General features: G+C 45.9%; 12 protein-coding genes and 3 long non-coding RNA genes across 26 annotated transcripts; 7 read left to right on the top strand and 8 right to left on the bottom strand.

The window, feature by feature from the left end:
- Positions 1–10,653: 10,653 nt before the first annotated feature.
- ift46 (intraflagellar transport 46 homolog (Chlamydomonas)) lies at positions 10,654–21,778 on the top strand. Its single transcript, XM_036131114.1, has 6 exons — positions 10,654–10,769; positions 11,159–11,396; positions 11,870–12,162; positions 19,751–19,844; positions 19,964–20,095; positions 20,368–21,778. Exons 2-6 carry the CDS (start codon positions 11,268–11,270, stop codon positions 20,719–20,721), a joined length of 1,002 nt encoding a protein of 333 aa, XP_035987007.1. The 5' UTR covers positions 10,654–10,769; positions 11,159–11,267; the 3' UTR covers positions 20,722–21,778.
- On the bottom strand, positions 12,461–12,874 carry LOC118560254. The gene is made up of 3 exons (XR_004929220.1): positions 12,847–12,874; positions 12,676–12,690; positions 12,461–12,519 (listed from the first exon to the last, which is right to left on the bottom strand). It is a non-coding gene; the product is annotated as an uncharacterized LOC118560254 (long non-coding RNA).
- Positions 21,779–23,514: 1,736 nt separating the features above from the next.
- On the top strand, positions 23,515–37,797 carry si:ch73-71d17.2 (RPA-related protein RADX). Of its 5 annotated transcripts, none has more exons than XM_036131086.1 (19): positions 23,515–23,908; positions 25,934–26,039; positions 26,115–26,304; positions 26,372–26,490; positions 26,570–26,696; positions 26,771–26,939; positions 29,730–29,886; positions 32,215–32,323; positions 32,391–32,482; positions 32,558–32,683; positions 32,755–32,856; positions 32,938–33,111; positions 33,188–33,312; positions 33,381–33,520; positions 34,708–34,761; positions 35,074–35,117; positions 35,937–36,200; positions 36,267–36,401; positions 36,476–37,797. In XM_036131086.1, exons 1-19 carry the CDS (start codon positions 23,846–23,848, stop codon positions 36,598–36,600), a joined length of 2,421 nt encoding a protein of 806 aa, XP_035986979.1. In that variant the 5' UTR covers positions 23,515–23,845; the 3' UTR covers positions 36,601–37,797. The 5 variants fall into 5 exon arrangements, with proteins under 5 accessions (XP_035986979.1, XP_035986978.1, XP_035986977.1 ...); XM_036131085.1 differs by having other exon boundaries at positions 26,570–26,699; XM_036131084.1 differs by having other exon boundaries at positions 26,570–26,702.
- LOC118560250 lies at positions 24,783–25,927 on the bottom strand. The gene is made up of 2 exons (XR_004929216.1): positions 25,765–25,927; positions 24,783–25,733 (listed from the first exon to the last, which is right to left on the bottom strand). It is a non-coding gene; the product is annotated as an uncharacterized LOC118560250 (long non-coding RNA).
- A 623-nt stretch (positions 37,798–38,420) lies between the features above and the next one.
- On the bottom strand, positions 38,421–49,479 carry LOC105922223 (asialoglycoprotein receptor 1). The gene is given in 9 exon segments (XM_012858114.3): positions 38,421–38,613; positions 38,615–38,726; positions 38,870–38,979; positions 39,064–39,218; positions 46,852–46,944; positions 47,014–47,079; positions 47,158–47,247; positions 49,139–49,246; positions 49,319–49,479. Coding segments are annotated over 9 exon segments (942 nt in total). The 5' UTR covers positions 49,377–49,479; the 3' UTR covers positions 38,421–38,463.
- On the bottom strand, positions 39,640–46,845 carry LOC118560241. 3 transcript variants are annotated; one of them, XR_004929206.1, is made up of 3 exons: positions 46,709–46,845; positions 45,922–46,278; positions 39,640–39,688 (listed from the first exon to the last, which is right to left on the bottom strand). It is a non-coding gene; the product is annotated as an uncharacterized LOC118560241 (long non-coding RNA). The 3 variants fall into 3 exon arrangements; XR_004929207.1 differs by lacking the exon at positions 39,640–39,688 and adding an exon at positions 44,824–44,859; XR_004929205.1 differs by lacking the exon at positions 39,640–39,688 and adding an exon at positions 45,516–45,658.
- Positions 49,480–50,124: 645 nt separating the features above from the next.
- On the bottom strand, positions 50,125–55,150 carry LOC105922222 (C-type lectin domain family 10 member A). Of its 2 annotated transcripts, XM_036131122.1 has the most exons (10): positions 54,456–55,150; positions 54,222–54,342; positions 53,961–54,068; positions 51,804–51,902; positions 51,602–51,667; positions 51,437–51,529; positions 51,092–51,246; positions 50,541–50,650; positions 50,252–50,454; positions 50,125–50,216 (listed from the first exon to the last, which is right to left on the bottom strand). In XM_036131122.1, the coding sequence occupies exons 2-9, from the start codon at positions 54,274–54,276 to the stop codon at positions 50,298–50,300; spliced, it is 843 nt and encodes a 280-aa protein (XP_035987015.1). In that variant the 5' UTR covers positions 54,277–54,342; positions 54,456–55,150; the 3' UTR covers positions 50,125–50,216; positions 50,252–50,297. The 2 variants fall into 2 exon arrangements, with proteins under 2 accessions (XP_035987015.1, XP_035987014.1); XM_036131121.1 differs by having other exon boundaries at positions 50,125–50,454.
- A 2,401-nt stretch (positions 55,151–57,551) lies between these two features.
- LOC105922226 (cytochrome b5 domain-containing protein 1) lies at positions 57,552–61,985 on the bottom strand. The gene is made up of 4 exons (XM_012858118.3): positions 61,693–61,985; positions 61,023–61,099; positions 58,049–58,267; positions 57,552–57,971 (listed from the first exon to the last, which is right to left on the bottom strand). Exons 1-4 carry the CDS (start codon positions 61,814–61,816, stop codon positions 57,741–57,743), a joined length of 651 nt encoding a protein of 216 aa, XP_012713572.2. The 5' UTR covers positions 61,817–61,985; the 3' UTR covers positions 57,552–57,740.
- LOC118560222 lies at positions 58,276–60,461 on the bottom strand. Of its 4 annotated transcripts, XM_036131103.1 has the most exons (3): positions 59,147–60,461; positions 58,985–59,074; positions 58,276–58,912 (listed from the first exon to the last, which is right to left on the bottom strand). In XM_036131103.1, the coding sequence occupies exons 1-3, from the start codon at positions 60,048–60,050 to the stop codon at positions 58,365–58,367; spliced, it is 1,542 nt and encodes a 513-aa protein (XP_035986996.1). In that variant the 5' UTR covers positions 60,051–60,461; the 3' UTR covers positions 58,276–58,364. The 4 variants fall into 4 exon arrangements, with proteins under 4 accessions (XP_035986996.1, XP_035986993.1, XP_035986994.1 ...); XM_036131100.1 differs by having other exon boundaries at positions 58,276–58,930; positions 58,985–60,461; XM_036131101.1 differs by having other exon boundaries at positions 58,985–60,461.
- Positions 61,986–64,662: 2,677 nt separating the features above from the next.
- plod3 (procollagen-lysine, 2-oxoglutarate 5-dioxygenase 3) lies at positions 64,663–77,254 on the top strand. The gene is made up of 19 exons (XM_036131098.1): positions 64,663–64,886; positions 67,605–67,696; positions 67,777–67,913; positions 68,207–68,370; positions 68,443–68,555; positions 68,639–68,702; positions 69,041–69,138; positions 70,436–70,537; positions 70,605–70,736; positions 70,835–70,956; positions 71,036–71,140; positions 71,217–71,342; positions 71,979–72,120; positions 72,195–72,308; positions 72,386–72,457; positions 72,544–72,648; positions 72,730–72,876; positions 76,116–76,241; positions 76,322–77,254. Exons 1-19 carry the CDS (start codon positions 64,805–64,807, stop codon positions 76,475–76,477), a joined length of 2,199 nt encoding a protein of 732 aa, XP_035986991.1. The 5' UTR covers positions 64,663–64,804; the 3' UTR covers positions 76,478–77,254.
- An 839-nt stretch (positions 77,255–78,093) lies between these two features.
- Positions 78,094–83,106, top strand: znhit1 (zinc finger, HIT-type containing 1). The gene is made up of 7 exons (XM_021313910.2): positions 78,094–78,150; positions 78,264–78,346; positions 78,689–78,786; positions 79,634–79,709; positions 79,778–79,857; positions 79,930–80,099; positions 82,822–83,106. The coding sequence occupies exons 2-7, from the start codon at positions 78,322–78,324 to the stop codon at positions 82,841–82,843; spliced, it is 471 nt and encodes a 156-aa protein (XP_021169585.1). The 5' UTR covers positions 78,094–78,150; positions 78,264–78,321; the 3' UTR covers positions 82,844–83,106.
- A 4,603-nt stretch (positions 83,107–87,709) lies between these two features.
- On the top strand, positions 87,710–93,783 carry LOC105922225 (DNA-directed RNA polymerase II subunit rpb1). The gene is made up of 5 exons (XM_036131148.1): positions 87,710–87,855; positions 90,164–90,280; positions 90,387–90,701; positions 93,213–93,331; positions 93,412–93,783. Exons 2-5 carry the CDS (start codon positions 90,172–90,174, stop codon positions 93,436–93,438), a joined length of 570 nt encoding a protein of 189 aa, XP_035987041.1. The 5' UTR covers positions 87,710–87,855; positions 90,164–90,171; the 3' UTR covers positions 93,439–93,783.
- Positions 93,784–95,956: 2,173 nt separating this feature from the next.
- Positions 95,957–109,783, top strand: LOC105924150 (serrate RNA effector molecule homolog). Its single transcript, XM_036131081.1, has 20 exons — positions 95,957–96,099; positions 97,954–98,072; positions 99,179–99,289; positions 99,361–99,504; positions 99,678–99,738; positions 99,810–100,107; positions 100,429–100,622; positions 101,308–101,382; positions 101,449–101,563; positions 101,637–101,752; positions 105,384–105,445; positions 105,647–105,725; positions 105,795–105,959; positions 106,033–106,354; positions 106,437–106,549; positions 106,849–106,929; positions 107,004–107,154; positions 109,076–109,177; positions 109,268–109,379; positions 109,456–109,783. The coding sequence occupies exons 2-20, from the start codon at positions 97,954–97,956 to the stop codon at positions 109,529–109,531; spliced, it is 2,496 nt and encodes an 831-aa protein (XP_035986974.1). The 5' UTR covers positions 95,957–96,099; the 3' UTR covers positions 109,532–109,783.
- A 3,985-nt stretch (positions 109,784–113,768) lies between these two features.
- LOC118560225 (zinc finger protein 239-like) lies at positions 113,769–118,127 on the bottom strand. 2 transcript variants are annotated; one of them, XM_036131124.1, is made up of 2 exons: positions 117,947–118,127; positions 113,769–114,622 (listed from the first exon to the last, which is right to left on the bottom strand). In XM_036131124.1, the coding sequence occupies exons 1-2, from the start codon at positions 118,064–118,066 to the stop codon at positions 113,906–113,908; spliced, it is 837 nt and encodes a 278-aa protein (XP_035987017.1). In that variant the 5' UTR covers positions 118,067–118,127; the 3' UTR covers positions 113,769–113,905. The 2 variants fall into 2 exon arrangements, with proteins under 2 accessions (XP_035987017.1, XP_035987016.1); XM_036131123.1 differs by having other exon boundaries at positions 113,769–114,625; positions 117,947–118,125.
- Positions 118,128–126,705: 8,578 nt separating this feature from the next.
- LOC118560220 lies at positions 126,706–186,852 on the top strand. The gene is made up of 8 exons (XM_036131056.1): positions 126,706–126,894; positions 129,782–130,129; positions 138,815–139,147; positions 139,230–139,328; positions 172,978–173,304; positions 182,343–182,666; positions 184,733–185,059; positions 186,722–186,852. Exons 1-8 carry the CDS (start codon positions 126,855–126,857, stop codon positions 186,850–186,852), a joined length of 1,929 nt encoding a protein of 642 aa, XP_035986949.1. The 5' UTR covers positions 126,706–126,854.
- The last annotated feature ends 47,175 nt before the right edge of the window (positions 186,853–234,027 follow it).

Below are 234,027 nucleotides of genomic sequence, written 5' to 3'. Positions count from 1 at the left end.
TTAGGTTAATTAATGTTTATTAAATAACTCTGTCTGTTAGGTATTGTCTGGTGAACATCGGCCCAAACACCTGATATCAGGACAATAGTTGAAAGGGATGATTTAAGCACTGGTGTTCTTTTAGCAGCAAACTCTGCACACATATAGAATAAATGAGAGACAACTTCAACTTCAATCAACAAATCTTCTCAGCTAGGCGCCTCTGGATCTCTTCTGGTCTCCTCTGGATCTCATCTGGTCTCTTCTGGACCTTCTGTAGTCTTCTCTTGATCTCCTCTTTTTTCTTCTGGTTCTCTTCTTGTCTCCTGTGGATCTCAACAGATCTCTTCTGGACCTGCTATAGTCAGCTCTGGGTCTCCTCTGGTCTCTTCTGGAACTCATCTGGTCTCTTCTGGACCTTCTGTAGTCTTCTCTTGATCTCCTCTTTTCTCTTCTGGTTCTCCTCTTGTCTTACCTGGATCTTCTCTGGATCTCCTATGGTTTCTTCTGGATATTTTCTGGTCCCTTCTGGATCTCCTCTGGATCTCATCTGTTCTCCTCTGGATCTCCTATTGGTCTCTTCTGGATGTTTTCTGGTCTCTTCTGGATCTCATCTAGTCTTCTCTGGATCTCCTATGGTCTCTACTGGATCTTCTCTGGATCTCATCTGTTCTCCTCTGGATAGAAGGAGATGGTCGAGTGGATATAGTTCCAGCACTTTTATTGAGAAACAGAGCAGAGATTCACATAGTTGGAAAGTAATCGCACCCCATGGTCCCGCTGCAGTCTGCGTCTGCCCTGTCTCTGCCTGCCTCGCTTTTTGGGCTTCCCCTAATACGGCACCGTTGCCTTGGTCTGAGACATAACAAAGACAGTCTATCATAGACAATAATCATTCTACGCAGCATTCAGCCTTGCACTCAGCAAACAGTGGATCTTATACACAGACATCATGTCTCCAGGCCTCCTATGTCCGAGTGGTGTGAGGCCATAGTGACTTTAGAATAATAATTCTTATAACATTCCTCTCTTTTTTTATGATGGAGTCGTCAGCATCAAGACAAAACAAGATGACCCATCACTTGAAAATGTGAACAAAGCAGAGAGGAACCATTTCTGTAAACTCGTAAAGTGGGACCCAAAGGGTTCCCGTGTTGGAACCGGGCAGTGCTGGAACTTTTAGTACAGATCAACATGAATGCTTCATAGAGATTTAACACACAAGATCAAAGGTTTAGCTTTTATCTACAATTTAGGATTCATCTAATTAGGTAAGGCCTGTTTTAGGTACCTATGCGCACATTATTTTAAATTTACATTAGACTAGATAAGCTAAGCCTGTTCAGTAACCAAGGTCGAATCCGTCTACTCTGACCCACCCTGAATACCCTCCTACTCCTTTCTCCACTCACCCCTACGATGGACAATAATCCACCACTCCAAACTTACAACATCAGGAGCAAAGGCAGGAGAGGTTCAGTGCGGGCAGGGGAACAACAGAAAAAGCCACCCCCAGGGGTAGTAAAAACTGGTAAGGCCCCCCTCCCAGGGAGATCTGCTCTCGGCCAATCTGAGCCTGAAAACCCTGTATTGAATCTAAGTGTTAACATTACCAGCTAATATTAAAAGGATCTGTAGAGCCAATCCGATCCTGGTTCTTCCTATATCAAATCAAAAAGGTGCATAAACCATAGATCTTTGTGTGTCTGAAGCAAACAGTTTCCATTTTTTACCATAAAACCATATTGATCAACATGATGTAACATTAAAGTGTAGATCTCATAACACAAAAAATCAAACATGTGAGTCAGTGGAACAGAGCAGTTAAACAAACAGCAACACAATATGAGAAGAGTCCTAAACGTCAGGAACGCAAAGTTAAGAAAGCCTTCAGGCCATTCAAGCACAAGGCAGAAAATAATCTAATCACGCTTAGGGTCTCTTCAGGCAACTCCTCCCGTTGAAGAATGAGTAATCAGAGTTATCTGGCTTCTTCAGCCCCAGTCCTCTTGTTGTTTCCTCCTCGTAGGCTGGACGATTGAGCTGGATGGTAATAAGCGTTCAGTTCTGGATGGGCACTGAGCATTCTATTTTGCATTTCTCTCTAGTAAAACACTTTGTGAAGATGGTCTGCAGACACGAGTCCTTGTTTCCACTGGAGAACAGAAACAAGGTGTAATTAGTGTTCTTATCAAAAAACCCATTCATGTGTAATTTATTAAAAATATCCTCCAAGCACTTTCACATTCAAGATATTTCTGTCCACAATTATTTAGCTCTCAGAATTCTGCAATTTAATTATTAGGTAAAAGAGCAATCTTTAAGTTCAAATGTATCTGCAGTTAATTCATAATAATTCTTAACAGAATGCTTTCAATGTGTGTCTTAACTGTTGTTGTCTGACAGTTGAAGTTCTCTGCAACATAATTTCATCAACATATTCGTTTCATGTTATTTCCCATTTTATTTTGAAAACCCAACTGAGAAAAAGAGAGCCTTTCCATGTGAAAGCCTTTTCCCTCTTTCTCTCTCTTTTTTTAAGAAAGGGAGGTGCTGTTCTGCACAGAAAAGACAAAATATTTATACCATTCTGTAACTGTTTAAGGATGCCAAGGTTCTACAAAACAAAGCAGTGAGCAGGAGAGCTTTTCGAAAATGTTCTAACATTGTTGAACAACTAAAGCTACTTAAGCAGATCAGAATTAGTTCCCAAATTAATCCTAAAATAAAGTAAACCTTACATTGTGTACATTATGATTATTTATTTATTTATCTTCTTAAACTGAGGATTAAGGACTTCGATTAAGAAGTTCTTGGATGAACGCGTCTCTGCGTTCCTATTTATCTAGGCCTCAGTAATCTGATCTATGTTCTGAGTGCCTGGTCAGGAAGGGTTAAGGTTCTCTGAAGCTTTCTGTTTTCAGCAACCCTGAAAACCCAGAACCCTTTATAGTCAGTGTTAGGTGTCAGATAACCTGTGGGACCACCTCGTCGTCTCTCTGGTTCCACCAGTTGTGTCAAGTCCACAACAGCTCCAGACCACAGCAGCTCGTCCTGGGTGCTGTGCCCCAGGTGTCTCCACACCTCCACTGTGTGGAACATCTCTCATTGTAAGGATCTCACCTTATGTCCCGTTCAAGATGTTCTTTACACAACAGGAGTCCCAATATGTCTCTTCTGGATCTCCTCTGGTCTCTTCTGGATCTCCTCTGGTCTCTAGTCTTCTCTGGATCTCCTATGGTCTCTTCTGGATCTTTTCTGGTCCCTTCTGGATCTCCTCTAGTTTCCTCTGGATCTCCTCTGTTCTCCTCTGGATATCCTGTGGAGAACTCTGAGGTTCAACCAAGAGAGGGTTTTATGGTGTGTGGGCAGCCAGTGGAGAGAATAAAGAACCAAGAGAATAGATCAGGTAGAAAATACATTCCTGGTCTGTTACATGTTAACAACATGCTGCTGGTTCCACAGCTTCTTGATCTGATGAGGATTATTTACACTGTCTTACACTTAGATGTCATTATGGAAACACGATGAGAATAACATTCTAGACCCTTGAATTATTTTAGAACTGTTTGACTGTATGATGTGGAGTCTTCAGGTTTCTGAAATAGTAGCCAAGGATGAAGCAAACTGGAGGAGGCCCACAGTCCTCGTCTCAACAGATTGCAAAGCTTTGGGTCCATTACCAGGATTGTCCCAAAAGGATGAAAGCATAGTAGTCTTGCTGTATGTAAACTTCTGACCCCAACAAACTAATACATGTAAACAATCTAACATTTTATGCACTTAACTGGGGGCTTCTTATGTAATACTAACTACATCCTCCAAACAAAGGAGCTTCATCCTTTTCACTTTCCTAAAACAATCTGAGCTATGCACAGATTTTCAGTTTGTGAAGACAAAATAGAGACGTTCAGTTTCTTCACTTCCTCCGATGCTGGTCACTGGAAGAATCTATATTTTTACGGAGCGTCTGTGTATGATGCCAGGAGAAAGAGGAAGTAATTTTCAGGTAGAATGAGGATGCCTAGACATGTTAAAACTGTAAAAGTAGAAGAAAATGTGTTGTCACAACACACCCCGTCAGATGTTTCCATACCTTGTTTGTTTCTAGGGGTATATCACTTCCACAGAAACGAAACTGGTTTCAGCTCAGGTGTGCAAATCACACCTTACCGTTGATTACTTTGTAGTTACACCCATTTCTCTTATCAGACTTGGATCACAGGAAAAAGAAAACAAAACACAGGGCGTGGCAAAGCAGAATCACCAGGGGCAAACCGAGAGAATTCATTTACCTCACAGGAAATGAAGGAGGTTCAGCAAATAAATAAAAACACATCATAATGATTAAACGATATGAACTTAAAAAACAAGCAGAATCATTTTATTTATAAAGCACATTTAAAAGACAAGTTGTTCAGTAAAGTGACATTATGACATCATCACACAAAATGATACCAAAATAAAATATGAATTAAAGCATACTATAAACATATTTAAAAAAGAGAACAAACCAATTCACACTGTGGAAACATCGCTAGAAATAGGATTTAAATGAGACGTAAAAAGAGTAGGAGAAGAACCTGGTCTGATTTTTACTGGCAACTTGGTCCATAATTCTGGAGAGATAACTGAAAATGCTTAATCTTCTCTGGCCTCTTCTGGATCTCCTCTGGTACCTTCTAGATCTCCTCTAGTCTCCTCTGGATCACCTCTTCTATCTCCTAGATCACCGCTGGTAACTCCTGGATCTCATCTGGTCTCTTCTGGATCTCCTCTAGTCTTCTCTGGATCTCCTATGGTCTCTTCTGGATCTTTTCTGGTCTCTTCTGGATCTCCTCAAGGCTCCTCTGGATCTCTTCTGGTCTCCTCTGGATCTCATCTGGTCTCTTCTGGACCTTCTGTAGTCTTCTCTTGATCTCCCATTTTTTCTTCTGGTTCTCTTCTTGTCTTCTGTGGATCTCAACTGATCTCTTCTGGACCTGCTCTAGTGTTATGGGGGTTTTGAACAGATAACTGACTTCCCTGAGTTACCGAAGAAGGAGACGGTCGAGTGGATATAGTTCCAGCACTTTTATTGAGAAACAGAGCAGAGATTCACATAGTTAGAAAGTAATCGCACCCCATGGTCCCACTGCAGTCTGCGTCTGCCCCGTCTCTGCCTGCCTCGCTTTTCGGGCTTCCCCTAATATGGCACCGTTGCCTTGGTTTGAGACATAACAAAGACAGTCTATCATAGACAATAATCATTCTACGCAGCATTCAGCCTTGCACTCAGCACTCAGTTCTCTTCTTGTCTCCTGTGGATCTCAACTGATCTCTTCTGGACCTGCTCTAGTCAGCTCTGGATCTCCTCTGGTCTCTTCTGGACCTCATGTTGTCCCCTTTGGATAGCTTCCGATCTCTTCTGGATTTTCTCAAGTCCTGTCTGGATCTCCTTTGTTCTCCTCTGGATCTCCTCTGGTCTCTTATGGATCTCCTATGGTCTCTTCTGGATCTTTTCTGGTCTCTTCTGGATCTCCTCAAGTCTCCTCTGGATCTCCTCTAGTCTTCTGTGGGTCTCCTATGGTCTCTTCTGGATCTTTTCTGGTCTCTTCTGGATCTCCTCTAGTCTTCCCTGGATCTCCTCTGGTCTCTTCTAGATCTGTCCTGGATCTCCTCTGATACCTTCTAGATCCCCTCTAGTCTCCTCTGGATCACCTCTTCTATCTCCTAGATCACCGCTGGTAACTCCTGGATCTCCTCTGGTCTCTTCTGGACCTCATGTTGTCCCCTTTGGATAGCTTCCGATCTCTTCTGGATTTTCTCAAGTCCTGTCTGGATCTCCTTTGTTCTCCTTTGGATCTCCTCTGGTCTCTTCTGGATCTCCTCTAGTCTTCTATGGATCTCCTATGGTCTCTTCTGGGTCTCCTCAAGTCTCCTCTGAAACTCCTCTGGTCTCTTCTGGATCTCCTCTAGTCTTTTCTGGATCTCCTATGGTCTCTTCTGGATCTTTTCTGGTCCCTTCTGGATCTCCTCTAGTTTCCTCTGGATCTCACCTGTTCTCCTCTGGATAAACTGTGGAGAACTCTGAGGTTCAACCAAGAGAGGGTTTTATGGTGTGTGGGCAACCAGTGGAGAGAATAAAGAACCAAGAGAATAAATCAGGTAGAAAATACATTCCTGGTCTGTTACATGTTAACAACATGCTGCTGGTTCCACAGCTTCTTGATCTGATGAGGATTATTTACACTGTCTTACACTTAGATGTCATTATGGAAACACGATGAGAATAACATTCTAGACCCTTGAATTATTTTAGAACTGTTTAACTGTATGATGTGGAGTCTTCAGGTTTCTGAAATAGTAGCCAAGGATGAAGCAAACTGGAGGAGTCCCACAGTCCTCGTCTCAACAGATTGCAAAGCTTTGGGTCCAACACCAGGATTGTCCCAAAAGTATGAAAGCATAGTAGTCTTGCTGTATGTAAACTTCTGACCCCAACAAACTAATACATGTAAACAATCTAACATTTTAGGCACTTAACTGGGGGCTTCTTATGTAATACTAACTACATCCTCCAAACAAAGGAGCTTCATCCTTTTCTCTTTCTTAAAACAGTCTGAGCTATGCACAGATTTTCAGTTTGTGAAGACAAAATAGAGACGTTCAGTTTCTTCACTTCACTGGAAGAATCTATATTTTTACGGAGCGTCTGTGTATGATGCCAGGAGAAAGAGGAAGTAATTTTCAGGTAGAATGAGGATGCCTAGACATGTTAAAACTGTAAAAGTAGAAGAAAATGTGTTGTCACAACACACCCCGTCAGATGTTTCCATACCTTGTTTGTTTCTAGGGGTATATCACTTCCACAGAAACGAAACTGGTTTCAGCTCAGGTGTGCAAATCACACCTTACCGTTGATTACTTTGTAGTTACACCCATTTCTCTTATCAGACTTGGATCACAGGAAAAAGAAAACAAAACACAAGGCGTGGCAAAGCAGAATCACCAGGGGCAAACAGAGAGAATTAATTTACCTCACAGGAAATGAAGGAGGTTCAGCAAATAAATAAAAACACATCATAATGATTAAACGATATGAACTTAAAAAACAAGCAGAATCATTTTATTTATAAAGCACATTTAAAAGACAAGTTGTTCAGTAAAGTGACATTATGACATCATCACACAAGATCATACCAAAATAAAATATGAATTAAAGCATACTATAAACATATTTAAAAAAGAGAACAAACCAATTCACACTGTGGAAACATAGCTAGAAATAGGATTTAAATGAGACGTAAAAAGAGTAGGAGAAGAACCTGGTCTGATTTTTACTGGCAACTTGGTCCATAATTCTGGAGAGATAACTGAAAATGCTTAATCTTCTCTGGCCTCTTCTGGATCTCCTCTGGTACCTTCTAGATCTCCTCTAGTCTCCTCTGGATCACCTCTTCTATCTCCTAGATCACCGCTGGTAACTCCTGGATCTCATCTGGTCTCTTCTGGATCTCCTCTAGTCTTCTCTGGATCTCCTATGGTCTCTTCTGGATCTTTTCTGGTCTCTTCTGGATCTCCTCAAGGCTCCTCTGGATCTCTTCTGGTCTCCTCTGGATCTCATCTTGTCTCTTCTGGACCTTCTGTAGTCTTCTCTTGATCTCCCATTTTTTCTTCTGGTTCTCTTCTTGTCTTCTGTGGATCTCAACTGATCTCTTCTGGACCTGCTCTAGTGTTATGGGGGTTTTGAACAGATAACTGACTTCCCTGAGTTACCGAAGAAGGAGACGGTCGAGTGGATATAGTTCCAGCACTTTTATTGAGAAACAGAGCAGAGATTCACATAGTTAGAAAGTAATCGCACCCCATGGTCCCACTGCAGTCTGCGTCTGCCCCGTCTCTGCCTGCCTCGCTTTTCGGGCTTCCCCTAATACGGCACCGTTGCCTTGGTTTGAGACATAACAAAGACAGTCTATCATAGACAATAATCATTCTACGCAGCATTCAGCCTTGCACTCAGCACTCAGTTCTCTTCTTGTCTCCTGTGGATCTCAACTGATCTCTTCTGGACCTGCTCTAGTCAGCTCTGGATCTCCTCTGGTCTCTTCTGGACCTCATGTTGTCCCCTTTGGATAGCTTCCGATCTCTTCTGGACTTTCTCAAGTCCTGTCTGGATCTCCTTTGTTCTCCTCTGGATCTCCTCTGGTCTCTTATGGATCTCCTATGGTCTCCACTGGATCTTTTCTGGTCTCTTCTGGATCTCCTCAAGTCTCCTCTGGATCTCCTCTAGTCTTCTGTGGGTCTCCTATGGTCTCTTCTGGATCTTTTCTGGTCTCTTCTGGATCTCCTCTAGTCTTCCCTGGATCTCCTCTGGTCTCTTCTAGATCTGTCCTGGATCTCCTCTGATACCTTCTAGATCCCCTCTAGTCTCTCCTGGATCACCTCTTCTATCTCCTAGATCACCGCTGGTAACTCCTGGATCTCCTCTGGTCTCTTCTGGACCTCATGTTGTCCCCTTTGGATAGCTTCCGATCTCTTCTGGATTTTCTCAAGTCCTGTCTGGATCTCCTTTGTTCTCCTCTGGATCTCCTCTGGTCTCTCCTGGATCTCCTCTAGTCTTCTCAGGATCTCCTATGGTCTCTTCTGGATCTTTTCTGGTCTCTTCTGGATCTCCTCAAGGCTCCTCTGGATCTCTTCTGGTCTCCTCTGGATCTCCTCTGGTCTCTTCTGGATCTCCTCTAGTCTTCTCTGGATCTCCCATTGTCTCTTCTGGTTCTCTTCAAGTCTCCTCTGGATCTCCTCTAGTCTTCTCAGGATCTCCTATGGTCTCTTCTGGATCTTTTCTGGTCTCTTCTGGATCTCCTCAAGGCTCCTCTGGATCTCTTCTGGTCTCCTCTGGATCTCCTCTAGTCTTCTCTGGATCTCCCATTGTCTCTTCTGGTTCTCTTCAAGTCTCCTCTGGATCTCCTCTAGTCTTCTCAGGATCTCCTATGGTCTCTTCTGGATCTTTTCTGGTCTCTTCTGGATCTCCTCAAGGCTCCTCTGGATCTCTTCTGGTCTCCTCTGGATCTCCTCTAGTCTTCTCTGGATCTCCCATTGTCTCTTCTGGTTCTCTTCAAGTCTTCTCTTGATCTCCTCTTTTTTCTTCTGGTTCTCTTCTTGTCTCCTGTGGATCTCAACTGATCTCTTATGGACCTGCTCTAGTCAGCTCTGGATCTCCTCTGGTCTCTTCTGGATCTCCTCTAGTCTTTTCTGGATCTCCTATGGTCTCTTCTGGATCTTTTCTGGTCCCTTCTGGATCTCCTCTAGTTTCCTCTGGATCTCACCTGTTCTCCTCTGGATAAACTGTGGAGAACTCTGAGGTTCAACCAAGAGAGGGTTTTATGGTGTGTGGGCAACCAGTGGAGAGAATAAAGAACCAAGAGAATAAATCAGGTAGAAAATACATTCCTGGTCTGTTACATGTTAACAACATGCTGCTGGTTCCACAGCTTCTTGATCTGATGAGGATTATTTACACTGTCTTACACTTAGATGTCATTATGGAAACACGATGAGAATAACATTCTAGACCCTTGAATTATTTTAGAACTGTTTAACTGTATGATGTGGAGTCTTCAGGTTTCTGAAATAGTAGCCAAGGATGAAGCAAACTGGAGGAGGCCCACAGTCCTCGTCTCAACAGATTGCAAAGCTTTGGGTCCAACACCAGGATTGTCCCAAAAGTATGAAAGCATAGTAGTCTTGCTGTATGTAAACTTCTGACCCCAACAAACTAATACATGTAAACAATCTAACATTTTAGGCACTTAACTGGGGGCTTCTTATGTAATACTACATCCTCCAAACAAAGGAGCTTCATCCTTTTCACTTTCCTAAAACAATCTGAGCTATGCACAGATTTTCAGTTTGTGAAGACAAAATAGAGACGTTCAGCTTCTTCACTTCCTCCGATGCTGGTCACTGGAAGAATCTATATTTTTACGGAGCGTCTGTGTATGATGCCAGGAGAAAGAGGAAGTAATTTTCAGGTAGAATGAGGACGCCTAGACATGTTAAAACTGTAAAAGTAGAAGAAAATGTGTTGTCACAACACACCCCGTCAGATGTTTCCATACCTTGTTTGTTTCTAGGGGTATATCACTTCCACAGAAACGAAACTGGTTTCAGCTCAGGTGTGCAAATCACACCTTACCGTTGATTACTTTGTAGTTACACACATTTCTCTTATCAGACTTGGATCACAGGAAAAAGAAAATAAAACACAGGGCGTGGCAAAGCAGAATCACCAGGGGCAAACAGAGAGAATTAATTTACCTCACAGGAAATGAAGGAGGTTCAGCAAATAAATAAAAACACGTCATAATGATTAAACAATATGAACTTAAAAAACAAGCAGGCCATGTGGGTTACACCATGACCCTTCATGTGCTGGTTATGTGTGAAACTGCAGAACTGATTGAGAACGACAATCTATTTAATTCATAAATATTTATAAAATATTTATTTATTAAATAGAGATCAGTGGCAGGACCGAACATTCCTCAGCTGGTTTAGTTAAAAGTCCATTTAACTTGTTCTCGATAATTTGTGTTTTTGGTGCTAATTATTATGAAGCAGCTGTGAGAAAATGTCCAAAGCTTAAAAACGGAGGAGATATTGTTTTCTATTATTTAACTCCACTTCCCATGATGCTGTGCGGCCCCGTTGCCAGGAGACATTCCTCAGCTGCTCAAACAAACGGCGTCGTTTGGTGATAGAAAGTCCGTTTACCACAGTTTATCTAATTATTTCCAGACTTTAAGCAGGTATACTTTATAAATATAAATTATTAAATCTATCGGTATGAGTTCCGTATCCTCGCTGAGTTTCCCACTGTTATTCTAAATTTTAAGGCAGTAAAAAACCCATTTAGCCGCTACTGTTAGCCGCTACTGTTGTTAGCTTCTGTTGTTAGCCGCTACTGTTGGCTTCTGCTGTTAGCTTCTGCTGTTAGCCGCTGTTGTTAGCCGCTGCTGCTGTTAGCTTCTGCTGTTAGCTTCTGCTGTTAGCTTCTGCTGTTAGCCGCTGCTGCTGTTAGCCGCTGCTGCTGTTAGCTACTGTTGTTAGCCGCTGCTGTTAGCCGCTAGCCTGGTTCCGTTAGCTCCGGTTAAACTGACGTTAAAAGGCTTTTAATGCGGCTTTGACGTGGTTTCAGGAACCAGAACCGAACCGGACCCGGTACATTAGTGGACCGGTCAGCGCTGGAGCTGCTGTAACCCGGCACCGTGCAGCCGGTACCATCCGAACCTCCGCAGCTAGCTGCCATGGAGCCGGCCGAGCGGGGAAAGGAGGCCCAGCTGCTTCGGAACCAGCCCTACGACGAGAGCCTGGAGGTGGAGGACGGAGAGGAGGTTCCGAGCGTCTACAGCCCGCCGCCCCGGGGGCCCAGACAGGTACCGGAACCGGGTCAGAACCCAGACAGGTACCGGAACCGGGTCAGAACCCAGACAGGTACCGGAACCGGGTCAGAACCCAGACAGGTACCAGAACCGGGTCAGAACCCAGACAGGTACCAGAACCCGGTCAGAACCCAGACAGGTACCAGAACCCAGACAGGTACGGGTCAGAAGCAGCTGCGCTGCCCGGCCCGAGAGCCTGTAGGCTGGGTTCCAGCCCGCCTTCCAGGTTCTGGTTCTGGTTCTGGAGATGTTTGGGCTTCCAGAACCAGAACCAGTGAGACATCTGGAGAAGTGAAGAGAAAAAGAGACTAAAAGTTAATTTTCCTCCACATTTAAATCACAGTAAAAGGAAATTTTTACAGTTTTAGATCAGAGACTTAAACTGGACCTCTGGTTCTGGTTCTGGTTCTGCTGGACCATCACTGTGTGTCCGGTTTGAAAGGTTCTGACCCGTTTCCCTCCTTCAGCCCGAGTGGACCGGTACCAGGAGGGCCCGCAGCATCCTGTCGGCCACCGGCACCAGAACCCAGATGGACCAGGTGCTCGGGGCCCCAGAACCGGCGGGTCCAAAGCCCGGGCCCGGTCAGAACCAGGAGGAAGAGGAGGAGGAGTCCGAGGAGGACGACACCGACGAAGACGATGAAGATGACGATGATGATGACGACCCAACAGAACCTCTGGAGGGAGCGTACGACCCGGCAGACTACGCCAGCCTGCCCGTCAGCACCGAGATCAGGGAGCTGTTCCAGTACATCACCCGGTGAGACTGGACCAGAACCAGAACCAGAACCTTTAGAACCAGAACCTTTAGAACCGAGATCAGGGAGCTGTTCCAGTACATCACCCGGTGAGACTGGACCAGAACCAGAACCTTTAGAACCTTTAGAACCAGCACTGAGATCAGGGAGCTGTTCCAGTACATCACCCGGTGAGACTGGACCAGAACCAGAACCTTTAGAACCTTCAGAACCAGCACTGAGATCAGGGAGCTGTTCCAGTACATCACCCGGTGAGACTGGACCAGAACCAGAACCAGAACCAGAATATTCAGAACCAGAACCGAGATCAGGGAGCTGTTCCAGTACATCACCCGGTGAGACTGGACCAGAACCAGAACCTTCAGAACCAGAACCGAGATCAGGGAGCTGTTCCAGTACATCACCCGGTGAGACTGGACCAGAACCAGAACCAGAACCTTTAGAACCAGCACTGAGATCAGGGAGCTGTTCCAGTACATCACCCGGTGAGACTGGACCAGAACCAGAACCAGAACCTTTAGAACCAGAACCTTTAGAACCGAGATCAGGGAGCTGTTCCAGTACATCACCCGGTGAGACTGGACCAGAACCAGAACCTTTAGAACCTTTAGAACCAGCACTGAGATCAGGGAGCTGTTCCAGTACATCACCCGGTGAGACTGGACCAGAACCAGAACCTTTAGAACCTTCAGAACCAGCACTGAGATCAGGGAGCTGTTCCAGTACATCACCCGGTGAGACTGGACCAGAACCAGAACCAGAACCAGAATATTCAGAACCAGAACCGAGATCAGGGAGCTGTTCCAGTACATCACCCGGTGAGACTGGACCAGAACCAGAACCTTCAGAACCAGAACCGAGATCAGGGAGCTGTTCCAGTACATCACCCGGTGAGACTGGACCAGAACCAGAACCAGAACCTTTAGAACCAGCACTGAGATCAGGGAGCTGTTCCAGTACATCACCCGGTGAGACTGGACCAGAACCAGAACCAGAACCTTTAGAACCAGCACTGAGATCAGGGAGCTGTTCCAGTACATCACCCGGTGAGACTGGACCAGAACCAGAACCAGAACCTTTAGAACCGAGATCAGGGAGCTGTTCCAGTACATCACCCGGTGAGACTGGACCAGAACCAGAACCTTTAGAACCTTCAGAACCAGCACTGAGATCAGGGAGCTGTTCCAGTACATCACCCGGTGAGACTGGACCAGAACCAGAACCAGAACCAGAACCTTCAGAACCAGAACCGAGATCAGGGAGCTGTTCCAGTACATCACCCGGTGAGACTGGACCAGAACCAGAACCAGAACCAGAACCTTCAGAACCAGAACCGAGATCAGGGAGCTGTTCCAGTACATCACCCGGTGAGACTGGACCAGAACCAGAACCAGAACCAGAACCTTCAGAACCAGAACCGAGATCAGGGAGCTGTTCCAGTACATCACCCGGTGAGACTGGACCGGAACCAGAACCTTTAGAACCAGCACCGAGATCAGGGAGCTGTTCCAGTACATCACCCGGTGAGACTGGACCAGAACCAGAACCTTCAGAACCAGAACCTTTAGAACCAGCACCGAGATCAGGGAGCTGTTCCAGTACATCACCCGGTGAGACTGGACCAGAACCAGAACCAGAACCTTCCGAACCTTCAGAACCAGCACTGAGATCAGGGAGCTGTTCCAGTACATCACCCGGTGAGACTGGACCAGAACCAGAACCTTCAGAACCAGAACCTTCAGAACCAGAACCGAGATCAGGGAGCTGTTCCAGTACATCACCCGGTGAGACTGGACCAGAACCAGAACCTTCAGAACCAGAACCTTCAGAACCAGAACCGAGATCAGGGAGCTGTTCCAGTACATCACCCGGTGAGACTGGACCAGAACCAGAACCTTCAGAACCTTTAGAACTGAGATCAGGGAGCTTTTCCAGTACATCACCCGGTGAGACTGGACCAGAACCAGAACCTTCAGAACCTTTAGAACCGAGATCAGGGAGCTGTTCCAGTACATCACCCGGTGAGACTGGACCAGAACCAGAACCAGAACCTTTAGAACCAGCACCGAGATCAGGGAGCTGTTCCAGTACATCACCCGGTGAGACTGGACCAGAACCAGAACCTTCAGAACCAGAACCTTCAGAACCAGAACCGAGATCAGGGAGCTGTTCCAGTACATCACCCGGTGAGACTGGACCAGAACCAGAACCAGAACCTTTAGAACTGAGATCAGGGAGCTGTTCCAGTACATCACCCGGTGAGACTGGACCAGAACCTTCAGAACCTTCAGAACCAGCACCGAGATCAGGGAGCTGTTCCAGTACATCACCCGGTGAGACTGGACCGGAACCAGAACCAGAACCTTTAGAACCAGAACCGAGATCAGGGAGCTGGTCCAGTACATCACCCGGTGAGACTGGACCAGAACCAGAACCTTTAGAACCGAGATCAGGGAGCTGTTCCAGTACATCACCCGGTGAGACTGGACCAGAACCAGAACCTTCAGAACCTTTAGAACCAGCACCGAGATCAGGGAGCTGTTCCAGTACATCACCCGGTGAGACTGGACCGGAACCAGAACCTTTAGAACCTTCAGAACCAGAACCGAGATCAGGGAGCTGTTCCAGTACATCACCCGGTGAGACTGGACCAGAACCAGAACCTTCAGAACCAGAACCTTTAGAACCAGAACCGAGATCAGGGAGCTGTTCCAGTACATCACCCGGTGAGACTGGACCGGAACCAGAACCAGAACCTTCAGAACCAGCACCGAGATCAGGGAGCTGTTCCAGTACATCACCCGGTGAGACTGGACCAGAACCAGAACCTTCAGAACCTTTAGAACCAGCACCGAGATCAGGGAGCTGTTCCAGTACATCACCCGGTGAGACTGGACCGGAACCAGAACCTTTAGAACCTTCAGAACCAGAACCGAGATCAGGGAGCTGTTCCAGTACATCACCCGGTGAGACTGGACCAGAACCAGAACCAGAACCTTTAGAACCTTCAGAACCAGCACTGAGATCAGGGAGCTGTTCCAGTACAACACCCGGTGAGACTGGACCAGAACCAGAACCAGAACCTTTAGAACCAGCACTGAGATCAGGGAGCTGTTCCAGTACATCACCCGGTGAGACTGGACCAGAACCAGAACCTTTAGAACCGAGATCAGGGAGCTGTTCCAGTACATCACCCGGTGAGACTGGACCAGAACCAGAACCAGAACCTTTAGAACCAGCACTGAGATCAGGGAGCTGTTCCAGTACATCACCCGGTGAGACTGGACCAGAACCAGAACCTTTAGAACCTTCAGAACCAGAACTGAGATCAGGGAGCTGTTCCAGTACATCACCCGGTGAGACTGGACCAGAACCAGAACCTTTAGAACCTTTAGAACCGAGATCAGGGAGCTGTTCCAGTACATCACCCGGTGAGACTGGACCAGAACCAGAACCAGAACCTTTAGAACCGAGATCAGGGAGCTGTTCCAGTACATCACCCGGTGAGACTGGACCAGAACCAGAACCTTCAGAACCTTCAGAACCTTTAGAACCAGCACCGAGATCAGGGAGCTGTTCCAGTACATCACCCGGTGAGACTGGACCAGAACCAGAACCTTCAGAACCTTTAGAACCGAGATCAGGGAGCTGTTCCAGTACATCACCCGGTGAGACTGGACCAGAACCAGAACCTTCAGAACCTTTAGAACCGAGATCAGGGAGCTGTTCCAGTACATCACCCGGTGAGACTGGACCAGAACCAGAACCAGAACCTTCAGAACCAGCACTGAGATCAGGGAGCTGTTCCAGTACATCACCCGGTGAGACTGGACCAGAACCAGAACCTTCAGAACCTTCAGAACCTTTAGAACCAGCACCGAGATCAGGGAGCTGTTCCAGTACATCACCCGGTGAGACTGGACCAGAACCAGAACCTTCAGAACCTTTAGAACCAGCACCGAGATCAGGGAGCTGTTCCAGTACATCACCCGGTGAGACTGGACCAGAACCAGAACCTTCAGAACCTTTAGAACCAGCACCGAGATCAGGGAGCTGTTCCAGTACATCACCCGGTGAGACTGGACCGGAACCAGAACCAGAACCTTCAGAACCAGCACCGAGATCAGGGAGCTGTTCCAGTACATCACCCGGTGAGACTGGACCAGAACCAGAACCTTTAGAACCAGCACCGAGATCAGGGAGCTGTTCCAGTACATCACCCGGTGAGACTGGACCAGAACCAGAACCTTCAGAACCAGCACTGAGATCAGGGAGCTGTTCCAGTACATCACCCGGTGAGACTGGACCAGAACCAGAACCAGAACCTTCAGAACCAGCACTGAGATCAGGGAGCTGTTCCAGTACATCACCCGGTGAGACTGGACCAGAACCAGAACCTTCAGAACCTTTAGAACCGAGATCAGGGAGCTGTTCCAGTACATCACCCGGTGAGACTGGACCAGAACCAGAACCAGAACCTTCAGAACCAGCACTGAGATCAGGGAGCTGTTCCAGTACATCACCCGGTGAGACTGGACCAGAACCAGAACCTTCAGAACCTTTAGAACCAGCACCGAGATCAGGGAGCTGTTCCAGTACATCACCCGGTGAGACTGGACCAGAACCAGAACCTTCAGAACCTTTAGAACCGAGATCAGGGAGCTGTTCCAGTACATCACCCGGTGAGACTGGACCAGAACCAGAACCTTCAGAACCTTTAGAACCAGCACCGAGATCAGGGAGCTGTTCCAGTACATCACCCGGTGAGACTGGACCAGAACCAGAACCTTCAGAACCTTTAGAACCAGCACTGAGATCAGGGAGCTGTTCCAGTACATCACCCGGTGAGACTGGACCAGAACCAGAACCTTCAGAACCAGAACCTTCAGAACCAGCAGTGATAATGCAGTTCTGCGGTGCTACAGGTTGTACAACTCTGAGGTTCTGCAGTTCTGCAGCTCTAGGTTCTGAGGTTCTACAGTTCGAGGTTCTGCAGCTCTATGTTCTGTAGGTTCTGAAGTTCTGCAGCTCTGAGGTTCTGTAGGTTCCGCAGCCCTCAGGTTCTGCAGCTCTAGGTTCTGCAGGTTCTGCAGCTCTAGGTTCTGTAGGTTCCGCAGCCCTGAGGTTCTGCAGCTCTAGGTTCTGCAGGTTCTGCTGCTCTGAGGTTGTGCAGCTCTGAGGTTCATCAGCTCTAGGTTCTGTAGGTTCTGTAGGTTCTGCAACTCTAGGTTCTGTAGGTTCCGCAGCCCTGAGGTTCTGCAGCTCTAGGTTCTGCAGGTTCTGCAGCTCTAGGTTCTGTAGGTTCCGCAGCCCTGAGGTTCTGCAGCTCTAGGTTCTGCAGGTTCTGCTGCTCTGAGGTTGTGCAGCTCTGAGGTTCATCAGCTCTAGGTTCTGTAGGTTCTGTAGGTTCTGCAGCTCTAGGTTCTGTAGGTTCCGCAGCCCTGAGGTTCTGCAGCTCTAGGTTCTGCAGGTTCTGCTGCTCTGAGGTTGTGCAGCTCTGAGGTTCATCAGCTCTAGGTTCTGTAGGTTCTGTAGGTTCTGCAACTCTAGGTTCTGCAGGTTCTGCTGCTCTGAGGTTCTGCAGTTTGAGGTTCTGCAGCTCTATGTTCTGTAGGTTCTGCAGTTCTAGGTTCTGTAGCTCTGTGGTTCTGTAGGTTCTGTAGCTCTAAAGTTCTGTAGGTTCCGCAGCTCTGAGGTTCTGCAGCTCTATGTTCTGTAGGTTCTGCAGTTCTAGGTTCTGTAGCTCTGTGGTTCTGTAGGTTCTGTAGCTCTAAAGTTCTGTAGGTTCCGCAGCTCTGAGGTTCTGCAGCTTTATGTTCTGTAGGTTCTGCAGCCCTGAGGTTCTGAGGTTCTCCAGCTCTAGGTTCTGTAGGTTCTGAGGTCCTGCAGCTCTAGGTTCTGAGGTTCTGCTGCTCTGAGGATCTGCAGCTCTGAGGTTCTGTAGGTTCTACAGTTCGAGGTTCTGCAGCTCTATGTTCTGTAGGTTCTGTAGCTCTGTAGGTTCTGTAGCTCTAAAGTTCTGTAGGTTCCGCAGCCCTGAGGTTCTGCAGGTTCTGCTGCTCTGAGGTTCTGCAGCTCTGAGGTTCATCAGCTCTAGGTTCTGTAGGTTCTGCAACTCTAGGTTCTGCAGGTTCTGCTGCTCTGAGGTTCTGTAGGTTCTGCAGTTTGAGGTTCTGCAGCTCTATGTTCTGTAGGTTCTGCAGTTCTAGGTTCTGTAGCTCTGTGGTTCTGTAGGTTCTGTAGCTCTAAAGTTCTGTAGGTTCCGCAGCTCTGAGGTTCTGCAGCTCTATGTTCTGTAGGTTCTGCAGTTCTAGGTTCTGTAGCTCTGTGGTTCTGTAGGTTCTGTAGCTCTAAAGTTCTGTAGGTTCCGCAGCTCTGAGGTTCTGCAGCTTTATGTTCTGTAGGTTCTGCAGCCCTGAGGTTCTGAGGTTCTGCAGCTCTAGGTTCTGTAGGTTCTGAGGTTCTGCAGCTCTAGGTCTGAGGTTCTGCTGCTCTGAGGATCTGCAGCTCTGAGGTTCTGTAGGTTCTACAGTTCGAGGTTCTGCAGCTCTATGTTCTGTAGGTTCTGTAGCTCTGTAGGTTCTGCAGCTCTATGTTCTGTAGGTTCTGCAGTTCTAGGTTCTGTAGCTCTGTGGTTCTGTAGGTTCTGTAGCTCTAAAGTTCTGTAGGTTCCGCAGCTCTGAGGTTCTGCAGCTCTATGTTCTGCAGGTTCTGCTGCTCTGAGGTTTTGTTGCTCTTTAGGTTCTGCTACTCTGAGGTTCTGCAGGTTCTGCTGCTCTGAGGTTCTGCAGCTTTATGTTCTGTAGGTTCTGCAGCCCTGAGGTTCTGCAGCTCTAGGTTCTGTAGGTTCTGAGGTCCTGCTGCTCTAGGTTCTGAGGTTCTGCTGCTCTGAGGATCTGCAGCTCTGAGGTTCTGTAGGTTCTACAGTTCGAGGTTCTGCAGCTCTATGTTCTGTAGGTTCTGTAGCTCTGTAGGTTCTGTAGCTCTAAAGTTCTGTAGGTTCCGCAGCTCTGAGGTTCTGCAGCTTTATGTTCTGTAGGTTCTGCAGTTCTAGGTTCTGTAGCTCTGTGGTTCTGTAGGTTCTGTAGCTCTAAAGTTCTGTAGGTTCCGCAGCTCTGAGGTTCTGCAGCTTTATGTTCTGTAGGTTCTGCAGCCCTGAAGTTCTGAGGTTCTGCAGCTCTAGGTTCTGTAGGTTCTGAGGTCCTGCAGCTCTTTAGGTTCTGCTACTCTGAGGTTCTGCTGCTCTGAGGTTCTGCTGCTCTGAGGTTCTGCAGGTTCTGCAGCTCTGAGGTTCTGCAGGTTCTGCTACTCTGAGGTTCTGTAGGTTCTGCAGCCCTGAGGTTTTTTTGCTCTTTAGGTTCTGCTACTCTGAGGTTCTGCAGGTTCTGCAGCTCTGAGGTTCTGTAGGTTCTGCAGGTTCTGGTGCTCTGAGGTTCTGCAGGTTCTGCTACTGTGAGGTTCTGCAGGTTCTGCAGCTCTGAGGTTCTGCAGGTTCTGCAGCTCTAGGTTCTGAGGTTCTGCTGCTCTTTAGGTTCTGCTGCTCTGAGGTTCTGCAGGTTCTGCTCTGACCGTCTCTGTGTTCTCCTGCAGCTATTCTCCTCAGAACCTAGAACTGGACCACTGCCTGAAGCCCTTCATCCCAGACTTCATCCCAGCGGTCGGAGACATCGACGCCTTCCTCAAGGTATCCAGAACCAGAACCAGAACCGTCAGGGAACAGCAGACGGACCGTGTTCTGGTCCGGTGTGTTCAGAACCCGTCCTGACCCAGTCTGACGGTACCACTCTTGTGTTCTGTGTTCAGGTTCCGCGGCCGGACGGGAAAGCGGACCACCTGGGCCTGCTGGTTCTGGACGAGCCCAGCGTGAAGCAGTCGGACCCCACGGTTCTGTCGCTGTGGCTGTCTGAGGAGACCAAGCAGCACGGAACCGCCCAGGTACATGCAGCCGGTACCAGTAGAACCAGTCCACCAGAACCGGTCCACCAGAACCGGCCCACCAGAACCGGCCCGGTCGCTGTAGAACCGGTAGCAGCAGAACCGGCCCGGTCCAGCAGAACCGGCCCGGTCCAGCAGAACCGGCTCGGCCCAGCAGAACCGGCCCAGCAGAACCGGTCCAGCAGAACCGACCCAGCAGAACCGGCCTGGTCCAGTAGAACCGGCCCGGTACCACCAGAACCAGCTGACCCGTGCCTCTCTCTCCTCCACAGCTGAAGACGGTGACCAGCGTGGCGGGCCCTCAGAACCAGCGGCGGGCCGTGGACAGCTGGGTGGACAGCATCGGCGCCCTGCACCGGTCCAAAGCGCCCGCCACGGTGCGGTACCACAGAACCATGCCCGACATCGACAGCCTGATGCAGGAGTGGCCCCCCGAGCTGGAGGAGCTGCTGGGCCGCCTGCCGCTGCCCCCCGCCCGCCTGGCCTGCGACCTGCGCGCCTACGCCGACCTGGTCTGCGCCCTGCTGGACGTCCCCGTCTACGGAACCCGGGTCCAGAGTCTGCACCTGCTCTTCAGCCTCTACCTGGAGTTCAGGGACTCCCAGCACTTCACCCGCCGCCTGTAGCCAAGGTCACTTAGCACACGTCTGATCTCCCAGAACCAGAACCAGAACCTGGAGATGATGCTGGGTCCTGCTGGAAACCCTCTGATGCAACGGGTCATCAGAGAACTGGGCCGACCGGACCTAGCTTAGCTTAGCTTAGCTTAGCATAGTTTAGCCTAATGAAGATTAGCTTATTTTAGCGTAGCCTAATGAAGATTAGCTTAGCTTCGCCCAATGAAGATTAGCCTAATTTAGCGTAGCCCAATAAAGATTAGCCTAGTTTAGCGTAGCCTATTGAAGATTATCCTAGCTTAGCGTAGCCCAATGAAGATTAGCCTAGTTCAATGTAGCCTATTGAAGATTATCCTAGCTTAGCGTAGCCCAATGAAGATTAGCCTAGTTTATCTTAGCGTAGTCCAATGAAGATTAGCCTAGTTTAGCGTAGCTTAGTATAGCCTGCCGGAGCCTAATGAAGATTAGCCTAGCTTAGCTTAGCGTAGCCCAATGAAAATTAGCCTAGTTTAGCGTAGCTTAGTATAGCCTGCCGGAGCCTAATGAAGATTAGCCTAGTTTAGCGTAGCCCAATGAAGATTAGGCTAGTTTAGCGTAGCTTAGTTTAGCCTGCCGGAGCCTAATAAAGATTAGCCTAGCTTAGTTTAGCGTAGCCTAATGAAGATTAGCCTCGCGTGGCATAGCGTAGCTTAATTAGCGTAGGGCAACCTAGCTTAGACTAGCTTAGCGTAGCCGTAGTTCAGCTTCCTGCTCATGTCAACATCTGCTCCAGCTGAAGACACATCAGCCTGGACAGGTGTGATGACATCATCACTGTCTACAGGTGTTCTTGATAGGAACTGGGACCGGTTCTCCATCAGCAGCGGGTTCTGTCACATGGTTCCATGCCTGCAGCCATGGAAGCAGCTGCTCTAATCGGGTTCTCCAGGACTTGAACCGGCCTTGGTTCTTGGGTTCTGGTTCTAAGGTTCTGCTGCCGTTGGGGAACATCAGATCTGACAGAGAGCAGCAGGGAGCTGAGTGACCCGGGACAGATAAAAGTTTTAATAAACTGATTAAAATGTGAGGTTCTGATTATTATGTGTGAGACTTTGGACCCATCCGGGTCAGAAGGATCTCCCAGCCGGACCACATCACAGAACTTCTTCTGAGGTTCTGACGGTTCCCTCAGGAGCGCTGCTCTGCCAGGACTGTTACATCCCACCATTACCCAGCATGCACCAGGTTCTGGGGTCAGCTCCTCAGGCTGCTGCCCCCCGGCGCCACCCAGTGGCCCCCACTGAGGGGCCGGTGGGTGTTCCACTGGTGGGTGTTCCACTGGTGGATGTTCCACTGGTGGATGTTCCACTGGTGGCTGTTCCACTGGTGGATGTTCTACTGGTGGGTGTTCCACTGGTGAATGTTCCACTGGTGGATGTTCCACTGGTGGATGTTCCACTGGTGGATGTTCCACTGGTGGGTGTTCCACTGGTGGATGTTCCACTGGTGGGAGTTCCACTGGTGGGTGTTCCACTGGTGGATGTTCCACTGGTGGGTGCTCCACTGGTGAATGTTCCACTGGTGGATGTTCCACTGGTGAATGTTCCACTGGTGGATGTTCCACTGGTGGATGTTCCACTGGTGGGTGTTCCACTGGTGGATGTTCCACTGGTGGGAGTTCCACTGGTGGGTGTTCCACTGGTGGATGTTCCACTGGTGGGTGCTCCACTGGTGAATGTTCCACTGGTGGATGTTCCACTGGTGAATGTTCCACTGGTGGATGTTCCACTGGTGGGTGTTCCACTGGTGGATGTTCCACTGGTGGGTGCTCCACTGGTGAATGTTCCACTGGTGGGTGCTCCACTGGTGGATGTTCCACTGGTGGGTGTTCCACTGGTGGGTGCTCCACTGGTGGGTGCTCCACTGGTGGGTGCTCCACTGGTGGATGTTCCACTGGTGGATGTTCTATGGCAATAATGATGTTTATTAATAAATGACACAGGAAAACGAGGCTTCATACTTTATTCTCCATGTTGCTGTGATTTAATGAAACTTAATTAATATTATAATTAATAAAGAGGTTTTAGCAGTTTAGGGTCCAATGTTCTGCGACTAAAACAGAAAGTTCTCCTAAAGCCTCCAGACGTCTGAAATAGAGCCGTATAAATAATGTATATATATATATATATATATATATATATATATATATAAAGTTTGGCTTTTCTGGAGGATGTGCAGAGGGAACATTTATTTATTTGCATTGTTTTTACTACTTTAACGTTGTTTGTTTAGAAGTGATCTCCCTGCTGGTGTCACTGGGTCCAGTCAGAGGGGTCCACAGGCCACCAGAACCAGAACCAGAACTGGGACGGTCTACGGTTCAGTGGAGGCTAAAGAGGTCCAGTCAGAGGGAGGGAGCTCCTGCTGGTCAGCATTCAGAACCTGGACCGGGTCAGAACCATGTTCTCAGAGGGGTGAGCCTGGAGCGACGTTAGGTTCTGATCCAGCTCTGAACCCTCTAGAACCACAGCTCAGGTTCTCCATGAGCTCAGCAACAACCTCAGGGACCAGGCTGGGTATGAGGTGGAGCGGTAGGTCCAGGTTCTGCTGCAGAACCAGAACCCGGTTAAATATTCCTGGAATAACGGATCATTCCAAGAATATTTAACCGGGTTCTGCTGCAGAACCAGAACCCGGTTAAATATTCCTGAAATAACGGAACATTCCAGGAACACGTTCTAGATTAATTAGACATTTATTTGTTAGCCGCCTTCAGTTTTATTCACATTTCCAGGCGTATAAATGTCTTTAACAGTTGCAGTTTATCAAACTGACCCTTGTGGCTTTCCGTACCTGCTGCGGTCCAAACCGTGACGGACCGAACCTTTACAGCTGGGGTTCTGCTGCAGAACCAGCCCACTGCTGCGGGGACTAGACAGAATAAAGCATAAATAAAGTTTAATGTGGTTTAAATAAGACTACATTTCCCTGACAGGTCCATAAAGTGAAGGCCCGGTTCTGGTCAGCGGTGCTGCGTTCACGGCCCAGCTGGGCCCAGCTGGGACGGAACCTCCACCGCTGCTGGTTCTGGTGGATCAGAGCAGCTGTCCGGGGGCCACCTTACCCACAATGCACCGTGGCTGCCCGGACTAAGATGGCGGCGGACGGCTGCATCTTCCACAGGACCCTGACCCGGTCCAGAGCCGCTCCGAACCAGGTCAGAACCAGGTTTGTCCTCAGCGGGACCTCCTGCCGAGCGGTACCGGAGCAGGAGCGGCTGTTCGCGGCCTCGGTCCCTCCGCAGTGGTCGGAACCACCAGAGTCCATTCAGAACCCAGCTGCTTTTAGGCGGTTCCGCTCATCAACACCAGCAGCTGTTCTGTGGAGTTCTGCTCGGTTCGGGTTCTGATGAAACAGGTTCAGCCCAAAGGTTCGGCTGTGTAGGAAGAGCTCGTTAGCTAGAACCGGTTCGGTTCTGATGGGTTTAAGCCGCCTTCAGCTGCAGCGCAGACAGAAGAGCTGCTCTGGTTCTGACAGGTGATCCGAACCTTTTGGATCAGAACCTTTAACTGATTTATAGGCGGTCTGGATCAGAACCTCTAACTGATATATAGGCGGTCTGGATCAGAACCTCTAACTGATATATAGGCGGTCTGGATCAGAACCTCTATAACAAAATGCATTCGGCCCGGATCCGGTCCAGATGTATCGTAACATCTGGACCGGATCCGTACAGCGGATCTGGGCCGGTGTCTTTTAGCACACCGGGCCGATACGGATCCGTTTTACTGATGAGGACCGGCTCCGGTTCTGATCCAGACCAGATGATGTGTCTGTATTCTCTGATTCTGGACCAGAATTACCGGTTAAAGAGTCTAAGGTTCACACTGCAGGCTTTATATTCATTTCATTAAACCCACTAAATGTTTCATATTAATAGAAGACATATCTGTCAAAAAATTATTAGTGTTCTTCAAATCTAATGATTTTTAGAATGAACAGAGCAACAGACAAGTAAAATTAAAAGAATAAAAACAGTTTAACATTTTAAAAGTATCCATTTAAAAAAAGGAACATAACAGCTTTTTAAAAAAAATAAATGATTTATCACGAGAATATATCATTAGACCATGGTTATTTAAATAGCTGACACAATATGAAATGTATAAATGTAAAAATAACATTAAAGTGATTGTTTTTTTTTTCCACACAAACAAATCTTAATAGTCTGAACACCAGATCTATGAATATTAAAAAAAAAATAGTTTTAGTGTAAATATCAACCATTTCTCAATAGTCCTGAAATTTAACCAAACAGTCCAAACAAACAGACGCAGAATAACAAACATCAAATTTAATGGAAACTTCATTTCCAATCAACACCTTTAAGTTGAAGCTTTGGGTTTTTGGTGTTCTTTGTCACCAGCGAGGTTTAACCAGCGATAACTAAATTATTTTAGGATCTGCTGCACCTGCTGACCAGGGATTATTCCTTATAGCTCCTAGAAAAACAGAATATATATTTAAGTGTACTAAACTTTTAAAAGTTAAGACTCTTTATCAAGAGGGCTACTAAAATATGGAACACTATAAATAAGCAGAAAAACAAGGTAAACAGAGTAAATTGTCATAAGTACATTCAGACAGTCTCATAAATCACAGCCGCCTTATTTAAAGCAGAGGTTGGAATCACAGATAGATGTTTGTTAAGATATTCTTCAGGAAACTAATTTATAAAGAGCTGCATTCACATTTTATCCTGCATAGCTCTTCATGCACAATAAAAAATGACTTAACTGTGTTAGCCTTCAAAACAACTCTTCAACCTAAAATAGTGATTATTATCCCATTTATTGGTCTGTTTTTTGCTGCTGGAACCATAATTATTTACTGAACAATACGGCTGATTTAAAACTGATTTAAAACATCTAAACTTTAATGATTCCATGGTTTATAAGTTAGACAGACTTCTCATCGGAAGAATTAAAATGCTTATGTGATATGGAAGTTGATATGGTGATCAGAACCTTTTGGATCAGAACCTCTGACATATAGCCGGGTCTGGATCAGAACCTCTAACTGATTTCTAACCGGATCAGAACCGTTACCTGACATATAGCCGGGTCTGGATCAGAACCTCTAACTGATTTCTAACCGGATCAGAACCGTTTACTGACATAAAGGCAGCAGCAGTATCCTGAAGGCTCCTCCTGGGTTTTATGCCCCGGGCTTTGTCTTGCAGGCGTCCTCTCCGGTGGTCTGCAGGCAGGTTCTGCGGGTTCTGGACGTGCGGCGCTACAGCAGAGACCAGGGCTCCTCCGTCTACTTCCCCCAGGCCGTCCTCAGTGGTGAGATGCTGAGGACAGAGTGAGGACGGGACAGAACCGCCGTCCTCTGACCCCCCTGTCCTCTGGTGCCTCCAGGTGAGGACCTGTATGACGTCACGCTGACTGACGGCCACTGCCGTCTGCAGGTGACTCTGGACCCCGGGCTGAACCGGCTGGTGGAGCGGCGGCTTCTGCAGCCCGGCTCGCCGCTCTGTAACGCCACCTTCACTCCCTCCCTCAGCGCCCAGCTCCCAGAATGCCCTGGGGCCTCAGCGGACAGAGACAGGTGAGTGCAGCCAGGTAAGAGGAAGTGATGTAGTGAGAAGACCTGAATGAGGCTCCGCCCCCTTTAGCTACAGACTGGTGAGCGTTCAGGTCAGAGGCTCAGCTGATGAGGAAGAGGAGGAGGAGGAGGAGAGAGGAGGGAGGTCCCAGGAGGAATGGGGCGCTCTGCCCTGGTTCGGATCTTCAGGTGAGAACCCAAACAGACGTCCACCAATCAGAGGAGCCGCTGCTCATGCTATCAGCTGATTGGTTTACGGCTCCTTCAGGTCCACTGGTTCCCCTGAGAGCCAGCAGGAGCGTCTTCCTCCCCCTGTGGAACAACGTGGACTACAGCGGGGAGGCGTGGAGGGAGGCTCCTCCCACCGAGGACAGCGAGGAGGAGGAGGAGGAGGAGGAGGAGGAAGGTAGGGCCAGTCACGCCCAGCTGCCTCTGGCAGTCACCCATTAATCACATGACGTCTGTTGCCAGGACGACAGCCGTCTGTCACCGTGCGCGAGCTGAGGGACTGCTTCCTGTCCGGTCGCCGTGGCGTCGCCAGGGGCGCCGTCCAGCATCAGCTGATCGTACGCATCATCAACAAGTCTCACCTGATGTACTACGGGAGGCCAGACAGGAACTGTGAATGCCCATATAAGGTCAGTGTGTGTGGGGGGGGGGTCATCAGTAGGGTGGTGCTGTGGGCCGGCTGGCCTCTCCGTCAGCAGGACGGTTCTGATCTGTAGCCTGCATGACACCAGGGGACCCAGTTCTACACGGGGCCACTTCATCATGCATCAGGGCATCATGGAGTCATTTAAAGGGCCAGCTGCACCGTTATAGATGATACTTTGGTTTCATAACTTCATCTTAGTTCACATAGAAGTATAAAAACGCACAGTAACATGAAAGTAGCACCTTAGGCCCAGTTTGTGGTTTATCTGCAAAGAAATATTGGGGAGAGTTACACTCGTGTGAAAGTTGACATCTAGTGGCAGGATGCTGTTACTACACACCTAAAAAATAAACATTTGCTACAGGAGGCACAGTTTTAGCTACTTTAGTCAATTTAAAGGGTTATATGCCTTTATGACATGATCTGCCTTTCTCTGCTCCTGAGGGACGGATACATTTCCCTGACGAGGCTATTTTACTCCTGTTGTCTCCTCTGCTCTGTAAATAACTTTAGGCTTACACAGTTTTTATTTTCCACTTTACATATTCATTATGGTTCACAGCTCCACCACAGCTACAGGTTCTGCCTAGCTAGCATCACCCTCCACCACAGCTACAGGTTCTGCCTAGCTAGCATCACCCTCCACCACAGCTACAGGTTCTGCCTAGCTAGCATCACCCTCCACCAAGGCTACAGGTTCTGCCTAGCTAGCATCACCCTCCACCACAGCTACAGGTTCTGCCTAGCTAGCATCACCCTCCACCAAGGCTACAGGTTCTGCCTAGCTAGCATCACCCTCCACCACGGCTACAGGTTCTGCCTAGCTAGCGTCACCCTCCACCACGGCTACAGGTTCTGCCTAGCTAGCATCACCCTCCACCAAGGCTACAGGTTCTGCCTAGCTAGCGTCACCCTCCACCAAGATTACAGGTTCTGCCTAGCTAGCGTCACCCTCCACCACAGCTACAGGTTCTGTCTAGCTAGCATCACCCTCCACCAAGGCTACAGGTTCTGCCTAGCTAGCATCACCCTCCACCACAGCTACAGGTTCTGCCTAGCTAGCATCACCCTCCACCAAGGCTACAGGTTCTGCCTAGCTAGCATCACCCTCCACCACAGCTACAGGTTCTGCCTAGCTAGCATCACCCTCCACCACAGCTACAGGTTCTGCCTAGCTAGCATCACCCTCCACCAAGGCTACAGGTTCTGCCTAGCTAGCATCACCCTCCACCACGGCTACAGGTTCTGCCTAGCTAGCGTCACCCTCCACCACGGCTACAGGTTCTGCCTAGCTAGCATCACCCTCCACCAAGGCTACAGGTTCTGCCTAGCTAGCGTCACCCTCCACCAAGATTACAGGTTCTGCCTAGCTAGCATCACCCTCCACCACGGCTACAGGTTCTGCCTAGCTAGCATCACCCTCCACCAAGGCTACAGGTTCTGCCTAGCTAGCGTCACCCTCCACCAAGATTACAGGTTCTGTCTAGCTAGCATCACCCTCCACCAAGGCTACAGGTTCTGCCTAGCTAGCGTCACCCTCAACCAAGGCTACAGGTTCTGCCTAGCTAGCGTCACCCTCCACCAAGATTACAGGTTCTGCCTAGCTAGCGTCACCCTCCACCACGGCTACAGGTTCTGCCTAGCTAGCATCACCCTCCACCAAGGCTACTGGTTCTGCCTAGCTAGCATCACCCTCCACCACGGCTACAGGTTCTGCCTAGCTAGCATCACCCTCCACCAAGGCTACAGGTTCTGCCTAGCTAGCGTCACCCTCCACCACGGCTACAGGTTCTGCCTAGCTAGCATCACCCTCCACCAAGGCTACAGGTTCTGCCTAGCTAGCATCACCCTCCACCAAGATTACAGGTTCTGTCTAGCTAGCATCACCCTCCACCACGGCTACAGGTTCTGTCTAGCTAGCATCACCCTCCACCAAGGCTACAGGTTCTGCCTAGCTAGCATCACCCTCCACCAAGGCTACAGGTTCTGCCTAGCTAGCATCACCCTCCACCACGGCTACAGGTTCTGCCTAGCTAGCATCACCCTCCACCAAGATTACAGGTTCTGTCTAGCTAGCATCACCCTCCACCAAGGCTACAGGTTCTGCCTAGCTAGCATCACCCTCCACCACGGCTACAGGTTCTGCCTAGCTAGCATCACCCTCCACCAAGATTACAGGTTCTGTCTAGCTAGCATCACCCTCCACCACGGCTACAGGTTCTGCCTAGCTAGCATCACCCTCCACCAAGGCTACAGGTTCTGTTTAGCTAGCATCACCCTCCACCACGGCTACAGGTTCTGCCTAGCTAGCATCACCCTCCACCACGGCTACAGGTTCTGCCTAGCTAGCGTCACCCTCCACCACAGCTACAGGTTCTGTTTAGCTAGCATCACCCTCCACCAAGGCTACAGGTTCTGCCTAGCTAGCATCACCCTCCACCACAGCTACAGGTTTTGCCTAGCTAGCGTCACCCTCCACCACGGCTACAGGTTCTGCCTAGCTAGCCTCACCCTCCACCAAGGCTACAGGTTCTGCCTAGCTAGCCTCACCCTCCACCAAGGCTACAGGTTCTGCCTAGCTAGCGTCACCCTCCACCAAGGCTACAGGTTCTGCCTAGCTAGCGTCACCCTCCACCACAGCTACAGGTTTTGCCTAGCTAGCGTCCCCCTCCACCACGGCTACAGGTTCTGCCTAGCTAGCATCACCCTCCACCACAGCTACAGGTTCTGTCTAGCTAGCCTCACCTTGACAGACCGTGTGCTCTGTTTCCAGGCCGTGCTGCAGGTGTGTGACCGGACAGGAAGTGTGTGTGTGGTGCTGTGGAACAGTGTATGTGTCAGCTGGTACCGCCGTCTACAGCCCGGTGACATCATCAGCCTGAGACGCTACCGGGTCAAGCAGCACTACCAGGCGGACGTTGATGACATCGGTACATGACCACACTCTGACCCTGCTGGTGTTGGCTGAGGCCTGCTGGGAGCTGGACCTCTGGACCTCAGTCCTCTGGTCCTCAGTCCTCTGGTCCTCTGAACCTCTGGACCTCTGGTCCTCTGGTCCTCTGGACCTCTGGTCCTCTGGTCCTCTGGACCTCAGTCCTCAGTCCTCTGGACTTTTGGTCCTCTGGTCCTCAGTCCTCTGGTCCTCAGTCCTCTGGACCTCAGTCCTCTGGTCCTCAGTCCTCTGGTCCTCAGTCCTCTGGTCCTCAGTCCTCTGGTCCTCTGAACCTCTGGACCTCTGGACCTCTGGTCCTCTGGTCCTCTGGACCTCTGGTCCTCTGGTCCTCTGAACCTCTGGACCTCTGGTCCTCTGGTCCTCTGGTCCTCTGGACCTCTGGTCCTCTGGTCCTCAGTCCTCAGTCCTCTGGACTTTTGGTCCTCTGGTCCTCAGTCCTCTGGTCCTCAGTCCTCTGGACCTCAGTCCTCTGGTCCTCAGTCCTCTGGACCTCAGTCCTCTGGTCCTCAGTCCTCTGGACCTCAGTCCTCTGGTCCTCAGTCCTCTGGTCCTCTGGTCCTCAGTCCTCTGGTCCTCAGTCCTCTGGTCCTCTGGTCCTCAGTCCTCTGGTCCTCAGTCCTCTGGTCCTCAGTCCTCTGGTCCTCAGTCCTCTGGACCTCAGTCCTCTGGTCCTCAGTCCTCTGGTCCTCTGGACCTCTGGTCCTCTGGTCCTCTGGACCTCAGTCCTCAGTCCTCTGGACTTTTGGTCCTCTGGTCCTCAGTCCTCAGTCCTCTGGTCCTCAGTCCTCAGTCCTCTGGTCCTCAGTCCTCTGGACCTCAGTCCTCTGGTCCTCAGTCCTCTGGACCTCAGTCCTCTGGTCCTCAGTCCTCTGGTCCTCTGGTCCTCTGGTCCTCAGTCCTCTGGTCCTCTGGTCCTCAGTCCTCTGGTCCTCAGTCTTCTGGTCCTCTGGACCTCAGTCCTCTGGACCTCAGTCCTCTGGTCCTCAGTCTTCTGGTCCTCTGGTCCTCTGGTCCTCAGTCCTCTGGTCCTCTGGTCCTCAGTCCTCTGGTCCTCAGTCTTCTGGTCCTCTGGACCTCAGTCCTCTGGACCTCAGTCCTCTGGTCCTCTGGTCCTCTGGTCCTCAGTCCTCTGGACCTCAGTCCTCTGGTCCTCTGGTCCTCTGGTCCTCAGTCCTCTGGTCCTTAGTCCTCTGGACCTCAGTCCTCTGGTCCTCTGGTCCTCAGTCCTCTGGTCCTCTGGTCCTCAGTCCTCAGTCCTCTGGTCCTCAGTCCTCTGGTCCTCAGTCTTCTGGTCCTCTGGACCTCAGTCCTCTGGACCTCAGTCCTCTGGTCCTCAGTCCTCTGGTCCTCTGGTCCTCTGGTCCTCAGTCCTCTGGTCCTCTGGTCCTCAGTCCTCTGGTCCTCAGTCTTCTGGTCCTCTGGACCTCAGTCCTCTGGACCTCAGTCCTCTGGTCCTCTGGTCCTCTGGTCCTCAGTCCTCTGGACCTCAGTCCTCTGGTCCTCTGGTCCTCTGGTCCTCAGTCCTCTGGTCCTTAGTCCTCTGGACCTCAGTCCTCTGGTCCTCTGGTCCTCAGACCTCTGGTCCTCTGGTCCTCTGGTCCTCAGTCCTCTGGACCTCAGTCCTCTGGTCCTCTGGTCCTCTGGTCCTCTGGTCCTCAGTCCTCTGGTCCTCTGGTCCTCTGGTCCTCAGTCCTCTGGACCTCAGTCCTCTGGTCCTCTGGTCCTCTGGTCCTCAGTCCTCTGGTCCTTAGTCCTCTGGACCTCAGTCCTCTGGTCCTCTGGTCCTCAGTCCTCTGGACCTCAGTCCTCTGGTCCTCTGGTCCTCTGGTCCTCAGTCCTCTGGTCCTTAGTCCTCTGGACCTCAGTCCTCTGGTCCTCAGTCCTCTGGTCCTCCTCTGGACCTCAGTCCTCTGGTCCTCTGGTCCTCTGGTCCTCTAGTCCTCAGTCCTCTGGTCCTTAGTCCTCTGGACCTCAGTCCTCTGGTCCTCTGGTCCTCTGGTCCTCAGACCTCTGGTCCTCTGGTCCTCTGGACCTCAGTCCTCTGGTCCTCAGACCTCTGGTCCTCTGGTCCTCTGGACCTCAGTCCTCTGGTCCTCTGGACTTTTGGTCCTCTGGTCCTCAGTCCTCTGGTCCTCTGGTCCTCAGTCCTCTGGTCCTCAGTCCTCTGGACCTCAGTCCTCTGGTCCTCAGTCCTCTGGAGCAGACCGGTACCTCCACGTTGGGGGTGGAGGGCTGAGGCTCCTCTGCAGACGTCTCCCAGGTGTTGACCACGCTGCTTCAGGCTCTGTCTGTGGCTGTCTTGCAGAAGTCAGCGTGAACAGCAGGAACCCTGCAGCCCAGATCTCCGTCCTCCCCGAGTCCTCCGTCTCACCTGAGGACCTCCCGCCTGCGCCTCCCTACAGCTTCTACAACAGGTGGGTCTCCTCCGGCCGTACGTCCAGCCCCAGGCTTCAGCTAAGCGTCCTGCTCTCATTGGTCCAGCCAGGAGCTGCTGGGGCGTCCTGAGGGAACGCTGTGTGATGTCATCGGCCTGCTCACCTTCTCGGGCCGGTCGGAGCGGGTCAGGAGTAAAGGTGAGGCGGCCGGCCGTGGCGCTGAAGCCGCTTGGTGTCGGGTCACTGATCCTTCTGCTCTGGATCTGCTGGCAGATGGCCGAGGGGCGGGGCTTCTGCAGTACCGCTGGCTCCGATTGGAGGACGGCAGCAGCCATCAGCCAATCACGGTGAAGCTCTTCTCCACCTCGCAGCCTGAGACTCACCTGAAGCTCCACCCACGTCAGTCTGAGCGCGGCGCTGCGTCCCCAGGTGGCGGCTGCAGCCAGGTAACGCTTCCTGTCTGTCTGCAGTGTCCGTGGTGGTCTGCACCCGCCTGAAGTCCGTCAGACCCGACCTCCGGCCCGGCTCCTTCTACCTGACCAACACCACCTACACACAGGTGTACTGCACAGGTAGGGCTCACCCTGCACTCTGACTGTCACGTCTCCGTCCCACCTGACGCCTGTCCTGTGTCCTGATTGGCCGGCTCACAGGGCTGGGCCACCACTCCCGGATGAGCTACCGCAGGCTGCAGCAGGTGCGGCGCTTCCTGCGCTGGCTGAGGGGACAGGAGGACCAGCAGGTGCTGCGCAGGGCTCTGATTGGAGGGTTCTTCATCCACCCGCCTCCACCCGTCTCCTTGGAGACGTTGATGAAGGAGCGGAGAGGTGAGGGACCTCAGGTCCACCTGTGGAGCGCTTCTCAGTCTGCTGCTTCTGAGGAACACCTGCTGTGTTCCTCCAGGTGAGCTGGGCTTCCTGCAGGGGGCGGAGCTTCAGCGGGAGCTGGAGAGGCTCTGTTACCGGGAGCGACGCACCTTCTTCCTCCAGGCAACCGTTGCCATGGTGACCTACAGCCACAGAGGACAGGTGAGGTGAAACCAGCGGCTGAGACACGAAGACACAAAGACGGGACCTGAGGTTCTGTTGTCCTGCAGGAGGACCGCTGTTTGTTCTGGACGGACAGGCCTTCGTCCCTGTCCTCCCCCTCCTCTTCCTCCTCTTCCTCCTCCACCTTCTCTCCATCCTCAGTCATCAGCGCGTCCTCGCCTCGTCCTGCAGACCCCAGCTCGTCCTGGTGAGACCTCCGTCTGATGTCAGCGGGTGTCCCTGTGGACGTCTCTGTGGACGTCTCAGAAGATGTCTCGGCAGTCGTCTCTGTGGACGTCGCTGTGGACGTCTCTGTGGACGTCTCTGTGGACGTCTCAGTGAACGTCTCTGTGGACGTCTCAGTGGACGTCTCAGTGAACGTCTCAGTGAACGTCCCTGTGGACGTCTCAGAAGATGTCTCGGCAGTCGTCTCTGTGGACGTCGCTGTGGACGTCTCTGTGGACGTCTCTGTGGACGTCTCAGTGAACGTCTCTGTGGACGTCTCAGAAGATGTCTCGGCAGTCGTCTCTGTGGACGTCGCTGTGGACGTCTCAGTGAACGTCTCTGTGGACGTCGCTGTGGACATCTCAGTGAACGTCTCAGTGGACGTCTCAGTGAACGTCCCTGTGGACGTCTCATTGGACGTCGCAGTGAACGTCCCTGTGGACGTCTCAGTGGACGTCTCAGTGAACGTCTCAGTGGACGTCTCAGTGAACGTCTCAGTGGACGTCTCAGTGGACGTCTCAGTGAACGTCGCTGTGGACGTCTCTGTGGACGTCTCTGTGGACGTCTCAGTGAACGTCTCTGTGGACGTCTCAGTGGACGTCTCAGTGAACGTCTCAGTGGACGTCTCAGTGAACGTCTCAGTGGACGTCTCAGTGGACGTCTCAGTGAACGTCGCTGTGGACGTCTCTGTGGACGTCTCTGTGGACGTCTCAGTGAACGTCTCTGTGGACGTCTCAGTGGACGTCTCAGTGAACGTCTCAGTGGACGTCTCAGTGGACGTCTCAGTGAACGTCTCAGTGGACGTCTCAGTGAACGTCTCAGTGAACGTCCCTGTGGACGTCTCAGTGAACGTCCCTGTGGACGTCTCAGAAGATGTCTCGGCAGTCGTCTCTGTGGACGTCGCTGTGGACGTCTCTGTGGACGTCTCTGTGGACGTCTCAGTGAACGTCTCTGTGGACGTCTCAGAAGATGTCTCGGCAGTCGTCTCTGTGGACGTCGCTGTGGACGTCTCAGTGAACGTCTCTGTGGACGTCGCTGTGGACATCTCAGTGAACGTCCCTGTGGACGTCTCATTGGACATCTCAGTGAACGTCCCTGTGGACGTCTCAGAAGATGTCTCGGCAGTCGTCTCTGTGGACGTCTGGACTGATGTCTCTGGGTTTGTCTCAGCAGGAAGTCCAGGAAGAGGAGGAAGCTGCTGCTGTCTGAGACGCCCAATAAGAGGTCAGAGTGATGGTGGACATGCGGCCGCTGTCTGTCTCTGTCTCTGTCTGTCTCCCTGTCTCTCTCTGTCCCTGTCTCTCTGGTTCTGTCTATGTCTCTCTGTCCCTGTCTCTCTGGTTCTGTCTCTATCTGTCTCCCTGTCTGTCTCTCTGTCTGTCTCTCTGTCTCTGTCTGTCTCTGTCTGTCTCTCTGTCTGTCTCTATCTCTCTGTCTGTCTCTCTCTCTCTGTCTCTGTCTGTCTCTCTGTCTCTCTGTCTCTCTGTCTCTGTCTGTCTCTCTGGTTCTGTTTGACGGCGTGTCTTGTCTCTCCAGGCGTCCTCTGCTGGCCGTCCAGCCAGAAAACAACAACAGGACAGGTGAGACGCTCTGGTTCCTCAGCCTTGCCCTGAAGAATCCACTCATGGTTCTGATCCACTCTGAACCGGACCGTCTCAGGAAACCTGTGGGATTTAAACCAGCAACCTGTGACAGGATCCTCTAAACTGACCTGGTTCTTGGCAGAACTGGTCCAAAGCCGAGTGGACAATCTAGAACCTGCTTATGGCCGTCACCATAGAACACCACAAAGAAAATACCTGATACCATCTTAGTTACCATGGGGATAAAATGTTTTATTAACATAAAACCCTTTAAAGCTTTTTGCTCACAGGCTTATCAACACCTTTGGGTTTCTCTTCTTCGTCGCCTCACATGCTAAACATGTAGCATCCATAGTATTGTATCCAGATACAGAATTAGACTATCCATACTTTCTTCAGTATTAATAAGTTTTTAAGTAACAATACTTTCCACATAACTCCAGAGTCTCGATACTTTTCTGAGTCTTGATAATTTACAGAGTATTGATACTTTGGAAAGCGGGTGGAGGAGTAGCAGTGAGCAGAGAATCATAATTTTATTTAAAGTTGTCTTTCAGGATCCTGAAGGTCCCCAAACAAGAAAAAATAGAATAATGAAAGCCATAAATGATAAGACATTAAAATAATAACTAATTAAATCCCTAACCAGTGAGATCAGACGGAGCAGGTTAAAGGTCAGCATCAGGGACAGTTGGACGGTCCGTGTCCTCTGTAGATGTCTCAGATGTCCGTCCTCCTGGCAGATAACGGACCGGTACCATCTGAGACCCGGTAGGACTACAGCTCCCAGCATGCATCTGTCTGCTCTGTCTGCAGAGATCCTGTTTGAAGCCTCCATGGAGTTTCTGGAGAACGCCGCTGATGAAGACGAGGAGGACGACGATGATGAAGAAGACTCTTCGTCCTTCACCACCGCTCCCCTCCCCCCGATGTTCCCACCCGTCGCCATAGAAACCTTACCCATGTCTTTCGACTACGGTCACAGGGAGGAGCAGGCGGCTGCCGTGGCGATGGGGGGCGGGGCCAGAGCGGGCAGCTTTGGCTCCGCCCCCTCTGACTACTACACAGTGAGCCTGAGAGGTACTGACAGCCACGGTGGAGGTGACGGAGGTGTCTCAGAGTCTTCACCTGTGCTTGTCCCTGCAGCTCTGTCCGACGGGCTGATGGTCCACGCCGTCTTCCTCCCTCACCTGTGCCCCGCCCCGCCCCGCCACGCCAACACCTGGACCTCCATCCTGTCCCACGGAGCCTTCTCCTCAGCCACGCCTCCACCTTCTCCAGGTCAGTGCAGACGCAGAGCGCTCGTGACCCGCCTCGCAGCAAAGCTCACGCAGCGCCTCTGCTCTCTCCCTCAGCTGACCTCATCGCCATGGCGCCCCAGCTGGCCAATCAGAGGCTGGTCTGTGTCCTGGAGGCGTGTCACCTGGGCGGAGCCAGGACCGAACTGGTCCTCAGTCGCGGTTTCCACCTGAAGGACTGAGTGTGAGGAGATGCATCTCCAGCTGTTTCCAGGGAGGAACAGTAACTTCTCCACTGGACCTGGATGGTCCAGATGAGCCGGTTCCTCATGAAGAACCTTCAAACGGACCTTCACTGCAGCGTCATGGTGTCACAGGACTTAGAGAAGCTCTTAGTTAACAGATGATCAGGTCTGATCCAGGCTGCTGCTGCTCTGGAACAGTTCAGCAGCCCCAGAGATCTGGTTCCTCTAAAGATCCACAGTCCTGGTTCCTCTGGATGAATTACAGTCCTGGTTCCTCTAAAGATCCACAGTCCTGGTTCCTCTGGATGACCCACAGTCCTGGTTCCTCTGGATGATCCACAGTCCTGATTCCTCTAAAGATCCACACTCCTGGTTCCTCTAAAGATCCACAGTCCTGGTTCCTCTGATGATCCACAGTCCTGGTTCCTCTGATGATCCACAGTCCTGGTTCCTCTGATGATCCACAGTCCTGATTCCTCTGATGATCCACAGTCCTGGTTCTTCTGATGATCCACAGTCCTGGTTCCTCTCTGATGTTCTCCTCTCTACAGCTCAGGTTGATCATGGAGACGGCGTTCCTGTGGATGCTCCTCATGGTGTGGAGGAAACGTGGGTTCTGGTTCAGCCCAGTGGACCAAACGGACCTCTGGGAGGTTTTTCTTTAACAGGCGACCCGGTACCAGCGCCGCTGATTCCCTAAAGTTGGACTTTCTTCACTGAATGAAGTTAAAGGTTTAATGTTTTCAGATGTCTTTGAATATGAGAGCAGATGTTCCCAAAGTTCTGGTTCTGCTCAGCAGCAGATGTTCTGGATCAGGTTCTAAACCAGTGTTCACAATGATAGATGAAATGTTGAGTTCCCTGAAGACGCGGTCCACCCCTGTGGACTCTGACTGACCCTCAGCTGCAGGTTCTGGGTTTTCTGCTGTAGGATCTGTGCAGACCTGTCAGAACCAAACAGAACCATGCAGAATGTGGACCTCTCCCTGCTGCTGAAGCTCCTTCCTGTTCCAGTTTAAACCCACAGCGGCTCCAGCCTGTGGCTTTGCTTCCTGCTTCCACACCTGAAAATAATCTGGATCATTTCTGCTCGTTTCCAGCAGTCATAACTTTTTTACCAAACCTGTTGGTCAGTCTGTGTTTTCTAAACTGTGAAAGAGTTTGGTGTCAATAAATATAAATCTGTTGAGTTCCTCTCTGGAGTTTTTCTCGGGCAAACAGGAAGTAGCTCTTAGTTGGTGGAAACAGCAGCAGCTCTATCGTTCCATCACCTTCCCATGTTTCTCATGAGAGTACCAGCTGACAGGAGTTCAGATCAGATATACTTTAATGTTTACTGGGTTAATGCTGCTCAGATGTTGAAGCATTAACCCAGTAAAGATATACTTTATGTAAAATAACTTCATCTCATGCTACACCATGCAGACACTCTGTCTGCGCTGACGAAGATTAACTCGCCTCAGGACGCTTAACTCTTCAGCTGTTGACCTAGTTTCTGATTATTCCAGCTAATATCTACTTAACCAGTGGTGGTGGGGGGGGGGGGTGTTCTCACTTTATCTCCTGCTGGTCCTTATGGAGATAAAGCAGACTGTGATGTCACAGTGAAGGTGACCTACTCTGTCCAGACGCAGTAGGACGCACCAATCATCTAAACGCCATAGAAAACAGGGGAGCGTAACAAATAACTCAAACCTCATATAACTCCTTCATTTCCTCATGTTTAGGGCAACATGAGACATTTTAGATGAGAAACGACAGCAGCTTGAACTTCAGGCAGAATTAGAATCTGATCTGACAAATGAACAGAGACCAACTGAGAACAAGAGGAACTTTATTAAACTGGGACATCTGTCCAATCTAAAGTGTCCTGGTTACAAAAACGGGGCTAAACGGGTCAAAGTGGGTCTGCTGGTGTCCCCCACCAGTAGGGGGCAGCAGCTCTGGCTCCGGTGGCTGCAGGCCCTCAGCTGCGCTGGCTGTGTCTCTGGCAGATGTAGCGTAACCTGGTGGAGCAGTGCAGGTCGTTGAGGCGGCCGTCGTTGTGGATGTGGGCGCAGTCCTCGTCTCCAGAGCCGAAGCCGTGACCCGTCCAGCTGTCAGGCTGCCCGGGTTTCCACCGTCTACAAAACAACCGCAGAAAAACTACTGTGGTTCTTCCTGGATTAAAAACTTAGTAAAGATTAAAATAAGCAGTTCTCCAGGCTAAATTAAAGGACTCAGTGTCGTAGAACAGGTAACCATGAAGCCAGGTGAGACGTTCTACCTGCGGTTCATGACGTACGGCGTCTGGTTGACCCACTCCCACCGTCCTGACTTCTCATCCGTCAGACCCACCCAGTAGAAGCTCCCCGCCGCATGGCGGGTCACAAAGTCCTGGACCGGGGACGGATAAAGGGACTCATGAAGTTCAGAGGCTGTAGGTTTAAATCCTGAAAACAGAGGGACACGCTGTCTCACCCATTCTTCATCACTCATCAGGATGACCAGGTGAGACTCGTGTCCATTACACCAGTCCCTAGCCTCGTGCCAGGACAGGGTTGTCCTACTGAACAGGTAACAGCTGGTGCCAAAAGTCTCCCACCCGAGGGGACAGCAGCCGTCAGAGACCGAACCTGAGACACAGGGGGACAGAGGGGACAGCAACCGTCAGAGACCGAACCTGAGACACAGGGGGACAGAGGGGACAGTGGACATCAGAGACCGAACCTGAGACACAATGGGACAGAGAGGACAGTGGACATCAGAGACTGACCCTGAGACACAGGGGGACAGAGGGGACAGTGGACATCAGAGACCGAACCTGAGACACAAGGAGACAGAGAGGACAGTGGACATCAGAGACTGACCCTGAGACACAGGGGGACAGAGGGGACAGTGGACATCAGAGACCGAACCTGAGACACAGGGAGACAGAGAGGACAGTGGACATCAGAGACTGACCCTGAGACACAGGGGGACAGAGGGGACAGTGGACATCAGAGACCGAACCTGAGACACAAGGAGACAGAGAGGACAGTGGACATCAGAGACCGAACCTGAGACACAAGGAGACAGAGGGAAGAGTGGACATCAGAGACCGAACCTGAGACACAGGGAGACAGAGGGGACAGTGGACATCAGAGACCGAACCTGAGACACAGGGGGACAGAGGGGACAGTGGACATCAGAGACTGACCCTGAGACACAAGGAGACAGAGGGGACAGTGGACATCAGAGACTGAACCTGAGACACAAGAAGACAGAGGGGACAGTGGACATCAGAGACCGAACCTGAGACACAAGGAGACAGAGGGGACAGTGGACATCAGAGACTGAACCTGAGACACAAGGAGACAGAGGGGACAGTGGACATCAGAGACCGAACCTGAGACACAAGGAGACAGAGGGGACAGTGGACATCAGAGACCGAACCTGAGACACAAGGAGACAGAGGGGACAGTGGACATCAGAGACCGAACCTGAGACACAAGGAGACAGAGGGGACAGTGGACATCAGAGACCGAACCTGAGACACAAGAAGACAGAGGGGACAGTGGACATCAGAGACCGAACCTGAGACACAAGAAGACAGAGGGGACAGTGGACATCAGAGACCGACCCTGAGACAAAAGGGGACAGAGGGGACAGTGGACATCAGAGACTGAACCTGAGACACAAAGAGACAGAGGGGACAGTGGACATCAGAGACCGAACCTGAGACACAAGGAGACAGAGGGGACAGTGGACATCAGAGACTGACTCTGAGACACAAGGAGACAGAGGGGACAGTGGACATCAGAGACCGACCCTGAGACAAAAGGGGACAGAGGGGACAGTGGACATCAGAGACTGAACCTGAGACACAAGGAGACAGAGGGGACAGTGGACATCAGAGACTGAACCTGAGACACAAGGAGACAGAGGGGACAGTGGACATCAGAGACCGAACCTGAGACACAAGGAGACAGAGGGGACAGTGGACATCAGAGACCGAACCTGAGACACAAGGAGACAGAGGGGACAGTGGACATCAGAGACCGAACCTGAGACACAAGAAGACAGAGGGGACAGTGGACATCAGAGACCGACCCTGAGACAAAAGGGGACAGAGGGGACAGTGGACATCAGAGACCGACCCTGAGACAAAAGGGGACAGAGGGGACAGTGGACATCAGAGACCGAACCTGAGACACAAGGAGACAGAGGGGACAGTGGACATCAGAGACCGAACCTGAGACACAAGAAGACAGAGGGGACAGTGGACATCAGAGACCGACCCTGAGACAAAAGGGGACAGAGGGGACAGTGGACATCAGAGACCGACCCTGAGACAAAAGGGGACAGAGGGGACAGTGGACATCAGAGACCGAACCTGAGACACAAGGAGACAGAGGGGACAGTGGACATCAGAGACTGAACCTGAGACACAAGGAGACAGAGGGGACAGTGGACATCAGAGACCGAACCTGAGACACAAGGAGACAGAGGGGACAGTGGACATCAGAGACCGAACCTGAGACACAAGGAGACAGAGGGGACAGTGGACATCAGAGACCGAACCTGAGACACAAGGAGACAGAGGGGACAGTGGACATCAGAGACCGAACCTGAGACACAAGAAGACAGAGGGGACAGTGGACATCAGAGACCGACCCTGAGACAAAAGGGGACAGAGGGGACAGTGGACATCAGAGACCGAACCTGAGACACAAGGAGACAGAGGGGACAGTGGACATCAGAGACCGAACCTGAGACACAAGAAGACAGAGGGGACAGTGGACATCAGAGACCGACCCTGAGACAAAAGGGGACAGAGGGGACAGTGGACATCAGAGACCGACCCTGAGACAAAAGGGGACAGAGGGGACAGTGGACATCAGAGACTGACCCTGAGACAAAAGGGGACAGAGGGGACAGTGGACATCAGAGACTGACCCTGAGACACAAGGAGACAGAGGGGACAGTGGACATCAGAGACCGAACCTGAGACACAAGAAGACAGAGGGGACAGTGGACATCAGAGACCGACCCTGAGACAAAAGGGGACAGAGGGGACAGTGGACATCAGAGACCGACCCTGAGACAAAAGGGGACAGAGGGGACAGTGGACATCAGAGACCGAACCTGAGACACAAGGAGACAGAGGGGACAGTGGACATCAGAGACCGAACCTGAGACACAAGAAGACAGAGGGGACAGTGGACATCAGAGACCGACCCTGAGACAAAAGGGGACAGAGGGGACAGTGGACATCAGAGACCGACCCTGAGACAAAAGGGGACAGAGGGGACAGTGGACATCAGAGACCGAACCTGAGACACAAGGAGACAGAGGGGACAGTGGACATCAGAGACTGAACCTGAGACACAAGGAGACAGAGGGGACAGTGGACATCAGAGACCGAACCTGAGACACAAGGAGACAGAGGGGACAGTGGACATCAGAGACCGAACCTGAGACACAAGGAGACAGAGGGGACAGTGGACATCAGAGACCGAACCTGAGACACAAGGAGACAGAGGGGACAGTGGACATCAGAGACCGAACCTGAGACACAAGAAGACAGAGGGGACAGTGGACATCAGAGACCGACCCTGAGACAAAAGGGGACAGAGGGGACAGTGGACATCAGAGACCGAACCTGAGACACAAGGAGACAGAGGGGACAGTGGACATCAGAGACCGAACCTGAGACACAAGAAGACAGAGGGGACAGTGGACATCAGAGACCGACCCTGAGACAAAAGGGGACAGAGGGGACAGTGGACATCAGAGACCGACCCTGAGACAAAAGGGGACAGAGGGGACAGTGGACATCAGAGACCGAACCTGAGACACAAGGAGACAGAGGGGACAGTGGACATCAGAGACCGAACCTGAGACACAAGAAGACAGAGGGGACAGTGGACATCAGAGACCGACCCTGAGACAAAAGGGGACAGAGGGGACAGTGGACATCAGAGACCGACCCTGAGACAAAAGGGGACAGAGGGGACAGTGGACATCAGAGACCGAACCTGAGACACAAGGAGACAGAGGGGACAGTGGACATCAGAGACTGAACCTGAGACACAAGGAGACAGAGGGGACAGTGGACATCAGAGACCGAACCTGAGACACAAGGAGACAGAGGGGACAGTGGACATCAGAGACCGAACCTGAGACACAAGGAGACAGAGGGGACAGTGGACATCAGAGACCGAACCTGAGACACAAGGAGACAGAGGGGACAGTGGACATCAGAGACCGAACCTGAGACACAAGAAGACAGAGGGGACAGTGGACATCAGAGACCGACCCTGAGACAAAAGGGGACAGAGGGGACAGTGGACATCAGAGACCGAACCTGAGACACAAGGAGACAGAGGGGACAGTGGACATCAGAGACCGAACCTGAGACACAAGAAGACAGAGGGGACAGTGGACATCAGAGACCGACCCTGAGACAAAAGGGGACAGAGGGGACAGTGGACATCAGAGACCGAACCTGAGACACAAGGAGACAGAGGGGACAGTGGACATCAGAGACTGAACCTGAGACACAAGGAGACAGAGGGGACAGTGGACATCAGAGGACCGAACCTGAGACACAAGGAGACAGAGGGGACAGTGGACATCAGAGACCGAACCTGAGACACAAGGAGACAGAGGGGACAGTGGACATCAGAGACCGAACCTGAGACACAAGGAGACAGAGGGGACAGTGGACATCAGAGACCGAACCTGAGACACAAGAAGACAGAGGGGACAGTGGACATCAGAGACCGACCCTGAGACAAAAGGGGACAGAGGGGACAGTGGACATCAGAGACTGAACCTGAGACACAAAGAGACAGAGGGGACAGTGGACATCAGAGACCGAACCTGAGACACAAGGAGACAGAGGGGACAGTGGACATCAGAGACTGACTCTGAGACACAAGGAGACAGAGGGGACAGTGGACATCAGAGACTGACTCTGAGACACAAGGAGACAGAGGGGACAGTGGACATCAGAGACCGAACCTGAGACACAAGGAGACAGAGGGGACAGTGGACATCAGAGACCGAACCTGAGACACAAGAAGACAGAGGGGACAGTGGACATCAGAGACCGACCCTGAGACAAAAGGGGACAGAGGGGACAGTGGACATCAGAGACTGAACCTGAGACACAAAGAGACAGAGGGGACAGTGGACATCAGAGACCGAACCTGAGACACAAGGAGACAGAGGGGACAGTGGACATCAGAGACTGACTCTGAGACACAAGGAGACAGAGGGGACAGTGGACATCAGAGACCGACCCTGAGACAAAAGGGGACAGAGGGGACAGTGGACATCAGAGACTGAACCTGAGACACAAGGAGACAGAGGGGACAGTGGACATCAGAGACTGAACCTGAGACACAAGGAGACAGAGGGGACAGTGGACATCAGAGACCGAACCTGAGACACAAGGAGACAGAGGGGACAGTGGACATCAGAGACCGAACCTGAGACACAAGGAGACAGAGGGGACAGTGGACATCAGAGACCGAACCTGAGACACAAGAAGACAGAGGGGACAGTGGACATCAGAGACCGACCCTGAGACAAAAGGGGACAGAGGGGACAGTGGACATCAGAGACCGACCCTGAGACAAAAGGGGACAGAGGGGACAGTGGACATCAGAGACCGACCCTGAGACACAGGGAGACAGAGGGGACAGAGGACATCAGAGACCGAACCTGAGACACAAGGAGACAGAGGGGACAGTAGACATCAGACACTGACCCTGAGACACAAGGAGACAGAGGGGACAGTGGACATCAGAGACCGAACCTGAGACACAAGGAGACAGAGGGGACAGTGGACATCAGAGACTGAACCTGAGACACAAGAAGACAGAGGGGACAGTGGACATCAGAGACCGAACCTGAGACACAAGGAGACAGAGGGGACAGTGGACATCAGAGACCGAACCTGAGACACAAGGAGACAGAGGGGACAGTGGACATCAGAGACCGAACCTGAGACACAAGGAGACAGAGGGGACAGTGGACATCAGAGACCGAACCTGAGACACAAGAAGACAGAGGGGACAGTGGACATCAGAGACCGACCCTGAGACAAAAGGGGACAGAGGGGACAGTGGACATCAGAGACTGAACCTGAGACACAAGGAGACAGAGGGGACAGTGGACATCAGAGACCGAACCTGAGACACAAGAAGACAGAGGGGACAGTGGACATCAGAGACCGACCCTGAGACAAAAGGGGACAGAGGGGACAGTGGACATCAGAGACTGAACCTGAGACACAAGGAGACAGAGGGGACAGTGGACATCAGAGACCGAACCTGAGACACAAGGAGACAGAGGGGACAGTGGACATCAGAGACCGAACCTGAGACACAGGGGGACAGAGGGGACAGTGGACATCAGAGACCGACCCTGAGACAAAAGGGGACAGAGGGGACAGTGGACATCAGAGACCGACCCTGAGACACAGGGAGACAGAGGGGACAGTGGACATCAGAGACCGAACCTGAGACACAAGGGGACAGAGGGGACAGTGGACATCAGAGACCGACCCTGAGACACAAGGAGATAGAGGGGACAGTGGACATCAGACACTGACCCTGAGACACAAGGAGACAGAGGGGACAGTGGACATCAGAGACCGAACCTGAGACACAAGGAGACAGAGGGGACAGTGGACATCAGAGACCGAACCTGAGACACAAGGAGACAGAGGGGACAGTGGACATCAGAGACCGAACCTGAGACACAAGGAGACAGAGGGGACAGTGGACATCAGAGACCGAACCTGAGACACAAGGAGACAGAGGGGACAGTAGACATCAGAGACTGACCCTGAGACACAAGGAGACAGAGGGGACAGTGGACATCAGAGACCGAACCTGAGACACAAGGAGACAGAGGGGACAGTGGACATCAGAGACCGAACCTGAGACACAAGGAGACAGAGGGGACAGTGGACATCAGAGACCGAACCTGAGACACAAGGAGACAGAGGGGACAGTAGACATCAGAGACTGACCCTGAGACACAAGGAGACAGAGGGGACAGTGGACATCAGAGACCGAACCTGAGACACAAGGGGACAGAGGGGACAGTGGACATCAGAGACCGACCCTGAGACAAAAGGGGACAGAGGGGACAGTGGACATCAGAGACCGAACCTGAGACACAAGGGGACAGAGGGGACAGTGGACATCAGAGACCGAACCTGAGACACAAGGGGACAGAGGGGACAGTGGACATCAGAGACCGACCCTGAGACAAAAGGGGACAGAGGGGACAGTGGACATCAGAGACCGAACCTGAGACACAAGAAGACAGAGACCGAACCTGAGACACAGGGGGACAGAGGGGACAGTGGACATCAGAGACCGAACCTGAGACACAAGAAGACAGAGGGGACAGTGGACATCAGAGACCGACCCTGAGACAAAAGGGGACAGAGGGGACAGTAGACATCAGAGACTGACCCTGAGACAAAAGGGGACAGAGGGGACAGTGGACATCAGAGACTGACCCTGAGACACAAGAAGACAGAGACCGAACCTGAGACACAAGGGGACAGAGGGGACAGTAGACATCAGAGACTGACCCTGAGACAAAAGGGGACAGAGGGGACAGTAGACATCAGAGACTGACCCTGAGACACAAGGGGACAGAGGGGACAGTGGACATCAGAGACTGACCCTGAGACAAGGAGACAGAGAATGACCCTGAGACACAAGGAGACAGAGGGGACAGTGGACATCAGAGACTGACCCTGAGACACAAGGAGACAGAGAATGACCCTGAGACACAAGGAGACAGAGGGGACAGTGGACATCAGAGACTGACCCTGAGACACAAGGAGACAGAGGGGACAGTGGACATCAGAGACTGACTCTGAGACACAAGGGGACAGAGGGGGCAGTGGACATCAGAGACTGACTCTGAGACACAAGGAGACAGAGGGGACAGTGGACATCAGAGACTGACCCTGAGACACAAGGAGACAGAGGGGACAGTGGACATCAGAGAATGACTCTGAGACACAGGGGGACAGAGGGGACAGTGGACATCAGAGACTGACCCTGAGACACAAGGGGACAGAGGGGACAGTGGACATCAGAGACTGAACCTGAGACACAAGGGGACAGAGGGGACAGTGGACATCAAAGACTGAACCTGAGACACAGGGAGACAGAGGGGACAGAAAAGAACGGAGGAGGTAAAGAGGGAACTTTCCAGTTAGTCCTCAGGGACCCTGCAGCGTTTACAGACCGTTGTTGATGTAGCGTTCGAGGGAACATTTGAGCTTGGCGACCGTCCTCCCGATGGTGTCCAGGGTTGAGAGCTGCTTCAGGCCTTCAGACACTGAGGGAACACAGAGTCAGGGTCAGCAGAGGTCTCCAGAGCTTTGAGGTTCTCAGCCACGTGCTTCACCTGAGGCCAGCTGCTCCTTGTTGCTCTCCACAGAGAACTTCAGCCTCTGCACATCTTTAGCTGTGTCTGTGGTGGACAACAGGAGGCGGAGTCAGATGAAGGACCAACTACAGCAGGTGCAGCCTACCTGGACAGGTGTCTTACCTTTGGTGAGGAGCAGGACGGAGGACATCCACTCCGTCTTGTTGGACACAGTTTTCTCCACCGACCAGAGCCGACTCAGTGTGTTGGTGTCTGCACACACGTACGGTTCAGAACGTTACAGGAACCTTTGGAGTTTTACATCTAGAACCCGTTAGCTGTTAGACACAAACGTGATGCAGCAGACTCCACCTTCCAGGTGTTCCTTTACCCTCGCTGGTATTTACCTGCTCGGTGTGACGACGTGGTTTATTGTTGCTGACCCATCAGAAAAAACAGAGCAAAGGTGTTGCAACAGCTCACCGCTCACTGGATCCACTGGATCCACTGGATTCATTCTTACAGGATTCACTGGATCCCTAAACACTGGAATCACTGGAACCAATTTCACTGGATCCACTGGATGCATATTAACTGGATTCACTGTATCCCTATTCACTAGATTTCCTGGATCCATTTTCCCTGGATTCACTAGATTAATCTTCACTGGAACCATTTTCACTGGATCCACTTGCACGGCATTCACCAGATCCACTGGATCCACTTGATCCATATCAAACGGATTCACTGGATTCATATTAACTGGATTCACTGGAGCTATTCTCACTGGATTCAGTGAATCCTTTTCCCCCATCGGATTCACTGAATCTATTTTCACCCTCTTCACTGGATCCTTATTCACTGGATTCACTGGATCCCTTTATTCAATGGATTCACTGGATCCCTTTATTCTAAGCGTCTCAGCTGAGAGAGCCAGTCACCTAACCTGTCACTGGTTCTGGACTTAGATTCCAGTACATGTAGGTCTGTTTACCTATAACCAACAACCAGGGCAGCAGATAGTCTACGCATGTTTATTGGTGCAAAGCCAAACCAGTGGTTCCTACTTTATTTACACTAATCCTACATAAATGAAAAGACTAAACAAGGGTACTGCACTAAACGGTTCCTAGAGGTCAGCTGGACCCACTCCCACCTGTCTGTTGGTGCTGAAAAAGAAAATGTCCTTTTCTTCATTCTTTTTTAATTATAACTGAAATCAAAGGCAGGAAGTGAGCTGGACCTCACCGGGTGAATTCTAGGAACAATGATCTGGAGGCATCTCTTCCTTCATGACCACTGCTGCTTCCTGTACCAGAACCCTCAGAACCAGTAGAACCATTTCATGGATCACATGTTTGCATTGAACTCTTTAACTCTAAACTGGACTCTGCAACACATTTGCATCTTTACTGGCATTACCAACGCTGCTGAACTCTCATTGTCCATTTACCTTTTTGCACCATTATTTTTGCACATAAACAACGGTTGAACATTCTTCTGCACTGTTTTTCTCCTGGTTGTTACATCTGATCACTGCTACACTTTATATTATAATGTTGCCTTATTCCACCTGATACTCTGTTGTAACCTGTATGCAACTAAATGTCATTCTGTGTGCACTCTGTAAATACTAAATGACAATAAAGTCTAAAGCTGAACTGGCAGAGCGATGTTTTAGGCCAGCCTAGCTCTGCTTCACCTCGGTGCTGCTGGGCTCCTCTATAGCAATGCATCCTTATTTTATGTAGAATAAATCGTCTCTCTGTCATCTCCAGCTTATTTCCCCTAACGGACGTCCAGTTCCCACCGTGGCGGCCCCATAGAGGACTGGTTCTACGTCCACATCAGTGGACCTGCTGTGGACTACTGGTTCCTCTGTCACACTGTAACATGTCTAGGTGTCTTCTGGCCTCTCAGAGCCGCTATGGCACTAAACGGTTCAGAGAAACGGAGAAATTATCTCTGAAGCTGCTTAGCTTTAATGGATCTCAGTCACACTAACACGTTTAAAAAGGAGTCGTTCAGTGAATAAAATCCTCCAGAAACCTTAGCGGTACAGAGCAGAGGAACTGATCCCGTCTCCACCAGGAGCTGGACCTGCTGTGGACCTGCTGGGGGTCTCACAGAGAAGAAGACCTGAACCAGAGCTGGATGTACTCACTGGTGGCTCCCACTGCGATGACGAATATCAGGACGAAGGTGACGGCCAGGCCCGGGTACAGCCAGCGGCGGTACCGGGACACGCCTGAGAAGGACACGGGACGGGGCTCTGGTGGACAGAGGGACACGTTAGTCTCCGGTCTCCCACGTCTGGGTCCAGTTGGGACTGATCAGCAGCTACCTTGGTTCCAGAAGGAGTTGCTCTCGTCCTCAACCTGGTCGTGGTATTCAGTCGTCATGGTGGCTGTCCTCGTCTTCGTCTGTCCAAACGCTGCGCTGCAGGTCAACGGCCGCAGGACGCACTTTGAACTGGAAAACACCAGGATGGTGTGTGTGTGTTACTGTGTGTGTGTGTGTGTGTGTGTGTTACTGTGTGTGTGTGTGTGTGTGTGTTACTGTGTGTGTGTTACTGTGTGTGTGTGTTACTCTGTGTGTGTGTTACTGTGTGTGTGTGTGTGTGTGTGTGTGTGTGTGTGTGTTACTCTGTGTGTGTGTGTGTGTGTGTGTGTTACTCTGTGTGTGTGTGTGTGTGTGTTACTCTGTGTGTGTGTGTTACTGTGTGTGTGTGTGTTACTGTGTGTGTGTGTGTTACTGTGTGTGTGTTACTGTGTGTGTGTGTGTTACTGTGTGTGTGTGTGTTACTGTGTGTGTGTTACTGTGTGTGTGTGTTACTCTGTGTGTGTGTTACTGTGTGTGTGTGTGTGTGTTACTGTGTGTGTGTTACTGTGTGTGTGTGTGTGTGTGTGTGTGTGTGTGTGTGTTACTCTGTGTGTGTGTGTGTGTGTGTTACTCTGTGTGTGTGTGTGTGTGTGTTACTCTGTGTGTGTGTGTTACTGTGTGTGTGTGTGTGTGTGTTACTGTGTGTGTGTGTTACTGTGTGTGTGTGTGTGTGTGTTACTGTGTGTGTGTGTCTGTGTGTGTGTGTGTGTGTGTGAACATCAAAGGGGAAGCAGATCAAAGACAAACAGAAAGAAACCAGAGGCAGCGTGAAGTTTCCAGATGTTCCTTTAATGCCACATCAGACCAGAGAACATCTGCTCAGACCCAAACATCTTTCACATCAGCCTCTCTCTGAGGTTCTGTGAGCGGTTCCAGTCCACAGCAGCGTCGCTGCCTGACCCGGCGGTCGGTTTGGGGGCGGAGCCTGTGGACAGGTGTGCTCAGGTGGCCCTGCTGTGTTTCTGGCAGATGTAGCGGGTGCTGAGGCTGCAGTGCCGGTCGTTCAGGCGTCCATCTCTGTGAAGATGAGCGCAGTCTTCATCGTCAGGACCGAGGCCGTGGCCGGTCCAGGCGTCCGGCTGCCCAGGAACCCACCGCCTGGAACCAAACACCCCCCCCCACGGTGAGAAGGAGGCTGGGGGTGGAAACAAAGGGCTGCTCAGAGGACAGGCGTCCAGGTGTACCTGCGCTGCATGACGTAAGGCGTCTGGTTGACCCACTCCCACTTCCCTGTCCTCCCGTCAGTCAGGCCCACCCAGTACAGGTGAGGAACCGAGTTCTTGGTCACAAAGTCCTGCACAGAACAGAGATCAGACCTGATGGAGAGCTTGGCTTTAGCAGAGTGTTTCAGGTGGACAACAGGTAAGGTGAGCTCCAGGACAGGCCGCCGTGTGAAGCACAGAGCCCACCGCAGGTTTTAGCTTCTGCTGGTTCACATGGGAGATAATAATAAATATAACGATGAGACGCAGCAGGAAGGTCCAGGGAGGCGGTTCTCTTTGGAAGGAGGGAAGGTCTGTGGTGGACACAACCAGAGAAGAGTCCAGCTCATCGTTGAGCCGTAGCTTCAGCTGCTGCCACTCAATCTCTCCTGATTGTCCAGACCCAGCCTGAGGGGACAGGTGTCCCCAGTGTCAGCCCTTCTTTGGTTGTCAGAGATGCTCATCCAGTCAGCCGGTGAGATGGCAGGTCCACCTGTAGGACAGACAGACAGACAGACAGACAGGTGTCTCACCCACTCCTGGTCGGTGTGCAGGATCACCAGGTGAGCGTCCTTGGTCTCACACCAGCTCTTGGCCTGGCTCCAGGGTAGAGTCTGACGGCTGAAGAAGTAGCAGTCCGAGCCGAAGGGAACCCAGTCCAGAGGACAACACGGTCCGGCGGCTGAGCCTGAGACGGACACGGAGACACTGAGCCGGGCTGACGGGGTGAGGACACTGATGTCTCTGTCCTGACAGGGTGAGGACATGAACGTCTCTGTCCTGACGGGGTGAGGACATGAACGTCTCTGTCCTGACGGGGTGAGGACATGAACGTCTCTGTCCTGACGGGGTGAGGACATGAACGTCTCTGTCCGTACCGTTGCTGATGAGGCGTTCCAGCGAACATTTCAGGCCGTCCACCTTCCTGCGCAGCGGGTCGAGGCCGGACAGCTGCTGCAGCGCCGCCTCCACTGAACACACACAGAGGTTGCTGGTTCTGATCCGGCCCACAGAGTTCTGACTGTTACTGAGAACTCACACACCTGAGGACAGGCGGTCCTTGTTGTTCTGAATGGACCACTGCAGCGGATGGAGGTCTTTGATGGACTCTGGCAGACAAAATGTTCTGAGTTTAAAGTGCAAACGGAACCAGAACATTTCTGCTGACCACAGCTTCTGGGCTGCTACACAAGAACCAGACTGCTTTTATTCTGAAAGGCCAGCAGTGGCAGATCTACGGTTTACCGTGAGCCTGCTGCAGAGATGCATTCAGGGTCTCCATCCTGGCGTCCAGACTGGAGACCTCTTCCTCTGCAGACCACAGGCGGTCCGAGGTCTTCCTGTCTGATCACAAACAGAACCGTCACTGGACCTGAGCCTCACAGCCGGTACAGAACCGCTGGCTCCACCAACATGTTCCAGTTCCCCCTGAAGGTCTGGTTAAAGCATGAAACTACAGTAGAACCATGGAACCGTGAAGAACCATTGACCAGAACACGAGTCCAGGTGGGGAAGAAGGAGCTCTAAGTACCTTTAGACGTGATAAACATTCTGCTTTTGTCCCTTTTTAACACATTTACATTAAAGCTGTAGCTGGTGATCCTGTTCAGACACACTTTTTGTTTTATTTGGTAAACTCATCCTGACAGTAGTAAATACATTATGTATTCAGAAAAAGGAAGTTAAAATCTGCAGGCCTGTAAAAACCGACCAATCGCTGCCGTTCGGTCCGAATGTCAGGGATTGGTCAGAGTTCTGGTTCTGCTCTCACCTCCTCTGTCCCTCAGGTTCTGGGGGAATCCTCTTATTGGTTGTCCCACATGACGTAATTCTCTGACACGCTCACGTAACGCCAGTGAGCTCCTTTCTAGTTAGTTTCTGCTTGCTGGCTGCGCACTTCTAGTGTTTGTGTATCCAGTTAGCTTAGTGGCTAACTAATGTGCAATAACCAAGGTGCAATAATCTATTTATACACTGTCCTACAACCCGTGCAATTATCCTGATGTAGTGACTTCTGCTGCTATCAACACCTGAACATAAGTCAGCCCACATGTATGTATGTATGTATGTATGTACAAATGTATACAATGTATATGCACGTACATACGCGTAGGTGCGTATGTAAGTAGGAGCATAGATATATGTATATATTTAAGTATATAGATATGTTTATATATATATATATATATAGACCACTAAGAATGTAAATGAGACACCATATGCCCATTCCTATTTCCTTTTTTGTATTTTTTGGTATTCTTTCTGATCCATTGTATATATGAAGATTCACTGTATATAACTGAATGCACCTTCCCTACTCTGCACCTTCTTGTATGAGCCGATGTGACGAGTGAATTTTTCCATTGTGAGATCAATAAAGACTATCTTATCTTATCTTATCTTAACTTTATGGTTAGTTTAGCTGTTAGCTTAGCAGTTAGCTTAGTGGTTAGCTTAGCAGTTAGCTTAGTGGTTAGCTTAGCGATTAGCTTAGTGGTTAGCTTAGCAGTTAGCCTAGTGGTTAGCTTAGTGGTTAGCTTAGCAGTTAGCTTAGTAGTTAGCTTAGCAGTTAGCTTAGTGGTTAGCTTAGCAGTTAGCTTAGTGGTTAGCTTAGCAGTTAGCTTAGTGGTTAGTTTAGCTGTTAGCTTAGTGGTTAGCTTAGTGGTTAGCTTAGCAGTTAGCCTAGTGGTTAGCTTAGCAGTTAGCTTAGTGGTTAGCTTAGCAGTTAGCTTAGCAGTTAGCTTAGCAGTTAGCCGTTCATTGTAGCTCCGCTGCTCTCACCGTAGACTTTGAACATGGCGGAGAGTCGCATCAAACAAACAGCGTTCATGTTAATGAGAAGAAGAGGAAGTATAAAGAAAGAAGACCAGAGAAGATTTTTTTCAAGCAATTCCCCTGAAGAGCAGAAAAACAGGTAAGACGGTCTAACGCATGTAGAGTTATTCAAAAAGGGACTTGGGGAAGCTTCCAGAAAAATCACAGACTCTACCTTTAATATTTGCTCAGATTTTAATAAATTGCTGGATTTACCTTCATTTTATAGAAAAATATGAAAAACAGCAGCAGGAGGTGGACATTACATCTGGTCTGGAGTTACTCAGACATACCGTCTCCATGTGACCATTGAAAGAACTAACTGCACCCTCTGAGTGTTTAGTATGACTGGAAAAGTGCTAAATAAGTAGAGTCCATCACCATTTTACCGTTTACCCTCTACAGAGGACCAGAAACCAGGATCTCCTCTAGATGGTCATTAATGTCAGCAGTATGTCCACTGCTGTGTGTTCATGATGAAGAAGGAGCTGAACTAAACCGCTCAGCTCTGGATTTAACTTTAGGTCTTCTGTCCCCCACAGATGGTCCCCCACAGGTCAGGGCTAAAGCAGATGTGTGAGTACCTACTGGTGAGTCCCAGCACCACCATGAGGACAAAGACCACAGCAACCATCACCGCAGGAAACAACCAGCGTCTGAACCTGAGGGGCCCAGAGGCCGAGCCAGGAGGACTCTCTGAGACGTGGACATGGAGACGGACGTGGAGACAGAGGGACAGACAGAGGGACAGGGGGACAGAGGGACAGACAGGGGGACAGGGGGACAGGCAGGCCATTAGAGTCAGAAACAGATAAAAAACATCTCCATCCCTGGCCTTCCCTCTCAGACCTTTGATCCAGAGGGCGCAGCGGTCCGGGTCCTTCTCCATGAAGTCGTTGAACATGGTGGAGATGTTTCCGTCTGCTAGCTGAGCTTCAGAGCCTCTTTGACAGGAAGGTCAACACTCCAGCTGCAGAAGAACTGAGCGGAGGTGAGGAACATCTAGAACCGAGGGAAGAACACTGTTCCTGCCACAGGTCAAACTCTGGAGCGGTCTAAAGAACGTCAGGTTAAAGGTCTCACCTGTCTCAACACCTTCAGATGAAGCTTGAAGCTGCTCCTCTCTGGGTTGCTGCCTCTGGAGGACCCAACGGTTTTCTGCTGAGCTTCTCCAGAAACACCAGGCTGCTCCTCCTCCTCTTCCTCCCTTGTGGGTGAAAATGTCCACTCATCATGTTTCTGCAGAACTTCTCCTTTTCACCAGAGCAGATTCCTGAGGAAGGAACTGACTCTCACTCCACACTTCCCCAAAAAGCCTGTAGGACACCGGGCTCACACGCTCTGCACTCAGAACCCGGTCCACAGAAGATCACAACAACCGGTTTATAAAGGGACCGGTCAGAATGTGACCTGGAACCGGTCCATGGCCCCAGAATCAGAACCTGACCCATTATACGCTGTAGACCTGGTGTCCATGGCTGTTTGCTCAGGTTTGCTTAGCGCTCCACAGAGGACACGTCTCCTGGAGAACAACTGCACCCCCATGGAGGGTACTCTGATCCTGGACTTTAGCTCACCACAGTCCTCCACCAGAACCTGGGGACAGACTGGACCCCTGGACCCAACACCCCCCTGTAGCTGGACCACAGCACCAGCCCCCCCCAGGGCTGTGGACCGGGCCCACTGCTCCTCAGCGTGAACCACTTCATCAGGTATGGAGACGACTGGACAGTGGAGGGTCCCATCAGGACAATGATGACCCACAGAGAGGAGGTCAAACACCTGGTGGACAGGTGCAACAGAGACGATGGAGAGCGGCAGATACACATTTCTGATTTATTCATGTTGTCCCACACCCAGCGTCTCTGTTCATAGAAAATGTTTTTTCTACAAACAGAAAAAAAAATGTCCCCCAGTCCCAGGCGGCTTGCAGGGACTGGGGCTGATGCCACTGCTCTTCCCAAAAAGGGGCCAGAGGCCCCAGAGGCCTCTGGAGAAGTTGGGGGTGCAGATATCCTGTGTCGGCCCCTCCTGGGCGACCTGCTTTGAGGGCCCCTTTGGGAGTCCGGGGTTACGGGTCCCCTGACGCCTGCCTCTGTGCTCGGGGAAGGTGGGTCTTTGGTTCTCCACAATCACTATCAAGCTATTTCTGGATAATCTTCACCTAAACTAGTGCAGTTTCACATCTCCCACAGGTGCTGGGTCCCAGGTATTAAATGTTCACTTATATACAGAAAGGCTATAATTTATTTACTTATTCTCTTTTACTTTCTTTTTTCAAATATCACATTACACATGTCAGCTTACATAATAATATATATGATTTAGCAATGGCATCTAGGTGTTATTCGAGTGTATCTGTTGCTTTATGTCTGTTGGTTGTGCTGTTCTTTTTGTGTCTCTTTCCAGGTGATGGAGCAGACAGAGGACATTTTATCATTCTCTTCCTTTTATCTCCTCTTTCTTTCACCTCTACTCTTTTTTTTCTTTTCTTTCACTTTTTGTTCTTCCTTTACTCTCCCATTGTCATGTCCATATAATTTGAAATTCTCCCTGCAGGAATCACAATAAAACTATTTACATGCATAAATCATTGCCACATTGCTAGACAGGACACTGGGGGGGGGGATGCTGGTTTTCTGCTACCTTCCTGACATTTACTGATGTTTATAAAGTTTCTCGTTTGTCTTCTGTTTGTCCTTGGAGCCTTTTAATGAAATTGTTTATTATTATGTTGTGAATGTACAGGAGGAATCTGAAGTCTATCTGTGTGTAGGAGGTCCTGGACGTTCTCCAGCCTGCAGCTCACCAGGTTCCTCCACCTTCTGGCTTAGGAACCTGGTGAGATGCCTCCAGACTGACCTGGAGAGCTTTGCAGCAGGTAGAAGAAGGAGGACGGATCAGATCTGTGCTGTGGTCAGGACCTACTGCAGCGGTTACATGTTGTTACACCCTGACTGAAGAACATCAGAGGCTTAAAATAAATGTAAATAATAAATAAGAGTAAATAATAAGTAATAAATAAAATCCTTTATTGCACCAAGAATCTTCTCGTTCTGAGGAGGATAAAATGATCCCACCTTTAGTCTGTGCTGTGAAGCTGCTGTGGAACAACAGATGGAGCTGTGGGCCTGTTAGAGGGACAACGAGAACTCTTCAGAATCCAAGAGGCGGTTCTGGAGGATCCAAAGACCAACCTGGGCTAAAGGTCCTGCTGGGTCACAGGTTCTGACCCGGTCCCTGAAAGACGCCATGAAGCTGCAGTGGGAACGGTTCTGCTCAGAGAGACGGAGTCAGGCAGCACCAGGCTGGACCTGATGAGCTGGTGTGGGCGGGTTAAATAGTCAGGTGTACAAAGGAGTATAAAGGTATATGCAGGTGTATAAAGGTGAAAACAGGTGTATAAAGGGGAATACAGGTGTATAAAGGTGTATGCAGGTGTTTACAGGTGTATGCAGGAGTATAAAGGTGTATACAGGTAGATGCAGGTGTATACAGGAGTATAAAGGGGAATACAGGTGTATGCAGGAGTATAAAGGTGTATACAGGTGTATGCAGGTGTATTCAGGTGTATGCAGGAGTATAAAGGTGAATACAGGTGTATGCAGGTGTACGCAGGTGTAAAGAGGTGTATGCAGGAGTATAAAGGTGTATACAGGTGTATAAAGGTGTACGCAGGTGTATTCAGGTGTATGCAGGAGTATAAAGGTGTATACAGGTGTATAAAGGTGTATACAGGAGTATACAGGTGTATAAAGGTGAATACAGGTGTATGCAGGTGTATTCAGGTGTATGCAGGAGTATAAAGGTGTATACAGGTGTATAAAGGTGAATACAGGTGTATGCAGGTGTACGCAGGTGTAAAGAGGTGTATGCAGGAGTATAAAGGTGTATACAGGTGTATAAAGGTGTACGCAGGTGTATTCAGGTGTATGCAGGAGTATTAAGGTGTATACAGGTGTATAAAGGTGAATACAGGTGTATACAGGAGTATAAAGGTGTATTAAGGGGAATACAGGTGTATGCAGGAGTATGCAGGTGTATACAGGTGTATAAAGGTGTATGCAGGTTTATACAAAAGTAAGCAGGTGTATGCAGGTGTGCAAAGGTGTATGAAGCTGAATACAGGTGTATAAAGGTGTATGCAGGTTTATACAAGAGTAAGCAGGTGTATACAGGTGTATAAAGGTGTATGCAGGTTTATACAAGAGTAAGCAGGTGTATGCAGGTGTATCCAGACATATGATCACATGACCTGGTGGATTAAACATCAGGAAGTTGAAGTTTAATATTTCAGGGTGAGCAAGTCTTTCTGCACAGAGAGTCTGTTTAACGTCCCGCTGCAGGTGTGAGGTCACAGCGATGACATCATCCGTCCGTGAGGTCATCGTTGAAGTGGAGCAGGACGGCGGGGATGAAGAGGTCTCTGTCCAGCCTCAGGTGCTCCAGCTCCTGGTCATCGTCCACCACGCCGTTGTCTCTCAGCGTCTTGCCCATGTCCAGCGCCTCGCCGTTGAACTTCCAGGTGTAGCTGCGGGCGTGGCTGTTGTAGCGCAGGTAGCGCCGCAGGATTTCCTCTAGAGTCTCCTCAGAGCACACCTGAGGAGCCAGGAGAGACTCTGTGAGTCAGAGGAGCAGACTCCATTACCCAGAGTGCACCTGGTGGAAGTGCTCACCTCCAGCAGCTGCTCCTGGGACGTCAGCGTGTTGATGATCCGGATCCACCTGGTCTTAGCCGACAGCTTCCCCACCACGTACCTGCGGTCCCTCCACCACGGCTCCCCGATGTCCGTGTCCCAGTCGCAGCGGGGGCCGGCGGGGGGGACGTGCAGGAAGCGCCCCCTGGGGGTGTAGTACCGCTGGCAGCAGGTCAGAGGGTCCACGCACCGCAGGACCTGAAGACAGCAGGAAACATCTCAGGTGGGTTTACCTGGTGGGTTTACCTGGTGGTCCCAGCTGGATTCAACGTCTTCGTTAGTCCATTCATAGAAATTAACTCTTTAAACCGTTTAGAGAACCTAAACGCTTTAGAGAACCTAAACGCTTTAGAGAACCTAAACGCTTCAGAGAACCTAAACGCCTCAGAGAACCTAAACGCTTTAGAGAACCTAAACGCCTCAGAGAACCTAAACGCTTTAGAGAACCTAAACGCTTTAGAGAACCTAAACGCTTTAGAGAACCTAAACGCCTCAGAGAACCTAAACGCCTCAGAGAACCTAAACGCTTTAGAGAACCTAAACGCTTTAGAGAACCTAAACGCCTCAGAGAACCTAAACGCTTTAGAGAACCTAAACGCTTTAGAGAACCTAAACGCCTCAGAGAACCTAAACGCCTCAGAGAACCTAAACGCCTCAGAGAACCTAAACGCTTTAGAGAACCTAAACGCTTTAGAGAACCTAAACGCTTTAGAGAACCTAAACGCCTCAGAGAACCTAAACGCTTTAGAGAACCTAAACGCCTCAGAGAACCTAAACGCTTTAGAGAACCTAAACGCCTCAGAGAACCTAAACGCCTCAGAGAACCTAAACGCCTCAGAGAACCTAAACGCTTTAGAGAACCTAAACGCTTTAGAGAACCTAAACGCTTTAGAGAACCTAAACTCTTTAGAGAACCTAAACGCTTTAGAGAACCTAAACGCCTCAGAGAACCTAAACGCTTTAGAGAACCTAAACGCCTCAGAGAACCTAAACGCTTTAGAGAACCTAAACGCCTCAGAGAACCTAAACGCCTCAGAGAACCTAAATGCTTTACAGAACCTAAACGCCTCAGAGAACCTAAACGCCTCAGAGAACCTAAACGCCTCAGAGAACCTAAACGCTTTAGAGAACCTAAACGCCTCAGAGAACCTAAACGCCTCAGAGAACCTAAACGCCTCAGAGAACCTAAACGCTTTAGAGAACCTAAACGCCTCAGAGAACCTAAACGCCTCAGAGAACCTAAACTCTTTAGAGAACCTAAACGCCTCAGAGAACCTAAACGCCTCAGAGAACCTAAACGCCTCAGAGAACCTAAACGCTTTAGAGAACCTAAACGCCTCAGAGAACCTATGACATGGGACAGCCTGATGTGGGACAGCCTAAGGTGGGACAGCTGGCTGTGGGACAGCCTGAAGTAGGACAGCCTGATATGGGACAGCTGGCTGTGGGACAGCCTGAAGTGGGACAGCTGGATGTGGGACAGTCTGGTATGGGACACCTGGATGTGGGACAGCCTGAAATGGGACAGCTGGCTGTGGGACAGCCTGGTGTGGGACAGCCTGAAATGAGACAGCCTGAAGTGGGACAGCTGGCTGTGGGACAGCCTGAAGTAGGACAGCCTGATATGGGACAGCTGGCTGTGGGACAGCCTGAAGTGGGACAGCTGGATGTGGGACAGTCTGGTATGGGACACCTGGATGTGGGATAGCCTGAAATGGGACAGCTGGCTGTGGGACAGCCTGGTGTGGGACAGTCTGAAATGGGACATCTGGTTGTGGGACAGCTGGATGTGGGACATCTGGTTGTGGGACAGTCTGAAGTGGGACAGCTGGATGTGGGACAGCCTGAAATGGGACAGCTGGCTGTGGGACAGCCTGGTGTGGGACAGTCTGAAATGGGACATCTGGTTGTGGGACAGCTGGATGTGGGACAGCCTGAAGTGGGACAGCCTGGATGTGGGACAGCCTGATGTGGGACTCATTGTTCACCCAAAGGTTGTTATCACTAAAGTGAGACACGTTAGCGCTGCTAGCAGGACACCAGTGATCACATGTGGGAGGGACACCTGGAGTGTCCTCTGACGCTTTGCTTCGTTACTTCCTGGTTCCTGTTTACCTGTCTCTGTTTACCTGGCAGGTAAACGGTGAGCCTGGTTCCATCACTAGCAGGACTGAGGGAACAGAGACGTAGACGTCAGTAGCTCTGGTACGTTGTCTTCATCAGAGAATAACACAAACAGTTAACGTGATAATTCCTCCTAAAAACATGGAACACTGGGCTGGAAGCCAACAGCGTGAACTTTAACCTCCATAAATGGGAGAACTGGTCAGAAGAAGGTTAGAACACAGTGAAGAGGACCTTCTGGTGGACCTGCAGCTGGACCTTCTGGTGGACCAGCTGCAGGACCTGCAGCTGGTGGACCTTCTGCAGCATCTAACAGGTTCTCCTCCTGCTTTAGCTCCATCCATCTTCCATCAGCTCTGACCAGCTCCCCCGTCCCGCAGCATGATGCTGCCACCACCGTGTCTCACTGTGAACATCCTCAGGCTGGTCTGTTCCTTTATGGACACAGTCCTCAGTCCTCAGTCCTTCCAGAGATCGGTCTCCAGCTCCTTTGCTCTTTTGAAGGAAACTTCTTCTGATCTGGAAACTCCTCCATAAAGGTCAGATTGGTCCATGATCAACAGATGTCCTGCTGACAGACTCTCCCTCCTGTAGGTTCTGTAGAACCTGACCTGCTGGAAATGGACCAGAACCTCCTCCCTGACCCGTCTGCTGGATGTTCTCTGAAGAACCTCTGAGGCCAGAACCAGAACATCTGCAGTTAAAGTTCTGCGTTCAGCTGGACTCTGGTTCTGGTCTCATGAAGAGCAAAAGGTTAAGGAGCTGGTGTCAGAACTTCTCCTCTAACATCTAGTCCAGGAACCCTGGGAGAACCTTCAGCAACACTCACGTCTTTGGTCCTGGGGTCAAACCAGCTGCTGATGTCCTTTCCTGCACACTCCAAGATGGGAAGCAGCAGAACATCTCCTGCAGACAGAAACACATCCATCACTGAGGGCCACCAGGGGGCTGCTCCCCATGGACCCCACCAGGAGCAGCAGGAGGAGCAGGGTGGACCTCCTGCAGGTGCTGGTGGGGTCCATGGTGCTGCTCCCCCTGGACTCCACCAGCACCAGCAGGAGGAGCAGGGTGGACCTCCTGCAGGTGCTGGTGGGGTCCATGGTGCTGCTCCCCCTGGACTCCACCAGCACCAGCAGGAGGAGCAGGGTGGACCTCCTGCTGGTGCTGGTGGAGTCCATGGTGCTGCTCCCCATGGACTCCACCAGCACCAGCAGGAGGAGCAGGGTGGACCTCCTGCAGGGAGCTCAGGTCCAGACCTGACCATCCTTCCTCCTGACCACCGCCTGAGGTCCACCTCTGCACCCAGAGACCTCCAGGCTGCCTGCAGAGATGCTCTCCCACATTCTGATCATGTGACCAGGTGATCATGTGACCAGGTGACCAGGTGAGCTGACCATGTGACCAGGTGACCAGGTGACCATGTGACCAGGTGAGCTCTATCTCAGGTAGTCTGACTATGAGCAGAAGGTCAACCTGCCGCAGCGCGGCGTTCTCCTCACCGTGGTAGCGGCTCACCAGCGGGCTCAGGTCGCACACTCTGCCCAGGAAGGAGACCCACAGGTCGGCTGAGCTGCGGTGACAGGCCACCTCCGAGGCGGTGAAGTACCGGGGCCGCGCCGTCATCTGCGGGGTTAGACCGGGACAAACCGGGAGAAACCGGGACAAACCGGGAGAAACCGGGACAAACCGGGACAAACCGGGAGAAACCGGGAAAAACCGGGAGAAACGGGGTGGAGGCGGTTAAACGGCGAGAGGATCGCTGCAGGTCTGGAGTTGTTGCGTTGCTGTGGCAACAGCAGGTGAGGCGGGGACGTGGCGGCGGACCGAGGGGGCTGCTGGGAGTTGTAGGAAATCACCAGAACACTTTCAGTCACCACTTCCTGTTAATCCTGATTAATACGTCATCATCACAGAGGAGGACAGACAGGGAGTCCAGAACTTTGTGGACCGGTACCAGCAGAACCTCCTCAGGTTAAACGCAGGGGAACAAAGGAGCTGCTGGAGGACCTCCTCAGGTCCAGAACCACCTCTCTGACCCAGGAGAACATCCTGAGACCTGATGTAGAGAGAGTGGACTCTGATCAGTACCTGGGTGTTCAGAACCATGAACTGGACCGGGTCAGAGCAGAATGTACCTGCTGAGGAGGCTGAGGTCTCCTGGCCTGCAGGGGGCGCTGCTGCAGACCTTCTTTATCTGAGGAGGCATCAGCCATCTTCTCTGGTCTGATGGAGCTGATCTGCAGCTGAGAGGAAGAGGCTGATAAACTCAGGAGGACCGGTTCTGATCCGGGACGTCCTCTGGACCCGGAGCAGGAGGTGGAGACAGGAGGAGAACCGCTGATGGAGCATGTCTGTCCTCCATGCATGGAGCTGCTGCAGAGCTCCTTCAGGGACAGACGCTGCCTCCCAGATGCTCTAAGCAGCGCCTCCTCAGCTCCTTCCTCCTCCAGCAGCTGCTGCTGCTGCCAGCAGACTCAGTAAATGTTTACATCCAACAAAGGTTCTGATCCAGTTATTAACCGTCCCCAGGTACTAAGGTAACACGCCTCAGCTGGATGCTGATGGACTACCATGATGGTGCATGTTGCAGCTTCGCATGTTATGGAAATGTTGTTCTGTTACTGTAGGTTACATTAATAGGCTGGACAATAAAGGAATAATCTTATAAAACTTGGTGCATCAACACTGTCGAGTGATTTATTTTTGTAAGGTTGTGAGTTTTAGTTTTGCCTTTTTCTTCTTCCAGTAATACTGTGTAATTAATGAATTGATGGCAACTTCAGGTGTGACAGCAGAAACAGTTACACACAATTATTAGTGATGAGAAATAAGAGAGTAGAAGAAGAAAAGTAGCTGGTCTGATCCACTGAGCTATATAATACACTGGAGTGCTGATTTTGCCGAAAAACTGAAGTCACTGGCCGCCATCTTGCTACTCCCTACTCTCACAGAATCCCATAGGATTTGGTTGCAGCAACAAGCAGTTTTCTGGCTGTGTGAAAACGTTTCACAGGTAATTCTACAGTCAGTGGATGTACTAACACTATCAACTACTAGGAAATTAGGTGCTGAAATATTTTACATGTTATTCATATTAAATATATATATATGTATATACAAGTATGTGTATATGTATATATGTATATATATATGTATACACATATGTAAATATATGTTTTTGTATATTGTTATTTATATATTTATAAATGTTAAACATATATATTTAAATGAATAAAATGCAAAATATTTCAGCACATGACTTTCTCAGTACTTGATATTTTTAGAACATAACATAAAAGTATATGGCATTTGACATTTTAAAAGTTTTAAGCCCCCCCTGAACATGAGAAAATCCTCGTTATTCGATGCTGTAGCGCACATATTCCCTAGTTACTGAGGGGAAATAGGGAGTACCAATATGGCGGCTGGTGGCTTCAAAGCGACTCGTTCTAACAGGCGGTGATTAGCACTCCAGTGTATTATATAGCTCAGTGGTCTGATCTAACGTTAGCTGTAAAAAAGAAGATAAGGGTAAAAACCAGAGGAAATATTAAACAAATGGGGAAAACACAACACACAATAGTAGAATATGTGATAATTCTGTAAATTATACAATAATACAACATGCATGGTAGCAGCAGCCTCCCTGTTCAGTTAAAGAACTCTTCATGAATAGATGATTGAGTTTAGGAAGGATTGTAACTTTTACTGCTGCTATTCCTGCACTTAATGGAAGCTGGAGTTTGTTCAGCGCTCCAAACCTCATTCTGTTGTGACCCAACCGGACCGGACCTGAAGCCCACAGAGAACCTGTTCTGTTGTCCAGAGGAAGAGGAGCCACACCAGAACCAGCATCAGAACCACAGGCTGATGGCCGGACCGGGACTGACTGCAGAACCTGTTCAGAACCGGGCCAGATTCAGCAGTGCCACGGTTCTGACACAGTATTGTAAACCAGAATGATTAAATTAACAGAAACCTTTGAGATAAATCCCTGTGGAATAAATCAATGCTGCACTTTATGAGTCAGATGACCTTCTTATTCAAATAATTTAAACTGTGGGAAACGAACCAGCAACTAAAAACTCGTTTAATAGTTTTAAGTCAGGATAAGGAGCAGGAAGCCTGACTTTATCTAATGAAGGAAAAGGCCTGATAAATCTGCTCAGGGAGTGTATTTATGCAACAATCAGGCTGTTCTTTTAAACTCCCTCCTCTCTCCCCCCTCTCTCTGCCTCCCACGCTCTCTCCGTGTCCCCCTCGGTCCGTGGAATTCCACACGTGGCACAGATTCAGGTCTTTTCACGAACTTTCTCGCTTGGAAGAACCTGAACGCAACACCACTCTGCCGCTGATTCCATCTGTCGGCCTCCCATTGGCTGAGCAGGCTGTCAGTCAAGCATCCTCGGCTTCTGATTGGCTGAGCACAGAACCGCCTTCCGCCGCGGTCCCTGTTGACGTTGGGAAGTCTCGCAGCGGGAAGCATCGCGAGGTTTGGACCTGAGGACGCGGACTGAGCTGCGTCTGTCTGGGAAGCGGCGGATAACGGTTCTGTTTAGCCGAACTCAGCGGTTCTGACCCGGTTCTGACCCGGTTCTGACGCGGGACATCATGGCCTCCTGTCGGCTGCTCTGCCTCGCCGCCGCCTGCCTCCTCGGCTCCGCGGGGGCCGAACAGCGGAAGCTCTCCCCAGGTAAGGCCGCCCCGCAGGCTGCTCTGCTCGGCCAGGCGGAGGACGGTGAGCCGCTGGAGCTCCGGGGGAACCCGCGGGTTCTGGGGGACGGTCTGAAATGGGCCCGATAGGGGAGAACCGGGGAGAACCGGGGCTCCAGAACCCGGTTCACCAGAACCCGGTTCACCAGAACCAGCCCCTCAGTCAGCATCTAGAACTGGATGCTTTCTGCAGAACCTTTGTGGACCTCCTCAGGTTCTGACCCACATGCAGCCACCGCTGCTGGTTCCTGGTTTTATTTTAATTTAACGGATTATTTATTTAAAGCCTGAGCTGAAGCATAAAATACAGGAACTTTGTTACAATTATCACCATGGCAACCCTTAAATTAATACTACAACCTCCTCCTCAGGTTCATAATTTAACATGTAACTAATGGTAATTAATGTTTTCTACTGTTAATTACTGTTACTTAATGTTAGTTACATTCAATATTAGTTACTGCTGAATAACCAAATTATTCACCACCATACACGCAGTGTGACGTTTTTATTTACTGTTAATAAATGTTAATTAATGTTAATTACCGTTAGTTACTGTTAATTAATATTAATTACTGCTACCACCATACACGCAGTGAGATGTATTTACTGTTAATTAATGTTATTTACTGGTAATTAATGTTAATTATTGCTGAATAGCACCTGTCTCACCCAGTGAGGAGACAGAAGAAGAACTGGATGAATAAATGAGCCTGAGAAGATCTCCTGCTGCTGTGGACTGCTCTATGCTCAGCCTGGTTCTGGTTCTGGTTCTGGTTCTGGAGAGTCTGTGTCTCCAGGAGCCCAACAGAACCCTCGCTGTGTTTGGGAGGAATGTGCTGATCCTGGATCTGGCGTGTTGGGACACGTCCTGCTGGAACCTCGGCAGCCAGCTGCAGGGATCTGACCCAGTTCTGTAGAACCTTCTAGAACCTGCTAGAACCTCTGATCCATCCCAGTACAGAGGAACGGTTCCTCCTCCTCAGGTCTCTAGCTTCCCTGGCTGATGGTCAGGAACCACAGCAGGAGGAGAACAAGGAGGCCTTTGTCACCTCTACCCCTTCCTCCTCCTCCTCTTTTTCCTCCTCCTCTTCTTCCTCCTCCTCTTCTTCTTCTTCTTCTTCCTCCGCTTCCTCCTCTTTTTCCTCTTCCTCCTCCTCCTCCTCTTCCTCCTCTTCTTCTTCTTCTTGTTCCTCCTCCTCCTCTTCTTCTTCCTCCGCTTCCTCCTTGGAAGGTGAGAGCAGCGAAGCTACAATGAACGGCTAACCACTAGGCTAACCACTAAGCTAACTGCTAAGCTAACCACTAAGCTAACCACTAAGCTAACCACTAAGCTAACTGCTAAGCTAACCGCTAAGCTAAGTGGATTCATAAACACTAGAAGTGCGCAGCCAGCAAGCAGAAACTAGGAAGGAAAGAGCGCGTCAGAATGACGGCATGAGGGAGAACCAGGAGATGAGGAGATTTCTCCAGAACCAGAACTCTGACCAATCACTGGCCTTAGGACCGAGGGGCAGTGATTGGTCAGTTTTTACAGCTCCCACAGAGGTCTAAATTTTAACCTCCTTTTTCTGAATACATGATGACTACTGTCAGGATGGAAGGAGAAATTCACCCAGTAGAACAGAAAGTGTTCTGTCGCCAACTGTAGCTTTAATGTGACCGTGCTCTTTGGCAGCTCCAGGGGTTAGAACCAGCCAATCAGAGCAGAGGATCTAGACTCAGCCAATCAGAGAAGAGGATCTAGAACCAGCCAATCAGAGCAGATGATCTAGACTCAGCCAATCAGAGAAGAGGATCTAGACTCAGCCAATCAGAGCAGAGGATCTAGAACCAGCCAATCAGAGCAGAGGAACTAGAACCAGCCAATCAGAGCAGAGGATCTAGAACCAGCCAATCAGAGCAGAGGATCTAGACTCAGCCAATCAGAGCAGAAGACATAGAACCAGTCAATCAGAGCAGAGGATCTAGACTCAGCCAATCAGAGCAAGAGATCTAGAGCCAGCCAATCAGAGCAGAGGAACTAGAAGCAGCCAATCAGAGCAGAGTATGTGATCCAGATCTAGAGCCAGCCAATCAGAGCAGAGGAACTAGAAGCAGCCAATCAGAGCAGATGATCTAGACTCAGCCAATCAGAGCAGAGGATCTAGAACCAGCCAATCAGAGCAGAGGAACTAGAAGCAGCCAATCAGAGCAGATGATCTAGACTCAGCCAATCAGAGCAGAGGAACTAGAGTCAGCCAATCAGAGCAGAGGAACTAGAAGCAGCCAATCAGAGCAGAGTGTGTGATCCAGACCTAGAAGCAGCCAATCAGAGCAGATGAACTAGAAGCAGCCAATCAGAGCAGAGGTACTAGAAGCAGCCAATCAGAGCAGAGTGTGTGATCCAGACCTAGAGCCAGCCAATCAGAGCAGAGTATGTGATCCAGACCTAGAGCCAGCCAATCAGAGCAGAGTATGTGATCCAGATCTAGAACCAGCCAATCAGAGCAGAGGAAGTAGAACCAGCCAATCAGAGCAGAAGACCTAGAACCAGCCAATCAGAGCAGAGTATGTGATCCAGATCTAGAACCAGCCAATCAGAGCAGAGGAAGTAGAACCAGCCAATCAGAGCAGAAGACCTAGAGCCAGCCAATCAGAGCAGAGTATGTGATCCAGATCTAGAGCACATAGACTGAGTGGTTCTGTGTCTCTGCAGAGCAGCTCCTGGTTCTGACTGCAGCCACCGAGGAGACGGACGGCTTCAGGCGCTTCATGAGGACGGCCTCGCAGTTCAACTACACCGTCAAGGTGAGCCTCAGAACCAGAACCAGAACCGGGTTGTGGCTGCCGCGGGCCCAGGGCTGAGCGGTACCTCTGCTGTGTTCCAGGTTCTGGGTCTGGGCGAGGAGTGGAGGGGGGGAGACGTGGCGCGGACGGTGGGGGGAGGTCAGAAGGTGCGGTGGCTGAAGAAGGAGCTGCTGAAGCACCAGGAGGACCAGGAGCTGCTGGTGATGTTCGTGGACAGGTAACCAGACTCACCTGTCCGGTGGGAGGGGCCGCTCAGAACCGGGCTGAAACCGGACCCGCTGCTGCTGGATGGAGGTCAGAGCGGTTCTGATTACCTCCTCTGTTCCAGGGAGACGCCTGGGAGGCAGAACTCTGATACACATCAGAACTTTTCTTTCAGCCGGGTCCGGTTACCGGTACACCTGGTTCTGAGTCTGGGCTCTGGGTGTCTCACGTAGCACCTCGGTCGGGTCAGAACCGGTCCCAGCCGGCCCAGTCGGACCTTCTGACCAGAACCGTGTCTGTGTGCAGCTACGACGTGATCTTCTCCTCGGGTCCAGAGGAGCTGCTCTCCAAGTTCTGGGCTCTGGGTCACAGGGTGGTCTTCTCCGCCGAGGGGTTCTGCTGGCCCGACCAGCGCCTGGCCTCCCGCTACCCCCAGGTGCATTCTGGGAAGCGCTACCTGAACTCCGGAGGTGAGGGGCTGGAAGCGGTGCGGTGTCCGGGTCGTGGTTCTGGCCCGGTTCTGACCGTGTGTGTGTGTTCAGGGTTCATCGGGTTCGCCCCGGACATCAGCGCCATCGTCCAGCAGTGGAAGTCCAAAGACAGCGACGACGACCAGCTGTTCTACACCCGCATCTACCTGGACCAGAACCAGAGGGTAACTGGGCCCAGCGCCGGGACCGGGTCAGAACCTGGTACAGTCACCCTCTGGTTCTGACGGTGTTCTGCTTTGTCTTTCAGACCAAGTTCAACATGACTCTGGATCACCGCTCCAGAATCTTCCAGAACCTCAACGGAGCCATTGGTGAGAACCGGACCTGTTCTGGACGCTGTCTGTAGTGGACCTGTCAGAACCGGTTCTTCATCTCGATAACGTTGGGCTTGTGTTTGCTGTGAGGTTCTGTTTTTTGTGGTAAACTGGTTCTGAGCCTCTAGTGACCCAAAGTGGACTTCAGGCCTCTCCCGGTGGTTCTGGTGGTTCTGGTAGACCCATCCTGGGTCTCGTGTCCCATCAGGTGGCTTATTACTCCAATCAGATGGAGAACATCCCTGGTCCGGTTTCTGGACCTGACTGACCTCAGCCTGGCTGTAAACGGATCAGAACCAGAACCAGATGTTCTAACCCAATGTTCTGTCTGACAGACGAGGTCGTCCTGAAGTTTGAGAGGTCAAAGGTCAGAGTGAGGAACGTCGCCTACGACACGCTTCCTGTTGTCATTCACGGCAACGGACCCACCAAGGTAACCGGCCAATCACAGCCCTCCACTCACCCCATGTGCAGGTTCAGAACCAGAACCACCTTCGCTCAGCTAATCCAGGAACTGGTTCCCGCGTCAGGTGTTGGGTCTCCAGAACCTAAGCCGGGTTCTGGAATGGCTCATTCAGCGCTAACAGTAACTAACATTAGCTAACATTAGCTAACAGTAGCTAATGTTAGCTACTGTTAGCTAATGTTAGCGCTGAATGAGCCGTTCCAGAACCTAAGCCGGGTTCTGGAACAGCTCATTTAGCGCTAACAGTAGCTAACATTAGCTAACATTAGCTAACAGTAGCTAATGTTAGCTAACAGTATCTAACAGTAGCTAATGTTAGCTAATGTTAGATACTGTTAGCTAATGTTAGCTACTGTTAGCGCTGAATGAGCCATTCCAGAACCTAAGCCGGGTTCTGGAACGGCTCATTCAGCGCTAACAGTATCTAACATTAGCTAACGTTAGCTAACAGTAGCTAACATTAGCTAACAGTATCTAACAATAGCTAATGTTAGCTACTGTTAGCGCTGAATGAGCCGTTCCAGAACCTAAGCCGGGTTCTGGAACAGCTCATTTAGCGCTAACAGTAGCTAACATTAGCTAACATTAGCTAACAGTAGCTAATGTTAGCTAACAGTATCTAACAGTAGCTAATGTTAGCTAATGTTAGATACTGTTAGCTAATGTTAGCTACTGTTAGCGCTGAATGAGCCATTCCAGAACCTAAGCCGGGTTCTGGAACGGCTCATTCAGCGCTAACAGTATCTAACATTAGCTAACGTTAGCTAACAGTAGCTAACATTAGCTAACAGTATCTAACAGTAGCTAATGTTAGCTACTGTTAGATACTGTTAGCTAACGTTAGCTACTGTTAGCAACTGTTAGTAACTGTTAGCTAATGTTAGATACTAACATTAGCTAACAGTATCTAACGTTAGCTAATGTTAGATACTGTTAGCTAATGTTAGCTACTGTTAGCTAACGTTAGCTAATGTTAGATACTGTTAGCTAATGTTAGCTACTGTTAGCTAACGTTAGCTAATGTTAGATACTGTTAGCGCTGAATGGGCTGTTCCAGAACCTAAGCCGGGTTTTAATCAGATCCAGACACTTTGTGGGTGTAAACATGGCTGCTGTGATACCAGATGAGGTTCTGGAGGGGAGATGGTGGTTTTGAGTCATTCTGAAGCTCCACCCGTCGCTCTGATAATGGTGCTGACCCGGACCGGTCCGCTGAAGGTTCTGACTGAAGGTTCTGACCCGTCTCTGTCCTCTGGTTCCACAGCTGCAGCTGAACTACCTGGGGAACTACGTCCCCACGGCCTGGACCTACGAGCACGGCTGTGGGGTCTGTGACGACGACCTGCTGCCGCTCACCGACGTTCCCGTAGGTTCTGCTGGATCCGGACCCGCCCAGTGAGCGCCGGCGCCGCTGACCCGTGTCTGTGTTTCAGGACGAGAACGTGCCGCTGGTCTACGTGGCGGTCTTCATCGAGCATCCCACTCCCTTCATGGAGGAGTTCCTGGAGAGGCTGACCACCCTGAACTACCCCAAGACCCGGATCCGCCTCTTCATCCACAACAACGTACGTCACCGTTCTGCCAGAGTTCTGCCAGAGTTCTGCCAGAGTTCTGCCAGAGTTCTGGTCCGTTTCTGCCTGCGCTGACCCGTCCCGTCCTGCAGGTGGTGTACCACGAGCGCCACATCCAGAGGTTCTGGGAGCGCCACAGGGCTCTGTTCCCGGACACCGTCATGGTGGGACCTGAGGAGGACCTGCAGGAGGACAAGGCCAGGACCATGGCGATGTGGGTCAGCGGGTTCTGGTTCTGGGCTGTAGCGGGCCTGAGGCGGGCCGCCGTTTAACCGTAGCCTGTGTGTTTGCAGCGAGGCGTGTAAGAAGAACCCAGAATGCGATTACTACTTCAGCATCGACTCCGAAGTGGCGCTGACCAACCCGGACACGCTCAGGATCCTCATCGAGGAGAACAAGTAGGTCCTGGACCGCTGCTGGTTCTGGCTGTGGTTCTGGGCCCGCTTTAACCCGTCCCCGTGTTCTGTGTGGCAGGCCGGTGATCGCCCCCATGCTGTCCAGACACGGGAAGCTGTGGAGCAACTTCTGGGGCGCCCTGAGTCCAGAGGGGTTCTACTCCAGGTCCGAGGACTACATCGAGATCGTCCAGGGCAAGAGGATGTGAGTTCTGCTGGTTCTGTCAGGTTCTGTGATCCATGGTTCTATGATCCATGGTTCTGTGACACACGAGCAGCAGGGAGCCCAGCTTCCTGTCTGAACCAGGAAGTGATGCTGCAACCACTTCCTGTCTGAACCAGGAAGTGAAAGTGATGCTGCAGCCACTTCCTGTCAGAACCAGGAAGTGAAAGTAATGCAGCATCACTTCCTGTCAGAACCAGGAAGCGATGCTGCAGCTACTTCCTGTCTGACAGGAAGTGATGCTGTAGCTACTTCCTGTCAGAACCAGGAAGTGATGCAGCAGCCACTTCCTGTCAGAACCAGGAAGTGATGCTGCAGCCACTTCCTGTCTGAACCAGGAAGTGGTGCTGCAGCCACTTCCTGTCAGAACCAGGAAGTGAAAGTAATGCAGCATCACTTCCTGTCTGAACCAGGAAGTGATGCTGTAGCCACTTCCTGTCAGAACCAGGAAGTGGCTACAGCATCACTTCCTGTCAGAACCAGGAAGCAATGCTGCAGCCACTTCCTGGTTCTCACAGGAAGCTGGCTCTGCTGGAGCTCCTCGTGGCTCAGTGACAGCAGGAAGCCAGCCTTCAGAACCGGTTCTGGTGTCTGACCCGTCTGGGGTTCTGTGCCCAGAGGTGTGTGGAACGTGCCGTACATCACCCAGGTGTACCTGATCCAGGGCAGCGTCCTGAGGTCCAAGCTGGCCCAGGTCAGCCTGTTTGTGGACGAGGGCATGGACCCGGACATGGTCTTCTGCCGCAGCTTCAGAGACCAGGTAGAACCTCGTCCTTCGTAGCAGAACACGGGTCCAAAGCCCATGGACTCACCGGCGCCGCCTTGTGTCCTCAGGGCGTCTTCATGTTCGTGTCCAACCGAGACGAGTTCGGCCGTCTGGTGGCGTCCTCCAACTTCAACACGTCCAGGCTGCACCCGGACATGTGGCAGATCTTCGACAACCCGCTGGTCAGAACCACAAACTGGATCCCTGGCAGGTTCTGCTGAAGGCCCGGTCCGACTCAGCTCTGTTTCTGTGTCTGCAGGACTGGAGGGAGAAGTACATCCACGAGAACTACTCCAAGATCTTTGAGGAGGGGACCAGCGTGGTGGAGCAGGTACGCTGCCGGGCCCGTGGTTCTGGTGGTTCTGGTGGTTCTGGTGGGGGTCCGGTTGCTAACCTCCTGCATGCTGTCTCCTTCAGCCCTGTCCAGACGTCTACTGGTTCCCCGCCTTCTCTGAGAAGATGTGTGACCAGATGGTGGAGACCATGGAGGACTACGGCCAGTGGTCCGGAGGCTCCCACAAGGTACCGCGCTCTGCCGGGGGGGGGGGGCAGGAGCCCGCTGGGTCCACAGGGTGACGGGTTCTGGTTGTCTGTGTCCTCCAGGACGAGCGCTTGGCCGGAGGCTACGAAAACGTCCCCACCGTGGACATCCACATGAACCAGGTGGGCTTCGAGAAGGAGTGGCTGAAGTTCCTCAAGGACTACATCGCCCCCGTCACCGAGAAGCTGTACCCTGGCTACTACCCCAAGGTAGGGACGGGGGACGGGGGACGGGTCAGAGGGACGGGGGACAGGTCAGAGAGACGGGGGACAGGTCAGAGAGACGGGTCAGAGGGACGTGTGGACATCTGTCCAGGAGTCTCTGAGCAGCCTGCAGGTGGAGCGCTGCTGTTCCTGAGGGTCGTCCTCGTCTCTAGAGCAGAGATGGAGGTGTCCCCTGTCAGCAGTGAGGTCCAGATGTCCTCCTGCAGGGACAGATTAGGGGACACTGGGGACGCCATGGTTCACCATGTTCCTGTCAGTCAACGCTGTCTCTGTCTCTGAAATATGTGGACGGTAGGTCCACCAGGCCACAGATCTGTCTTAGTGGTTCCTGGTGTTCCAGGTGATCCTGACTAGGACTGAACACTTAATCGCATTTTCAATATAATCACAATTTAAAAAACTCAATTTCCAAATCGCTGAGGTCAGCACTTTTTGGCTGTGTAACAATTAGTGGATCAGACGCGTCCTTTGTGTCAGTAAAATGTTTAAAGTGGGTTTGCTCCACGTGAGATAATCTAACTTTATAACTTGTTTTAATTTATATGATCATAGTTTTAGCAGAAACCTTCAGGAATCTCTCCACAACATTTAGTTCTGGTCAATCAGTTTAATACATAAACATGTTAGTTGGTTTCACTTTATGTTCAACAAGGATTGATGTCCAGCTCAATTAAAAGCTGTTCTGTTAAATAATATTCTGATTAATAAAAACATTAAACGTTCTTGTTTTAAATAGTCCTTGTTTACAAACATCTTTATTTACAGGAGATTTTTGCTGCTTGTGGTTAATGCAGAGAAAAGTCTAAATCACAGTTTTGGTTTAAATACATCGTAGTTAGAACGTCGATCATTTCTGCTCCATGTTGAGACGCAGCGGCTCTTTTAGCACCTGATCTACACAGTGATTAAACTTGATTTGTTGTTTGTGTATGTTTAAAAAGACATGATAAATTAAACTGAAAAAAATAGGAATCGCAATATTAGGATAAAAAAATCACAATTAGATTATTTTCCAAAGTCGTTCAGTCCTGACCTGGTTCTCTGGTTCTGATGAAGACAGGTGAGCAGAGAACCTTAGAGGGAACAATGGTTCCTGGTCTCAGGTGTCAGACTGAAGAAAGGAGGTCTGTGGAGGATTGTAGGAGTGGACAGTTTCCTCCAGCCGAGCCAAGATTGTTTTACAGTGTGACCCAGTTAAATAATGATAATATATTATAATAATATATTATAATATTGCTGCCTGGTGCAGCTGGTAGCAGCTGGTAGCAGCAGCCACTCATGGCTCTCTGGTCAGTTATCTTCTATTGGTAGTTAGTGGTTGGTCTGTTGTCAGGTGTTACTGTCCCTCAGTGGATGCATCAGTTGTCATGGTAATCAGTGAAGTACCTCAGTACCTGTGTCTGCTGGCCTGGTGGTGACGTTACCGTCTTTGCTGAGGGACAAACGGCCATACTTCCTCTGCCAGGCGGCCAGTTCCTCTCAGATATCAGAGTTTATTCATTATGGGGGACCCTCCTGACTAATAATTAAATTAATTAAAATTACAAATTACAATTCCTCCCTCCTCAGTGACACCCAGACATTCAGCCTCCTCTGGAGCAGGCGTTGAAGGTCCGACGCTAAGACGGCAACGAGATTCACTTTTTAACGTTCTTTCAGTGTCTGAACATCTGAGCTGTGTCCTCTGATTCCCACGTTTAATGAACCCCTCTCTGGGACGTTTTCCAGTCTTCGCTCTTTTCTCTGGTTGCTCTTTTAACCATGAAAAAAACGATCTTCTGACCCACATTAGCACTCAGGAGGCGAGTTACATCGACCGGCGATGGTTGAATCTGAGCGTGTAGAGATCAGAACCTGAGGAGGAACCTGCTGATGGTGTGCCTGGTTCTATAAGTCAGGACTCTTCTGCCGTCTGCCATGTTTGGCTTTTGGTACAAAAGCTGCACCTTTCCTATAGATCCTACACACTGTTTTATAACTGAGAGGCCTGGTGTAAAGCAGGGGTGTCCAAACTTTTCGGTACAGGGGCCAAAATTGTCCAGTTAAAGGAACTCGAGGGCCAAAAAAACCCCACAATTTTTTTTTTTTAAACCCAAAAAAATGATGTGCATTTTTTTACCTGCTCTACAAAATATGATAATTTTAAAAGGTAAAAAAGGGTTTTGCTCATTTGTCATATTAAAAGATGGTCATCCAGCTTGCAAATTATTTTGGATAATTTAATTTGACTCATTGGTTTAGCCATATATGAACAATGTTTGACTCAGTTGTTCTTTAAAAACACTTGCTGTAATTAGCCAAATTTAATAATTGAATTCAAAGCAGATTTAATGCACCAAAGTTTGCATTTGAGTAATTAAATGTCACTGGATAGATGTTATTATGAAATTAAAGAGAATGTCAAAAGTGTGTTTATTGAAAGATGAATACTTTGTGTTGAACTTAACATTTTCAATTGTAGGCTTTTTACTTTTCTGTCATAATTTTGCCCTAATTAAAAACTAAAAACTTCCATCTGCATCAGCCACCTGGACCAAATCTTTATTGAAATGCTGTTGGGGGCCACCCAGAATGAGTCCAGGGGCCACAAATGGCCCCCGGGCCGCACTTTGGACATGCCTGGTGTAAAGGGACTGAAGCTCTGTTAATAGTTATTTAAGATAAAGCCCTCCCTCTGCTGCCAACGCTAACATTAGTTTTACCAAAATATTTTTGTGAAATAACTGTAATGATATAATGAGACTGTTGCTAAATGTTTATACATTTTATTAGCCTGCTAAAGTTAATGAAAAGTTAATAAATTCTGCATTTTCTTCAGTGCTAAAGCTACAAGCTAATCAAAGAATAGCATTAGCGTGCTAATATTATCATGCTAACGTTAGCATGAAAGCAACATGCTTCATAAAGGTTAGCCTGCTAATGTTAAAAAAGTGATATATTCTGCATTTTCTTCCATGCTAAAGCTACAAGCTAATCAAAGAGTAGCATTAGCATGCTAACGTTAGCATGAAAGAAAAATGCTTCATAACGGCTAGCCTGCTAAAGTTAATGAAAGGTAATAAATTCTGCATTTTCTTCCATGCTAAAGCTACAAGCTAATCAAAGAGTAGCATTAGCATGCTACCGTTAGCATGAAAGCAACATGCTTCATAAAGTTTAGCCTGCTAATGCAGAGTTAGCATGTGGTCCTCTGAGCATCTGTCCCCTCTGTCCTCCACCCTCAGGCCCACTCCATCATGAACTTTGTGGTCCGGTACCGGCCAGACGAGCAGCCGTATCTGCGGCCGCATCACGACTCCTCCACCTTCACCATCAACATCGCCCTGAACAGCAAAGGCATCGACTACCAGGTACACAGCCGTCTCCGCCCCGCATGCAGACCTCCTGGCCAGGACACCCCTGACACCCTGCCTACCCTCGTGTGTTTCAGGGTGGAGGTTGCCGGTTCCTGCGCTACGACTGCAAGGTGGAGTCTCCCAGGAAGGGCTGGTCCTTCATGCACCCGGGCCGCCTCACGCACTACCACGAGGGTCTGCCCACCACCAAAGGGACCCGATACATCATGGTGTCCTTTGTGGACCCCTGATGGCCTCGGGGTGCATGGGAGTGGGGGGGTGAGCCTGAACGCATCAGAGTAGGGGTTAGCATTCAGACAGGAACCTGAACGTAGCATCATCATTCCAGAGTCCCTCCATCTGGTTCCCTTAGAACTTCAGACATAGAATGGTCACATTTCCAGGTCCTGAAGGCATCGCCGCTGGGCATTTCAAAATAAGAGTCTTTTCTGTGAATAAATCAGTGGTCACCGTGCTGCCTTCACTGAACCTATGCAAAAAACACACTCCAGGTGTTTCAGTGCGAGCGCAGAGGGTTTAGGACCAGACTTCTTCTCTGCGTCACTCCTTCCCCACCTAACCTGAGATCACAGCGCCCCCTGCTGCTGCTCTTTGTTACTAGCCAATCACAGAGCCCCGCTGGGCTTTAGCCAATCACAGAGCCCCGCTGGGCTTTAGCCAATCACAGAGCCCCGCTGGGCTTTAGCCAATCACAGAGCCCCGCTGGGCTTTAGCCAATCACAGAGCCCCGCTGGGCTTTAGCCAATCAGAGCCTGGCTGTGAGCGCAGGCCTGCAGCTCTGAGCGCAGACAGGAAGCCATGACTGTTACTGGGGAACACTAAGGGTTTTTATACGTTACTCCTGCTGCTTCATGTTTGGGTGTTTATCACTGGCAGAGAGAGGAACCAGCGGTTCTCCAGGACTGATGGTTTCCAGCTGTCAGGAGGAGCAATCAGCTCTCTGGCTTTGTACAAACTGCTCTAAATTATTTGTTTCAAAGTGACTGAATAAAGTTTTACCTACAGTCTGTGTGCTCTGTGTCGTCTGTCCGGAGAATTAAAGATGCTTCACTTTGTTTTGGAGCTGCAGGTCTGAGCAGCTGTAAGTTTATTCTGTAAAGTTTCATGTTCTGACCTCCATGTTTCCTGCTAAATATGACTGACTCCTGAGCCTGGTCCAGGTTTGCTCCACCTGAGCACCACCCAGCCTGGGCCGCCATGACGCCGTCGCCGGTCCTCCACCCTGCCTCGGACCTCTGGGTTCTGACCGCTGCAGACTGGAACCGTCCTACAGGAGCTGCAGGTCTGGAGAACCGCTGACCCAACGGATCCCAGGATTCCTGCTAATAGGATGTTCCCCATCCTCTGAGGAGACGTTCTACCTGTAGGAGAACTGCAGGCTGTCCAGCAGGGACGGCGTCCTTGATGGACTTTAGGAGGATCCTCTGGAATCAGAATCAGAAGAAGTATTTCTGATTCTGGAAGTCCTTCATGATGACGGGGTCAGAGTTACGGGACGATGGTCACTGAGGCAGGAGATGATTGGTGGATGTTAACATCTCCAGAACTGTGTCTATGCCTCCTTTACTCGGCGTATGCCTGATATGTGAAGATCATTTCTGTATGACTGCAGAAATGTGTTACAGTTTCCAGCTCTATATAACTTCTTATAAAGTCTAGTATGATTCCAGCTATGCCAGCATGGTATACTGAACAATAGCACATGTGCAGCTGTTAAAAGGTTTATAATAAGTCCCGTCTCCTAACTAGACGCCATATTGATGCCCGGGTCATCATATTAATAATATAATATGGTCTGTTGGAGAAATATCCTCATCTTCCCGCCATGATCAGGCGTTCTGCAGTCCGGCCACCAGGGGGCGACACAGACGCCACAAACATGCAGAATAAGACTGATTTCCAGGTAAATTACATTCACTTCTCCATCTGAGCAACTTTCTAACGCTGTGGCTAAAGCAGAGTTGTCTTATAAATATCTAAAATATATTTAGATGTCTGTTTTTTTTACTCTTCCAGAGTCTGAGCTGCTTCGCGCTTTGTGAAGTTTGACCTCCGCGGCTGCCGTCTAAACAAGATGGTGCTGGAGAAGAAGAGCTCCGGTGAGTTGGGCAGATTTTAGGCCGATAGCTGGATGTACAGCGAGGCTGCTGCTGTAACCAGGAGCCTGTCAGACACACCGGCTGCTGGGGGGGCGCAGACCCGCCGCAGCGGCCCCTCTGTGGGGCTTCAGGCGGACAAACAGCCGGTCCGCTGCGGACTCCGCCCAGAAAACCACCGATTTAAGAGAACCGGCGGTTTTAAAAGCGACACCGACGGTCAAAGTCCCTGATTTTACGTCCTGGTGGTTATTATGGACCAGTCTACCACCCGGCTGCTTAAAGGTGTCCGTAAACAGAACATTTAGTGAAATAATGAGGTTCTGCCGGTTCTGTGTGTTGCAGCCCGGGTGGAGGCGGGTCAGCGGAGGGTTCTGGATGAAGCGACCCGGCAGAGGAGGCTGACCCGGCAGCTGGAGGCTCTGGAGAAGGACAACTTCCAGGTTGGTCTTAGAACGGTTCCGATGGGCCCATCAGGGGTTCTAATGTTTATCAGAACCAATTAGCTCCATGAAGTGATGAGGTTCTGCTAGAGGACCCGGTTCTGGTTCTGTTCAGACGTGACCCGCTGATGGAGAGATGCTCGTTAATCAGAGGATTTCTAATTAAGTTGAGTGGAATTTAATGGAAGAAAACAAGACAAACTGTAATCCAGCAGAACCAACCCAGACCCAGAACCAGCTTCAGAACCAGACCCAGAACCAGCAGCTTTAGCCTTCAGGCTCCTCCACACCCTGCAGCCGTGGTGGAGACGATGTTCCCTATTCCTTCCAGAACCGGGTCCTGTGTGTCCATCAGAACCACCAGAGAAGAAGAACTTCAGAACCAGGCCAACTTCCAGCTGTAGGCCTGAAACATCATAAATGAAGTTCCACACAGAACCCGCTGAGTTCTAAGTAGTTCAGCCCCAGTAGAACCTCGGTCAGAATGTCGCATGGTTCTGTCAGGGCGGTTCTGATGAGATCCTCCCACGACCTGTAGAACGGGCCGGTTCTGAACTCTAGTGTCGTTTAGTGCAGTAATCAGCTGCCAAAGAGTCCGATCGGTTCTGAATGGTGAAAAGAACAGGTAAGTCCAGAATCTGAGCAGAACCCCTGACCCACCAGTGACCCAGAGTTCTGGCGTGGATCCGATCCAGTACCGTCCAGTTTTCTGCTTGGTTCTGGGTTTTACATGGACCAGAACCGGGCCGTGTGATTGGATTATAACTGGACCAGAACCGGCCCGTGTGACTTGACTAACTGGACCAGAACCGGGCCGGACTGTAACCTGTCTTCTGGTTGTCTCCAGGACGACCCCCTGTCCTCGCTGCCTCCCCCGGGTCCAACGGCCCGTCTCCCAGCCTTCAGTGAGACAGAGGAACCAGGTGAGTGGCGACCCGGCGGCCGGTTCTGTTGGACCCGGACCTCCAGCTGACCGTGTCTGTCTGCTCAGAGAAGAAGAGGAGGAAGACGAGGGGCGACCACTTCAAGCAGCGCTTCAGGAAGAACTTCACCACGCTGCTGGAGGAGGAGGTGAGCCTGCCAGCTGCTGCTATCTGATTGGCCGACAGTCACCTGACTCGTTTTCTCCCGTCTGATTGGTAGAACCTGTCGGAGCGGCCGGAACCAAACTACCTGTCGGCGGCGGCCCCGCCCTCCTCGCTGCCGGCGCGTCACTTCTGCTGCGTCTGCGGTTTCCCCTCCCACTACACCTGCACCACCTGCGGGGGGCGCTACTGCAGCAGCAGGTGTCTGACCACCCACAGAGAGACCAGGTACGCCCTGCTTCCTGTCTGCAGGTACGCCCTGCTTCCTGTCTGCAGGTACGCCCTGCTTCCTGTCTGCAGGTACGCCCTGCTTCCTGTCTGCGGGTACGCTCCTGCTTCCTGTCTGCGGGTACGCCCTGCTTCCTGTCTGCAGGTACGCCCTGCTTCCTGTCTGCAGGTACGCCCTGCTTCCTGTCTGCAGGTACGCCCTGCTTCCTGTCTGCGGGTACGCTCCTGCTTCCTGTCTGCAGGTACGCCCTGCTTCCTGTCTGCGGGTACGTCCTGCTTCCTGTCTGCAGGTACGCCCTGCTTCCTGTCTGCGGGTACGCCCTGCTTCCTGTCTGCGGGTACGCACCTGCTTCCTGTCTGCAGGTACGCTCCTGCTTCCTGTCTGCAGGTACGCACCTGCTTCCTGTCTGCGGGTACGTCCTGCTTCCTGTCTGCAGGTACGCCCTGCTTCCTGTCTGCGGGTACGTCCTGCTTCCTGTCTGCAGGTACGCCCTGCTTCCTGTCTGCGGGTACGCCCTGCTTCCTGTCTGCAGGTACGCTCCTGCTTCCTGTCTGCAGGTACGCACCTGCTTCCTGTCTGCAGGTACGCACCTGCTTCCTGTCTGCAGGTACGCTCCTGCTTCCTGTCTGCGGGTACGCCCTGCTTCCTGTCTGCAGGTACGCTCCTGCTTCCTGTCTGCGGGTACGCCCTGCTTCCTGTCTGCAGGTACGCCCTGCTTCCTGTCTGCAGGTACGCCCTGCTTCCTGTCTGCAGGTACGCACCTGCTTCCTGTCTGCAGGTACGCCCTGCTTCCTGTCTGCAGGTACGCACCTGCTTCCTGTCTGCTGGTACGCTCCTGCTTCCTGTCTGCAGGTACGGACCTGCTTCCTGTCTGCGGGTACGCCCTGCTTCCTGTCTGCAGGTACGCCCTGCTTCCTGTCTGCGGGTACGTCCTGCTTCCTGTCTGCGGGTACGCTCTGCTTCCTGTCTGCGGGTACGCTCTGCTTCCTGTCTGCGGGTACGCCCTGCTTCCTGTCTGCGGGTACGCCCTGCTTCCTGTCTGCGGGTACGCCCTGCTTCCTGTCTGCGGGTACGCCCTGCTTCCTGTCTGCAGGTACGCTCCTGCTTCCTGTCTGCAGGTACGCCCTGCTTCCTGTCTGCAGGTACGCCCTGCTTCCTGTCTGCAGGTACGCTCCTGCTTCCTGTCTGCGGGTACGCTCCTGCTTCCTGTCTGCGGGTACGCCCTGCTTCCTGTCTGCAGGTACGCCCTGCTTCCTGTCTGCGGGTACGTCCTGCTTCCTGTCTGCGGGTACGCTCTGCTTCCTGTCTGCGGGTACGCTCTGCTTCCTGTCTGCGGGTACGCCCTGCTTCCTGTCTGCGGGTACGCCCTGCTTCCTGTCTGCGGGTACGCCCTGCTTCCTGTCTGCGGGTACGCCCTGCTTCCTGTCTGCAGGTACGCTCTGCTTCCTGTCTGCAGGTACGCCCTGCTTCCTGTCTGCAGGTACGCCCTGCTTCCTGTCTGCAGGTACGCTCCTGCTTCCTGTCTGCGGGTACGCTCCTGCTTCCTGTCTGCGGGTACGCCCTGCTTCCTGTCTGTGGGTACGCCCTGCTTCCTGTCTGCAGGTACGCCCTGCTTCCTGTCTGCGGGTACGCTCCTGCTTCCTGTCTGCGGGTACGCTCCTGCTTCCTGTCTGCAGGTACGCCCTGCTTCCTGTCTGTGGGTACGCCCTGCTTCCTGTCTGCAGGTACGCCCTGCTTCCTGTCTGCAGGTACGCCCTGCTTCCTGTCTGCAGGTACGCCCTGCTTCCTGTCTGCAGGTACGCTCCTGCTTCCTGTCTGCGGGTACGCTCCTGCTTCCTGTCTGCGGGTACGCCCTGCTTCCTGTCTGTGGGTACGCCCTGCTTCCTGTCTGCAGGTACGCCCTGCTTCCTGTCTGCGGGTACGCTCCTGCTTCCTGTCTGCAGGTACGCCCTGCTTCCTGTCTGTGGGTACGCCCTGCTTCCTGTCTGCAGGTACGCCCTGCTTCCTGTCTGCAGGTACGCCCTGCTTCCTGTCTGCAGGTACGCCCTGCTTCCTGTCTGCAGGTACGCTGTCACTACCCGATCCGTACCATCAGCTCCTTTGTGCTACAGAATAACTTCCATTAAGGCAGATTTTCCTACTTTCTTCTTTTATTTTCTTTTTTCTCTGATCTTAACTCAGCAGTGATCAGAGAATGGAAATATCTGCAGTTCATCACCAGTTCTGCTTTAGCAGGAAATAAACCACCAGGCTGCCCTGACACCCAGGTGTTCTCTGTGGTGTGTCCACCAGAGGGCGCTGTGACAGCATGAAGTTACAGCTCAGGTTATTTTATAATACATGTTACTAAACTATTATTAATATAAAGTGTTAAAAGTTATAAAGTGAATTAGAGCTTCTGTAGGAAGGGATGTAAAACTTTCCAGAACTTGTTCTGTCTGCTCAGAGGGGCTGACGGTACGGTCCGTGGTACCGGTTCTGATCCGGTTCTGATCCGGTAGTGACAAGCTGCTGCAGTCCAGGCGTGGACGGACTTACTGAGGAGCAGAACCTCCAGGTTCTTCTGGTTCTGCTGGGCTCAGAGACCTCTGGGACCGGACCAGAGAGCAGCCGGTCCGGACCGGTCCAGACCACGGTTCTGTCCCCAGTCAGGGACCGGTTCTGTCCCGGTGTGTTCTGATTGGACCTGATGCTGAGCTTCTGTCTCTGGTTCCTCTGCAGGTGCTTGAAGTGGACCCTCTGAGGACGTCCTGTCCAGAACTCTTTGGACCCAGCGGTCGGTCAGAACCCCCACTTGGACCGGTGCTGAAGATCGGACCTCCTGTTTGGACTGTTCTGGCGTCATGTTGGACTTTTCTGGTTCTGATCAACAAAAGGACATGTCTGTGTGTGCGGCGCCGAGCTGGATGGACTCAGAATCCAGCTCTGGTTCCGTCTGCTCCAGAACCAAATGGATCCTGCTGTGGTTCTGATGTGGTTCTGAATAAATGTGGTTCAAACATCCCATCTCTGTCTCTGCTCCTGTGGCGCCGCCAGTAGAACTCAGTAGAACCTCTCCTGGGTCTGGGTTAAGGTTCTGGTGGTACCCGGTCCAGAACCTTATCTGGGGTCGGGTTCAGTCCAGAACCTTTTATCTGGGGTCGGGTTCAGTCCAGAATGTCGGGTTTGAACCAGAACCGCTCATCTGATAATGTGAGTATTGTTCTGATTCTTTGTTCTGGTTCTGGGTTTGCTGTTGGTGGAGATCATCGAAGCAGAACCGGTCCTGCAGAACCAGAACCTGTCAGCAGGTTCTAAAAGGTTCTGATGACATTAACGTTCATGTTGCAGAATTACAGAACCATACTGACCCTGCTGGTTCTGTTCAGAGGTGGAGGAGGCGTCAGCTGATGGGTCTTCTCCATCCAGAGGAAGTTCTGCCGACCCAAAGTGCTGTTCCTCCAGACTGGTTCTGGTTGGTGACCTTTAACCTCTAGCCTGCCATCTCGGCCTCTCTGAGCTCGGACCTGCGGGTGAAGCAGCGCTGAAAAGACGTGAGACCCGCTGGGTTCTAGTGTGTCCAGAACCGGGCCGGCGTCTCATATCGGGTCAAATTCCTCCTCTGCTGCTCTAATAATGGGAGCAAAGGCTGAGAAGATAAGTTCTGGTGAAGGTCCACCTCAGGTTCTGCCGGGTTATCAGGGACCGATAGGCCGGGTCCATCAGGTTCTAATAACTGGCATAATTATTAACGGTACCGCTCCAGGTGAGTTCATGATCCGACAGTTTTACGGGTCTTTACAGAACCGGATCGCAGCAGATTCTGAATCTGATCCAAACGTGAAGGTTTACCTCCACCTGTTCTTCGTCTCCACCTCTGAGATGAGACTCCTGGTTCTGGTCCATCACACGTTCCAGTCAGAACCAAAGGATTGATGTTCTGACAGAAGATCCAGAAGCAGCTGCTGGTTCTATCAGCCGTCAGAGACAGAGATTACTGCTGCCCACATCTGTTGGGTTCTGGTTCCGTCCGTGTCCTCCTGAGGTCCCAACCAGTCCCCTGCTACTGAGAACCTGCTGAGACCCATTTGGCTGATATTTGTTCTTCAGCATCTTCAACCCGGTTAGCAGAGACCAGAACGGACCTCAGGGACCAGAACAGACCAGAACGGACCTCAGGGACCAGAACAGACCAGAACGGACCTCAGGGACCAGAACGGACCTCAGGGACCAGAACGGACCTCAGGGACCAGAACGGACCTCAGGGACCAGAACGGACCAGAACAGACCTCAGGGACCAGAACGAACCTCAGGGACCAGAACGGACCAGAACAGACCTCAGGGACCAGAACGAACCTCAGGGACCAGAACGGACCTCAGGGACCAGAACGGACCTCAGGGACCAGAACGGACCAGAACGGACCTCAGGGACCAGAACGGACCAGAACGGACCTCAGGGACCAGAACGGACCAGAACGGACCTCAGGGACCGCTTCAGACTGAGGTCCCACCCGGCCCACAGCATCATCAGGGACCCATAACCACCCAGGGAGGCGTCTCAGGGCAATAGAGTCAAGAATCGTGGTTGCCGTGAACAACGCAATCTCATTGGTCGGCAGCAGACGTCTCCCCTTCAGACGGTCCAAACGTGGTTCTGACCCGGCTCAGAGACTCGTCAGTCAGCGGTACTGATTGTTCCTCCCAGCAGGCAGCTGGTTCTGGTTCTGTTGTGGTATTTCATTTTCTCCTTAATGAAACCCTGTAGGACGTGTTCTGGTCCAAACGGGACCCACAAGGTGACCAGAGGAGAACACGGTAGTGGCAGCATGTGAGACACTACCAGAACCTCCACTGTCCCCCGTGTCTCCTGGGTCTGCCAGGATGTGAGACACTACCAGAACCTCCACTGTCCCCCCGTGTCTCCTGGGTCTGCCAGGATGTGAGACACTACCAGAACCTCCACTGTCCCCCGTGTCTCCTGGGTCTGCCAGGATGTGGGACACTACCAGAACCTCCACTGTCCCCCCGTGTCTCCTGGGTCTGCCAGGATGTAAGACACTACCAGAACCTCCACTGTCCCCCGTGTCTCCTGAGTCTGCCAGGATGTGAGACACTACCAGAACCTCCACTGTCCCCCCGTGTCTCCTGGGTCTGCCAGGATGTGAGACACTACCAGAACCTCCACTGTCCCCCGTGTCTCCTGAGTCTGCCAGGATGTGAGACACTACCAGAACCTCCACTGTCCCCCCGTGTCTCCTGGGTCTGCCAGGATGTGGGACACTACCAGAACCTCCACTGTCCCCCGTGTCTCCTGAGTCTGCCAGGATGTGAGACACTACCAGAACCTCCACTGTCCCCCGTGTCTCCTGGGTCTGCCAGGATGTGAGACACTACCAGAACCCTCCACTGTCCCCCGTGTCTCCTGGGTCTGCCAGGATGTGAGACACTACCAGAACCCTCCACTGTCCCCCCGTGTCTCCTGGGTCTGCCAGGATGTGGGACACTACCAGAACCTCCACTGTCCCCCGTGTCTCCTGGGTCTGCCAGGATGTAAGACACTACCAGAACCTCCACTGTCCCCCGTGTCTCCTGGGTCTGCCAGGATGTGAGACACTACCAGAACCTCCACTGTCCCCCCGTGTCTCCTGGGTCTGCCAGGATGTGGGACACTACCAGAACCTCCACTGTCCCCCGTGTCTCCTGGGTCTGCCAGGATGTGAGACACTACCAGAACCTCCACTGTCCCCCGTGTCTCCTGGGTCTGCCAGGATGTGAGACACTACCAGAACCCTCCACTGTCCCCCCGTGTCTCCTGGGTCTGCCAGGATGTGGGACACTACCAGAACCTCCACTGTCCCCCGTGTCTCCTGGGTCTGCCAGGATGTAAGACACTACCAGAACCTCCACTGTCCCCCGTGTCTCCTGGGTCTGCCAGGATGTGAGACACTACCAGAACCTCCACTGTCCCCCGTGTCTCCTGGGTCTGCCAGGATGTGAGACACTACCAGAACCTCCACTGTCCCCCGTGTCTCCTGGGTCTGCCAGGATGTGAGACACTACCAGAACCTCCACTGTCCCCCGTGTCTCCTGAGTCTGCCAGGATGTGAGACACTACCAGAACCTCCACTGTCCCCCGTGTCTCCTGGGTCTGCCAGGATGTGAGACACTACCAGAACCTCCACTGTCCCCCGTGTCTCCTGGGTCTGCCAGGATGTGAGACACTACCAGAACCTCCACTGTCCCCCGTGTCTCCTGAGTCTGCCAGGATGTGAGACACTACCAGAACCTCCACTGTCCCCCCGTGTCTCCTGGGTCTGCCAGGATGTGAGACACTACCAGAACCTCCACTGTCCCCCGTGTCTCCTGGGTCTGCCAGAATGTGAGACACTACCAGAACCTCCACTGTCCCCCGTGTCTCCTGGGTCTGCCAGGATGTGAGACACTACCAGAACCTCCACTGTCCCCCCGTGTCTCCTGGGTCTGCCAGGAGGTAAGACACTACCAGAACCTCCACTGTCCCCCGTGTCTCCTGGGTCTGCCAGGATGTGAGACACTACCAGAACCTCCACTGTCCCCCGTGTCTCCTGGGTCTGCCAGGATGTGAGACACTACCAGAACCTCCGCTGTCCCCCGTGTCTCCTGGGTCTGCCAGGATGTGAGACACTACCAGAACCTCCACTGTCCCCCGTGTCTCCTGGGTCTGCCAGGATGTGAGACACTACCAGAACCTCCACTGTCCCCCGTGTCTCCTGGGTCTGCCAGGAGGTAAGACACTACCAGAACCCTCCACTGTCCCCCGTGTCTCCTGGGTCTGCCAGGATGTGAGACACTACCAGAACCCTCCACTGTCCCCCGTGTCTCCTGGGTCTGCCAGGATGTGAGACACTACCAGAACCTCCACTGTCCCCCGTGTCTCCTGGGTCTGCCAGGATGTGAGACACTACCAGAACCTCCACTGTCCCCCGTGTCTCCTGGGTCTGCCAGGATGTGAGACACTACCAGAACCCTCCACTGTCCCCCGTGTCTCCTGGGTCTGCCAGGATGTGAGACACTACCAGAACCTCCACTGTCCCCCGTGTCTCCTGGGTCTGCCAGGATGTGGGACACTACCAGAACCTCCACTGTCCCCCGTGTCTCCTGGGTCTGCCAGGATGTGGGACACTACCAGAACCTCCACTGTCCCCCGTGTCTCCTGGGTCTGCCAGAATGTGAGACACTACCAGAACCCTCCACTGTCCCCCGTGTCTCCTGGGTCTGCCAGGATGTGAGACACTACCAGAACCTCCACTGTCCCCCGTGTCTCCTGGGTCTGCCAGGATGTGGGACACTACCAGAACCTCCACTGTCCCCCGTGTCTCCTGGGTCTGTGGGGACGGTGTCTGCTCAGAGATCTGCTGGTACGGCTGGTACCGGGCCGTGCAGAACCTGCCTTGTTAAATCTCCTTCAGAACGTCCTCTCTGAGCTTTGACTTCCTGGTCTCCATGGTAACCACGTCAATAATTAAAGCGGACTTCTGACCCCCCCCCCCCCCCCCCCCTCGCTATAATAACAGCTGCAGACTTTGACCCGCCTGCAGAACGCCGTCGCTGCGATCCGCCGAGGAGCCGCCGCCTCACACGGTCAGTGAGTACCAACTGGGAGAACTGGGAGGGGGAGACTGGTTGACTGGATCGGTTCTGGTGACCCGGTTCTGGTCCAGGAGGTCAGCACCAACGACTTCGGCTCAGCTGGAGAAACAAACCGGCCCGCAGAGAGAGGTGGTTCTGGTACTGACGGTAGATTGGTTGCTATAGTGAGTCTGACCCGATAGACCGACCAGAACCTAAAGGGTTCTGGTCAGGTCCGTTTGGACCTGCCAATCACTGAAGCTTTGAGTTGTCTGCAGTCAAAGGGTGAAGACATGGTTCTAGAACCTTCTGGTCTGGAACCATGATCTGAGGCAGGAGTTTCAGACACTGGGTCAGAACATCTCTGCAGCTCACTGGAAGGACTGTGGGTCCAGACGGGCCTTTCTGCTCGGTTCTGACAGGCAGGGAGCTGTTTTTCTCATCAGGGAGGAAACCAACAACCCAACAGAACCTTCAGTCTCTGCAGAGACCCGAGAGGCTGGTTCTGACGGTCTACAGGACACCACAACATGCGTGATCCAACCAGCAGACAGAACCTAGCCTGGACCTCTGCTGGGTCCAACGTGTCCTCTTCATGCAGTCTGGCTGAACCGGACCTTAGCCTCATCGGTTCTGGACGTTTCTGGTTGACTGGTGTCATCTGACTGGACCCCTGGTACCAGTCCTGACTGCAACCACAGCCCAGCTGGGTCCATGTGCTGGTTCTGTCCACATGGTGGGTGTGGAGAACCACAGCAGGCTGCGGTCCATTTGGACCCGGACCCAGTTGTTCCTGCAGGAGAACCTGACGATTGGTTGATCCAGAGCTGAAGATCCAGGACCGATCCAGCTGAAGGTGTCTGGACCATAAGCTCCTCTGGTCCAGACACCGGTACCGGTGGAGTCAATACCACTGACCCATAATCCGTTCAGTGAGCTTAATGGTTCCAGAACCGCTGCAACAGAACCTCCTGCAGTTCTGACATTTGTTGTGGACCTAGAAATAATTTGCAGGAACCTCAGAGGAACCTGGAGGGTTTGTGACGTTCCTGCATATGAAAGCTGCCAAACAGGAAGTAGTTCTTTCTGTTTCCTGTCCTGCATCTACCTTCACTTCCCAGGAAACGGTTCATCTTGCTGACAGCGCCGCTCTGCCCCGACCACAGAAAGGTGGATTTAGGAGAACCGGACCTGAATACGGCTGAAGAAGCACTTTGCTAATTAGGCGGGTCCAAAGGTTCTGGTTTCAGGTAGAATCCTCATTAAATGTGATTTTACCTGGTGGAGGTAAAAACAGAGGAAGCAGCGGTTTGAGAATTTCCTGCTATGGTTGGAAACACCTTAACAGGACAGCAGCTCCTGGAGACAGGTACACCAGGTGTCCTCGTGTATCTGCTGTACCCAGCTATGACAGGTGTCCTCCTGTACCCAGGTACGACAGGTACACCAGGTGTCCTCGTGTACCTGCTGTACCCAGGTATGACAGGTGTCCTCCTGCACCCAGGTACGACAGGTACACCAGGTGCCCTACTGTACCTCCTGTACCCAGCTATGACAGGTGTCCTCCTGTACCCAGGTACGACAGGTACACCAGGTGTCCTCGTGTACCTGCTGTACCCAGGTACACCAGGTGTGGTTGGAGCAGCCGGTACAAGAGGACACCTGCTGTACCCAGTTACACCAGGTGTCCTCTTGTACCCAGGTGTCCTCGTGTATCTCCTGTACCCAGGTATGACAGGTGTTCTCCTGTACCCAGGTACGACAGGTACACCAGGTGTGGTTGGAGCAGCATGTACAGGAGGACACCTGTTAGCTGTTAGCATTGTTGGCGTCACGATGGACTCTGGAGGTTCTGCCTTCATGCTTCTTCTCAGCTTCTACTTATCTCCAACACCGTCAGGTATTATATTTAAATCCTCCATCGGCTCATTGGGGCCTCCTGGTTCCGTCAGCGGCTCCGGTCGGTTCCCCGGCTTAGAACCTCCCTCTGCGTTTCTAGCTGTAAACAGCGGTTTGTACTTTAACCACCAGTTATCAGGTTATCTGAGCAGTCGGCTGGTTTTCATCCACCGTGACGATAAATAGCCATAAATCCTGATCTTCAGCACAATCTAATCATTTATGGAAACTTTGGTTTAAACTCATGTTTCCATGTTTCCTGGTCCGGACCGGTGGGTTCTGAAGAGTTCTGATCCAGCCAACGGGTCGGTACTGAGGGACAACAGGACCTGCAGCCTTTAACCTTCAGCTAACGGACCAGAACCTGGACCTGCTGACTGGTTCCTCAGGTTCTAGCTGCAGCGCTGATGGTGTTGGACATCAGCACCAACAGAACCTTTAGAGGGTGAAGGTGTTGATCAGATCAGGAGGAGCTGAGAGGATCGGACCAGAACCAGGATCTCTGAAGGTTCTGAATGAATGCAGATGTCCTGTTACTGCTGATACTGGTTCTGCTCACCATGAGACCTTTTTGCAGACGTCATCATGAAGTCTCCACCAGAACCCTCAGAGACGCTCTCCTCTGCCTCGGCTGGACCTTCTCGTCCGTTCTTCTCCATCACGAGTCCACAGCTGCAGGAGGAGTTCAGAAAAGGTGAGAGTCTGAGCTGGACCACTGGGCAGAACCACCAGAACCAGAACCTCAGGCCTCTGGTCTGGACGTACAGAAAGCACATGACTGATCTTCCTCTTCCCTCCAGAACGTCTGAGAAGATTGGAGGCTCACGGCGACGTCAACGGGACCTCCTCTCCTCCCTCCCCCCGGACCTCCCCCTTCAGCTCCTCCCCATCTTCACAGGCCTCCCCCCTCAGGACCTCCTCCCAGGGGGTTCCCCCCTTAAGCCCATCCTTCCCTGCAGCCTCCCCCCTCCAGCCTTCGTCTCCCCAGGCGGTCTCCCCCCTGAGAACCTCGTCTCCCCAGGCCTCCCCCCTGGACTCCCCCTTCAGCCCGACTCCCTCCGACTCTCCATCTACGCCCTTGAAGTCGTCCCCCTGGCAGTCAGACGGTTCCCCAGGTGAGTGTAGAGGTTGAACTCACCTGAATCTGCTCAGTCAGCTGAGAGTCTGCAGCTCCCCCTGCTGGACAGCAGCAGCCACTAAATGTTAAATATGTATATTTAAATAAATAAAATGCTAAATATTTCAGCACATGACTTTCTCAGTACTTGATAGTTTTAGAACATATCATAAAATATATATATATATATATATATATATATATATATATATATATATATATATATATATATATATATGGCATTTGACACTTTAAAAGTTTTAAGCCCCCCCTGAACATGAGAAAATCCTCGTTATTCGATGCTGTAGCGCACATATTCCCTAGTTACTGGGGGGAAATAGGGAGTACCAATATGGCGGCTGGTGGCTTCACAGCGACTCGTTCTAACAGCGGCTATTAGCACTCCAGTGTATTATATAGATCAGTGGTCAGTACCTGGCATCACCAGCTCCCTCTGCAGGATGAAAAGGTTCAGCCCAGGTTGGGTTCTAAAGAGCAACGTGGAGTCCATGATTAAACTTTAAAACTATATTTAATTTATTTTAAAGATAGATAGATATCTTTATTGTCATTTTGTATGCACAAAGTGCGTACAGAACGAAATTTCGTTTGCATACAGCTTGAAAAGAATCACTCTAGAAATCACAATAGATTGCACTAATTTTCAGGATAAAGATGCAGCAGCGATTTATGTAAACAGTTGAGATGAAAAACAATGTAAACATTAGTCCTTTTGTGGCTTCATCAGTTCAGCAGCATGAAGCATATGTGCAAATGTGTAAATGTGCAGTTATGCGAGTGTGGTGCAGTGACATCAGAATAAAGTGACTTTGTTCTGATGTCACTGAATCAGCGAATCCACGATTTTCAGAACTGAGCTCCTTCATCCACATTCACTCAATGGGACTCTAACTCGCATTCACACACAGAGCAGTAATGCCTTGCCCTAGAGCACATCAATGCACGGCATTGAAACCTGGAAGTTGGTCCATTACGTCCTGATCACAGAACATTTATCTGGATTGGGTCACAGAGATGAATGAATCTTTAAATTATGAAAATGTAAATGTTTTATTAATCAAACGTAGTCATTCAGCAAAAGAACCGGTTCTCTGTGTTCCGGCGCCGGTATCTGTCTCCAGCCATCGGATCAGGGACAGGTCCCTCGTCCATCATGGGACTTATAGCTCCGCTGCATCCAGGGGAGAAGGTCCAAACTTCTACTGCCAGGCACCAGAACCACTGCTCCACCGTGGAGCCCAGATAAATCCACACACTGGTTATTAAAGAGGGTCATTAGAAGTCCAGAACCAACTTGGGATCAGTCACAAACAGATATGTGGTTCTAACACTTAACTTCGACCTGTATAAAGGCTGGTTTACGCTTGTCGCACATATATTATGCGTGGAAATGAGACAAAACGTCTGCAGCATTAATGCTCCTAGACTCTAGAGGGCAATTGAAGTCGCCCTAAAGTCGGTATTACAAGTCGTAAAGTTGGTATTACGAGTCGTAAAGTCAGTATTACAAGTCGTAAAGTCAGTATTACAAGTCATAAAGTTAGTATTACAAGTCGGTATTGTCTGTATTACGAGTCGTAAAGTCGGTATTACAAGTCGTAAGGTCAGTATTACAAGTCGTAAAGTTGGTATTAGGAGTCCTAAAGTCGGTATTACAAGTCGTAAGGTCAGTATTACGAGACGTAAAGTTGGTATTAGGAGTCCTAAAGTCGGTATTACAAGTCGTAAAGTCGGTATTACGAGTCGTTAAGCCAGTATTACAAATTGTAAAGTCGGTGTTACAAGTCGTAAGGTCAGTATTACAAGTCGTAAAGTTGGTATTAGGAGTCGTAAAGTTGGTATTAGGAGTCGTAAAGTCGGTATTACAAGTCGTAAAGTCGGTATTACGAGTCGTTAAGCCAGTATTACAAATTGTAAAGTCGGTGTTACAAGTGATAAGGTCAGTATTACGAGTCGTAAAGTTGGTATTAGGAGTCGTAAAGTCAGTATTACAAGTCGTAAAGTCTGTATTACGAGTCGTAAAGTCTGTATTACAAGTCATAAGGTCGGTCTTACAAGTCGTAAGGCCGGTATTGTCTGTATTATGAGTCGTAAAGTCGATATTACAAGTCGTAAAGTCGTAAAGTCGGTATTACAAGTCGTAAGGTCAGTATTGTCTGTACTACGAGTCGTAAAGTCAGTATTACAAGTCATAAAGTTGTAAAGTCGGTATTAGGAGTCCTAAAGTCGGTATTACAAGTCGTAAAGTCAGTATTACGAGTAGTAAAGTCGATAAATCAAGTTCAGACAGTCAGAAAACCTGTCTAAACTTGACAAGTGATAGACATTTACCTTCATCTGAACCAGCTCCTAGCTGACATCCTCCTCTTCCACCACCCATGACCTTCAGACTGACCTCCACCTCTCAGAGCAGCTTCTGAGGACTTTAATGGTGGATTTTCTGTTCTGCTGTAGATGTGTGACTCTGATCTGTTTGCTTGGTGTCCAGCTCTGTCTCTGTCCAGCCCTGAGCTGCTGTCAGAGCTGAAGCAGGGCAGGCCGCAGCCTCTGAGACGTGTTCCTGAAAAGAAAGGACTGACCACCGTCTTCTCTGGACGAGGACGACAGGTCAGCCGGGTCACCTCTAGCTTTACTCTCTGCGTCACTGCTGTCCACATTCACACTCCTCCTCTGCTTTACTCCTCCAGGTGTCTGGCTCCTCCCCCATAGCTTAACCAGCCAATAGGAAGGCAGTATCTGGACCAGCACCTGACCCAAACACCTCCGACTCTGATTCTACCTCCACATCTCCTCCAGCGTCTGAACAAACTGAACATCGGATACCACAAAGCATCTCCTAAAGAAACCACGCCCCCTCATAAGCCCCGCCCCTTTAAAACCCACCTCCGGTTCTGCAGAAGATCCACGGACATTTTTGTTCTGAAGGGATGAAGATCAACACGTTTAATCTCAAACATCATCTTCTTAATTTCAGATAAACTTTGTTGTAAAAATAATGTGTTGAAATATTTAAAATGATTAAACAGCAGAAATAAAGTTTTATTATATGCATCAAGTTTTAGTGTCACAGAGCCGGGTCATGTGACCTCACAGAGTCGGGTCATGTGACCTCACAGAGTCGGGTCATGTGACCTCACAGAGTCGGGTCATGTGACCTCACAGAACCGGGTCATGTGACCTCACAGAACCGGGTCATGTGACCTCACACGGGTCAGGTTCTTATAGAGAGACCTCAACCTGACATCGGTGAGGCCTGGTGTCCAACAACCCTGGATGTGACCCTCCACACCAGAATCCACAGCAGGTGAATCCACACCAGAATCCACAGCAGGTGAATCCACAGCAGGTGAATCCACGGCAGGTGAATTGCTGTGGAAGCTGCTAAAGCCACCTTCAGCTACTCACTTGGTGTTCTGATCACTGAAAGCATGGATGGGAAACCAAAGAGTTGCTGTTTTACTGCTTATAGTCATTTCTACCAGCTGACCAGGAGAACATCTCACGTTCCCTTCCTTCTGCTTGGCTGCCAGCAGGAACTCTGTTCTGAGCTGAAATAATCCCAGCGGAGGAAGATGAAGGTCTCCTGTTGCTTGATGAATGTCTTCAGGTCCATCCAGGGTTTCTGATTCCAGCCTTTCGTCCACATGTCCATCATCCGTAGGACCGTTTTATTAAAGGACTCAATGGTCATTAGCTGAATAAAGTTCTTCTCTGTGGACCCAGTAAGCCAAGGCAGAACCGAAGGTTCCACCATCTGCTCAGCGGGTCCAGGAGCTGCAGGCATCTTCAGCAGCAGCTCTATAGAAATAAAACGGGGTGATTTGTTAATGTTTCTGTTGGTCAATAAAGTTTAAAGGGGAAGTTTGACGTTGGAGTTGAGGAATCACTACTGCTGGGTTTAAGGTTCTGGACCCAAGGTTCCACCATCTGCTCAGCGGGTCCAGGGACAGGAGCTGCAGACGGCTTCAGCAGCAGCTCTATAGAAATAGAAACTGGGTGATTTGTTAATGTTTCTGTTGGTCAATAAAGTTTAAAGGGGAAGTTTGACGTTGGAGTTGAGGAATCACTACTGCTGGGTTTAAGGTTCTGGACCCAAGGTTCCCATCATCAGCACAACTGTCATTGCAGCAGATCTGGTTTGAATCCAGACAAGAAGGATTGGTTCTGGTCCAGATGTGTGGAGCAGGCCGTTTGATGACATCTGGATCAGAACCAGGACCAGTCAGAACTGCATTATCCCAGTCAGTGTGAGAGCTTTACTGCGTCTGGGTCCGGTTCTGACAACCTTAGAGAATTTCAGAACCAGTTCAACCCGAACACAACGGCTAGAACCCAGATGGTTCTGCTGCCTCCAAGCAGGGAAGCTTTTTAAATATAAACTCCGCCCCCACAGAACCTGTCCACTCATTTTAATATGAGAACATGGCCTGAAATAAAATCACATAAAAAATAAAACTGCCTGAAATAAAATCACATTAAAAATAAAACTGCCTGAAATAAAATCACGTTAAAAATAAAACTGCCTGAAATAAAAACACGTTAAAAATAAATATGGAATATTAATGTTTTATAAATAATTTGAATGAAGCAGCTCCGCGTTGTGAGCCATGATTAGCTCCACAGAAGCTTAGATCCTCAGTAGATCTTCAGACCCTAAAACCAGCCTGCTGGTAAAAGTCCAGAGTTCAGAGAGAACTCTTTATTATTTATGAGAGGAAGCAACGTAAACCAGCTGTAAGCTACAGAAATCACCGGTTCTGCCCTAAACTGATGCTGTGCAGCTGCAGCTTCACTGGACTCTCCTCAGCACCACAGTTTTCTATTTAACCAGGAAATGTTCACCCTGACCAACAAATACAACGATATGAAACATCTCTTCATAAAAAGCAAAAGATTAACGTTTAATTAATCCCTGGTTCTGGGTATCTTAAGAATGGACCCTTTGTTTGTATTTTAAATGGACTCTGCTGACGTGGAAGCACCTTTATGCATAGATAAAATAGAAATAATCAGGATAAAAAGCCCAGATATGGGTCACAGTAACAGTATTCAGAACCACTGTGTCTAAAACATTAAACTAATCTATTATATTATAATCTAATCTAATCTAATCTAATAGAACCGGACCTGCTGCTGTGAAGTAATCCGCCCAACAGGCGCCGCCAGCGGGTCAGATTATCCACAAAACGCCTCTTTCTCTGCAGTTCCACGCCCCGCCTGTCGTGCCTGGACCAACCACCAGGGGCGCTGCGGAGCGAGCTGCCTGGCGGAGCCAAGCTGAACCGGAAGTGTCGTTGTTCGGTGCTCTGTGGCGGCACGCAGTTAGCCTAGCGGCTAGTTTGTGGTTTGTGGGAGTCGACGCGGCGCAGTTTCAGGTAAAAATCCCCCAGAACTTCCTGTCGTGTCTGTTTCCACCCGGGAGAAAACCCCACACTGATGCTGATGAGCCCACGGGTCTCGCGTGGGGCTCTGCTCCCCCAGTTAGCTGTGAGGCTAAGCAGCTTGTTAGCTTAAGGAGCTAACAGGGTGCTAGCAGGCTGCAGCGGGAACGCTTTTCTGTGGAATGCTCTATAAAATGTCCTGCGTGGGTTTTGGGTGGCAGCCGCTGTCAGTTTGCGGTTTTATTGGTTTATCGGTTTATGTTTAAGCAGCCGAGGCTGAGCTGCGGGTTTATAGCACAGCTAGCCGTGGAGCTGCTGCCTGTTTGCACAACAAACACATGTTCAGTCTGAGAGGGAACCTGTTCCTCAGGAAAGACTCCCCCACGGCTTTTACACCAGCTGCGTGGGGTTCTAGTTTAAGGCTGGAGGCAGAAAGTGCTCAGGTTTGCTTCATTTTACCGATAAACCATCAATTAAGCCGGAGTGGTCCCTGGTTGATGACGTCACAGTGAACGATCTGAAACGTTTGAGGTTCCAGGTGGATAAATGGCTGTTATCACAGAAAACGGCTCATTTTCTAAAGCTGTAAGGTCAAACATTGTAATCAGAGGCTAACGTCTCACCTCCACCTGAAAACCTGTAATTATGGCTTATTACTGATAAATGGTAAATATACTCCTGATGTTATCACCCTGTAACCATGGTAACACGCATCATATTAAAGCTTCTTGACTGATCGGCGTATTTTTAACTTTATAAACCGTTAACGGTGGATTACTGGAGCTTCAGGTCGTTACTAACATCAAACGTTAACCAATCAGCTGCGTCTGTCTGGTCCAGATTTAAACTAGAGGTTCTGGTAGAACTTCTAGTTTAATTCTCATCTTAATGAAATAAAAGGAGTAAATTCTGCTCCCTCTGCAGTCATACTACAGTGAAGGCTGCATGATAAATGGTCCTGTTCCAGGTTTTCATTAACATGAACAAACACCCAGGATGGCTTATTCTGCCTTATTGATAATCTGAAACGACTAAAATGGTTTTATCGATGCTTCAGAGTAAAAAGCTGCACAGCTGAGCATCATTCATCAGATAAAAGTTAGAGAAACCCACTAATGTTTCAGAAACTGAGAACTGGGTTCTCCACAGGCAGAATCTCCTAGAACCTGGCTGTGAATGTCTCTGTGGGTCAGAGGACCTGACCCACCTGGTTTCATCCTCTTCATCAGGAAGTGTCTTCCTCTCCTGGCTGTCTGGATGCAGCCTGCAGCCGTCAGTCTGTGGTTCCACGGCTCAGGGTGGAGAAAAAGCTGCAGATGTCTGTAGAAACGTGCAACTTCCTCCAGAAGTTCTTCTTCCAGTCGTCCACCATGAGGAACGTCGTTTAACTCAATCAGGAAGCGTCTGCAGCTCTCATCCGTCCCTAAAACCACCGTTAACTCTGGGTTCTACTGTTCTCCTGGGGTTCTGTGGTTCTCCTGGGGTTCTACTGTTCTCCTGGGGTTCTGTGGTTCTCCTGGGGTTCTACTGTTCTCCTGGGGTTCTGTGGTTCTTCCCTCACTCTGGGGCTCTGCTGCCCCCATCAGGCCAGTCAGGCTAACTGCATAACCCCCCCACCGCTTCATAAACACCCTCATCTGGCCAGATGTGAGAGGGAATCCCTAGTTAGAGCAGCAGCACTAAATCTTAAAGAGGTTCTGGAGGAGGTTCTGATGGGTTCTGGAGGGTTCTGATGGGCTCAGGCTGACGAACCGTAGACATAAACCACCATCAGGACTGAATCTGAGTGGATAAATCCTCTGGAGAACTGAGGAGGTTCTGGTTCTGACCCGTTCTGTCTTCCATCAGATGGGCGACAGCGACGACGAGTTCGACCGGCGCCGGCGGGACAAGTTCAGGAGGGAGAGGAGCGACATGGAGCGGTCCAGAGAGCGGGAGGAGCGCAGGAGGGACGACTGGGCCGACAGGTCCGCACATTTCACCGGTTCTGTTCTGGTTCTGCTCTGGTTCTGCTCAGCACCAGATCACAGTTTGGCCTTAAAGTGTTTAGGCTACATTATATATTCTATTCTATATTATTATTTATTATTCTATATTATTCTAGGTATTTTTATATTTAGATAAACACAGATATGAACTTAACGTGTATTTTATTCTCCACACAGGATCATATTAACAGATTAATGCCTTCAGATTTCAGTCCCTTGTTACTGATGCAGAAACAGCATTTAGCAATATTATACTACTGTGACCCAGGTTATACCACAGATTTATTAATACTATCTACTATAATACAGATTTATTAATACTATCTATTATAGTACTGATTTATTTTTTTTATCAATACTATCTACTATAATACAGATGAGTATCAATAATATTGATACTATAATCGATACTCACTGATCTGATGTTTTATTGGTACCATTATCAATACTTTTTTAACCAAACAACAGGATAGAAAAACAAATCATGATCACTGACTGTTTATTTTTTAGACATCTGGAACAAAAGAAAACAAAATAAAAGTAGAAAATAAATATTTTATAGAAATAGGGCAATAAAGCCATTATATAAATAATAAATCTATAAAAAGGCTAAAACACTAAAAAGTGTGCTGAAGGAGAAATATGTAATGACAAGACAGGAAACTGATTAAAACACTAAATATGCTCAAAACCAATAAAGAACCATATAAAATAAATAAATTAATAATTATTTAAGCTATAAAATAAAGAACCTTATAAAATAAATAATAAATAAATTAAATAAGCTCTAACATAACGAGCTGCTCTAGGCGCGTGGACAGGTGTGGTGGTTACCTGCTAGGTAGCGACTAGCTTAGCATGCTAGCTACGCTGTGTCTGTGCTGGAAAGACTCAGACCTGGCAACCCAGCGTAGGACCATCATTAGCTGGAAGGTCCAGAATAGACAGACGCTGTGATTAACGTGAAATCAGCAGGACCCTGAAGTAACCGTCATTCTGCCTTCATCGGGTTCTGGTTCTGGTTCCCCGTCAGCCTGAGGTCCCTCTGGCCTCTGATTGGTCCGGCGCCTCCTTCTGTCTTTCAGGGAGTGGGAGCGCGGCAGGGAGAGGAGGCGGGACTACGACCGCGGCCGCAGGGAGCGCTTCTCCCCCCCCAGACACATCAGCCCCCAGCACAAGCGCATGAGGAGAGACTGGTGAGGTTCTGACCCGTTCTGGGCGCTGCGTTGGGAAGGATCAGAACCCTGACCCGTTTGCCTGCTTCCAGGGACGACCACCGGGGGGAGCCGTACCGCTACGAGCTGCCGTACGCAGGAGGCGGGGCTCCCTTCCCGGGGGCGGGGCCTCAGGGCTGGCACCCGGACTTCCCCCAGCTCCACCCGCACCCCGGGGTGCACCCCCTGCAGGGCAGGTGAGCTCAGCACAGCGACCCGGGCTGGTCCAGAACCGGGCCGGGTCCAGAACCGGGCTGGTCCAGAACCGGGCTGGGTCCAGAACCGGGCTGGTCCTGAACCGGGCCTGTCCAGAACCGGGCTGGTCCAGAACCGGGCCGGTCACGGTTCTGTTCATGCTTTCTCTGTCCAGGCTGGGGATGATGGATCCAGACCTGCCGCCGCCGGGTCCTCCCACCATGAGGAGCTTCAAGGTGAGCCCCCCCCCAGGTTCCACCAGCACCTGCTGCTGGGCCTTGGTTCTGACCGGGTTCTGGTTCTGCAGGAGTTCCTGCTGAACATGGAGGACAGCGTGGACGAGACGGAGGCGGTGAAGCGCTACAACCAGTACAAGCTGGACTTCAGGCGGCAGCAGCTGCAGGACTTCTTCCTGCAGCACAAGGAGCACCAGTGGTTCCGCTCCAAGTACCACCCCGATGACATCACCGCCAGGGGGGCGGAGTCTCTGGCCGCGCTCCAGACCCGGCTCGCCGTCTTCCTCTTCCTGCTGGACAACGGCTGGCTGGACGCCGTGTCCCTGGACATGGAGCACGAGGCCGCCATCACCAAGCTGCTGGACGCAGGTGAGCCGGGGGGCGGGGTGGGGGATTGTGGGTAACGTGGTCCTGACGGCGGCCCGGGGGATTGTGGGTAACGCGGCTCTGACGGCGGCCCGGGGGATTGTGGGTAACGCGGCTCTGACGGCGGCCCGGGGGATTGTGGGTAACGCGGTCCTGACGGCGGCCCGGGGGATTGTGGGTAACGCGGCTCTGACGGCGGCCCGGGGGATTGTGGGTAACGCGGTCCTGACGGCGGCCCGGGGGATTGTGGGTAACGCGGTCCTGACGGCGGCCCGGGGGATTGTGGGTAACGCGGTCCTGACATCGCTCCCTGTTTCTGTGCAGCGGTGATAAAGATGGAGGGAGGGACGGACTTCGACCTGCAGGTCCTGGAGGCGCCTGCAGGGGGCGCCGCGGTACCAGAGAGGAGCCAGACGGGTCCGAGCGACGGAACCGGTGCCGCTCAGAGCGGGTCGGAGACGGCGCCGAGTCAGGCGGAGGAGCCGGGCGGCAGCGAGAGGACCGCAGAACCCGACAAGGTCAGAACCAGAACCGGTTATGAGAGCAGCTGGGTCAGTTCTGGTCCGGTCCAGCTGACCAGAACCTGCTACCTGTAGCGTTGGGTTCCTCTAACAGCAGGTTCCTGACAGAACCCGGTCACATGTTCTGACCGGGCCGGCGGTTCTGGGCAGAAGCTGCAGCCTTAACTCAGCCTTGCCTCGTGTCAGAGACCCGATCAGAACCCAGGTGGTTCTGGTCTCAGTCGGGTCAGGAAGTACCAGGTACCGGTCCTGGAGCTGGAAGGCTTCAGAGGCCCGGTTCTCCAGAGGTCCAGAGATCTGTCAGGAGAACACGGGGGAGAACAGAACCCACAGAGCGGATCTGCTGGCAGAGCACGGTTCTGATAGATCCTGCAGAACATGATGCTAAGAGAACCCACAGAACACGGTTCTGATAAAACCCGGTTCTAAGAGAACCCACAGAACACGGTTCTGATATAACCTGCAGAACACTGTTCTAACAGAACACGGTTCTAATAAAACCCACAGAACGCGTTTCTAACAGAATATGGTTCTAAGAGAACAAAGTTCTAATAAAAGCCACAGAACACGGTTCTGAGGAGGAGGGAGGTTCTGCTGACATCAGAACCTCCCAGCAGGCCCGGTGGGGTCGGTTCTGAACAGAATGGTTCCGTCAGGTCCAGCTGACTGTGTGTTTCTGCAGGACGGCTCCAGGAGTCCTGCTGATGAAGAGGAGGAGGAGGATGAGGAGGAGAAGAAGGCGGAGCCAGCAAAGAAAGTGAGTGGTTCCATCATGGCTGACCTCGGGTCACGGCGCCGGTCTGACTCCGCCTCTTCCTCTCAGGGCAGGAAGAGGAAGCGCAGCCTGTCGGCGGACAGCGGCGAGGGCAGCGGCTCGGACTCGGACTCCTCACGCTCCCACGGGGAGAAGGAGGAAGAGGAGGAGGACGCGGAGGACGGTACGTGTCGGACGAAGGAGGCGGGAGGTTCTGGCCCGGTCCGGACTTCACCTCCTCTTCCTGTCTGTTTCAGAGCGCCGCAAGGAGAGGGAGAAGGAGGCGCCGCCCAAGCCCCGCCCCCTGCACCTCACCACCTCCCTGTTCATCAGGAGCATCCCTCCAGAGGTGTCCAAGGAGGACATCACTGCCGTAAGGACGGGGGACGGGCTGGAGCCGGACCGCTGGGGTTCCTCTGGGGCCAGAAGGGTCTAAAATACAGAACTAGGAGGGTTCCAGATTATTAACTAACTAGATTATTAGCCAATCAGATTATTAGCCAACCAGATTATTAGCCAACCAGATTATTAGCCAACCAGATTATGGGCCAACCAGATTATGGGCCAACCAGATTATTAACCAACCAGATTATTAGACAACCAGATTATGAACCAACCAGATTATTAACCAACCAGATTAACTAACCAGATTATTAGCCAACCAGATTATGAACCAACCAGATCATTAGCCAACCAGATTATTAACTAACTAGATTAGCCAACCATATTATTAACCAACCAGATTATTAGCCAACCAGATTATGGGCCAACCAGATTATTAGCCAACCAGATTATTAACCAACCAGATTATTAGACAACCAGATTATGAACCAACCAGATTATTAGCCAACCAGATTATGGGCCAACCAGATTATTAGCCAACCAGATTATTAACCAACCAGATTATTAGACAACCAGATTATGAACCAACCAGATTATTAGCCAACCAGATTATGAACCAACCAGATTATTAGCCAACCAGATTATTAACCAACCAGATTAACTAACCAGATTATTAGCCAACCAAAAATATGAACCAACCAGATTATTAGCCAACCAGATTATTAACTAACTAGATTATTAGCCAACCAGATTATTAGCCAACCAGATTATTAGCCAACCAGATTATGAACCAACCAGATTATTAGCCAACCAGATTATTAACTAACCAGATTATGAGCCAACCAGATTATTAACCAACCATATTATTAGCCAACCAGATTATGGGCCAACCAGATTATTAGCCAACCAGATTATTAACCCACCAGATTATTAACCAACCAGATTATTAGCCAACCAGATTATGAACCAACCAGATTATTAGCCAACCAGATTATTAACTAACCAGATTATGAGCCAACCAGATTATTAACCAACCATATTATTAGCCAACCAGATTATGGGCCAACCAGATTATTAACCAACCAGATTATTAGACAACCAGATTATTAACCAACCAGATTATTAGACAACCAGATTATGAACCAACCAGATTAACTAACCAGATTATTAGCCAACCAGATAATTAACTAACCAGATTATTAGCCAACCAGATTATTAACTAACCAGATTATTAGCCAACCAGATTATTAGCCAACCAGATTATTAACCAACCAGATTATTAACCAACCAGATTATTACTAACCAGATTATTAGCCAACCAGATTATTAACCAACCAGATTATTAACCAACCAGATTATTAGCCAATCAGCAGCTGGACCATTCGACCCGTTAACTTCAGACTCATTTTTTATTTTTATTTTTATGCTAATTTTATTGACTTTTTGTTTTGTAGAGCATACAGATATGTTATCTATCTGTATGTATCAACAGTCTACTTTACAGTTAGCCAGGTGAGAAAGGCAGACCATGTAGCATCATTGTGTATTTCTCCAATGTGAGATCAATAAAGCTTATCTTATTTTATCTTATCATACTGATGCATTTCACCAGGAGGCTGTATGTCACGTTCTCATCTGAGGCCAGTTTAATCATAGTTGTCAGCCATTCATCATAAGGAGGAGGCTTCTTTTTCATCCAGTCTCTTAATAAGATCCTTTTAGCTGTAGTCAGAACCAGAATCAGCCACCTCTTGTCAAAAGGTGAGAAGTGTGAGTCTGGGAGTTCTGCTGTGGAGCCTAAAACTTAAAGCCTGGCAGTGATATTAAACCTTCTTTCCAGCACTTTGAAAATCACTTCCATAATATTCTTCCACCAATCTTGGAGAGAGAGAATATGTAGAATAGAAGCTCCCTCCTCGTTGCATCTACAGTAAGTGTCTTTGGGAATCAGGGCTGCCTGAGGGCATCTGAGAGGGCTTCCCAGCCATTTAGAAGGTCAACATATCTCCAAAATGATCTCCAAAATTATATCTATCAACAACCTCATCAAAGCTCAGATAGTTTTTGGTTTTGGCATCAACCAAATGGAAAACACAGGATAATTTACCATAAACCACTGTGGCCAGTTGACTGATTTCCCCCCCAATAAGAATTTAGTTATTATTCCATAAAGGAGCTAGTGATGACTTAATGAGATCCCTGTGACCTGCTCTGTGTAATTTATTCCAAATTAATTTGGCTGCCATAATAATAGGATGATCTCTATGCAGCTAATAAAGTAACCCGTGGAGATTCACCTCCATTCGCATCAGACTCAGGCTGAGACCAGGAAGGTTTATCAGAGGAGTTGAAAGTGGGTAACCAAACTCTATTTAAAATTATACTATTTAAAATAAGGTAAGGAAAAACCACGTCTGTCAACACTCGCTTGTAACTTTTTAAGACTCAGACGGTGATGGGATTTACCTCATAGAAAGTCCAATATTAAGACATTTAGCTCTTTAAATATGCAAAGAAATATTACAGAGGAGATAGAAAACAACTGGCGCTGTCATCATCTTCATAGAGTTAATTTTCCCCACAGGGACAAGTGAATTTTAGACCATCTACTAAAGTCAGTTCTTATTTTTCCAATCAAGGCACCGATGTTCGTTTTAACCATATTATTATAATCAGAGGTGATCTGTTTGCCCAGATATTTAATACTTTTGGGAGACCAACAGAATCTCCAGTTTTTATATAGAGAGGAGTGGCAGCGTCCAGACACGGCATAGTTTTAGACTTATCCCAATTTACTTTGTATCCAGACAGTAATGTGAAATCTTAAATACGATCTAATAAACTGGGAACAGATTCTTCAGGTTTAGTTAGAAGGACCAACATATGATCTGCATAGAGAAGAAGCTTGTGATGGATGCTGCCCACATTAATACCATGGATGGCAGCCAATAAGCCGGGGCTCAGCGGGAAACCGTGTCTCGTTGACCTTTGTAGCTGAAATAGACCAGATATGAGACGGTTAGTTAATACACAGGCAGAGGGCTCATCATAGAAGGTTTTTATCCATGTGATGAAGTTACTCCCAAAGCCAAATTTTCCCAGGATCTTAAAAAGGAACTCTCATTCCACACAATCAAATGCTTTAGCTGCATCCAATGATAAAGCAATAGTCGGTCGTGTTTAGCAGCTAATGCTAACAGCAGAGCTAACAGCTAACGCTAGCAGCTAATGCTAACAGCAGAGCTAACCGCTAACGCTAGCAGTTAATGCTAACAGCAGAGCTAACGCTAACAGCTAATGCTAACAGCTAATGCTAGCAGCTAATGCTAACAGCAAGGCTAACAGCTAACGCTAGCAGCTAATGCTAACAGCTAACGCTAGCAGCTAATGCTAACAGCTAACGCTAGCAGCTAATGCTAACAGCTAACGCTAGCAGCTAATGCTAACAGCTAACGCTAGCAGCTAATGCTAACAGCTAACGCTAGCAGCTAATGCTAACAGCAGAGCTAACGCTAGCAGCTAACGCTAACAGCAGAGCTAACGCTAGCAGCTAAGGCTAACAGCAGAGCTAACGCTAACAGCAGAGCTAACGCTAGCAGCTAACAGCTAACGCTAACAGCAGAGCTAATGCTAACGCTAACACAATGTCCCTGTGTGTGCAGTTGTGCCGCAGGTACCCCGGCTTCCTGCGGGTGGCGCTGTCGGACCCTCAGCCAGAGAGGAGGTACGTGTCGTTCCACCTGGTTGATCCTGAGACAATAGTAACATCTAGTTTGAACGGGGAAACCGGAAGCTGCTTTATTCCTTCAGACTGAAGCATCTCGGTTCTGGAGAAACGGAACCGCTCTAACCAGGGCAGCAGAACCTCTGGACCTGCTGAGGTCCACCTGGGAGAACGTCTCTAACTCAGACATGACTGTTTCAGGTTCTTCAGGAGGTGCTGGGTGACGTTTGACCGCAGCGTCAACATCAAGGAGACCTGCTGGAACCTCCAGAACATCAGGGTAAGCTCTGAGAACCAGCAGCTCCAGAACCTTTAGAACCTCCCGGTTAACGCCCGGTTCTGCCTCCAGCTGAAGGACTGCGAGCTGGCTCCGGTGGTCAACCGGGACCTGAGCCGGCGCATCCGGACCGTCAACGGTCTGACGCACCACAAGCCGGTAGTGAGGAACGACATCCGTCTGTCGGCGCGGCTCATCCACAGCCTGGACCAGAGGGGGGCGCTGTGGAGCGAGCAGGTACGCACCACTGTTCAGTGGAGAGCACTACGTTACCCAGAATGCACCTGAAACCGCCTGCCTGTGCCTGCAGACGGAGACCAACCCCGTCCTGAAGAACATCACCGACTACCTCATCGAAGAGGTCAGCGCCGAGGAGGAGGAGCTGATCGGTGCGTCTGGAGGAGGCGCAGAGGAGGACCCCAGGAACCCCGCCTCCTCCTCCGACGTTCCCGTGGAGACGGACGGGAAGCTGCTGCAGGTGCTGGACCGCCTGCTGCTCTACCTGCGGCTCGTCCACTCCGTGGACTACTACAACTTCTGCGAGTATCCCGCCGAGGACGAGATGCCGCATCGCTGCGGCCTCATCCACGTCCGGGGGCCGCTGCCCGTGGCCAGGATCACCCCCACAGAGGGTGAGACAGCTGAGTACCGCGTTAAAATGGCAGGAAGTGACATCACAGCCCTGACTGACGCTGCTGTGCTCTGATTGGACAGTGAGTGAACACCTGAAGATGTGTGAAGAGCGTCTGGCTCCTCTGTTCTCGCCGTCAGAGACGCTCAGCGAAGAAGAAGCCGTTCGGCTGGGCAAGAAGAACCCGGAGCAGGAGGTGCCTGTCTGACCGCCTGTTTCTGTCTCTCTGACCGCCTGTTTGTCTGACCTCCTGTCTGTGTCTCTGTCCACCTGTCTGTTTTTACCTGAGAGTGAGACACGTCTCTGTCCGCCTGTCTCTCTGTCCGCCTGTCTGTTTCTCTGTCTGTTTCTCTGACCACCTGTCTCTCTGTCCGCCTGTCTGTTTCTCTGTCTGTTTCTCTGACCGCCTGTCTCTCTGACCGCCTGTCTGTCTCTCTGTCCGCCTGTCTGTTTTTACCTGAGAGTGAGACACCTCTGTCCGTTTTCCGTCCCCAGGTAGAGAAGTTCCTGGCAGCCAACACCCAGGAGCTCAGCAAAGACAAGTGGCTCTGTCCTCTGAGCGGCAAGAAGTTCAAGGTGAGTCCCTGGCGTCCTGTTGTCATGGTGACACCATGGTGACGCCATGGTAACGTGTTGTTGTCGTTGTTTAGGCTCCAGAGTTTGTCCGTAAACACATCCTGAACAAACACGGCGAGAAGGTCACTGCTGTCAGGCAGGAAGTGGAGTTTTTCAACAACTTCCTGCTGGACGCCAAGAGGCCCGCCCTCCCTGAGAACAAGCCCCTCCCACCGCCAGCACAAGGTAGTTCTTAGAGACCGTCGGTTTAGTTACAGCTGGTTCCTGAGCATCCAGTAGCTAACCTGAACCATGACACCGGGTCAGCAAATGGTCAGAGTTCAGCTGCTATCAAGATCTGAGGAGATGTTTCCTGAAACCACCACAGAATCCTCCAGATATTTACTGAGTTCCCGCTGCTGGTAGGTTCAGGTGGAACGGTTAGCTAAAGGCTAGGCTAACGTTAGCGCGTTAGTCGGGGTTTTGATACGACTTGTTGATCATTTAGCGTATTTCAGCCAATGCTGAAGACCTCCCATGTTTCTAAGGATCGGTCAGAGACGGACCAGTTCCTCTCTGATCCAACAGACAGGTAGGTTCAGGTGGAACAGTTAGCTAAAGGCTAAGCTAACATTAGCACGTTAGTCGGGGTTTTGATACGACTTGTTGATCATTTAGCGTATTTCAGCCAATGCTGAAGACCTCCCATGTTTCTAAGCATCGGTCAGAGACGGACCAGTTCCTCTCTGATCCAACAGACAGGTAGGTTCAGGTGGAGCAGTTAGCTAAAGGCTAGGCTAACATTAGCACGTTAGTCGGGGTTTTGATATGACTTGTTGATCATTTAGTGTATTTCAGTCAATGCTGAAGACCTCCCATGTTTCTAAGGATCGGTCAGAGACAGATTGGTTTCTCTCACTGATCCACCAGACAGGTAGGTTCAGGTGGAGCAGTTAGCTAAAGGCTAGGCTAACGTTAGAATGTTAGTGTAGGTTTTGATGCGACTTGTTGATCATTTAGCGTATTTCAGTCAATGCTGAAGACCTCCCATGTTTCTGAGGATCAGTCAAATACGGACCGGTTCCTCTCTGATCCAACAGACAGGTAGGTTCAGGTGGAGCGGTTAGCTAAAGGCTAGGCTAACGTTAGCATGTTAGTGTAGGTTTTGATGCGACTTGTTGATCATTTAGCGTATTTCAGTCAATGCTGAAGACCTCCCATGTTTCTGAGGATCGGTCAGAGCAGACCGGTTCCTCTCTGATCCAACAGACAGGTAGGTTCAGGTGGAACAGTTAGCTAAAGGCTAAGCTAACATTAGCACGTTAGTCGGGGTTTTGATACGACTTGTTGATCATTTAGCGTATTTCAGCCAATGCTGAAGACCTCCCATGTTTCTAAGCATCGGTCAGAGACGGACCAGTTCCTCTCTGATCCAACAGACAGGTAGGTTCAGGTGGAGCAGTTAGCTAAAGGCTAGGCTAACATTAGCACGTTAGTCGGGGTTTTGATATGACTTGTTGATCATTTAGTGTATTTCAGTCAATGCTGAAGACCTCCCATGTTTCTAAGGATCGGTCAGAGACAGATTGGTTTCTCTCACTGATCCACCAGACAGGTAGGTTCAGGTGGAGCAGTTAGCTAAAGGCTAGGCTAACGTTAGAATGTTAGTGTAGGTTTTGATGCGACTTGTTGATCATTTAGCGTATTTCAGTCAATGCTGAAGACCTCCCATGTTTCTGAGGATCAGTCAAATACGGACCGGTTCCTCTCTGATCCAACAGACAGGTAGGTTCAGGTGGAGCGGTTAGCTAAAGGCTAGGCTAACGTTAGCATGTTAGTGTAGGTTTTGATGCGACTTGTTGATCATTTAGCGTATTTCAGTCAATGCTGAAGACCTCCCATGTTTCTGAGGATCGGTCAGAGTGGACCGGTTCCTTTCTGATCCAACAGACAGGTAGGTTGAGGTGGAGCGGTTAGCTAAAGGCTAGGCTAACGTTAGCATGTTAGTGTAGGTTTTGATGCGACTTGTTGATCATTTAGTGTATTTCAGTCAATGCTGAAGACCTCCCATGTTTCTGAGGATCGGTCAAAGACGGACCGGTTCCTCTCACTGATCCAACAGACAGTTTGGGATTCTGACCTCCCACCTTCTGTCTCCTCCTTCCAGCCACTCCTCCTGGGATGGCAGCGTTTCCTGGTCAGTCTCCTCAGCAGCAAAGCCTTCTGGGATATCCGCCAGGAATCAGGCCTCCCATGCCAGGGTTCCCAGGTACGCTCTTGTCTCTGATCCTGGACCAGAAGGTTCTGATGCTAACGGGTCAGAGGTGGTAAAGCTGTGGTCATGCTGTGCTTCAAACAGGTGTGGGACCCCACCTCCCCCCCGGCCAGTTTGGCGTGGGCCGTGGTAACTATGACAACTTCAGAGGCCCGGTAGGAGGCGGAGCGTTTCCTGGGAAACAGAGAAACAGCAGGTAGAGACGGCGAAGGTGGTGGAAACCCAAACGTCTCCATCAGAACTATTGTCTCTAACGCTGGGTTTGTGTCCAGGGGAATGAGAGGAGACCCCCGCTCCATCATCGAGTACAGAGACCTGGACGCTCCAGACGACCTCGACTTCTTCTAACAAGTCCTCTTTTTTACTTTTTTATCCCTCGTTTTTCCTCCAGTTGTCTTTCAGTCAGTTAGAGATTATAGGCCCGAAAGAGTGAGACGGTGTGAGACGATGTGAGAGTGAGACGGTGTGAGAGTGAGACGGTGTGAGAGTGAGACGGTGTGAGTGTGAGACGGTGTGAGTGTTAGCAGGACCAACGTCAGTTATTAGTCAGCATAACGATGTGAATCTGGACAGTTTTTCCAATAAAGACCTGAAGACCCACGCTGGCTCCTTGTCTTCTCTAACATCTGACCTGCAGGAGATGATGAGGTCCTCCTGGACCTCCAGTCCATCAGGTGGAGAACAGATCCTCCTGTAGATGATCAGCCTCTCACCCGCCGCCGTTCTCCTCAACTTTATTAGCACAGGACTTTTCAGACGAGGGAAACGGAGGTCAGGAGGTGATGAAGAGGAGACTCCAGCCTGAGGAAGCACCAGGAACATGTTCCTCTGTTCCTGATTACAGATAACCAGTAATATGTCCATCAGAGACACGATGAAGGAGCTAAAATGTGAATTAGTGGGTCATAGTTAGTGAAACCACGTCTGATTGGTCGGTTCCTAAAATGAACTGAACCCAGAACCAGAACCTTCATTAATCCCAAAGAGAAACGCGTAGATCAGGAGTTCCTGCAGGCAGGAAGGTTCTCCTGCATAGATCTGGAGAACCTCTGACTGAAGATGGAACGGAGAATGGAGTGTTCTACCTGTTCTACAACGATGATGTCATCAAACATCATCTGATTGGCTGAAGTAGGGATGCTTCCTCTGTTGTCCTCTGGTTCTTCTGGGTTCCAGAACCTCCTGAAGGTACCAGCAGAAGAACCAACCTGAGCAGGTAGAGGAACCGGCGTCCCCATCAGTGGGTCAGTGTAGAACTGCAGAACCTCACTGAGTCCATGTTCTCTTCAGAGACTGACCTTCATCACCACAGGTATGAATATTTATGAGCCCCATGAACCCGGACCTCCAACTGGACCTGGGTTAGTCTGGATGTTGGCTGTCAGAACCAAACCCGATCTGGAGGAGGTCCATGGTTCTGTGCCATCAGAGGGCTTCTCAGGTTCTGCAGCTTTATTTCTACATGGGGGAAACATTTAATCTGAAATATCCAGAACCGCTCCAGCTAAGGTCCAAGGCTGAAATTCAACAGGCTGAGAGGTTCTTCTCTGACTGGACCGGGCTTTAGTGGTGATGGGTTCTTAGCTGCTGTTCTGGAGAACCAGCAGAACTTTATAGATCCGGGTTAAACGTTGCTGCGACCCAGAAGGAGGAGAAACAACCTCAGAACCTCAAGTTGTGCTTTTAGACCCAACCGCTGCCTTTAATACCGGGGGTGATAAAAGTGTTAGTTCTGGTTCAGAGCAGTGGGTTCTGGACCGGTTCTGGTCGTCTGTAGCAGATCAAAGTGTCAGTTTTAGCCGTGGGGACGATGTGTCTTCATCTGGTCCTCCACTGGATCCCATCTTATTTATTTATGAATGCATGTTAATGAACACAAGGTCAATATTGAGATTTTTTTTTCTCTATCTGGTCCCTCAGAAGATGGAACCAAGGTTTGAATTAATATCAGCACCCATTATTTATAATGAGGGCCATTATTTAAATTATTTAAATGTACCACCTCATCACTACAGGATCTGTATCTGCAACACCTGCTTTAAAAAGCACATACAACGTTTTTCAAAGTAAAGATATAACAGATTTTTCCAACCAATCAGATACTTCTCAGTGTGACGGTTCTTGAGCTGCATGAAGATACATCACTGCATCATCAGCATACGGTTGACCTACTGCTGGTAAATCGTTTATATAAAGCTAAACATCGGTACCAATAGTGGACATTCTGGTAAACCTAAATGATTTTCATAAGTTGCAGATGTTACATTTTGCTGTTTTTGTGATTATAACCATTCATTTAGTCACTAAAAAAAGCCACCAGTGCTGATCGGCCAAATCTTTCTTGAAGTTCAGTTTCAGGGCCTCACATAATCAGCACAGGGGCCACAAATGGCCCCCGGGCCACACTTTGGACCCCCTGCTGTGAACACTGGACCTCAGTCCTCCATGTTTGGTGTAAATAAATCTGCGTTTAAAGGTGTGGTCTTTATCACCTGTAGGTCGTCACCTTTTGTTAAACTATTTGTAGAGTTTACTAAATATTAAAAGCTTCAGTGGATTTTCTTTAGTGTCCTGGAGTATTTTCTCCTTTAGTTTTTTTTCCCTTTAGTTGTTTTTCCCTGATGTTACTTTTAGTTGCAGTATTTCCTGTTGATTTCCTTGTTTGTCCAGATTTCCCCATTTACAGCAGTTTTAACAAAAAACGTTTGCTTTTGCTTTTCTTATTTCTTTATAGACTTTATTTCTGAGGGGCGTAAAATATGTCTGTCATGTATTGTTTTTGATTTCAGTGCAATTTTGATGCCTGATCGTGTTTCATTAATTAACATCCAAAGTAGATAAAGTAATAAAGTCAGGAACAGCTTCTTCCCAGGAGCTGAGGGCTGTCGCCCCCTGCTGGCAGGCGGTGGTCCTACATCTACATGTTAATCCAGTTATTTTCAGATCGGCCTCTGCTGAGTTTGTCCATCATGTTGTGGACAGAAATGGTTTAGAGAAACAATTAAACCACCGCAGGAAGTCCACCTAACATTTAATCAGTTTCAGGCTCACAGGGTGTTTAGACTGAGAGGCAAGAGACTACAGTTTAAGTTAAAGTTATTTACAAGTAATATATATATAAAAAAATTATTTGGTTCTGTCTATAAAAACAGAAATGTCAAAATTTAAGTCAAATAAAAATAAAGCAGCTAGGAGCTGAGGTGGCGACAACTAAGGGGTAAATTAAAGTAACACATGTAGCAGAATGAGAGGAAAAATACACCTGAAACCAGGAGGAACACCTGCCTGTTGCCTGTTGCCTGTACTATAAGAGTACAACCTGAAAGGTGTCAAGTAACTTTATTTTCATTTACCCTGGTCTCTGAGAAATGACCTGCCCATTTGATTTCTTTTAATGCAGCTTCCAGAAAATTAATCTCACTTTTAGGAAGCCATAGTTGCTCAGATGCTTTATTAAAATAATGAACAAACCAGTTTTGGGTAATTTTCCTGGAAAAGGTCTTAAGTTATCATAATTTTCACCTATTGCTGAACACCAAATACACGTTTCTGATGATTTACTCATCCTAGCGGATCAGTTGTGACAGATCATGACGAGTAGTTAATCATTTTAACTGTTTACATTTAACAGTTTATATTAAAATCACCAAAAAGTTTTTATTTTTTTTCCAATCGCATTCGCGAAGAATAGTCTCCAGTTTTCATTAAAATGCTGGAGGTTGATTGACACATTTATACTTTATTATTTCATATAGACACACGATAACAGACTGAAAACAGCAGTATCTGTATCATGGTGTTTATAGCGTGGGCTAGTTAGCTCCTAGATGGGCTTTTGTAGCCAGTCTATTTAAAAACTACTAAAACTGAAATGTGATAATTATGTAAAATAATAAAACAATATTGGCGACATATGGAAAATCTAAATTCTAAAACAAAAGCATGAAGATAAAAAGAATGAATCAGGTGTGACTACAATGTTGTTTTTGACATAGTTTGTTTTTTTGAACATAAAACTGGTGACAGACTTTAAAGTGACAGGAAGTGAGATCCAAACTGCTGATCCTCAGAGCTTTGAGGTAAACATGTTCCAGCTGTGGACCCGGCACCTTTCATCACAGCTGGATGTCCCGCCTTAACCCTCATCACTGCAACGTGATTGGCCCAGACCGTTTTGGTCTGGAAACAAACTGCTGGAGCGGTTCAAGATGGATTCTCCTGTGTTTGACCACACAAATACTGCAGGAATTCATCTTGCAGGGTTAGTGGCTTCCCACAAGCTGAAACTGTCCCTGGTCTGACTGGATCAGACTCTGAAAGGTCAGAAATTTATTCCATACGGGCTTTTCTGGCACTAAGAAGCAGAGCTGCAGTCTCTGTCAATATTTAGCCCTCATGAGCACCAAGAAGCTCGTAAAATAAAACAATTTTGATGCTAACTGGGCGAGACCAGAGAAAAGTGATTCTCAGAGAGCTTTTTGTGAAGTCTGCCATATTTATTTTTCAGTTTCATGGAGGGGGGTTCAATATGAAGCAACAGTGTGGAGACGAGTCGCAGAAGAAACACAGCTGAGAAACCATCCTGTTGATTTATGAACTCGTTTTTATTCCAACCTGCCAGACAGAGGAGGTACAGCAGGTAAATTAACTCAACATCAGTAACAGATCAGCTACAGAACCACAGTAACTCTGAGCTGCTGTCTTCAGATCCCAGTTTGGACCTCAGACTGCCGCCGGTTCCTGAGTGCTGTGATGTTTCTGCTGATGTACAGTCAAAGCTTGGTTCTGCTTGAAGGTCTTCCCACAGTGGTCACACCAGTAGAGTTTCTCCACGGTGTGCAGCTGCCTGTGAACATCCAGGGCGTACTTCTGAGCAAAGCTTTTCCCACAGTGCCCACAGCTGAAGGGTCTCTCTCCGCTGTGGATCCTCTGGTGTTTCCTCAGAGAACACGGTCGGGTGAAGGTTTTCCCACACTCCTCACACCAGAAGGGTTTCACTGCGCTGTGCGTCTGTCTGTGGTTCCTCAGGTTGCTGCCGTCCCTGAACGCCTTCCCACACTTCTCACAGACGTGTGGTTTGTCTCCGCTGTGGATGCGCTGGTGGACCTTCAGGTTGCTGAGTTTGGAGAAGCGTTTCCCACAGTCCTGACAGGTGTGAGGCTTCAGGCCAACATGGACCTGCTGCTGGTGGAGCTTCAGAGATTGTCTCTGGGTGAAGGTTTGTCCACACTGCTCACAGCTGAAGGTCTCTTCCACAGTGTGGATGTTCTGGTGCCTCTTCAGGTGGGCGGCCTGAGTGAACTTTGTCCCACACAGACCACAGGTGTGTGGCTTCTTCCCTGTGTGAGTCTTCTCATGCTTCCACAGGCTGGAAGCTCTGCTGAAGACCTTCTCACAGTGCTGACAGCGGTGATCCTCTGCTTCCTCCTGGTCTTCCTCCTTCTGTAATAAAAACAATAAAGATAATTTTAACTAGATCAGGAACCAATGAAATCTCTGCTGTAGACTCAGTCCTAGCGGCAAATATTCGTAGCTTACAGAGACAGAGCGGCTCAGCTGAGCTCATTGTTGCTGCTGCTGTGTGGACATTTGAACTTATTTCCAAACAAATACAAGAAGTTAAATTAATTTCTGTTGGGTAAGTCATGACTGAAGTCAACACCGGAGTTAACATTCATGCTAGGAGGGTTAGCTACAGCAGCTAGCAGCAGAACCGAGCAGAACCGAGCCCGGTGGTTCTGAGCTGCTGTGGTTTCCTCTCCTAGTGTCCAGCCTGACATCAGGGCTCATATTTATCATATTTATCACATTTATCACGTTTATCAGCGCTTATGCTCATGTCTGACCTCTGAGTTAACTGAATGGACGCAGCACTACACTGTGTTGCCAGATCTGACCGTTTCCAGCCCAAACCAACATAAAACCCGCTCAACTAAAATATCTCAACCTTTCCTGGACTTGTGGCTCCCCACAAAATGTGCAGTCATCTGTGGCGTTAGCGTTCATAGTGACACTTTATTAACATATTAATCACAGATGATGTCGGGTTTGACTCATTTCAGAGATAAATTAACTGCTAAAATGAGTTCAAGGAGACGGTGTTTTATTAAAATGTGAAAGTTTTTAGTTTTCTGCCACACAATGACGACTACTTTGTTTACTTTGACTACTTTTATTTTGTTATTAATTCTTTCTAACAGCTGCTAAATGTTGTGAAAAGCTTCCCAATTTAAAAACTATTAATAATCAGCTATTTTTCAGCTCAATGTGTTTAATAGACGCCCAGTTGGGTGGAAACTAGCCCTGTCTGGCCACACTGACTCACTTTCGCTTAATTTAAATTAGAATCAATATCAATATCATTAGATCATTGACATTATTTCCACCCTGGTCCTCAGCACCTGTCCTCCATGCTTTAGGTGTCTCCTGTCTCCACACACCTGTCCTCCATATACGACTGAGCTCATACAATCATTTCATTTAGGTCAGGCAGACCAGAGACACCTAAAGCATGGAGGACAGGGTTCCTGAGGACCCGGGTTGAAGCATAGACATAATATAAGAGTAGACGCGTCATTGGGCGGGTTCTGCCTATGCTGCGATGCGTCAGAGCGTCCGCCATCTTTAATGTGGCAAATCTGCAGTTACTCAGTCACTTAAACAGTATCAGAGGGACTTTAATCTCTGAATATACTTTGTATTCATAATGTTTTTATTTTTGTAATATTACAAGTTTATTTTCACATCCCTTTAGCTTCATTCTCCCGACTTTATACTCGTAAAGAATAAAAATAATTAAAATAATCTAACCTGGTCCTATTACTCCAGGAGTGAAATAATTCTGCAAACTGTGAACATTCTGGAAATGTTCCCTCTTAATTCTCATAATATGACTTTTTTTCATAACATTACCATTTTTATGTTTTTTTTTTTAACTTTATTGTCCTAGGACTTTTTTCCTCATATTATTAATTTTACCTCTTTAATACTCACCCAAAAAGTCTGTTCCTAAAGGTTCACATGTGACATGGTTTTATGAAATAATGAAGACCACAATGTTTAGATTTAACAAATTGATCCTTATATTCATATATATATATATATATATATATATATATATATATATATATATATATATATATATATATATATAAACAGCTATTTATTTGGCTTATTTATAATACTTTAAAATCTATATATGCACATCTACTGTATGTCTAAATAAAATAGTCTGTACTGTATGCAAGCTAAAAACCTTGAAAATAAATGGTCTTCACAGCTTTTTTCTAGTGTTGCCACTCTGCAGCTTTAGTGTGTCCAGTTTTGCAACATGGTGCAGCCTTAGTTTATAGAAGGCAGATACAAGTAGTGAAATCAGCCAGAATACATTTCCATGCAGCACAGGAATGAGGCATCTTCTCTGATCCACGTTCACAATAACAGAACTCAACTTTTTTCTGCCACACACAATATGGCAGTGATGTTGACGTGAGAACCTGCGCCCTATGACGCGTCTACGTATATGATGTCTATGGTGGAAGAACCTGGTCTAAAGTCAACAGGAACGATTCAGTCAGACAGCAGAAAAATCTAAACCTATGAATTTAATCAGGCATCAGTGTGGACACCTACAACCTTCAATGTTATGTTTATTCATTATTACACATTACTGTGAGTTTGGTGAAGCTACAACACGCTAGTAGGAAGTTTATAATTATTTTAAAGATAAAACATAAATTTAGCGCATTTTACTAAAGAGTAGTATTAGTATATTAAATCATATTATAATGATAGTAATTAATCTAAGTGTATTTTACTAAAGAGTAGTATTAGTAAATTAAATCATATTATAATGATAGTAATTAATCTAAGTGTATTTTACTAAAGAGTAGTATTAGTAAATTAAATAATATTATAATGATAGTAATTAATCTAAGTGTATTTTACTAAAGAGTAGTATTAGTAAATGAAATAATATTGTAATGATAGTAATTAATCTAAGTGTATTTTACTAAAGAGTAGTATTAGAAAATGAATTCAGATTATTATAATGATAATAATTAATCTAAGTGTATTTTACCAGAGTAGTATTAGTAAATTAAATCATATTATTATAATGATCAGGAGGAGCTGCTGTGGGCTAAAAGTCTGATGTCACATGTTATTACAATTTTAATTATATATTTTAATGATAAAACATTCTGTTCTGGCTTTTGTTAAAGGCAGCAAGAAATGTATGCCGTGAATAAATAAATTAATAGGATATTAAATAAATTCATAGCTTCAGAATCAGAAATACTTTAATAATCCCAGAGGTGTTTAAAATTAGTCAGAGGAAATCTATGCTAAAACCAGTTAGAAAGGTTTTGGGTTTATATTTAATCAGAGTGAGACCTCTCACCTTTGTTAGATCCCTACGTGAATTACGTGACATAGTGAGACCTCTCACCTTAAAAAGATCTTTGACGTATTTTTCTGCGGTAAAATCTGCTTTACAGCGACTAAACTGGATAAAATGTTGAAGTTTAATCCGTTCTACGCGCTCCTGCCTCAGAAAATATTCATCTTTAAACCAAATTAAACCAGATTTATGAGTAAAGGTTCCTCAGAGAACCCTAGTAAAGGCTGTGGGGAACCTTCTCATTTTGTCCGCTGTCTGGCTGCACGTGGTCACGTGGTGTGAGGACAGCACACAGGTTCTGGTTCCAGAGGTGTCGGTTCGGTCCCACCAGCAGAACCTCTTTCTTTACCAAAGTCTCTAACCTGGTGGAGGTCCCCGGAGGTTCTGGTCCTCAGGGTCCGGGACTCTGAGCTGTGGGTCGGGGAGAGCAGAGGAGGAGCCGCTCTGGTTCTCCTGGACCGGTTCTGGTTCGGCTGATCCATTCCAGCTTATGAAGCCCAGCAGCTATAGCCGGTACCGAACTTCTCCACCTAACTGCTTATCGGACCTCGTTCTGTGTTTTTGCATGAGCAGGGAGGGAAGGAAGTGGCCTCTGAAAATATTTCCAAAGTAAAAGCTTCGGCCTGATCCCCCAAGCTGCCTTTTATTTATTTATTTATTTATTTATTTATTTATTATTGTCTCCTGTCTGGCAGTGCAGCAGCAATAATAAATGTTGTCTTAATGCCAGAAAGAGTCCAACAGGTTTTACCTTCACCAGTGGAGCCTTACTGCTGTCACCATAGAGCTCTGCTTGGTTTATACATGCAAGAAGCTTTATTATAATTTATTCTGGGACTATTTCATGTTTAATGGACACAGAAACAGGTAGATGAGGACAAAAGGAGAGAAACAGATGAGATAAAATGCTAAAAGGGAGAAAAGGTGAAAGAGGAAAGCAAAGGAAAGAGAGAGTTATATAACATCCTCTGAGTCTGCTTCAGCTGGTTTTCGTTTTAGGACATTCTCTGGTTTAGGGAACATACAATAAACAACAAGAAATAATCACTGAATATAGGTAAGAACACGGCTAACAACATGACCATTTTTTATATTTTCTATTAAATTAAAGCATCTAAAACACCAGAGTCTTTCTGCTCTGCTAGGATTCGCTCCACGTTCCACACGTCTGTCCTGTTTAAAAATGAAAGTGTGGAGTGAAACATTCCTGATAGTTAATGGGGAATATTCTTAATATACAGAACTGTGCTACGTAACCTTGATGGTTCAGAGTGTGAAATAAACGTGCGTTCACAGTAGTGATGTGTGCAGACGGTCTTCTCAGCAGGGGGCGATCGCCCTCACAGCTTTACTGAAGAAGAGGTTTCTGTTCCATCTGGATTTAACGTTCCTGAAACGTTCCCCTGATGGAAGAGGAGCAAACAGCGCATAGCCCCGCTGGGTGGGATCTGTGGCGATCTAAAGTTTTATCATCAAACCCAGCTGCTGCCCAGAATAAGTGAAAACCTCTCCAGCTGTGTCCCACTCCACAGGCTGCGTTGGTCTAACATGCTGAATGTCCTGGAAGACAATCCTTCACCAGGTCCTGACTCCTGGAGCGCTTCAGCCCACATCCACCCACCTGCTGAGGACAGCTGCCCTGGTCCAGACTGACAGGACCAAGGCTGCCAGACCACCAGCACCCTGGACCCTCTGACCTCCTGGTGAAGTCCTGCTGACTGAACATGTTTGCTAAACCCACCAGTTACAGAACAAACTCCTCCTGTAGCACCACTGCTGACCCTATGGTGATAATAATAATAATAACGGTGATATAATGTGAAACAATGAACTACAGAAGTAGGAACACAGCTTCACATTTTGTTGCCAAATATTTGAGGAAGATGTTGGAAAAGCCAAAGCCAGTTTTAGAGCTGAGGCTTAAAGCTACAGCTGGTGATCCTGATCAGAAACACTTTATGTTCTACTGGGTAAAATCATCCTTCAGCAGTATTTACATTATCTATTTAGAAAAATGAGGTTAGAAGTCGTTCTCTGTGGAGCTGCAGGAATGAAAAACTCTGACCAATCCCTGCCGTTTGGTCCAAGGAGCAGAGATTACTCAGAGTTCTGGTTCTGCTCTAAACCTCCTCTGTTCCTCTAGTTCCAGGGAATCATCTCATCTACTGGTTCTCCCACATGTTAATCATTCTGGTGCGCTCACCTAACGCCTGAGTGCGGCTCGTTCCTTCTTAATTTCTGCTTGCTGGCCGCACACTTCTAGTGCTTTTTATCTAGTTAGCTTAGCAACTAGCTTAGCAGTTAGCTTAGCGGTTAGCCGTTCATTGTAGCTCCACTGCTCTCTGTAATATTCTGTCTTGGTTCCTGTCGACTCGGTTAAGTTAGTTTCCTTGCCTTATGTTTACTTTGTGTTTTTAAGTTCTGAAGTCCGGTTTAGCCTGTTTATTTTATATTCTTTTCTGGTTCACATTTATTAGTTGGTTTAGTATTTTCCTGCCTCTTGGTTTATTTGTGTTCTAGATTATTGAGTCCACTTACACCTAAAGGACAAAGGACACTCTTTTGAGGACCAAAATGTTCACATTTTGGACAAAGAAGACAGATGGTTTGAAAGGGGTGTGAAGGAAGCCATCTACGTTAAGAGAGAAAAACCTTAAACAGAGGAGGAGGCCTTAGGTTCCAACTCTCAAAAACTTACAACACAGCTATAGGATTAATTCCAGCCAATCATCACCTTAACTCTCACCCTCATTCAGGTGATCAAACATTGTTCCTTTAAGCCAAGCCAATAACGACCCTAACAACTCCTCGTTACAGAGGAGTGGACCAGTTTCGGTCCATTCTGCTGGCTTAATGGCTTTAACGACCGCCCATTACTAAGAGGTGGACCTGTTTCTGTTTAATCTGCATGTTATCTAAGCCATTACAGTCCTTTGTTAGGCAGTAGTATAAAGCTTGGTACTCATCATTACTCCAGACTTTTTGAATTGAGAAAGCTTCCTGGAGAGGAAGCGAAACGTCTTCAACTACGGAAAACAAGTCCAGTTGCTTTGTTTTTTACCTTTTTTTGGAATGACCATGACCTGATGACTGAGAATCTTCACCAGCATAGATTATTGAGTTCTGTTTAGGCTGTTGATTATTTTCATTATCGGTTTTCTGTATTAGTTCTGATTTTAGTGCTGCGATTTGTTATTATTTTTGTCCTTGGGTTTTGGTTTATTCTCCAGTTCTGTAATTGCTTCCACCTTTGGTTAATTAGTCTTTCATTCCGCTCACCTGTTTGTCTGTTTATTTAAGCCTCACCTCCTCCTCAGCTAGTTGTCGGTTCGTCTCTCATTCTTTCATGCACTCCGTCCCGTATCTGGTAAGAGCTCCCAGCACCTTGTTTCTGTTTTATTGACCCTGCTCTGTCTGTTTTTTGCCCAGTCAGTTCGCCTGCTCCCGTACAAGTGTTGCCTGGATGTTTTGCCTTACCTTCTGTTGGACTGTTTAGTAGCCTGTCTGTTCCCCACTCCTCATCATCCCTCAAATAAATCAGTAATCAACATAGCAGAGTTTTGGTTCAATTCCGGGTTCACCTTCAAATCAGGGGTCTGTTTCAGAAAGGAGGTTAAGTGAAAACTCTGAGTATGTTAACCCTGAAATGAGGGAAACTCTGGGTTTTCTGTTTCAGAAAGGGAGCTAAGTTAAACCTGAGAAAGCAGAGTAAGTCAAGCCCGTTTCTGAAAGAGAGGTAACTTATACTCAGAGTCAGTTACCATGGCAATTTACTCTGTGAACCTAACCTGGTCAGGAGCAGGTTTTCTTCAGAAAACCCAGAGTTTATTTTGGTCTCCTCCCCTTTTTTAAAGAGGAAGTGGTGTTTAAACACCTCATTGATTCTTTGGGGACATATTCATTGTGCACATTTCAGTCACGCAGAGCGCATCAAAGGGAATGAAATGGCATGTCCATTTATGGATGATCCTGTTGACGAAGAGGCTGTATTACTTCGTAGGGAGTTACATTTACGTCGGGAAAGGATTTTAAGGCCCAGAGTGGATTTTTTGTAATATCCCTATCCTATCACAGCAATTTATATCGTGTTTTTCATTTGCTAAAAAAAAAAAAAAGAAAACAAAAAAAAGATTTTAAAATAGTTTCAATACTTCCTAGAATTCACCTGTGACCATACACTCACCTCTAGCTTTAGTTTCAGAATGTGGATTTAAAGATCTGCCTTTTGGATCTGGCGGTCCAATATACAAGTTCTTTGCTGTTTTTTTCTATCTTTTTAATAAGAAGAAGTATATATAACTCCTTAACTGGCAACTGAAAATACATTAGATTAGAGTTACATCATGAATGTAGTCTAAAATTCAGAATGAAACTGTAGCATTTACTGTAAATCACTGAACTGTGTCCATCTGTGCACCAGAAGTTGATGGACCTTCCTCCTGCTGTTCTTCCACACTCTGGGGGGTAGAGATAAGAATGACCATTTATAGATATAAACTTGGATTCTATTGGCTACTCCACATATAAATGTGAATGTGTAGATTGTTTGATGTGTAGACATATAATATTAAAATTACCTCTGTAGGCCTGTCTGTGGCAGCAGAAACGGTTTCTTCATACCCATCATCCTGTGCAGATGAGCATTTCATAGAGTACACTTTATAATACTATTTGTTATAATTGATGGTGTATGGAGTAGGCTACTGACAACTGTATGGGGTACTGTTGGGACAGGAGGCTCCAAGAGGCAGATATTACCATCCGAATCTGTTGGGACCAACAAAAAACCCAACCCAAAGTAATATAAATGGAAATATCACATTTAGTCTATAGTAAAAAATAACACTGTAGGTAGACCTCTTACATTTTATGAAGGCACTTAAATCTTCTGGAGTGACTGGCTCTGATGAAGTCCCTCCAGGAATTCCCTCAGCCATTGGCCTTCCAGCATTTAGGCTCAGGGCCATCTCTTCTGCATTTGTCAGGGGTGGTGGTGCAGGTCCTCCCCCTGTTTTACAAGCCTCTGCCTTCTGTCTGTTGGCTGAGTAGAAGTCAAATGAGAATGAACATTTAGACATATGTCAAAAATGCTGCTGCACTGCTAGACACTGAATGCCATTCAGTCATTTAATATGTCAAATGTTTGTAAAGCCAGGTAGCTACTCCTATGATGTGCTCAAGGCTTACCTGCTTGAAGTATGTTTATATATTTCATTTTCAGCTGCTGCCATGTTCTTTTGATGCCTGCAGGATTGCACCTATCCATGAAAATTAAACTAGGTTTAATAAAATACTGTTCTTCCAGTTTCACCTCTGATATTATAAGTAAGTTACTTTAAAATAGTCTTAATTACTAACTACAAATTTTATCTTCAACAAGTCTAATTAGATTCATGTAATAATTACTGTCACTAGAAAGTATTGGTCTACTTACTAATTTGTTTTACTTACTTATTAATTACTTTCTAAAACCCAAATCAACCTCAACCACTTGAACAATACAAGGCGAGACAAGAAACTGCACTTCTAATGCTTTCAAATAAACAATATTGAATTGCATGAATTAATCTTAAATTGACCAAAGTGTGTAACTAGAAGGAGGAAGTTAAATTAAAAATATACCTTTTAAAATTTGATATTAAATCCACTATTGTTTTATAGTCTTTAATTTAATTACAGTATTTAGATGACTTAGTAACTTAATTCATTACACCCAACACTGTATAAAAGTAATTAAAATGTAAACTTACGCATTGACTCGAGCAGCTATTTTCACCCAAGCTAACTCTCCCTCCTTCGCCACTGCAGCCGTATTGCTTTTTTTTTTTAAATACATGCTCAAATTCTGCATATGCTTGCATAAGCACATCCAGTTCTGCTGGTGAGAAATATGCACACCTTTTTTTGTCTGACGCTGTTGCCATGGTGACTCGTAATATCTGTGCTCCATTCATAATGGCTTTTTATAGTTGTGGTGCACGCGCTTAACTCAGAGTCAGTCAACTCAGAGTTGATTGAACTAACTCATTTCAGCTGTTCTGAAACCCAAAACTCAGTTTCCCATCTCAGGCTAAGTTAACTCAGAGTTCAAGTTTTAACTCAGAGTTGGTTGAACCTCCTTATTGAAACAGGCCCCAGATCATTACAGCTCTCACTGCAGACTTAGAACACGGCTGAGAGTTGGAAAAAGTGAACCGTGTTCATGTTTATGAGAATCAGAGGAAGGCCTCAGCAGAAGAAAAGAAGACCAGAATGGATTTGGGAGATTTGTTTTTCACACGATCCCCCTGAAGAACAGATAAGACGGTCTAACGCAAGGGTGTCAAGCTCCAGTCCTCGAGGGTGTGTCCTGAAACTTTTAGAGGTTCCCTGGCCCCACACACCTGAATCAAATGGCACAATTAGCTCCTCAGTATTCAGTCAGGTTCTTCAGAGTCCTGCTAATTACCTGATTATTTGACTCAGGCGTGTCCGACCAGGGACACATCTAAAGGTTGCAGGACACCGGCCCTTGAGGACTGGACTTTGACACTTGTGGTCTAACGCATTCAAGAAGGAACCTGGGGAAACTTCAGGGAAAATCAGCAACTCTATTTTTAATCAAGTATCAAGAATCTTTATTGTAATTCAGTGAAATAACGAGATAACCCCTGTTGACATTTATATGGGCCTGCTCCTGCTTATTTCTGAAGGCCCGTCTTACCCCGATTTAAGATTTGATAGTAAAGGAGAAACAATTTATCAGAGGCAAACATTTAAAATATGTATATTTATTTCATTTGGAATTCCAAAGAGACAAAGATAACTTACATGCTTAGATTCAGTATATAACCCACTTCCTTCTCTCCAGGCATTGAAGCTTCTTTGTCTAATCAAGGGTTCGCAAAGACGTCCTTTTATTAGACTGAATAGCCCCTCCCAATTAGTTTGGGGGTTTTGGGCCCAGACACTGTGTCTCCAGGTTCTATCTCCTCCCAAAACAAGGAGGTTCTTCTCTCAAGGTCTATATGCAGTAAGGCTGATTTAGTACCCAAAATGTCCTATCAGGGGTCAAGCCAGATGACCTCAAGAACCATAAAATAGCTTTCAGACCTTAAAACAAAACACCCTGTGAAGCTGTGCTTTTTGCCCCCAGAGGGGAGACACAGTTTAGAGACCAGAAGTACCTCTTATTTTTCATAAAAATGCCTGATTAATATAACAACTAATGATATTTTTCCATAATACCCATCTGGCACAACAGGACATGATGTTTTCAGACAGTTAAATACACTGGCAACACCTCATGAGAAGCCAAATGAGCGCAGATGGTCGACAGGATATGATAAAATTTATGTTTGAGTCAAAAAGAACAGATAACAGTTTATGACCAATGTAAATTACTGTGCATTTACATGAATGTATCAGACAGATGTTCCTGAAGAAGTTAAGTGAAACGCTCCCATATAAGCTATAACTGTGAAAATAGTCATTAGCATCAGTAACAAGATGATTCAAAGCGCTGAAGATGAACAAAACAAACAAAGCATCCCAGAGGAAAGCAGATTACAGAGGAACAGCAGCAGGTCAGACCAGTTAGACTATAAACTAAAACATCAACAGTCAAAGGCAACACTAAACAAACTGGTTTTAACCTTGACTAAAAAGAACTCAGGCTTTCCGCACTTTTCCAGTATTCTGGGAGTTTGTTCCAGATCAGTGGAGCATAGGAACTAAATGCTGCTTCTTCATGTCTGGTTCTGGTTCTGGTTCTGCAGAGCAGGCTGGAGCCAGAAGACCTGAGTGGTCTGGAGGGTTGATGCCCTGATAACAAGTCTGTGATGTATTTAGGTGCTAATTCAGGGATTTATAGACTAACAGAAGGATTTTAAAGTCTATTCTCTGAGATCCAGGGAGCCATGGAAGGACTTCAGAACCGGGTCCATGTTCTCTACGTTCTTAGTCTTAGTGGAAGGACTTCAGAACCGGGTCCATGTTCTCTACGTTCTTAGTCTTAGTGAGGACTTCAGAACCGGGTCCATGTTCTCTACGTTCTTAGTCTTAGTGAGGACTTCAGAACCGGGTCCATGTTCTCTACGTTCTTAGTCTTAGTGGAAGGACTTCAGAACCGTCTCCATGTTCTCTACGTTCTTAGTCTTAGTGGAAGGACTTCAGAACCGGGTCCATGTTCTCTACGTTCTTAGTCTTAGTGAGGACTTCAGAACCGGGTCCATGTTCTCTACGTTCTTAGTCTTAGTGGAAGGACTTCAGAACCGGCTCCATGTTCTCTACGTTCTAAGTCTTAGTGAGGACTTCAGAACCGGGTCCATGTTCTCTACGTTCTTAGTCTTAGTGAGGACTTCAGAACCGGGTCCATGTTCTCTATGTTCTAAGTCTTAGTGAGGACTTCAGAACCGGGTCCATGTTCTCTACGTTCTTAGTCTCAGTGAGGACTTCAGAACCGGGTCCATGTTCTCTACGTTCTTAGTCTTAGTGGAAGGACTTCAGAACCGGGTCCATGTTCTCTACGTTCTTAGTCTTAGTGAGGACTTCAGAACCGGGTCCATGTTCTCTACGTTCTAAGTCTTAGTGAGGACTTCAGAACCGGGTCCATGTTCTCTACGTTCTAAGTCTTAGTGAGGACTTCAGAACCGGGTCCATGTTCTCTACGTTCTTAGTCTTAGTGAGGACTTCAGAACCGGGTCCATGTTCTCTACGTTCTAAGTCTTAGTGAGGACTGCTGGTTTGTTGACTTCCAGCAGGAAGCGATAACCTTCACCGCTTTGAGAAAGAAGCTCCTTAAGTCCTTTTGTTCTGGATTTAATGTTCCTGAATGTGGGTCAATCAGAATTACACAGGTGGTTGGGATCTGTGGCTACACGTCTACAGGTACCACAAACCGGATCACCAGGTGTGAAACTATGAGGAAACTGAACGCCCCGCCTTTCCTCAGAACTGATCTTGACTGGATCCAGCAGAACCGGTTCAGCAGCATCTGAAGCAGCAACCAGCAGAGAGTCTGCCCTCCACAGCAACTGATCTCAGTTCTGAGGTCAGAGGTTCTGGTGGTACCGTCAGGAGGAGTTCTGCTCCCAGGTCCAGGAGCTGAGAGCTGAGCTGGGTTCAGAGCAACTGGCCTCCTCCTCCTCCTCCTCCTCTTCCTCCTCCTCCTCCTCCTCCCTGGGTGTGTCTGTGAGAGCTGCTGCTTCCTGGAGGTGAAGAGACGCTGAAGTGTTGGCAGAGAGGTTCTGAAGGTTCTCTGAGGAGGTTCTGGTTGCTCTCTGACAGAAGATGAAGGTTCTGCTGCTGCTGGTTGGGATCCTGCTGCACGGTAAGATCACCTTCCTCTCTCCTCATCCTCACTTCAGGCCCAGCAGAGGTTCTGGAGGTCCACTGGACCTTCACTGGGCTCTCCTGGCTGGGTTGGTGGTTCTGATGCAGCTTGGTCTGGGATCAAAGTAAATTAAGGTTCTGTAGTGTTCTGGTCTCATTTAGATTCTCAAACTCAGAGGAGTCCAGTTCAGTCTGGAGAAAACCTTTACTGGGTTTATTCAGGTTGCTGCTAGTCTTTCTGCTCAGGTCCTGGTTCTGGGTTCTGGTCCGGTTCTCCCTTCTACATAGTTGTCTCCAGATTACCTCAGCTGGTTCATGTTGTTTCCTGGATCAGGACATCAGGTTCTGGTTCCAGTTACTCATCTCTCACCAGTCCTTCCAGCAGGTCCACTCTGTGGTTCTTAATGTTCCTGGTTTGGTTCTGATGTCTTTCATCCAACAAATGGGTCCAGTTCTCCTACTCTGCTGTTTCCTCGTCTGTCTGGACTTTAGCTGTTATTCTGGGCTCCAGCAGCTCGTGTGGTTCTGTTTATGTTGTGTCTGCTGTCTGGATCAGGCTCGCTCTGTCCGCTACCGGCCAGCAACCATTTAGGCTTTTATTATGAGGTCAAAGCTGCCATGAACTGAACTGTTGATGATCAAATGGTTACCCGTCCAGAACTTTGCTCTGGGCTCCAACCTGAAGTTCCTTCTGCTGTTTTAGTCTGAATATCCTTTAAAGCCAGAGGTTTTCCAGGCGGAGAGAGTCCAGAGCTTACCTACTAAGTGGCCAAAGAGCCATCAGAGGTCGGGGTTCATTCTGTCTTTAGCTGACTTCAGTCTCAATGAACCCTGGAACTTTATAACCCAGCAGGATTTACTTCTCACACAGATTCATAACTATTAGATGCTGGTGAAGATTCTCAGTCATCCAGGTCATGGTCATTCCAAAAAGAGTAAAAAACAAAGCAACTGGACTTGTTTTCCGTAGTTGAAGACGTTTCTCTTCCTCTCCAGGAAGCTTTCTCAATTCAAAAAGTCTGGAGTAATGTGGAGTACCAAGCTTTATACTACTGCCTAACAAAGGCCTGTAATGGCTTAGATAACATGCAGATTCAGCAGAAACAGGTCCACCCCTTAGTGATGGGCGGTCGTTAAAGCCATTAAGCCAGCAGATTGAACCTACACCTACACCTAAAGGACAAAGGACACTCTTTTGAGGACCAAAATGTTCACATTTTGGACAAAGAAGACAGATGGTTTGAAAGGGATGTGAAGGAAGCCATCTATGTTAAGAGAGAAAAAACAACCTTAAACAGAGGAGGAGGCCTTAGGTTCCAACTCTTAAAAACTTACAATACAGCTATAGGATTAATTCCAGCCAATCATCACCTTATCTCTCACCCTCATTCAGGTGATCAAAACATTGTTCCTTTAAGCCAAGCCAATAACACTCTAACGACTCCTCGTTACAGAGGAGTGGACCAGTTTCTGTTCAATCTGCTGGCTTAATAGCTTTAACGACCGCCCATTACTAAGGGGTGGACCTGTTTCTGTTGAATCTGCATGTTATCTAAGCCATTACAGGCCTTTGTTAGGCAGTAGTATAAAGCTTGTTACTCCACATTACTCCAGACTTTTTGAATTGAGAATCTTCACCAGCATGGGGTCCTTTCTATAATTTCTGATCTTTCAATTCAATTCAATTTTATTTATACAGCAGTAATTCACAACACGTCATCAAGGCTCTTTCCAAAGTCAGACTCCGTCAGATCCTCCAGGTTGGTGAGAAAGTTTCCTCTCTAAGGAAACCCAGCAGGTTGCATCAAGTCTCTCCAAGCAGCATTCACTCCTCCTGAAAGAGCGTAGAGCCACAGTGGACAGTCGTCTGCATTGTTGATGGCTTTGCAGCAATCCCTCATACTGAGCATGCATGAAGCGACAGTGGAGAGGAAAACTCCCCTTTAACAGGAAGGAGAACCTCCAGCAGAACCAGAACCAGGCTCAGTGTGAACGCTCATCTGCCTCCACCCACTGGGGCTTAGAGAAGACAGAGCAGAGACACAGAAAGCTCAGAAGCTCACATTGACCCAGGAGTACTTTCTATGTTAGAGAAGACAGAGCAGAGACACAGAAAGACACAGACAAAAAGCACAGAAGCACACATTGATCCAGTAATCTGTTCTACATTAGATGGTAATAGTCGGTGATCTGTCTTCCCTGATGATTTCACAGTCAACAGAACACCAGACCAGGTGTACCTTCTATGAAGAGAAAAATGACAGAGAACAAAAAGTTAAAAGCTGAAATAACAACAAACAATGCATATTGGAGAGCAGTAGGAGAACTCAGCATGGTGAGAGAAATAGATCCTGATGTCCTCCAGCAGCCTAAGCCTATAGCAGCACAACTATAGAGATAGCTCAGGGTAACATGAGCCACTCTGACTAGAAGCTTTGTCAAAAAGGAAAGTTTTAAGATTAGTCTTAAAAGTAGACGGGGTGTCTGCCTCACGGACCAAAACTGGGAGTTGGTTCCACAGGAGAGGAGCCTGATAGCTAAAGGATCTGCCTCCCATTCTACTTTTAGAGACTCTAGGAACCACCAGCAGACCTGCAGTCTGAGAGCGAAGTGCTCTGTTAGGAACATACGGGGTAATCAGAGCTCTGATATATGATGGAGCTTGATTATTAAGGGCTTTATACATTAGAAGGAGAATTTTAAATTCTATTCTTGATTTAACAGGAAGCCAATGAAGGGAAGCTAAAATTGGAGAAATATGATCCAAGAATTACAAAAGATAAATTATAAAACACAAATATTAGAATTTTAGAAGACTAAATCTTTAGCAGCATTTCTATTAATTCAAACCCACATATTACAACATTTTCTGTTTTTATCCTCAGTTTCCCAGCATGCCCGAGCTGGAGTGGTTGAGGTCAATGAGGGGGCGGAGTCTGTCCTCCTGCCCTGCAGTTACTCTGGTCAAATACTGGATGAGCCCTTTCTTAAATGGAGTCGCAGTGATCTCACTCCCAAATATGTCCACCTACAAAGAGAAGCGGAGGAGGATCTGAAAGACCAGAACCAGCAATTCAGAGGACGGACCTCAATGAATCTCGATGCTTTTGATACTGGAGACTTCAGCCTGACTCTGAGAAAACCTCTCAGGTCTGACAGTGGAAGCTACATCTGCAGCATCTTTAATGGAAAAGAAGAATTCAACCTGACAACCATTAATCTGAAGATTAAAGGTCAGATGAAATATTAGCACACTATGTTTTAACGTTCTATGTTGTAAATTAACATGTTGGAGAGATTTTTTTAATTATTGTTAATAGTTCCTGCAAAGCTGGATATCAGAGATAAGTCCCTGCAGCATCCTGCCAGTGACCAAGTATAATGATGGATTGATGGATGATTGATGGAACATAATAAATGCTGTAATTAAAACAATGGCAAACGTAAACAATATCCTCATTATTTTATTGACAAGAAAAGAGATACTTATAATGTCAAATAGTTGATAGTTTTAATAACGTATTTGTAAATTTTGGAATAGATTTAGCATTAACCATTCCTGAATGTGGAAGCAATAAAAACTAAACTAATTATAGACCGGTTTCTCTGCTGACTCAGTTTTCCAAAAAATAGAAAATAAGAGTCGTTTCAAGATCAACATAATTTATTTGATAAAAGCCAATATGGGTTTAGCCCAGGAAGGTCAACATCAATGGTGTGAAAACATCTTCTCCCTGAGTGCAGCTGCTTACACGTTTAGAAGAAGATAGGTTAGAGGTGATTTAAATACCTCAAGTTGGAAAAATTCCATTAACACAAGCTTCTTTGTAGCACATCTCAGAAACAAGACAATTCAAAGTGCTGAACATGAAATATTATATATATATATATATATATATATATATATATATATATATATATATATATATATATATATATATATACATATATATATATACATATACATATATATATATATATACACACACTACTTCAAAAGTTTGGGGTAACATTGAAATGTCCTTATTTTTTAAGGAAAAGCACTGTACTTTTCAATCAAGGTAACTTTAAACTAGTCTTAACTTTAAAGAAATAGACTCTATACATTGCTAATGTGGTAAATGACTATTCTAGCTGCAAATGTCTGGTTTTTGGTGCAATATCTACGTAGGTGTATAGAGGCCCATTTCCAGCAACTATCACTCCAGTGTTCTAATGGTACAATGTGTTTGCTCATTGGCTCAGAAGGCTAATTGATGATTAGAAAACCCTTGTGCAATCATGTTCACACATCTTAAAACAGTTTAGCTCGTTACAGAAGCTACAAAACTGACCTTCCTTTGAGCAGATTGAGTGTCTGCATCACATTTGTGGGGTCAATTAAACGCTCAAAATGGCCAGAAAAAGAGAACTTTCATCTGAAACTCGACAGTCTATTCTTGTTCTTAGAAATGAAGGCTATTCCATGCGAGAAATTGCTAAGAAATTGAAGATTTCCTACAACGGTGTGTACTACTCCCTTCAGAGGACAGCACAAACAGGCTCTAACCAGAGTAGAAAAAGAAGTGGGAGGCCGTGTTGCACAACTGAGCAACAAGATAAGTTCATTAGAGTCTTTGGTTTGAGAAACAGACGCCTCACAGGTCCCCAGCTGGCATCTTCATTAAATAGTACCCACAACACACCAGTGTCAACATCTACAGTGAAGAGGCGGCTGTGGGATTCTGGGATTCTGGGTTTCAGGGCAGAGTGGCAAAGAAAAAGCCATATCTGAGACTGGCCAATAAAAGAAAAAGATTAAGATCAGCAAAAGAACACAGACATTGGACAGAGGAAGAAAAAAGTGTTGTGGACGGATGAATCCAAGTTTGAGGTGTTTGGATCACAAAGAAGAACGCTTGTGAGATGCAGAACAAATGAAAAGATGCTGGAAGAATGCCTGACGCCGTCTGCTAAGCATGGTGGAGGTAGTGTGATGGTCTGGGGTTGCTTTGGTGCTGCTAAGGTGGCAGATTTGTCCAGAGTAAAAGGAAGGCTATCAGTCCATTTGGCAGCGCCATGCCGTACCCAGTGGACGGCGCTGGATTGGAGCCAGTTTCATCCTACAACAGGACAAGGACCCTAAACACACCTCCAGATTATGCAGAAGCAGGCAGCTGGTATTCTATGGGTGATGGAGAGGCCAGCGCAGTCACCAGATCTGAACAGATCTGAACCCATGGAGCTGTTATGGGAGCATCTGACTGTACGGTACGCAGGAAGAACCCATCCAACCAATCCAACCTGTGGGAGCTGCTTCTCTAAGCGTGGGGTGCAATTTCTCCAGATTACTTCAACAAATTAACAGCTAGAATGCCAAAGGTCTGCAATGCTGTAATTGCTGCAAATGGAGGATTCTTTGACGAAAGCAAAGTTTGATGTAAAAAAAATCTTGATTCAAACACAAATTATTTCTAACCTTGTCAATGTCTTGACTCTATTTTCTATTCGTTTCACAACGTATGGTGGTGAATAAGTGTGACTTTTCATGGAAAACACAAAATTGTTTGGGTGACCCCAAATTTTTGAACAGTAGTGTAAATATACATACATATTACGGTTTTAAACTCCTTCATACTACTGTTTACTGTATTATGCTGTTTGTGCTGGATGTAGGCTAACCGTCTCTCATTTTTTCTCATCAGTCATAAAACTGCTCGGCATCTTTGTGGGGGAAGGTCACCAGTATGCGTTTTGTTTTTCCTGTTTCCAAGAATGTTCCTTATGAACTCCTCAGCCATTCCAGCAATCACACGCTCCAACCCCAACCGGACAGTGCAGCACACAGAATCTGATCAAATGCGAGCTTAATACTTATCTCGCTGACACCAGAAGAACTCGTTATGTTCTTACAACACATATTATGGTTATAATAGTTTCATTGAGCTAGGCAAGCATACTTTGGATGAGCAGGTTTTCTGTCACATTTATGTGCACTGTTGCTCTTTATTTCCACCAACTCATTGTTGGTAATGTGTCACTCTTTCATGTCCACACACACACACACACACACACACACACACACACACACACACACACACACACGCACACGCACACACACACACACACGCACACGCACACACACACACACACACACACACAAACACACACGCGCGCGCACACACACACACACACACACGTTTTCATAAATATTTGGACGTTTGAGAAATATGGGACAAATGGGTACGTGCATTTCCAAAGGTTCTTGAAGCATGGGAATCAAATAGTTTTCTATACAAGCTTCCACGAAAACATTCATCTATTGAGATTTTAGCTACAGCTACATTTTTGTCAAAACTATGTGACTTATGGGCACATTGTCTGGTTTATGTAACTTTTGAGGACTGTAACCACTCACACAATTCTTACATGTCTAAGTGAATTGTGAGATCCAGAGAAACACAATATTTTCCAGTATATGTGACTTATGAAGACTAGATAACTACAGTGTCAGTATTTACAACATAGCTTGTTTGAAATAGCTCCATTATAAGCATAGTTGTGTATTCATCATACTCACCAAAAAAGTAACATCTGAAACAAATCAGATATTTATGTTATTACAAGACAGGAAATCTGAGCTGTGTGGGGACTTAAGAGAGATAGTCAAAGAATAAGGTAAATCTACTATTTAGTCCCTATCGGACAGCACTTAGGAATTTTGTAGATGGCATTCATGTGGAAAGAGCGGGGGGAAAAACTCTCTCACCTGTTCTACAGTTCCAGTCATATTAAAGATAGAAGTCTAGCTGACCTAAAAAGACAAATTTCAATAAGATTTTTATTCCATATAATCTGAAACAAGTTATGGCAATTATAAACAAAAGCATGTGTTCAACTTCAAATAATGTAAAATTGTTCGTCTGTTTTGTATAGTATTGTCATGACAAAGTAATAGTGGTTGCAGTATGTAACAAAGAAACATACCTCGGCTTTAAGGGTTAATTTCAAGTATTAAGATGACATTAGTCACAGAATCTATGACACTTAAACATTTCTGCAGAAGTATTGTGGAACTAGTCATTGAAATTATGTTATTGTGAATCTTTTACCCAAACTGATAGTTGAAAGGGTATTTTACTTATGCACTAGACCCAACTGAGATATTAAATTGTGTTTAATTGGAACTGAAAATGTCTAATCATCTGTTGTAAGGATGAAGTGGATGTCTCACTCATTTCTGTCTCTGCTGAAGGTTGAATTGATCTCCCTACACTTGGTATCTGGAACAAAATAGACAGATAAACTGTTGAGTTCCTTATGTAATAAACTAATGATAATCCTAGTTTATTGATGGCTGAGGCTTGTTATACTAGACCCTATAGAAAGATTGAAAACTGTAGAGTAATTCTCCATCAACAATATGAAGACGCTTTGACACACAATGAGGATGTCATATTAAACACACTAATGTCTTTCAAAGTTAATATAATATGAGGACATTGTGACACACAAACACTAGCATGTATTAAGACTATATAGTCTTTGATCATTATCAAAGAAAGTTCTGAAGCCCACCCTAATTTAAGGCAAGGCAAGGAAAGGCAAATTTATTTATATAGCACAATTCAGTACAGAGACAATGCAAAGTGCTTTACATGATTAAAATATAGGAATAAAAGCAAGTACGGATAGAATGTAGAAAAAAAAAACAGTTCAGTTTAACTTGAACATTGAACATTTTAAAACAGTTTAACTTGAACATTCAAAGGCAATTTTAAACAAATGTGTTTTTAATCTCGATTTAAAGGAACTCAGGCTTTCCGCACTTTTACAGTTTTCTGGGAGTTTGTTCCAGATAGGTGGAGCGTAGGAACTAAATGCTGCTTCTCCGTGTTTGGTTCGTGTTCTAGGTATGCAGAGCAGGCTGGAGCCAGAAGACCTGAGTGGTCTGGAGGGTTGATGCCCTGATAACAAGTCTGTGATGTATTTAGGTGCTAAGCCATTTAGGGATTTATAGACTAACAGAAGTATTTTAAAGTCTATTCTCTGAGATACAGGGAGCCAGTGTAAGGACTTTAGAACTGGGGTTATGTGCTCTACTTTCTTAGTCTTAGTGAGGACGCGGGCAGCAGCATTCTGGATCAGCTGCAGCTGTCTGATCCACTTTTTAGGCAGACCTGTGAAAACACCGTTGCAGTGATCAGTTCTACTAAAAATAAACGCATGGATTAGTTTTTCTAGATCCTGCTGAGACATCAGTCCTTTAATCCTGGAAATTTAAATGGACCAACTTCCTAAAGAATTCATCCATGTAAAGCCTTCAGGACGTTAAATGCACAAATCTATATAAAACTACATAAGATGTAAGAATGAATGATCATTTAATGGTTAATTTGAAGTATGTAGCGGACCTTAGTCCTCAGAATTGATGAAACCAAAATATTTCTGCCAAAGTAACGATCATCCTCATTGAATGAGGGTCGAAACTTAGCATACAAGACATTTTAGAAAGGTCTAACATGGTTGTGAATCTGCAAAATGTCAAAATATCGTTTTTGGACACTTTTCTTTTAGCTTCCTGCCCCTGCCACACCCAGATGAAATGCCCCAGTGACACCAAACTCACAGAATCCACTCACCCTTATCCCCTGAACATTATTTGCGAAGATCAGCCCTCTGTGGAGAGCTCTACTGAATCTCCTAAACCTAGCACATGAAGGAAGGTTTCATAGAGCAGCATCAGGCCCAAAAGAACACCAGCAAAGATTCTACTTTACTGACTGTCAGGGTGCAGTTTTTGCCGGCTGCACCCTGAGCATTTTCCAGCACCTTCCTTCTTCCATCCAGCCCTGATTCCACTCTCCCTTAATCACCCCTTTAATCAGCTCCCTTAGTCACCTACACCTACATACTTTCCCTCTTGTTTAATTATGGTTTGTTGTGTGCAATCCATTTATTACATCAGCTTTGTTGTTGTCTAATGTGAATTTACCCATCTGGAACAAATAACAGCTGTTGTAATTTCTTCTATTATTTTCTAAATGGCTTCTATATACACAGTATTCTGTATAGTATAAAGAATATTGATTTTTTTAGATTAACCAATATTGTTCTCTTCTAATATAAGACAAACAATGTTCCAAAAAAAGTAAAAAAACAAAACAACTGGACTTTTTTTCTGAAGTTTAAGGACGTTTTGCTTCCTATCCAGAAAGCTTTCTCAATTTAATTGAGATACCAGTCTCTCTCTCAATGCACCTGAAAGCCCTCAGCATCCTGTTGTGGATGTTGTGTGTAATTGTATTGCAATTTAACTGAAATGATGTTCTAATTTTATTTCTATAACCTTTGTTATGATGGTTGTGTTGTTGTAACTGCAATGTTAATGATAGCTAGCCGCAGTGACGTGCGGTAGGGTTCATAGCTGGTGAGGCACTGACGTCATCAGAGTCAGATTTACAAATATATACACTCTACAGAGTAGACTCATTGCAAAGTGCTGAAGGAGACTGATTGAGCCAAATCAATTAACCAAGAGACATGGAAAAATATTTATTCTTTGATGAAAAAAACTAAAACTAAATTATTTGTCATTTGAATGGTTACAGTTTATGAGTTATGATGGATTTCTGCATTTGTAACACATTCAAAAACTATAACACACATTACGCACATTTCATTACAAAAACAAAACATGAATAAGTATCGCTGTCTTACCTCTAATTATAATTTAAGTCCCTGCGGCGCTCTTTCTGAACAAAAATATCGGTCACTTTCCGGAAACAGTCCTCTTTATCTTTTTTAGTTTTAAAAGTCTCTCAGTCTCAATGGAGATCACTGCCAGGGAGGAAAGCCTTCCTTCATCAGTCCTGTTCCGGCTGTATGTTTAAAGTCTTTTTAGTGCTTTACTTGTTTAGCATAAGTCGCTAATAAAACATCCATAACTTGCTGTCACTCTACAGTTTTGGGATCAGGAGCGGTGCGCCTTGAGCGCCCCCTGCCTAGAGGCCAAGGAACTGCCGGCCGCCCCTACAACCAGTTCTCTGCTGGTTATGATCGGCCAGCACCACGAAAACATGTTATCTGCACACAGTTTGATGACCAAAACACAATTCGTAATCCACATACATTAAATTGTGGAAAATCAGTTCATAACTTTTTGAACAATTGAATTTATGATCTAGAGACAGGAAGATGCATCACAGAATGGAAGCCAGCGCAGTTAACATGGGATTGCGCAATCCCAGGGGAGGCCAAGCTCGCTGCGGCCTCACCGGCGAAAAGTCTGCGATTTTAAAGAGAATATGATCAAAAATGAGGAAATTAGATAAAAAAATTACTTATTACAAATGACTGAGTGAATCACAATTTATATTATGTCATCATTATATATTTTCTTTCTTTCATTGATGACTAGTGAGGCCTGGCCTCACTTGCCTCCCCTGACTGCACGTCACTGGCTAGCCGGTTAGCAACGAGTGACTTTACAACACCCTGCAGCTAAGGGCCTCGAATTAGCTACAGCAAAGCTAGTAAACCAGTGCTAACACTGATTAGCCTATCTACCTGGTGCCACGCACAAAATGGCGGCTCTGATAACGTATTGCCTCCGGCCCCTACTTGCCATGCACAAGATGGCCTCTGCGAGATCATAGGCTAACGCACTAGCTTAGCATGAAGGCGGACTTTGAACAAAGGATGGTTACCAGTTGAGACAAACAGCTTCAAACAAAAACTGCGGGAAGCAGTTAAAGGCCGCAGCAGGAAACAAAGAAGAGAGGAAAGAGAAGTGTGGAACTCCCACACCAATTGGTGAGGCTTGTTTCTCACAAAAACAAATCAAACAAAGCACAAGTCACGTATCATACCATAAGCACAGATTGGAAATATTCAGCACAGTTCAAACAAACTCCTTCTGGAGTACTTAAGTACTAAACCTATTCCTACTATGTTCTGCCGAGGCACAAAATATTACCCTACAGGTGTATAGAGGAAAAGAGAGATCTCTTTACTTATTGTTTTTGTCCCAAAAAGGGAGATCGGTGGTGCACAGCTCGGCGTCTTTGGATCTCAGCTGGAGTTGGCAGGGAGATGCGGGGATGATTTTGGTTCACTGAGAGATGTGGGCTCTTTCAGTTGCATCAAAGATGATTTAATGTTAATTCAGACTCCATACCTCTCTGATACACAACACAAAGGCAAGGTGATACAACAAAACTTGGTCACCAAGAATTCAATCACGGTTTCACCACGTGTAACAACACTCAGAAGTTCAGCTGAACATCTTCTCAACACAATGGGGCTACACAGAAGAACGAGCTCTCGGCTGCACTGCAGTTTATTCTCGGTGTGTAATTTAATCTGTGGGCAGTCACCCCCTCCATGGTGACTGGAGCTGTAAGTGACCCGAGAAGTTGTAGTCCCAACTGCTTGCATGCTTTAAGTTGCAGTTTATAACAATGTCTTGAATAAAACAAAACAAATGCTTTTATCTAACTGGCTCCCCTGCAGTCTTAATTTCTACTGGATGTGATGTAAACAAAACACCCTGTGATATCTGTGACCCTGAACAGAGCTACTGGACTGCCTGATAACTTCCCATCACTATCAAAGACTATTGGCTGCAAGTGCTATCTGGGACAGTTCACAGACTAACACACACATGATTACACTAAAACACAAAGGCACACACACACTGCCTCTACGGTGCTTTCTTTCCTGCTTTCTGTTTTAGTTGTAGTTGAGGCATCAATAAAAGTAGTGAAATGATCCATTGATGGTTCAGACAGGTAAAGCTTCTGTTTGTCTTCATGTTGATCACAAATGAAGGGTTTTCATTACATGTACACAGAAACGTAAAGGTCATAAATGTAACCAGAATAATGAGCATGACTGTTCCTGCCCACTGTTCACATTGGGCTGTGGTCTCCTCTCAGATGACCAGGAGGAGGTGAAGGTGACTGAAGGAGCAGAGTACGTCGTCCTGCCCTGCAGAACATCACCTGACCTACATGAGAAAACATCAGTGGAGTGGACTCGGTCAGAACCAGCAGTAAATGTGGTTCACATGTATCCAAGCACAGACCAGAAAAACCAGGACAGCCTTTACCGCGGGCGTACAAAGCTAAATGAGGACCTGCTGAGAACTGGAGACGTGAGTCTGACCCTGAGGTTCCCCACAGACAGAGACAGTGGGACCTACATCTGCACCGTCTACAGGGGCGAGGACATCCTGAGATGGAGGGTGGTTCTGAAACATGTCAGTAAAGGTCAGTGTAGAGTATCAGGTTGGAGCTACTGATGAAGGTCAAAGGTCAGAGTAAGAGCAACATGATTTTTGTTTTTCCACAGAAATATTTCCATCCTGGGCCATAGTTCTCCTGGTTTTCTTGGTTCTGTTTATTGTCTCGGCAGGACTTTTGTACCATTTTCGGCACAATTTAATTCGAGGTAAGTCTCACTCATAATGGTGATGTGTGAACTCTCTCTAGTGTCATGAACCCAAGGCAGAGGACACAGTATTCAAACCAGACAGCAGGATGAGTGATTAACAAGGTTTATATAACAGGGACAGGCAGGCTGAGTGGTCAGAATAACAGTCCAAAGTCAAAAACTGGGTAATCAAAAAAGAGCAGGATAATCAAGAACAGAATCCGGGTGCAGAGTCGGGATACAAATCCAAGTTCGGTACACAAGCAGGCAAGGTGAGACAGACAGGGATCAGGCAAGCTCAGAAAATCCAAAAACAGAACCAGGTGAGGCAAAACAGGCAGGCAGTCAGATCAGGCCGGAAAAACAGGTTCCGGGGGCAGGCTGGGTCAGAATCAGGAGGGTAATCGGGTAATATCAACAGGTCAATGAAAAGAGAACGCTGAAACAAAACTCACCAAAGGCTGGTAAGTGATCTGGCAGATCGTAGCAGGATGAAGTGGGTTTAACAGATGAACAGAGCAGAGTGCTAATTGCAGAAAGCAGGTGGAACTAATCAAAGGCAGTGATTGAAAGTAAACTGAAGCTGATTGGATGGTGACTTGTGAAGGGAAGTGACAGGCAAACAGATTGAGTGGTGAGGTGAGCTGGCAGATTGCTGGGAGGAGACAGAACTGAACTGGTAACAGATGTGAACTGATCAAAATAAAGCAAAGAACAAACATAAACCAAAACAAAACCCAAATCGTGACAATTAGGGGTGTATCAATTCATGTATTCATGATTCCTAAGGGCTTTAAATGTTAGAAGGAGAATTTTAAATTTGACAGTTGCCCAGGAGTTAGAGAGTTTGCCCTGCAATTGCCGGGTTGCCTGTTGGATCCCCCGCTCCGACCGTCTCGGTCATTGAGTCCTTGTGCTCAAGACACTTGATCGGAGTTGATCAGAGGGCCGGGTGGTGCTGATGTCCAGCAAACATTAGATGCATAAACATTTCCTAACAAGATATCTTCACCATATAATAGTCCCCTTACTAAGACACATCTTCCCTCTGTGTCATTAATGAGGCTGTTAAAGTGATGGGCAATTTTTGGGTATTAGAATAATCACTCCCCCTTTATAAGTTGAATAAGATGAGAAAAAAGTATGTCCTACCCAATCCATGCAATATTTCTTATCCTCCTCATCATTTAAAGGAGAAGTCCGGTCAAAATCAGAATTAAAACTGCTGAAAGTACTTTAAATATAAAATTATTACATACTGTTCAATAAATGATAAGCTTTTTAAATTAAGAGTAATTTTCATTTGAAGGTCCTTTTATGGGGGCCGCCATCTTGGTGAAGAACAGTACTGCCTCCTCCCAGTTTGTGACGTCAGGTCGCGGTATCGGCTGTAGAGCAAGTCCCAATGCCCTATCTGTAACCTTGTAAATAAATATCTGTTTTCATGCCGAAATATATTTTTTAACCCCTTAAACAAAGATAGACATGGTATTAAGCATTTAAATTTAAAGTAATACTGATTTTTCATTTTAGAGACATAAAAAGACAACAAATAAGCATTAAAGTACGGTTTATGGGTTGGGTTCTGCAATGTTAAAAGATGAGTATAAAACTCATCTTTAGAACCAATCTCTGCTGAAAATGGTGATCTGCACCGCCTAATCTACTTTCAGCAGTTATCAGTTATTGCAGCATAAACTGCAGAAAATACGGTCAGAGCGGCTCCTTCTGAGTTTACTCTCTGCTGTCAGGGTGAGCTGCTGTCAGGATGAGCTGCAGCGTGTTATGAGGAGGAGGGATATTTCAGCGTCACTTAGTTTAGACCCCAAACAATCGACTTCACTTTCAGAAACAAGCCCAAAAAAACTGCAAACCCACAACTCATGAAATTTACAAGCGACTTTAGAAAAAATAAAACCGAAGTTGCATAAAATAAGTGGGCTTCACAACAGTGAGCATGCTTTCTAAGTGTGTCGTATCCCTCCGCCGCTCTGATCGGTAAACAAATGTTCCGGCAAATTCTACATTATAAAAAAGAAAAACCTGCAGAAAATCCTCGCTCTCATGTCATCTTGAAGACATTCTTCTTCCAAATGTTGGCTGCAGACGTGTTTTCTCTCTGGCCAGAAGCACGATGGTAAATCCTCCCTCTTCATGTTGGTAATCCAGCAGAACAGCCCATGGTGGATGATGAAGCAGAAAGGTGAAAAAAAATAATGTTTTTCCACTTTTACCCGATGTATTGTTACATCCAACTGCCATGCACGTGGGCATTGTTGCTTCAACAATAGCTCTCATGAATTTCAATGGTGAAATCCTCTGGAAATCCAAAATAATGTTGTTGATCGCAGCTGTGTAGAACAGTTCCTGTTGAGTTTGCTTGTAGAGCACAGTGCCTTACCGCGACATTACGTCACAGGATGTGATGTCAGGCGGCCCTTACTGCCCATATTTGGGCAGTAAGGGCCGCCCCCATACACAGTGATCCAGACGACAATTTATGCTTTTATTTTCTTATTGATTAACGCTAAATTCATTAAATAACCACAAATGGATTAGTTTTAGTTATAACTAATTCAATTTTATTTATATAGCAACAATTCATGAAACATGTCATCTCAAGGCACTTTACAAAGTCAAGTTCAATCATATTATACAGATTGGGTCAGATTATACAGATTGGTCAAAAATGTCCTATATAAGGAAACCAGTTGATTGCATCAAAGTCCCGACAAGCAGCATTCACTCCTGGGGAACCGTAGAGCCACAGGGAGAGTCGTCTGCATTGTACATGGCTTTGCTGCAATCCCTCATACTGAGCAAGCATGAAGCGACAGTGGGAAGAAAAACCACCCATTAGCGGGAAGGAAAACCTCCAGCAGAACCAGAACCAGGCTCAGTATGAACGGTCATCTGCCTTGACCGACTGGGGCAGGGGTCAGCAACCCAAAATGTTTGAAGAGCCATATTGGACTAAAAAAACAAAAAATAGATCTGTCCGGAGCCGCAAAAAATTTAAAGTCTGATATAAGCCTTATAATAAAGGCAACATGTGCTGTGTCTATATTAGCTACGTTAGCCTACTATCAAATGGCTAAGTAGGCTACAAATACATAATGAGCATTCATGTTTAATTTTTATTTTCCTTGCAGCACATCCTGGAGAGAATAAAGCATCACTTGACTATACTGCTCTATGATGAGGCTTTAAATTTAACTTCCATAACAATATTAACGTATTATATTTCATTGTGTTGATGATTAATGAAGAAATTAGTTTTTTTATGTAATTTTTATGTTTGGGATTCAAAAAACAACAATGAAACATGTACAATAGGCCTCCTACAACTTCAGACCTCCCCATGGAAATAAAGTGCAGTTATCTTTATTGCTCACTAACACAACAACCCCCCCCCCTTTATTTAGGCAACAGAGTGCAATAAAACAGCAGTCCTTTAAAAAGGTAACGTATCTAAAATAAAACAATAGAGTTTTAGCTTAATATCTGTGCATTATCCTCTTCTCTTTGGTTTTGTGCAAATTAGGCCGTGGGCCTAAATCTGTAGGATGACTTTCGTATGAAATGTCAGGGGCAACTTTTTTCCACTTGGATCAGTTGCTACACATAGCAGTGATCTCAAAACACCCATTTTCCCACGTTTTTACTTGCATATTAATAAGTTATAGCCAATATAAAATATAAACTGTTGCGCTCCGGTTCAACAGGTCATGTGATTTGAGTTTTGCTGCTCAGCCAATCAGATCGCTGTATTGTCAGTCGTGCAAGTTCAACCAGTTCATCATGGCTGCGCCCGTAATGTGTTGTATTTGTTTCCAGACAAAAAATAGCCCAGTTCATTCATCCATCCATCCATCCATCCATCCATCCATCCATTTTCAAACACATCTGTCCCTTGTGGGGTCCTGAGGGGTGCTGGTGCCTATCTCCAGCTGCCAATGGGCGAGAGGCGGGGTACACCCTGGACAGGTCACCACACAATGTTCCCCCTAATTTTTCACGTGTCTGAGCAAACACACAAACTCCCTGAGCATTCACTTGACCTCTGTGAGTAACATCACACGAGCACACTGAGGGTACATTACGCCTGTCCAAAACCTGAGGTTATATCAAGCTACATGGTTTAATAAAAGAATCAAGTTACAGCAATCATTTCTTTTAGGTTATTTAGTTTAGATAAAACTGATTTAGCCCGATTACATGAAAAAGACAAAATTCTTGGATTTTTTTAAAGAGCTGTATGGCTTATTTTTATTTCACAGTAGGGGTCCTACTAAGGAAGAACTGAGAGATGTGCCCATCTTTCAGAGTTCCACTCTTGTTTCCATTAAATTATTTACATTTTCTGCAGTGAGATTTAGCTCAAGCATGTGGTGTTGTGAAGCTTCCAGGGCAGCTGTGGCTACTAGCATAGCTCACCACCGTCAGGGTGTGAATGTGTTAATAACCGACCAGTGTAAAGCACTTTGGGGTCGTCAGATGATTTATTTCAATATTCTCAGCCGCACATCGCTTTTCTAACACAAGGAGGGAACGCTCTCAGTTCTGAAAAATTTCTTTGTGCTGCTCCTTTTTTTTATATACCAACGACAGCTTTTTAATAACATAGGAGATGCAGAAAATATTTCAGAGACCCACAAGATTAATAACAGATCTTTACAGAATGAAAGCAATAATTTATTCTGTGTCAAATATTGGCACTTCCATTTCTACTTTTCTATTCATATATTTTAGTTTCCATTCACTTATTTTCCCCCCAACACTGTTAGTGCTACTGCACATTTCTTCACTTAAATAACACTACCTTTACTTCAGCTGGAAATATACATATATAGCCTATATAAAGGCTAAATAAAGTGAGGTTGGCACAAATTAAACACAAGACAATTAATGTCAACTAATTTTTAGAAGGATGGGTGACCAATGCTTGCAAAAAGATGAACATATCAGTTATTCAGTAACTTACACCATCCCAATAATAATTGCATATGTTGAATATAGCCAATTAATGATTTAGTTGAGTATGGTTAAACATAAGAAAACTTAGGACTTAGCCATACCTGATTAAACTTCATCATGATTGGCTGCCATGTCCTTTCAATGCTTTTTGTAATCAATGCACCCCCCCCCCCACTTCCCCCTTTTGTGTTGAATTAGTGAAGTGGGAGAAAACAGCTTTAATTCTCCATCAAATAACTCTCATATCAAGCCAACTCGCTTTTTCAACAGCAACAGCATTATTTTTTATGGTTAAATATTCTCCATATGCCTTCATTAACATTTTCTAATTCCACTCGCGGGAAATGCGCACCATCGTTCCCATGGTGAAGCACGTCATCTGCGTTCCATTGATCAGGGCTTCTTTCATGCTCACGTTGAAGTCATGGTTGGTTGGACGCTGAGTTTAGTTACCTGGCTGATATCACCTGTTCTTTCTAATCAGCGTAGCTCGGTATTTTTTTCTTTAACGGAGTCCAGAACAAAGACGCACACCACAACCTCCCAAACTATAAAGGCGTCTGCCCCACCCACCAATCAGCGGTGCGCTTCGATCAGCACCTGCGCTCACTGAGAGCGGGCCGCGGAACACCGTGTCAAGACTCAAGAGAGTTGCAAAATAGTATAAACAACTTAGTCTATTATTATTTTGTTTACAGTTCAGCTTGGATTTTATTTTCTGTGCAGCATAGATTTGCTGTGCGCGATGGCGCAGGCGCGCAGCTTAGAGGGAACACTCGCCAGTCCATCGCAGGGCAGAAATAGCCGTCTTTTGCCCAATTTACTATGATATCGCCAATGAAAGCAAATGATTCGGTCCAAGAACTCTGTTCTCCTCAGCTATATTTCTCTTTTTCCCTTTGGGATCCATGGCTCATCACACACCCACCGGTTTGTTTACAACTGCGATCCGCCTGGCGCTACACCGAGCTGCAAGAAACGTGTGCTGCAGCTTATGACGCAAATCTCCGTTGACAGATATTTTGAAATGTAATATGTATTCTACATATTTTTCATCATTGGAAAACATTTTGTGATGAATTTAGGAGGACCCAAGAAATACCCGAAAACAAGTGAGTACAAAATATTATCAGTCTTTATTTTGGCGCTGGCGGCGCGGTCCCCTGGCTCGGCTCGCACTCTGCGACAGGCCGCTCCTGAAGGCAGAGTCGCAGGTTAGTGACCAGCAGATATTAACAGGTTGGTCAGAGAGAAGTGAGGTCACTAACCTGGACGTGCTGAGGGCAGAACTCTGACTCCTTATGATGAAGGCGTCCGAGAGGGGGTTATCCAGGGCTCTTTGTCCAGGTCCGGTCCAGGTCTTTGTCAGGGGAAAATCCGTTTAACTCAGGCAGCGGTTTCCAAGGGAGAATCCAACAGGGCGTCCAGGTCCAGGTCCAGGTCAGAATCCAGAAAGCACAGACAGAACAGGGGGCAGGCGAACTCGTTTTACTCACGGACAGGCTGGGGTCAGAAACACGGTGAGGCAGTCCAGATCTCTGAGGCTGACAGGCAGGACCCAGGCAGGCAGACAAATCCAAAAGGGGCAGACAGGTATCCAAAAAACAGAGGCAGAACAGGTCGAGAGGCAGACAGGCAGACAGGAATTCAAAAATGCTGGAAGCGCTCACCGTATGGCTAGAGACGTTCTGGCACTGGAGACTGCGAGGAGCAGAGCTTTTAAGCAACCAGGGCGGAGACAGACACAGGTGTGCTGATTGCAATCAGCAGCTCCAGTGCCAGAAACGTTACACATTTAGAATGTTTGTCTCGGGGATTCCCTGCTATAGAAACCACACTAAAATGGAAAATATATTTTCCCTCTCATCTTTTTCCATTTTCACACATTTTTAAAAAAGCTCCAGGGAGCCACAAGGTGGGCGCTAAAGAGCCGCATGCGGCTCTAGAGCCGCGGGTTGCCGACCCCCAGTGACTGGGGTTACAGAAGACAGAGCAGAGACACAACAAGAGAGACAAAAAGCACAGAAGCACACATTGATCTAGTAATCTGTTCTACATTAGATGGTAGTAGCGGGTGAGCCGTCTTCTCTGGATGATGTCACAGTTAACAGAACGCCAGACCAGGTGTACCTACTATGAAGAAAAAGAGAGAGAGCAAAAGTTAAAAGCTGAAATGTTATAAACAGTAGAAATCAGTAGAGTGAGAGAAATAGATCCTGATGTCCTCCAGCAGCCTAAGCCTATAGCAGCATAACTATAGAGGTAGCTCAGGGTAACATGAGCCACTCTGACTAGAAGCTTTGTCACAAAGGAAAGTTTTAACATTAGTCTTAAGAGTAGACGGGGTGTCTGCCTCACGGACCAAAACTGGGATGATCCCCTGATTTTTCCTTGTTGACCGGACTTCCCCTTTAAATGTTTTCTGAAGAAAAGATATCTCGATTCCATGTTTCTTAAAAAAGTTCAAAACTAATTTTGTCTTAATCACATTATTTGAACCCCGTATATTCCAGGTCCTTATCTTAACTGACATCAAAAGTAGGCTGCATCTTAAGGTGTGTGCTGCAAACAATGTTAACCAAAGAAGATTTCAATGACCAGACTATTTCTTCTGATAAAAAAAGCAAAAACATCGTGTCAACCAAAGGCTTGGAAACTGTGACAGATTAACACTGTTGGTGAACATAAAAACAAGCAAAAAGGATATAAAAAAGCGATCCAACTGAACAGTAATTATTGCTGTTAATGGTTCTAATTGCACCTCTAGACTCGTAAAGCATTATTTCAGGGGGTAGTAAAAAAGAAGCAAAGAAAACAAAAGCTCTTTAACTGTTGACTCTCCCTAGAACGCCACATGTGTGCTAATCTTTGAAATAACAACCTTTTAAATAACCTCTCTTACTGCCTAATCAGTCACACCTGAACGTATAAGTCATACTTGGAGCAAACCAAACCTTCATCTTTAGGACGCACTTTGAAGTAGAGATGACTTGTTAGCTGGATCTGATATTTGATGAATGACGGCGTTCCAGCGTTCCCGTCCACTCATTTCATTGTTTTAATTAATATCACGCAGAGCACACACAGCAGCTAATGATGAGCCAACACAGAGCATCAAGTAGACCGAGCCAGGTCTGTTACTTGGAAACATTTCAAACTTGATAGTTGGAGCTCCACTGTGTCAAATTGCTGACCTCCTCCCTGTAGTGGGACTCATCATTGGTGGAGATCAGACCCACTACAGTGGTGTCGTCCACAAACCTCACCACTGTGTCTGTGGGGGGGTGGGGGGGGGGGGGGGGCAGCATGACAGTCCTGGGTGTAAAGGTGAAGAGAGGAATCCTAATAGGACACGTTACCAAACTCGGTGTTGATGGTGCCTTTGATCCTCACTGTTGGCAGAATCTTCTGTTTATCAGTGTAGTTGTGCAGTTTCACCAAAACCGCTCACGGCCCCTCTTCTTCGGCCAGTCTTGTTAGTGGTCCGGTATGGTGGGCTCTGTCAATCACGGTTCTCTCCTTTGGTAGAGCAGGAATCTTTGGAATCCACTTCTCAAGCAAGTCAACAGGTGTTTGACCTCTCCACTCTTTCCTTTAGCATGACAGTTCTGATGTTCTGTCTGAGCATCTTGTTTTCAAAACTTTCCAAGCAGTCTTGCATTTTCTTCAGATGGGTTTTCAGCATCTTCCCCCGCTACACATTAATGGAAATAGCATCTTCCAGGTCTGATAACCATTTCATAAATCTGTCAAATTTCTCAGAAAGCTCCGTAACCGGTTTAATCACCACAGCTTATCATCCAACATCTTTGCTATGTTGGCAGAAACATGTTCCACCACCAAGTCCTCCCAATATCGTCTTCTCTGTAAGAATCTGTGAATTGGTCGTCCTCCAATTCACAGATTCTTATTCTGGCATTTTAGAGGCAAATACTTATGTTTTTTATAATGCTAAAATAAATTTAAGGGGAAAATAACAAAGAAAACAAAAAAAACTTACAGGGGAATTAAATAAAACTATCTTTTTCTCTGTATCCCTTAGGAATTATGCTACAGTTTCACTAAAATGAACTTAAAACTCCCCAAAAAAGTCAAGACGTGTCAAAGCTGCTTCAACTTTTTCAGCCAGCAGGGGGACCTTTATTTTCTACAAACACAGAGTTACACATTCACATTTCCATTTAGCAAAATCCCTGACACCAGCCTCAGAGCCCATATGTAGGGTTTCATTTACATGGATGTGTATGTGGTGTGTTCTAGTCACCCCACATACACATCCATGTCCTCCAAAAGTCTAAAACGACAGCGTACACTGCCTGACCAAAAAAAAGTCACCACTAAAAAAAAGCATCACAGACTAACATTTGGTTGGATCGCCTTTAGCTTTGATCACAGCACACATTCGCTGTGGCATTGTTTCGATAAGCTTCTGCAAAGTCACAGGATTTATTTCCACCCTTTTTTGGATCATTTTTACACCATGATCTTGCATTGATGACGGAAGAGTCCGCCTGCTGCTCAAAGTCTCCTCCAGCACATCCCACAGATTCTCAATGAGGTCCAGGGCTGGACTCTGGTAGCCAATCCATGTGTGAAAATGACGTCTAATGCTCCCCGAGCCATGCTTTCACAACTCAAATCCCAAAGAATCCTGCCATTGTTATCTTGGATATGACCGTGCCATTAAGGAAGAAAAGATTGATTAAAAGAATAACCATCATTCAGTGTATTCAGGTCGTCAGCTTACTTCATTCTTTTAGCACATACTGTTGCTGAGCCTAGACCTGACCAACTGAATCAACCCCAAACCACAGCACTGCTCCCGCAGGCTGGTACAGTATGTGCTAGGCATGATGGGTGAATCACATCCAGCCACATTTTGTTTCGAAGACGATGGGTCCCCACTATCCTTCCAGTTTTAATAATGTGATGGACAGTTCTTAACCCAATTTTGGAAGTTTCTGCATCTTCCTTAGAGGTTTTCTCTGCTTGATGCGTGCCAGTGATGTGACCCTTCTGAAACAGACTGATATCTTTTCCACGACCACAGGATGTTGTTCCACGTGGTTGTTTGAGAAATGAGAAGCATCTCATTGCACCAGTTGGGGTTAAATAACGTGTTGCTAGCTGAAATACGATCCCCCCAGATCTTCTCCAGCTAGCTAGCAGCTGTGTAGCTACAGCAGCAATGAATGACATATTTCATGTCCAGGAGTCAGTGCAGCGAAGCTCTGCAGCTGAGAAGGACTGTAGGATCATCTCCAATGATGACAGCATCAGCCCAGACTAAATATGACTATGAGATGTTTTAGGGGAATTAACTCAGATCAGTCCAACATTCTCAGAAATGTCCATTTTCTGTGTCAGGACAAATAACCAAACATCTTCCAGCTTTTGTCTCCAGGGGGGCACTAGGCAAGGATGCCCACTTTCCCCCTCACTTTTTGGCATTTTTATCGAACCTCTAGCAGCAACAATTAGACAAACAAATGTTATTAAAGGTATAAAATGCATGAATATAGAGCAAAAGATTAGCCTTTATGCTGATGATGTATTACTCTATCTTCAGCACTCAAACTCTTCCCTCTCTCAAGTAATTAGATTACTAGAATCCTTCTCAAAGGTTTCTGATTACTCTATAAACTGGTCTAAATCTACAGTACTGCCAATTAATTGCTCTTTTCAGAACCCCCTACATTTACATTTGCAATCAGGAAACATCACATATTTGGGTATCACTGTGTCGTCTAAACTAGCAGATTTAGTAAAATCTAATCACATCCCACTTTTAAAAAAGATAGAAGATGACCTGGATAGATGGAAATCACTTCCAATTTCACTCATGGGTAAATTGCACAGGCAGGCGGATAGTTGGATTGAGGTGTCCCCCCCCCCCACTTGGGATTGTTGGTTGTGAGTGTTATGTGGGAATGTGTTTACAGCGTCTTTTTTTTTTTTTTTTTGTTAGTCTAGAGTGGCATTAGGGTGGGATGGTGTGAATGAGTTTTTTTTTTTTTTCCCAGGTTAGGGTGTGGTCCGCTCCCTCTCCCAATAACATCTCAAGTCCCCGCTAGGTGCGGAGCCCATCCCCCCACGTCCTGCCCCCCTCCACTGGCTGGCGCCTTGGCCCGCTGGCGCATTGGCGGCCCTCGGGTTTGGGGCGGGTCCCCGGGTGGGTGCCGGCCCATTCCCGGTGGCTGCTTCGCGGGGCCGGGGCCTCTGCCGCGGGGGCGAGCCCCTGGGGCCTCTGCCCCTCGGGGCCACTTCAGCGTGGCTGGCTGCCGGCGGACCCCATGGGCTCGCCCCCGCGGCTCCTAGGGGCTTCGGCATTGCGGTGGCTGGGGGATTTCCTCGGGGTCGTCTCTCCTCTTTCCTCAGGGGGGGGTTGCAGATTTCCTGTGTCGGCCCCTCTTGGGCGCCCTGCTTTGGGGTTATGGGTCCTGCCTCTGTGCTCGGGGAAGGTGGGTCTTCGGTTCTCCACAACCACTATCGAGCTATTTCCTTCTGGATAATTTTCACCTAAACTAGTGCACTCTCACAAACTCCCACAGGTGCTGGGTCCCAGGTATTAAATGTTCACTTATATACAGAAAGGCTATAATTTATTTATTTATGTTGTGTCACTTTCTTTTTTAGGTATCACATTACACATGTCAGCTTACATAATAATATATATGATTTAGCAATGGTATCAAGGTGTTACTCGATTGTATCTGTTGCTTTATGTCTGTTGGTTGTGCTGTTCTTTTTGTGTCTCTTTCCAGGTGATGGAGCAGACAGAGGACGTTTTATCATTCTCTTCCTTTTATCTCCTCTTTCTTTCACCTCTACTCTTTCTCTTTCTTCTCTTCTTGTTTTTCTTTTACTCTCCTACTTTCCCATTGTAGTGTCCATATAATTTGAAATTCTCCCTGCAGGAATCACAATAAAGCTATTTACATGCATAAATCAAGCGGAGCATTATGGCGAAAGCTGTTTGCTCCACTTGTGAAAGTAAAATCTGTCGAGCTCTATTTGGCATTAAGATATGAATTCTTATTGCCACATTGCTGGATAGGACACTGGGAAAAAAAAAAAAAAAAGAAATGTCCATTTTCATCCCAGCAGAAGATGAGTAGGTGAAGTTGGGTCCAATCAGGCCCAGAGAGAAAAGCTTGAGAACTGTTAGCTGAGGAGATCAGTCAGTTAGTTGCTGCTATCCAGTTTCTGGCCTGCTGCTCTAAAAATAAATCCCTTTACGGATAATAGCCCAAGAACAGTACTGATTTAACACGACTGATTCTGAGAAGCAGGCTGCCTAGTGGAGACCTTCTGCACCTCCTCCTCCTTATTCTGACATACCTGCACCACCTCCTCGATCCTCTAATTCTTCCTCACTGAATTTTAAAAGAAAAACTTAAGGCCTACGGTTTCTTTCATGGAGCGATCAAGTGGGTAGTATTTTATCTCTCCAACAGAGTTCAGCAAGTGTATTTTAATAGAAGCTTATTCGGCAATGAAGTGACATCTTGTGGTCTACCTCAATGAGACCGCTTTTATTTTCTATATTCATAAAGGATTTTCTATTGTCAGCCAATAAGGCTAACTGTGGATGGAATTCTAAGCAAAGATAACTGAGTTCCCATCTTTACTAAATGAGGAGATGGCGGTGATGATGTTCCAGCACTTTTATTGAGAAACAGAGCAGAGATTCACATAGATGGAAAGTAATCGCACCCTTCGGTTCCGCTGCAGTCTCTGTCTGCCCTGTCTCTGTCTGTGTCGCTTTTCGGCTCCCCCTAATACTGCACCGTGGCCTTGGTTTGAGACATAACAAAGACAGTCTATCATAGACAATCACCATGCTGCACAGTATCTTTGACATTTTTAAACCACAGCAGCTATCCCTGGGTGTCCAAACCCCCTGTCTGTGAAATGTCTCTCGTTGTAAGCCCAGGCTTTCAGTTTATCTCCTCTTTAGTGTCCCGCTTTCGGGCCCATTAACCCCAAGTTGCATATTGTTGAATCCCCATTTTCAAATGTTCTGTTGTTAAGAGTCCAAGAGTGTGTTCTAGGTGCGTTTCCTGAACGCCAACCTCTCCATGTCATGTTCATGAAACCTTGTTGTTGAATTCCATCACCTGTGAAGCAAAGCAGTCATGCATAGTCCTGTTCAAGATGTTTTTTAGCACAGCAGGAGTTTCACTGTTGGGTGCCATTGCAGCTCTGATGTTCCTCAGAGCCAACCTTCATGCATTGATATCATGTTCAAGCTGTTCTTCTCCTATCATCATCTTGTGTCCAGGAGTCACTTCTGCTGTCCTGACCAGATACCAAACGTCTAACTAATCTAATTGACCTCATTTCTTTTCTGTATGTACGCAAGAGGACGATCGTTAGATTATCCTGGTCTAAAAGACCTCAAGGTTAATAGTTGGCTAAACTCTGTTTATGTGGGGGTTTTTCTCTTCTGGATGTTTTAACATCTAGTTAAAAGACAACTATTGTGCTATTTTGTGTTCGAACAGAGAGATATTAAGTCTCCTCAAACCTTTTAGGTAACTGCGTACAATTCCAAACTATTTACACTGGTGCTTTAATCCCTAATTTACCCATGTTATTTAGTAGAATAAGGCATTATTCTAACTTTCCAGTTTTATCCATTTAAATCCTTAACCTTTGTGGTATTTTATTGATGTCTGCCGGAGTGGCAGATTTTACAGGCATCCTAATTACATCCTACTTACTTCAAGATACCCAGTATTCGTTTCAACAGGTATCTTAAAAGGTTCAGAGTTTATTCTGCTTATATTGAAAAAATTAGCTTGCTCACTCGTTCATTGATTCGTTTATGCTATTAACTGCTGCTGTAATGCCTACTTCAGCTTTTTCGCCCACTAGTTTTTCATGATCATAATTATCCCTTATTGATGTAAATGTACTTTTTCCCATATCGTCTGAATTGCATACATTGTTCTTATCCACTTTCCTTTTACGTTTAAACAGTCCCTCTATGTATCCCACTCTTTGCTTTAATCACCAATATTCATAAGTTGTCGAACCTTTCTAGATTTAGCATGATTTCTTAAGCTGCTCTATGCTCTCATCCCGTAACTTAATATTTTGGTGCAAAATGAATTTCTTTTAGCGGTGTCCCCTATTTCTTCTCATGCATGATGTATTTTACGAAGCTTGTTGTATCTTAAAAGCGCCTCTTTGAATCTTAGTCAAACCCCTTGTGGGGTTAATAAAATTCCAAAACATACCTATATATGTTTTAGATGGTTTAAATAAAACTTTGTTAGAAAAGTAAAAGAAAATCCTTCTTGTCTTTGCGAGCTTCTACCATCTTTGTGTCCAGACCAGAACCTCTTGTCTGAATGCGTTTGACCCTCTTATCGCTCACTAATAACAGCTCTGACTTAAAACAATTAACATCCTAGGGGTTTAATAATTATCTTGATTGCTTTTAATCTGAAAGTTTTCTCCTAAGCGCATCCGCTGATGTGTTTGTTTCTAATGTGTGTTTTGTTTTTTTAATTGTGTACAACAAAATCTGAAGTGAAATGCATGAAGTCGTGTCTGCAGAACTCATCTGTGTTTGTTGTCGAAGGTTGTCCGATGCCTCAGTCATAGTCCTTCATTGTCCATTTTCAGTCCAATGTCTGAGATCAGCAGCCCAACATTCTCCTTCTCATCAAGAGTCCATCCTCCAGTCCTCACGCCTGCAAACAGAATTAATTCTGCCAGCATTTTTGCCAATGAAAACGCTCCATAGGTTGAAAAGAAATTACAGCAAAACAGTCACAAACATTTTAACTACAGTGTTCCCTCTAACATGACAAACATAAAAGAAACAAAAAGGTAAAAAATAAATCAAACTTTGTCTCTGACAAAATAAAACTCAAAACTGGATCAGGCTGAAGTCAATGACATCACCTTTAGTCCTTGTCCCAAGGATCAGCCCCCATGGCACTGCGGCACTGTTTCTGCATTCTCTCGCATCTGAGAATGTCTAAAATGAGACTAAATCTCTATGTTAGCACATCCCTATCATATTGACCAGGTTTATTTGCAAAGAAAAAGAAGCAGAAAGATAGAGCTGTTAATAGCAGAAAGCAACAAACATTTTTAAGACACCACCTTTCCTGCTGGAAGATCTGGCATAACTTGGTTAAAACTAAGTATAATTTAGTGTCCAGATCTGATTATAACTCCTTACCGCACTGCTAGCACTGTCTTTTTAGAGTCTTCTGTTGGCAGAAAGGTGGCGTCTCCTTTAATCTGAAAGCAATAACTCAGAGAAAAACAAGAGTGTTAATAGCATGCAGTTAAAACCCTGGTCCCCTTAGTGTCACTTTAACGTGATGTTGTTCTGCTGATCCTGGGAAGGTATCTATTCCTCACCTTTCTTTTGAAACATCTCTAAAACAAAAAAACAAACAAAAAAAAGACAAAAAAATTGTCTTTTCCAATATGTCATACATTTTTAACTTATTACAACTTTTGAGTTCTTTTGGTCCTTTGACCATGTGTATTTACCCTTAGTAATACTTTTATTCATATATAACTTCCAAATCTCAATTGGTCAAGGGTGAAACCTTAAAGCAAGGATTTTGTCTTTTAGGTTTCTGAGATTCTAGTGTTTCTCTATAAATGATAAGAATTTCCCGTAAGCACATTGAGAAGACTGCCCAAAACAAACCGAGATTAGAATTAGAGTTTAACCCTTCACAAGCTGGCTTTATTTTATTTTTCCCTCTGACATAGTTTTCGTGCCCCAGGCCAGAACATACTGAACCCAGCCTCGCCATAAACATTCAGATGTTTACATCATGGTCAGATTTGTTTATCATATCTATTGTCCTTCTCAGGTTAAACTGTCCCTCTGAGGATCGCCTCAGCTCAGCATGTCTGGATAACATCAGATGTTTTTGTAACTGATGACGCGTTTATGTGGCTTTCTGATATTTTGACGCTTTTCAAAATGCCCCCTTTGCTGATTCAAATTCTAAGTAAAAGGAAATAAAATAAATCAATAGAAAACCCTTAGAAAAGCAATTAGCAATTCATATTTAGTTCCATACAGTTTGCTCCAAGCCAAGCCACAGTTTATCCATATATTTAAATCAAAGACCATGTATTCTAAACTTCTTTCAAATTGACTGGTTTGTGATGAATCATTATTGTGACAAGCAATAAGATCTCAGTAATTCTATATTACTTTAGAGCTAAGACAAATGATGGGGTCACTGCCTAATTCTATAGTGGAGTAAACCCAACAAGCTTTTATGTACAGCTCATTGCCAGTTACAATTTTCTAACAAAGCTGACATATTTTCGTTTAAGCCATGTTAATCTCTCCGTGTATCAGTCTAATTCGGGCCGGATATTTAATGTGGGAAGAACAACCCTTGTTATTGAAATCTCTCTTTAGTTTTGGTTAACATAGTCCATGTTTAAAATGTCATTTGAATTAGGGAGCTGCAGTTCTCCCAAAACAAATGAACATTCTGAAACCATGAACATTTATCATTTTAACCGAATTAATTCACACGGACGAACGTTACATACGATATACATACACACAGTTAGAAGATGACATTCAGACAGACAAACATACGCAGGCCTGTTTTTCACTATCTTACATAGATCTGTGTTTCTTCATATTTTTAAAAACGTCTATGGCTACGCCGAAAGATGTTTTCAACGCGTTAAGTTCCCGCTTAGTTTAAAAGGTGGAGAGCGTGCGCTGGTTACGACCCCCCGATGTTTCGTCCACACGCGGTTTTACGCTTCAGTCCCGCAAGGATACAACTCTGTGTCTCGCAGACACTTGGACGCTTACCCATTTTTGAAAGTTATACGTTGCTATTCTTCTTCTTCTTCTTCTTGATTTTATTGGCGGTTGGCAAACAACTTTCCGGTGTGCATTACCGCCACCAACTGGTGAGGAGTGTGGGTTAAAATGGCCATACTCCCAAAGATACTTATATTTATGTATCTATATCTATAATATTAAATTTACAAATACTAAATCCTCCTAATTATTCCTGTTATTATTAAATATTTAAATAAGTATTGATAACATTTATTTTTTGACTTTTTCTGCAGAATATCTATTATATCAAATTTAATTTTCTCCTTATTAAGATCTCTAACCAAAATCCTTCTTTCCTCTTCATATTTCTTACAATACATCACTACATGTTCTACTGTTTCATCTTGTTCACAATATTCACATTTGCCCGACATATGTTTCCCTATTTTGAATAGTGTTTTATTTAATCCTGTGTGTCCAAATCTAAGTCTTGAAATAACTGTTTCCTCTCTTCTGATTCCTTCTGCTATCCTCATTTCTCCGACTTTCCGTTGAATCCTATACAGCCATCTTCCTCTCCTTTCTTCTTCCCATTGTTTTTGCCACCTTTCCTTCATTCTTTGTTTAATGATACTTTTAATTTCTGTCTTACTTAAATTAATCATCATATCAATAGTTCTATTTTTTGATGCTTCCTTAGCAATCTTATCTGCGATTTCATTTCCATTAATCCCTATATGTGCTGGTACCCAAATAAATATAACACTAATACCCATCATTTGAATTTGATATAGAATTTGCTGTATTTCAATTAATATATCTAATCTACTATCTGAAAAATGATTTTGTATACTAAGTAAAGCTGAACTTGAATCTGAACATATTATTGATCTTAGTGGTCTTACTTCCTCTATCCATTGTAATGCTAATAATATTGCTAATAATTCTCCTGTATATATATACGTCGCTATTAGCAGTTTAGACCAATTTTATCCACAACGGAAGTGCCTAATCGGTCCCCACGTAAACGCTTCCCCGGTGCAACGCCTTTTTAGTTTCATTTCCGTTTCTTTTTTTTATTCATTTTATTCAATTTTCGCTTTTCTTTTCATTAATTCTTACATTTATTTTTATTATTTAGTAGCAGTACTGCAATAAAAAAAATTAATAACCCCTATGTGAGAATTCTGCATGTTTAATCAAATCATTTCAAATAATTTATGCATGTCATGCTTCCGGGCCTCTACTTTTCAATTCAATTCAATTCAATTCAATTTTATTTATATAGCGCCAAATCATGAAACATGTCATCTCAAGGCACTTTACAAAGTCAAGTTCAATCATATTATACAGATTGGGTCAGATTATACAGATTGGTCAAAAATGTCCTATATAAGGAAACCAGTTGATTGCATCAAAGTCCCGACAAGCAGCATTCACTCCTGGGGAACCGTAGAGCCACAGGGAGAGTCATCTGCATTGTACATGGCTTTGCTGCAATCCCTCATACTGAGCAAGCATGAAGCGACAGTGGGAAGAAAAACCACCCATTAGCGGGAAGGAAAACCTCCGGCAGAACCGGGCTCAGTATGAACGGTCATCTGCCTCGACCGACTGGGGTTACAGAAGACAGAACAGAGACACAACAAGAGAAACAAAAAAGCACAGAAGCACACATTGATCTAGTAATCTGTTCTACATTAGATGGTAGTAGCGGGTGAGCCGTCTTCTCTGGATGATGTCACAGTTAACAGAACGCCAGACCAGGTGTACCTACTATGAAGAGAAAAGAGAGAGAACAGAAAGTTAAAGCAGAAATGACAACACATAATGTTTCCAGCATGAAATCGAACATCTCACCCTGGGGCAAGGCTCGACCCCGGGAACTCTGCCTTTGACCCATTATACTGACTACTCCGCCTCCCGGACTTTTTATTTTTTATTTTTTATATATTAAAAAAAAATTATTATTATTATTATTTTTTTTGATAAGTCCTCCGCGAGATCGACCAACTAAAATGAAAGGCCTCACATCTGATGATCGTTTGGGTATAATGATTGAGATCTCCTTTCAAATCTGCGTACGTCTACACAGAAGTCAGGAATTAAGCATCCCTGCCGCTTTCACCCACTACACTAGTGGGCAGCCTCTGCCCAACTGGACAGAAGGACTTCCATTGACCAGCTGCAAATCGCTCAGCCCGGTCTTGTTCCCCAGGTGAAAATCATTCTGCCCATCCTCCTCCCAGCATGAGAGTCCGCATTTCAGCTGAAAACGTATTTTAATTAAATTTTGAATTTTAGTTTAATGTTTAAACCTTAGTCACCGTTCGGTATTGCGAATCCTGTTTTATTTGCTTTAAGGATTAAATATAATTCATTATTTCTGCCGGATTTTACTTTTACTACCTTTTAGGTTTACAGTTTTAAATTTTAAAATTTCTTGAGGTATACTTTAAAATGGGGTTTAAAATTTAAAAGCTTGCAAGCATTTTTTGACCAATTGCGTTTGTTTTTAAAAGAGCTGGAAAATAATCCCCTTACCGTCTCATGAAAGAAAGGTTCGGATCTTCGCGCCGACGCCCAGAGACGCTCCGAGACCAGGAGCTCCTCCACGTCCCTTGAAAATCCATTCGGGGTACCAGAGGCCGGATAACCTCTCCGGGCCGGCCAAAGCAGCTCCTGTCCTCGGACTCCCCCGCTCGTCGGTCGGAGATGTTGTTCGTGACGCCAAATTGTTGTGGGAGTTTTGGGTGGAATTCTAAGCAATAGTAACTGAGTTCCCATCTTTACTAAATGACGAGACGGTGGTATAACGTTCCAGCACTTTTATTGAGAAACAGAGCAGAGATTCACATAGATGGAAAGTAATCGCACCCTTCGGTTCCGCTGCAGTCTCTGTCTGCCCTGTCTCTGTCTGTGTCGCTTTTCGGGCTTCCCCTAATACTGCACTGTGGCCTTGGTTTGAGACATAACAAAGACAGTCTATCATAGACAATAATCATTCTACGCAGCATTCAGCCTTGCACTCGGCAAACAGTGGAACTTATACACAGACATCAGGTCTGCAGGCCTCCTATGTCCTAGTGGTGTGAGGCCATAGTGACTTCAGAATAATAATTCTTAAAACACTAACATAATTCATGTATGCTGATGATGCAACTCTTCATTTGTCATCAACATCAATATCTGACCAGGGCAATATTCTACAGGAGGAGTTAAAGCTGGCAGTAAAGTGGGTGGAATTAAAGATAAGATAAGATAAGATAAGACTTTATTGAGCTCACAGTGGAGAAATTTACTTGTCACACATCGGCTCAATAATTAACGAAGGTGCCAACAGGAGAAAAAGGTGCATAAGGTATATACAGTGGATCAAAAAAAAAAAAGAAATAAAGCAGAGATTTAGGTGACTTATATAGCCTACATAGGGATTTGACGTTGTACATTAAAGTGGTGCCAGGTAAAGTGAGGTAGTGAGATAACTATAATAGCTGAAGTCACTTCTTTACAGGGTATTGCACAGGAGAAGACCCCCACCTCACTCACCTGTGAACATCCAGGGGCAGGACATAGAAACTGTGGAGAGTTTTAAATACCTAGGTGTTCACGTCAACAATAAGCTGGACTGGACACATAACACCGACGCTCTGTATAAGAAGGGCCAGAGCCGCCTCCACCTCCTGAGGAGGCTGAGGTCCTTTGGAGTGAGCAGGCCTCTGCTAAAGACCTTCTATGACTCTGTGGTGGCCTCAGCCCTCCTCTACGCTGTCGTCTGCTGGGCTCCTGGCAGCACAGAACGGGACAGAAAGAGACTGAATAAGCTGGTGAGGAAGGCCACTTCTGTCCTGGGCTGCTCTCTGGACTCAGTGGAGGAAGTGGCTGAGAGGAGGGTGTTGTCCAAGCTCACATCCATCATGGACAACACCTTCCACCCCCTGCACCAGACTGTAGAGGAGCTGAGCAGCTCCTTCAGTGACAGACTTAGACATCCTGTCTGTAAAAAGGAGCGCTACCGCAGGTCATTCATTCCTGCTGCTATCAGATTATACAATGCTGCACTGTAACTGCAACTGTGACCATAACTATAACTATAACTGAAACCATAACTTTAATTATAACTGTAATAACTAATGTGCAATAATCTACCAAATACACTGTGCTATAACCCGTGCAATAATCCTGAAAGAAGTGACTTCTGCTGCTATTACCACCTGAATATATGCCAATACATATGTATATAAGTCACCATGAATGTACATAAGACATCCTCTGGCTTATTTCTATTTTGTATTTTTTTTATTCTTATTTTCTTATTTACTTCTTTTTGATCCACTGTATAAATGAGGACACACTGTATATACCTGATGCACCTTTTCCTACTTTGGCATATTACATATATATATATATATATATATATATATATATATATATAGATATATATATATATATATATGTGTGTGTATATATATATATATATACACACATATATATATATATATATATATATATACACACATATATATACACACATATATATATATATATATATATATATATATATATATATATATATATATATATATATATATATATACAGTGTTGGGTAAGTTACTTTAAAAATGTAATCCGTTACAGTTACAAGTTACTTTGTTTAAAATGTAATTGTAGTGTAACTTTTTCGATTACTTTTTGATTACTTTAAGGTTTTAATGAGTATTGACCCATGTTCAACGTTTAATTTTTGAGAACTGAATGTGAACCTTAAAAAAGCACTAAGCTGAAAGGGAACTGCAGACAGGCAATCACAGGATGTCCACAAGTGTGTGTGTGTGACGATTTTTAAGTTTAAAACAAGGAGGATGGATTTTTCGGCAACTCCTTGCCAAAAATTGCATCCCCTGCTATCTCAGAGGAATTGACACTTGTATGACTCTATTCCTGTATATCCATCAGTAGTTAAAGGACAAGAGTCAGCAAATTCAAATTCTGCCCTGTAAAACAATGACAGCACAATTGTTGCTGTATGATCTGAAGCCCCATTTGGAGCTTTTAAACAGGCTTTGAAAAACTTTGATAATTTGCTGCTGTAATATTATAGATTTTTTAGAATAAAAAGCTAGAATGTGCAAAATCAAAAATAACAGAAATACAATTATAGAGCATTCAGTATTGTAAGAAAGCCCACACTGTTTCTGGATAAATACATTATTGTATGAGTTAAGTTCTGTTCCGTTTTCTGCCTTTGTCGTTGTAAAACTGAAATGTCCCATGCTCCTGAATGCACCATAGCTTTCTGACGCTCACGAACGCAACACTGTGAACGCTGAGCTGTGTAGACGCGCGTTTGATTTTCCGCTTAAGACAAAGTTTTGCAGTTTCACAACACACGTCGGCTCTCACGGTTTATTGTTGTGTGTGAATAACAAGAGGTGGCTGTCAACAAGCTTGAAGGCTGTCATTTTTGATTCAATTCAATTCAATTCAATTTTATTTATATAGCGCCAATTCATGAAACATGTCATCTCAAGGCACTTTACAAAGTCAAGTTCAATCATATTATACAGGTTGGGTCAGATTATACAGATTGGTCAAAAATGTCCTATATAAGGAAACCAGTTGATTGCATCAAAGTCTCTCCAAGCAGCATTCACTCCTGGGGAACCGTAGAGCCACAGGGAGAGTCATCTGCATTGTCCATGGCTTTGCTGCAATCCCTCATACTGAGCAAGCATGAAGCAACAGTGGGAAGAAAAAACACCCATTAACGGGAAGGAAAACCTCCGGCAGAACCAGGCTCAGTATGAACGGTCATCTGCCTCGACCGACTGGGGTTACAGAAGACAGAGCAGAGACACAACAAGAGAGACAAAAAAGCACAGAAGCACACATTGATCTAGTAATCTGTTCTACATTAGATGGTAGTAGCGGGTGAGCCGTCTTCTCTGGATGATGTCACAGTTAACAGAACGCCAGACCAGGTGTACCTACTATGAAGAAAAAAGAGAGAGAACAAAAAGTTAAAAGCTGAAATGACAACAGTCATTTCAATTTAATGCAATGCAAATCTGGAGAACAGTAGACTGGAGAACAGTAGAAATCAGTAGAGTGAGAAAAATAGATCCTGATGTCCTCCAGCAGCCTAAGCCTATAGCAGCATAACTATAGAGGTAGCTCAGGGTATGAGCCACTCTAACTATAAGCTTTGTCAAAAAGGAAAGTTTTAACATTAGTCTTAAAAATAGATAGGGTGTCTGCCTCACGGACCAAAACTGGGAGTTGGTTCCACAGGAGAGGAGCCTGATAGCTAAAGGATCTGCCTCCCATTCTACTTTTAGAGACTCTAGGAACCACCAGCAGACCTGCAGTCTGAGAGCGAAGTGCTCTGTTAGGAACATACGGGGTAATCAGAGCTCTGATATATGATGGAGTTTGATTATTAAGGGCTTTATACGTTAGAAGAAGAATTTTAAATTCTATTCTTGATTTAACAGGAAGCCAATGAAGGGAAGCTAAAATTGGAGAAATATGATCCCTCTTGTTGATTTTCATCAGAACTCTTGCCGCAGCATTTTGGATCAGCTGAAGGCTTTGAACTGCATTTTGTGGACTTCCTGATAGTAAAGAATTACAATAGTCCAGCCTTGAAGTAACAAATGCATGGACTAGTTTTTCAGCATCACTCCTGGACAGAATGTTTCTAATTTTGGCGATATTCCGGAGGTGAAAAAAGGAAACTCTGGAAACCTGTTTAATATGGGATTTAAATGACATGTCTTGGTCGAAATTAACACCAAGATTTTTTACTTTATTACCAGAGGCCAAGTTAATGCCATCCAGATTAAGTGATTGATTAAGAAGTTTATTTTTTGAAGACTCTGGCCCAAAGATTACAACTTCTGTCTTGTCAGAATTTAAATGCAGGAAATTTAAAGTCATCCAGCTTTTGATGTCATCAAGACATGACTGCAGTCGAAGTAACTGATTGGATTCATCAGGATTTATGGATAAATATAGCTGAGTGTCATCAGCATAACAGAGGAAATTAATCCCATGCTGTCTGATAATTTTGCCAATCGGAAGCATATATATAGTAAAGAGAATTGGTCCAAGGACTGAACCCTGTGGTACTCCACAAGTGACCCTAGAGTTTGAGGAAGATTTATTATTAACATGAACAAACTGGAATCTGTCCGACAGATAAGATTTAAACCAGCCTAATGGTTTTCCCTTAATCCCTACAGTATGTTCAAGTCTTTGTAGGAGAATATTGTGATCAACTGTATCAAACGCAGCGCTGAGATCTAGCAGGACAAGTATAGACAAGTCCATTATCTGAGGCCATGAGAATATCATTAGTGACCTTCACCAGAGCTGTTTCAGTGCTATGATGAGCTCTAAAGCCTGACTGAAACTCCTCAAGTAGGTCATTACTTTGTAAATGTTCACAAAGTTGATTAGCAACTACTTTCTCGAGAATTTTAGATAAGAAAAGAAGATTAGATATAGGTCTGTAATTTACTAACTCATCTTGATCAAGAGATGGTTTCTTAAGTAAAGGTTTAATAACAGCTACTTTAAAAGCCTGTGGTACATATCCATTTACCAAGGATAGATTAATCATGTCTAAAATAGGACCACTGATCAGAGGGAATACCTCCTTAAACAACTTGGTTGGGATTGGGTCTAACATACAGGTAGAAGGTTTAGATGAAGCTAAAATTTTAGATAGCTCAGAAAGCTCTACTGCTTTTAAACAGTTCAGACACTGCGCAGATTCTAAAGATTCCTCCTACGCTGCCTCACTTACTGAGGACGAGGTAATCATGTTTGGGAGGATGCCAATTATTTTATTTTTAATGGCATCTATTTTATTTATGAAGAATCCCATAAAATCATTACTACTAAGAGCTAAGGGAATGGATGGATCAACGGAGCTATGACTCTGTGTAAGTTTAGCAACTGTACTAAAGAGAAATCTAGGATTATTTTTATTCTCTTGAATTAATGATGAAAAATATGCTGCTCTAGCTCTGCGAAGGGTCTTGTTATACAACAATAGTCTGTCCCTCCAGATTAAGTAGGATTCCTCTTGGTGTGTAGAGCGCCATTTTCTCTCCAATTTCCTAACATTGTGCTTCAAGGAACGCAGCTCTGAATTAAACCAGGGAGCCAGCTTCCTGTGAATAATCACCTTCTTTTTCAAGGGAGCTACATTGTCTAATGCAGAACGCAATGAGGAAGTCACATTGTTAGCAAAGGTATCGATTTGTGAATGGGAAGAAACAGCAGTGCTGCCATCTACAGGGCATTTCTGCAATACTGAGGATATTAAAAGGGGGACAGACTCTTTAAAGTTTGATGCAGCATTGTCCGATAGAGATCTACTATAATGGAACCCTCTTTTGGGGGTGGAGAACTCAGTTAGATTAAACTCAAATGTTATTAAAAAATGATCAGATAGGACAGGGTTGTGAGGAAATACTGTTAATACCTCACAATCAATGCCATATGTCAGTATAAGGTCTAAAGTATGGAGCCAAGAGTGTGTCGGTTTATGCACATTTTGAGCAAAACCAATTGAATCTAGGATAGTTTTAAAGGCTACACTAAGGTTATCACATTCAGTGTCAACATGGATGTTAAAATCACCCACTATAATAACCTTGTCATTTTTTTTTCTCACCAAATCAGATAAGAAGTCTGACAACTCATCCAAAAACTGAGTGTAAGGGCCTGGTGGACGATACAAAACAACAAACAGAAGAGGTTTTATTGCTTTGCAGTTTGGATGAGGGAAACTGAGGGTTAAATGTTCAAAAGAACTGTAGTTATTAATTGGCCTGGGACTAATTAATAAATCAGACTGAAAGATGGTTGCCACTCCTCCTCCTCTTCCCACAGATCTAGGAATGTGGAAATTTGAATAACTGGAGGGAGTTGACTCATTTATACTAACATAGTCCTCTTGTAGCCAGGTTTCTGTGAGACAAAATAAATCAATCTGATTATCAGAAATCAATTCATTAACTAACAAAGTCTTTGGAGGGAGAGACCTTATATTTAATAGACCACATTTAATTCTTTTATTTTTTGGTTCAAGGTGAGCCGTATTGATTTTTATTAGATTTTTATGGTTTGTTCCTTTTAGATCAGTTTTTGATCTGTTAAGTTTTGGCCGTGAGAAAGACACCGTCTGAATAGGATAATGGGTGGGTATATATATATATATATATATATATATATATATATATATATATATATATATATATATATCACCTTGAATGTACATAAGACATCATCTGCCCATCCCTATTTCTTTTTGTATTTTTATTCTTATTTTTCTCTTTTTCTATGATACACTGTATATAACTGATGCACCTTTCCTACTTTAGGCACCTTCTTCTGATTATTGACTAATGAGCCGATGTGGCAAGTGAATTTCTCCAATGGGAGATCAATAAAGCCCTTGTTATCTTATCTTATTGTGTGTTTTTGATTAGGATTTAAGGGTTCTGGACCTGATGGATCATTGAGATGTACAGTGGTTAAGGGTCTGTTATTCACAATAGCCATCGCCTCATATAAGTACGTCCTCAATGAAGAGCTGTCTAGTCTGTTTGCAGATTGGTCGAGAATAGACATGAGGACACTCCTTACTGTGCGGATCTGTCTCTCCCAGACACCTTACATGTGACGAGATGCAGGAGGATTCATAACAAAGCTGCAACCCATTTCGTTCATACGTTCTTGCGGTAGTCCTTTCATCATATCTTGGAACTCAATCCTTGCACATACAAAGTTGGTCACTTTGGAGTTGTCTCACATTGCCCCGTATTGCGATAAAGCAACGTAACGCATTCAGGAAGGCATCAGTAGTGAGGTCATCCAAGACCTCTATGTGAATGGCTCTTGAGCACATGCAGGTAAATATGAGCCCATATTTCTTCAGCTCCTTCCTCCCCTCTCTGACACAGAATGGTCCAAAGCAGTCCATGACACTGTATAGGAATGGAGGTGCAGATTCCTTTCTCTCTGGTGGAAGATCAGCCATTTTTTGTTCTTGATTGGGCTTCCTTAACTTCCTGCATTTCACACATTTGAAGATAACTTGTGTAAGCGGAGCTTTCCAGTCTTACAGAGCTCTCTTGCTTCTTGGACAAGCTGGATAGCTTCAGCTTCAGTGTCCACGCTTGTCAATCCATCGTCAACATAAAAGTTGCATTGAATGAACTTTACTGTTTTCTTGCTAAACAGTTTTTCACCTTCTGCTGCCAGGTACTTGAGCCCGAAGTTGGCACATCCTGGCGAAGATGCAGCACCGAACAGATGGACTTTCATGCGGTACACTGATGGTGGATTTTCCATCTTTCCTTCATTCCACCACAGGAATCGGAGATAGTCTTGGTCTTGTTGTGCCAGATGAAACATACATTCCACATCGCACATGATGGCCACCTTCCCCTGTCTGAAATGACACAAAACTCCAACGGGAGTATTTGTGAGGTCTGGACCAGTCAGGAGATGTTCGTTGAGTGAGGTGTTGCAAAACCTGGCTGAACAATCAAACACGACTCTAATCTTTCCAGGCTTCTTGGGGTGGTAAACCCCATGGTGGGGAATATACCACACTGTTTGACTTTCAATTTCTGTCTCTGGGACCCTTTCAGCATCACCTCTTGCTATAATGTCCTTCATGAAGGCCACATAATCTTTGCAGTATTTCTCATCTTTTTTCAAACGTCTTTCCAGACACTTTAAACGATGTTCAGCACATGCTCTGTTGTTTGGCAAACTTGGCCTCTCTACCTTAAAAGGCAACGGCATCTCATAGTGTCCATCCTGCTTTTGCTTGATGCCCTCTTTTAGTTTTGTGAGGAACTGAAGGTCTTCTTGTGATATTGGAATGTCTTCACTTGTTCTTTCAGCAAAGTCTGACTCAAACACCTTGATTATGTCTGATGGAGAGATAATTTCCTTGACTTGAGTTCTAGAAGTGAAGTGGACTTCAGACTTCATCTTGAAATGAGGCATAATAGCTGGTGTGACTTACTTTGTGACAATGAGGTGACTCACATCTATTTTCATCTTCGTAGTCAATGGCAGTGTTGTTATAGCCAATGATGCTCCAGACTTGATCGCGAAAGGCTGGTCTTCAATACCATGAATGACCTCTCTAGGAGCCAAAGCTTGAGAACAGTTATAGCCAATCAGTAACCCTACTTCACAGTCCAGTTCCTGAGACATTTCATCTGCCAGATGTTGTAAATGAGGCCAGGACTTTGCTGTTTTACTTGTTGGTATATGGGATCTGTTAGCTGGTATGTACTCTCTGGTGTAGCTTACTGGCAGCTTGCTTTTATTTTCCAGACTTCATACCTCTCACCTGTAGACCTTTCACCCTTTCACTTGACCTTTGTTCTTGAAGTTATTGTAGATACCTTAAGCTTCACAGGATTCTTCTTGACATTCAGAGTGTCAGCTACATCCTTCAGGATAAAGGTATTGTCGCTCTGAGTGTCGAGAAGAGCATACACAAGCACTTCCCTTTCTGGTTCAGTCTGTGAGGACACATACACTGGAACAATTGGTGAGGTGTGAGTGCCACCCCCCTTTTGGATAATTCTGAGAGAAGTAGCACTTGTCGGACTCTGGTGTCTTTGGTTTTGATCTTTTATCTTTGTCTTTATCGGTTTCCCTTGACTGATCATGTTCAGACACATCTTTGTCATCATAATTTTTATGTGACGCGTTTTGTCTTGGTTTCTTTCCTTGGTTTTGGTTACCCTTTTCATGGTTTTGATGTAAACATGTTGGATGTTGTTTTTCACATGTATCAGATGTGATTCTTAGGTTACAGGGCTTGGAGTGATGGTCAGTTTTGAGGCAGCCAAATCAGAGTTTCTCTTGCTGTGCTGTTGCTCGTGACTCTCTCTTCGATTGTTTTCTCCATAAATTTACGACACTTATGAAGAGTGTGGTTTGGTTTCTTGCAGAACAAACACTTATCTGTCCTTTCAGTTGAGCTTGTAGTAAATGTCTTTGCACCAATATCACGTTTTTGAGGTCTCTTATAGTTTTCTTGTTCACTCAACTTTGATTTTTCTTCCTTTGATTTCATAGTTTGCCAGGATGTAATGGGATGGCAAGCAATATGAGCCTCCTTGTTGAGGAATGATACAAAGTCTTTGAAATGAGGGAAAGCATTAGTTTCATCCTGGATTGTTACGACTGCTCTGTTCCACCATGAACTTAACCAGTCTGGTAGCTTTTGTGCTATCCTTTGATTTTCCACGCAGTCATTTAGAACTTGTAGCCCTTGTATATAGGGCATGGCTGATTCAACGCTGCTCAGAAAGTCAGCAAAATCACGAAGCTCTACCACATCTTTGGTAGGAATGTATCTTATCACGGTATGCTTTACCGATCAGGAATGGATCACCGAATCTCTCTTCTAAGACACGCCAGGCAGCATGGTAGGCAGTTTCTGTTCCCACCAGGAAATGACCTTAGCTCTTTTGGCAGCACCGCCAACGTATTTGTGTAGGAAAAACAGTTTTTCCTGGACTGGAAGGTTCTTTCGATCAATTAGAGTTGAAAAGGAAAGCTTCCAATCAGTGTACTTTAGAGGATCTCCCATAAAGACAGCAGGTTCTGGTACTGGGATGCGATTTGCAGTGATAGCTTCAGCTAGTCTTCTCACCAGATCATTTGACATGTCTGATGTAGCTGTTTGAGTGGGAGGGGCTTGTGTGTTTTCAGCTTGTTGCATGAAAACAGGCTGAGTGTGCAGGGGATCATAACTCATAGTTGCTTTAGTAAGCATGGCGGCTTGTGGCACTGATACAGAAGTGTAGATACGTGGAGGAGAAGTCAGGGCTTTAGTGACTACAGCTTGGTACGGCTGTAGGACTTCGGCATGATTTGTTGTAGTGGGCTTAGCTTGATGTGGTGAAAGTGTCTGAGGAACCAGTCTTTGTGTGGGAAGAGCTCTGGGTATTGGATTTTGTGATAGAGGGGGTAATGACAGATGATCATCACCATTGTGCTTGATTTTTTCAGTCCATTTATATTGTGCTTCCACCTCTCATATGCTCTCTTGAACATTGTTTTAAGATCCTGTATTTTCTCATCTACTAAAGCTTGTCCCTTTTCAGTGAGCTTTCGTATGCGTTCACTTTTCCGAATGTCTTCAGGTTGTGCGTCTAATGTGGCTGAGACACCTGTGATACTAGTATCAACTTGCTTATGGGTCTCATCTTGACCCTTTGTCATTGCTTCTTCTTGTGCATTAATATCAGCTGTTTCTGATGAAGCGAATGTATGATTTACATCTTCGCTTTGTGACATGTTAACCGTGTGATATTATGCTTACAAATATAATAAAGAATTTAGAGTAAATGGGAAGATAAAAAAATCCCTTTAAAATTGTCCTTCTTAAAAGTTAGTTACAGAGCAACATAAATGGTCATTAGCTCTACAGTATATTACTTGATAAAAATAAAAGCACCACCAAATGAGCTGATATAAAGGACAAATAACTCTAATATTGCAATTACCAGCCCTCTTCACACAATCTGAATATAATGCACATGCTTGCAATGCAATTATATACTTAGGTGGGAAAACTCAGTACCTTAAAACTACAGTTCGCTTAATGAATGGCATTTACCTATGAAGTCTCTTGGCTCTTATGCAGACAAGTGTAGGGAACATTTATCTGCTCTATTTAAGATGAACTCAGTGAAATCCTGGTGCAATGGGAAGCTCTGTGGTAGTTCTGTAGTAACGCTACTTCTGAGCCGTTTTCTTCACCGTGCTCACTTGTTTAGCCTTTTCCGAACTGCTCCTTTAATATTCCCAATGCAAAGTTCACCAAACGACACAATACATCTTCAACTGCAGACAAGTCCTCTACCGACGTCCTCATAGGTTCACAGCGACTTCATCTGGAGTTTACACCCTCGACACGGAGAAGTGTTCTACTATGCCGCCCATTCAAGCATCCGAGGACTCCGGTTCTTTAACTACAGATGGTTTCTTTATTGATGCACTTAGATAGCTAGCGCAGCTAGCAACAGGATGCACCATAGACCACCGTAGAACTACAAACAGACAATAACAAACAATGAATTTACATCCACACAGTCAGTGGTTAAAAACTAAAATAAAGTTGTAGAATTATAGTCTACTGACCACTTTGCCCTCTTGCAGCTCCGAATGGCAGGGGGATCACTTTAGCTTTGAAATATCTTCCCTTTCAACCTGTAAATCTGTAAAAACAGCTTCAGTATACATCATGAAGAAAAAAAAAAAAGGAAGTCAGAAAGACCGATAACAAAAGTGTCAAAAGAAAAGAGGGAGGCCTCTGGTGGTCAAACTAGGTACAGCTGCATTATACAAAAAACTGAATCCACAGCATTAACAACCACTTTTCTGTCATTTCTACTGACGCGCTACAAGCTCTGGCCAAAACTGCTCTGGAGAAACCATTGTTTCCACCAACAAAGGTTCTTTTAAAGAATATTTGATAGAAGGGACAACACTGATGAAACAGCAGCATCAATGCTACCGCTAGCTTCCTGGTTGCGAGCCATCATTGTTGTCCGAAGCCAAACAGTCGCTTCTCTGATATGTCACATCTACAAAAATCCCACCCAATGACCCTGATTGGCTCGTCCAGGTTAGGCCTACTAACAATTAGCCTTTAATGCTTGTCTATAATACAATAGACAGTGCTGTCAAATTGATTAATCCAAGTCTAATCTAAATAATCCTGATAGATACCTTCCTAATATTTACTTCGATCAGTTCTCTGGTGGATGGCAACAGTGTCAAATTTAACTTTACGTCCACTTAGATATAATTGGGTGACTTGATTTCCCCAATTTCCGGGAACAATCCCCATTTTGGATGACTTAGACTTAGACTTAGACTTTCTTTATTGTCATTTTGTATACACAGAGTGCATACAGAACGAAATTTCGTTTTCACACAGCTCAGAAATATTGCAGTAACTCTACAGGATACCTTGCAGTGAATTACGGTACAGGATAAAGTGCAGTGGTCAATCGCAGTCACTTACAGGATAAATTTCAATTTACTTCCGGATAAAGTGCAGCAGTGAACAGTAGGCAGTTGAAATGTAAACAATGTAAACCAAATGTAGACAAATATGCAGTAAGGTGCAGCAGTGGTTTAAAAGTAGACTGTTGCATTGTAAACAGTTTTGCAGTACGTTTCCGGTTAAGGTGCAGCATCAATTTTGCGGGATACGATACAATGTGCAAATCAGCGAATCTAGTGTGGTACACTTTTGTACTTCAGCAGTTCAACAGTCTGATGGCAGCAGGGAAAAAGCTTTTGCAGAACCTAGTGGACCTGCAACGGATGCTGCGGAACCTCTTTCCAGAGGGCAGCAGGGAGAATAGTCCATGGTGGGGGTGTGAGGGGTCCCTGATGATGTTACGGGCTCGGGACACAGCGCTGCGATGAAATGTCTTTTATGGAGGGAAGAGGAGCCCCGATGATCCCTTCTGCTGTCCTCACCACTCTCCTCACGTTCTTCCAGTCGGAGGCACTGCAGCCTCCACACCACACAGAGAGACAGCTGGTCAGAATGCTCTCTATGGTGCTTCTGTAGAAGGTCGTGAGGATGGGCGGGGGCAGGTGGGCTCTCCTCATCCTCCGTAGGAAGAACAGCCGTTTCTGTGCCCTCTTCACCAGTGACGTGGTGTTCACAGACCAGCTGAGGTTCTCCATGGAACTTGGTGCTGCTGACCACCTCCACAGCTGAGCTGCTGATGAGCAGTGGAGCGTGGTGAGGCCGGTTCTTCCTGAAGTCGACGATGATCTCCTTCGTCTTCTCCACGTTCAGGATCAGGCTGTTGTCTCTGCACCAGCCCACCAGCTGCTCCACCTCCTCTCTGTAGTCCTGGTCGTTGTCGTCTCTGATCAGGCCCACCACCGTTGTGTCGTCTGCAAACTTCACGATGTGATTGGTGGTGAACCTGGGGACGCAGTCGTGTGTCATCAGGGTGAACAGCAGGGGGCTCAGGACGCAGCCCTGAGGGGAGCCCGTGCTGAAGGTGATGACATCAGAGGTGTTCTGTCCGACCCGGACTGACTGAGGTCTGTTGGTGAGGAAGTCTAGCAGCCAGTTGAAGGGGTGTGTTGAAGCATGACCTGTCCCCAGCAAAAGTTGTCCCCAGAAATGTCCCGGATTTCAGTGTGTCATGATGGAGTAACACAGTGTGAGATATTTACCCTGTCCTGCTTCTGTGCAAGGTAGTTGAAGAGCTAAGCTAACGCGGCTTCCCCGCCCCGTAGGTTGGGCACCACAAACCAACCCCCAGACAGAGATTCTCTCCCCACCCCCACCCCCACCACAAAATCACAGATGTCCCTGGTTTACATCAGAGAACTCTGGTCACCTTAGGCTATAAGTCTCCTCTACTGTTCTTGGTTGGTCTGTTTCACCCAAGTTCTGTGTACTATGCTACATCCAGATGCTGTGTTCTTCTTGTCTGTTTTTATTAGTCTTAATAGACGTGTGTGTACAGTTATTAAAGTATTAATAACCAACATTTCTGCTTAGGTCAGGTAAGTATTTCTTCTTTGTTACCTAACACCTCTGGTTCTGACTGCATCTTCACTCGCTGCTCCAAATGTCCTGAAGAAGAAAAGATGTCTTCATCAGAAACTGGTTTAAACCGCTTTCTGTCACACAGGAGACAGGTGAGCTCAGATCACCTGGTTGGTCCTCCAACAACCTGCTGGACCTTCTTCAGCCTGAACACTGAGTCAGAGAGACAGGGAGGAGACGGTCATGTGACCCTCAGAGCTGCTGTCTGTCTGTCCATCTCATCTTGTCCTCTGTTGTCCTCTCAGTCCCACAGGTGGTGGTGGACTCAGGGGAGAAGTCTGTCCTGCTGCCCTGGAGAACTGCATTTTACCTGACTACAGATACTAAAGTGGAGTGGAAGGACGAAGACAAGAGGACAGTCCATGTGTATCAGCCTGGTTCTGATCAGCCTGAAGACCAGGACCCGTTCTACAAAGACAGAACCAGGATGAAGAAAAACCCACTGAGAACTGGAGACCTCAGTCTGACCCTGGAACACCCCACAGATGAAGACACTAACATCTACACCTGCACCGTCTACTACAGGGAGGAAAAGCTCCTTAAGAAGAAACATGTTAATCTCCAGGTCAAAGGTCAGTAAGTTCTAACTCTGGGTCAAAGGTCAGGGGTTAGGACTTAACCTTTGTGTTAGGGGTTGGAACTTTTTTTCCATTTCTTAATGTAATTTGTTAGAAATGGCCTTTTAAGGCATATCTCTGTTTGTCTGTGAGAGCGTGTGTCACGTTGTGCACAATGGGCTGTCCTGTGGATCGATGCGCTGTTTCTGTGTGCTGTGCGCAGCACACTCATGTGGCACACCATACTGCAGGTTTATCTGAGGTCACTGTTTCTGTGCGCCTCACTCGTCACGCTGCGGGAGTAGTGATGGTGTGGGTCAGTGGGGTTAGGGTTTGGCCTCCAGATGTCATCCTGCAGACGCCCAGATTCAAGTCAGGTAGTTGATAACTGAGTTTACTTTGAGGTAACAACAGAAAATTAACTCAAACCTTTATTCATCTCAAAAGCGATTTCCTGTTAATCATGGGCAGTTAACGAGCACTAAGTCTCTGACGTCACCCAGCAGGGTTCTTAGATGCAGAGACACAGATAGGGCAGAGCCAGTTCAGATCACTTAAAACTACAGAAACGTTAAGTTTGCAACGCAGCGAGAAATACATGAGCAGACGTAACATTTGTGTCATTTGCAGGTATCTGTTAGTTGATGGGGGAGGTTACTGATGAAGCTGGGAACTATTATCAAGTTCAGATCTGGTCAGAATCTTGCCCTTCTTTCGGTCTGTGGAGAAGCAGCAGTGGTGGTGATCTGTGTTCAGCTCCAGGCTGTCAGGATGTTAGAGCTGATTAATACTCAGTTTGGACTCTGGAGACCAGGGGTCCGTTCTTCGTACGTTTCTTAAAACATCCGAGATCAAATGAGACATCCAAGATGATTTCATCCGGCTAATCATGATCCGGCTAATTGGGTTCTTCGAACACACCTGTTGTTTATGATTAGTATGGCTGGATTGAGTTATCTGAGACAACTGCGCGTTCATGCGTTTGTTTAAAAGGGGAAATGTATCGATAGTAGAAACATTGATCAGCAGCGCTGCTATTGGCTGTTCAGCATGGCCAAAGAACGCACAGTTTTTCTCCCAGCAGAACACAAGCTTTTAATGGAAGGTTATGATGAATTTGAGTCATTAATTAAAACACCTAAAAATCTGTTAAAGCCAGGAGAGAGGGCTGCAAAAAGTAGCAGACAAATTAATGTGTAAATACTGTCCATGGTAGATGTTTCTATCACTTTCTACAGTATTAATTTTTGCATTTTAATAATTTCATATTTACTTTGTTCTTTTATATCAGAGACTCCACGGGACCCACTAGAACATGGGAACAAGTAAAAGGGAAATACAAGAATATTCTACAAAATGGTAGCCTTTAATTATTATACTTTATTTTAAAAAGGCACTTGTTATGTCAAGAGATCCAAATTTCAGTCTCATTCCTTAGACGCTGGAAGTAAAGGACACGTGCAAACTGGGAATTAAAAAAAAAAAATCTTTATCCATAAAAAATGAAAATCTTCCTTTTCCAAGTCATCCACAGTTTACACGGTAAAACTGTATTGCTCCGTGTCTAGATAATCCAACCATAGTTTTTTCTAATACAATATACGGCTCGACAGGAAGCAAGCCTTTCAAAGTAAAACTAAACTTCACAATAAAATGTCCCGAACAACTCTTCTTACTGAATATGATAAAAATAAAAAGCAAACCATCATACAAATAACTTAAATATTTTCTATTTATGGCTCTAAAACCACTTTTTCCTCTTTAAAAGCCACTGTTAAATGATGTGTTTGTCTGTTAATACCAGCCACCAAGAAAAATCTCTCTACAATTACTCTGTCACGCTGCGCTAAAGGATCCTGTCTATTGCGCAATACGCGATTAATTCGAAAACTCTAAAATTATTCTTGCACCTTCAGCAACAGGTTGCAGTCGTAAAAATGGACATGGCTACGGCAGACTTCCCATCTCCTCCGCTTATACAGCCGTGATCTAATCCTGTTTACATGAAATAAGCCTGCTCTGGAGCAGGCTTAACCTAAGGTGACCAGATTTCTGAAATCAAATCTGGGGACATTTCTTGCTCGTGGATAAAAATCAATACAGCTCATCAAGATGAAATTAGGAAACGGGGACAGTAATGGTTTCATTTATTTTTACATATTTATTAATATTTAAACAACAAAAATCAAGTGTAAAAGCCAGGAATGTGCCTCTCCACACTTTTAGTATATCATAAGATGAATAAAATTAATAAATAGTGTTAATAGAAAACTAGAACTGTGTCTTTGGGTTGGGGGTGGGAGTGGAGGGGTCTAAGGTGGTTAGCAGGGTTTTTCAATTTTGTGTAGCTCAAAGAGCTCTGCCACCTCCTAAGGGGAGAGTGACATGAGGAAAAGAAAAACCAGTAAATACAAACATTTAGACTGTGGCTCTCTGTGAAGACAGAGTTCCTCAACCTTTTAAAAAAAGTGCAATAAATACTTATTCTGCTCATGTCTACATACCTATGAGCAATAGGTTTTCTGCATTAACATCAAAAGGAAGTAGTGGTCAAGCCCGCAGGTAAAGTGTGATACAGGTTTCTTACTGTCACCTGAGAGCATCAGGGTCCTGTGCATCTCTAATAAGCAGATTAATTTCTTTCCATAATGGGCTATAAGCACAGCTCCACTACTTTCTGAACCTCAGCAGCTCTTTTGTTTCCTTTCTTTCATTACCGGACAAGCTGATTAATCCAGATGTGTCTGGCTGGTTACTGAAGTCAGACACACCTGGATTAATCAGTCTGACCAGAAATGAAAGGCAGGAAACAAAGGAGATGCTGAGGTTCAGGAAGAAGTGGAGCTGTGCATGGAGCCTGTTTGGGACAAGAAAATGGGTTGTGGTGATGTGAGGTGAAACAAAGGCACAGACTTGGAGACCCCTTGGATCAGTGTGCAGCATGAGCATGTATAAACTTACACAAAGTGTGTATAACTACATTATGTGTATGTGTATGGTAGTAGTTGATGTGCCAGTATATTGTTTGCTCCTATAAGGTGAGTTAACTCCGGTCAGTGAGTCAGCTAACATGAGATCATCTCTGGTTTCTTCAAGGCGTTCTGTGTCTGAAAAGCCATCAGCCCCGGTATCCAGAGGTCTGGATAAAATAAGAGGAGAAGAGGATGTATTATGTGCAGAACTGACATTTTTAAAAAACAAGAAAAAAATACAACTAAACTGCCTCTTCATTCTACCACAGCTAGGAAAGTGCAGTGAAACTCATGTTCAGTGCAGAGACTCAGAAAGAGGTTATATCCTCAGACAATTAGGCTTCTCAACTCAAACCTGAGTCACTCTGTTTTACATAGCAAACTTCACACACTACATTACTCAATACGTTAGTTTACCACTTAAATAATGTCAACGCTTTATCAATTGAACTTTATTAATACTCTAAATTTTTCTCTCTTCTCATCAATCGTTCTTTAAATCAGTGTTTCTATTTTCCTCCACTCTCATTTAATCTCCTTTCTGACTTCCTATCCTCTTCCTCTCTCCTCTTGTATCAATCTTACATTATTCTAAAACAGACATTATATAATTAAAATCAGTTCCAAAAACATTAGAATGTACAACATGAAAACTTGCAATTATTGTTATTTTTATTATTATATCATCTAATTAAATACTATAAATCTAATTACCACAATATTCGGAGCTACAAGCAAAAACAACATAATAAATGGACATTAAACAGGTGGTTATCTCTTCCTCCATCATTCTCAGATCATGTAGATCTTTTCTCATTCAGTTCTCCTGGTACTGACTCCTATTTTTTCATGAGGAACTTTTATATATCCAAACTGAGCAGTAGAAAAGCTAAACCTAAGCCTGGAAGTCTGTGCTCATAAATCCCAACCACAGATCAGCAAAACAACTTGTAATACCTCCTCTACTTCTAACTATCTGAAATATAAACTAAAGGTCACCAATCAGTTCTAAAACATCTTTAGAGGAACCCTTGTTGATCCCTGGAGAACCAGCGTACCAGATTAGCGCCTTACAAAGAGTTTTCAATTATTCTGTTACATTTTATCCAAGTGTCTTTTACTGATGTGAGCAGCAACTCGTGGTCTTGTCTTACTTTTTATTGATAATTTTTAACCTGAACACAAACCAAACATTTATCACAGGATCAGCCCGATCCAAATACGTACCATGACACAGGGCAGCTCCCCCTGTAACAACGAGTTTCCACTTGTTCTTCTTCTTCTGTTTTAAAATGGTGCGCTCTTCCTTCTTCTTTTTCTTCTTCTTCTTCCTCTTCGTGTTTTAATAGCATCTGACATCCAAAATGATCACTACCGCCATCTAGTGGTGCGCGCAGCGCAACCACCTACCGTAACACATTTTCCCCCTCGGTAAAATCGGGGACATTTCCGGGGACAGCTTTAACCGGGGACAGATCACTGGTTAGTGATCCACTAACCAGTAGAATAATGATAAACATTGTTTTCATTGTAAATAGGGTTTCACAGCTGTAACATTTTCTTATTAAATTCATAAAATAAAAATAAAATGTACACAGTTTTGCAAAAGATAAAAAAAAAGATTGTGTCAGAGTCAGAGGCCTCTGATATCAGTCCCTTAGCACGTGATGTGAGCGCTACTTGCATAGATTAGTCCGACTTTCATGAATCCCAAGCAAGGAGGTAATTTTTGGGCAGTGACTTTGAGGCTTAATTTATTGAAATGTACAATTTTAATTTCCTGAGAATAAGAGTGTGCTAATAGGCAAAAAGACTGCAGTGATTGTAACATATGGTGAACATATGGATTATGTTCACCATAATCTGTTCACAGCGTCCTCTGTGGAGACGTTCTGACCAGACGGCGTCCTCTGTGGAGACGTTCTGACCAGACGGCGTCCTCTGTGGAGACGTTCTGACCAGACGGCGTCCTCTGTGGAGACGTTCTAACCAGACAGCGTCCTCTGTGGAGACGTTCTGACCAGACGGCGTCCTCTGTGGAGACGTTCTAACCAGACAGCGTCCTCTGTGGAGACGTTCTGACCAGACGGCGTCCTCTGTGGAGACGTTCTAACCAGACGGCGTCCTCTGTGGAGACGTTCTAACCAGACAGCGTCCTCTGTGGAGACGTTCTGACCAGACGGCGTCCTCTGTGGAGACGTTCTGACCAGACGGCGTCCTCTGTGGAGACGTTCTGACCAGACGGCGTCCTCTGTGGAGACGTTCTGACCAGACGGCGTCCTCTGTGGAGACGTTCTAACCAGACAGCGTCCTCTGTGGAGACGTTCTGACCAGACGGCGTCCTCTGTGGAGACGTTCTGACCAGACGGCGTCCTCTGTGGAGACGTTCTAACCAGACGGCGTCCTCTGTGGAGACGTTCTGACCAGACGGCGTCCTCTGTGGAGACGTTCTGACCAGACGGCGTCCTCTGTGGAGACGTTCTAACCAGACGGCGTCCTCTGTGGAGACGTTCTAACCAGACGGCGTCCTCTGTGGAGACGTTCTAACCAGACGGCGTCCTCTGTGGAGACGTTCTAACCAGACGGCGTCCTCTGTGGAGACGTTCTGACCAGACGGCGTCCTCTGTGGAGACGTTCTGACCAGACGGCGTCCTCTGTGGAGACGTTCTAACCAGACGGCGTCCTCTGTGGAGACGTTCTGACCAGACGGCGTCCTCTGTGGAGACGTTCTAACCAGACAGCGTCCTCTGTGGAGACGTTCTGACCAGACGGCGTCCTCTGTGGAGACGTTCTAACCAGACGGCGTCCTCTGAGAAGACGTTCTAACCAGACAGCGTCCTCTGTGGAGACGTTCTAACCAGACAGCGTCCTCTGTGGAGACGTTCTAACCAGACAGCGTCCTCTGTGGAGACGTTCTAACCAGACAGCGTCCTCTGAGGAGACGTTCTAACCAGACAGCGTCCTCTGGAAGAACTTCAGGGTCAGAGCGATGGGACGATGGTCACTGAGGCAGGAGATGGTTGGTTTCTTGGGAACAGGAACGATAACGGAGGATTTCAGGTAGGCAGGAACCGTGGAGATCTACAGGGAGAGGATGAAGATGTCCAGAAGGACCCCTGTTAGCTGGTCAGCACACAGATTAAGTGTCCGGGCTGACACCACACCATGTCTGGACCTGCACCCTGGTTGGTGTTAACCTTCTTCAGGGAGGAGGTCATCTGGTGGAGCTGCAGGAGGAGAGGCTGATGGTGCTCCTCTGGCTGGGGGAGAAGAAGCTGTTTAAGGTGTCAGGGAGAGCCGGTCATTATCAGCTGCTGGTCGCTGAGCTTTGAGTCCCTGATGTTTCTGATGCGTCTCCACATGTTACCTGGATGGTTGCTGCTGAGATGGTCCTCCATGCGCTGCTTGTACCTTTGCTTGGTCTTCTGGACCGTTTTAACTTCTAGCCCTGCTGTAGGCCACTCTATCTCCAGATCTGAACGCTGCATCCTGGGTCTTTATGGGGTAAAAGCGGTTCCATAATAAACTTGTACATAAAAGGATAGTTGTTTCCATATTAGTCAGAAGTTGTGCATAACAAACATTTGTAAACTCATAATAATTTAAATCACATTCAAAAGATACAACATACAGTTTAAATAGTTACAACTTCAATAACTAATAAATACAAATTTCAAGTTTAACACGCGTCAGCCTGATAAACACAAAACAAATAAATCACTCTTTTTTTTTAAAATTACGCACTAACTCTGTAAACAGGCCACGTAGGGAAGCTTAAAAGGATATTGTTCTCGCCTCAAACGATCTGAAAACGTACTTTTGAAGAACAACAACAGCAGCAGAAAAGGGAGTGTTTAACTTACCACTGTGATCTCTGCGCTGTCTGGAATGAAGCTGCAGCCGCGGTGCATTCAGAGACGGTCAGTCTGAAGAGCGCATGCGCGGCTCCTATCTTCGCACTCTGTGCTCCATTAACCAGCCTTGGAAACCGTGACGTCAGACCACTGTTGTGAATTCGTATTCTCAAAGAAAAAATCCGTATTCTCAAGCAGCCGCTGCTGTTTGTGTTCATAAAGAGTAAAGCACAAATTTAAACTTGAAATTTGTATTTATTAGTTATTGAAGTTGTAACTATTTAAACCGTATGTTGTATCTTTTGAATGTGATTTAAATTATTATGAGTTTACAAATGTTTGTTATGCACAACTTCTGACTGATATGGACACAACTATCCTTTTATGTACAAATCTATTTAGAAAGCTATCGTACCCCATAGGTCTTCAGCAGGAACCGAGCTGTCCACCCCTGGTTCTGGTCAGGAGACACTCTGATTGTCTCTGTGGGGAGGACAGCAGCTCTCTCTGATTGCTGATTCATATTAATGTTTATTGTCTGGTGTTTTATCTTTATTATGCTGCTTGTTCTGTAAAGTGTCCTTTAATGATGGAGGTGCTTGTTTAAATATACTTTTTCAGGGTTTTTACGGTACTAGTGGCTTGTGTTTTTCTAACAAAGTAAGCTGACAAGAACAGGGGTTTGAGAGAGAGGGGGAGACATGCAGCAAAGGACTACAGACGGGAATCGAACTCGGGTCAGCCACGTTTAAAATCAACCCCTTCACTTTTAAAGGCACACTATGCAACATTTTTCAGTTAATTAATGTGTTCCATACCGTTTTGGATGATTAAATGAGTCATTTTAGGTTGAACTAAGGTTTTCTTGGCCGCCCTGGTGGTCTGTGGGGGAAATACCGTACTTGCAATTGCAGGAGCCCTCGGCCCGCGTCCACAGACTCAGAATCTCATGCAAGACCGGGAGAGTCGGTCTTGCTTTACGGCGAGAACATGTTTGTTGCTAGCGCAGTGGCGATATTTGTGCAGTTATCATGGCGGAACCAGCGAGAAAACAGAAAGCCCATGTCGAAGCAGGCAAGAAAGAGGAAAAGGGCTGTGGACAGAGAGAGGAGTCGTACGCGGGTGAACATCGGGCAAGCTTTTTCTGAATGGCGAGAGCTAAAAGAAAAAGAAGGCTGCAAGGCTGACGCAGACCTCGCGTTTCTGCTGATGAGATTGTAAGTAACATTGTAGGGTTTCCCTCACACTACCGCCTCCCAACATTCCAAAAAAAAAAACTAACTCGATATGCGCACAAAGCTTGTCTCCCCCGCTCCGCCTCCACCGGTCGCTCCGCCGGTTGCGCAAAGCTTGTCTCTTTCCCCCGCCCGTCCGCCCGCCCGCCCGCCCGCCCGCCCCGCCGGTCATCCGGTAAGCAAATTCCTAGGGGAAACACTGCATTGGAATGGTTTCTCTCTCTCTGTGTGCATGTTCATACTTTCACTGTGTTAGTCATTGTTTGTAATGCCGTTTTTTCGACTTTTGTATTCGTTGCGTTCGCCTGTCTGCTAAGCTCAAAACAACCGCGCCTGGCTTGACGGACAAACCAGAACAGCTGAGCATCTTTACAACAGTGCACTTTTACTTTTGCCCTCTGGGGGGAGCCTCGCTGGAAAATCAATCCCAGTTGCATAGTATACCTTTAAATAAAATAGATTTATAGATTTACATAGATTATTATTATTAATATTATTATTAGCATTACTATTTCAGACTACTATTTGGCTGCACAGTGGCGCAGTGGGTAGCGCTGTTGCCTTGCAGCAAGAAGGTCCTGGGTTCGAGTACACCCCTGGGTCTTTCTGCATGGAGTCTGCATGTTCTCCCTCTGCATGCGTGGGTTCTCTCCGGGTACTCTGGCTTCCTCCCACAGTCCAAAAACATGACTGTTAGGTTAATTGGCTTCTCCAAATTGTCCTTAGGTGTGAATGGTTGTTTGTCCTGTCTGTCTCTGTGTTGCCCTGCGACAGACTGGCGACCTGTCCAGGGTGAACCCCGCCTCTCACCCAGTGAACGCTGGAGATAGACACCAGCACCCCACGACCCCATGAGGGATTAAGCGGTTTGGAAAATGGATGGATATTTCAGACTGGATATTTCAGACAGCCCAACATGTTGGAGCTTCAGCCAGTCACAGAAAAGATGCTACTGTCTGTCCAACTCATCTTGTCCCTTCTTGTCCTCTCAGTCCGAAAAGTGGTGGTGACTTCTGGGGAGAAGTCTGTCCTGCTGCCCTGCAGAACCAAAGTTCACCTGCCTGGAGATGCTACTGTGGAGTGGATGGACGCCAGAGACTGGAAGGTCTGTGTGTATGAGCCTGGTTCTGATCAGCCTAAAGATCAGTACTGGTTCTACAGAGCCAGAACCAAGATGAATAAAGACCTAATGAAGACTGGAGACCTCAGTCTGACCCTTGAACACCCCGTAGATAAAGACACTAACATCTACACCTGCACTGTCTACAAGGACGGAAAGATCCTGATGAAGAAACAAGTTAAGGTCAAGGTCAAAGGTCAGTGGTTTAAATGTGATGTGGCTGTATTTTTCAATCCAAAAAAGTATAAATAAATAAAACAACTGGACTTCTGTTCTGAAGCTGAAGACGTTTCTCTTCCATCCAGGAAGCTTCTCAGTTCTAAATGTCTGCAGTGGTGAGGAGTTCCAGCTTTATAGACCTGCTGGCCTCCTTAGAGCTTAGACTCACCTGGAACTAATCGGCGCAACAATAGAGAGTCATTAGGCTCCTCGTTAGGCTCCTCGTTAGGCTGGCTCCTCGTTAGGCTGGCTCCCAGGAGGAATGTTGTGGTCACATGCATGGAGGAGTGAACTGGGGGGAAACTTGGCAGGAATCAAACCTATAACTGTGTTGTAAGTTTCTGAAAATTCAAACCTGAGTCCTCCTTCTCTGGTCAAACAGAGCCTAACGAGGAGCCTAACGAGGAGCCTAATGACTCTCCATTGTTGGGGCGATCAGCTCCAGGTGAATCTAAGCTCTAAGGAGACCTGCAGGTCTATAAAGCAGGAACTCCTCACTACTGCTGTCATACTCCAGGTCTGGGTGCAGGTCTGGGCTCTCTTTCTCTTCTCTAAAAGGCGTGACGGGAAGGTGCTCCTTATCACTGCTAATTAGAGCCATTCTTAAGGAGCAGAAACCAGGAGGAGGGTGTCAGTTCTTTCGCGCTTCCAGCTTAAACCATTTATTCAAACCCTAAGAACTTTCGAACCAGGACCTTTCCAGGAAACTGGATTCCTCTGATCGCCTGCATGCATTAGTCCTCCTCCTTGAGCTCACCTGCCTGTCCACCGTCCTACACCAAAAAGCACTGGAGTGAGAGAGTCACTGGATTTGCACCCAGACCCCGGACACCACCAGCATTTTGACAATAAACCTTATTTAACTAAACTGCCTGTCCGTGGGGTTGCCCTGATTCAGAGTAATTCTTTTCTAAACATGAAAACTACAGACATTTTGGGAAAGCTTCCTGGATGGAAGAGAAACGACTTCAGCTCCAGAATAAAAGTCCAGTTGTTTTATTTTTTTGATTGATCATGACCTGATAACTGAGAACCTTCACCAACTTATTGATGTTATCAGGATCTAATTTTCTCACTATATTGAGTTCTACTGTTCTTCAATTATGCATTATGTGTTGTCATTTCTGCTTTAACTTTCTGTTCTCTCTCTTTTATCTTCATAGTAGGTACACCTGGTCTGGCGTTCTGTTAACTGTGACATCATCCAGAGAAGACGGCTCACCCGCTACTACCATCTAATGTAGAACAGATTACTAGATCAATGTGTGCTTCTGTGCTTTTTTGTTTCTCTTGTTGTGTCTCTGTTCTGTCTTCTGTAACCCCAGTCGGTCGAGGCAGATGACCCTTCATACTGAGCCCGGTTCTGCCGGAGGTTTTTTTTCCCGTTAATGGGTGGTTTTTCTTCCCACTGTCGCTTCATGCTTGCTCAGTATGAGGGATTGCAGCAAAGCCATGTACAATGCAGATGACTCTCCCTGTGGCTCTACGGTTCTCCAGGAGTGAATGCTGCTTGTCGGGACTTTGATGCAATCAACTGGTTTCCTTATATAGGACATTTTTGACCAATCTGTATAATCTGACCCAATCTGTATAATATGATTGAACTTGATTTTGTAAAGTGCCTTGAGATGACATGTTTCATGATTTGGCGCTATATAAATAAAATTGAATTGAATTGAATTGAATGTAATTTCCAAATCAGCTGATTGGTTGCATCAGAGCAGCATTTTCAAGGTTTCATTGAACATAACACATTAGAGAAAAGTCCAGAGAGGCTCCAGAACCAGTGCAGGAAGAACCGTCCGCAGCTTTCTGCTGGGTCTCCTGTCCATACTGGGGACGTTCTGTCCAACAGTCGGTTCTGCTGCTGAATGGACCAATAATCTCTGTCTCTGAATCCACAGCAAAGACAACACTGAGTCTGCTCAGTGGAGACATGGGACACAATTCAGAATGGAACCAGTCCAACATGCTGGACCTTCATCTGTCCACAGAGCTGCTGTCTGTATGTCCAACTCATCTTGTCCTCTGGTGTCGTCTCAGTCCCACAGGTGGTGGTGGATCCAGGCAAGGAGTCTCGCACACTGTCGTGCAAAACCACAGATGAGCTGCCTGGAGGTGCTAAAGTGGAGTGGACGGACAACAGAGATAAGAAGGTCCATGTGTATAAGGATGGTTCAGATCAGCCTGAAGAACAGGACCAGCTCTACAGCAACAGAACCCAGATGGATAAAGACCCACTGAGAACTAAAGACTTCAGTCTGACTCTGAAATACCCCACAGATGGAGACAGTAACATCTACACCTGCACCGTCTACAACAAGGAGGAAAAGGTCCTGATGAAGAAACAAGTTCAGATGAAGGTCAAAGGTCAGTGGTTCAGATCTGATGTTTTTCTGGATTTGTAGGAATCAAACATAGTGACAACACTAAGCCCATCCATCCATTTCCTGACACACGTATCCCTGCTGGGGTCTGTTTACACCCTGGACAGGTAAGCAGCCTATCACAGGACAACACAGAGACAGACAGGACAACCAACCATTCACACACACACTCACACCTAAGGAGGATTTAGAGAGGCCAGTTAAGCTAACAGTCATGTTTTAGGACTGAGGGAGGAAGCCGGAGTACCCAGAGAGAACCCATGCATGCACAGGGAGAACATGCAAACTCCATGCAGAAAGACCCAGGGTGGAATTAAACCCTCAACCTTCCTGCTGCAAGGCCACAGTGCTACCCACTGCACCACTGTGCAGCACCACAACACTCAGCATGTCACTGAATATAAACCTAATGCTAATTTTCCAACTCCTGTCCCTGCCTGATATTTAAATTCTGTAACTGGAAGCATTTCTTCATTTTCTTATTGAATATTAAATCTTTATTTTAATTCAGATTATTTGATGTAGAATCAGATGGAGACTAAAATATTTATAACCGATGACTAACTGAAGGCCACACAGTGAACAGACCTGTAGAAAATATAAAAACCCTTAGAAGAAACATATGTATGTACAAATGTAATATTTAGAACGTAACGTAACGTACTGTAAGGTGTAGTCTGTAAGTGAAACAGGCTGATTGATTGATTGTCAGCAGGTGTGTGTACAATTTTCATATTTTACCACCAAAGTGAGCACTCTGATGTAAAGTGAGGACCTTCTTTTGGTAGACGGTAACAGCTCATATTGTGAGCTGAGGATGAAAGTAGGATCAGACAGTACCTTCTGAGCGTGTCTGAGGACAGATGGGCTGCAGGGAGGAGTTTTCAGTCCTTCCTATCACCTTCATGGCAGTTTGTAGCAGACGACTAAGTTTAGATTTTAGTTGCACAGAGAGGTAGCCGTACCACGCTGACCAGTGGTGTAGTGGTCCCTGGAGAAGTGGGCATAATCACAGTTTTTGCTCCTTTTTTAACGCAGCCCAGAAAAAAGCTGTTTTAGAAACAATCACATGAAAGACTGCTCTACTTCAGTAGTTGCCCAAACTAGCAATCTACTTAAAATAACAATTCTTTTGGTTTTTGGATCCCATTTAAAAGCTTCTTTTTGATAGGCAGTCCACAGGTCTGGCCACTCATTATTAATGTCTACAGAAAAACAACAAAAGTGATTGAATTACAAGCTAACAAAGAAAAACTGACCACAACCCATTTAAAACTCTGCCATTACCAGACTATGAAAAACCAAAATTTATATTTAAATCTCATCACAAAACATCAAGTCTCTCATCTCATAACAATAGAAGAAAGGCTCTTTGGTAACAACACCACTTATAACTGTTCTTCCCGTTAGTTCATTTCTTAGAAATGCGTTCAACAAAATGTAGAAAACAACAAACAAAAAAAGAGACGTCCATTTGACTCCCAGGCTCTGTCAATTATACGATGTAGCTGTAGCTGTCGCTGAAGCTATATCCGTGACTTTCAAGCCCTGACAAGTTATTAAAATCATTTACACTGTCCAACCATAAAAGCCCACCCACCATAGTTGACATTTTCATCCGAAGTTGTACCGACATCTTTGGCAGTGGACGAAGAGGCAGAATTCACCTCTCCGACGGGGGTGTTGGCCAGAGCGGGCGTCAACGTTGGGATCAATTGTACCGCCGGTGTAGCATCGCTAACATTAGCTGAGCGGCTTGCTAATGCTGATTTGTGAGGACGTTTGTAACTTTGAAATGAAAGTGTGGTTTAAATAACTGGCTTCATATTACCGGTTCATCACTAGAGGCAAATCATTTAAAGTAAACTTGTAAAAGTTAGCAATATTGACCTCAGCATGACCCGCCCTTCTCTGCCTCCGATTGGCTCATCGGTCGTCATGCCTAAAGTTAACAAATTAAATTAGTAAAGGCAGCGAGTACTAGCCAATTAGAGACAGAGTAGGGTGGATCGTGAAACCGCATATAAAATGGGCAATTTGGCTCACAGATACTACAGAGTGATGCGCATCAGGGGGGTTTAGAAGTGGGTATACGCAATGCTGACTGAAAAATAAGCGGGTATACGCCATATACCCGCATTCACCCTGGGCTACACCAGTGATGCTGACGTTCCAGGCCTGATGATGCTAATAGAATAAAACATGAGCTTCTGGTTAACCCCAAAGACTCAGATTCTACATTAGAAATACAGTCTCTGCTGTAGACGTTAACATAACGTGTTGACGTGAATTTCCCACTTGAACAAGTTATCCAAGTGAACACCCAGATAGCTGTAAGAACACACCCGACTTATTTTTTGGTCATGAATGAAAAGCGCCGATTGTCACTTAAAGATTTTGGGTTAGGGATAAACTCTTCTGTTTTCTTAGTATTGATAACAAGGTGGTGCCATTGCACCATTAAACAAAGGACTGTACCTCATTAAAGTATGGTGAGGGGTCCATACCTTCATGCAGCAAGCCGAGAGTAGCGGTGTTGTCAGAGAACTTAAAAACATTATTTATGGGGCAGCTGCTGATGCAGTCATTGGTGTAAATAATAAAAAGAACTGGAGAAGTAAGAACCCATTTTGCGTCACTTTGTTTTGTGTTACTCTGGTGTGGATTGCGGTCTCTGTCTAAGTCTCCCCCTCTCTGCTGATAGCTAGAGCTAATGGCTGTTCCCTGGTGTAAATAGTCCACAAAGCGGTTACATCCATAAGTATATAGAAACTATAGTAACAAAGCTTAGATGGATACGGAGCCACTGTCACTGGCTGCCCATGCGGTGCTCAGGAGAATGCTGCACTGAGGTCCAAGAGAACCAGCACTGAGGTTCTGAGGTCCACCAGAACCAGCACTGAGGTTCTGAGGTCCAATAGTACCAGCACTGAGGTTCTGAGGTCCATCAGAACCAGCACTGAGGTTCTGAGGTCCAATAGTACCAGCACTGAGGTTCTGAGGTCCATCAGAACCAGCACTGAGGTTCTGAGGTCCAATAGTACCAGCACTGAGGTTCTGAGGTCCATCAGAACCAGCACTGAGGTTCTGAGGTCCAATAGTACCAGCACTGAGGTTCTGAGGTCCATCAGAACCAGCACTGAGGTTCTGAGGTCCAATAGTACCAGCACTGAGGTTCTGAGGTCCATCAGAACCAGCACTGAGGTTCTGAGGTCCCATAGAACCAGCACTGAGGTTCTGAGGTCCATCAGAACCAGCACTGAGGTTCTGAGGTCCATCAGAACCAGCACTGAGGTTCTGAGGTCCCATAGAACCAGCACTGAGGTTCTGAGGTCCATCAGAACCAGCACTGAGGTTCTTCCACAGTCTGTATTTCTATGGATGTCATCAAACACCTTGATCAGGGCGGTCTCTGTACTGTGGTGAGGAAACCTGACTGGAAAACATCAAAGCGGCTGGTCGTTGTTAAGAAGGTGTTTAATTGTTGAAACTCAGCTTTTTCTATAATCTACTGATAAAGGAGGTTTGAGATGGGCCTGTAGTTCTGGAGGAGAAGTTTGTCTAAATTGTTCTTTTTCAGCAGTGCTTTGATAATTGCTGTTTTTAGGGACTGGGGGAAAACACCTGACAGAAGGGACGCGTTTTAGCTGAGAGGAAGCGACTGCACACTGCTGGTCAGCAGCGCCTGCACTAAATACCACAGCAGCATCCAGACTGATCACCTGCAGCTCCTTTCTGTTACCTTCTGATCTCATCTGCTTCTGACCCTCATCCTGAATAAAGTGATGAAGAGCTGCTGTCTCTACATCTCATCATCTTCTCTGTTCTTTTCCCAATCTGTCAGGTGGAGGTAGACGAGGGGGTGGAGTCTGTCCAGCTGCCATTCAAAACAACCCTTAAGCTGCTGGGAGATATTAAAGTGGACTGGAGGAACAGAGCCGGCAAGATAGTCCATCTGTACATGAAGGGTTCTGATCAGCCTGAAAAACAGGACCCGCTCTACATAAACAGAACAAAGATGAATGAAGTGAAAACTGGAGACTTCAGTCTGACTCTGATACGTCCAAAAGAGGAAGACAGAGGAGAGTACAAATGTACCGCCTGGATGAAGGGAAGACTCCTTAGATGGAAAACATTTCAGCTTATAAGCAAAGGTCTGTCTCTGTCTGGTTTCTGTTTCTTGACTGTTTTCTGTCTTCCTGACTGTTCACTGTCTCCTCAACAGCAAAGGCTGAGGTCCAGAACCAATCAAAGGACCAATCAGAGGGCATTCCTCTCCTCAGCAGGGAGAGTTCAGGTCCGGGACCAACCAGAGAACCAACCAGAGGACATCAGGAAACGCAGCAGCTCCATTGATCAGACTCCTCTAAAGACAGATCAGTCAGATCGGTCTGTTGATCCAGCTTCAATTATTGATCCAATCTTTGGACCAGGAAGAAGATCTCAGTGAAGGTTCTGATGGACCAGGAGAGGACACTTCATCAGCTGCTGCCTTGTGCTCCAGTCTGCTGACTCAGCACTAATCTGTATTGAGTCCAGAGAACCTGAAGCAGTTTCAGGTTGAGCGTTTGGACCGAACAGAGAGAACAACATGTGGACGATGTCTTCAGTCCTGGAGAACAGAACTTACCTACTGCTGTTGGTAATGATGGAAATGATCCAGTTGATCCTGAGAAAGTCCCAAACTAAACTCTCAGCCATGTTTTAAAAATCCAAGTAAATGATCAGTCTCTCTACCCACCATGAGTAGCTTTGAAAGAGCAGACCTGTTTTAAAGGAGACCTGTTATGAAAATGACACTTTCTATATGTTCTTTTACTTTATTTGGGAAAATTCTATAACTACCCAGTCTCAGAAAAACGAGTAATATCCACGCTGGTCCACAGAGGGAAACGTTCTTGCATACTCCAGCATACTCACTGTCACCCATTGAGCATGTTTGGGAGGCTCTGGATCGGCGTATACGACAGTGTGTACCAGTTCCTGCCAACATCCAGCAGCTTGGCTCAGCCATTGAAGAGGAGTGGACCAACATTCCACATTGACAACCTGATCAACTCTATGTGAAGGAGATGTGTTGCACTGCGTGAGGCCAATGGTGGTAACACCAGACACTGACTGGTTGTCTGAGTCCCCAGTAACATTAAACTGCAGCTTTCAGAGTGGCCTTTTGTTGTGGGCAGTCTAAGGCACACCTGTGCACTAATCATGGTGTCCAATCAGCATCTTGATATATCACCTGTGAGGTGGGATGGATTATCTCAGGAGAAGTGCTCACCATCACAGATTTACACTGGTTTGTGAACAAGTACTGAGGGAAATGGTGATATTGTGTACGTGGAAAAAGTTTTAGATCTTTGAGTTCATCTCATAAAATGGGAGCAAAACCAAAAGTGTTGAGTTTATATTTTTGTTAAGTGTACATGCTACATGGGTATTTTGCTTCCAAGAACATTTATTCTATAAGTTTTTCAATGTTTTCTTTGAGGAGTCAAAAAGTCTGTTAGATATTTAATACTTTTTATTTCTTCTGAGGGTTCTAAAATTTTTGGGAGTGTTCTTTGGGGATATTGAAGTCTCGTTTTTCTGTAAATGCTTTTAGTCTGGGTCTGCCTTTCACCAAAATGTCACTATGGCTACACAACAAAGACTCTTGATTCTGAAAAAGTTAGTTTAGAGTCCTGCTCCTCTATCACATACAATACCTTTAGCTAATTAAAACTTAAAGCTTAATCAACAAATTATGACCATCAGAATTAAATTGTATTCTGATATGGCTGCTTTAGGATCTATAATCCCATCAGTGTCCATCTAAACTCTTGTTCCTATTAACTCATGAACTTACGGTGCACAGAACCTTTAGGGATGATCATCAGTTCCTCCTGCTCTCTAAACAGCAGCAGTTCTCCACCATCTTTAGAACCTGGTGCAGGTCCGTTCTATGCAATCAGAACAATCAGAACCAAACACACCTCTGCGTTTATTGTATTTTCCTCACGAAGAAGTACAAAACTTCTGAGGTTGTTTTAGGGAAACTCATCAAATCTCAGAGCTAATGTCAACGGCAGCAGACAATTCGGATGAAGTGTCTTGGCCAAGGACACAACGACTGAGACGGTCGGAGCGGAGAATCGTACCGGCAGGACAACCTCCCCAGCATCTGACCCACTGTCCCCCCAGATGTATCTGCATCTACATGAATACTAGCACCACAGACATATATACGTAGACGTGTCATAGGGCGCAGGTTCGCACGTCAACGTCACCGCCATATTGTATGTGGCAGAAAAAAGTTGAGTTCTGTTATTGTGAACGTGGATCAGTGAAGATGCCTCATTCCTGTGCTGCAATAAATACACACACAGACACACACACACACACACACACACATATATATATATATATATATATATATATATATGTATTTGTGTGTGTATGTGTTATGAATATAAGGATCAATTTGTTAAATCTAAACATTGTGGTCTTCATTATTTCATAAAACCGTGTCACATGTGAACCTTTAGGAACAGACTTTTTGGGTGAGTATTAAAGAGGTAAAATTAATAATAAGAGAAAAAAGTCCTAGGTCAATAAAGTAAAAATAAACAAACAAACACAAAAGTGATAATGTTATGATAAAAACATCATATTATGAGAATTAAGGGGGAACATTTCCAGAATAATCACAGTTTGCAGAATTATTTCACTCCTGGAGTAATAGGACCAGGTTAGATTATTTTAAATATTTTTATTCTTTAGGAGAATAAATTCAGGAGAATGTAGCTAAAGGGATACGAAAATAAACTTGTAATATTACAAAAACAAAAATACTACGAATACAAAGTATATTCAGAGATTAAAGTCCCTCTGATACTGTTTAAGTGACTGAGTAACTGCAGATTTGCCACATTTAAGATGGCGGACGCTCTGACGCATCGCAGCATAGGCAGAACCCGCCCAACGACGCGTCTACTCTTATATTATGTCTATGGGTACGCACGATCCGCATAGACATAATATATATGTCTATGACGATCCGTACCATCAGCTCATTTGCACAAGCGCAAACAGAATAACTTCCGGGTCACCAAAAAAATAATGTAATTACGGTACTGAAAATACTTATTTCTATACTTAAATCATTAAAAAATGCTAAACTATATCGTAAATAAAATATTGAAGACTTTTCTGAAAGAAATCGATACGTTTTACATTCTCTCCGTTGTATTGCTTGACGTCATCATCGGATATGCTCCAGCATCCTCCAGTCCGGGAAGTTATCATTGCATAACCTTTTTTTTTTATATATTGAAGATATCAAAATTTACAAACAAACATGGCTGCAGTTCGTTTCTTCAAGTCAGCTTACATAGACAATATAGCCAGGGGGAGCATCTCTTCACACAAATTGAAATATATCTATAACATAGACTTGCTATAGAGGGTTATTAACATAAACATTCAAAGACATAAAACCAAATAAATATACAAATAGAAAATTATAAAGATAATTATAAAAATAAAAAGCAATGATACAAATAAAAGAAAATTATGATAAAGTATAATATGAGGGGAGAATTCAGTCTTTGTTTAGCTGTTTACTTCTGTAGGGAAGTGTTTTAGGACATCATATATTTTTTGTGCTTTAGGACCTTTCAGAATTTTTAATGATTTTATATATAGCTTAAACTCGTTTAAAAAAAAACAACAAGTTTGGGAGATGATTTGAGAATTCTACATTTATGAATGAAAAATTTAGCTAGACATACAATCGTATTCGTACAGAGCTCATCAGCTTTACTTTGCAATATTAAACCAAAAGTGATATCGTCCCTGGAGATAAAGGTTGGGAATGAAGATAGTTGTTGTTTAATCCACCTATGCAAATCACACCAAAATGTTTGCACCACTGAACATGAGAAGAACACATGGTCCGTAGTTTCGATGTCATTTTCACAGAACGTACATGTGTTATCATCTATACCAAATCGAAGTCTCAACAATTCTTTAGAGGGGTAAATGTTGTTCATTATTTTGAAGTGTGTTTCTTTCACCTTTGGGGGTATAGGAAGTGCTAAATACATTGTTCTTACTTTAGTTATTGAGCTTTTATCAAATTTTTGTAGGATGTTATTTTTATTTTGTCTTTCAGGATAAAGGTATTCATTAAAACAGTTTCTAATGAATTGGTTAGTGCATTTCCTATCCATAATGTTAATCCCTTGAATTGACAGAGTAGATAATTGTGGGTGAATTGGACTATATGCCAAAGTATTTTTGGTTAAAAAAACAAATTCTTGGGGTAGTGCTCTATGTAATTTATTAAAGTCTGACTCTAAAGGTTTGACATTATGTTTAATGCAAAAATGTTCATAATTATAAAAAGCTCCATAGGTATCCATTAAATCTACTATGGACCATATATTTCTCCCATACCAGTCTTCAAAGAACAGAGATTTGTTGCGGTGCAGAATATATCTGTTGTTCCAGAGAACAGTTGTGTGGGGTGAGTAGTTATGTACATATAACATTTTCCAGTACAAGAGGATTTGTTTGTGAAACTCTGACAGTGTTATTGGCAATTTGTCTACATTAAAGTCCGCTCTCAGAAGAAATTCCAATCCTCCAATTTTCTTGAACAAGGTCCTTGGAATACAAAACCAGAAGGAGTTGCTGTGTTTGATCCAAGATTTTAACCAATTTATTTTTATGGTCCCATTTAGACAGTCAAAATCAATGACTTTGAGACCTCCATCTTTTATGTCTTTAACCATACTGCTTTTCTTCATGTAATGTGGTCTCTTTCTCCAAATGAAAGGTTGGTTTGGTTAATAGATTTAATTAATCTGTTTGGAATGGCATTGGAATAGGCCGGGTAGATATACTGTATCTAGATAAGCATTCCATCTTAGTTAGGTAGATCCGTCCTAGTATTGATATATCCCTCTGTAGCCATAAGTTTAGTCGTGACTTGCATTCTTTTATTTTATTTTCTACATTCAGAAGTTGGCTTCGTTTTTGGTCTCTGGATAAGTGGATACCCAGATATTTAATTTCAGATTTAATAGGGATATTACAGATATCTTTCAATGGCGTTTCATGTACAGCCATCAATTCACACTTTTTAATGTTTAATGTTAGGCCTGAGGCTTTGGAGAATTTTTCGATTTTAGCAATAGTTTTTGAGATTTGGTGTCTATCTTTCAGGAATATTGTTGTGTCATCTGCTAGTTGGCTGATTATTATGTCTGTGCCGAGTACATTAAGTTTTTTAATATCATTACAGTTCTTAATATAGATAGCTAGCATTTCTGTGGCTAAGATGAACAGGTATGGTGAGATGGGGCAGCCCTGAGGAATCCCCACATTAACTTTGAAGCTTGGGGTGGTGCCACTGGGCAGAAGGACACAACTGTTAATATTTCGATACAGTCCAGTGATAAATTCTCTAAACTTGACTCCGAAACCAAAGTCTTTGAGAGACGAAAGAATAAATGGATGCTCCACGGAGTCAAACGCTTTGTAGAAGTCTAGAAAGAGAAGAAAACCATCATCTTCTATTTGGTTTCTATATTCAATGATGTCCATTACCAATCTAATATTATTATGGATTGATCTTCCCTTTAAGAATCCTGACTGTGTATCTGCAATTAGATCTAAAATCCCTGTTTGGAGATGAGACTTGAAGATGTAAGTTAGAAGTTTGTAGTCTGAATTCCTGAGAGTGATGGGTCTTCTGTTATCTATGATTCTGGGATCTTTCCCAGGTTTTGGAATTGAGACGATAACTCCATGTCTCATTGTTGGTGGGAGCTCACAGGTTTCAAATATTTCAGTAAAAACTTGTAGCAGCAGGTCTCTTAAATCTGTCCAAAAGTGTCTGTAAAAGTCTCCTGTGAGACCATCAGATCCTGGGGCTTTGTTAAGAGAGAGACGACTAATCACTGCATCAAGTTCTCTAATTGTTATTGGATTATCACATGTTTGTTTGAAGCCGTCCTCCACTTTGGGAATATGTTTGACTATTTCAAGAAAAAAAAGTTCACAGTCCATGTAAGAGAACTTAGAGCTATAGAGTTGGCTATAGAATTTAAAGATTTCAGTAGAGATCAATTTTTTATCTGTGACTTCATTATCATTAATCATCAAGGATCTGATGCTATTTCTTTCCTGTCTTCTCTTCTCCAGACCACAGAAATACGCAGAATTTTTTTCTCCCTCCTCTATCCACTTAGCTCTGGACCTGATGAAGGCCCCTTGGGCCTTACGGTTGTAAATTTCATCTAGTTTAGGTTGGAGGTTTAGAATCTTCTGTTTATCGTCTTCAGTTGGGTTTGGCCTGTTGCAGTAAATACTTAACTGATTAATAATGTCTACTTCTTCTTTTTCCCTATCTTTTTTAATAATTTTGCTGAATGAAATGGTAAATAGGCGTATTTTATATTTTAAAAATTCCCATTTTTTGGTAGCATTTGTTAGTTCCTCCAAATTGGATATTTCTTTAATTAATGATTTGATTTTCTGGCAGTAGTCATTGTTTTTAAGCAGAGTGGAGTTAAACTTCCAATATGTGTGTGAGTGGATAGTGTTATCATTAGGTTTGATCTGCAGTAAGATGATACAATGATCTGTTAGAGGTGCAGCAGAGATATCAGAACTAATATTATATAATAGTAAATGATTAGCAATCAGCCAGTGATCTATTCTGGATTTAAAGTTATGGTTCGGGCTAAACCAGGAGTATTTAGATAATCCTGGATTTAAATGTCTCCAAATGTCAACCAAATTATGTTTTTCGTAAACGTTTGTGAATGTGATGTTTGGGTGACTTGCAGAGTATCTGCTAGGATATTTATCTAAAAAATCATCATGAACTAGGTTTAGATCACCACCAATTATGACATTATCAGTTGAGAATGTTAATTTGAGATTATCTAAATGTAGGCCAATTTGATCAAGTAGGTTTTGGTTTTCTCTGCGGATGTTGTATCCATAAATGTTAACTAATATGAATTTTAGACCATCAATGTTAATAATAAGAATGATCCAGTGACCATACTCATCTGCTATATGGGACACAATCCGACCTTTAAAGTTATTTAGGAGGATGGCGACCCCTGCTGATCTTGGAGTGCCATGGCTAAAGTAAGCTTCATCTCCCCACTGTTTGGTCCAAAACACAACATCATCATTCATAGAATGCGTTTCCTGCAAAAAAATTATATTTGACTTCTTCCCTTTACAAAATAAAAAAATGCTTTTTCTCTTTGTGATGTTTCTAAAAACCCCTTGCATTAACAGATATTAAAAGAATATTGCTCTTTAAACTGAACATAGAGCAAAAACAAATGAACAAATGAACAAACAACAACACTAGATTCCATGGCTAACGTTAGCACCAAAGCTAACGTTAGCCATGTTCTACAACAACGTTTTCCGCGAGGTTTTCAGAGTTACTTACACGTTCCTGGGATATATTATTAAGATCTCTCCAGTCTCACCTTAAACTAAGTGAGGGTTTCGTTGACATATATATTTATTCTATTAATTTGCAAGGCTTTGCTACTCTGAGCTATTCACAGCACGTCTGCTCGCTCCGCCATCTTGGCCCCCTCCATTATCATTGCGTAACGTTTATCTGTATTGTCTGAATGCACTCTGTTAGTTTTATTGCTTGTTCAAACAGGACTGGAAAAAATATTTCATCCTTAATTATACGGTGAATTTCGTTATACAAATAATCTTGTTCTAAACATTTATTTTATTAGAAAGTTAAAATTATCGATTGAGATTTTAGCGCCCTCTGGTGTACACATCATAAACTAGAGAAGACCTCGTCATTATGGTATCCGCATTGTTTTTTGTTGTTGTTTTTTTTTACAAAAACGAACAGGGAATAGAACAAAGAACACACACAAAGCGAAGGCATACCTTATTAAAATACATTTATTAAGCACAAAATACATACATATGCAAATCAAAAAAATGCTAAAAAAACTTCAAACTTCAAAAAAATTCAAAATCAAATATGTTTCTGTACTCCTATATGTGTTTATAGCTGGGGGTTTATGTACTTTAAGCAATGGTTTATATATTTTTATTTCCCTGACCACAACTGGGAAACATTTTTGCTATTAAAAAACCCCACAAAAAACAATGTATTTTTTATGTATTTCTGCTGTTTATTTTTTAGAATATGCAATATTGCCGCAAATACAAAGATATACAAAAAGAAACCCCTGCCTCGAAAAAATCCAAAATAATAAAAAAGTAAGAAAAAACTAATTTTTTCCACCGGAAGTTATTCTATTCGCGCGTGCGCAAATGAGCTGATGGTACGGATCGTGCTACCGGTACGGATCGGGTAGTGACACCACTCTGAATTAGCCTTGTATGTGTGTCTATAATACAGCACCCAGTGCTGTCTAATTGATTAATCCAAGTCTAATCTAAAAAAATACTTAATAATCCTGATAGATACCTTCCTAGAATTTACTTTGCTCAGTTCTATGTTGAATGGCAACATTGTCAAATTTAACTTTATCTCCAACTATTTAGAAAATTCTTTCAGATTGTGCCACAAATGAACACGAGTCTGCTCCACTTGGTTATAATAGGGTGACCAGATGTTCCCAATTTCAAGAAACACCTTTGGATCACCTGTTTAGGGAAAAGCTGTCCCCAGCAAAAGTTGTCCCCAGAAATGTCCCTGATTTCAGTCTGTCATGATGGAGTATCACAGCGTGAGGTATTTACCTGCTTCTTTCCTGACATAGAAGACCTAAGCTGAACATGGCTTCCCCGCTCCGTCAGTGTTGCAGATCAGGCAAAACAAACAAACCCCCCCCCCCCCACCCCCTCTTTAACAAAATCACAGATGTCCCTGGTTTACATCAGAGAACTCTGGTACCCTCAGGCTCTACGGTGCTTGGTTCTGTATTCTGTGTACTATGCTACATCCAGATGCTGTGTTCTTCTTGTTTGTGTTTATTAGTCTTAATAAACGTGTGTACAGTTATTAAAGTATTAATAACCAACATTTCTACTTAGGTCAGGTAACAAAGTATTTTTTATTTGTTACCTGACACCTCTAGTTGTGACTCCTTCTTCGGTCGCTGCTCCAAATGTCCTGAATAAGTAAACAGGTCTTTATCAGAAACTGGTTTAAACCGGTTTCTGTCACACAGGAGACAGGTGACTCTTCCTGTGGCTCTACGCTTCTCCAGGAGTGAATGCTGCTTGTCGGGACTTTGATGCAATCAACTGGTTTCCTTATAAAGGACATTTTGACCAATCTGTATAATCTGACCCAATCTGTATAATATGATTGAACTTGATTTTGTAAAGTGCCTTGAGATGACATGTTTCATGATTTGGCGCTATATAAATAAAATTTAATTGAATTGAATTGAATTGCTGCTATCTACAGGGCATTTCTACAATACTGAGGATATTAAAAAGGGGGACAGACTCTTTAAGTTTTGATGTAGCATTGTCCAATAAAGATCTACTATAATGGAACCCTCTTTTGGGGGTGGAGAACTCAGTTAGATTAAACTCAAATGTTATTAAAAAATTATCAGGACAGGGTTGTGAGGAAATACTGTTAATTCTTCACAATCAATGCCATATGTCAGCACAAGGTCTAAAGTATGGAGCCAAGAGTGCGTCAGTTTATGCACATTTTGAGCAAAACCAATTTAATCCAGGATAGTTTTAAAGGCTACACTAAGGTTATCACATTCAGTGTCAACATGGATGTTAAAATCACCCACTATAAAAACCTCTTCAGTGTTTAACACCAAATCAGATAAGAAATCTGACAACTGATCTAAAAACTGAGAGTAAGGGCCTGGTGGACGATACAAAACCACAAACAGAAGAGGTTTTATTGCTTTGCAGTTTGGATGAGGGAAACTGAGGGTTAAATGCTCAAAAGAACTGTAATTATTAATTGGCCTGGGACTAATTAATAAATCACTGCTAACAAGTCTGTGATGTATTTAGGTGCTAAGCCATTCAGGGATTTATAGACTAACAGAAGGATTTTTAATTATTATTTGAGATCCAGGGAGCCAGTGGAAGGACTTCAGAACCGGGTCCATGTTCTCTACGTTCTTAGTCTTAGTGAGGACTTCAGAACCGGGTCCATGTTCTCTACGTTCTTAGTCTTAGTGGAAGGACTTCAGAACCGGGTCCATGTTCTCTACGTTCTTAGTCTTAGTGAGGACTTCAGAACCGGGTCCATGTTCTCTACATTCTTAGTCTTAGTGAGGACTTCAGAACCGGGTCAATGTTCTCTACGTTCTTAGTCTTAGTGGAAGGACTTCAGAACCGGGTCCATGTTCTCTACGTTCTTAGTCTTAGTGAGGACTTCAGAACCGGGTCCATGTTCTCTACGTTCTTAGTCTTAGTGAGGACTTCAGAACCGGGTCCATGTTCTCTACGTTCTTAGTCTTAGTGAGGACGCGGGCAGCAGCGTTCTGGATCAGCTGCAGCGTTCTGATCCACTTTTTAGGCAGACCTGTGAAAACACCGTTGCAGTGATCAGTTCTACTAAAGATAAACATGGATTAGTTTTTCCAGATCCTGCTGAGACATCAGTCCTTTAATCCTGGAAATGTTCTCCAGGTTCTAGAAGGTCCACTTTGTGATTGTCAAGACAAGATTTAACATTGAAAAAGAGATAAGATGTCTTTTTGACACCAAATGTTGAAACCAACATCGGATTTTCCTGTAGAGCTGCACAATGTTTCTTTTGTACGAAAAATCATACCAGGGTCATCTTTGCTTATTAAACAAAATCTACAGAAATCTGTAGCACTGAAGGATTCAACAAAACCGAACAGTCCATGTAAACCTAGGTTGTAACCTGTTACTTGTAAAACAGAACCAAGCAATGGTGAGTCTGCAAAAGGAACCTCAATGCCTTGAGGTTCAAGAATAATGAGGTCATCAACAAGAGGGTTTAGAATGGCATCAAATCCATAGGTCTTCAGGGGTCCGTTCTTCGTACGTCGCTAACTCAGTTAGCAGGATCTGATTGTTGACGGTTTGGCATGATCTTGGATCGTTTGGTTCTTCTAAACTCATCCTGGACTTGTTGTCATAGCAACATGTGCGCCAGCTTAAACCTGCTCGCTAACAGGCTTATTTCATGTAAACAAGATTAGATCACAGCTGTATAAGCGGAGGAGATGGGAAGTCTGCCGTAGCCATGTCCATTTTTACGACTGCAACCTGTTGCTGAAGGTGCAAGAATAATTTGCAGAGTTTTATGAATTAATCGTGTATTGCGCAATAGACAGGATAATTTAGCACAGCGCGACAGTGTAACTGTAGAGAGATTTTCTTGGTGGCTGTTATAAACAGACAAACACATCATTTAACAGTGGCTTTTAAAGAGGAAAAAGTGGTGTTGGAGCCATAAATCTAAAATATTTAAGTTATTTGTATGATGGTTTGCTTTTTATTTTTATCCTATTCAGTAAGAAGATTTGTTCGGGCCATTTTATTGTGAAGTTTAGTTTACTTTGAAAGGCTTGCTTCCTGTCGAGCCGTATATTGTATTAGAAAAAACTATGGATGGATTATCTAGCCACGGAGCAATACAGTTTTACCGTGTAAACTGTGGATGACTTGGAAAAGGAAGAATTAAATTTTTTATGGATAAAGATTTTTTTTGTTAAAATTCGAAGTTTGCAGTTTTTACTTCCAGTGTCTATGGAATGACACTGAAATTTGGATCTCTTGACATAACAAGTGCCTTTTTAAAATACAGTATAATAATTAAAGGCTACCATTTTGTAGAATATTCTTGTATTTCACTTTTACTTGTTCCCATGTTCTAGTGGGTCCCGTGGAGGCTCTGATATAAAAGAACAAAGTAAATATGAGAATATTAAAATGCAAAAATTCATACTGTAGAAAGCGATAGAAACATCTACCATGGACAGTATTTACGCATTAATTTGTCTGCTACTTTTTGCCAGCCCTCTCTCCTTTAACAGATTTTTAGGTGTTTTAATTAATGACTCAAATTCATCATAACCTTCCATTAAAAGCTCTTGTTCTGCAGGGAGAAAAACTGTGGGCGTTCTTTGCTGAACAGCCAATAGCAGCGCTGCTGATCATTGTTTCTACTATCGATATATTTCCCCTTTTAAACAAACGCATGAACGCGCAGTTATCTCAGATAACTCAATCCAGTCATACTAATCATAAACAACAGGTGTGTTTGAAGAACCCAATTAGCCGGATCAGGATTAGCCGGATGAAATCATCTTGGATGTCTCATTTGATCTCGGATGTTTTAAGCAAAGTACGAAGAACGGACCCCTGGTCTTGTGAGTGAAAAAGAGCCACAACATGTATATTCATTAACACAGAATTATATTTTGGGGGAAAGTTTCTCAAAATGCCCTCTTCTTGAAGGTTGGCTTTCAAAAAACGTTCACAAAATTCAGCATTCTTAAACATAGACTTAAGAGTTCCTAGTATGGGCGTATAAACAAATGTATCTGTCACAGGGCCCTGACTGTACAGTCCTGTTGTTTGATCTCTGCAAACATCACACCGTACCCCGAGAACATACTCAACAGGTTCAACAATTTCCCATTTTTCCTCAAAGAACTTTTGTCGTTTGACTCTAGTGTTCAAGGTGGAAAAGGGATTTTTTTAGTTGATCCAAACATGTTTCCAGTTTCTTTTCCAAGTCTGTGCATTGAATTTCTGAAGTACAACCAAGAACTGCCTCTCTTACTTCCCAATGAATGTCATTAACAAGTTCCTCCATGGACCCCACCATCGCTTGGACTGTGCTCTCTGCAACACCAGATGCTTGCAATTGTGCAACAACAGAGGCACACATGTTTAATGTCTGATTACTGTCAGCAGTGGGCTGAGTAGTTACTGGAGGGTCTATACTGACTGCATGAGAAGTTGAAGGCTCAGCAACGTCATTCTGAGTGTCCACATTGTCAGAAATATTAGTTAAAGCATCATCTCTATGGAAATGAACAAGATGCTTTTTAAAACCTGAATAAGTGCAAAACAATAAACAACATCCTGACTGTCCACATTTTAAACGTAAAGTCTCTCCTGGGTATAGACCATGGTGGAATCTTAAATGCTGACAAAGCCATGCAGAACTTTTGTGGTGTGCTTTACAGACATAACAAAGAAACATATTTGCACCCAAGGATATTTATCACCTCAAGCGTCGTACAAAAATCTGGCTCTTAGCTCCCTGACTCTGGGACTTCCTTGGCACTTCCCACATCAATGTTGAAAACTGTGGTTTGGATCAACGTATAGAAGTTGTAGAGGGATTCGCGGTAGCTGACACTGAAGATTAAGTGTGCCTTGAAGAGCTCATCAAAAGCTCCCAAGGATGTCTGTGCCTTGCAAGGGATGGCCTTGAGATCAACGATGATGTAGAATCTTTGGATGCTGCTCTTGTTTTCACCAACACACAGGAGGAAGGACTGTCCCGGTTCCACACCAGCAAGGAAGTTTTCAACACTGGCCCCCATCTTTGACAGAATATTCAGAAGAATCATAAAAATAGCATGAGAAAGTGCATCAACACAAAAAGTAGGATCATCGGAATACGCACACAAGCACACTACTATTTGCATACCTGTAAATATCTCACAAGATGATCAATGGCTTGACATGAGCTGATTTTGGCACTCTTCTTGTGGCCTTTGGAGGTATGAGAAAGCAGGTGAACCAACAGCAGGATGCTTGACAGGTCACTGTCCCAGCCTAGGGGGAAAAAAATCGGACAAATATGTATTTATCTGACTATGTCTAACTGATATTTTAAAGAGAAAAGTGAGCCAAACTAGCCAAACCCACCAGTGTCCTGCTGCACAGACATGAGATCTCCAATGTGCTCATTAGAAGTCAGTTTTCTGCACTCTGCCAGAATCCTAGGTTTGAAGAAAGTAGGCCATTTTGCCAAAAATCTGCCCGACATCTCCTCTCCAAACATCATGGTGAAATCTTAGTCAATCTACAGAAAAACATGCCTTTTTACAGTATTTCAGATTAAAAGTGTAGACTTTGAATGACAATTGACCTAAGAGGTTGTTTGTCTTACCAATCCAGTGACATCAAGGAATCGTGGAAAGACATCAAAGACCGTTGAAGAGCACTTTTGATCTTGAACCAGTGTTTGCTGATGCTGAAACGTGGCCTTTATCTTCTTTTTGACTGCTGATTCATCAGTTGAATGTTTCAAAAAGGATATCGCCTCGTGACATTCCTCACCAAACAGCTGCTTATTAATGCAAGGAAGCCCTCTCTTTCTCTTTGGACTATCCTGATAGGTTGTGCTGGTAGACGATCTCCGGGACTGAGCTGCAGAGTTGCGCTGAACAGTTTTTATTCTCCAGGCCAAGTAGCCAGATCCACTCTGTTGGTCATATAAGTGTTCCTATCAAAGTAAAAATATGAAATTGTTCAGTTAATTCAGAACATATTACCAATGCATAAATTAACATACAAGTGTTTCATGTAAAAACGTACATATCCATTGTCTGAGTATGGATCTCTGAGGCTGGGAAATAGAGCGATGATGCCTAAAGCACATGTTGTTTGCACAGAGACTGGTGGGATTGTTCTGAAAGATAAACATTACATCACTATAACAAATCTATCAAGAGTTTAAAGTAGACAAATTTCATCTGTAATTTGCTTCAGTGAGTTTTAAACTTTTGATATTTCCATCATAGGACCTATTAAAGAAACTGCTTTGGTGATATCCAATGTCTTCAAATGAATATGCTCTTTTAAAACATTTCAAAGTATAAAGTCTTACCCATGAATTTCAACCATATTGGCCACAAGAAGGTTTACCAAACCTCTACTTGTGCTATCCATCAAAGATCTTAGTTTATCGTATTCATCCAAAATAACCTGTCCACCTAGTTTAGCCTGGAGAACATCTCCCACATCTACAATATTTGGCATCACGTCAGAAAATTTATCAATCTTCATCATCCAATTCAACAAACAACCCACAGTTTAACTGCACCATATTGTTATATCATTTGTTACATAAGCTGCACACCTCTTCAATTCAATTCAATTCAATTTTATTTATATAGCGCCAAATCATGAAACATGTCATCTCAAGGCACTTTACAAAGTCAAGTTCAATCATATTATACAGGTTGGGTCAGATTATACAGATTGGTCAAAAATGTCCTATATAAGGAAACCAGTTGATTGCATCAAAGTCCCGACAAGCAGCATTCACTCCTGGGGAAGCGTAGAGCTACAGGGAGAGTCATCTGCATTGTACATGGCTTTGCTGCAATCCCTCATACTGAGCAAGCATGAAGCGACAGTGGGAAGAAAAACCACCCATTAACGGGAAGGAAAAACCTCCGGCAGAACCGGGCTCAGTATGAACGGTCATCTGCCTCGACCGACTGGGGTTACAGAAGACAGAACAGAGACACAACAAGAGAAACAAAAAAGCACAGAAGCACACATTGATCTAGTAATCTGTTCTACATTAGATGGTAATAGCGGGTGAGCCGTCTTCTCTGGATGATGTCACAGTTAACAGAACGCCAGACCAGGTGTACCTACTATGAAGAGAAAAGAGAGAGAACAGAAAGTTAAAGCAGAAATGACAACACATAATGCATAATTGAAGAACAGTAGAACCCAATATAGTGAGAAAATTAGATCCTGATATACTCCAGTAACCTAAGCCTATAGCAGTAAAACTATAAAGGTAGCTGAGAGTAACATGAGTCACTAGTTATAATTTTTGTCAAAAAGAAAAGTTTTAAGCCTAGTCTTAAAAGTAGACAGGGTGTCTGCCTCACGGACCAAAACTGGGAGTTGGTTCCACAGGAGAGGAGCCTGATAGCTAAAGGATCTGCCTCCCATTCTACTTTTAGAGACTCTAGGAACCACCAGCAGACCTGCGGTCTGAGAGCGAAGTGCTCTGTTAGGAACATACGGGGTAATCAGAGCTCTGATATATGATGGAGCTTGATTATTAAGGGCTTTATACGTTAGAAGAAGAATTTTAAATTCTATTCTTGATTTAACAGGAAGCCAATGAAGGGAAGCTAAAATTGGAGAAATATGATCCCTCGGGTTGATTTTCATCAGAACTCTTGCCGCAGCATTTTGGATCAGCTGAAGGCTTTGAACTGCATTTTGTGGAATTCCTGATAGTAAAGAATTACAATAGTCCAGCCTTGAAGTAACAAATGCATGGACTAGTTTTTCAGCATCACTCCTGGACAGAATGTTTCTAATTTTGGCGATATTCCGGAGGTGAAAAAAGGAAACTCTGGAAACCTGTTTAATATGGGATTTAAATGACATGTCTTGGTGAAAAATAACACCAAGATTTTTTACTTTATTACCAGAGGCCAAGTTAATGCCATCCAGATTAAGTGATTGGTTAAGAAGTTTATTTTTTGAGGACTCTGGCCCAAAGATTAAAACTTCGGTCTTGTCAGAATTTAGATGCAGGAAATTTAAAGTCATCCAGCTTTTGATGTCATCAAGACATGACTGCAGTCGAAGTAATTGATTGGATTCATCAGGATTTATGGATAAATATAGCTGAGTATCATCAGCATAACAGTGGAAATTAATCCCATGCTGTCTGATAATTTTGCCTATCGGAAGCATATATATAGTAAAGAGAATTGGTCCAAGGACTGAACCCTGTGGTACTCCACATGTGACCCTAGAGTTTGAGGAAGATTTATTATTAACATGAACAAATTGGAATCTGTCTGACAGATAAGATTTAAACCAGCCTAATGCTTTCCCCTTAATCCCTACAGTATGTTCAAGTCTTTGTAGGAGAATATTGTGATCAACTGTATCAATCGCAGCACTGAGATCTAACAGGACAAGTATAGACACAAGTCTATTATCTGAGGCCATGAGAATATCATTAGTGACCTTCACCAGAGCTGTTTCAGTGCTATGATGAGCTCTGAAGCCTGACTGAAACTCCTCAAGTAGGTCATTGCTTTGTAAATGTTCACAAAGTTGATTAGCAACTACTTTCTCAAGAATTTTAGATAAGAAAAGAAGATTAGATATAGGTCTGTAATTTACTAACTCATCTTGATCAAGAGAAGGTTTCTTAAGTAAAGGTTTAATAACAGCTACTTTCAAAACCTGTGGTACATATTCATTTACTAAGGATAGATTAATCATGTCTAAAATAGTGCCACTGATCAAAGGGAATATGTCCTTAAACAACTTGGTTGGGATTGGGTCTAACATACAGGTAGAAGGTTTAGATGAAGCTAAAATTTTAGATAGCTCAGAAAGCTCTACTGCTTTTAAACAGTTCAGACACTGAGCAGGTTCTAAAGATTCCTCCAATGCTGCCTCACTTACTGAGGACGAGGTAATCATGTTTGGGAGGATGCCAATTATTTTATTTTTAATGGCATCAATTTTATTTATGAAGAATCCCATAAAATCATTACTACTGAGAGCTAAGGGAATGGATGGATCAACAGAGCTGTGGCTCTGGGTAAGTTTGGCAACTGTACTAAAGAGAAATCTAGGATTATTTTTATTCTCTTCAATTAATGATGAAAAATATGCTGCTCTAACTCTGCGAAGGGTCTTGTTATACAACAATAGACTGTTCTTCCAGATTAAGTAGGATTCCTCTTGGTGTGTAGAGCGCCATTTTCTCTCCAATTTCCTAACATTGTGCTTCAAGGAACGCAGCTCTGAATTAAACCAAGGAGCCAGCTTCCTGTGAATAATCACCTTCTTTTTCAAGGGAGCTACATTGTCTAATGCAGAACGCAATGAGGAAGTCACATTGTTAGCAAAGGTATCGATTTGTGAATGGGAAGAAACAGCAATGCTGCCATCTACAGGGCATTTCTGCAATACTGAGGATATTAAGAAGGGGACAGACTCTTTAAGTTTTGATACAGCATTATCCGATAAAAATCTACTATAATGGAACCCTCTTTTGCTGCTTCCTGCTCAGCATTTGTGTGTACAATCACTGTTGCATCAGATGACTCAGAGGATGCTACCAAGGAGTATACAGAAACTGACTCCAATGAAGTAGATGATAGATCAGGTTCAAGCACAACTGGAAACAGTTGAAAAAATATACACAACGGGAAAAAAATAGTTCTGAAAACTTATTTATGATTTACTCCATCCCCAACAAGGCTCAGCCTCACCTGTTGACTTTTCAGTTGTCACAATAACAGTACGGTTCCCTGCTTGCAAAAGATCCTCAAACACATCTGCATCAACTTCTGTCCCTGATGCGTCTGTCAAGTGTAGCTCAGTCCCAAGTGGAAGATCTAGCTTCTGCATGACTGATAAAAATATTTAGAATAAAGGAAAAATTACAATAAAGCTGCTAAGAGACTTTTTTTCATAATTTTACAATCAACTTCTAAAAGTTGAAGTTGATTTTTCAAATTCTGGAGAAAAAATGTTTGTTCACATGGCATTACAAACACAAAACCATAATATAAGACATTTAAATGTCACATGAATTCAACAGCTATTATAGCAAGTAGTTTACACATACATTCTGTACTACATGAAAACTGATGCCAAACTTTCTGAAGAAATGTGTTGAAGTCATCATAGCTATCTTCAGTCTCAGCAACTTTCACATACTTCTGCGTTTCTCCAAATCTTACCTTCACCAACATGATGTGCTAATGAAGAAAAACGGCAGAGAGAACTTTAACGGAGAGTAAAGGGCCCGTCTGGGAGGAAACATCTCGGTCAAATTAGCTAACAAGCTAACTGTTGTTAGCTCAAATCACACCATGTTGCGCCCATAGACATATATGTCTGTGGTTGCGCCTGTCACTACCCGATCCGTACCGGTAGCACGATCCGTACCATCAGCTCATTTGCGCACGCGCGAACAGAATAGCTTCCGGTAGGAAATATTTTTTTTTTTTTACTTTTTTATTCTTTTGTATTTTTTTGAGGCAGAGGTTTCTTTTTGTATATGTGGGAGATTATTTAACTATTAAACCGTAAAAAAGAAAGAAGACACGGGGAAACAAGATCTCTCTGCTTGCCAACTGGAGAACCCATTTATTTTCAAAACTCGCACGTACAACGGGTGTGAGCTAAGAGTTCTGATTACAACACAGTGCACATGCATTTTATATCCCACAAATGGGTGTGTGTTACACTAAGAATCTGTGTGCATCCATTGGTCTGCGCGATGACCCAGCAGCGTCCACGTGCTTCCAGCCTTCTTTGGCAGACATTGGTCTAATTTCTGGGAACAGCTCCACAAACGTTGAAAAACAGACAACCTTATCTTAGACTTAGACTTAGACTTAGACTTTCTTTATTGTCATTTTGTATACACAGAGTGCATACAGAACGAAATTTCGTTTTCACACAGCTCAGAAATATTGCAGTAACTCTACAGGATACCTTGCAGTGAATTACAGTACAGGATAAAGTGCAGTGATAAATCGCAGTCACTTACAGGATAAATTTCAATTTACTTCCGGATAAAGTGCAGCAGTGAACAGTAGGCAGTTGAAATGTAAACAATGTAAACCAAATGTAAACAAATATGCAGTAAGGTGCATCAGTGATTTAAAAGTAGACAGTTGCATTGTAAACAGTTTTGCAGTACGTTTCCGGGTAAGGTGCAGCATCAATTTTGCAGGATACGATACAATGTGCAAATCAGCGAATCTAGTGTGGTACACAGTCTGTTTTTTATACTTCAGCAGTTCAGCAGTTCAACAGTCTGATGGCAGCAGGGAAAAAGCTTTTGCAGAACCTAGTGGACCTGCAGCGGATGCTGTGGAACCTCTTCCCAGAGGGCAGCAGGGAGAACAGTCCATGGTGGGGGTGTGAGGGGTCCCTGATGATGTTACGGGACACACAGCGCTGGGATGAAATGTCTTTAATGGAGGGAAGAGGAGCCCCGATGATCCCTTCTGCTGTCCTCACCACTCTCCTCACGTTCTTCCAGTCGGAGGCACTGCAGCCTCCACACCACACAGAGAGCCAGCTGGTCAGAATACTCTCTATGGTGCTTCTGTAGAAGGTCGTGAGGATGGGCGGGGGCAGGCGGGCTCTCCTCATCCTCCGCAGAAAGTACAGTCACTTCTGTGCCCTCTTCACCAGTGACGTGGTGTTCACAGTCCAGGTGAGGTTGTCCGTGATGTGCACCCCCAGAGATCTTAATAATATATCCCAGGAACGTGTAAGTAACTCTGAAAACCTCGCAGAAAACGTTGTTGTAGAACATGGCTAACGTTAGCTTTGGTGCTAACGTTAGCACCAAAGCTAACGTTAGCACCAAAGCTAACGCTAAGGTGAAGGCGCTCCAGACACACGACTATAGACCCCTTGCATCTGACGTCACAGTCACGTGATCGGGGGTGCGCGCCTCCATCTTGGTGGGCAGGCTAGCGTGACAGCCCACCACTGCACTGGCCCAGTTACCTCATTACTCGCATGGCCGGCGGAGCGTATACAAAAGACTATTCACTGATTGTTCAATATGGTGCAAACAGACTGCATCTCTGTTGCCAAAGCAATGTTTACAGTTTAGGGTCAGATGTTATCGGACTATATGCAGCCAAGTTATGAGAATAAACAACATTAAACTCACCCTTCCACGGACAACTGCTACATCATTCAGGTAACAAACAGACAGTTCACATATCCATCCGGCAGTGAACTGTTTGTGCGCTCCCAAACTCTTGTACGCCTTCATCTGATCGCCACTGTACGTTGGGGTGGATGACAACACAAGGTAGTTCACCAGATCCGCACAGCAAACTGATGGCCAATCATCGGGATTGCTAGAAAAATCCTTATCGGGAAGAGCCAAAGGGTCCGCAAATACCGGGCATACATACACTGTACGAGTTTTTCAGTCGTGGTACTTACATACATCTAAAAACTGTGCGCGGAACCGCGGGTTTAAAAAGTTCACCCCTCACGATCTGTGCGGCGCGACGCTCGCTGTGGGGACAGAGGCAGGCGAGCGACGGTGGGTGACAGGGACCCAGAGCAGGGGGTCGAGCCCAGCTCTGGCGAGGCCCGCAGGAGGCACCGGGCGTCGGGGGAACGGAGGGGAGAGAGAGGAGGGACGAGACGCATCGGCGGCCGCGCGGCACGGCAGGTCGCCCGGCCCGCCCGCGAGCGGAGGAGTGCCGAAACAGGCGGCCAGCGCGTTGCGCGGACCGGAGCGCTCGCCCTCTCCAACCCCCCCGCGAGCGGGCCGGGCGGAGGTCGCTTCAGGGACGCCCGCTCACCTCCCTCCCCTGGCGGGGACGGAGAGGAGGGGAGGGCGCCCCCTCGTAGCTCTGAACAGCAGGATGCGCTCATGAAAACCTCACGACAGCCGACTGAATTTCAAACATGTTTGATTTTCACCGATCGTCCGATTCCTGATCGGGAGGTAGTCGTGAGAAGCCAGTCCGCCCTCCTCCCCCCCTGTACGATCAAGCTGAAATTCGGCCCGATTCAAAACATGCTTGCACGGCTGAAGAATCGGCCCGAAAAGGGGAAAAACTCGTACAGTGTCTTGAATATCGTGCGTTGTGTAGAAAATGGCATGCCAACCAATATGGCCGCCACGCAAGGGGTTCTGGGTAACGGATTCACGTGGTTGCAAGGGGTCTATTGTGGTCCAGAAAGGATGGAAACTAACAGTAGAGGAACCAAAAACCCTTTAACATCTCCTGCCAAACCACCAGCGACACACAAAAAGCCCAAAGCAGACGACGTTGAAAATGCTGAAGCCCGTGTTGAAGAAAACTCTACCGCTGCCATCCTGTCTGCCATCGGCACGCTTCAGAGCATGATGCAGGATTTCAGAGCGGAGTTGAAGCAGAACACACTGACTATAACCAACATGGCCAAAGCGGTGGAGTTTAACTCTGCCGAAATCAAACAATGTAAAGAACAGTGTCAAAAACTGGGCGTTGAGGTGAAACAACTCAGAGAGGAGAACGCAGGATTTGGAAGAAAAGCAGCAGAAATAGAAAAAAGAGTTGCAGAGATGGAGCGCTATAAAAGAAAATGGAACCTGCGAGTTATTGGATTACAGGAAGGAAAAGATGAAAATACGAGGCTAAACACTAAAACTAACAGAGTGCATTCAGACAATACAGATAAACGTTATGCAATGATAACTTCCCGGACTTCCTAGCATATGCGATGATGACATCAAGCAATACAATGGAGAGAATGTAAAACGCATCAATTTCTTTCAGAAAAGTCTTCAATATTTTATTTACTTAGACTTAGACAACTTTATTTGTCATTTTGTATGCACAGAGTGTGTACAGAACGAAATTTCGTTTCGCATACAGCTTGAAAAGTTACAGTAAATAGCAGTGAATTACAGGATAAGGTGTAGCAGTGATTTCCTAGTAAACAATTGAAATGTAAACAATGTAAACGGTGCAGGAGAAATCGACAGTGGTAACTGAGAGTTCGGCAGCATTTGTAGTGCTAGATAAGGATGCAATGATGGAATGTGCAAATATACGAATGTTGTACAGAGACCATTTAGTGGCTGTTCAACAGTCTGATGGCTTATGTGCAAATGTGCAATGTGCAAGTATGCAAATGTGCAAATATAAGAATGTGGTACAGAGTCCATTTTTGTGGCTTCAGCAGTTCAACAGTCTGATGGCAACAGGGAAAAAGCTTTTGCAGAACCTAGTGGTCCTGCAGCGGATGCTGCGGAACCTCTTCCCAGAGGGCAGCAGGGAGAACAGTCCATGGTGGGGGGGGGGATCCCTGATGATGTTACGGGTTCAGGACACACAGCGCTGAGATGAAATGTCCTTAATGGAGGGAAGAGGAGCCCCGATGATCCCTTCTGCTGTCCTCACCACTCTCCTCACGTTCTTCCAGTCGGAGGCATTACAGTCTCCAGACCACACAGAGAGACAGCTGGTCAGAATGCTCTCTATGGTGCTTCTGTAGAAGGTCGTGAGGATGGGCGGGGGCAGGTGGGCTCTCCTCATCCTCCTTAGGAAGTAGAGTCGTTTCTGTGCCCTCTTCACCAGTGACATGGTGTTCACAGTCCAGGTGAGGTTGTCCGTGATGTGCACCCCCAGGAACTTGGTGCTGCTGACCACCTCCACAGCTGAGCTGTTGATGAGCAGTGGAGCGTGGTGAGGCCGGTTCTTCCTGAAGTCGACGATGATCTCCTTCGTCTTCTCCATGTTCAGGACCAGGCTGTTGTCTCTGCACCAGTCCACCAGCTGCTCCACCTCCTCTCTGTAGTCCTGGTCGTTGTCGTCTCTGATCAGGCCCACCACATTGTGTCGTCTGCAAACTTCACGATGTGATTGGTGGTGAACCTGGGGACGCAGTCGTGTGTCATCAGGGTGAACAGCAGGGGGCTCAGGACGCAGCCCTGAGGGGAGCCCGTGCTGAGGGTGATGACATCGGAGGTGTTCTGTCCGACCCGGACTGACTGAGGTCTGTTGGTGAGGAAGTCTAGCAGCCAGTTGAAGGGGTGGGCTGAAGCCCAGATGTTCCAGTTTTCCCACCAGATGCTGTGGGATGATGGTGTTAAATGCTGAACTGAAGTCCAGGAACAGCATCCGCACGTGCGTGTTCTTCTCCAGGTGTGCCAGGCTCAGGTGAAGAGCAGAGGAGACGGCGTCCTCAGTGGAGCGGTTCCGTCGGTAGGCAAACTGGAACGGGTCGAGTGTTGGGGGGAGACTGGAGACAATGTGTTCCTTTACCAGCCTTTCAAAGCACTTCATCATGATGGGAGTCAGTGCAACAGGCCGGTAGTCGTTGAAACAGGTGACTTGAGGTTTCTTTGGCACCGGAATGATGGAGGCAGACTTGAAGCATGCTGGCACTGTGGCTTGGTCCAGGGAGGTGTTAAAAATGTCTGTGAGGACACCAGCCAGCTGACCTGCACACTCCTTGAGCACCCGCCCAGGTATGTTGTCGGGACCTGGGGCCTTCCGCGGGTTGACTCTCCTTAGAGTCTTCCACACGTTGGCGGTGTCTGGTATGGGACAGCTTTCACTGCTGGAGTGCTGTTTAGTGCCTCAAACCTCCCAAAGAAGTTATTTAGTCCATTGAGGAAGTCAGCATCAACTTCACCCACCGGGGGGGAGGGCGTGTTGTATTCTGTGATCGCCCATATGCCTTTCCAACGCCCGTATGCTCCTGGTGTTGCTGGCGTCATGGAAAAGCTCCTGGATTTTTTGACTGTGGTTCCGCTTTGCTAGCCTGATGGCACGGTTCAGGTTGGCTCTCGCTGTCCTCAGTGCCTCCTTGTCTCCAGACTTGAAGGCTGAGTTCCGTGCTTTTAGCGCTTGACGGACCTCCACAGTAATCCAGGGTCGTTGAATATATAACGATATAGTTTAGCATTATTTAATGATTTAAGTATATAAATAATTATTTTCAGTACTGTAATTACATTATTTCCTTGGCGACCTGGAAGTTATTCTGTTCGCGCTTGCGCAAATGAGCTGATGGTACGGATCGGGCTACCGGTACGGATCGGGTAGTGACAGCGCCCCTTCTGCACAAGTACACATCGCTGCAGCCTGCGGACGGGGCGGGGACGGACCACTGTCAGTCTCATACCTTATATGGAAATGGGACCATTGCACTCCGGAAATGAAGGGGGCGCTAGTGACACTATTTCCTGTAACAGCCGTGTTATAATAATTATAGGGCTGGGCAAGTTAACGCGTTAATTTCGCGTTAATCCATTAGACTATTAACGGCGATATTTACTTTAACGCGCATTAACGCATGTTGCTCACATGCTTTTATTTTGTGAAGGTCTGTTGCTGCGGTGTAGGGGTTTGAATCAGAACAGTAAGTGGCGATAATGCGCCAATAACCTCGCTGTCAGCCAAGCCTCGGATTAAAGCAGGAAGAAGAAAGGTGCTGGATGGTTAAAGGAAAACGCGGAAAAAAACTAAGCCGACATGCGGAAGGCGGTGTTTCCCGCAGGAATTTGCTTAGGCGAGGCGGTGAGTTGGCGGCCGGAACAAGTTTTGTGCGGAGCGGAGCGGGGGGGGGGGGGGGTCTGCTTAGACGCCGTCGGTGAAGTCGCTTCTCGTTTCAAAGTATCCATGTGTTTTTGCCTGTTTTTCCCTGCCATTCACTATATGCACGCGAGAAAGCAACAACAAAAACCGCGTGTTAACGTCAAATAAACGCAAGCATATCGAGTTAGCAAGCATTTCAGTTTAAAGTTCTTCCAGCATGGAATATGACAGAAACATGTTAGTTGTAACCACTGCCAAGTTAAACTTTGGTATTGAACATAAAATGGTAATGCTGCTCCCTGCTGTTACCTCAGAAATTGCCTGTTTTTGGTAGATTTTTTCCCCATAAAGAGAATTCCCTGTCAGTGGCAATAAGCTTTAATTTATTATTATTGCTATTTTTTGTTTTACATGTTTAAGTTGAGCTTTACACTAAATATGTGTTACTGATAAGTGCTACAAATGTTACAACACTTTTGTTCATATGGCAGCAGAACATTAAAATAAAAGTGCTCTTTACACTCCTTTTGAATTCATTCTTGGAGTTTGTAAATACAATGCGATTAATCATGATTAATCAGGCAAATTATGCGATTAATCGTGATTAAATATTTTAATCGTTGCCCAGCCCTAAATATTTATAATAATAATAACGCAATTTATTTGACAACACCTTTCAAAACGCCCAAGAACACTTTCAACGTACAAAATACAAATTAAACTGTAAAGAAATGGCTAAAAAAACGTGTTATGTCACGTGATATTTCCTTTTTTATTTTTAAATCTTTATTAAATCTTATTTTCGGATGTTAAAATTACGTTAGTATCAAACAATCTAAAATAAGCAACAATAAGGAATAATTATGGAGATGTATTTATCTATCAAAAACAAATGTCATAAAACATAAATCAAATTAATAGTTTAGAGACAAGTGTACATTACATTGAGAACACATTTATCCATCCAATAATTATCATACACGCATGCTTATCCCTATAGTGCAGAGGTCACGGATTAGCGGATCACGGTCCGGATCCGGACCCAGCTGCTACCTAATCCGGACCCAACCTGATTTAAAACATTTATATATTACTGCATGTTGTCCAACGACAGTGTCTAACTCAGGGGTTAAAGTTCTCCGTCACTGCGACGGATTTCCGTCATTTGGAAATTGAGCGCAAAAAGTCCCGTTTAGACTTTTTATTCAAGGTTTTAATCTGAAGCTGCTCTCAACCAATCAAACCTGGCAGAGCTGGGACATTAGCCAGTCAGAATGAGAGCAGGGCGGGTCTTTCCACAGCGGACATGGCCAGTCTGAGGTTTATCGTTGTTCATCATTTTAACTTTTGGGAGAGAATTTTAAACTGGCCACAGATGGTATGAATGAAAGTAGCAGTGGTCAAAGGTTTTCTTTGGATTTATGCGAACCAGCAGGTCAGAAAGTTCAGCAGCTGACAACAACTTCCCTCGGTAAGCGTCAATCTGCTCCTGCAGTTCAATGAGTTATTTCCACCTGTGGCCATGTCGCCTGTCAGCGTTTATTCCCTCGCTGATAAACGCGGCGACCAACCAGGGATCCCCTCGTGATTTGCTATTATGTTTTATTTAAAACACAAAGAAGAGTAACGCGCTAGTTTAGGCTAATTTAGCGTGACCCTTGAAGAAGAAGAGTCGGACTGTGAAACAATGTGCCTCATTTGACTGGGTCCGATTCAGAAAAAGTAAAAAAAAAAAAAAAAAACCCTGCGCTGTTCTGAAACAAAGAAGGCAGAGCTGCATCTGCTGTCGGTATGCAGCAGTGTTCACCTGATGAGCAGCTGCGCTCCAGGACAATAAATAAAATGACAAGGATTTTGATGCTTACAGATTGTTAAGAAAACTACATCAAAAAGATAAAACAAATAAACTGCAGCTACAACATGGACTGGAGAACGGGTTCTAACTGGGTGAGGCCAGAGAAGGGCGATTCTCAGACAGTTTTTTTATGAAGTTAAAGTGGATCGCTGACACAGGGTTCATCCTGGACAGGTCTCCAGTCACTGGGCTAAAATATAACCATTTTATTAAACTTCAAAAAAGTTAAATCATGCCTTTTTATAAACTGTAATTATTAATTGGTGAACAATAACGGACAAAGCAATCTGTGTCAAATTAAAATGTATTATGTCATGATAGTGTTGGTGATGTGTCCTGCATTTCCAAGGTTGTGTTTGGCCTTGTATGATCATAAAATTGGTTTATATTGAATGTGACAGGGAGCACCTTGATATGTGCTTGAGGTTGGCTTTGTTGCCAATCAAACTAAGGTTTAAAACCCTTGCAGGGCAGCCTAAAGCTCACTTGTCTCATTAAGCCATAAAAAATAAATTAAAAAAAGTTCAAGTGTTTTATAAAAGATGTGAAAGTCAGGAAATTGTCTATATACCAAACTGTGAAAGATTGTGGTTCTCTATTTCAAAAAGCACTTTGGATTTTAAAATAGAAAAGCGTTCTATTTTTATGTTATTTTTTGTGGATGCATAAACATTTTATGTCAGTGTTAAATACTGTTTGAAGTAACGGATTGTAATTACAAATGTGTCCGGACCTTTACTGGTTGTTGATTTTCTTTATTCGGACCCCGCTGAGTTTTAAGTAGTGACCCCTGCCCTAGTATAACACCAACTCTTTTGGTAAAATAACACTCATATCGTTGAATTAGACTAAATGAGTGTTGAATTAACACTGTAGTGGCGATTGTTTGTCAAACCAAACATTCAATAAAAGTTCCTCCAGCCACTAAGAGGCACTGGGGTCCAGATTCCATACGCAGGCAAATGAAGCTGTGATGTCCAACTTTGTTGATTGTTCAGGAAGGTTTATTTGTGTTTCCTTTCAGCCACAATTACAGACTTCAAACTTTCCTTTGTTCTCACTCTGTCAATCATACTCTGCTCTCTTGCTCTGTTAAAAACCATAGGCCCCAAACCCAAATGCCTTGCTGGTCCTTTACCAGGCCCCTATACTTATAGAAAAGTGGACTAACCCACATGACTTCCTGTCTAACTCAAAGAATGAATAAGAAAAAATAATAAAACAAAAAATTAAACAAATCAACAATTATTAACCTGCAAATAAATACTGTAAATAATACAAAAAATATACATTTAAGAACTATCTAACAAAAATTCAAATGAATAAAGAAATCAAGAATAAATAGCTCCAACACTTTGTATTCGTAGTATTTTTATTTTTGTAATATTACAAGTTTATTTTCGTATCCCTTTAGCTTCATTCTCCTGACTTTATTGTAGTAAAGAATAAAAATTATTTAAAATAATCTAAACTGGCCCTATTACTCCAGGATTGAAATCATTCTGCAAACTGTGACTATTCTGGAAATGTTCCCTCTTAATTCTCATAATATGACGGTTTTCTCATAACATTATCACTTTTGTTTTTTTGTTTTTTTACTTTATCGACCTAGGACTTTTTCCCCTCATATTATTAATTTTACCTCTTTAATACTCCCCCAAAAAGTCTGTTCCTAAAGGTTCACATGTGACACGGTTTTATGAAATAATGAAGACCACAATGTTTAGATTTAACAAATTGATCCTTATATTCATAACACACACACACACACACACATATATATATATATATATATATATATATATATATATAGAAAGATATAGATATGTATAGACAGCTATAATCTTGACCTACAGTTCTATATAATCACACAAGTATTTATTTGGCTTATTTATAATACTTGAAAATCTATATATGCACATCTATGTCTAAATACAATAGTCTGTACTGTATGCAAGCTAAAAACCTTGAAAAAGAATGGTCTTGCACAGCTTTTTTCTTGTGTTACCACTCTGCAGCTTTAGTGTGTCCAGTTTTGCAACATGGTGCAGCCTCAGTTTATAGACTTTAGTCCCTTAAACTTTAGCGTTTAAGGGACTTTAGCAGGTACCAACCTCGTTCTGTGTGTTTGCGCAGGGAGGGAAGGAAGTGGCTTCTGAAAATATTTCCAAAGTAAAAGCTTCGGCCTGATCCACCCCCCCCCCCCCAAGCTGCCTTTTATTTATTTATTTATTTATTTATTTATTCATTGTCTCCTGTCTGGCAGTGCAACAATAATAAATGTTGTCTTAATGCCTTTATTAGATGTTATTCTGGGACTATTTCATGTTTAATGGACACAGAAACTGGTAGATGAGGACAAAAGGAGAGAAACAGATGAGAGAAAACGCTAAAAGGGAGAAAAGGTGAAAGAGGAAAGCAAAGCAAAGGAAAGAGAGAGAGTTATATAACATCCTCTGAGTCTGCTTCAGCTGCTTCAGCCGCCTGTCGTTTTAGGACATTCTCTGGTTTAGGGAACATACAATAAACAACAAGAAATAATCACTGAATATAGGTAAGAACACGGCTAACAACATGACTATTTTTTATATTTTCTATTAAATTAAAGCATCTAAAACACCAGAGTCTTTCTGCTCTGCTAGGATTCGCTCCACGTTCCACACGTCTGTCCTATTTAAAAATGAAAGTGTGGAGTGAAACATTCCTGATAGTTGGAATATTCTTAATATACAGAACTGTGCTACGTAACCTTCCTGATGGTTCAGAGTGTGAAATAAACGTGCGTTCACAGTAGTGATGTGTGCAGACGGTCTTCTCAGCAGGGGGCGATCGCCCTCACAGCTTTACTGAAGAAGATGTTTCTGTTCCATCTGGATTTAACGTTCCTGAAAGGTTCCCCTGATGGAAGAGGGGCAAACAGCGCATAGCCCCGCTGGGTGGGATCTGTGGCGATCTAAAGTTTTATCATCAAACCAGCTGCTGCCCAGAATAAGTGAAAACCTCTCCAGCTGTGTCCCACTCCACAGGCTGCGTTGGTCTAACATGCTGAATGTCCTGGAAGACAATCCTTCACCAGGTCCTGACTCCTGGAGCGCTTCAGCCCACATCCACCCACCTGCTGAGGACAGCTGCCCTGGTCCAGACTGACAGGACCAAGGCTGCCAGACCACCAGCACCCTGGACCCCCTGACCTCCTGGTGAAGTCCTGCTGACTGAACATGTTTGCTAAACCCACCAGTTACAGAACAAACTCCTCCTGTAGCGCCACTGCTGACCCTATGGTCATAATAATAATTATGGTGATATAATGTGAAACAATGAACTACAGAAGTAGGAACACAGCTTCATATTTTGTTGCCAAACATTTGAGGAAGATGTTGAAAAAGCCAAAGGCAGTTTTAGAGCTGAGGCTTAAAGCTACAGCTGGTGATCCTGATCAGAAACACTTTTTGTTCTACTGGGTAAAATCATCCTTCAGCAGTAATTACATTATGTATTTAGAAAAATGAGGTTAGAAGTCGTTCTCTGTGGAGCTGCAGGAATGAAAAACTCTGACCAATCCCTGCCGTTTGGTCCAAGGAGCAGAGATTACTCAGAGTTCTGGTTCTGCTCTAAACCTCCTCTGTTCCTCTAGTTCCAGGGACTCATCTTATCTACTGGTTCTCCCACATGTTAATCATTCAGACGCGCTCACATAACGCCTGAGTGCAGCTCGTTCTTTCTTAATTTCTGCTTGCTGGCTGCGCACTTCTAGTAATTTTTATCTAGTTAGCCTAGCAGCTAGCTTAGCAGTTAGCTTAGCGGTTAGCTTAGCAGTTAGCTTAGCAGTTAGCTTAGTGGTTAGCTTAGCAGTTAGCTTAGCGGTTAGCTTAGCAGTTAGCTTAGTGGTTAGCCGCTCATTGTAGCTCCACTGCTCTCACTGCGGACCTAGAACACGGCTGAGAGTTGGAAAAAGTGAACCGCGTTCATGTTTATGAGAATCAGAGGAAGGCCTCAGCAGAAGGAAAGAAGACCAGAGTGGATTTGGGAGATTTTTTTTTTCACACAATCCCCCTGAAGAACAGAAGAACAGATAAGAAGGTCTAACGTATTCAAGAAGGAACCTGGGGAAACTTCCGCCAGCTCTATCTTTAATCAAGTATCAAGAGTCTTTATTGTGATTAAGTGAAATAACGACACAACACCTCAGAATGCACACAGATTCACACATAACACAATGGCACAACAGGACATGATGTTTCCAGATAGTTGAATACACTGACCACACCTCATGAGAAGCTAAATGAGCACAGACGGTGGAAAGATTTGTTACATTTATGTTTCAGTCAAAAACGACAGATAACAGTTTACGCACAATGTAAATTACTGCATGCATCTACATGAATGTATCAGATGTTCATGGAGAAGTGTGAAAATAGACGTCAGGAAATCTTTGAATAAATGTCCAAAAATGAAAATGAAACACTCCCTGATAAGCTAAAAATCTGCAAATAGTCAACAAAATAGTCAACAAAACAGACAAAGCTACGGTGGTCGGGAAGTGCAAAACAAAAATACAAAATCTGAAACACTTTTACAAATATTGAAACAAATTTACATTTCAGAAAACAAATTTACAAAAGACGAAAATCAAACGGAAAGGGAGGGACTGTCTTCGAAGTTTACCCGGAAGTGATGACGGGAGCCTTCATGATGAACCAAGATGGATGCCAATCGAGTTGCGTTTTGCCCGTTTTTTGGCACACATATGAGCAGATTAACGCATTTTTGTTTTTCGTGTGGTCGGAGTTTTTAAATTTCACAGAACAGACGGAAGAAGCAGATATGCTGCAGCAGTGCATACATTATGTTGATGAGGGTCACTCGTACGCTGTAATCGTAGACATGTCATGTTTACACAGTGTAAATTTGAAGAAACCACCGAAGCGACCGTATGTTTTTTGTTTTCATTTTGTGGACAAAAGACCGACAGAAGACCAACGACGCCAGAAAAGTGTCTGGGCTTCGTAGTTCCATTGAAAATTAAATCAAGGAGACAAAGAGGAGAGACACAGGTAAGCTGAGGGATGTTTACGTTAGCAATCTTTAACTCTTATTCCTTAGTTTGTGTCGCTCTTGATAAAACATATGCTTTCACATGAAAACAGCCGTCTTTTGGCTTTGTTCCCTCTGTAAATTATTATCTGGATATTTTTACACCCCTGCTGGTAGGTCTATGGGGTTCCGTTTGTAAAGTTATACAATGAGAGATAAAAGGCAGGGTTCGTTTTTCATATTTTTGTTATTCATAAATCTATAAGTCACAGTTCCAAGTTAAATATTTAAATAACAAGCTTAATATTTAGCTCCAAAGTAAACGTTTGGTTTGTAAACTAAACATTTAATTTGTAGTTAAATATTAAATCTGAAAACAAAATGCTTGGTTTACAAACTGAACATTTAGCTGTGTAATTAAATATTTAGTTTGGAACTGTGACATTTACAAATATATAACTGTATAAATGTATGTTGAAAATAGAACTTTAAAATGAAAACCCATTTTAATCCTCTTATCACAGTAAAGAACCCAAAATATTGCTGTTAGATTTCAGCTGTGTAACCTTACAAATGGCATCCCAGATACTAACAAAGGCTGTTTGTAAAAACTGGAAGGAACGTGTGTGATATGAATATTTGAATGAGTAATGATGCAGGTGGTGCTCTATTAGCTTGGTGTTGGTATGTTTTATGCTGTTTAATAAACTTATTGTGTTTGACAGATGACAGTCGCTGTGATGCAGAGGCTGACCGGACCGCTCCATAATCAGAGTCACCTATGAATAAAGATGCTGACACTACAGCCATCAACGATCACACCTAGGAGAAAAGAAGAAGAAGAATGTATGTGGCTGGGTTCCTGGAGTATCTTCATCCTGGCGATGAAGTAATGGCAGACAGAGGCTTTACCATCAGAGATCTGCTGTTTGGGAGGAGATTTAACCTTGTTCTACCAGCATTCACTGATAAAAGAGAACATTCCTCTGATGAGGATGTAACTGCCACAAGGAGGACTGCAAATGTCCACATACATGTGGAAAGATTACCAGGAGGCTCAAAGTTTTTGCAATAATTTCCCAGACTGTAACTATCAACTTGGTTTATAAAATAGACCAAATCTTTACAATCTGTGCAGCTCCTGTGAGCATGCAGGAGAAATCATATGTGAGCAAGCAGAGAAGTTTACATGTCAAAAAGATCCTGATTAGTTATTTTACTGTAAGCCAGTGGAAATATAATACACTAGAATGTGTTTTGGATTTCTGCTTTTAAATATTTATTTTTTTAGCACCTTGAGGTTTTACATTTTGTAATTACTTTTCATTTTTAATAACTTTAAGTATTGTATATCCATATTTCCAGACTATTTAAATGTTTACTTATACAAAAAACTAAAATGTGTATTATTAAATTTTGCAATCCATTTCACATGCTTATGTAATTTGCATTTATTCATATTTAGATCAAGTGGATGTCTAAAAGTGTATCTTATGTATGTCAGGATCCTGTGTTGTGTTTCTGGTGATTGGACTCACCTGTGTTTAATTATCCCCGTTGTGTGTGCACGTATATAAGTTGCCTCTGTTTGTTTCCCCATCGTCGGGTCATTCTGTGATCACCCTCTGCGTCCTCCTGAGTTTTCCCCGTGCTGTTGCTGCCAGAGGTCTTGTAAGTTTAGCTTTCATTAAATATCTTTTGTTTAACCCCATGCGCCTGCCTCTGCCTCGTTGCCACCTAGGTCCTCGCCTCCACAATCCTGACAGTAATGACCCGACCAAGAGAGGGCCAGGCAACGGGGCTGGAAATAATCGGGCTGTTTAATCAGCTCTGGAGACAGAAGGAGAAGGTCTCTGCGCCGTGCTGGACTAACGCCTCGCAAACTTCCCGCGGGGGTCAGCCACCGGCGCGGGGCAGGCATGAAGGACGGCGAAGAAGAGGAAACCCCGCGTCGTGTCAGGCTGACGCCCCGCATTCCTCCCACGAGGGTCAGCCACCGTCGCCGACTCATCTTTTTGCTTCCCTTCACTGCCGCCCAACAACCTTCACCCCGGCTCCGAGGAATCCGACCGCACCTCCTCCGCCCGGCAAGCAGCAGCCTCTCATCGGCCGGTCTGCGGGGAAAGCAGGGGCGTATAAAGGAAATCTCAGGATGGTGCCCAGGCCCCTGCAGCAGCCCCAGTTCAGCCACTCCAAAATGGATAATTGGGATGACCAGCCTCCTTTAGTTCCACACTGTCCTAGAGCGCCTCATGTGGAGGAATCCAGTCTGTGGGACTTCTTCTATGGAGACAGAGATGATCTGTTCCCCAGCTGGACCGTTCCTGCTGCGCACGCCACGGCCAAAGCCTGCGTGGGTGCGCACGTACCCTCATCGACCTTCGCCTCTGCTGCTGTCTCCACCGCGGCCTCACCACCAGCAGCAGTCTCCGCATCGCAGTCTGGCTTCCCCCGGCGCAGACGCCGGGCTCGCCGGCACAGAACCTCCCTTGAGGCCCAGCCAGACGCGTTCGTCTCCAAGTTCTCTGCTCCGCCGGCCGCAGAAGACAGCCCAGTCCCGCCGGCCGCTAAAGTAAGCGCAATCCCACTGGCCGACGCTGAAGATCCCCCTGCACACGCCACGACCCAAGCCTGCGTGGGTGTGCACGTACCTGTACAGCCGGCCGAAGAAAGCTCTGTCCCGCCGGCCATCCAAGGTCCTGCTCCACCCGCCACGGCCAAAGCCTGCAAGGGTGTGCACGTCCCGCCGCCGCCTGCCTTCGCTGACGTCCCGCCGCCGCCGGCCTTCGCTGACGTCCCGCCGCCGCCGGCCTTCGCTGGCGTCCCGCCGCCGCCGGCCTTCGCTGACGTCCCGCCGCCGCCGGCCTTCGCTGATGTCCCGCCACAGTCTGAGGCCGCCGACGCTCTCAAGTCCCAGGAGGGGTTCCAGGGGGACCCGCCTCCCTTCCACGACGCTCCCGAGTTCTGCGAGGCGGTCCAGGGGGACTCGCCTCCCTTCCACGACGCTCCCGAGTTCTGCGAGGCGGTCCAGGGGGACCCGCCTCCCTTCCACGACGCTCCCGAGTTCTGCGAGGCGGTCCAGGGGGACCCGCCTCCAGCCTCCGCTCCCGAGTCCGGCGAGGCGGTCCAGGGGGACCCGCCTCCAGCCTCCGCTCCCCAGTCCGGCGAGGCGGTCCAGGGGGACCCGCCTCCAGTCTCCGCTCCCCAGTCCGGCGAGGGTCCTGCTCTGAAACTCCACGTCTGGCAAACCGGGATGAGGCTCCGTCACCAACCGCCTGAGACCCTGCTGCTTCGCCGCCGCCGAGGTCGCCCTCCGCGATGCCCGCCGAGGACCCTGCTGCTTCGCCGCCGCCGAGAACGCCCGCCGAGGACCCTGCTGCTTCGCCGCCGCCGAGGTCGCCCTCCGCGACGCCCGCCGAGGACCCTGCTGCTCCCAAGCCACCGTTTTGAGCCACCTGAACTCTTTATTGGACTCTAGCCCGCCGTCCTAGACCCCCTCCACCCGCCCTGGCCGGGTTGTTTTCCCTTTCTGATTGGACACTAGTGGGCGTCTGGGATCCGCCCTTAAGGGGGGGGGTAATGTCAGGATCCTGTGTTGTGTTTCTGGTGATTGGACTCACCTGTGTTTAATTATCCCCGTTGTGTGTGCACGTATATAAGTTGCCTCTGTTTGTTTCCCCATCGTCGGGTCATTCTGTGATCACCCTCTGCGTCCTCCTGAGTTTTCCCCGTGCTGTTGCTGCCAGAGGTCTTGTAAGTTTAGCTTTCATTAAATATCTTTTGTTTAACCCCATGCGCCTGCCTCTGCCTCGTTGCCGCCTAGGTCCTCGCCTCCACAATCCTGACAATGTAATCTGGCAAGAAGATACAGTTTTTCATTTATTGAGTTTATGCAATTTGTTTACAATAAATGTAATTAAATTTAAATTTTAAAATGGTAAAACATTGTTAAGTTTTAACATTTCACTTATAGCATATTTGTAGGCCATTTCATTCTTTGTGATGCAGGAAACATCCATCATTCAGCGTTTTGGGGACGTTGCTGCTCATCTGTTCAGGACAATCCGGTCAGACCTTGGCCACAGCAAACTGCACCTTTAAACAAAGTCTTGGTTACTTTTTATTTATATTACAGTCCTTGCTGTCACATTTATATAAAAATATGGATAGTTTGTAGTGACGACTATAAACTGTCCATATTTTTCTACTTGCCTTCCTGATATATGTCCAAATTGCCATTAAAGATTACACTGTTATGAATTAGAATGGCGGACTAACCTTTACAGAAAGGAAGAGGTGGTGTGCTGACAGAATATTAGCATAACTTGAATGACCCCGCAGCATCAATGAACAAGAGATCACATCTGGAGGTGTTCTATCATGCTGAAGTGGAAGCATCGATTGATTATCTACAATTACAGGAAGGACTTCAGAACCGGGTCCATGTTCTCTACGTTCTTAGTCTTAGTGAGGACTTCAGAACCGGGTCCATGTTCTCTACGTTCTTAGTCTTAGTGGGTAGAACAAGGCATTGCCTGAGTTGGGATCTGTGGCTACACGTCTGAAGCTACCAGAAACCTGATCACCAGGTGTGAAACTATGAGGAAACTGAACGCCCAGCCTTTCCTCAGAACTGATCTGGACTGGATCCAGCAGAACCGGTTCAGCAGCACCTGAAGCTGCAACCAGCAGAGAGTCTGCCCTCCACAGCAACTGATCCCAGTTCAAGGCTGTGAGCCCAGAGGTTCTGGTGGTACCGTCAGGAGTTCTCCTCCCAGGTCCAGGAGCTGAGAGCTGTGTTCAGAACCACTGGGCTCCTTCCTCCTCCTCCTCCTCCTCCTCCTCCTCTTCCTCCTTCTCCTCCTCCTCCTCCTCTTCCTCCTCCCTGGGTGTGTCTGTGAGAGCTGCTGGTTCCTGGAGGTGAAGAGACGCTGAAGTGTTGGCAGAGAGGTTCTGAAGGTTCTCTGAGGAGGTTCTGGTTGCTCTCTGACAGAAGATGAAGATTCTGCTGCTGCTGGTTGGGATCCTGCTGCACGGTATGATCACCTTCCTCTCTCCTCATCCTCACTTCAGCCCCAGCAGAGGTTCTGGAGGTCCATTGGACCGTCACTGGGCTCTCCTGGCTGGGTTGGTGGTTCTGATGCAGCTTGGTCTGGGATCAAAGTAAAGGAAGGTTCTGCAGTGTTCTGGTCTCATTTAGATTCTACAGTTCTGTCTGGTCCAAACCTTTACTGGGTTTATTCAGGTTGCTCCTAGTCTTTCTGCTCAGGTTCTGGTTCTGGGTTCTGGTTCTGGTTCTGCCTTCTACATAGTTGTCTCCAGGTGACCTCAGTTAGTTCAGGACGTCAGGTTCTGGTTCCAGTTACTCATCTCTCACCAATCCTCCCAGCAGGTCCACTCTGTGGTTCTGAATGTTCCTGGTTTGGTTCTGATGTCTTTCATCCAACAAATGTGTCCAGTTCTCCTACTCTGCTGTTTCCTCGTCTGTCTGGACTTTATCTCTCTGATTCTGGGCTCCAGAAAAAACAAATGGAACAACAAATAAACTGAGAACAATGGTGCCTTGCTGCCAGGAGCTTTCATTGATAAATTCTGATATTAACTTTTGAATTTGCAGCAATGATAATCGATTATCAGTTTTTGATTTTCCCCTTATTAAAGCATGTCAGTAGTTGACTGGGTTTATTAATGACGTTCATATAAATAGTTGTCCTTCACTGGCTTGTGAATTGTCCCATTAGAAAGCTCTGTATTCATATCTTTGTTTTGACACAATAAAATATGGATAAATGTAGCTTTATCTAGCCTCACTTTCATTGTGTAGAATACACATACTTTTAATTAGCCTTACAAGTGTCGAATTAAAATTTATTTTAATCATATTTAATTAAAATACATAAAGGCATAGGTACATTTGCAGTCACAGGCCCTGTTTACAGAGTACTTAAACGGTGTAATTCCCATGCCGCACCACTAGTAGTGCTGTGATTTTTGAAGCTCCGCGTCAAATTGCCCAGAAAAAGAAAACAGCGGCTGGCGCACTGAGCTATATAATACACTGGAGCACAGAAATGCATACATAGACGCCCCATCGTCGGGTGAGAGGCGTGCCGACAGAGCGGCCATCTTAGGTCAGACCAAGCTGCAGTCAGACAGAATACGCGTTAATTCAGGAAAATCTACTTTATGTTTTCAGACACTCTGAATCCGGTGAATTCTCAACCGATTTCCAGATAAATCAACGGACTGAAAACGTCACCCCTTTAGGGGCTACATGGGACCGATTGATTTAATTAAATGATTGTCTAACTTAATAAATAATTTCGATTTTGTATTGAAAGTTAGCAAACTTCCAGAGTTACGTCCCAGGAAGCCCGACTTTAACTTTGCTTATCAGTGCGCAAATAAAAGGACACTAGGAACCAGATCCCGGGGAATTACCTTCCATAAAGAAGATTTTATGATAGATAATCCTCATGCTTTACAGTCACAGTTTTTCTGGCATAAACACAATATGTGCTAATGGGTAGCAGGGATGGAAGCAGAGAAAAGTACATTAAACATACCTACTGACAGCCGCTCTGACTGCAGCTCTGCCTTCTTTGTTACAGAAAAGCGCGTCATGCTAAATTAGCCGAACTAGAGCATTACTCTTTTAGTTTTAAATAAAACATAACAGTGAATCACAAGGAGATCCCTGGTTAGTCGCTGCGTTTATCAGCCAAAGTACTGGAATTACTGGATGCGAGGGAATAAACGCTGACAGGCGACATGGCCACAGGTGGAAATAATTCTTTAATTAGCTGCAGGAGCAACAACAGACAAGCTTACCGATGGAAGTTGTTGTCAGCTGTTCTATCCGCTGAACTTTCTGACCTGCTGGTTTACATAAATCTAAAGAAAATCTTTGACCATCGCTACTTTCATTCATAGCATCTGTGGTCAGATTTCCGCTTTGCAAAGACCCGCCCTACTCTCCTTCTGATTGGCTAATGTCCTAGCTCTGCCAGATTTCATTGGTTAAGCGCAGCTTCTGTTTAAAATCTTGAATAAAAAGCCTACACAGAACATTTTGTGCTCATTTTCCAAATGACGGAAATCTGTCGCAGCAACGGAGAACTTTAACCCCTGATAATATTACTTATTCAGATCAGAGGGGGGAGGAATGTATCCCCCCAGGGATAAAACATGAATGACCAAAGGGGGACATCACAACCAGAGGGGAGGGGGGGGGGATCCCAGGTATGTTGTCGGGACCTGGGGCCTTCCGCGGGTTGACTCTCTTCAGAGTCTTCCACACGTTGGCGGTGTCAAGGCAGAGGACCTCCTCTTCCTGATGGGGAACGGCTTTCACTGCTGGAGTGCTGTTTAGTGCCTCAAACCTCCCAAAGAAGTTATTTAGTCCGTTTAGGAAGTCAGCATCAACTTCACCCACCGGGGGGGAGGGCGTGTTGTACTCTGTTATTGCCCGTATGCCTCTCCACATGTTCCTGGTGTCGCTGGCATTGTGGAAAAGCTCCTGAATTTTCTCACTGTGGTTCCGCTTCGCTAATCTGATGGTATGGTTCAGGTTGGCTCTCGCTGTCCTCAGAGCCTCCTTGTCACCAGACTTGAAGGCTGAGTTCCGCTTTTAGCGCTTGATGGACCTCCACAGTGACCCAGGGTCGTTGGTTCGCTTGGGTGATGATGGTCTTGGTGGTGCTGACGTCCTCAATACATTTGTTGATGTAGCCTGACACAATCATGGCGTACTCATCAATGTCGATCTTGTCCTCATAAGTTGCAGCAGCTTTGAACATGTCCCAGTCAGAGCACTCAAACCAGTCCTGGAGTGCCTCCATTGCTCCCTCAGTCCACACCCTCACCTGCCTCGTTGTTGGTTTAGCTCTGATCAGCAGGGGCTTGTATGCAGGAAATAGCAAAACAGAGAGATCATCTGAAGAGCCGAGGTGGGGGCGGGGAGCCGCCTGGAATGCGCTTTTAATATTTGTGTAAACCAGGTCTAGAGTGTTCTCGCCTCGAGTTGCAAAATCCACGTGTTGGTAGAAATGAGGGAGAACAGTTTTCATATTTTCCTGGTTAAAATCCCCAGCAATGATGAAAAGGCCTTCCGGGTATGCAGTTCTGAGTTGGTGCTTTAGAGAACACTCATAGCATCTTTAGTGTTTGCGCTGGAAAGGGACATAGACCGCTGTTATAATAACCACAGTGAGTTATCTGGGTAAATAAAAAGGTCTGCAGCTAACAGTTAGCATCTCGATGTCCGGAGAGCAAAAACTTGTTATTACTCTAGCATTTTTACACCAGGAATTATTGATGTAAGCGCATAGTCCTCCCCCTCTGGACTTACCGCTCAGCTGTCGGTCTCTGTCGGCTCGAAAGGTGGCTAGCCCCTCCAGGCTAACGGCGTGGTCTGGGGTTTCTGTTGTTAGCCATGTCTCGGTCAGGATGATAGCACAGCAGTCTCTAAACTCCCTCTTTGCAGAAAGTTGTAGTTGTAGATGGTCCATTTTATTGTCTAGTGAGCGGACATTGGACAACAGGATGGAAGGAAGCGGCATTTTGAATGGGTTAGCCTTCAGCCTGGCTGCTAACCCCCCAGGGCACCAGCGTTTCTTCGGCCGGCTACACCGCTTACGCTTGGCCCTCCTTCGGCGTGGGGTGCTCGGCAAGTCCGCGGCTCCGTAGGCCGCTGGCAGTTGTTCTCGGAGTATTCCATGGCTGTGCAGACAGTCGATCATAGCAGTGGTTACAAGCCCAAAAACGCTGCATGGTCGTCGGTCCAGAAGGCGTTGGCGATCGTGTACTAATTGGCTAGGTGGATGAGTAATTCCTAGCGAGTTCAGCGACATCTTTTTATGAAAAATGTTTGCCAGGGGTCGGAGCCTATGCGCTTAGCCGCTGCTCCGGAGCGCAGCCGGAAGTTAACAGATGTCACAGCTAACAGAACGCCAGACCAGGTGTACTTACTATGAAGAAAGAAGAGAGAGCAAAAAGTTAAAAGCTGAAAAGACAACACTCATTTCATTGTAATGCAAAACTGGAGAACAGTAGACTAGAGAACAGTAGAAATCAGTAGAGAAAAACAGGCCCTGATGTCCTCCAGCAGCCTAAGGCCATAGCAGCATAACTATAGAGATAGCTCAGGGTAACATGAGCCACTCTGACTAGAAACTTTGTCAAAAAGGAAGGTTTTAAGATTAGTTTTAAGTAGACAGGGTGTCTGCCTCACGGACCAAAACTGGGAGTTGGTTCCACAGGAGAGGAGCCTGATAGCTAAAGGATCTGCCTCCCATTCTACTTTTAGAGACTCTAGGAACCACCAGCAGACCTGCAGTCTGAGAGCGAAGTGCTCTGTTAGGAACATACGGGGTAATCAGACCTCTGATATATGATGGAGCTTGATTATTAAGGGATTATACGTTAGAAGGAGAATTTTAAATTCTATTCTTGATTTAACAGGAAGTCAATGAAGGGAAGCTAAAACAGGAGAAATATGATCCCTCTGGTTGATTTTCATCAGAACTCTTGCTGCAGCATTTTGGATCAGCTGAAGACTTTGAACTGCATTTTGTGGACTTCCTGATAGTAAAGAATTACAATAGTCCAGCCTTGAAGTAACAAATGCATGGACTAGTTTTTTAGCATCGCTCCTGGACAGAATGTTTCTAATTTTGGCGATATTCCTGAGGTGAAAAAGGAAACTCTGGAAACCTGTTTAATATGGGATTTAAATGACATGTCTTGGTCAAAAATAACACCAAGATTTTTAACTTTATTACCAGAGGCCTAGTTAATGCCATCAAGATTAAGTGATTGATTAAGAAGTTTATTTTTTGAGGACTCTGGTCCAAAGATTACAAGTTCTGTCTTGTCAGAATTTAAGTGCAGGAAATTTAAAGTCATCCAGCTTTTGATGTCATCAAGACATGCCTGCAGTCGAAGTAATTGATTGGATTCATCAGGATTTATGGATAAATATAGCTGAGTATCATCAGCATAACAGTGGAAATTAATCCCATGCTGTCTGATAATTTTGCCAATCGGAAGCATATATATAGTAAAGAAAATTGGTCCAAGGACTGAACCCTGTGGTACTCCACAGGTGACCCTAGAGTTTGAAGATTTATTATTAACATGAACAAACTGGAATCTGTCCGACAGATAAGATTTAAACCAGCCTAATGCTTTCCCCTTAATCCCTACAGTATGCTCAAGTCTTTGTAGATGAATATTGTGATCAACTGTATCAAATGCAGCACTGAGATCTAACAGGACAAGTACAGACACAAGTCCATTATCTGAGGCCATGAGAATATCATTAGTGACCTTTACCAGAGCTGTTTCAGTGCTATGATGAGCTCTGTAGCCTGACTGAAACTCCTCAAGTAGGTCATTACGTAAATGTTCACATAGTTGATTAGCAACTACTTTCTCAAGAATTTTAGATAAGAAAAGAAGATTAGATATAGGTCTGTAATTTACTAACTCATCTTGATCAAGAGATGGTTTCTTAAGTAAAGGTTTTTCATTTTAAATTTTCTGTTTTTATCCTCAGTTTCCCAGAATGCCCAAGCTGGAGTGGTGGAGGTTCATGAGGGTGCGGAGTCCGTCCTCCTGCCCTGCAGTTACTCTGTTCAAATACCCGATGAGCCCTTTCTTAAATGGAGTCGCAGTGATCTCACTCCCAAATGTGTCCACCTACGAAGAGAAGATGAGGATGATCTGAAAAACCAAAACCAGCAATTCAGAGGACGGACCTCAATGAATCTTGATGCTTTGGATACTGGAGACTTCAGCCTTACTCTGAGAAAACCTCTCAGATCTGACAGTGGAAGCTACATCTGCAGCATCTTCGATGGAATAGAAGAATTCAACCTGATAACCATTAATCTGAAGGTCAAAGGTCAGATGAAATATTAGCACACTATGTTTTAAAGGAGAAGTCTTATTAAAATAAGAATTCAAATGGCTGAATGTACTTTAAATATAAAATTATTACAAACTGTCCAATAAATGATAAGCTTTTTTAATTAAGAGGAACTTTCATTTGAAGGTCCTTTATGGGGGCAGCCATCTTGGTGAATAACAGTACTGCCACCTCCCAGTTTGTGACGTTTTGTTGCGGGATCGGCTGTAGAGCAAGTCCCAATGCCCTATCTGTCCCCTTGTAAATAAATACCCGTTTTCATGCCAAAATATTTTTTAATCCCTTAAACAAACAATTAGAATCAGATATACTTTAATAATCCCAGAGGGAATTTGCTGTTTCAGTACAACCGCCATCACACATATACATCACATACATACAGGGGGGAGATGGTTCACTGAGGCCGTGCTACCAAGGACAATTCTGTCGACAAGGCGCTGCCCTTGAATCTGTTGAAGGAAGATTACAACAACATGGGGGAAGTGGAGGGAGAAAAAAAAACAAAGATGCTTGAGAATTTATGCTCTCACGAATAAAGAGTGAAGCATCCGACAAAAAACCTCATTGCACGAGAAGCCCAAATAACACGAGACAACATATATGCAGAAGGTAAACATTTGAGACCAGTCGTGTGTAAGTTTTGTGAGCATCAGTTATGTGTGTCTGTTTGGGTGAAAGTGTTTATATCTCCATGAACACTCTCCAGAGGCCATTGTCCTTGATGTTATCAGCTGGCCAACAGTTCAGAAAGCATCCGCAGATGTCAGCGGGGGAGGAGGGAGCAGGGGAGAGTTCTGAGCTCTCTCGCCATAACAATCCATGGGTTACATTGATAAGTGAAGGCAGAATCCAAATACTTTATTTGTAAATGAGACAAGCTGCTCTGACTTTCCTGTCAGCTTTAAGTCTTTTGCTGGCTCCAAATCACCCTGTTGAGAGACATAGGCCCATTCATGTAACTATGGGCCGTCTCATTCATTCCGGTTTGAATATTTGGCAAAAAGAGAAGAGACAGTAAATTCAGAGGCAAAAACAGTTTAACATATATTTATTACAATTTGGAATACCAAAGTGGGAGACACAAGTTTTATCACAGCCGCGGTTACCTTAACCTTCTCTGCCCGTGTCGTAAGAGTGTCTCAGCGCTTTACACGTTGTATCATGCTTTTTAACCCACGGGCGCCTCCAGAAGGGGGCCGGACTAACCCTCCCAATCTAAGTGCAGACACTGAGTCTGCTGAAAACATCTGTTTCCTGACCCTTGATAGGGGCGGATCCAGGATTTTTCAAAGGGGGTTGCGCACCTAAGAGTCATGTCAAGACAATGTGAGGCTAAACGACCAAAGAATGCCATCTTTACTCTTTCACACTACCCTAATTATTCATCTAAGGGTTTTTGAATTGACAATCATTTTAATGGATGAAAATAAGTGGAATTAGCAAGATTACATTATTGTAATTGAAAAAGGATTTTAAGCCAAAAGTTCTTGGTTTTTACAGCATGCACAAAGTTAAAAAGTAGTTTGAAGATAAATTATCCTTATCAACAATTAATCAAACAAAGATTTTCTTTATTTCCAGAAATTTTATTTATTTAGTAAAATTAAATAAAAAGACCCAAGGACTTAAAGGCATAATATGCAACATTTTTCAGTTAATTAATGTGTTCTATACCGTTTTAGATGATTAAATGAGTCATTTCAGGTCGAACAAAGGTTTTCTCGGCCGCCCTGGTGGTCTGTAGGGGAAATACCATACTTGCAATTGTAGGAGCCCTCGGCCCGCACCCACAGGCTCAGAAGTCTGGTGCATCGCGAGAGTCGGTCTTGCTTTACGGCGAGAACTGCTACACGCCCCCAGTGAAAGGCATTCTTGTTGCTAGCACAGTGGAGATAGTTGTGCAGTTATCATGGCGGAACCAGCGAGAAAACAGTGAAAGCCCATGTCGGAGCAGGCAAGAAAGAGGAAAAGGGCTCTGGACAGAAAGAGGAGTCGTACACGGGTGAACATCGGGCAAGCTTTTTCCAAATGGCGAGAGCTAAAAGAAAGAGAAGGCTGCAAGGCTGACGCGGACCTTGCGTTTCTGCTGATGCGATTGTAAGTAACAT

This window comes from Fundulus heteroclitus, unplaced genomic scaffold, assembly GCF_011125445.2.
Source record: "Fundulus heteroclitus isolate FHET01 unplaced genomic scaffold, MU-UCD_Fhet_4.1 scaffold_41, whole genome shotgun sequence".
Classification (NCBI taxonomy): Eukaryota; Metazoa; Chordata; class Actinopteri; order Cyprinodontiformes; family Fundulidae; genus Fundulus; species Fundulus heteroclitus.
Note: the sequence above shows the minus strand (reverse complement) of the source record. Positions and strands in the feature narration are given on the sequence as shown.

Bases quoted from the DNA above. Each gene is read 5' to 3' on its own strand.
- LOC118560222 (XM_036131100.1), bottom strand. From the start codon at position 60,050: ATGAGTCCCACATCAGGCTGTCCCACATCCAGGCTGTCCCACTTCAGG. The intron at 58,931-58,984 runs GTTCTCTAAAGA...TAAAGCGTTTAG, and splicing joins AGGTTCTCTAAAGCGTTTAG to GTTCTCTAAAGCGTTTAGGT.
- LOC118560220 (XM_036131056.1), top strand. From the start codon at position 126,855: ATGAAGGTTCTGCTGCTGCTGGTTGGGATCCTGCTGCACG. The intron at 173,305-182,342 runs GTCAGTAAGTTC...TTGTCCTCTCAG, and splicing joins TGTTAATCTCCAGGTCAAAG to TCCGAAAAGTGGTGGTGACT. The intron at 182,667-184,732 runs GTCAGTGGTTTA...GTGTCGTCTCAG, and splicing joins AGTTAAGGTCAAGGTCAAAG to TCCCACAGGTGGTGGTGGAT.
- LOC105922225 (XM_036131148.1), top strand. From the start codon at position 90,172: ATGAAGTCTCCACCAGAACCCTCAGAGACGCTCTCCTCTGCCTCGGCT. The intron at 90,281-90,386 runs GTGAGAGTCTGA...TCTTCCCTCCAG, and splicing joins GCAGGAGGAGTTCAGAAAAG to AACGTCTGAGAAGATTGGAG. The intron at 90,702-93,212 runs GTGAGTGTAGAG...CTTGGTGTCCAG, and splicing joins GCAGTCAGACGGTTCCCCAG to CTCTGTCTCTGTCCAGCCCT.
- LOC118560225 (XM_036131123.1), bottom strand. From the start codon at position 118,066: ATGGATCAGCCGAACCAGAACCGGTCCAGGAGAACCAGAGCGGCTCCT. The intron at 114,626-117,946 runs GTTAGAGACTTT...TTTTTATTACAG, and splicing joins CCTCCGGGGACCTCCACCAG to AAGGAGGAAGACCAGGAGGA.
- znhit1 (XM_021313910.2), top strand. From the start codon at position 78,322: ATGGTGCTGGAGAAGAAGAGCTCCG. The intron at 79,858-79,929 runs GTGAGCCTGCCA...TCTGATTGGTAG, and splicing joins CCACGCTGCTGGAGGAGGAG to AACCTGTCGGAGCGGCCGGA. The intron at 80,100-82,821 runs GTACGCCCTGCT...GTTCCTCTGCAG, and splicing joins ACCACCCACAGAGAGACCAG to GTGCTTGAAGTGGACCCTCT.
- plod3 (XM_036131098.1), top strand. From the start codon at position 64,805: ATGGCCTCCTGTCGGCTGCTCTGCCTCGCCGCCGCCTGCCTCCTCGGC. The intron at 70,737-70,834 runs GTACGTCACCGT...CCCGTCCTGCAG, and splicing joins GCCTCTTCATCCACAACAAC to GTGGTGTACCACGAGCGCCA. The intron at 70,957-71,035 runs GTGGGTCAGCGG...GTGTGTTTGCAG, and splicing joins AAGGCCAGGACCATGGCGAT to CGAGGCGTGTAAGAAGAACC.
- ift46 (XM_036131114.1), top strand. From the start codon at position 11,268: ATGGAGCCGGCCGAGCGGGGAAAGGAGGCCCAGCTGCTTCGGAACCAG. The intron at 12,163-19,750 runs GTGAGACTGGAC...GTTCTCCTGCAG, and splicing joins CTGTTCCAGTACATCACCCG to CTATTCTCCTCAGAACCTAG. The intron at 20,096-20,367 runs GTACATGCAGCC...TCTCCTCCACAG, and splicing joins AGCAGCACGGAACCGCCCAG to CTGAAGACGGTGACCAGCGT.
- LOC105924150 (XM_036131081.1), top strand. From the start codon at position 97,954: ATGGGCGACAGCGACGACGAGTTCGACCGGCGCCGGCGGGACAAGTTC. The intron at 100,623-101,307 runs GTCAGAACCAGA...GTGTTTCTGCAG, and splicing joins GGACCGCAGAACCCGACAAG to GACGGCTCCAGGAGTCCTGC. The intron at 101,564-101,636 runs GTACGTGTCGGA...TGTCTGTTTCAG, and splicing joins GGAGGAGGACGCGGAGGACG to AGCGCCGCAAGGAGAGGGAG.
- LOC105922226 (XM_012858118.3), bottom strand. From the start codon at position 61,816: ATGACGGCGCGGCCCCGGTACTTCACCGCCTCGGAGGTGGCCTGTCAC. The intron at 61,100-61,692 runs GTGAGGAGAACG...TTCTGTCTGCAG, and splicing joins GCTGGTGAGCCGCTACCACG to GAGATGTTCTGCTGCTTCCC. The intron at 58,268-61,022 runs GTGAGTGTTGCT...TGCTGTCTTCAG, and splicing joins TTGACCCCAGGACCAAAGAC to GTCCTGCGGTGCGTGGACCC.
- LOC105922222 (XM_036131121.1), bottom strand. From the start codon at position 54,276: ATGTTCAACGACTTCATGGAGAAGGACCCGGACCGCTGCGCCCTCTGG. The intron at 54,069-54,221 runs GTCTGAGAGGGA...TCCACGTCTCAG, and splicing joins CTGCGCCCTCTGGATCAAAG to AGAGTCCTCCTGGCTCGGCC. The intron at 51,530-51,601 runs GTGTGTGAGTTC...GTGTGTGTTCAG, and splicing joins CAAGGACCGCCTGTCCTCAG to TGGAGGCGGCGCTGCAGCAG.
- si:ch73-71d17.2 (XM_036131082.1), top strand. From the start codon at position 23,846: ATGGCGGCGGACGGCTGCATCTTCCACAGGACCCTGACCCGGTCCAGA. The intron at 32,483-32,557 runs GTGAGGCGGCCG...ATCTGCTGGCAG, and splicing joins GGAGCGGGTCAGGAGTAAAG to ATGGCCGAGGGGCGGGGCTT. The intron at 33,112-33,187 runs GTGAGGGACCTC...GTGTTCCTCCAG, and splicing joins GTTGATGAAGGAGCGGAGAG to GTGAGCTGGGCTTCCTGCAG.